We start from the raw sequence: 288,358 nt of genomic DNA, 5'->3' as shown, positions 1-288,358 counted from the left end.
CTTGGACTTTTGATTAATTTTAGCTTCTGGAGTTCTTATTAATCCCAGATATTTAATGCACAGGGTAGTTCCTATATATGGATTCTAGGCCAAGTTATTCGTATAATATTTTAGTAACTCTACCTTTGCCTCCAATCTAAGAACTAGAGACCTTTTCATCTGTCTGGGAACAGTTTAAATCCTCATTCTAATTCGCTAACACGGCAAAACATGAAAGGCGTGATATATAGGGCATAAACACGGGTCATGGGGACACAGGAGAACCACAGGGGGAAGATGTTTCTAAAGGCTGCGCTCATCAGGGAATAGGAAGAAGAGAAGAGACCGCCCCTGCCCTGCCAGAAGCCTTTGTGTGCTGTTTCCTGGCAGATGCAAAGCAGGGTTGCTCCAGCCTTGGTTCCTCCCAGGAGGGGGCGCAGCGGGGGAGGGGGGGTTGAGGGGGGTGAGGAGGGGGGCAGGGAGGTGGGCAGGGAGGGCGGGGAGGGGGGCAGGCAGGGGACGGGGGGGGGGGGGCGGGGGGGGGGAGGACTGAAGGGAACAAAAGAAAAGTCACCATTCTCCTGTTTCCAAGAAAGACGTTGAAGCAAGACCAGTCTGTCTTTCTCTTTGTTTGTTCTTCTATCTTTCTTATCAAACCAAAAGATTACTGGGAAGGTTGAAATCCTTTTAAAAATAATTTTTTTTTTTTTTTTTTTTTTTAGTCTGGGGTAAGAGTTTTAGTATTTCAGTGAAAATGGCAAGAGGGCATATTTTGTTTCCTTTCATCAAATCGTCTAATGTGATATTCAGTGGTTAAATCTTAAATAACATTTCTCTTTGTTTTTTTTTTTTAATGCCTCAATTAAAATTTAGCACTTCCAATTTTCTCAAATGAGATATTATTGCCCACACTGGAGGAGTAGCCCTAGGTAATGCAGAAGATAGATGACTTGCCAGTCCAACCTCACACAACCAAAGGTTTATGTCTACGACTTTAACTCCTGCTTTTCTCTGAACTGAATGTCTGTGGTGACTCCCCTAAAAACGTAGACATTGAAATTCTAATCCCTGAGGGGATGGACTAAGGAGGCACAAGCTTGGAGAATGAGTACAGCATGAAGATGGAGTTCTCAAGATGGAGATTAGTGTCCTTATTTAAAATAAAATAGAGAAGTCCAAGTCTCGGTCAGGATGCGATGGTACTCAGTTAGTATGGGCAAAGCACTAGGTTCAATTTCTAGCACCACAAAAAAAATGTCAAGAAAAGGTTTTGAAAATAAAAGAGGCCCAATTAAAAGACTGCTTCCCACCTCACCATACTGGGACCTGTAAGAAGGAACCAACTATGAACCAATAAATGACTGTTCGCCAAAGTCTTCTCATGCTTTTGAGTTTAGACTTCACAGTTGCTAGAACTAAGAAAGATGAATTTCTATTTTCATAAGCTGTCCAGCCTGTGGTATATTTTACTAGTAGCCCCAACAGACTAAGACTTACCTACCTGTAGCTGGAGTTTTCTCCAGTCCCATCTGGGCCCGCAGCTGCTCAGACCCAAATAAACACACAGAGGCTTATATTAATTCAAACTGTTTGGCCTAACGGCTTAGGGTTCTTGCTAGCTAGATCTTATACTTAAATTAACCCATAATTCTTATTTATGTTTAGCCATGTGGCTTGGTACCTTTTCCCAGTTCTGCCTTCACATCTTGCTTCCTCTGTGTCTGGCTGGTGACTACTGACTCAGCCTTCCTGTTCCCAGAATTCTCTCTCTTTGTCCCACTTATACTTTCTGCCTGGCTACTGGCCAATCAGCACTTTATTTATTAACCAATCAGAGCAACACATTCACAGCATACAGAGCGATATCCACAGCACCTACTTTAATGATTTACGATGAGTAACAGTAGCCAAGACTTGGTCAGACTCAAAGACCAAGAATATTGTCACAGTTGGGTGTAGTGGCACATGCCTTTAATCCCAGTACTCAGGAGGCAGAGACAGGCAGATCTCTGTGAGTTTGAGGCCAGCCTGGTCCACATATTGGGTTCCAAGACAGCCAGAGCTACATAGTGATACCCTGTCTCAGGAAAAAAAATAATATTGTCACACCATGTTTATTTGATTGTTTGGGTTATGGGGTTATGTTTGTATCAGGGCTATAGCCTAAACTAGCCTTGAATATATGGAATCCTGATACCTCAGCTTCCTAAAGTCTGGAGTTAAAAGCATGAGTTATCATGCACCCTGATTCATGTCACATTTGAACTTAGGAACAAAACCAGCTGCCCCCACCAGTGAGAAATAATCTCAAATGTTCCAGTGGATGGAGAAACTCACAATAGACTGCTCAATCCCAGCTGCCCCAAGACAGGGTATCCACTGCTACCCCATCCCGTGGACACTATTCCACATGAGATTAACAGAAGAGAGGTCCCCATCCTATTCAACTAAAAGATGCCATTGGGAAATCAACATATGGATACTTTGGCTAGTATCTTCCTCCATTCGATGCATGAATATTAACCCACCTCCGCCACTCCCCCCCCACCTTCCTCTCTCTCCAATCCCTTACTTTATTTCTTCTTGTCAGCAGAGATCAGACACGGAGATGAATCACAAGAAGAGGTTAGAATCTCCTTTGGCAGGGGTTTGCTAACTAGATTCACAAATTCCTTTGTCTTAAAAAAACAAAACAAAACAAAAACATTCAGCCTACCTTGGATGCTCTTGACCTCTGGGGTTTTAACATTATAGACTTATGGATTTGCTACTAATAATTGTAGTACCTTTCTAGGGCAGTTTTCCCTTGTACTGTGAACTGTCACCATCCTTCCATCCTTACTCTGTCATGAGACACAGTCCACGTGCTGTAGCTAGAGTTTTCCTGCCTGGCCCACAGTCAGGACAAATCTTTGTTACCCGCCAGTCCCACAGCGGCTCAGACCCAACCAAGTAAACACAGAGACTTATATTGCTTACAAACTGTATGGCCATGGCAGGCTTCTTGCTAACTGTTCTTATCTCTTAAATTAATCCATTTCTATAAATCTATACCTTGCCACGTAGCTCGTGGCTTACCAGCATCTTCACATGCTGTTTGTCATCTTGGCGGCTGGCAGTGTCTCTGACTCAGCCTTTCACTTCCCAGAATTCTTCTCCTCCTTGTCCCGCCTACACTTCCTCCTACCTGACTACTGGCCAATCAGTGTTTTATTTACCAACCAATCAGAGCAACACATTTGCCACACAGAACATCCCACAGCAACGTGCTTTCAGGATTCTACCCACGACGTGAAGACGCGAAATGGGTGGTTTGAGAGAATGACCACAAGGCTCTCTTATTTTTAGTTTCCCATCATGTATGCAGCAGCAAAGAAACTGTTCACTAACACACACACACACACACACACACACACACACACACACACACGCCCTGCCTTCAAGGGGTGCTGATATTCTGTGTCAGGAGAGAAAGGATGGCTGAGACCACGAAGAAGCCAAGCCGGGGGCCACTGCTTCTCCGCTCAGTCAACGCTGGCCAGTAGAAACTATGACTACTAGCAGAGATTTCCCATTTTGCAAAAGACTATGCAAGTTTAGATTTCTGACACATATGGTATCTAAAGTTTTGCTTAAGCATAACGAGTCTACAGGTCAAAGTGGGCTGTCAAGAGAACCTTTCTCCATGGCCGTAATGGTTAGTGGTCATCTTTTGGCAAATTCTTTGCTTCAGTTTACTAAAGGCACTGAGATTCCACAGGTGAGTCTTTCTTGGGATCATAGAACCAGTCTAATGGACATTTAAAAATTAGGTAGAATTACAAAGGAGAAAATAAAACCGAAAACAATAGACTGTCTTGTATTTAATAGGGTATGTCTCACTATCAGACACATGTGAAAATGTGTAGTTGGTCACTATAAAAGTGTCCATTCTTGATGGATTTAAAGGTCACCTTCTGTCCTGCTTTGTTGGTGTTTGTTTGTGTTTTGTCAAGTTGACACAAATGAGTGTTGTCTGAGAAGAGTGAACCACAGTTGGGCAAATGTCTCCATCGGACTGGCCTGTTATCAGGCTTGTGGGACATTTTTTAAATTAGTAATTGGTTTGGGAGGGCCCAGCCCCCAGGCCATGGTGGGTAAGGTCACCCTTGGGCAGGAGATTGGAGATGTTTAAGAAAGCTGAGCAAGCCATAGTGAGCAAGCCAGTAAGCAGCACTCCTCCATGGATTCTGCATCTGCTCCAGACTCCAGGTTCCCATCCTGTTTAGTTCCTGCCCTGATTTCCCTCTGTGACGGATTGTTACCTGGACGTGTAAGATGAAAGAAACCCTTTCTCTCCAAGTTGCTTTTGGCCATGGTGTTTCATCACAGCAGTAGAAACTTGAGACACTAACCAAGTGATATTATTGTGCTCTAATACTGTCAACTGCAACTTAAATGCCAGTGATGGTTAAATGGGCATTTAGGCAAGATGAACTTCAGCCCTGTATTTTTAATTCTTTCCTGGATATTATCAAGTGAATGTTCCACAGAACTCATAAATACACTAAGATACAATCCTTTCTTTCTTTTTTTAAAATTTTTTACTTTGCATAAGATTTCATTTTATTTTTGGTTGTGAGTCCAGCCTTTAATGACTGAACCATCTCTCCAGCCGGGCGGTGGTGGCGCACACCTTTAATCCCAGCACTCGGGAGGCAGAGGCAGGCAGATCTTTGTGAGTTCGAGGCCAGTTCTGGTCTACAGAGCGAGATCCAGGAAAGGTGCAAAGCTACACAGATAAACCCTGTCTCAAAAACAAAACAACAAAAAAAAGAGTATGTTTTAAAGTTGTAAAAATATACAAGATCAGCCGAGTGCTGGTGGTGCATGCCTTTTATCCCAGCACTTGGGAGGCAGAGGCAAATGGATCTCTGTGAGCTCAAGGCCAGCATGGTCTACAAAGCTAGTTCCAGGACAGCCAGAGCTGTTACACAGAGAAAGCCTGTCTCTCTATATATGATCTAAGGGAGACATGTCACAGTACAAAATAATAATCATGCATTTGAGGTTTCAAGAAAGAAATTAAAAGCATCTTTTGAACCCATAAGATACAACTCTTAAAATAATCTGCTTTGTAATCAGACACATCTGCATTTGAGTCTGGGGATTTCTCAGCCTGTTTTCTCATCCTGAAAAATCAGGATAATTAGACTTTCTAAAAGAGGTCTTAAGAATTTGTTATTAAAACAGTGCCTGACATGCACAAAAGACAAACAGGAATTACTTGAGCAGGAACCAAGCTGCTCCAGGTCTTGTTGTAGCCTCTGGCTCTTGATGAGAAAACCTGGCTCCTCCATAGAGCATAGTGCTGCTATTCAGTCATCTGGGAAAGGAAGTAAAAATCAATAAAATATGCCCTTTATGTTTTACGGGACACACAGGCATGCTTTTAAGATGTATTCTATCAGGATGGGTTTCAAACAGTCTCTTTGAAGTTTTTCATCTTATGACTACAAGGATGACCTTCTTCCTGCTGGGGGTCAGCAGCTCTTCTCTCCCCTTCTGAGTATCACGAGCTCTTCCAGCCCTCGATGGCCATGGGGCAATTTTGAGAGGTCTTAGCTGTATAGTACAGAACAGAGAACCTGCAATGCTGTTGTGTAAAAGAACTTGGGAACAGGATTCCCTGAACTGATGAATGAGATGAGGGTCTGTTTGTTTGTTTGTTTGTTTGTTTGTTTTTACCCTGTGAGGCTTGCAGACAGTGGTCCCCATTAGTAGACACAGGCATTTGTGAGATGTCTTCAATCAGAACTGTACCATTATCAGTGTGAAAATAAAGAAGATGGTGGTCATGATGAGGCTGAAGTCTAACAACAGACCTATCACTTCTCTGCTTCCACGGCCTACTCAGCTATCTTCCTAAATTCCTGTCTCAGTGCATCACAGAACCACTCAGAGTAGTGTCCATGCCCCAGCCTCTGATCCAGCCATCGGAATCCATTTTTGGATTTGATCTCCTCTGTATCCTGCTGCCTCTGGGCTACATTTCACATTCACTTGATCCCACACACCCTAGGTCCCACCAAAGGCAGCTTCCTGATTGATGTTCTTGTTGCCAGAGTCATCCTGCCTCCCATGCTTTTTTTCTTTATTTTCTGACACAGCTTCATTCTGTAGTCCAGGCTAGCCTTGAGCTCACAGCAATCCACCTGCCTCAGTCTCCCAAGTACTAGGACCATAGGCAAAAGTCACCATGCTTGACTCTATCCCCTCTATTATAATATATCCTTCCTCCTTGATTGGCCTTCATTGCCAACACAACTGAACTTGGAACCGTCTGGGAAACCTGTCACTAGGCATGTATGCAAAAGTGTTCCCAAAGAGCTTTCATTGAGAAGTCAAAACCACTGTAAATGTGGGAAGTCCAACCCTCAATGTGGGTGGCACCATCCTGTAGATTGACATGAATGGAGAAGGACAAGGGAGCACCTGCATTCCCTGTTCTTTGACGACTGATCCCATCACCCACCATGCTGGATACCACCCTGTCAAACCAAACCCAAACAAATACTTTTCCCATAGCTTTTTGTTAGGTATTTGGTCACAGCAACAAGAAAAGCAACACAACATTTCAACCCCAATCCCTTCCTTTGTCCACCCTCCAAACATGCCTCATCATGACCTGTCAAAAGCTTAAGCTTCCAGGAGTTTTACCAGACTCCTCATAATCCTATCCCTGTTCAATTCTCATGTGTCATTTAGTCTCAAATTCTATCAGTTAGGTTTTTAATCCTTTTAAAGCTTGCTGTTACTTCTGGGCTTCTTGTATCAATCATGTTTTTTTTCCCCCCTGGAAAGATTTTGCTATCCTAATTTCTTCTATTTTCTACTCCCCTGCTTCCGTCCTTCAGTTGGGCCTTATCCCAGTTAGGTTTCTGTTACTGTGAGAGACCCCTGGCTCAACCAACGTAGGGAGAAAAGCATTTATTTCATCTTTCGGGTTACAGTCCATCATCGACGGAAACCAAGGCAGGAGCTTCAAGCAGAAACCACAGTGGAACACTGTTTACTGGCTCACATCCTATCAGTGGAAGTATTAAGGCCACTCCACGTAGTTAAAAGGGAGGTTTATTTTGCGGGGTAACTTACAAGTAAAGGGATAGGTTACAGGGTCTGGGAAAGGTGAGGTGCAGTCCAGTGGTGTTCTCTGGAGAACTCTGCTCCGTCTACCTCCAGTGTCAAGGATCCAGGAACCAAGAGAGCCAGCACATCCCGGATCTCAGGTCTTAAGTGCTCCTGTCTTGGCCCCGCCTTGTAGGCGTGACGGTTACGGAAGCCTCAATGGGGGTGGTACCTCCAGGTCAAAGCTGGAAAGGCTATCCACTACAACGGCCTGCTTCTGTCGGAACCAGGACCAACTCCCTGAGGCTAGCACTGCTCACAGTGGGCTGGGCCCTCCCACATCAATATTAATCAAGAAACGCCCCCATAGATATGCAGATAGGCCCATCTGATGGAGGTGTATTCTCAACTGAGGTTCCCTCTTCCCAAATGACCCCAGTTTTGTGTCAAAAATTAAACTAGCCCAGGTATAGTGCAAACTTATTTATTTTCATTAGCGTTTCCTTTCCACAAAGAGGGCACATCTTTTCTTATATCCATAACAATTAAAATAAATTTCCTAATATGCAACAGGTTGGTATATTTGTTTTTTCTTGTTGCTATAACAAATTATCAAAAATATGGTGCCTTAAAACAGTATGCTATATTTTCTTCTATAAAACAGGAAGTAAATCCACTTAACTTGACAACAAAGACTAGCTCTCAAGGAAGAGAGATATATCGTAATAGGGAGAAGAGAGTCAAGCCTGGTGCTGTTTACCTATTTTATTATCATCTGTAAAAGAGATCAATCTGGTTCAGATTAAGGTACCAACCCAGAGCCAAAACATCAGCTAAAATTAAGACAGCAGCAGCCTGAATTCTTTGCTGGAGGCTGAGCAGGCTATCCCTTCACTCTTTCCGGCTTCTAGAGGCCACTCACAATCCTACCTGGCTGCCCTCTACTTTCTATTTTTTAAAACTAGCAAAAGTAAGGTGAGTCTTTCTAATGTTACACCGCTCTGACCTTCTGTTTTATACCCCCTCTTCCATTTTTAAGATCCTTTGTAAGTGCATGGAGCCTGGACAATTCAGGGCAGTCTTAATTTAAAGTCCTCTGACTGTGAAGCTTCATTGCCCTTCAGTATGAAAAGTAATACATGAACATCTGGGATTAGGACATGGAGGCATTCTTTAAGGTACCACAGCCCCTGTAGATGGTTCATACATGGATACATATTAAGTGTTCAGTAGATCCTTATAGTGGCTGCTGCAGTGGATAGCCGCTGTCCTTGCCTGTCCAGCACTTGTATAAGGTTACTGAATAAAGCTAATGAGAATTGCTATAATATATGATGCTCTCAATTTAAATTTGTTTTTTTAAATTTTTTGTTCACTTAAAGGTCCCATGAGTATTTTTTGGTTTGGCTGCTTCCATATAATTTAGAGCAGTGGTTCTCAACCTTCCCAATGCTGCGACCCCTTAATACAGTTCCTCATGTTGTGGTGACCCCCCCCAACCATAAAGTTATTTTCATTGCTACTTCATAACTGTAATTTTGCTACTGTTAGGAATCGCAATGTAAATATCTGATATGCGACCTCAAAGGGATTGTGACCCACAGGTTGAGAACATATGGATTAGAGATTTCAGAGACTTGGGGTCCTTCATGGTGTTACCAAGTACAAAGTACAATTGTCAACAATCTGGGAATACTCTTTAACCTACTCAAGTGGGAAGAGAAAAGTAAGGGATATGTTTCTTGATTATATTAGAAAGACACATGTATCACCTCTGCTAATAACCTAAGGACTAAATAGCAGTCCCGACCCACAAGCAAAGAGATCAGAAATGTGATCCAGCCACACCTAAAAAGACAAGAAGTGAGAAGATCACCTAACAGCTTCTGACACTGCGGGATTGCTCAACCATACTGCCCAGGCTGCTAAGACTGCTCAACCATACTGTCCACACCACTGAGATTGCTCATAAATACTGTCCAGGACACCCTTGCTCAACAGTACTGTCTAGGCTGCTCTTGGCTAGAGGTTGTGCTTAGAATATAGATTAAGTCAATCAGAAAATAAACTCTGAACAACTCAGCTAACCTTGGTTTAGTTAAAGTCATCACAAAAACCCACATCTCAGTAATTTAATTAATCAAGAGATTGTGGATCCAATTTCAGATGTTTAAGATTTGCTGAGACAGATACATCCGCTCATGGTCCTGACCCGGGAGCCGGGTCACCTCTATGCGCTAGCACACACCGTGTCCACGATATCAGCCATCTCTTGCCCTTCCCAGCAAATGAGACTGTTTGTTACTTTTGCATTGCTGGGAGGGAATGCCTGACAGCAGGAACAATAAGCTTCATGTCTAAAAATAATAATCAAAAAGGCAACCACTTTAATAGCAGAAACATTTTAATGCTAGGATCTACTATTAAAACTAGAATCAATTATGATTGTTAATATCTCAAGCTCAATAGCAAGCTCAGGTTTCACAAAAGTGAGTACTAATGATTTCTTTATACGTATTTAGTTACTTATCTTTTATTGGTGTCAGTATGATTCAAGGAAGGGAGGCAATGTGAATGAAGGGACTCTAAATGATATTTAAGGCATGCATAAAATTCAGAAACAATTGTTTTGAAATTGACTATATAAAAAAATCATGTTTCAACTAATCATGTACCAGAAAATGCAAATAAGATAATAATAAAGGATGAATATACATAAAATCTAGTCTACTAACACAGATATTAATTTTTCTCACCAGGGAAAAATTAACTGAGTTCCATCTTATTAGAAAGATATTATTTCCTCCAAAGACTATTAGATGCTGCGATAATTGGGCCTATTCTGAAAATGCCACAATCTCTTTCTCATTTATTGAGAAATAATAGCTAGCTAGTATAGATAGCTGTTGGATGGGCTGGTGAGATGGGTTCAAGACTCGACTTCGCAACCACAGCAAAAAACTGGCCTGAGCAGAAAGATCTCGCGGCCCCTACCCCTCACCTCACAATTCCCAAATGCTTTCTTCCGGCAGCTCATCTGAGAAGTCAAGTTCCATCTCTTCCTCTGACCCAGCCCTGAAGCCTCACCACAGAGACTTTTGGCTTTCTTCTCCTCCTCAGACAACCCCAGCAAGATGGGGCTCCAACAATCAACAACCACCAGTGAAGAGAGATAGTTCAGAGCATGTGAAGCACCTGACAGGGAGAATTCAAGATGGCTCTCACATTGCCACTTCCTGTGGTGATGCAAGACTGAGGTAATTAAAGCTCTTAAATCGCCTACTTTTAGTTGATAAAAGGACTTTATAAGTGAGTATGTAGGAGGGAATGTGCCCTTTCTGAGAGCAGTTTTGAGGTAGAGAGGGGTTTTCCTTCAGTGGAAGATATGTAAGTTTGACAGTTGGAAGGAAATGAAGTTGGCCAGTGATCACATCTGCTTGAGAGATAATGCTAAGCCAGTTAGGGATAGCATAGCCAGGAATCCCAGACACTGAGGAGGCGGAGGCAGAAGGTTCACTAGTTACAGCCTGCCTAGGACACAGAGTGAGTTTAATGTTGGCTTAGGCAACTTAGTGAGACTCTTTTTGGTTTTGTTTGTTTTGTCTTTTCAAGACAGGGTTTCTCTGTGTAGCCCTGGCTGTCCTGGAACTTGCTCTGTAGACAAGGCTGGCCTCGAACTCAGAGATCCACCTGCTTGATGAAAGGTGTGCACCACACCACCACAGCCAGGCACGACTCTGTATTAATATAACAAGTAAAGCCAGGGGTGGGAATATCTAGCATGTGCAAGGCCCAGATTCAACTCCTGGCACTAAAAAAAAATTTAAAGGAGAGAGAGAGAGAGACAGAGAGAGAGAGAGAGAATTTTAAGTGTTATGTTAGATGCCAGCTTCAGCTGAGATCTTGATTTTTATCCTCACCAGATCTTGAACAGAGAACTGAGGTGTGTCCTGCCCTGGCTTCTGATGAAACTCTGAGATAATAAGCTTAGTTTATAGCTAATAAGCTTGTGGTGATTTGCCAATGTCGCCATGGGAAATGAATGTGGGCAACAGGAACAGGGAGCTCTCCCCAGTATCATGTGTCATTCCTGGGGTGGTCAATCATTAACAATCTTGGTAAGCATTTCCAGAAGGCAAAATAATTGGAGCAAAAGGAATTTGTGTTTTCTCTTAAAACTACTATTAATGTCTGTAGGTATGCCAAATGGTCACTCTCTGGTATAAACCGAGATTTAGAGACAAAAAAGACAACAGCTATTTTATATATATTTACTATAATATATATTACTATATACGTATTTACTATAATGGACTATCTAGATATTTTTATCTAAAAACTTAATATTATGATAAATGTTAAATCTAATTTTGATATTATAAAACCTATGAACAAAATATTTATCAGGAAAAATATGGAGGATGAGTGACCTGACAGGGGGTCTAATCAACATTTTGACTAAGGAATAATTAATCACATGGCTTTAGGCAGTTTATAGTCTCATTAAATGATCTTATCAACCATGAGGCTAAACAGCAAACTGGTTCCTGTTTGGTAGCAGATGGCTGTTATTTCTTCCTTAACAGATTCTTCTTTAACGACATCCAGGGAAACAGTAGCATAAGTCTATGAAGCAAAAATAGCCAGAGCTCATATTTTAAAATTGGCTCAAATCTGAAAATAGGGAAATTGGTATCAAACTCATTCAACTTGCCCAAACAAAACAAAACAAAAACAGTATATACAAAATACGGAAAGACATGAAGCTTAAAAGAAACACAGAGAGAGAGAGAGAGAGAGAGAGAGAGAGAGAGAGAGAGAGAGAGAGAGAGAGAGAGAGAGAGAAAGAGAAAGAGAGAAAGAGAGAAAGAGAGAAAGAAAGAAACTACGAAATCTGAACTTCAACCTGACATTTAGTGAGTCATTTTGAGAAAGGAATAGCAAATTGTAACCCTTCTTCCCAAGCAAAATCTATAAAGACACTGTAGTCTGAGATGTAAGAATGTCAGTACAGTCGCTCTCAGGAGACTGTAACTGAGCTAAGATTACCTACTGTGCTGGCATGGCCACTAGGAACATGTAGCTGGTAAACTCTTAAAAATTGCCTAGTCCAAGTTAGGATTGGCTAGAAGGATAAAATAGAGGTCAGAGTTGAAGATTTGGTACAGGAGGAAAATCATCAATAAATTTTATAGCTAATATATGCTGAAATTATATATATATATCAGTTAAATAAAATAGATTAATAATATCAACTCATTTAATTCTTTTTAATATTTTGTGCCTCTGATAATTTCAAACATTATATATCATATATCTACAGGACAGCACTGTTTTATATGAGAATTCCAAATCTTTTCTTTGGGTGTGTATGTATTGTCTCTTATGGAATCATGTCTTTCTTAAGTCATTTAAAGAAAGCTTCATGTGGAAGGGTCACATGGCCTACTGAAATTATCCCTGCAGGGGCCCTGGTAGCGTTTAGCAGCAGCCCAAACATCAGCTTTCCAGCTCTGGGATATAGAATAACAAGAGCAAAGAAGCCTTTAGTGAGACAACAGATGGCCCAGAATTGCCTTTGTATGTGCCCCAACATGAACCAGAAGACAAACACAGGGCCCAGAGTGCCTACCACACTTAGTCTCCATCTTCAGACGTAAAAGGGATAATAATGTTGGTATCTAACAGAAAGCCAGTAGGTGGGTAGGAAGGCAAGGAGGAACTGGGGAGGGGAAACATGATCAAAATATATTGCATGAAAGGACATTTTTTCGTCTTGGTATTCTATATGGAATCAACTTTTCCTTGGGCAAACCATTTCTTTACCCACCTACATCCCTGCGGGTTAGGTGAGGCTGACCACACCCAGAACTCCTGGGAGATGTGCACCGATGGTGAGCTCTGTTCAGCGTAGTCAGCTTGGCACGAAATACCTAGGAAGAAGAGTTGCTCTAAGCTCTGCAACTCTACATCAAGCGGCATAAACCACGTGAACATTTTGAAAGGAAAGCATAGTCCCCAGTCACACAGAATAAGATCTAACCCACAGTGCAAAATTGTCCAATTTTGTTCCCGTAGTCAGAGCACAACAGACCGCTGAGCCCCTCAAACAACTGGATTTAATGCCCCGTTATTCAAACAGCCCTAGGAATTTATGTCAGGTTGTTTTTTTTAACTTAATAGGCTGTGGGATACTGTATACACAATAGACTTGTGTGAAAACGAAATCAGGAGTATGTGTGGGCATGAGCGGCATGACCCTACCCATGTCTTCCCCTCACACCACCATCAGCCCCTTTTCCAAGTTGTCCTTGGACATCAGGCTTCGCTAAGGACAACAGAAACAGATCTAGATAGCCCTAGCTGATTGACTGTTTCTTGGTTCAGCTATATTGTGTGTGTCATAAACACATTAAAACATCTTGAAGCTAGTGACTTATTTTTGGCCTTGAGGTAGTATACTCCATAGAGCAGACTGGCCTCGCTCTCAGCAACCCTCCTGCTTAGCCTCCCGAGTGCAGACATCATAGGTACATGCTACCAGGTTCGGCTTAGTGACTTCCTAGTGTTGAATGAACTATGCCTGAAGAAGAAAAAGAGAGGAACTCAATAAAGCAAAAATCAAAATTCCCAACTTAGACATTTGACTTGGGAACCCTTTGACACAAGTTCTCTGTAAACGAGTGTGGCTCCCGTCTAATCAGGACCTCTGGGGCAGTTGAGAGAGGGAAGGTGGAAGGCTTGAGGTCCTTTAGGTGACCATTAGGTGGTCAACAGAAATTCACCTTGTGTCCACCCTGCATTACTGAGGGCTCAGAAGGCTGTGTTTATTTTCCGTATCTTCCTCCCAGCTCCATCTATCCTAGGCACCCCCTCCCTTTTCAGTCCCCTTTCTTTATGTCTCTGCCACGCTGCCCTTGTCTCCACCCCCTCTTTTCCCACTGAGCTATTTTAGTTGTGAGAATGAGAGTATCTGACACTATTAGAGCCCTTAAACGAGGATGAATGACCCTATTTGTCCCGAATTAAAGGAAGCTTCCAGAAAGTACACAGCTCTCTACATTGTCTAGTACTTCGAAAATTGTCTCTTACCTATGAACCCTCAGTGAACTTGCTAGCAAAAACTACTGCTGTTCACCTCTTAGTGATAAAAAAGTGCTTTTACTCCACCCCCAAAAGAGGATCATATAAAGTTTAGATAATCTGGAAATAACTCTAAGGAAAATAACATGAAATTAACATCAAGTTGTGCACAACATGGGCTCCCAATGATCACACTTCTTGCCTGATTAAAAAAAAAAAGGTTGTACAGGAAAACAGATGGGCCGGTAGGTAAGGATGCTTGCTGCGAAGGCTAATGACCCTGAGTTCAGTCATCGGAATTCGGTCATGGGAGGAGAGAACAGGATTCTGCAGGTTGCCCTCTGACCTCCACATTTGCGCCTACTTACGCATACACACTGAAAAATAAATAAATGCTTTTAAAAGTTATTTTTAAAGTTTTTGCCTGACTACTAACTGTCAGGGCTACAAACATAGATTTCAGTGGCAAGCGTGTTTTGAAAATGTCAAGGAAAAATGTGCTTGTTAAGCGAGTTCAGGGATATCTGTACAAATTTCTTGAGCAGATGGCTAATAACAGTTAATCATCACATAATATTTATATCCCATGTCACGTAATTTTTATCCTCTCACATGTTTTAAATAGCGCTTGCCTTTACAGGTTCCCCGGTCTAATAGAGAATTATAAATAAACATTTTAATAGTGACATTTTGCGTTGTGTCCTAGCTGATAGGTACAAGTTTCCACCATAGCATAAACAACGGAGCAACTCTGCCTGGGCTAGGAGAAGAGGAGGTGAGGCAGGAGGATCACCAGAACTTTGAGTAGAGGAAATGCTTTTTCCTCAGGGGAAAATTCAGATGGTTCAAGGACACCCTTTTTAAGAAGAACACATCTACTGGGTGTGGTGGTGTGTGCCTAGAATCCCAGCACTCAGGAAGCAGAAGCAAGTGGACTTCTGTAGTTTGAGGCTAGCCTGGTCTACCTAATGAGTTCTAGGCTAGCCAGGGATACAGAGTGAGACTCTGTCTCCAAAAAAAAAAAAAAAAACCCAACAAAACAAAAACAAAATAACAAAAAAAATGCAGCATAGATAAAAATTTAGGAAAAGCCAAAACTTTTCATTTAGGAAAATATTCTAAAACCTTTTGTTATTTATTTGTTCAAAAAAACACTTTCAAGTTTTTGGTAGTATTTGACAATTACCAAATACGTGGTTCCCCCTGGAGTTTTCTTTTTTAAAATTAATATTTTTATTTCATATACTTTACTATAAAAAATTTGCAAACAACTAAAAGCATCACACATCAAAATTAATTGGCTCCAGCATCTCTACAACGCAATGGACTTCTAAACAGCCAGAACAGGCATTCGGAACCCTCAGGTTTCTTCCACTTGTGTGAACAAAGGCAGAGCTCCCTCTGTCTTCTGCTTCCTTTACCACTTTCCCCAGATATTTGCAGAAACATGTCCCCTTATTACGTGAAAAAAACTCTATGGTAGTCAGAAGGTTTCTCCAGTCCCGCCCAGCTGCACAGTCCCTCATCTGCTTATAAAATAATTACTCAGAGGCTTATATTAATTACCAATTGCACGGCTTATGGCTCAGGCTTCTCACTAGCTAGCTCTTACAACTAAACTCAACCCATGACTATTAATCTACGTATCGCCACATGTTCCATGGCTTTACCTGTGCTCCATTACATGTTGCTCCTTGGGCAGCTGGCTCACATCTCTTCAGCCTCTGCCTTTCTTCTTCCTGTCTCTCTCTCTCTCTCTTGGATTTCCTGCCTGGCTATAACCTAGCTCGCCATAGGTCAGAGCAGCTTCTTTATTAACCAATCAAAACAATATATATTCACAGCGTACATAAAGACATCCCACAGCACTCTACAGCACAGAAAATAACGCATGAACCTAAGACACAAATGATAAATTGTGGTGCAGGACTACAGGACACTGTGGGAGGCTGGACATGATCACTAAACTTAAAAACCTTCAAGCTGTGTGTGAGTTCATCTTGGGTCATTTACAATCCTCCATGTATTTGGGGGGAATGGGTATGCATAAGAAAACAAGCAAATTCGCCGGGCGGTGGTGGCGCACGCCTTTAATCCCAGCACTCGGGAGGCAGAGGCAGGCGGATCTCTGTGAGTTCGAGGCCAGCCTGGTCTCCAAAGCGAGTTCCAGGAAAGGCGCAAAGCTACACAGAGAAACCCTGTCTCGAAAAACCAAAAAAAAAAAAAAAAAAGAAAGAAAACAAGCAAATTTAAAAACCCCCAAATGTCACTCAAATGTGGATCTGAAGTACAAACAAAATAAATTATTTATCACATACGGCTTTGCTTTAAAAGATGCATCAAAACAAGAAATTCACAGTGCACATTAAAACGTAACTTTCAAGACTTTTAAAGACTGCCTCCCTACCACTGCCAGGGGAGAAAAGAGATTATCAAATTAATTCAGGTGAATGAATACTATCCTTTAATTGCTGCCTCATTAATCTGACATAAGCTGGCGCATGCTGTTCTTAATTACCCAAGGTACGGTTTGGGGCCATAAATTGATAAATTTCAAGAAATAGGACACATCATGAGAAAGCAATTGCTTTGGGAAAGATTGTGAAATTTATAATACCAGGAGTGAATGAATCTGCCTGTGCTGAGTTCCAGTATTCCAGATCCACAATTACCCAAAGAAAGTCCCCCAACAGCAGGAAAGAAAATGTGAGTACCATTGTACACGTGCTAGGAGCAACCCAGAGCAGTCAGGATCGCATGGGGAGCGATGTTCTATGTGCTATGCAATTGCGCTACCATTGAGCTACATTCCTAGCCCCTTGGAAAATGTTTCACTATATAGCAGTCTCATTAAAATACATGCTGCAATAGAAGACAGGGTGGAAACTGGGGTGGCAAAGACAGCCCCCAGAGAAAAGAGAGTTCTAGAACCCACCTCCTAGAGCTGATGAGGGCTTTGAGCATTAGACATGGGTAAGGTGGTTCACAGTCCACGTGGAGAAGAGGTGATGCAATGTCTTTCTTGTTCGCTGCCTTTCTGCTTCGGGACATTTTACTGCTGACCTTTACAGCAAAGCCACAGATGTAGAAACCCAATTCCCCATTGAACTTTTATGTTCAGCGTCTGCCTTCCTGCCTGCCTTCCTGCCTGCCTGTCTGTCTCCTTTCCTTTAATATTGTCTTCTTTCTCCTCTTTGTTCTTTTCTTTCTTTTTCTTTCTTTCTTTCTTTCTTTCTTTCTTTCTTTCTTTCTTTCTTTCTCTCTCTCTCTCTCTCTCTCTCTCTCTCTCTCTCTCTCTCTCTCTCTCTCTCTCCCTCCCTCCCTCCCTCCCTTCTTTCTTTCCTTTTTCTTCTTTGTGAGACTGGGTCTCAAAGAGCCCAATGTCATCTGGAACTTATTACGGAGCTGAACATGGCCTTGAACTTTTGATTCTCCTGCTCCCCCTGACCTCCCACTCCCCTCTCCCCGTGCTGGGACTACAGGGGTGCATTACCATACCTGGTTTCATCTTGCTCTAAATGAAAATCAAGCTGACAGAACCAGGTGAGAAAGGGATTTGAATAACCTTGGTTGTTTCTTATGTACAAATTCTGTAACCTGACATTTTCAAATATGGCAGATCTTGTTTATAAACTTAGTATGTTCTATTTATTGCAAAGTTAAAAGTCTGGTTGACAAGTTCTTCTAAAATACTAATACAACTCAGATAAATCAAATTAATTTTAAGAATTATGAATGAAGTTTATGAATTTAGGAATATGAAACGTGAGTTCCTTTAATATTTAGAACTATATATTGTTGGAACATGGTCCAGGAATGGAGCTGTGTGAGGAGAATTCTGAGTACAAACACTCCAAGAAAACAAGACAAGGGTCTTGTGACCTCAGTTTCTTCAAAACACAGAATTGTTCTTGGAATATGGTTGGCACTCCTTATAGGTGTAGTGGATAGGAGTGAGTTTACTTCAGATACTCATTATGGATTGCTGTTATTTTCAATTAAATGTTTAAATTATCCTTTATAGCCTCTATGGAAAACCATGGTTTGCCATATGTGACTTGTTCTCCTGAGCTTGAACTCATGAGAACTTTACCCACATGACCATACCCTCAGAGTATAAATTGTCTGAGGCTCTAAATAAAGTTGGCTACTGTGTAAGACTTTAATCCACCTCATTTATCAGCTCCGTTCTCCCAGGTCCCACCCCCTCTAGAGAGGTGATATATACATATACATATATATATATATGTATATACACACACACACACACACACACACACACACACACACACACACACATATATATGTATATATTCATAGTGATAGCCACTAAATCAATTATTCTGTTCAATTTTAAATGATCTATTAGGTCATCAATCTAATATAACAGAGTCCCTCAAATGTATGAAACAACACATACTTTGGTATAATAATACCATGGCTATGATTATCTTTGCCATTTTCACATCAGTTGTGATTATTCCCATAGTTCCTGCTGCTTCTCCCTGGGGGAAAATTTGCATTCTCTGTTAACTAGGTCACTTGAGGGGGGGCACTTATGGGCTCTTTTTTTAGATTTATCTTATTTGTTATGTAAACAGTGTTCTGTCTGTTTGCCTGAACAATAGGAGAGGGCACCAGACCTTATTATAGATGGTTCTGAGCCACCATGTGGTTGCTGGGAATTGAACTCAGGACCTCTGGGAGAGCAGTCAATGCTCTTAATCCCTGAGTCATCTCTCCAGCCCACCTAGGTCACATTTGATGAGCAGTTTTGACTGTGAATGAGGGCTGTCAATTGCAGATGCCCAGGCAGGCTTCTCCTTAGTACCTATTTCTGCTGTTAGTATTTGAAGACTCATCTTAGCGTGCCGTGGATTGGCTAATAGCTACAGGCTTTGGCCCAATCTCATGTTTAATCTATAGAATTCATAAGCCCACATCTACTACATACATGGACAGGATCCAGGACATCACCTGGGTTCCTTAGCATCATCTCCTCAATCTGGAACCCCATTCCTATCCATTTCTCCTCTTACAGGACCTCTTCCTTGTTTACCCCATCCTATCCACACCAGTATCTTTTTCTTTCTTCTTCCTCTTCCTTGTTCTCCTCCCTCCCGCTCCTCTTACTCTTATTCATTTTTATTCTTTTTTGGGAGGTGCTGGATAAGGAGCCCAGGCCTTTCCTCATGCTAGGCAAGCTCTCTGCTACTGAGCTATCTCTTTGGCCCTTGCCTTTTTTGAGATGGGGTCATGCTGTGTTGCTCAGCCTGCCTCCGAATTCTCTACTTACCTGTGTCCTCCTCCTTCTGAGTGCTGAGATCACAGGCATGCACACCATATCCAACCACGCCAGTCTGCTTGCTGGTTCTGGTACTTCCCAAGTGTGTTTGTGCCTTTGGGCCTTTGCACCAGCTTGAAACATTCACTCTTTAAGGGGCACATATGGCTTGCTTCCTGTTAACCCTCAAGTCTTTGCTCAAAAATCACTTGCTTCAACATCTAGCCAACCACTCTCACTTTTCCTCAGTGACTCCTTACTCTCTTTCCATGTTTTAAAAAATCCTGAATAAGATAGTTTACTTTCCTTGTCTTGTGCGTATTTCTCTCAAAGCTCTGCAAGACTTATTTTCTTCTTTATTCAGTATTGAAATCTCACCACCAAGAGCAGTGCATTACATGATACTGAGAGATTGCTGAGTGAGTGAAGGCATGGATGTAATGAAAGCAGCAGCTACCGTCTGTATGCCCCAAGGAGAATCGAGTTGATCTGTCTGTTTTTGAGCAGAGCTTCATATATCTAATGTACATACAGATACTTCAGCAACAGGTCCCCAGCAAACACTAGGCAAGATGGAGAAATAGCATTGTCTATGTTGATGAGCAAGCTTTAGCTATCCTCTGCTTGTTTCTATTTGTTATGAAAGTTATTCATGTTTGAAAATGTTACATTTCTGCTGTGGAATACTCCTTTTGTACACTGTGAAGATTTGTCACTTGGATGGTTTTAATAAAGAAGCTGACTGGCCAATAGCTGAATAGAATAAGGGTAAGCAGGAGAGCCAAACAGAATTGTGGGAGAAAGAAGGGTGGAGCTGGGGGAGTCATGAGCAGACGCAGAGAGAAGCAAGATGGGCATGCCGTGCTGATAAAAGGTACCAAGTCCCATGGCAAAGCATAGATAAGAAATATGGGTTAATTTAAAATGTAAGAGGTAGCTGGTAACAAGCCTGAGCTATCGGCCGAGCATTTATAATTAATATTAAGCCTCAGTGTGTTTATTTGAGAGCAACTGGTGGGACAGGAAAACTCTGCCAACATGTTTCCATCTTTTAAAAAAAAATGTTCCTTCATCATAATTTTTACTGTACAAAAATTAAACCTAACCTTTCATTAGTCCAAAGCAGCCATGGAAGCCTATACTCCAATGCCACTCATTTGACTTCTTCACTGCAAGCTCCCGTTTTCTCATTTGTTCCGTTAGCTGTAAGTAGGGCTGGATTGTTTCCTCATGATGAAAGGTCTGAATACACTAATTAGGTCAGTCGATTCCCAGAGTGCAAAGGCTAAACTTCCTTTCTTAGACAGGCCCTGCATATCTGCAAACCACAGCACAGTTAGATACCCACTGTTCCGCAAATGTTCCTACACGGAGCGCAATCAGGGAGGCTCGGGGAGAGATCAGGAAGGATGTTGACCACAAGATGATTGGGCAAGCAGAGAATGTGGGAGAGAAAACTATTCCTCCACCTTTCTCATTAGTACAACAGGAAGAGAGTAAATGGATAGCTGATCCTCTCCCTCTGCTTGCAGCTCTGAGCATCTAACCCTCACAAAGTGCAATGTAGGGTGAGGAGCAGACTCATTTATTATCGCTCTTCCTGCATTAATATTCATTATGTAGGAGTAAGAACATCCTGCTCTTTCTGGCTGGGGAGGACCAATTAAGCTTCCTTAATAAAGACAGTTCCCAAATGCCCTATATCCTAAGCCAGCTTGGCACTTCCCACCACAGGATGGGCTCGATGGAATCTCAACAAAAAGTACATACCTGGGCAAAGCATGAAGGTTAAATAGTAGTATGGAGACAAAGTTAGGCATCTTGGGGTTTTCAAAGCCCTGCCTCCTTGGAATCCTTTAAATCAAAATTGAACACGTAAAATCTGAATGTCTATAGACGCCACATTTGACAACAGGAAAAAATAAAGCAAATATTGGGCTGTGATCTCGTAGGTTATTCTTTCTAGGTTTGTTGTTGACTGAAGTAATATGTTTTAAACAAAGGCTCTTTTTTCTGAAGACTAGACTTCATTATGGTTTGGAAAGGATGACAGCCCTACCTCTGCCACAGACACCTGATCTCCAGTACACTCTTCCAAGGTGGGCTCTTGAGGTGTCAGATCATGAGGACATCAGCTTCATCAATGGATTCATCCACCAGGAACTGATAGTGGGATGGACTTTTAAGAGGTGGTCTAGCTGGTCACCAGACAGCCGTGTCCTTAAAGGGTCTTTTGGTGTTCATGGGCAGCATGTCAGCAGGTAATAACCAAGCAGAAAGCCTCCAGAGGTATGTTCTCCATGATGGAAGGTGCTGGGAAGTGTGAGGTTACTGCAGTCTTCTGCTGAGGTTCAGAGTATTCCCTAGGTGCCTCACAATATATCTGCTTGTGCTCCTCAATCTCCAAGATGCAAAGCTTAGCTCTTTAACCAAAGTCTCCACATCCTCTCTATCATTGCAAGAGCTTTCCCACGAACTATCTCTACTTTTTGGGTATTTATGTCTCTTAACCTGGATAATCTTAAGAGCTCATCGTTTGAAGTTTTTAAAACATCCTTCAACTCCACTCATTCGCTCTATCCTGCAATCTTCCACTTCTTCACAGTGAAGGGTTTCAAAAGCACCGTGAGTTCTTTCTTTTTCTACATTTTCCCTAAATATCCTTCCTCAACTCATTTCAGTATGACACTCATCTCTACCTCATCATTGAGACTGCCCAAGCTAAGCAGTTCACCAATGACATTTTGTACTGTCAGAAGCATTTAGCATATCAACTTTGGATTCTCTTTCCCCTTGGTTTAGGAGTAGTGGTCCTGTCTTAGGTTTCCTCCAGCCTCTCCTGGATTCCCCATCTCCTTTACTGGACCCTCTTCCTCACCAGCCTCATCAGGTATCACTTTCTTACTTTCTTTATGAGCTACACAGCATGCAGTCCTTTTATCAACCCTGATCTTCCAACACAGGGGCCTTAATCTTCTAGATATATTCCACCTTAATCATCACTTTCTATTTTTTCTTTTAAATTTATTTATTTCTATTTTTATGTGCATTGGTGTTTTGCCTGCATGTATGTCTGAATGAGGATGTTGGACCCTGGAGCTACAGACAGCTGTGAGCTGCCATGTTGGTGCTAGAAATTGAACCTGGGTCTTCTAGAAGAGCAGTCAATGCTCTTAACCACTGAACCATCTCTCCAGCCCAATCATTTCTTTCTTATTAGCATCCCAAACAAATTAATTCATTTTATTAGTCTTCCTGCAGAATACCTGTCCCTTACAATCTCTCTGGATGCCCTGTCTGCCTCAGCTGTAATGTTATATACATCTTCTCTAAATATTAGACTAATAATAACTATCATTCAGTAGGCTTTATATTTCATGTTTTATGTTTGTTGCATTTGTTTTTTAATTGTGGAGAACTTTCATTTTATTGTTGACATATTTCCTGGCATAGAACAATTCCTCATATATATACCTGCTGGATAAAATGCCCTAAGCCTCAATAAACTAGTATCCCAACAGTTTACTAAGAGTGAGGGGCACAGAAGAGAGTCTAGAGAGTTTGAAAGAAAAGGCTCAAGTATTGAAGGATGTAGACAAGCTTAACTTCCCTCTCAGATGCTCAGAAATGTGGAGAAAGGGCACAGCCATTTCACCTGGCTAGGTGACTGGAGCCTTGGAGACACCCACCACCACCACCACCACCACCACCACCACCACCACCACCACCACCACCACCAGCATACCAGGTATTTACAAAGATATTGCTGTTGCAATCTGATGGAAGAGTTCTCAGACACTTGAGGAAGTCAGGTTTCATTAATTAGTCCCAAACCAAGCAACTCAGCAGAATTCACAAAACTCACACTACTTCAGTTTGACCCCATTCCCTTCTGAGACAACTTGTCAAATAAGTCAAGGTATGTGTATCCCTGAATTTATATGAATCTCTAAAATGTAATTGGGTTTTTTCCCTCCATAGAGACTATCATTTTCAAACTGAGTCATAGATCAATTATGACCTTTTTCATCTAACAAAGATCTATGGCAAACTTTTAAAATATGAAGTTCAAAGTTGCCTCTCAGTGTATGTGTTCACTAAGAAGGAAATTATGCTGAGTTGCTGGAATTGTCTGTTTCCTTAATGGAATTACAAGATGATATGCTTACAAAAACCTGATGTCCAAGAAATAATTAGGGGCACACAGGTGTGGTAGTTTAAAATAAGATGTTCCCAATAGTCTTGGGTGTGAATACTCGGTTCCCAGTTGGTAGAATTATTTGGGTAAGATTAGGAGATGTGGCCTTGCTGGAGGAGGTGTGTCACTGGGGGACAGGCTTTGAAGTTTCAAAGCCTCACTCCAATCCAAGCTTGCTCACTCTTCTCTAAGCTTGAGGTTCAGATGTGAGCCCTCAGTTTGCTGCTCCTGATGCCATGCCTTTGTTCTACCATCATGGACTGATTATAATTATATATATATATATATATATATATATATATATATATATATATATATATATAATTATATATATATATATACACCCTCTAGAGATGCAAGCCCAGGTCATGATGCTTTATCACAGCAATGGAAAAGTAACTAACACATAAGTTATAATATAAACTAAAATTCTACTTTTCTGTCTATCAGTATTACCACAGCCTGAGTGGTCATTTTTAACTCATGCCTTCCCCTTCTCACCTCCTTATAATCTATGATCTCCTCTATTTTTGTATTTATAACTATCTTTAGAGACAATGTTTCATGTAGCCTCCACTAGCCTCAAACGCTCTATGTAGGTAAGGATGACTTTGAACATTTGATCTTTCTGCACTTCCCTCTGGAGTGCTGAGATCACGGAAATGTACCACCATGCCAGGTTTGTGTATGTTGGGGATCAAACCCCGGGCTTTGCGCGAGCTAAGTAAGCAGTCTACTAACTGAGCTGCATCTCAGTCCTCCAACTTCTTTTCAACTTGTACAAAGCCATTTTCAATCTGGGTATGTACCTTCCCCCTATAGTCCACACATGGAAGGTGAGCACGGTAGCAATAAATCATTCCAACGAATTGAGCAAACAAGTCAACAAAGATGACTGTCAGCTTTTCCAAATGACTAAGCAATGTCTGCAAGGCTCAGGTGCACAGGGAGGGAAGGAGGAAATGTAAGAGGGAAAGCAGAAAGCTGCAGAGAGGAAGGTGGGAATGGTGTGGCCTCAACTCTGGGCCCGCTATGAACACAGCAACGCCACTGATAACAAGAGCGGCAGGAGCCGACTCTCAGGGAGGCGAGATAAGAGGCAAAAGTTAGTCCCAGCGGAGTGGCACCTCAAAGGCCTTTGAGGTTCAAAGCATAGGTCACATCTGGCACATGTTGGAGGTGAAAGGTGGAAGAGGAAAAAAAATAAAAGGAAGTAGAGAGGTGATGGCAGATGGAGGCTCAGTAGGAACTTCTGGGTGAGTGAGTGCTACCTTCTCCAGAGTCTTCAGAGGAGGGGATAGGGCACGCTTGTCCCAAGGCACACTTGTCCTACACAGGCGTTAAGTGATGATGTCATCCTCTACCATGCCCCAGCAGCCTTCATCTTTTCCTGGTTCTAAACCAATTTTCCGGTGTAATATTACTTCATACTCTGAGGATTTCTGAGTCAGTACTTAAAGATTACGTGACATTTAATATATTCATATTAATAATTACATTAATTAATATGTTAGTAAGGCAGATGAGGAGATTGTCACAGCCCAGATTTATTGGTTTACTAGGAATGAGATTCTTTTTGATTTTTTTAAAAATTAATTATGTGTGTGAGTGCACCTGTATAAGTTTACCCACACCATGTGTATGCAGGTACCCTCAGAGGCCAGAGGGTATCAGGAACTGGAGTTAAAGGACATTGTGAGCCACTTCATGTGGGTGCTGGGAACACAGTCCAAGTCCTCTGCAAGAACAGTAAGTATTTTTAACTGCTGAGTCATCTTTCCAGCCCAAGAAACATATTTTTTTTTAATTTTGTTTTCAAGACAGTTTCTCTGTGTAGTCCTGGCTTTCCTGGAACTCTCTTTGGAGAACAATCTGGCCTTGAATTTAGAGATCCACCTGCCTCTGCTTCCCAAGTGTTGAGATTAAAGTCGTGCACCATCGCCACCTGGCTGAAAACCAGATTCTTTCCATGAGTTATGTCATTGAAAACTCATACAAAGCTAATGATGAATACACTGTTATCATTTCTAATGTATGCAAAAATCTTAATTTATAGTGTCTACCACTTTTTATGATGTCAGTGTTCCTTCATTGGGCAATACCCAGCTCACTGCCATCTGTCACTGAATGCAGGGTTGAGAAGGGTTTCACAGTGGCACGCCATTGTGTAGTATTTCCTCCACAGCCTCAACCACACATGGTGAGATGTAGCAGAACAATTAAGGAAGGAAGACTTGGAAGCATTTAATAATTTTATAATACATATAATTTATTTCATTGTAAGTTAATATGCTTCAATATTTAATAATGGCTATGTTTACCAGCCTGCTCGTGAAATTCTTTAAAACTCAAAGGTCAGCCCTGGTAATCTAGCCTGAACCACCTTTAGCATATTGTTGTCAATCCGCTGTGACTTAGACTCCATTCTCTGCCATAACAACTCAGTTTCTAGCCATTTATAGCAAACAGTGTGTTGTTCAATATCCTAACTCTTGAATGATTAAGGTCTCAATGTTCCTGCATTTCAGTCTGTCCTAGGGTCTTCAGAAGATCTCAGTGGTGGGGACATGAAGTTATCAGAGCCATGTTTTGGAGAATGTGTATAGGTAAGGAGTAGGTGTCACCAGGAAGCAGTGAATAGCAACGGAAATCAAACCGCTTTCAAGTAGGCCTGAACTTAATATAAAGACAGATAGCCTCATTCATTCAGACAAGGCTACAGCTAGTCTTGGAGCTGTAGGGATTTGAACCTGCAGGGAAGGTCAGATACAGAACTGCACTTGACCAATAAAATAGATCTTGAGATTGCCTCTGTAACCGGATAAATCTTTCCTGTCCACCGGTTCCTGAATAACCAGTCAGAGGCTTAATATTAATTACATGCTGTTCGGTCTGTGGCTCAGGCTTCTTGCTAGCTAGCTCTTTCATCTTAAATAAACCCATTTCTATTAACCTATGCTTTGTCATGTGGCTTTGTGGCGTTATCTGTGTCCCATTACTTCTTGCTCCTCTGCAGCACTCAGCCTCTCCTCTGATTCTACCTTCTTCTCCTTATCTCTTTGCTTGGATTCCCCACCTGGCTCTATTCTGCCTTGCCATAGGCCATAGCAGCTTCTTTATTAACCAATGGTAGCAACACATATTCACAGCATACAGAAAGACCATTCCATAGCACATCTCTCCAACATGCAGACTGCTTTTCTTACCTCCATTTTTGTCATGGGGGGAGAGGGGGAGACAAGTACTCTAATGATGCCAACTTCCTCCCTGGCTTGGCAATAGGTCATGCTTTTAGAGGTTAATAGAATTAGAGTATTCCTATTGCCTGGCCCCATGTGTTTGGGCCAATGGGGAGGAAAGAGGATTGCTGGGGCTTTGGAGTAAATAGCATCTGACTCTCTGAGAAGCAGAAGTATATAGACCTGGTACATGTCAGCTCTGCAGGGAAAAGGGCATAGCAGCCTGAGCTATGGCTGGACCTCTGGAAGTCAGAGAAAGGGGAACAAAGCAGAATTTTGCTGAGGTAGTCATACCGCTGGAGCAAATCCATCTTGCAAATGTTTGAACTTCCGACGGGTTGATAAATCTTTATGGCAGAAGCCAGTTTGAGCTGTGATTTACAGCAGTGCGCACACACACACACACACACACACACACACACACACACACACCTGTGACTGCTGCAATCCTCAAAGGGATGAAGTACACGCTCATTGAAAACCGAATGTGCTCGCCGGAAACAGAAGCCAGCGAACTTGCTGGAGAAACCAGGGGGGTGGAAGGCCTAGCAAAGGCTACACACGGCATTGCAGATGGACCTTTTATAGAAATGGAGGTATGGCAGACAAGGAAGAGAAGAAGCCTTCCCCTGTGACAGGAAGGAGTGTCCGGCCAGCCACAGTGGAGTGGGAAGTTTGACCTGTTATAGCCTTGCCCTTTCCTCTGCATGGCAGTTATGGAAAGGAGTTCTTTCTGTCAGGCCGAGTGGTTGCTCTAGTGTTACATCGTCTTGCTGAGTCTCTTGATAGATCAGATATGGCAGCTTGTGAAAACAGAATAAGAGGTAAAGGGATGTGCCCTCTGACCTGCCCCTGGAGACACACAGGCTGCAGAGAGCCATGAATAAATCAGGACAGCGCAGGATTCGGGACCATCAACAACTTCATTTGAGAAATTCGTCTTGGTTTCTCTTCTGATCTGCTACTTTATAATTAGTTAATAAAAGTATCTAGACACTGCTATGCATGATCCACTCCTGTGTCCAGCACTCAGAAGGCTGAGGCAAGACGATCATGAGTTCAAGGCCAGCCTGGGTTGATTGACCTATACAGTGAGTCAGTCAAAATCCTCAGGCTGGAGAAGATGCTGTGTGACGGGTCCAAAAACAGGCATTAAAAAAAAGGGAGGCTGGGCGGTGGTGGCGCATGCCTTTAATCCCAGCACTCGGGAGGCAGAGGCAGGTGGATCTTTGTGAGTTCGAGGCCAGCCTGGTCTACAGAGCGAGATCCAGGAAAGGCGCAAAACTATACAGAGAAACCCTGTCTCAAAAAACCAAACCAAAACAAACAAACAAAAAAAAAAAAAAAAAAAAAAAAAAAAAAAAAAAGGGAGAAGAGGGCAAGGGTCCTGGCAGCTCCTTCAAAGTGTGTTGTAATAATTTCCGTCCACTGGGCCCTACCTTCCATGGCTCCCTGTGGCCCACTCCTGTGAATATGAAATAGCAAACGGAACACCCAGAATGCACAGGCAGTACTAGTCAGCGAAATCCTGGAAACGCTACACAGAGTTTGGCCCAAGTGTGGTCCCTCCGGTTTTCAGGAGGAAATGAAAGGACTGAGTGTGAACCTGCCCTTCATAACGTAGCCATGTGACTCAGTCTCCGGCCCTGCAAGTCAGCGCAGTGAGAATTTCCGATCCCACTGCCTCTGCGGCCGACGCCCTGACAAGCCTCCCTTTCTTTTCCATTAAAATTACCTCCCGTTTTCCTTTCCCCATCGGAAGCCTGGGGATTCTTGGGAAAGCCTGTCTCAGAATCTGACGAATAAGTTACCCCCTCGACTTCTCAAAAACAGCAACTGAGCAAGAATGCAAGTTCCCACAACAAAAGACAGAAAATCCTCCCAGGTGCTGAAGGGTCGAGGCCAGCCAGCGTGCACAGCTGGAAAGAACCAAACCACTACCCACAACCCCCCACACCACGGAAGACCTTCTGGCACCCAGATACATCTGTACCTCGACCCACACAGGTAAGCCTGGACCCATTTTCAGAACTATGAACTGGTTTCTTTATAAATATGGGGGAGGGGAATACTGTTAGCCTTTTCACTTCACTTGTTCCAAAAGGAACTTTCGGAGAGGCAAATTGTTACGAAATGGAGGGGACTCAGACTCCATAGCTATCCAGCAATGAGAATGAATTGAAGTGACTTACTGACCAGCTACTCAGTGACTTGTGACAGGCTCTTTGATTTCTCCGGCCCTTGCTCTGCTGTGTTACGAAGACAGGCTGGTGGAAGCCTGCATTTAGGGGATGTTAAATGGATGAGGAATCACCTTAAAACCACACACACACACACACACACACACACACACACACACACACACACAGTACAGTGACCGGTACAAAGCACCTATTTACTAAATCATGTTCATCATTTTCAAAGTTAACTAGTCCGGTCCAAACACTCCAAAACAAATCACGCTTCCAGAGGAACCAGAATTATTTTACCCATAGAAATTTTCTACGTTCATACACTCTGGCTATGGATTTATGAGTTAAGAATGATGTATTTAAAGTGATCCTATTCTAGCTTAAACGCAAATGCTAATACATTGCCCCACAAGGGGAACCAGTCAAGCTTTCCATTAAGACAAACTCAGCAATCCCTGAACCACAAAGAACCAAACAAAGGTGGATGGATGCCCCATTCTCTCCATGCCTGTGTGACTCACCCTCAATTCAAAAAGGACACACAGAACTGAGGGCTCTTATACCCACAAGACTGCTCAGAGCCATGGGACAGACAACGCCCCACTCATTTTTTTTTTTTTTTTGCACATTCAAGCAAAAATGCTATGTCCTTCCTCAATGGACCAAGTCCCATTTTTGCAGGTGTGTTTTTTTTTTTATATGCAAGACTGACTGTGGGGAAGGCTGTCCTGTGGGAATGCATCACGGCCTAGGTTAAGAAAACACATTCTCTTGGATTTTTTTTTCCTTTGACTTTCAGCACACAGGAGAGCCTTCCAACTGCGCAAGAGAAGCAAGAGAACAAAGCCAAAAACATCAGGAAAGTGAACGGGACACTTGAGAGATGTCTGCAAAGGACAGGTGTGCTTTTCAGGAAGCCTCTCCCTCAGCGGCCAGAGCTTTGTGTCCAACCCGGATGTGGCTGATCCACCAAGGTTCTCCGCCTTCGAGTCCTGATATCATCTTCATGGTGTCTACGGGGAGATGACGCTCCCCTTGCGTTGGCAAGTTGTCCCCGCGTTATCTAGCAGCCGCGTTCTCTGATTTCACTAACAAATGTGCACACATGGTAGCAAATGCAAAGAAATCACTAGCTGGTGCTTGAAATTTAAGCCTCCCCGTGCTTCACAGGGACAGCACCAGCCCTCCCCCGTCTCCAGCCTCCAGAACATCACAATCACCAGTATGTTTCAGGGAGCATGGAATCCTGCTCCCCAACAGACAGTGGTTGTGAGGAGCTGTCCCTACCATACCTGTTCCACAGAAACACAGATTTCATCGTACATTAGCATTCAGACTGTAAAGCCCTAAGCTTATCTCTGGGTCGTCCTCTTTTTTGTCTTATGCAAAGCTGAAGGGCCCCAAAGTAGCCATCACAGGAAGGGCTGGAGGAACGAAGGAATGTTTTCCCCTGGATTTTTAGTTTGCCTTTAATCTTAGCTCCCTTCTTTGAGATGAACACTCAGACACACGGTCATGCCACCCGCCACCGTCGGAGAGCAAAGAATGGATGTGAGGATTAAATTCCATTCTCATCCTGTCCCTTCATGGAATTTCTTTCTACTTTCAGAAGCAGCAGCAGCAGAATTCTCCTCTTCTATTTTTTTTTTCTTCCTTTCCTGGACTACATCCGCTTCAGTCAGTACTGAGCTGAGCTGCAATCTTTATTCCCCAGAAGTTATTTTCTCCATCTGTTTAGTCATTCCACACACTTCTGATGCTACCCAGTGCATCTATACCCCTTAAGCAGTGTTCCAAAGCTAAGGCTGAGCCCTTCAAGGCCCCCAAGGAGGCCAGGCCACACGGGGGCGGCTTGGTAATAGAATGTGTCCTCTATAAAAATACTGTGGGATTTTTTAATTACATCCAAGTGTGTGGCAACTTGTGATCTTTATCAGGGCTCCAGGGGTGGCACCCAAAAAAAAAATTAGCTACTTTGGATGCCAGATACTCCTGGGTTCAGACCATGGCTCCCCTATCTAATATTTAAATAATTCAAAGCAAGATCTTTAGCTTATCTCAATCTTAGATTCTTTTTTGAAATATCCTAAGGAAAATATTACTTATACCACAGACTTTTTGAAAGCATTAGTTAATATCAGCCAATAATGTGTTTGTAGATTTATGTATATCCACACACATCCATATGTATGTAAAGTAGATTCAGTATGCCCACCAACCCAAAACTCTGTGTTAAATCAAATTCTATTTCTTACCCCATTTCATTCAAGAAAACAGAAATTCTTTATCCACCTTTTTTTGGTTTGTTATTGTTCTGAGTTCATCCATTTCTTTCCAGTATCACAACTGAGATAGCCACCACCTGACCTAAAGCAACGTCATTTCTCACAGGACTATTCCAATAGTCTACCAACTCACCTCCATGCTTTCACTCTTGCCCCTCATAGATGATGCCGTCTTTTAAAAGATTAATTAGACCAGGCAATGTCCTTGTATTTAAAAAAAGAATTGAATTACTTACCATGTACCACGGGACCTTAGGTCATCACACTCTCCCATCATCCATCTGTTTTTAACTACACGAGCTTCTTTGTTTCATGAACTTACTAAGCCTATCCCAGTCCCGGGACCTTAGCCCCTGCCATTCTGAACCTACATTTTCTTTCCTCCATTCTTTGTATAGTTGGTTTCTCCTCCTCATTCCTGTCTATGACCCAATGGTGCTGCCCCTCCAGAAGCCTGTCCCACCACCGAATCTTACCCTGTCTCATCTCCACACCAACATAGTCATGCTCTAGCATATACTTTCCTTATTTTCCTTATGCCATTGTAACTATCTGAAATCATTTAGTTAATTTCTAGAATGTGTCTCTCAACTTCTCGCAGTCAGCCCACTGCAAGAAGGACTCCGTCCACCTTATTTACGCCAATATTATCAACTCCTAAGTAATAGGTGACATGAACTAAAGAGTCAATAGATATTTTACAAATGGGCAAACTGGAAATTTGAGACATGCCTTAGAAGAATTGAGATCTGTCATCTTTTGCATAAAACTGAAACCACCAACAAAGATATCCAGTAATCTTAAGGTGTTAGCATAAAAATTTGGTATCATAACCATAAATTTTGCATGGCCAGAAAATTCTGGAGCAACATTAATGTGTTCCTAACAGGGACTACAGAGATTGGTCAGTGGTAAGAGTGCTCATTCTGCAAGCTGGCCGTGACTGAGCATGCCTGCAGTCCCAGCACTGGGGGCAGAGGCAGGTAAATTCTAGAAGCTCACTGGACAGCCAGCCTAGCAGAAGTGGGAAGCTTTGGGTTAGTTTCTAGTCACTAAGGGGAAATTGACAGGGAAATCACATCACCCGGTATCCTTCTCTGGCCTCCACATGCGCGCGCGCACGCGCACACACACACACACACACACACACACACACGCTTACTCACTAGCTTGAACCATGCCTATACAATGCACATCACACACACACACACACACACACACACACACACACACACACACACACACTCACTACCTTGCACCAAGCCTATACAATGCACGTCACACATACACACACACACACACACACACACACACACACACACACACACACACACAAAGAAAGGAAGATAGAGAGGAGCTAGAGAAATGGCTTAGTGGTTAAGAGCACTGGCTACTCTTCCAGAGGACCCAGGTTCACTTTCCAAAACCCATATAACAGCTCACAACCATCTGTAACTCTAGGTATAGGGGCACTGATATTCTCTTTTGGCCTCCATAGTCACCAGGCACACACATGGTGCACAAACATGTGTGCAAGCTAAATACCCACACACAAAACATAAAAATAAATAAAATCAGAGAAGATGATGAATTAGAAGAAGGGTGAAGAAGGAGAAGAGGAAGAGGAGGAAGATGAGGAGGAGGATGAGGAGGAGGAGGAGGAGGGAAAGGAAGAGGAGGAGGAGGAGGAGGAGGAGGAGGAGGAGGAGGAAGAGGAGGAGAAGAAGTTATTTTTATTCACAACACGGAGCATATTTTAATCCTGGCATTGTCGCCTCCTAACTGGGTGACCTTGCACAAGCCAGTTAACATATTAGACTGGTTTCCTCATCTGAAAATATAAGAATAATAACCAACACATTAGAGAGTTCTGTGGGGATTAAGTGAGCTGAGCCTTCTGCCTAGTTCCTGGAACACTGTGCACAGTGAGTAAACAGTGGTTATTATTATGGTTATTGTTACGACAGTAATTAAGTCTGGCTCCATACTTCACAAAGAACACTGACACATTGGGGCCCATCCAGAAGAGAACAAACAGTCCAGTGAAGGGGCTGGAAACCACAACTTGTGAGGAACAATTGCCAGAACTGAGCATGTTTGCCTTGGAGAAGACACATTTTAAGAGGAATAGGATAGCTTCAAAATTTTACCAAGAGCTCCTTTATAGAAGAGGGATTAAAAAGACTGGATATTGTTCTAGAACATGCAATCAGAGCCAAACTCTTTATAACCTAAAAGCCAAATTGTCCAAAATCAAACTTGAATTGAATTCTACTTATAGAAGGAAGAATATCTTCAGAGATGGTTTTTAGGAAGTTTGAGTAAGGAAATTATATAGAGCCATTTGAAATGGCCACAATGAGGCTTTCTATCAATATTGAAATGTATGTGTAGGACCAGTGAGATGGCACATTGGGGAAGACTCTTGCTCCTCAGGTGGATGGACAAAGACTGAGTGAGACACCCAGACCCCATGAAAAAGTAGAACGAGAGAAGCGACCCTCAAAGTTGTCTTCTGACCACCACATGCATGCTGCTGGTACTTATGCACACACAGCAATAATAAATAATAAATAAGATTAAGTTGTTAAATGTTTAGAAACCTGTGTGCAATGTCAATTGTGAAAGCAGTAAACCATTCAATACAAGCATCTAATCTCTGGTCTGAGAGGGAGGAAGGAAAGGAAGGAGGGAGGGGAGAAGAGGAAGAGGGAGAGGGGAGAGAAAGAGTGAGAGAGAAGGAAAGAGGGAGAGGTGGAAGGAGGAAGAGAGACAAAAGGAGAGGAGAGAGGGAGAAAGGGAGAGGTATATGGAAGGAAAAGAGAGAGACACACACAGAGAAAGGCACACACACACACACACACACACACACAGAGAGAGAGAGAGAGAGAGAGAGAGAGAGAGAGAGAGAGAGAGAGAGAACATAACACCTACACAAACAAAGCATGGTGCTTGATGAAATAGCAAGTTTCCTTTTTCTCCAAGTGTTTGAGCAGAGGCCAGACAAGCTCTCACGTGGAACAGCATGAGTAAGGACTTGTGTCAGGAGGAGCACAGGCAGGGTGAAGGCCTGAAAAGATCTCAAAGTCCCACAGTCTTTGCTCCTGTTGAATATACTGTTGAATTGTGTTGACACAAAATACTGCTCTCTTAAACCATACCAAAAAAAAAATGCCAAGGCTCCCCTGCATCTTCATTTCTTCCCAATTAGAACAGTGGAAAATATTTAATAACCAGAGATCCAAAAGGCTGGACCTTATGATCCAGTGGGGCACTCTGGGATAAGGTAGTGAGTATTCTGGTCACTCATTTTCTTCTGCCCTGTCAACTTCTCTGAACTTTACCTTCTTGATTCTTCTCTAGAAAGGAGGAAGTTAGGTGCTCTCTAATTCTGAAAGCCTATGAGTCATCTAGATTATTTTATCTGATAAATATGAGCTTAATAGGGAATTAAAAACCACCGGAACTCTGTCAATAAGAATTTTCTAAGGACACTAAGGAGGAAAAACAACCTCAGAAGTTCAGTCCAAATGTCAGGGATGGCCATTGTCCCAGCCAAATTCAAAGACGGCTGAATGATCCCCTTTATAAGTGGATGAGTGAGAAGCGTAGGGCCCTGACACAGGCATCCACCGTGGTGTTGCCCCAGAAGGAAGACCTGTGTTCTGCCCACAAGGTGTCATTCAGCAGCTACCTGCACTACTTCATTAGCCTTGGATGGGACTGCTGTGCTCCTTCACTACTAAACCTCCAAGTAGAATTTTCTAGAAGGGCCAATGGGAATGTGGCTGTTTTCAAGCATTTGAGCACACTGTCTGATCCTCCTCTGAGATAAACCTATTTCTTACATTACAATCCAGGTGATTTACAGGGGTGTCAAGACATAGACTTTTCTTTTCTTGGCACCACACTCTGTTCTTCCTCAAGCAGGCCACAGAGCTCCACAGAGCAGGAAAGGCCACAGAATTCCCATGAGGTCATGAAAGATACATTTACCCAGAACGCTGGGGGATGGTCTCAGTCTCTTCGAATCCTTCATTCTTCTTCACTATCTCAGGACAATGGAGCAAATCGAACCTTGCGGTGCCATGCGCCTCTCCTGAGAGCTGTCCGTTGCCTACACTGTGGATGAAGGAATCATTGTAACAGGACACAATGGTCAAGAGGTCCCTGCTCCGATGGCCAGAACTGACTTGGTGCCCTCACACAATGACCTCAAATCTTACACCTAAATGGAAAAGAAGTTTATCCCTTCAATTTAGAATTCTTCTCTTGTTAATAATAAAGTGAATTTCCAAATAAACCATTATACAAGCAACAACTCAGATAATTTAGTATGTTCATAATATTACATAGTCGTCACCTCTGTCTAGATTCAAAAGATTTTATGCTTTCAAAATATAATTTTGATTCCTTCGAATGGTTAGTCAAAATTCTTCCATCTGCCCAGTGCCTGCAACTATCAATGAGTTTTCTGTGTCTGAAGATTTATCTCCAATGGATATTTAGTATAAATGGAATCATATATAAAACTTGGCCTTTTGACTCTTGGAATATATTCTATTAATCATTTCTTGTTATTTACTTTAGGAGGCAGCCACATTTAATAAAGAATTATATAATATTATATCAATTGACCCAACATGCTTTTTTATTAAGAGGATATTTGTGAAACATCTAAAATGCCTTAAGAGCAAAAATTTTAAAAAAATCTATTAACTAATTTGACTCAAAAATCTGTCTTTAAGTATAGTGTTGTATATATGGGGATTGAGAGTAGGATATGACAAACCTTTTTAGCAGCCAGAGTATGACATATAAGAGAAGCACGGAGCAGTAAGATCCTTCTATGTCCATGTCAAAGAATAAGAGCCGTATTGGTTAGGATTTGTCCATGTTCTAGAAACTCAGTTGATTCAGCTTAGCCCCCCAATGGAGGAGTGCCTTATGGGGCTGCAGGTGTGGCTCACAACATATGATTTAATGATGTGCCTCCAACTAGGTGGAATAGAGACATGAGAAATATGTTTCTCTCCATTCTAGAAGCTGAGACGTCGAAGATCAAGGCTCGACAGAGGTGTGGATAAAGTTCTACCTCCTCATAGACAGCTGCCTATGAAGAAATGTGTCTGCACACACTCCCCAAACTATCCATACCATGGTGGCTAGGATTTCAATCTTCAAATCTGTAACAGAACATGAACATGAAACCACCATGGCTCCTGTGCAGACTCCATTGTCCATCCACGCTTTGCTCTCTGTTAACGTGGTGGACAGAAGATCCAACAAACCCCAAATCTGTTCAAAGGACCTTGTATCACACGAGGCTCAGAACATGGCTTCCAAAGCCTAAATACTGAAAGTGACTTGTGACATTGGGCACAACATTTTCCCACTGAAGCCTCAGTTTCATCGTCTGTAACAACACAAAATTCCTAGGGAATTTCATTTGGCAAATATAAAGTTCATACTCAGCACAAAAACCTTCAGTGAATATTCATTTTTTCATATTAGGGCTGCCATCACCAATACACATTTCTGGATCACACTCAGCTCTGTTCTGTGAGTTACAGCCAGTGGTTAGAGCGCAGGGTGACATTCCTACCCCTGGAAGAGTAGACTATCTGCAACAGAGCCCTAGAGAGAAGAAGCCAGGAATGAGAGAGATGAGGTATTGGTGAGAAGTCGGGGCCTCTGCTCAACACAGTGGACAGCTGCCGGGCCACCGCAGGAGCACCCAGCTCTTTGGCTGCAGCTCAAGGACACTCCCCACTGATCTTTGGACCATGTGCGGCTTATTTAGTTCAGCTGGTGTTGATTAGCCAACCTCCTGTACTTTGAAATCAGTGTTTACTTTTTGCCTTAATCACATTAACTTGTTGGGTAGTTCCTTTGTTCTCTCTGCCCTTTGGTTTTAAATTATACGTTATGGCAGTGGCCTTAGTTTATGGTTCACTTTACCTTCCTTTCCTTTTCTTTCATTTTTTCCTTTTGTTTATTTTTTGTAGGCATAGTCATCATTCAAGCTAGTTTCCTTCTCTCTCTCTCTCTTTCTTTCTTTCTTTCTCTCTCTTCTCTCTTCCTCTCTTCTTTCTTCTTTCTTTCTCCCTCTTTCTCTCTCTTCTCTCTTTCTCTCTCTTTCTTTCTTTCTTTCTTTCTTTCCTTTTTTAAGACAGGGTTTCTCTGTGTAGTATAGAATATCCTGGAACTTGCTCTATAGAACAAGCTGGCCCCAAACTCACAGAGATCTGCCTGCCTTCCCCTACTGAGGGCTGGAATTAAAGGCGTGAGCCACCACCACCTGCTATCTTACATTGTTTTTTCTTCAACTGTCCTGTGTTATTATTATTATTAATTATTATTATTATTACTATTATTATATGGTCATTTTTTGGCCTCTCTTTTTTGTCTGTGATGCTTGCTTCTCTGAAGTTGTATCAGAGACAATTAGATGTGGAATCCTGCTGGGAGGATGGGCTCTCTCCTCTAGAAAATGCTCCTGGGGGTTCATCTCCAGACAGCCAGGCTTCCGCAGGTTATGTCTGGCCTGTGTTCCTCTGGCCCCATGAGGCCCAACACAAACTTGTAAACTTACTTAAAACATTGAGGTGTTTTTGCTGTTGTTTTTTGTTTGTTTTGTAACTTCATTGCACAGTTCTTGAGCAGGAACTTTGTTGATCATAATGTTGTGTCATAATGCCAAAAGGTTGGACCTGCCTATAAGTGACTAGGGACCTCCAGCCTCAGAGAAACTCTTAGGAAAGGAGTCTGATTCCCCTTTAAGGGCTCCTCTCCTAGGTATTTTATATCAGATCCTTTCTTTACCCAGGAGGAGCAGAAGGCAGACTTTGCTCCCACCCTCTCTGGACACCATGCCCCAGCCAACAGAGTAGCCAGTGAGCCCTCTTATTCTGGAAAATAAAAATCTTGCAGCTCTACCTGAGAACTGGCCAGAAAGGAACACACTATTTCGGGTGCATTTACCCTTCAATGGGGAACCTGTGGGGTCACAACCCCTTTGGGGATGGCATATCAGACATTTACATTACAATTTGTAACAGTAGCAAAATTAAAGTTATGAAGTAGCAATGAAAATAATTTTATGGTTGGGGGGGTCACCACAACATGAGGAACTGTATTAAAGTGTCACAGTATTAGGAAGGTTGAGAACCACTGCTCTAAGATTATAAGATACCCTTCCTATTCTACCTGCTGATATACACCCTGGTGTATATGTCATTTCACACACACACACACACACACACACACACACACACACACACACACACACACATACATATATATACTTTCCATTTACTATGGCTTATTTCCAGCCAATATTTTCTGGCAAAGGTAGTGTGATGGCTTATCCTAGTTGTCAACTTGGCTACCTGGAATCAACTAAAACCCATGCAGCTAGGCATACTTCTGAGGAATTTTGCTTGGTTGGATCTACCTTGTATCTGGGTCATACTTTCTGGTGGCAGCTCACAGAAAAGGACACAGAAAAAAAAAAAAAAAGCTTTTGCTTTTGGCCTGCTCACCCTCCCTTTTGCTGGCAAGGACATTTATTCTGATGCTGAAGCATTCTTTCACTGATGTTAGAACTTATTTCTTTGGGATCTAGCATACCCTGAAGACCTGTTGAGACAGACAGCCTACCAGATTCTTTGGCCTTTTCATCTGGAGATAGCCATTGTTGGATTAGCTGGACCACAGCCTGTAAGCCACTCTAATAAATCCCCTTTTAATATACATTGGTTCTATCAGTTCTGTTCCTCTGGAGAGCCTTAACTAATACAGGTGGGTAGCCTGTCACTTTCCTATATAGGGTACCTAAGATGGTGACATGTGTCTTGCTAGCAGACTGTCTGTTACCTTGTCAGTTCACATGCTTTGATGAAAAAGGCTATCATGTTGGAGAAATTCAGAAATCTGTATGCCAAGAAACTGCCGAGTGTCCAGTAAATAAAAAGGAAGAGCTGAAGCCCTCAATCTATCATTGTTCCCCCAGTCAGGCCTTCAGGTGAGGCTCCGGTCCTTGTGAGGAACTATAACTCCAAGGACACAGCCAATCTGTACCAGATCTGTACGAAGAAGTCGTGCAATAATAAGCATGTATGTTATAAATTGCTAGGTTGTGGGGTCATTTGTCACAAGGTAAGAAATGATTAATTCAGCTGGAGACTAAGGAAAAAATTTTTTTCTCTCTACATCTTTTTTATGCAAACTTTCTAATTTGCAATCTGAAGATGCATTTAATAAATATTATGAGTTTTCTTTATGTGATTATTAGTGGTGGAATTACTATACAGCCTAGGCATACCAATCAGAGAAGATTCTCAACCTTCACAGTAATATGAGGTATGCAGATTAATAACTATTAAAAAGTTAAAACGTACTAGAGAAGTTTGAAATGTATCATGGTGGAGGGGCTTATGGGCTGGGTGCAGAATGTCAGGTTGGACATATAGGCAACAGTAGAAACCAGCACAAAGAAGTGAGGGTTGTGGTGTACATGCAATGGACAATGGTTCCTTTGATTACAGAGTAGAAGACATTCAGAATATTGGTACATACAGGGAGATGAGAGAATTGGAAAAGTAAATTTGGATCATACTGTGAAGCTCCCAGAACTCCATGCAAAGGGCTAAGAGTTGGCACATTTAGAAAAAAAAAAATTGTTCAAATTCCATTGCCAAAAAAAATATAGTCCCAGTTTCCTTCATGAAACCTTCCTCATGCCAGAGCCAATGCTTTTAGATACTGAGCCAAAGGGGAAAACTTCCTATACTTTGATCGTATCCCAGTTCATTCAAGAATATTTTGTACAAGCTCTCCTGAAATGCTTGCTGCATTTTATGACACAATTTGAAAACCCAAGTATCGCTGAAATCAAGAGATTAGCATCTATAAAGTATTGCTTGTGTTTTCACGATGAATGAACTCGTTTGTTCGATGTCTTCATTTGTTTCTTGTTTAGAGAAGAACTCCTTCCTTTTCTCCCTCTGCTTTTCAGCTGTCATTTGCTTGGAGGAGTCTCATTTATTCATCGGAGTTTGAAGGTAGGTCACACGGCTGTGAAATACATATTTATGTCTGATTTGTACAGTCTTTGCCTGGTACTTCACTAAAAGTAGCTGCCATGATACTTGAACAATTTCCACTTGTACATTTAAGCAGTGTGCAATCACTCAGAAAACCCATTCAAGAACATTTTGATGTTAATCGTGACTGCAACTCTCCACATAATCCCTGCTTGTACAAAACTCAGTAGAGGTTCTCAAGATGTTTCAAAAGCTCTGTGCTTGCCCAGCAGGATGGATACGTCTCAATTTTCAGTCTTTCACATATTACTTCAGAGAACAGGGAAGCTTACCTCCTTCCTCACTTAATGCTGAAATTTCTCAGGGGAATGGGTAGGCATCTGCAACATTGATTGAAATTGAATCCTGAGATCCTTTGTAAGTGTGCTTTAATAGCCATTTCAATGCTCAGCTCAACACACAACTCAGTCTCCCCCAGGCTTTTACGGAATGAACAAAGGATGTTTTTGACCTTGTCGTTCTCAATGTTGTACAGTGTATATCTAAATACAATTACAACCCAAAGAACCTATGACAACTCAAAGAATCCCTTCAACAAACACATTAACCATCTCCACATGTTCCCAACTAAAATTGGCTTGCTTACAATTTAACGTCACAATTCGATTTTTATTTTGACTAATGTTATTTAAGCAGCTGGGAAAACTAATGTGGTTCAACTGAGGCCATTGTCTTAACCAGGGTTTGTAATTAAAACCTATGGGCTGCAGCCTTTGCCATATTGAGAGGAAATCTAATTATTATAGTCATTGTGTCCACACCAGAAAAAAGAGGAGGAGGAGGAAGAGCAGGAAGAGGAGGAGGAGCAGGAGGGCAGCCCTGAATTCTCCTGAGGGTCTGAAAGAACTTGGCTCTTTTTTTGTCTTAAGAATTCCCTAAAAACAAGAGCCATCGAGTGCTTGTAGGAGGTTCCCTTCAAACACACCGCTTGTACTTTATAATCATCATTCGTTAGGTATTGCTCAAAGGAGCTGAGTGGTTTACTCTAACACACATATAGGCAAAAACATGAATTTATTTTCTTAAATTATTTTAGCTTGTCAATAGAATTCATTTCAATGCACTCTTAAAGAATAACAGATTGACTTAAAGTGACATCATGGTATGACTGATATTAGAATCATTTGTGTTAATAATTCCTCTGAAGGATCATCATATGATTTTTTCTTTTCTTTTTTTTGAGCTTCTGCTTTTTTATTAAAAACCTTTCAATTAAAATATAATTATATCACTTTCCCCCTTCCAACTCCTTTCTTGTTCCCTCCCCCAACTTCAAAACTTCAATTAAAAAATTATTTATACCCTTGTATTAAAAAATTTGTATATACTTAATAAATAATGTAATATCTGAGCATCTCAAAGACCAGCTTTATATCATAAAATTTATTTCATGTAAAAGACCCAGTGGAGACAAGCTTTTGGACACAGTATGATTGGAAGAGATTCACATATTTGTCAATTGTTAATGTATTTTAATTTTTCCAATTTGTGAAACAGCTGATTTTATTAACAGATTACTTTTTATAATTCATCCATGTATATTTTGATTCATTTGCTTTCAAATGCATTGCTTAAAATAAAAACTTTTACTCTGAGTTTCTGTTCCTTTTTTAGTTTGTATTTATGCATGTGTGTCAGCCGATAGAGGCCAGAGGAGGTGGTGGATCCATTAGGAGCTGGAGCTACAGACAATTGTGAGCCACTGGACTGGGGTGCCAGGAACCCAAGTCAGGTCCTCTGCAAGAGCAGCAAGTGCTTTTGACCCATGAGTCATCTCCCCAGACCCAACTCTGAGTCTATGCTCTTCATTGCTCAGATGCACTTTTAATTTATCTTCTCAAGATTAAAAGAATGCTTGCCATTAATTTTGCCATGATAATGTGGACTTCAAAACTCTTAACTGCTTGGTTCATAAGAACTGCTTATTATGTTTAAAAAAAAATCAACCATTCCTTACATAACCCTTTTAAATCATAATTTTTTAATCTACAATGCTCAAGTATAATTTCATATTCTATACCTTAATTAAAAACTCTGTATTATTTTACCCAATCTATTATATAGAAAATAAGTACATATATTAGATCCATTTATTCCAAGCACTTTAATCTGTTAGCAATTACCAAAGGTTAAAGTAAGTCAACAAATCTAGCTCTTTCTCTGTCACTGTGGCATTGTGTCCAAGACTCAGCCTTACCCATAAGCTACCTCCATGGTCAAGGGAGGCAGTGCTGTTGGAGGTGAAATGGACATTAATACTGCGTTAGGAGATGTGCTGAAGACTGTTCTCAACCATGATGGTTTAGCACAGTGGTTCTCAACCTATGGGTCATGCCTCTTTGGGGTTGAATAACCATTTCACCAGGGTCGCCTGAGACCATTGGAAAACACTACAATGCATAACAATAGCAAAAGTACAGTTATGAAGTAGCAATGTGAATAATTTTACAGTTGGGAGGGTCACCACAACATGAGGAACACGTATTAGATGGTCGACACGTTAGGAAGGTCGAGAACCACTGTTCTAGCACATGAAAACAGCAAAGTTGCCAAGACCCTTCAACAAGCACCACGCCCAGGCTTGTGTGCTTGCCTCCCATTGTGATGAGCCTACATCAAGTTGGTAAAGGCCCTTTGTGCGGAGCATAAAACCAGCCTAATTAAGGATGATGACAAGAAGAACCTAAGGGAATAGGCAGGCCTCTGCAATACTGATCAAGAGGGGAAGCCCAGTTCGGTGGTTGGTTGCAGTTCTGTAGAGGTTAAGGACTATGGCAAAGAACCTCAGGCTGAGGATGACATTGAAGAGTAATTCAAAAGCAAGAAATGAACAATTGAAAAGTTTGGCTCAGGCTATTAGAGATGGCATCATGGACACAGACAGTACTTACCAGCAAACCTAAGGACCTGAGTTGAGACCCCTAGTACCCATGCAAATCTGACACTATGGCACATCTGTGATCCCAGCATGCCTACTCAAGATGGGAGAAGGAGACAGGAGCATCCCTCGTCACTGGTCGGCCATGCAGCCTGGGGTTAGCGGGAGCAAACAAGAGACCCTGTTTCAAGCAAGGGGGAAGGTGAGAACATGGCACCGAAGATTCTCTTCTGATCTTTAAGTTGTACTGTAGCCTGCATGCACCTGTACTCACACACGTAACATGCGCGCACACACACACACACACACACACAACATACACAATTGGATTTTTTTCTTCTTCAAAAAGCCAAACCTGATTTACTACTAAAGTGAGAATAAATCTGAATGAAACCATCAGCAAGTACCCTCCATGTGCAAATGTGTGGATGACCACATATTACTGCTAACTTCTATATTCTGTGTGAAGAGCAAACTTTCTGGCACCTATAGGGAATTCAGCAAGTACGTGCAGAACAAATGAATTAGTTTTTCGCCCATTTTATTGATGAGGTCACTTCATTACTGAGTAGTAAAGGCAAGATCCAAACCCAAGCGAGGAGCTGACATTCACAATTATCATTCAGTGTTGCTTGTCTTAGAGATGAATGAAAGGTCCCAGAAAGTTCCACTACCTCCCAAACTGGGTATTGAGACATTAACTACTAGGAAAAGGAACTTAAAATGGTAGTTATATATTTTAATGTGATATTGTATAATCTTACTCAAGCATGAAAAGCTGAGTTATAACTTTAAATTACAGACCTTGGGGGAACCATCCATATTGCTGTGCCCTTTCTGCTGCAGCAGAATGTTAAATGTTAAATGCTAAAACATTGTAATTGCAGGCACAAAGGAGCAGAAAATGAACGGAGGGTCCAGTTCTAAGAGTGTAAGGAAATTCAGGTCATTATGATGCTCTTACTGCCAGGTTTGCGCATCAGAGGAGTCAAGCGAGGCCAATGCCAAGCAGCCACAGTGGAAGTCAGAACACTCAGCAAACAGTAGGCTTCATCCCCAAGACACCAGACAGTGTCTTTTCTTTCTAGACAAGCTTGTGGCAAATTTTCATTGCAAAAACTCAGATTTATCTTGCGCCATGGGCTTCTTTGCAGATTGTTCCACTGTGAGCTGAGAGTCAAGAATCCAGTCCTAGGTACTAGGTTTCTAAGTGCCAGTAGCTACTAAGCCCTGAAATTGCTTTGCACCTGTGATGTGTTGGCTTGGTCATGTCCTAGAAGGCATCAACACACAGAAGCAGCCAGCAGGATTCATGCATAGAAGACACAAGAATCAGTTACGGCCCCAGTGGCCAATATCTAATTTTATGTAGGTTTAGCGCATTTGAAAGTCTTTTGAATGATGACTTCAGATTGCCCTGGCATAGGATGTCATGGCATAAAAGCCCCATTCTTGCAATTGAGCCATTAGAGAGCGAGAGTGTGTCACTGAGGCCCCGCAGTGGCTTCTGTAGTTATTCACGACCATAGCTGTTATGAGGCTATTTACCTGTATGTACACTTTCCCCCAGATCTGAAAAAGACCCAATATTAGAAAACACTACTAATATAAGAAAGGGGGCATGGTAAATCAAGCCATTGGTGATACATTTGGGTAGATTTTTGAAGCAACCAAGTGCTAAAAGTACTACTGCGTCTTGAGTTTGGGAAACTCAGGACTGCTTTTTGAGGATTGGTATTTTGAGGACACTAGGAATGTTCCTCTCCAGAATCAAGTGGTCTCCACAGGAAGCAAAAAGCATGCTGGAATTCACACAGGGCAAACTGCTGGAGCCAAGTGTGCGCCAGGAAGGACAGTAGAAAGCGTGCTGACATGCATACAGTGTAAACTGCTGGAGCCGGGGAGAAGCCAGGATGAAGGCCAGCTGAGCACACTCTGGAAGATATTTGCAAGGAAGACTTAGGAGTCTCAGCTCTGAGAAGAATTTTCTGCAAATGGTCTAAAGAGGCAGACACCACCTTCTGCAAGACAACCTAGAAACTAAAATACAGCTTTATTCAAATAACTCGTCAAGATATCTTAATGAACTATTGGACTGGGGTTAGGTCTTGTGTCCTCTAACAGTGACCTGTCCATTCATAAAGCCTTACAGAGTAACTAATATACACTAAATGTAATATATTATTAGTTATTACATCTTTCCTGAGCATTGATCCTGTTTTATAGGTGGAGAAATTAAAGCATAGAAAGCTGCCTAAATCTGTATGTATCTGAATGATGGAGCTCAGGTTGAGCCTATACTGTTCATATCTGGGCCACTTCCCAGGTCATCTCTGCGAGCTTTTTCCTAACAGGGCATTCCAAAATCAAGAGTTTAGTTACCCAGAAGCCAAATGGCGCTCTGTCATTCCAAACAGTAGCTGTTCTTGGAACTATAAATAGCACCTTCAAATTCTTAAAATGACTTTCTTCTGTGTGTGTGAATCAGATAACAGAAGTTTGTGGATTCTTGCCCCTCAAGTATCTGATTAGCAAGACTTCTTCCAAGTTCATGAATAGTCATAGCTACAGGAAAAGTGGATTATTGTCGAATTGTCCTCTGAGCAAAGCAGCTGCCAGCTTCATTAGGTCAGCCATCCCTGCTTTAAGAGACCATCTCCATCTTGACATTCACTTACAGAAAGAGGAGGTGGGGAGAATCATTGTACCCACACCAGAGATTCCAGCTGTTGTATTCTGTACCTTCCAACCATTTGTATGCTGTTCTGCCTTAATTAATGTCACCTAGGGGTCCTAGGAGGTGATAGAATGTATAGGCTGGAGAAGTGCTTTAGTTAGGGTTTCTGTTGCTGTGGGGAAACACCATGACCAAAAAGCAAGCTGGGGAGGAAAGGGCTTCTTTGGCTTACACTTCCACATCTCTGTTCATCACTGAAGGAAGTCAGGACAGGAACTCAAATAGGGCAGGAACCTGGAGGCAGGAGCTGATGCAGAGGCTATGGAGGGATGCTGCTTACTGGCTTGCTCCTCATGGCTTGCTCAGCCTGCTTTCTTATAAAACTCAAGACCTAGGGGTGCAATGGGTCAGACCCTCCCTCATCAGTCACTAATTTAAAAAAGTGTCCTACAGCCGGACCTTAGGGGGCATTTTCTCAGTGGAGCTTCCTTCCTTTCAGGTGACTTTCGCTTGTGTCAAGCTGACATAAAACTAGCCATCACAGGGAGCTTAGCGGAAGTGGAAGCTCTGTCGGTGAAGCCATAGGGAAGCCATCATCCGTGCTGGGTAAAGAATATCCGGCAGAGCAGCTTTGGGGTCACCCACACTCCGGGAAGCAACCCGTTATCCATGCTCCGTAAATAAGCCCTGCTCCCCCAGGGTCAACTTTGGTGGCATGGACTTTTGTTTGTTATCGACCTCACAAGGAGGGGGTAGACATGGTTTATGTCTCCCCAGGAAAAGAGTTCTCTCAACAGGAGTAAAGCAGCAACTTTCCTCTAATACCAGCATATTAACAAACAGTATTTACCTTCTTTATAATGAGGCCTGAGCTAGGAAGAGATATAAACTTCATTTGTATTAAGCGGTAGCTTCAATTCTCTCCGTGATAAATGTGTTCTAAATGAATGTAGTTGGCTGATTACTCAGAGGAACACCTAAAAGAAACATACACTTCAGAACGAAAGCCTTTATATGAATTACTCAGTCCCAGGCTATGTCCGTGAGACATGAGAAAATGGGCAGGGAGGCCCAGGAGGGCATTTGCATTGTGCTCACCCAGGGGAACAGTAAAATGCTGCTTTTAGAATGACTTCAGCAGGACTATTGAGTTTAGAAGCTCTGTTATGGCCAAGGAATGGAACAGATCATTTGTCTTCGTTGTCTGATCAACGTTTTTTAATGTCTAGTATGAAACAGAGATGAATGTCCTGACCGATGCTACAAATTAAAAGCCGGAGATCAGGGACAGTGCCTTTCCAAAGCAGAAAAAGGTGACCACGTGAAAGGTTGTTCGGGTACCGGGAAGACCTGCCAGCACTCCTGTTCTCATGGCTCAGGGTCTGTGACCTTTATAGACCGTACCCTCCCTGCTCCGGGTCCTTGGCAGCACACTGGAAACTCTGGTCCAGCTATTTCCCTGAGCTCCAAGTGCTGAATTCTGAGAACCTGAAAATCAACTGTCTTCCTCTCGGTCCACTTAGAAGCCAATCTTCCGCGCTCCGTGAGAAGCATGATTAGAAAATATTACATGGATTTCTCTGGTATCTTAGAATATCAGTAGAGGCCCAATGGCTGAGCACAATTAGGTACCAGCCAGTTAAGTAGACACCATGATATCAGAGCTGGGACCTGGTAAGGCTTGATATATAAGCCCTGGATCACCCAAATATGGAGTAGGGCTCATGACTTGTGCTTTTTATTTTTCACAGAATATTTTTTTAATTTTATTAATTTTATTTGATGTGTTGGGTGTTTTGCCTACAAGTTTGTCTATGTACCATGAGCATGCCTGATACTCTCAGAGGCTAAAAGAATGGGTCAGAGCCTATAGAAATGGAGTTATAGATAATTGTAAACGACCATGTGGGTGCTGGGAATCAAACCTGGGTCCTCAGGAAGAGAAGTCGATGCCTTTAACACTGTGCCATCTTTCCAGCCCCCTGCTTTAAGACTTTGAGTAAGGGAATATTTCCCTGGAGGGACTTGTCAGTAAGGCTCTGGATCACTTGGCACAGTGGTATTAGGGGCAGGAGGCATGTGTACTCTCCTACCAACCAACATACCCAAATGCAGAATGGGTTGGAGAACCATCCAGAACTCTGTACCCAGGTGCTCTGAATGTTATTTGTCATGATCTATTGTGTCTGAGTTAATCCTGGGGGGGGGGGGGGGGGAGTATCACTATGAAAGCTAATGTCCCTAGGGGTGGAGTAAGAGAAGAGTACTACTGTGGAAGTAATTATATTCTATCACACGTGATGGATGGAGCAAAAGGGTAGATATTCTAAGAAGTAGCCAAAAGTGAGACGGGATGAATGACATGAGGGATAAAAACTCGTCCATCAAACTAGATTTGACTGTTTCATTACGGAGGAGTGATAATGAATGTTTTGAATGTGATAATGAATGTGACATTACAACACCACGGAGTACGCCCGAGCTCTACTCAAGGGAAGGAAAGGCAACTATCAAGAGGAACAATGTAAAGGGTTAGGAGTGGGGAAGACTGAAGTTGCTGTTTACTGAGCTCCATCCAGTGCATCTCATCTGATGAGCTGCTGCACTGTTGGTGTGCACACAGTCTGTGGATGGTGCTTCGGGACCAAAGTTTTCATCTCTATCCATAACAACAGCAACGATACACTGTTTACACTGACCGCTTGTGTATATCAGACACTGGACCAAATGCTTGTACAAGTGTTCTCATTTGACTTAATACTCATAAGAAATGTATTATACCCATTTTACAGTGAACTCACTCAACCAACCATCCAGCTAAGAAATCATAAAAACAAAACCTGGACTCAGTCAATCTCCAAAGCCTAAATTCTAAACCAAGAGGTTTCCCCCGAAGAACTAGGAATCACACAAAGTAATAAAATATGTAATGTTTTTCGCATGTACATCTATCCTATAATCCATGTATCACTTTTTTTTCTTTTTAAGATATTTAAAAGTCTCACATCGGCACTTTTATCTACATGATAAGAAAATAATTTTCAATAGTGACAGAAAAGCTCTGAACTATGGCATTCAAGATAGAAGCCATGAGCCACATGTAACCACCAAATACTTAGACGTGCTTCCTATATCCGACGGGCTAAAACTGTAATTTAATTTGAAATCACATTCGAATAGCCATAAGTGGCTAGTGGCTCTGGTATTGGAATCATCAAATGTTATGCTGTGGTCTTATTTTGACCCATCTGCCAGCTCTAGGGTTTTAGTTGAGGCTGCAGATGCATTGTCAAGACTTTATGTCACCTAAAGGAGAAAGTTCTAGATCAGGTAGGAGCTAGTTGACTCATTTCAGCTACAAAACCTCCCAAGAAAACTTCCCTCATGTCGAGGGTGCTGCTAGATTTTCAGGGATTCTGTCTGATGCAACAGGTAAGGATTTTCAGTATTTCGGAGTGTCCTCATGAAGTCAAGCAAATGAACATAATCTCATGACCACCTTAGTTATAAAACATTTGGGGGGTTCAGTAGATGACTCATTCAGTGGGTAACCCACATGAGGACCTGAGTTAGACTCCTTAAGCACCCATGGTGGAAAAAGCCATCCATGTTGGAAAAAGCCATCCACGGCATAGTGCACCTGTCATCCTAGAACTGGAAGACAGGGACAGAAGGATCATGGGGGGGATTGCTGGCCAGGTCTAGTGAGAATGCTACCTCCAGGAATAATAGAGGTAGACATTCAGCATCAATCTCAGAAATAATAGAGGTAGACATTCAGCATCAATCTCTGGCTTCAACATACTCATGCATGGACAGTCCCTCAACACACACACACACACACACACACACACACACACACACACACACACACACACACACACACACACTTTTTTCACCATTAAAATATCTCTATCCTGCCGGGCGGTGGTGGCGCACACCTTTAATCCCAGCACTCGGGAGGCAGAGGCAGGCGGATCTCTGTGAGTTCGAGGCCAGCCTGGGCTACCAAGTGAATCCCAGGAAAGGCGCAAAGCTGCACAGAGAAACCCTGTCTCGAAAAACCAAAAAAAAAAAAAAAAAATCTCTATCCTACCAGGAGGTGGTGGTACATGCCTTTCTTTAATCCCAGCACTCCGGAGGCAGATGTAGGCAGATCTCTGAGTTCCAGGTCAACCTGGTCTACAAAGTGAGTTCCAGGACAGGCAGGAAATATAGGCAGGACAAGGAGGAGAATAAAGCTGGGAAGTGGAAGGCTGAGTCAGAGAGACACTGCCAGTCACCAAGATGACCAACAGCATGTGAAGATGCCGGTAAGCCACGAGCCATGTGGCAAGGTATAGATTTATAGAAATGAATTAAATTAAGCTGTAAGAACAGTTAGCAAGAAGCCTGCCACGGCCATACAGTTTGTAACCAATATAAGTCTCTGTGTTTACTTGGTCAGGTCTGAGCAGATGTGGGACTGGCAGGTGAGAGAGATTTGTCCTGACCATGGGCCAGGCAGGAAAACTCAAGCTACAGGCTGGTCTTGTTCCATGAGGACTGGTGTCTCTAATGAGAAGACTAAGGCTGAGACAAATTCATTGGCCCCAGCTGGGATTATCAGATTTCACCCACATGACTCCTGTTTGAGTGGGAACCATTCAAAGGCTAAGACCTTTGAGTGGATCACTTGGAAGTGGTACACCTATGTGACTTGGCATCTTCATAGCATAGGTACCTCAGGGAATACAGACAACACTGCCAGTTAATTAAGTGTCAGCCCTTCGTGATCCCTGAAGTCAGTGTTACTTCTACTAGTCTCTGTTATTGACTCAGTCACAAGCCCACCCAAAGTCAGAATCCTCTTTATGGGTGTAGTCTCCAGGTCCCATTCTCATATAACACATGAGAGAAGAAATATTATTGTAACTCTCTTTGAAAAGCATAACCTAACAATGCTCATGTTCTTTGAGAAACACAAAATAGCCAACTGTGGTCAACTGCAGTATTTAGATCTGCTTAGTCCATGACTAAATGTTCTGGAAATAGATGGAGTCCAGGCCCAGAACATCTTGCTAGTAACAATAGTAATAGCATGCGCAGATTGTTGACACTCACCAAGTGCCTTACAAACATTTCATAATTCTTCAGAACAGCTTGATGACTAAGGGGGCTCATTATGATCCCATTTTGTAAACAAGAAAATTATGTCATAAAATTGCCAAGTGACATAGCCAAGGGCCTGGAAGTAAGGTTTTTATAAATCATGTCTCTCTGACTTTGGAATCCAGATTTGTAACCTAGATCTGTCTCTATGAATGATGTTATCATTCTCAGTTCTTTACCATGGCTCTTTCTAAATACCTGCATCTACTCAGGAAGGGGCACTTCCCACAATGACCCCTCCTGGAGTGTGCTGTATCATCTTTGGTTGGGAGCACCATGCAGAAGACACTCTGGAAACCATAAAATCATCTTTCATTTGGTCTTTCGATCACAGCTTGAACATAATTCCTTTTGGAATCTGTTTTCATTGGCTCAAAAGTGTGATTTCTTCCCTTGTTCTTGCCTGGAAGAACAGAGTCAACGGAGCAAGTAAAAACACAGCTGGGGTATTTTTATCTTTGAAGAATGACTTTTGTGTCTTGGCTGGAGGGTACTTTAGGGCTCATCCCTGTTCGGAAGGAGATAGATCATGGTTTGCATTTGCAAGAGGTTTACTTAAGTGCCTGAGCGGTGGTTTTCTCCAATTTATGGGGCCAGACAAAACTGCTTCTACTGTCAGAATTTTGCCCGGCTGGTTAATGATAAATTAGAAAAACCCAAGATACTCCAAGGACCAATTAAAGAGAAACTGCCCAACCTTTGGAAATTTGAATTTCCACATAGATTCCCCTACAGCTATGCTTATCAATTTGGATAAGACTAAGAACAAATATTCCAAGTAGTGATTAATGGTCTCAGGGAAACTGCACATATGCACAAAAGAACTTGTTCAACACACCAACCCCAGACGGTACAATGCGTTTCTCTCCTAGGAGGTTGAAACGTAATGAGACTAAGCAGGTCATCCACTGAAGAGATTTTTCACCCTGAAAAGGAGTTATGTTTTGTCCATACTTGCCAATTTTTTTTTTTTTTTTTGCCAGACATCTATCCATCACACAGCACAAGAACAGAAAGCCACAGATCGCCTAAAGGCAGGTGGTCCAGCTTTGAAAGACACCCTTTCAACCAGAATCTCCCAGGCTGTTTCATTGAACTCGGCCTTGTGTGCTTGGCCTTAGGAGGGAGACAGAAATCTGCCTTACTTTCTGCCTGAGCTCTGGGGGATGGGTGCTCTGGGCAGCAACTTAAAAGCCAAGTGACAAGACAAGACATTTCAGGTAACATGGCAGCCGCCAAGTCCTACAGAACATTATGACCAGAGACAGCTTGGGGAGTAGTGGAGGGACCCAGAAAGCTTTGAGCCAGCGCTGCTTCCTGGGGAGATGTAAAGCAGTCTGCTCTAAAACACTGTGTGGATACATCAAAGCAGATGTGGGGCACATCTGGGATAATAAAAAAAAAATGACTAGATGGGAAGAGAGAGAGAGAAAAAAATAGCAACAGCTATGGAGCTACAGCAATCCACGGAATGGAAGAGTAAGTATCGTTTAACGGATTCCTTTGGAAATTTAATAGGATAATGTATAGAATACTTACTTCAAGTCTCCTCTGTTGATAGACTACAATGGAAGGGCTCTCAAGACAGCTTCCTGCACAGCCTCTTTGTTTTATATTTTATGTGGTGAGATGAGAGGGCAAGAGGGAAGGTAGTTGGTGTTGTGAATGTCAGCCTCCAGGGCATCTGACTCCGACTACTACTCTTCCTCGTATGCTTCAGCATCTTTATTTCTTCGGGAAATTGACAGACTTTTAATAGAATATACTTTACTTCTTCTGTAGGAAGCTTTTATCAACATAGATGTAATCAAGCAGAGGAAGCTTGGTGTCTTAATGTTACATCCATAGATATGATCTAAACAAAATCAAATCTCAGGCCTCTGACTTTCTAACCTATATGTTTCTTAGATAGCCTAGATAAAGATATTTCACATTTTGTAAGTGTGTGTGTCTGTGTGTGTGTGTGTGTCTCCAGAAATTCAATGAGTATGTCTTGCGACTATTATGAAGTATAAATACTTGTGATGCCATGGACTATAAATGATACTTGTGCGTGTACATGGTGTGTGTGTGTGTGTGTGTGTGTGTGTGTGTGTGTGTGTGTGTGTGTGTGTGTGTGTGTATGAATGAATTCATGTGTGTGGATGTGTGGGTGTGGGCACGCATATGCTAGGTGCTCACGTAGGTCAGAGAGCAACCCTGAGTGTAGGTCCTCACCTTCTATCTTATCTGGCACAGGGTTTCTTTACTGTTTCTCCAATGTATGCCAGCTGAGCTGATCCACAGACTTCCTGGGATTCTTCTGAATCCATCCCTCCTCTTCCTGTTGGAAGGCTAGGGTCACAGATCCTAGCACTACATGTTCAGCTTTTTAATGGGGGTTCTAGGGGCTCAAACTCAGTCTCACTCTTGTGAAACAAGCACCTTTCCCACTGAACCATCTCCCCAGCCAACAAGTAATGTCCTTCATAATACATCATGTCATAAAAGAGCCCATGATAGATAAACAAAACAAAACATTAAAGATAGACAGTGGACACATAGCCAAGCTCACACAGCTGGAAAAATGTGAAAGCAAACCCCCAAGTTTCCCCCGCACCCCACCATGGCACCGTCTCTGTCTCTGTCTTTCTGCCCCAACCCTCTCTTTTCCATGTTACTCTATTTTATCCAAACTGTAAATATGATATCTACCAGAGGTGGTAAATCTTCTTTCCTTTATTTTTAGGCTCCATATTTTCTCTAAATATTCTTTGCAGCCTTTCTTCTTACCTGAGAAAGTACTACCTTCATCCATGTGACCACTAATGTTAAGCATATGATTCCAGAATGAGGCACCAGGTAGGAGGCACAACATGGATTAAGATACTCCACAAAGCACGCGCATAAAATGACTTTTCCAACAGACTATGACAAGGACCATGAGAACAGTGGTGTGCATTGGCCACATCTAACCCACCTGGGCTGGTGAGAAGAGAAGCCCTTGGAGAAAAAGACTTTAAGTCAAACCTAAAATAGAGCAGGCGACCGAGTGGTTCAAAGGACTCAAGGAGGCAACAGAGGTAAAGGGGTAGAAACAAGAGTTCCTCTTCAGATACTGGGAGAAGCTGATGTGAGCAAGTGCAGAGCCAAGTGTGGTTAGATGGGAGACTTCCCTGGAGACTGGGAGCCACATTTCAATGAAGGTGAAGTGTCAGCTGCAGGGTGGCATGGACAGATGCTAAGATTCTACGCTTGTCACTTTAATATTGTCTCTGAAAAATTCATCCATCTACACAGCCTACAAAAAAGTACAACATTCGTAGACGATTATGAAAGTAAATCTGATGCGATTTAACCCAAATTCATGCTCTACCTGCAGAGCATATGAAAATGGCTTTTAAAAACCTAAAACACCCACACACACACATACACACATAATGTTTGGTATATATAATAAGAGAAAAACAAGTGGAGTGTTTGGGATGGTTAACTTAGGTTCTAGGTATTCACTAAAGTTAACTTGGTTAAAAATTAGATCCCCAAATAATTTGACTGATATGAAGAAAGCAACCCGGGGTTAAACCAGCCCCATCTGGATAGGATCTTCTGCAGCTCAAAAGCTGTATTTCTCTGTCATTAGGATGATTTTGCATGAAATATAACCTCAGGAATTTAATATGCTGCAATTGCGGGGAGGGGAGTACTTCCCTAGGAGGAAATATTGGCATTCCTACTGTCAATCATCCAAAAGGTCAGTCCTAACCCAGGAAGGGAGAGGCTGGGAGATAATCTCGCTCCCTGAGGATAAGGAGTATCTAGTTCTTTTTCTAGATCAGGGACTCAACATCACAGGAGCCTGAATGCTGGGACAAGGCAAGTGACGGTGTAGAGGGTAAATTGTCCCTGGCTACCAGAAATGAAGCAAGGGCCTGTGACAAAAGGACTCTCAAGAGATTTGGAACAGTGATAGAAATATTAGGATGGTCTATAGGGGTTGTATTCCCTCCTTTTCTCTACAAACAATCTCAAAAAATTTCAAAATCTTTAAATTCTTTTTTTTTTTTGAGGTTTGTTTTTTGCTTGATTTTATGTGTATAAGTGTTTGCCTGAATGTACGTTTGTGCACCATGTGCGTGTAGTGTCCCTGATGGCCAGAAGAGGCTATTGGATATCCTGGGACTGGAATCACAGATGGTTGGGGGGCACAATGTGGGTGCTGAGAATTGAACCAGGGTCCTCTGGAAGAGTATCCAGTGCTCTTAACTGCTGAGCCATCTTTCCAACCCCAAATCATAAAATGCTTAAATGAGAAAATGTTCTTGAAGGACTGTGCTTTGAGAAGGCAAACTGAAGAAAAGAATGGACCCACTTGTAGCATGCATTTGATTAATGGAGCTCTCTGGCCTTTTCCAAGGCCAAGATGGCTTTGGCAACAGTGAACTTGCTGGCAGAAATTGTGTCCACCATGTGACATTATCGTAAAATCAGTGCAGACAGGTTCTGGGGGCGTCAGCATCTTGAGCCAGCGGTTATAGATGTCCCTGCCTTGAGAGTCTGTGCAATAAGCAACAAGAATGATCTCAGTGCTTTCCCAAGAATGTCAAGTACACTTGAACCAAGGTTGGTGAGTCACAACACATCATCATGGTGGTTTGGGCCATTACAGAGTTTTAAGTAGTTTTTGTTATTACCCATTGTTTAGTTTATATCTGGGGTGGATCATTGCTTAAAGACGGGAAGCAAAACTCCCACTGATGTTGAAATAATCATTTACAAGAAATGGTGAAAACATAATTCTATAAATTTTCTCAGCATTTTCTTTTCTAAATTCACAAACTATATTTAACTAATCAAAACATTTATATAACACACAGAGAAGACTCTAGTTTTATAAAATCTTGTTAGAGGGGAAAACATTCTGCCAATAATATTTGTCCTTTGTTTAGTAGGATTAAAGATCATCCCCAACAAAATGTTTTATTTGAAAATAAATGCTAGCAAATAACAATTATTTTCTTGCAGCTCATATTTTAGGAGCAAAAACATAAAAATTGCACAAATAAAACACATTTTCAAAGGAAAACTGCAAGAATTTCAGACTTAAAATTTTGATGAGAAGGCCACACATAGTTGTATTTATATCCATATTGTTTTTGAGATGGGGTGATATTTTAATAATTCCTTGGGAGTTTTATACAATTAATTTTAACCATTATTACCCTCATCCTGCCCAAACTCCACCCAGATCCAAGTCCTCCACCCTTACCTCCCTACCCACCCAACTTCTAAGTTTTCTTCTCTTTTTTAAAGCCCATCTAATCCATTGTATATTGCCCAATTACTCTTGGGAAAGGAGTCTGCCTTGGAGTGTGGCTAAACTATCAGGGGACATACCATTAAAGAAAACAGATGCTCCCTCTTCTAGTAGTTACCAAATGTCAATAGAGCCTCAGCTAGGTGTGGGACTTTATGCCTGCCTCCCTCCTTCCATGTTGGGATTTCGTCTGGCTTGAGCTTGCGCAGGTCTTGTATATGCTATCACAACCTCTGTGAGTTCATGTATGCAACTGACCTGTTGTGTCTGGAGAACACTGCTTCCTTGAAGTTATCTACCACCTCTGACTCATAGAATCTTTCTGCCTCCCCTTCTGCAATGATTCCCGAGTCTTGATGAAACAGGTGATCAGGTGATACATGCGCGCGCGCGCGCGCACACACACACACACACACACACTATATATATATATATATATATCCCATTTAGGGCTGAACACTCTACAGTCTCTCATTCTCTATATGTTGACCAGTTGAGGATTTCACTATAATTGCCATTGCAAGGTGCACTGATACATTAAGCATACCAAGAAGTCACTGGGAATCATATGAATATTATGTCTATTTAGCACAGTAATAGTATTAGGTTCTCCCATAGGGCCTATGACATATGTAGGCCCAGGATTTTGGCCTTATTAATAGTGCCTGATATGAGCCTAAGAGTCAATCATAAAATGGTTGGTTACCCCCATAATATTTGTGCCACTATTGAACTAGTGGGGATATCTTATCAGGCCAGCCACAGTTGTAGCTCTCAGTGTTCACACCTGGGTGAGATTGTTAGATTACCTGTTTCTTCCTATAGTCTGTGTAGCATCATCCACCCTTATGAAAATTCGGGAGTAGGGTTAAAGCTTCCAGGTCAGTACCAGATTGATTTGTCCATGTTCTACGGCTCATCAATGTTGTATCTTCAGCAACAGGGTTTTACTATCATGTTTTGGATGATAACCAAGAGAATTGCCAAAAGTCTGTAATGTTGAGGAGACTATGGAACCCCACTGGTCAATAACTCCATAAGAGATAAACCATTCCTGATACTGGCATTTTTATTTGCTAGCCTGGAGTGTCTAGTTGGGGTATTGTTCCCCCATTATAGAGTAATTTTATTTAAACTATATGTTTTAAGAAGCTTCTACAGTAATAGATTTCCATATGGCTATTTTAAGAGGTCTTTCATGTTAGCTATCCCTCCTCATATTCCCTATTTAAGGTACATTGAAATCTCCAATTAAAAACTCATCCGAGTTTTTCATTTTAAATTCTGGACCCTTAATAGCACTATTTACATAACTACTTTCATGACATATATAATAAAACTACATATTGCTGTAGAAAGTGTTTAAACAAAAAAATTGGCAAGAGATACTTTAAGTAGATTAAGCTATTTAAATCGAATCCCCTCACAAATGAAGATACTAAATCTAAATATTGTAATGTCATGAGTGATGCAGAATATCTGATAAAGTTTGAACCCAGAATGTTCTTCAAAGGCATGTATGTCAAATGTTTGGTCCGTAGCCTGTGGTATATTGGGGAGGTGCTGACATCTCTAGGAATGGGGCCTAGTGGAAGGAGGTTAGGTCATTAGGGGCATGCCCCTGAAAGATATAGCAGAACCCCAGTCTCTCTGGCTTCTCATCCATCACGAGATGAGCCGCCTTCTCCACTACTTCTGTTACAATGGCCTACGCTGTCATGGGTAAAATCATAAGGGCCAAGCGAGCATGGATTGAAACCTCTGCATCCAGAAGCCAGAATAAACCCCTGTCCTCTATTTCCTCAGCAAGTCTGTCATTGAACTAGAAAGCTAACAGAACGACTACATGAGAGGAAGCATTCATGCCCTGGAATTATAGTTATTTTCTGAATGACAGGTGTAGCCTTGATTAGAAGAAGAAACCAAGCAGCTAGAATGTAACTTTTAAGAGTTAGTTGCTAAAGTTCTGACAACTAATGTGACGTAATTAACCCTTTGAATAAAATGAATGAGAAATAATTTTCAGGTTGGTGAGATGGCTTAGCGTGTAGAGGCTCTTGCTGACAGGCCTGACTACGAGAGTTTGAGTCCCAGGACCCACATGGTGGAAGGAGAGAATTGATTGCCAAAAAGTGTGCTCTGACCTCCATACATATTCCATGTACACACACACACACACACATACACGCACACACGCAAAATATTTAAATAACAATAATTCTCACTGTAACTATTTTAAGGGTTTTGTATCTTATCAGTTCACAGAATCAGTCTTGCCATGTGCATCAGAGGTGTGAAATAAAGTTCTGGACTGGGGTCCTGGGCAGTTAGTAACCTGGGCGGTTCCCTATCCAGAGGTTATTAAGAAAAGGCAGGCTCTAACACACCAAAAACAGAGCCTGCAAGCTCATCCCCACCCAGCCCCTGTGACATGGTGGTCTATATGAGCATCTTTGGCTAGGTTGGGAAGACTGCATTGAAAGAGTTATAATCATGTGTTCAAATCCCAAAGACCTAAAACAGACATAAGAAGGGCCAATTCACAACAGTGGATAAAATCTGTTTGCTTTGTGGGAAGCATTTACAGCAGGGACACTGAGATGAGGCTGGGGCAATGATCTATAGGATTAGAGATTCGATCTATGGTTACACTTTCATTCTCATCCTATTTGCAAATGGGACCAACCACTAATTTGGGACTGTATAACAACTGAGAAGGAGTGTACTGGGGGTATATACAAGAAGACACGAATCACACTGCTGAAGGCCAGGTAGGTTATCCTGGGCAGTTAATTGGAAAATTAAAATGTGATTCTGTTTGTCTCCATGTAGAGCAGTAGTTCTCAGTGTTCCTAGTGCTGTGATCCTTGAATACAGTTCCTCATGTTGTGCTAACCCCAACCATAAAATTATTTTTGTTGTTACTTTATAACTGTAATTTTGCTACTGTTGTGGATCATAATGTAAATAGCTGTGTTTTCCAAGGGTCTTAGGTGAACCCGGTGAAAGGGTCATTAGACGCCCCTAGGGGCCTCAATCCATAGTTTGAAAACCACTGATGTAAGAAATACCATTTATAGCAGTTTCATGAAGTCCACTCTCAACTGATAAATTCATTTTTCCCCATGTTAGTGTATGTAATAGAGTGAAGACCTAATGGTCAGTGGTAAATTTGGGCATCACAAAGCATTGGCATGGATAATGGAATGATGACGACATAATTACAATATACCAGTTGAAAAAAATGGGGGGAAAGCCGTGTTGTATCTAATGAAAGAACAGAAAAGAAGTAAGAGGAATTTTGAAAAGATGAAACACAGCAATGATGACCAAGCAGCCAGTTGTGGCATTCAGCGGAAAGTCCTCCCTCTGTGATTTAGGGTAGTTTTCCTTATTCTGGTTTGTTTTACTTTTCCAGTGAATATCTGGCTCAGCCGCTGGAACACTGCACTGGAGATAACACAGAGCCGGAACACCTTACTCAGTTCGTTAAAATAAAAAAACAAGATGACGATGTAAGTATGCTTACATATAGAAGCCATCAGAGCTGTTCAGGTTTGTCCCCCGCCCCCCCCGCCCCCCGAAGGATATTCAAGATAATCTTGAAAACTACTTCTCAAGTAAGAACGTGTAGAAAATAAGAAAATGTTAAAGGAAACATGGAACCCTGGGAAGTCTTGTAATGAGTTGACAGCCGTTTTCAAAGAGCTCATTGGCATTTCATAACCTTTGCAGTTGGCAAAGTGCTGCTCTGAAGGTTCTATTATTAGCCGCTCTACAAGTTGCAATTAATGAAATGGAGAAGAATGAAAACTCAATCCATCAGAAAATTGCCAGCTAGCAGGATGGGGATTAAGAACATAATTGTAATTTGAAAGAAAGCATTAATGATTAAAAACACAAGATGCTCCATCCTTTAAAAACCCATGTAGTAAGGAGTTTATAATGAAAATTATAGCTTTTATTAACTAAGGGAAGAAAAAACTTCACCCCTGAGGATGCAAACTTTTAAAATAGGATAGCCTACCCATTTCTCCTGCCACCCCAATTTCATGTCCTTTTTGGGGGGGGGTCTGACCACCACTATTTCCACTATCAGCCATTCACTGAATATTCCAGACCTCCAAAACAAAAGTGTAAATAATTTTTTCTGTGCTAAAAATACATTTTAAATACGGAATCTAAGTATGAATTGAATACTAGGTATGAAACAATGAAAACCAACTTGTCCAGTTGCTGCTTCAGTCCATATCTTCATCTTAGTATTTATTTCTCACCTCTGAGAAAATCTAGAGTATTCTCAATATGATCTTCACAGATGTCCATTAGTGTCTGTCACTTTCTCTACCATGTTTCAAAGTGGCTTTGTGGCAAAGGCTTCTGGAGAAACAATAGAATTAATGAGCACAAAGCCATGTCTATTCCCTGAGCAATTCCAACAAAGCGTGGGATCCCCACTTTTTCAGGTCAGACCCAGGCTGGCTCAGCTCACTTTCTAGTTCCTAACAGACAGGGAATACTCCTTGGTGCTTTACGCTTAAAGCATCTTAAGACATCCCAGTAGTGCTAGCAAATTGGATCTAACAATTCAAGGTCTTCACCATAATCAGTAGGAAGTCACCTACTTGATATGAGGATATGAGGATAGTTAAACATTTGCAAATCAATAAATATGATGCCCTTTAAAATAACAAAGTCCAAACATTTATGACTCTCTCAATAGATACAGAAAAGGCTTTGATAACAATCCAACATCATTCCTGTCAAAAATTCTGAATAGATCAACGATCAAAGTTATACTTGTCAACACAAAACAAGCCACATTGAATAAGCCAAGTGCTAATGCTATAGTGAGTGGGAATACTTGAAAGTTTTTCGGTGGTCAAGAACAAAGATGCCCACTTTCACCACTTTAAAAAAATAAATTAAAAGGTTAAAAGGATGTGAAAGCATACATTTCCTTTGTTCTTCCACATGACTAATTCCTCATTATTCTCAGGCAGCTCCTTCTCTAGTCAGAGATGGAGCTCAGTGTCCATCTCCTCCTCTTCCTAGACAATCCATAAAATACCATGTCTTCAGAAGTGCATTTCTAAACTCAGAGATACATTGACTCACACAGGGACAATGGGATGAAGGCCAATATCGAGTTTCAGTAAGTCTGAAATAGAGTGTGCTTATAGTTCATGAAAAGGGCATTTCATAAAACATAAAACATTTATTTCAAGAACTCTTAATGATAATCTTTTAATTAATTACAAACCTTGTGCTAACTAGGTGTGGTTGGCCATATACTCAGTGTATTCTATTCTCAACTGAGAAACAGCAGGCTGGCTGTAAGAAACTGAATGGTATTTGTCTATATTTCCAATAGACTCATGTTCAATTTCCACTTGCACAAAAAAAGATAACTATTAATCATATTCTTTTAAGTTAATAAAAAATTATAGCAAAAAAAGGAAGCCAACTTCAGTGGTTCTGTTGCAGAAATGTACAGCAGGAGCAAGGGACTTCATCGAACTGTTCCTCTGCAATCAGTGATTGTTCTCTAGTCTCATGGTGATGGATGTTACATCTATTTTTCAAAGGGACTAAGAGATTGCTGGAGGTTTGGTTCTCCAGGAAGCAATCTGGTGCTAACTAATGAACTGAAGACCTTCCCACTTTCAGAAGATTTGACTGAGTGTCCATATGTAGGATGTGAAATGTTCCATTGTAAGTGTGACAAAAACTGACAAGCAGGAAGTTGCATGCTCAGCGAGAGGAGTGTTTTTTCTCTGGGAGAAGGTCATAGTGCTGGAAACAATTATCTTCCCTGGTGAAGCTGGCTTGGAACTACAGTAGATTAGGCTTACTTCAAAAATCCCTTTCTTTTCTCATAGGAATTTCATGAAGCCTGCCTACCAAGGGTACCAACACTATGAGAATTTCCAGGAAGAAATAGTTTCTCAATCCAAATTTTCCCCAGTAGAGCACATATTGTGTGGGATATAGGAATTCTATACTTAACATACTTTGGACTTTCCAGACAGCCAGGTCATTAGTCGATCAGATGAAACCCAGCATGATGAGTGAGCTTGATCTAGTGGTTATGGACCAGTTCTATATGATAAAGGTTGTCACTACCAATGATGTCACCCACGAGAGTAAAATTTGGAACCTGAAACCAGGTTCTGCTGTTGATACCACACTGCCTATCCTCATAGTTGATTCATGAATGGAATGACATGAGGTGGAACTTACTGGACTATTTGTATCATTCCAGATCAAGAACATCTGAATGTTACTTTGAAACAAGCGTAGTCAGACCTCCTATTGACCAATGACATTCTCAATGCTGGACAGTGCTTTCTTTACCCTATGAGACTTAAGTTTTTAAATATCTCAGTTAACCAAAGTGTTATGTCCAATTATGACAATTTTTGTTTTTTACCAGTTATGCTAAGAACCAGAAAGAGCAGAGCTGATTAGAAAAACACACACAAAACTAGAAAGTGTTGGCTGCTTTGAAGACATTGATACTATGCTTTGTGTTACCATCATGTAATCCCTGAGTGTAGAGACAGGGTAACGATTCTGAAGTTTAAGCATCAAGGATATAATAGCATCATTATATCATTATTATATCAAATTATATGAATATATAATTATATCAAAGATGTAATTTAATAAAATAGTGTTAATCCTATTTTTAATAAATAATATAAAATTATAACAAAAATGAGGAACATGAATACAGTTGGATTAATCCATAGCGGCAGCAGAAAGAGACGAAATTTAGTTTTAATTTATATTGAGATGTTATTTATATTGAGACAGTCTCATATTTCCCAGGCCAGCCTCACACTTGTTATGTAGCTCAGGTTGACCTTGCAAGGATTACATTATCTTGCACAAATGCTCTCTTCTGTGTGCAGGTATTCTATGGCATGTTTGCTGTGAAATTGAAGTGCAAGTAAGAAAATCCTTCTACTATATGAAGTGTTACACTTGTGGGAAAAAAAATTCAATTTAGTTAATGCAGTCTGATATTTCTGCAGGTACCCTCCCAAGGTTCCCAGAGATGAGGCTATTGTCATCATTAGATGTTGGCCTGAGCCAACCATTTGGGACAATTCTATTAAATTGCTGCCGGGAATTTATATGCAGTGACTTCTACTTTCTACAATATACTCTCTACTAATGTTATTGAAAACTGACTCCTACTTTATGTGAATGTTTTTGCAACAGCAATTAAAGGTTCTCTTCCTCAAGTGGGGTCCTTTAAGAAAATGATCCCAGTCATCATCTGCGTAGGACTATTTCATTCATCATCTCTGCACTTGTAATCCTTTAAATTTCTTCCCTCACCATGCTGTCTCCTCGCCCAAATCCTTTCCAGTTGAAACAATGTGGGTTTATGTACTAATCTCACACTCCAAATTGAGAAGGGGAAGAAAGAACCCTGGGCTTATTTTTCTCTTAAAGACATGAGGATGTGGCCTCCTTTTTATTGGTAGAGGCTCTCTTGGAAGATAAGTGAGAAAAATGAATGAAGAAAAAAACTAAATATCTCTGGTAGTGGTTAGCAGGGAAAACCCATAAAGAATTACAGATGGAGAGGAAGCTGACATCTATGGGGAGCAGAGGCTATGCAATGCTCTTCAGTAGTTAGCCTCTAATTGAGTGCCATGCCTTTACTGACTTGTTAAGCAGCACTCTGAAAAGATCCTTAACACTGAGTTTAAGTTGGAGGAATTATCATAAATGTCCTAGACTCAGTAAATCCAGTCACCTTGTACATTTCTCCTCAACATTTTCCTTTCAGCTGTCATTTCCAATTGCTATTGATTTCCACTAATGGAATCCCACAAACTTCAGGTCAAAGCAGAATCAAATGCTTTCCATTTTGTGTCTCAAAGTCTTAAAAACTGTGATGCATATGAGCTGTTCTGAGTTTATATCTTGTTATATGGTCTTGAGACATGGTACATATACCCAGAATGGCTTTGAACTTACTATGCAGCTTAGGATGTCCTTGAACTTCTGATCCTCCTACCCCTACCTTCCATATGCCTCCCATATGCTAAGATTGCTGGCTTACAGGTAAGGACCACCATATCCAATTTTATGTGGTGCTGGGGATGAAACTTTGGGCTTCCTATTTGCTATTCAAGTATTCTACCAACTGAGTTACATCCCAGGCCCTGGTCATCCTTTCATTATGACATCACATCATCAAATTAAATTAATTCCATGTTATTCAGACACATATGTAGCAAAATATATGAATGGTTAAGACATAACATTCTGAAAATATTCACTGGTAAGAGACTAGAAATAAAGGCCCTCGAAAATTATTATTACCTTGCAGATACATTTGCAGGTACTGTGAGATTTAAGCAACTTAGAAAAGAGCAAAGTTGACTATATTTTTGTCATCACAATATTCTCTTGACACTTTCTGGATTGATATGCTGATGTTACTTTTTCCATCTGTATTTATAAATGAAATACCTTTTTCTGTTTCTAAATGAAGAATCTACTCGTTTTGAGATTGGATGTTTGGACACCATTTTGACTTTTAAGCATGCTGCTGATGGAATATTTCACTGAGGAATTGTCAATCAGCTTTATGAATCTGACTCCATCATAAACTTAGCACCTAATATTTGAACCAATGCTTAAGGTACAATTTATTCTTGAACAGTATCCCAGTAATTTTTACGACATTTCTTAATTTGTTTTTCCCCACTTCTAATAGAATCAAGAATTCTAATGTTGAAAATGCATACATATTTGTATTGAAGAAAGCCTAGATAAAAGAAAACTGTAGATTGAGTAGTAAAATATCCTAGGATGACAAATTACAGAAAATTGGGGTGCCAAAATTTCTCTCTTCAGAAAGAAAATGTACTTGGTGCCATAATTTCTCTCTAATTAGTTGAAATATATTCTATTCCACGATGCGACTTTCAGTAAAAGTTTGCTTAATTCATAAGGGAAATAACAAAATTTTATATCTTAGCACAATTCTATATAGTATATATGTTCATCTAGAATACTTATATGTGATTTAGGTCCCAAAAAAATTTAATAAGATGCATGCCATGGGATCATTAAGCATTTCTTACTCAATCTTCAGGAATAAAGAGCTTACAAAATTGGTCAAAAATTTGGGGACATTATCATTTAATGTGGTGCTGTGGGGTATCTTTCCATACAGTGTGAATATGTGTTGCTCTGACTGGTTGATAAATAAAGCTGCATTGGCCTATGGTGGGGCAGGACGGAGCCAGGTGGGAAAATTCAAGGGAGATAGTGAAAGGTGAAAGGAGAAAGGAGTCGTGGTGATGCCAGCCACTGCCCAAGGAACAGCAGATGCCAGCAGACCGTCAATGCCACAGCTACATGGCAACTTATAGATTAATAGAAATGGGTTAAGTTTTAAGAGCTAGCTAGAAAGAAGCTTGAGCCACAGGTCATCCAGTTCATAATTAATATTAGCCTCTGTGTGTTTATTTGGGACAGAGTGGCTGCAGGACATGGGTGAGAGAGATTTGTTCTGACTGTGGGCCAGGCAGGACACAGGAAATCTTTCGACTACAATGTGGCATGAAATTTCTGTAAATAATTGTCTCAAAGAACAAAAAAAAATTAAATCTAATGAAGATTAAGAGAATAACACAAGGTTTTCTTTGAAGAAGATATATTATCCTATTTATATGTATGAATGTTTTTCTGCTCATATACATGTACATCATGTACATGCTTGTACGTACAAGTTTGTCCATACAGGCTTAGAGCCACTGAGGCCAGAAGAGGGCACTATGAATTCCATACAGGGCACTATGAGCTATATATAATGAACTATGAATTCTATATAGGGCACTTTGAGTTTCATACAGAGAACCATTGACTTCATAAGGGCACTAAGAACTCTTTATAGGGCACTATATAAACTCTATATATATGACACTGCGAGCCCCATCAGGGTACTATGTGTATAGAACAATGAGTTTTATACAAGGCACTGTGAGCTCTATATAGGGCACTTTGAGTCCTATACAGGACACTATGAGCTCCATACAGGACATTATGAGTTCTACATAGGGCATTGAATGTCCTTACAGGGCAGTATGATTTCACATTGTACACTATGAGCTCTATACAGGGCACTGTGAGCCTCATCCAGAGCACTGTTGCTCTATACAGGACATTGTCAGCTCCATGCAGGCACTGTAAGCTCTATACAGGACATTGTGAGCTCCATGCAGGGCACTGTGAGCTCCATGCAGGGCACTGTGAGCTCTATACAGGACATTGTCAGCTCCATGCAGGGCACTGTAAGCTCTATACAGGACATTGTGAGCTCCATGCAGGGCACTGTGAGCTCCATGCAGGGCACTGTGAGCTCTATACAGGACATTGTCAGCTCCATGCAGGGCACTGTAAGCTCTATACAGGACATTGTGAGCTCCATGCAGGGCACTGTGAGCTCCATGCAGGGCACTGTGAGCTGTATACAGGGCATTGTGAGCTCCACGCAGGGCACTGTGAGCTCTATACAGGGCATTCATTGTGAGCTCCATGCAGGGCACTGTGAGCTCCATGCAGGGCACTGTGAGCTCCATGCAGGGCATTGTGAGCTCCATGCAGGGCACTGTGAACTCAATACAAGTACTCTGAATCTCTATAGGATACTGTGAGCTGTCTGTGTGGGGATGTGATCAGGCTGGTACATTTTTTAAGAAATGAAGGGACACCAGAGCCTTGCTGCCATGTTAGAGTGCATGCATTCTCCATTCCAAGAAATGAATTCTCTCCAGGAACCAATTGGCCATTGGCTTGATTGCCTACAAGTTTAAGAGAAGGAGTATTTGAATTCCCTCAGTCTGTAGTATATTGTTAAGGGCACCTGAGCTTGACCATTACTTAATGTTAGTGTTACTGTGGTTTGTGTCTAGAACAGCCTCTCAAAGACCCATCCCTTAAAGGCTTCATCCCCAGCAGGCTGCAAGTGGGAGGAGGTGGAGCCTCTAAGAGCTGAGGCCTAGTGGAAGATCTTCCAGTCATAGGAGATATTTCTCTTCCAGGTCTTTTCTCTCTTTCCCGCTCTGTCCACCATGAGGTGAGATGCTACACTCCACCACGAGATCCTCCCAGGATGTGCAGCCTCATCATAGACGCAAATATGCCAGAGCCACCCAGCCAGGGACTGAAACCTCAGAGCCCACGTGGAGGTTTTTCCTCCTCACAGTTATCTCGGATATTTGGTGCAGCACTGGAAAGCTAACACCAGTGCCAATTTGTTTTATTCAAGAGAAGGTAAAATGAAAGTCTTTTTAGAGAAATAAAAAATCAGAGAATGCGTTGCCAGCAGGGTGATGCTAAAGGAGATACTCAAGGGTATCTTTGGCAGAAGAGAATAAACAGATGAAGTTAAAAGACAAAGATGAAAAGGAGGAAGAGGAAGAGGAGAAAGAAGAGGAAGGTGAGGAAGAGGGGGAGGTGGAAAGGAGAAAAGAGAAAAGGGAGGGGAAGAGAATAAATAAAAAGGAATGGGAGGAGGTAAATTAGTGAGTAAATGTCTTTGATTATTGATTATATAAAATAATTTAAATTAATAACAAAAGTAACCTGGGGGAAAGCAAACAGTATTGAGATGTTCTATGATTACTATGCTTCCTGAAATACATTAAAAGTAACAGTGAATATTTGGTAAGTCGAGGCTATTTTTATAATCCCCAGATTGACACTAACAGTATATAACTTCCAAGGTAATGGATAAGAAAAGTGAAAAACACTAAGAATATTAATCCAAAAAAGGGAGAAGAAATAGAAGACAGGATAAATAGGACGAACATGATCAGGTGGTAGATTTTAATCCAGGTGCATCTGAATTATAATAAACGTAAGCATTAAATGCTTCAATTTAATGGCTAACTATGCAAATGGATTTAAATAGCAAAACTCAACAGCATGATAAATAGAAGAAACATGTTCAAATAAAAGAATATATAAAATAAAAGTATGGGTAAGACTGGAAATAATATACCAAGAAAACTAAGCTATATTAATATCAAAGTAAGTACATATTAAAGATGACATTTAGTAGCCGGAGAGATGGCTCACTGGTTAAGAAAACTTGTAGACCTTACAGAGGATCTGAGTTCAATTCCCAGCACACACCAGGCAGCTTACAACTGCCTGTAATTCTAGCTCCAGGGGATCTGATGTCTTCCACTGGTTTCCTCAGTACCTGTATATCCATGGTGTGCACACACATGTGCACACACATATACATAAAAATAAATATTTATTTTAAAAAGTAGCATTTAATAAGTAATACTATTAATAATAGTAATGAAAGTTTCAAAGGTACCATTGACAAGGACAACTCTAATCTTTTACAGACCTAATAACATAGTTTGAAATACATGAAGTATGACTGACAAAAAAAAAAGGTAAGAAAGCCGACCCCAAAATAAGAATAGCAAGACTAGCATATACCACACAGACATATATGCATATACAGAAAAGGCATGTAGAGCCAGGAAATACTCCTGGGCAATCTAAAGGATTTCACTGACAATTCACTCAACCACATGAAGGTGTGTTGACAGCTGACTCCAAGGAACAGAAAGATATGCAGCATTTGCCCATTTCCATGATGGAAATATTCTCTCCATGACCCACCTTAAGCAAAGAAGAAAGAAAGCTGGTTGATTCTTCCAGTGTTGACTGAATTGGCTTCAGCATCACTGGATGAATCTCGCAGACATTTTAGAGGCAAAACCAACTAGACACAAAAGAGTAAGCTTGTACAGTTCCACTTGTGTGATATTATAGAAAACCTATTTAAAATGAAAAGAAACCAGAAGAGGGGTCACATCTGGGGAAGTGGTGTGAGCACACCCCAGGAACAAACCCACGTGGATTTTCTTGGGAGATGAAAATATTCCTTTATAGGGTGCTAAGGAAGTCTACAGGTATCTCTATCTTTCAAAAGTGTACATGTTCAAAGCATATAAATTTGACCCCAGAAAATAAACCATAGAGACTCAGTGTTAAGAATAAGTACTGTGCCGGGCGGTGGTGGCGCACGCCTGTAATCCCAGCACTCGGGAGGCAGAGCCAGGCGGATCTCTGTGAGTTCGAGGCCAGCCTGGGCTACCAAGTGAGTTCCAGGACAGGCGCAAAGCTACACAGAGAAACCCTGTCTCGAAAAACCAAAAAAAAAAAAAAAAAAAAAAAAAAAAAAAAGAATAAGTACTGAATGCTTGGCTCTAAATAGAGTGCCTTTCTCAACTCTCCATCCTCCTCAAGGTTCAGAGAACATCATAGAAGAGAAGGCTGGAAGGACAGAAGAGCCGAAAGATGGGTAGGGGTGCTGTGGGGTGCTGTCTCCTGAATATGACATGGATCCCACGTGAATGAATTCACACCAGCTGTGGTTACCCACACAAGATCTGCGCAAGATGAAGCCAGCCACAATGCCCCCATAGATGAGGTAGACGATCTCCAGCCCCACCCCTTCCTGAGAAGCCACCGGCATTTAATAGCTGCTGGGGAAAGGAGAATCAATCTTTGATCATGTGGCTCAGGGTGGGTTTCCCACACGCCAGTGGTGGCTCCACACCTGTGCACATGGGCAGCACTCATTGGATTTAGCTCATTATCAGAAGGATGAGGACGGGGCGAAGGAAGAGGAAGGGGGAAACTGAAGTTGAGGAGGGTTGGAGAGGACACAAGGGGAGTCAGAAGGAAGAAACGGGGGGAGGTTATAAGAAATGGGAGTGTATATGATCATATTTCATTGGATACATTATGAAAATTTCAAAGTATAAAGATAGGAAAATGAACAATAGAAAAAAATAACAAAACCAACCAATTTCAAGAGAATATAGGAAAGGAAGAAAGTTGATAAAAGTGGCTATGATGTTATTCTGTTTACTTTGTGTGCATGTGCATTGTAAAAATATATATACAAATATATATCAACATACAAATACATATATATTTGAATATATATACATATATATTTGAATTTCTTATGTGTAGGGGTTTTGGGCTGAATATACATCTGTGTACCACTTGAACTCCTGGTGCCTGTAGAAGCTAGAAGATGGTATGTGACCCCTAAAACTGGAGTTACAGGTGGTTTTGAATTACTATGGGAGTGCTGGGAATGCAATCTGGTCCTCTAAAAGATCAGCAGTGCTCTTAACCCTGGAGCCATCTCTCCAGCTCCTAATTTGTGTGTGTGTGTGTGTGTGTGTGTGTGTGTGTGTGTGTGTGTGTGTGTGTGTGTATGTATACATATATATATATATACATATGTATATATATATATATATTTAAAACTTGCTGTAATAAAGACATTTTTAAAATAAAACACACAGATAAGAGCATATTCGCAAATTTCCCTGATGTTCTACTGCAGTGTTTTCTTTGATCATGTGATCTTCTGCCTTTATGGCACATGCTACTCCACACATTTCATGTGGTTTGTGTTTAAAGTGGTAAAACAACTTAAAGATGCGTGTAAAACCATCATTGTGCAAAATTCTAGACTCTTAACAGTTTCCCCAACAGCTTTTCTCCTTAAGCCTTATGCATATCTTGTTGGACATTTTTTTTTTAAACAGGGTTTCAATATGCAGCCCTGGCTAGTTGGAACTCAGTATATAGAACAGGCTGGCCTTGAACTCACAGAGATGCACCTGCCTCTGGTTCCCAGGTACTGGTATTAAAGGCGTGTGCTGCCATGCCCAGCCTAATTATAAATATTTTTAGCTACCTAGATGTATTGTAATTTTCTATTATATTATTAGTTGCCACAAAATGCTTCCTTTACTCCATTTGTGTTATCTCAATTCAGGTAATATTAAGACTCATTTTGTTTTTTATTTATTCATTTTTTTTGGTGTGTGTGTGTGTGTGTGTGTGTGTGTGTGTGTGTGTGTACACAGGGGTGTGGAGGCCAGAGAGGGTGTAGGATCTGCTGGAGCTGAGGTCGGGCAGTTGGAAGCCACGTGATGTGGGTGGGTACTAGAAACCAAATTCAGGTCTTCTGCAAGAATAGCAACTGCTTTTAGCCACCGAGTAGCTTCCATGAAACTAAACCCCTCCACACCCCCAAGAGCTGAAGAAGCCAGAGAAGAAGGCATGATATAGTTAATTAATATGAAGTTCGAGAAAGCTAAGAAAAAAGCCACGAAGAGTAGTCATCTTGGCGGAGACAGCTGGCTTGCTAGGAAAGCACAAGTGTGAACGTTACACCCACAGGAAGGGCCTTCAGCCTGAGAGGTGGGGACTTCTGAGGATAATCTTGTACACTCATGGCAGAAATGAATGGTAGAAAGGAAGAAAACGCTGGGCACGGCTCTATTTATCTGTTTATCTAGCCTGCGCGCACCTTACACAAAGGGTTCTTCTCACCGGCATTGTTTTCCTTTCTGGGGAGGAAGTTAGACCATGAATAGAGAATGATGGTTTTTGTTCAGTAAGTGACTCAGGGCAGACATTCTGGCCAATGGACAGCCTTAGGTGGATAACAATGCGCTCTCCTTCAGTCCTTTCAAAGTCAAGAAAACAGGACAGAAGGACAACTCCATGACTCGCAGGTCCAGAGAACACCTGTGCAGACAGCCCAGGAGCTTCAGTTCCATTCACGTGAACTTTTGGAAAATCTAGACCAGTGGTTCTCAACCCTCCTTTATAAATGCTGCGACCCTTTAATACAGTTAGTGCTTCATGTTGTGGTGACCCCCACCACTACCACAACCATAAGATTATTTTCATTGCTACTTTGTAACTATAATTTTGCTGCTGTTATGAATCATAACGTAGATATTTGGGGAGATAGAGGCTTGGCAAGGGGGGTCATGACCCACAGGTTGAGAACCACTAATCCAGGCACCTCTGGAGTTCAGAAGACTGGACTTTATTCACAGGAACAGAAAGAGTTACCATCTTGACAGGTTTTAATGTGCACCTTGTATCTCATTTGCACTTCCCAATCAGCCCAAGGTGTGAGAGGAGCTGTAAGTATCTAAATTGTCATAAATTAAAAAAAAAAAAATGAAGCTCAGAATATATCGTCCCAGACTGTCCATCTAGAACAAGAAGAAAGCCTGAATTCCAACCTGGGTAACCCAGTTCCGGAGTATACAGTTCTAACCACTGGTAAGTAAATGGACCATCAGTTGGGATTGCGCAGTATCTCTGAAGTGCAGTCATTCTTCTTACAGATCGTTTTGGGCAATAAGCAAAAAGTACGATTTGTTGGTTTGAGGCCAGACTTGACCAAGAAATCCAACACCTCTAAAGGATGGTGAGACTAAACTGCATGTGGTCCTGAGAGAAGAATAGAGACATTCTATTTCACAGGATTTACAAGCAAAACGCTCATCAATCGTGATGTACATCATTGAGCAAAGTGGAAAGAAGAAAGGAGAAGTGAGGTCTGAGCTTTTTCATGGTGTTCTTTTTTATTTTAGAACATAACCATTTTGCCTCAGCATTCACAAAGATCAATGAGGGCATTGCATGATTTTACTACTTGCAACAGGCATAAATTACTAGAACTTAAATATCCCAGTATATACTAGAATAATTTACTACTTTGTTGTTAATTTTTACAAACTCCAACACATTTGTCTCCTGTCCCTAAGACAAATGAACTATTGATACAAGCAAATATAATTGTGTGCACATAAGTGTCCATACAGATAGACTATAAATATGCAGGTTTATCTTTGGAAAATACAGACTTCTGACAAAGTCAGGAAGAACAGATCATTTTAAAGCTATTGCCATTAAACGTAATGTTCCCAGACCCGCTAGATAAGCAGCTATAAGAATAAATAATTCCATTGTGACAGAAATTCCTTGTCTATTGTTTACTGTCTTGAGACTTTTAACCCCATGACCAAATATAGCAAAAGCATTACATGAGAGTAAAAGCATGATTGGACACATGACCATGGGTAAGTCACTAATTCTGATCTAAGACAATGGAGCCGGTGTCAGAGCTCTGACTGAACTCCCCTTCCATCTCACAGAAGTCTCTCATGAGGCACAGCTCAGATGAGAATACAAGGAAAGGAGCTGTGGGTGTGTTCATTCAAATCCTCACCCCATTTCCCTATTCTACATGGAGCTATGTAGCTGGAAGTTTCTCTGGTCCTGCCTGGTCCCCATGGTTCCAGGGCCATTTATAAAATAATCATTTGGGGCCTTAATATTAATTACCAATTGTATGACCTATGGCATGCCTCTTGTTAGCTAGCTCTTATAACTCAACCCATTTCTATTTATCTACAAGTTGCCATGTGTTCCATGGCTTTACCTGTACTTTTACATCTTGCTTTTTACAAATTTCTTTCTAAAAGGAGAAAGGGAGATAATATAGAAATGTAGGCTATAAATACGATGGGATAAAAGAGTAGATTATTGAATCGACTTTTAAAGAGCAACACATATTCACAGCATACAGAAAGGCATCCTCCAGCAGGGTTACCCACCGAATGGTGGGGGTGGGCTGAAGGAGACATCTGCCATCTCAGAGTTTGTGGTGAACATGCCATCTGAGTTTTAAAGTCATCAGACCTTAGAGGTATACATTCCACACCCCTGTAATGCTAAAGCTGCTGTGATAAATCTTGCACACACACACACACACACACACACACACACACACACACACACACACAGTCTCAGTTGAGTAGCAATAAGAAAAGCATCTGGGTAGCACGTACAGGAAGCTCCCGATGATTGAAAATAAATGAGCTCTGTATTCCCCAACAGCTGCAACAACAGCGGGCTGCCACTCGATAGGTGGACACGCACAGAGCAAGCTGGGCTGCGTCCTGGAATTTCCCGAAATGAAATCCCAGAGCTGTAGAAGCTGACCTTCTCTCTCTCAGAACAGTTGACCCCTTTAAAAAAAAAATAAGAGATGACACATCCCAGAGCATACTAAACTTTTACAACAGCAGCTCAAAAAAAATCAATAAATAAATTTAAAAAAAAAACAATTCTAAGCAAAAGTTGGAAACACGCATGGGAATGCCCTTCCAATGCTAGAAGAACACACTGGTCGACTTGGCTGCCTTCTGTTTGGGGAACAAACAGAGAGATTGTTTAAGAGTCAGATATGCCAGGGCTGCTGTGGAATGCACAGTTTGCTGAAAACAGATTTATCTGTCCATTATAAACAGGCTGTCTACATTGTAGGACCAACTTCTCCATAGCAGTCAGGCTTACAATGACATGAAACAGAATACAATGAACTTTATTTTAGAAAGGCTGATCTAAAAAAATAAATAAATAAATTCAGCAGGGAAAAAGGTCAAAATGCTTAGAAAAATACACATCAGCAAGTGCAGTATAAATAGGAAAATGGGTTCTTTTTCTCCAACATGATAGCCTCTTACTAGCATTTTCTGGGGAATTGAAGGATTTTCCAAGTGGGAACATCTTGTAAGTGGTACTATCGCCTCCTGGGCAAGTGCCTGAAGATACACCTTAAAGACTTTCTTTAAAGTAGGTCTCCCATGTTGAAAGAGAGGAAATTCCAGGTATGGCTCTTTAGATTACCTACGTCCACTTCTCGTATCCTGGGTAAGGCATCTTTTTTTTTTTTTTTTTTTTTTTAGCTGTGGCTATACCAAGTCCCTTAGCCCTCAGATTTTTATAATATAAACCCAAGTGATTTTGTGACCTGTCACTTTTACAAACTTGACAGAAATAATAGCTGCCAATGAGGACAACCAGGCAGGAAGTGGATGGAAATGGAATTCGCCAAATAATTCAGCTGGGAGAGATCTTGGAGTCATTTTGACTTGGCTTTCTTTAAGATTTATTTTATTTTTATTTGTGTGTGTGTGTGTGTGTGTGTGTGTGTGTGTGTGTGTGTGCGCATGTGTGCGTGTGCACTCGCGTGCACTCACACACATACATGCACACACAGCTGTCAGCCGAGTCAAGAAGAGGACAGCAGACCCCCCCGGAGCTGAATTCATTCGCAGGCAGTGCTGAGTCACCTGTCATGGCTGCTAGGAACTGAACTCGGGTCTTCTGCAAGAGCCGCAGGTGTTCCTAGCCACAAAAATAGCCGACTCTCCTGCCCGGTGTTTGGGTTCCACACCTTGTCCTGGAGACCTGCATTTGCTTCAGTGAAAGGATGAGCACAAACCGGAGATGACATCAGCTCTCTATCACGAATTCCCTGTCTGTGACATAATGATGCTAAAAACTGTTGTACACTGTGTACAACAGAAATCAGAGAAGAGCACAACTCAAGAGCTGTCTGTGACAAGTGTCTTGACTTCTCATTCTCCCATAAATTCGCCCCAGTAACACTTGACCCCAACCCTGACAAATGGACTCTGATGGGTTGCCGGATCCACGTACTCAGTCTTCGTGTTGCTTAGCGCAGTGTCTGGCACAGCTCCTTTTTGAACTCCTCTCTTCCCTGTTCCTCCTCTAGGAACATCTGCGGCAGGAGCTATCTAGCCCCTTTTACTGTCCCTTCATCTGTCATTCACCCCACCCCCCAAACATCCAAGGGTAAGAGTGCTCAGTAGTTCATCAGCTTAAGGAAAACAATAATTATGTGCAATTTAGGTACACTGGGGGAACCATTTCCTAGCAGGGAGCCCTCCGAGCAGCTGCATCTGAAAACAGGTCACTAATGTGCACTTCCTCCGGAAGTCTCCAGGACAACAGCTTGCTTCTTATAACCTTCCCTGAGTGGTAGGGAAAGCAGAACAAACCACCCTCAGGAAGACTTCAACCCTCTGAATACTGAAACTTCACTGAAGAGAGGCCATAGAACTTGAGAATCCAGGTAAAGGCTTGCCACGTCTTAAAGGATGCCTGTAGTGGGTGGACTAAGAAAAGGTTGTCCCAGGTGATTCTACCAGGGTGGCTTGTGTGCCAGGGGAATCAGATTAGATGCCAGTGCAGAGACTGAGGGGGAAGCTGTACTACATAATGAGTTCATTGTAGCTTTTCACAAACTACATCTCCTGAATGAAGCCAAGAAAGCGAACATAAGGTAATATCCATAAGCTGTTTATATTTGGTTTTCTAGGTTGCTACCCCATAGAATTCCCTTCCACTGAGCAGGGCAGGTAGATGCTTTCTGGCCTATTCTAATTCTTCAGTTTAAAGAGCTTATTGGCAACAAGAGTAGAAGATGTTGACTCCTGAAATCAAAGGAGTTCGGACCCCCATTAAACTGCCCAGAGGATGAACAAAGAAAATAATATTCGCCTGTTCCTTGAAGCACATTAGACATTGTTTCTAGATACTTTCACGTTTCTCCATTCAAGCATTCTTACTTACAAGGCAGACTATTAACTCCTTCTATAAAATGAATACTAATGCCTTGTCTTCTGGCTATGGAGGCTAAGGAACCAGTATTCAAACCCATTCCCTCTATTTCTGATGCTATTTTTTCTTCTCCATCCCACACTATTTACCCCAGTTTTATAAATGCAGAAGCAGGGGCCCCCAAGAAGTGGAAATTTGCCTAAAGATATAAAGCCAACATATGGCAAAGGTTAAAACTCAAATTCTGACTTTGCAATCCCATATTCATTCCACTGTGCAACAGCACTATTATGTTTCCATTTAAACCCAGGAAGGAAGGGGACATCAGAGGAGAGTCCGGGGTCCGGATCTTTGTGCTAGGCAGGAATGAGCTTTGCACATGGGAGAAAAGAGCAGATTTCAGATTTTTTGTGTTTCTACAGCCTTGAGTAAGAGACTTAGACTCATCCTAGTTGGAATCACTGCACAGTTATTTTCATGGGCAGGAGCTCAGTAATAGTCCATTCAGGACCAGGATTTCCATCTACCTGAGCATCGTCTGTTCTACAGCCAAACTGCAAAGCTTCCTCTACCCAGGCAATGGAGCAACTCACCCTTTCAGGCAGAAGTAGGACCTAGTGAGAAATCATGGGTCAGTACACTTGATTTCATTGCTAGACAAACAAAACCGAGCACATGCCTATGGCTAGGGGATCTGAACCACACACTGGCTTAGCTTCATGTTATATTTAAAGGACAGTCCTCTATATCCAGCCAACGAGCAAGCAACATATACGTCACCCACCCATTCTACCACCTGCAAAGCTGCTAGGATGTGGGATCCAACCTTTGGGCCAATAAAAAGGATACCCTCTCTATGTAGCCCCCAGAATGATAGTATGCCCTTCCTGGTCCCTCCCATTCCCTTAGGGAAGCAGAGTTCCCTGGGAAATACATTTGATCCAGCTTGAGATAACATAGCACAACAGAAGAATTTCATACCTGATCTCACACAAAACAAAATGTGACTTACACCTTGCCTTCAAAAACATTGAGTTCAGACAAATTTTCTAAGGTTTTTGAGCTTTTTTTAAATGAGTTGTTTCATGGAAATTTTAGTTTGATTTTTACAGAGGAGCTAAGGTTTGGGACTAATAATACCTCTATTAGACTGAAAATGTCTTTGACTCTCAACAACAATTAAAATACGTCAAGGGATAAAAGTTCTCATAGGATGATGGAGGGGATGGTACACGCAGCCTTCACTTTAATGTTTATGAAAATCACAAGTTACATTTTCCCCAGGAAATTGGGATGTTACAGTGCAGCAAATACTATGCAAAACTGTTTTTCTTTGGGGGGAGCAGAGCTCGGAGCATGGCACACCCCTTTGCAGGACTTCAGTCGGAGAAGAAAGGCAGCTCTGTGTGCAGTTTGCTTGCCGGTAAATATGCTTAGACTGACTCATCCTGTTTCCCTACAAAAAGAGCTGGTCTCTGAAAGATTGGCTGCCTTTTGGGGGTATGTTTCCTGACAACAGGAAATAGCAGACTCCCAAATTCTTTTTCACATCCAGAATCTAAACTTTTTTTTTCCCCCAAATTAACTATTAGTTATCAGGTTTGATACCCTTAGGTGTGAAAGCCTAAGGTCCTCGCCTTTTCTCACTGGATGTGTTTGCGCATGCTCATTTAGAACCATGGGTGATGTCTATTTTTCCAGAAGGCTTTGCTGTACAGGTCAATACTCCAAATGCTGCTGGGAACTGCCCATCCAAACTTTCTGTCTGATCACCTTTCCCCTATGGCTTGTATATATTTGATTCTCTAGCTGTCGCCTGCTACCTTGCAATGTTATGCGAGCAATGGTGTCCAGTGATGCTCAAAAAGTCATCAGTTCTGTGTGCACCCACAAAAATGAGCCAGTGTATAAACAAAGGAAAGAAGGTACCAACCATCTGTGGTTTGCCAAGAGTTCAGTCTAGCAATACTTCCAAATGTCCCAAAGTACCGAGAAATGTGTGTGTAGACATTAAACATTGAGTCCAATGAGCTAGTCATCTCCTTACTAAGTAAATGCACCCCAGTTTAGCATTTGGTACATGTATTCCTGCTAAATGTTGTCTTGCTCGGCTGCTCCACACTGCTAGAGGTCAGTGAGACAAATTTGTTTGTGCACCATGGATCACTGTCTGGGTGTTCTCTTTAATTACCGAGAAGTGGCGGCAGGAGTCAGGACCACGGTCTGTTGGATCAGTGGAAAAGGGCAGGCCTCTCTCCTGGAATGTGGACACTGAAGTTAGCTCGGTCTCTAATTGAATCAGGTCAAGCACTACAGCTGAATTATCTGCTTACAAGAAAGTCTTGCTCCTTCAGCCGTGTGGCAGAAGTAAGGGACCCTGCTTGTGGAGTGAGCTGGGGAATGGGCTCATGGGAAATGTAAACTGGATGGGCTGGAAGGCGAGCATCATCTACCCATATATCCAAAGTTTCCTCCATTGATTTTCTTGCGAGACCCCATTTTCTTGCGTTAGTTCATCAAACATAGAGCCCATTACTAAGATCGGTGCTTGACAATCAAACAAAGACAAAATAAACGTTTTGTGGAATTTACCTACTTGTCCTTATTTACATGTAGCACAGTTCTCACACACTATAGCTCTTTGTGTGGTGTGACAATATACAGGCTTCTCAAAATGTTCTCTGCTATAGATGGATACATATTTTAACACATTGAGATCAAGTGCAATTGCCTTTTAGTTTAGTTTCTCCAAAATTAATACCTGATCAATATCTCAAGTTTCTTTCCAGTGTTTACAGCCAGCATGCTAATATCCTGTTAATACATTTGCTATTTAGACTACCTACCTTCTTCAAAGGATCCATGGGAAAGACTAGAGAACTTCAGGTCACCATTTGCTTCTCACTCTTGTTTATGTATCTTTTGGGTCCCAGCTAACTTCTCGCATGGCTTTAGTCTTTCTGTTTGCAAATACAACTGAAAGCCTGTCATTTCTGTACAATGTCATCTGTATTTCTAACCTGACAGTCTTACCTTGAAACTGGGCAAGTTCTCAGGGATGTAGTAAGTCACAGGCAAGTTGAACAACTCTTCAAAGGCTGTCCTGGTGCCCTTTTCTAATGAAAGGACTTCTATTTTCCTTGACTCATGGTTCCAGGAGCCTAGAATAACTCTTGCTACTGCTTCGGCTAATACTCAATAACTCCTTTTCAAATTGCCTAAATGTTAAACAAATGCCATCCGTAATTAACTGAAAATTATCAAATGCCAGATTTGTAGCATTAGATGCCAGTCTTTTTTTTTTTTTCACTTTCTTTTAAAAGGTTGTTGTGTCAGAAAACAGAAAGGAAATAATGAAAGAACAGTGGCCCTCCCTTCTCCCTCCCTTCCTCCTCCAGAATGAATCTTAATGAATCATTCCCATCGGGAGTTTCCTGAGACCAAACTGTTGACCACCTGAAACTTCAAAAGCTGTAAAAGGAAGAAATACACAGAAACTGTCTTTTCAATGTATTTGCTGGGTGTGTCTCGGTTTCTGCATGGATAAGATGAGAATAATGACTTCGTACAACCCGGAACAACATATCTGATCAATAATGAATATGATTACAAAATCAAGGTAATGTTACGAAAGTGTACCGGACACCCACCGCGTGCAACCATGGAAAGCAGAGAGTGCCCAGTGCCTCTGGTGGAACTGGAATGGGAGCCACAGCTCTGCAGGAGCCCTGAGTGCTACCCTTGTCTGCAGCACGGGTTCTGTTCCCCGTGATGCCTCCTGCCTGCCCCCACCTGTCTCTGCCTGGTTCCCACTGCCACCGCCACCGCCACCGTTCCTTCCCAGCTGGTCCTTTTCCTCCTTTCCTTCTTCCCATGGCTTCCTTCTGTTTCTCACGACTGCTTTGCCGGTCCCCAGCACCAACTAACACATTTGTTTCCTTTCCTTTTCTTTCTTTTCTGTCCGCAGTGAACTGGCCGACGCCACTTCGCTCATCTTTGTTTGATAATAGCTTTCTTCTCCATTGAAAATTATATTCTCTCTCTCTCTCTCTCTCTCTCTCTCTCTCTCTCTCTCTCTCTCTCTCTCGTGCTTGAGAGTTAGAAATAGATTGGATGACTACTTATTTGAAGTTTTGCCGTATCTAATGCTGAGTCCTAATCAAAGCCAGCTACTCACTCCCAACATTTCTCCTTATTCTGCAAAGCCAGCACTCAACACAAGTGCTAAACAGATCAGTGGCTGTTCTTTGTGTGTGTGTGTATGTGCATGGGGGGTGTTGTATGAGGGTGTGGTACATGCACATGTGTGTGTGTGTGTACATGTGGTTAGGAGTGTGTGTGCAAATGTGTGTGTGTATGTCCATGTGGAGGTCAGAGTCAATGTCCAGTGCCTTCCTCAATCACTCTACCTTATTTCCTTACTGTACCTGGAGCTCACTGAATCAGCTGAAGTAGGAGGCCAGTGAGCTCCAGGGAACTACCTGTCTTGGCCTCCCACTAGGATTACAGAAGTACGCTGCCAAGCCAGCGTTTTCTGTGGGTATTGGGGATTGGCGCTCAGGTCCTAATGCTTGCTCAGCATGTACCTTAATCAGCCCATCTCCCCAGGTTTCTTCTGTTTATTAATAACAACTGGGAATACATGAACTGTTGGGCATGTGCAGGCTGTTATTCTGGGTGTTTTATTTGTAACAGCCCATTTACTTTCCACCCAAATCCCAGAAAAGAAAGTGGGAGTGGCGGTGGTCATAGCAATGGTGATTTCCATTTCACAGTAGAAGAATCAGAGACTTCGGGAGCCATCCTGCTCTCAAATGGTTAAGATGCAATCGCAGATCCATCTTGCTTAAGTCTTACCCTTACTTCTAGTAACTACACTACTTTTTCTCAGTTTGCTGATAGGAAGTCCTCTGAGCTGAGAAAACTTCAAAGAAGAGAATTTTCCTCTGGAATCTATTTACTAGAAACTAGCCACCCTAAAAAATACCCACAAAGGAAATCCTTTGTGTTTCCCTTCTTATTGAATGAGGTCATTCGTCTTTAGTGCAAAGACCATCTTTGAAATTCCACAAAGAGGTTATTTTAAAGACCTTCCCTAGATGGGCATGAAGAGACATCCCTAAAATCCCAGCTGCAGGATCCAGGGTTCAAAGTCATACTCAGCTACACAGTGAGACTGAATTCAACCTGAGCTTTGTGGGCCCTAGGGCAGCAACAAAAACCAACAAAATACAAATCCTTTAGGTCACAAATCCTGAGGGTACTATTGACTAACTGCAAATCCACCACCCTTAAAACAGAGCACATGTCTACCCTCTGAATAAACAAACAGAGGTTCCTGAAAGGAATGATAAAACAGATATTCTAAAACAATTTCTCTCTCGGGGCTATAAAGTAGCTCAGCAGTGGAGCACTTGCTTAAAATGTACAGGGCCCTTAGTTTGATTTCCTGCAATATAAATCCATACATGCATAAATAAATATATACGTGTGTGTGCATGTGTGTGTGTATGCGTGTATATACTTATAATTCATAATGAATTCACTTTTAAGTATTTATTTTCTCTCTCAGTGGAGAAGTGTCACATGAATACCAATTATTTTACCCTAACAGTGTTTACACTCAGAAAATAGAAAAGTGAGAGCTGGATGCTGAGGTACCCGCCATTTTGGAAAGCAGAGACCTCTCCATAGCCTAAATCTGCATCGTGCTACATCCTAACTCCTCGCCTTGTGGGAACAGTACAGCTTAGCACTGAAATTCTGGTCCTCGGCTCAGCTGTCAACTGTGACCTTTGCCAGTTTACTTCACGTCTCCTCTTTAGTCCCAACTTCTATAAAAATGGGAAAAATAATAATGTCTGCCTTTGTAAGGATTTAAAGGCTATTAAATGCAATGCTTTTTCAACAGGGTTGGCCACAGAGTAAGCTTTCAGTCAATGTTTTCTGTCTGACACTCTTGTTAGAAGCAAATCCAATCCTGTTCAGGACTCACAGTCCAAAGAGCAGACACACTGTGGTTATTAGCAGATCGCTCTATATCATCCGGCTCTCCTCACCCATGGGCGCTGATTCCTTTTACTAGACTTTGTTTTATTCATAATAGCATATGGCATTTACTATACAACTGTTGTATATTATTTGTACATGTATATTGTATATATTTATTACTATACAATATATTGCTTCTAATTACCCCACCAGTGAATATAATGCTCCATGAGGGTGGGCCACCCTCTATTATATTCCAGAACATGGCACAGACTAAAAATGACAAGACGACATCTTTATCGAAATTCATTTTCTCTTTCTCATCACTTCCTATCAAGTTCTGTTCCCTAGTGAATCAGAATAATGATATAAGCACATGTTTATTGAGTATTTCCTGAGCGGGAGATACTGTGTGGAACATGAAAAAGGGAACGTCTCATTTAATCCTATGTGAAAAGCACTGTCAGCACCACCATGCTTCACAGAAGCTCAGAGACATGCAGCCACTGGACCAGGGTGGTCTGGCTAGTCTGCACAAGGAGGCAAGCTAGGGCTCAGAGCTGGTTTGACTGTAACATATGAGCTTCCAGACTGCGATTCTGGGTCTGGCGCAGTGTCCTTTACTATAAAATATGGAGCCTGATTCTTAAGGATAGGACCTAATCCCCAAAGAGATGCTTCATCAGCACGTACTAGGAACAAAATCTCCGTGGAGTCAACGAAGTAGAGCCCAGTGTTTGCCAGCAAGCTAAAATAGCCATCTGCGGTAATAATACACCTGTCTTCCAGTCCATTGCATTCACTCTGCCACTGTGAATAACACGTCCCAGTGCATGCCAGTTTGCTAGCCCAGCACCAGAGGATCAACAAAATGGAAACCCACGAAGCATGGGGCCCTGAATTTTTAACAGCATTCATCACCATTCTGTATTAGTTGATTGAATGGTCTGTGAAGATTTGACATTGCAAGGAGGTTGGCTATCTATGGCTGCAAGGTCCTATAAGAGCATACCTCTGAGCTTTTGAGATAATTAATTTCACGACCAGGGAAGCAAAACCCCATGAGATATGCAAATGAGATGTGAGGTTTAACTGTATCCTGGTTTCCGCAGCAACCATGCCTTCAATGACAACTATTCACTGCCTACAGGTTCAGAACTCCTGTCCCCCTTGCCTAGCCATGGGCAATTCCAGTTCACTCAAAGCAGAGTCATTTAAGTATATCTGAAAATATATTCATTTTAGAGGCTGGGGGAAGAATCAAATGCACTGAGTGCCATTTATTAGAAGGGCATCCCAGAGTTTTCAGACCATATAAAGGAGTACCAGAGAAAGCCAGGCATGCTGATACACACCTATGACCCCAGCGTTTGGTTAAGGGGAGAGCTGAGGAAGGAGGATCTCAAGTCCATCGCCGAAATGTAGGTCGGCAGCAAAGCACTCACCTGGCATGCACATGGCCCTGGTTCAACACCCAGCATGGCACAGGAGGTGAAGGTGTGTGTGGGGGGAGATGAATAAACCAAAGAAAAAGTGACAGGATTAAAGAAATATAACAGACACTAAGACAGTCAGTCACTAAAACTGTCTCATGGAGACTTCATTTATATCATGATGGTGATGCAATTACAGAGAGGAACTGCGGTGTCTCTCGCTGCTGCTGAGCAGCTCAAATATTCTTGATTGGGTGGTCTTCCACTTGAGAGTGGTCACTTTACCAGGGGCTAGACTCTTGGAGAAATCTGTCTCTGTATGAGTGTGTATCTTGATCTCCTCTCTCTCTCTCTCTCTGTCTCTCTCTGTCCTCTCTCTCTCTCTCTCTCTCTCTCTCTGTCTGTCTCTGTCTCTCTCTCTCTCTCTCTCTCTCTCTCTCTCTCTCTCTCTCTCTCTCTCTCTGTCTCTCTCTCTGTCTCTCTGTCTCTCTGTCTCTCTCTCTCTCTCTCTCTCTCTCTCTCTCTCTCTCTCTCTCTCTTTCTCTCTCTCTCTCTCTCTCTGTCTGCCAGCAGCTAAAAATTACCCATAGTTGCATAGCTAGGACTGGGATCATGGGCCCAACTCCCCTCTCCATTCTAGGATTTAGTTTGGATTTGGCTGGTACAGGTTTGGGGAATGCTGTCATAACTACTGTGAGCTTATAGGTGCAAAAGACACTATTTCCTTCTAGTCATTCACCACCTTCAGCTCCTACACCCTTTCCACCTTCTTCTAGAAAGATCCATGAGCCTTGGGAGGGGTGGGGGGCAGGATGCATCATATATGTTCCCTTTATAGCTGAGTACTCTGCAGTGCCTTATTCTGGGCCAGATGTGAGTCTCAGTGTTAACTGTCATCTGTTGCAAATAGAATCTTCTCAGATGAGGTTTGAGAGATGCATTGATGCATTGATGCATTTATCCATGGGGATAACAGTAAGTCAACTGGAGATAGTTTAGTACTACATTCACTTAGCAGCATAGTAATAGTAAGTTCTCCCCTAGGGTCTATGACCTATATATCCATAATTTCTTAGCCTGGATAATGGTTCCAGGTATAGATTTCATCTTGTGGAACAGGACTTAAATCTAATTAGAAGGTGGTTGGTTATTCCAGTGGTGTTTGTGCCACTATTATACTAGTGGACATGTCTTACCAGGCCAGTCACTATTGTAGTTGGCAAGGGTCATAGCTTAGTGTGATTGGTGATTACTTTTCTCCTCCAGGAGCATGGATAGCACCTTCCAGCAATACGAGAGCTACCCCCAGTAGGGATGAAAGTGCAGCACCATGAGTTACTTCAGTACCTATGAACTGATTGGCCATGGAACTGCATGACAGTCATTCTAGAGAAGTCAGGTCATTTTTCTTCCCTTGCACCTCAAAGCACCCACATCACAGCTGAGGCTGGGTGGTAAACAACGCATGGATGGATGCCAGAATCAGTTCATTCAATATACATTTATGGAGCACTTACCGAGTTCCCGGTACTGAGAACACAGAAATGGTCAAACATAAAAAGAAAAAAAAGAAATCCTTTTCTCATGGAGCACATATTCTAGGGAAATGATAGATTGCTGAGTAAATTCCAAATAGGGATGAGAGTTCCTAAATTGTTAAATTGTTTCACCAACGAGAATACACGTACCTTAATCTGGACACACCCAAAGAATTAACATTACTTTGCTATAGAGATCAAATTGCCCTTTCTTTAGAGGGGTATATGCCAGATGCACAGAAAGGGTTCAAGGTTAAATCAGTGGGGGAAATGCTAACAGTGTTGTTCCTTCCCTGTGAGGGAAAGCAGGCACGTCCCCAGAGCACCACACATACATTATGCTGTAATATTATCACAAAGCAGAGGACTAGCGTTGAACAGGTGAGTCGTTACACTACCCTCGGGTTATGTTTAACCTAAAGAAGCAGAGGGAAGTGAAATCAGTCATGGCACAGACGATGGCCCCTATTAGCTCATTTTTAGGCCTGACTAGGGAAATATCCCTGAGATGGTTTTATTTCCTCACTCACATTTATGGTAAACCAATGAAGCGCCAGACCTTTAAATGCTAATGTTTACCACCAGATGCATACATTTCGACAATAAAAGTAGGCAAAAGTGAGGTTTTCCTTCACATTTGTATTTCTCCTTTGAATTTTTAAGTAAGAAAAAACAAGTGTAGAGCTTCCTGAGGACAGAAACTCCTGTAGGGCTGGAGGGACCAAAGCAGAGGAGAGCTGATTAACAGAATGAACTGGGTTTGCCGATAATGACATGGTGGATTAGCCCTGGGCCAGACAGTGTCCTCAGCTTTGCAAGTTCAGAAACATAACATGGCATTCAGATGTGCAGAGCTTTGGGGACCCACTTAAGATACCTGTGAAAGTCACAAGATTCTGGCATATAAACATGACTGCCCATTTATGAATCTATATTGGAATTTACCTCTGAGACGGAGTACATGCTTTCTGATGGCCATGAATACTTGGACCTCCAAATTATACACCAAGAGGCAAGAATTAAAACCAATGAACTTGGACTGGGAACATAGCTCAGGAACAGTGTTCTTGCCCTAGATACACAAGGCCTGACATTCAATTTCCAGAACTTGAAGGGAGAAAAAGAAATAACTGGGACTTGAAACTTGACAAGTCTGAAGACATTAGTGTTCTACCATGACTAGAGACAAAGCAACCGTGGTCTGAGGAAATGACTCTGTCATAAAGTGGTTGCTTTGTAAGCATAAGGACATAAGTTCGATCCCCAGGAGCCATGTAAAAAACTGAACACAGCAATAGGCACTTGGGAATATAATGCTGGGAAGGCAAACCCATGTGAATTCCTAGAAGGCTTATTTGGTTATCCCCAGACTAGTGAAAAACCTTACCTCAAAAGTGAGGTAAATGAGACACAATACCCAGGTTGTCCTCTGCCCTTCACATACATGTGCACTCATATGCTAAGGTACTTTCCTCATATTCCCAAGTGCACCAGCACACCCATGAACACACATACACACACAAGACCAAAAAACTTAACGGTATTTTGTATAGTAAATAGAGTAGCACAGAAGCTACAAGTTTAGCATTTGAGGGAGGCAACACCCAAGTCCCGCCCACCACTTGGATTAACCTTGGAAAAGCTTGCTAGTGCTCAGTTCATCCTTCTGAATGTGTGGCTAAAGATTAAGGGGAGACAATCCACATAAAGGGTTTAGGGCAATGGTTGATACACAGAAAGTATGCAGTATGTGTTCGGTACTGTTTTCCTAGCTGAAGTGTTGGTACTGGGTGTTTTGAGATGGAAGTCTGCCTTTACAGCAGTGTCTAGATGAAGATTGAGATGGGTTTGATGCCATCAACTGGATGGTAGAGCTTGACAGGTATTTCTCTGTCAATATTGTTTTCACAAACATCTTTGAATGCCCTGTCATCAGAGTAAGCCAATTACAATTCTCTTACAGGGACAAGAGTGTCCTTTCTCACCAGCCACCTTCCTGGAACATCTTCCTTTGGTTTGAAGGGTTTTCTAAATCCCTCAAGTAAATAAGACATTTACTTGAGAGATTGTACAGTTTATTAACTATAGCTCACAAGTTTCCTCCTCAAAGCTTGCAGGTGAATTTTCTATACCGTGGTATTAATTCATTATCTTTAAAAAGATTTCTCTGGACTAAGCTCATATTTCTCTGTCAAAATGCCACAATGTTCCACAGATAGCTCTTAATACACAGTTCATATATAGTACAAATAAACTAATATATAAACTAGGAATATAAGTTTCATAGTTCTCTATAGCAAATTCACAGTGCAATGCCCAGATGTAATAATGCCAAGTACATAACTCATGCTTCCCAGTATTGAGAATCATCACATTTATAGAGCTTATACTGCCCTGTAAAGAACATACACTGCCCATTAAAGAGCTCATATTACACAGTATAAAGTTCATGGTGCCCTGTATGGCGCTCTCAGGGCCTTGTATGGAACTCACAGTACCCTGCCTACAACTCATATGTACTTGCATAAGGAGTCATAATGTTCTGAAATATATCATAGTGTTTCTCTGTGTAGCTAATACCACAGTGGTGTAGAGCTCATAATGACCTTTATGACCTCATAATGCATTAATACTGAACTATGTATCTTGTATAGATAGAGCTTATTGCAAACCTGTCTATAGAGTTCCTGGTGCCTAGTGCAGACATTAGTGTGCACCTGTTAAGAGTCAAATATTGATTTTCAAAATATGAAAAAAGGACATAGTGAACATTCTGGGGCACTGGCAATATTTCGTTCTTTGGGTAGTTTGTGGACAGACAGATGTGTGTTTATGTGTGTGTGAAAAATCAGTGAGCTGTGCATAAAGGTTGGGAGTTTACTGTATATGATAATAAATATGATACTATAAAGCTTAACTAAACATGAATCAAAATGTTTGCCCTCACCTCCGACCTTTGAATCTTAGTTCCCAAGGACATGTGAATATTTAGTGTTAATTAATATTTTAGATAATTAGTGTGTATGCAAGCACATGTAGATGCATGCATGTGGCAAACAAAGGACAACCTTGAATGGCATTCTCTAGGAGTTACATCATTGAGTGGGGTCTCTCACTAGGTCCTGGAGCTCACTGACGAAGCTAGGCTAGGTGGCCAGAAAGTCCCAGAGATCTGCCTTGATCTGGCTCCCAGAGCTGGGATTCCAAGTGCATGCTACCAAGCCCAGATTTTATATGTATGCTAGGGATCAAACGCAGGACTTCATTCTTGCTGGTAAGCACTAGCTGAGCCAGCTTCCCAAGCCCCACCCGCCAGATCATCCCATGTACATTGAAGTTTGAAAAACATTGACTGGGTGTGCATGCACATGCATACACACACACACACACACACACACACACACACACACACACACACACACACACACACACACACGCATGCATGCAAAATCACATTTTCAGTACCTAACACCAAGAAAAATAACCAGAAACCCAGCCCATCCCAGAAAGTATGAGACAAATATAACAAATATCAATATTCATAAGCTCAGAACCTTGGAGACTCGAGTCAATATTGCAACATCTGTTTCCTACACTGCCTGACAGGTCTCTACATGCCGAGCTAACATAAAATTGGAAAGAGCCCCTAGGACAGAAGGATCCGCTGAGAAGAGAGTACAGAATTCCATTCCCAAAATCACCAGGGCAGCCAGGCCTTCAGGCAGGACTACTCCTTCCTGCAGTCATAATAATAATAATAATAATAATAATAATAATAATAATAATAATAATAATAATGACAAGGCAAGTAATTCAAAGAGGTTGAATTACAATGCAGTCCTCAGGAAGAACACTTGTCAAAAACATACCTCCTCCAAAAGAAGCAAGTGTAGGGGGGTGCTTTGGAAAAAAAAGAAAAACCTCCACCTGGTGGAACTCTTTTGAAGGCTAAGATGGAAACTGTCTGCACTGTCATGGCTGTGAATGAAGCACCCTCCTGGCTCACGACCAGATGCTCTTTGCTTGAGAGAAGGAACTAGAATATTTAGAGACTGCTACAAGGATTTTTCCACTCAAGCCTCCTTGGTGGTAGGGGTTGCCTGATGCTCTTTTGAGATGTGTTCCCTGCTGTGCTCATACAGATGCCTGCAAGAGATCAGCCATACCTGCAAGGGAAGCGTCTACCTGTGTGTTTGTAGATGGGGGGAGATGCACTATCTACACCAGAAAAACCTTTCGCGTTTTCCTTTAACAACTCCAGACTCTTATAGCAGTTGTTTTTATAAAGGGAGCACCTGCTAAACAGCCATTTTCTGGGTTACAAGTAAGTGAGAAAACGCATATCTAAGATCTCCCTGTGGACATGCAGCTAAGGTTACAGCGAGAAGCAATCCCCAGCTCAGCCTTCATGACTAATCCTCTACCTTACCATATGGCCCCTTCCCTGCTCACAACAACCATTTCCTTCAGCTCGCACTCCCCTCCCATGCACACACCTGTTCTCGCAGATCTATAATAACAGAGTGTAGATTTCCTCAGGGGGACTGCAAAATGACTCAGGGTATTTATCAGCTGGCAACACTCTGCCTTCCTCAGAGACGGCTGTGTGTACACGGCTCTTTCTTCGGAGATGAATCATAGCATCTGCCAGCCAGAAAGGACCTTGAGGATCATCTAGACAATAGATACAGAAATGACGGCCCAGAAAGGTAATCTGACACCAGGGTACAGAGCCAGGTAGGGATAAAACCCATACTTTAATTACTGCTCTAACCCTGGTTGTCTTGCTCGCTGATATTTCCTACTCTTTTGTTTGTCTTAACAGAATTTAATTTTTATAGTCATTTTAAGTTCACAGCACTATTGATCAGTAGACACAGACTGCAAGCACTCTTGCCTCTACACAGCTTCCTAAATTTTTAGTAACAGCCAATTCATGGAGTTTAGACCAAGGAAATAACTTTTCCTCTATTTATTTGTATGTATTTGTAGAGAAGACAATGGCCTATCAGAGTCCCATTAGGAAGGACTCCAGAAATGTCTTCATTCTCCTGAGTCCCAAATAAACTCGTCTACCCCACCTCCGCCCCAGCAACTAATACACTATTCCCTCCCTCCTGGCAATAGCTCGTGTCTCCTAATGACAATGCTCTATTTCTTTCCAAACTTCTGGAATTTCTCCACCTCGACTCCCTTGGCATTCATCATGTTCAGTCTTTTCCAGGGAAAAATAAATACACTGAATATTTGAAATTGCTCATGTCTTTGTCTTATAATGTTCATCACATGAAGCCATGGTTACTCCAGGGATCTCACTAGTGAGAAGCTGAATCTAACCAGTCTCTTACAAACTGGCAAAGATGTCCACACTATTCAGTATGCTGAAGGCTGTGATGGTGGACCATTGTCCTGGCCATGAATGTTCACGTTCAGGACGAGGCACCCTCTTCCTGCCAAGAACAATCTATCAGCAGCTGTACCTCTGCTTCCTTAGTTTGGGACTTCTTAGATTCTGCTACCTAATTTTTAAATCTTGAACTATGATATATTGTCCTCACTAGATCTAAAATTCTTTTAGATCAATGCTGTATTAATCTGATGACAGATGTGAATATATCTATAGAACATATAGATATTAAATATATAAATATATATGTGCAATTCAAGAATGTAGCATTACCATCTTATATGTGTCTCCTTGTTTGTCAATAAACAGCCACATGGTATTTCCAGACTGCCCAATATAAGATGGGGGATCTTAAACACTTTTGTGATGTTACGATTTTCTGAGATAGCCACAGTTTTAGCTAGTGTAGTTGTGATGGATAGAGAAGTCAAACAGCAATCCCAAGGTCACAGGCGTCTGTGGGAAAATAGGGAAGCAAAATCTATGCCAAAGGCTCTTGGCTAGAAAACAAAAAATCTAATGACACCTGAATGTTAGAGCCTTTCATGACGGTTTCCCAAATTGTCCTCACTGTATTCTCCATTTAACCAACTTTTCTTCCCATTAATGCCTGTGTCTTTGCACCTAAAGCAATGGTTCTCAACTACTTTGGAGTCAAATGACCCATAGGGGTTACATATCAGATATCCTGCATACCATATATTTGCATTACTATTCATAATGGTAGCAAAATTACAGTTACGAAGTACCAATGAAAATAATGTTATTGTTGGGGGTCACCACAACATAAGGAGCTGTATTAAAGAGTCACAGCATTAGGAAGGTTGAGAACCACTGATATAAAACCAGATATAAAAAAGAGCATTGCTGGGGGGGGGGGGTTGGGGGGAGGGTGAGGGGGACGGGAGGGGGGAGAGCAAGGGAATCCGTGGCTGATGTGTAGAGCTGAATTGTATTGCAAAATAAATTAAAATAAATTAAAAAAAAAAAGGAGCATTGCCTTCTCTAGTGTCCTGGGAACCTTATGGCCAGCATCACCCAAAGGTCACTTTCCCACCTCTGCTCCCCATTGCCACAGAGACAGCAAGAAAATAGAGACAAGACACAAAGGGACTAGAGATCCTTTACTTAGGTCTTCTAATGTTTTAATTATTGGACGGAGGTGTGACCCAACATAGCAGAAGAAGTAATTGACTTGGAGTCTGAAACCAAGTCTGATTCTGCCATGTATCAGATCCGGGACTTTTATCAGGTTGCTGAAATGAATTCATCTCACAGCTGTGCCTAACTTCATCTCCTTCATCATCAGGGTGAGCTGAGCACACTGCCTTACTGGGAGAGCAAAGGGACTTACTGCATTTTGTAAACTATATTGTGTCCTGTGAGTGTAAATAGCATGAAACCGATTCCTCTAGCATTAAGGACAAGGGGACACTCAGAGGACTCATTTGGGCTTCTAGTGCTCCTACACCAAAGCTGATCATCAGAGCCTAGGCTTTCCCTGAAAGTCTTCAAAATGAGAAGGTAGATAGATTAAATGAAAGAAATGTATTTCTTCTCATTGACATCCATTTTGAGAGAAATGGTTTAAATCTCCTATTCAATGACATGGATGCTTTGGGAAGGTGTGATTCAGTTTGACACACGATTGTGTGTCCTTGAAAGCCATGGCACCCTGCCTTAGTTAGGGTTTCTATTGCTGTGAGGAGACACCATGACCATGGCAACTCTTATAAAGGAAAATATTTAATCGAGGTGGCAGCTTACAGTTCAGAGGTTTAGTCCATTATCATCATGGTGGGACATGGAGGCGTGCAGGCAGACATGGTGCTGGAGAAGTAGCTAAGAGTCATACGTCTTGATCCAAAGGCAACAGGAAGTACACTGTCTCACTGGGCATGGCTTGAACATATCTGAAACCTCAGAGCCCACCCCCATGGTGACACACTTCCTCCAACAAGATCACACCTACTCCAACAAAGTCATACTTCCTAATAGTGCTACTCCCTTTCAAAACACCACATACCCCATGACATCTTCTGCATCCAGGGTGACAGATTTCTCCTTTTCTATATGTGTTTCCATGGAAAGTTATTGGGAGCTATGTGAGAGTTATCTGAATAAGGTTAGCATCCTGCTAATGGGCATTTTACTTTACTTCTGATTGTATCCCTGGAGCCTGGTATACTGTAAGCACACTATAAATGTTTACTGCGTGAACAGGTCACCTTCCTACTTTCAAGGATGGGATTTTGGTTAGCTAATAATCGGTGTCCTGATTACTATGAACGTCCACTGGTAACACTGAAAAGGGCCATGTAAGAACTTGGAAAGTGAAACTCAAAGAGCAACCTGGCTTTGAACTCTTCTGTCCAGTGCTAGACACCTTCCCAGTACTCACAGCCAGCCTCGCAGCATACATGTCCTGTCGTCACATGCAAGCCTGTTGCTACATGCAAACACCGTACATGGAACTCTTAGAGTGTGACATTTTAAACATAAGAAACCCTGTTCCCTTCTCGGCTCCACAGCCCACAATGCCTGTGTCTCACACGTTTCCCTTTGAAACCAGGGAACATTCCCTGCCAGAAGACATCCTGGGGGAGGGAGAGGAGAGAATGGGAGTCACCATCTGTGGGCAATGTTCTTGTGCTGAGCCAGTTTGAAGGTTAATGACATGTCACACATCCTCCCGTGTCCAGTAACAAAAACAGGCGGCTCTTCCAGAATTCTTTAGAGCAGTTATTGCCCTGTGGAAGACGTGACCTGTCAGCCAGAAGCAGCGGGACCCAGGAAGGCAGTCCCTGCCAAAGGCGGGAAGAAACTTAACAGCAATCCAGGAAAAACAACTTTTACAGAAAACAAATGTGGAAGTATTTTTTTTTCTTTTCTCTAAAGCAGTGACCTTCCAACATGACCCACAGAATGCCTTTTACTTTTTATAAGGCCACTTTGTATCAATCACCCGTTCTACAACACATCTCTCTTTCTCTACCCATTTTCAAAAAAATACATGTTGCCAGCCAATGATGACAGCAGGTCCCAGGGACCATGAGGGGTTAGCTTACTAGTATTGCAGCTGGTGCAGACAGATCTGGGTCTGAGCTTCCTCATCAGGAATTCACCCAGCCAAAGCGTTGCACCCCCCCCCCCCCCAAATGGATTGCACACCTCCTCCACATCTCATCCAGCTCTTCAATCTTTAATGCCCTGCTGAGCAACCTTTGAAAATCTGTGCCCTTTACCACCTGGAGCTCTGGGGACATTTAAAAAGGGGTCAGCTCAGCATGTTTTTCTGTTACAACCAAAGAACAAACTGTCTGGTCCCAGCATGGAGTAGAGCAGCTTCAACCAGACTTGTAGAAAGGGTTAGAGCGGGGATGGGTGTGGATGGGGGGGGGGGGGGTGGATAGAGTTCAACCCCTCTCCACTGCGCCTTTACAGTGTGACATCATTATTCTGTCTAAAGTGAAATTTCTGGACTTCAGCTGCACTTAATTTCAAATGCAGGCTTCACACGCAAATTAAAAACGAAATGATCGATTGCTTGTCAGCCTGGAGCGGCTAGGCCTCTCTGATGTTCAGTAACAGGTACCCTTGCTGAAAGTTCAGCGGCACATTGTTCTGGATTGAGCAGCAGTCTTACCATCAGGGAAAGGAATCATTTGGAGCATGCTCACAGGCGTGTGGGGGGTGGGGTGGGGGGGGTGGGGGTGGGGGTGGTGGGGGTGGTATTTTGTTTTGTTTTGTTTTGTTTTTGTTTTTGAGACAAGGTCTCTGTAGGTAGCTCAGGATGCCCTCAAACTCTTGGTCCCCCTGTTTCTGCTTTCTAAGTGCTGGATTCACAGACACGCACTGCCGCACCTCCTGGCTCAGCTGCACTTTCTATGTTTCAGGTTCCTTAACCTTGAAGTAAAAGTCAGCTAACGTTTCCACCCACTAAAACTCGGCGTGTCCTGTTCGCTGCAGTCCCCCATGCTAGAACCATGCACAGCACAGGAGACACAGCATGTACCTTCCACTGACAGTCCCCATACACAGGGACACTGGTGATGTGGGTACTATGACCGAACAACTCGACTATTCACAAACACTGCTTGTTGATAACTCAACATCAATGGTCTCAATTATCCCAATTAAAAATAAGACACAGACTAACAGAATGGATTTGTAAACAGGATCCATCCTTCTGCTGCATCCAAGAAACACACCTTCATATCAAGGATAGACATCATCTCAGGATAAAAGGCTAGAAAAGGATATTCCAAGAAAATGGGACCGAAGAAGCAAACAAGAGTTGCCATTTTAATATCTGACAAACTAGACTTCAAACCAAAACTAATCACAAGTGATAGGAAAAGACACTACATACTCATCAAAGGAAAAATTCAAGAAGATATTGCAATTCTAAGCATGTATTCACCAAACACAAGGATACTCAAGTTCATAAAGACAACTAAAACTTAAATCTCATACAGACTCTTACACACTGATAACACGAATCTTCAATATCCCACTCTCACCAATAGACAGGCCGCCCAGACAAAAACTAAATGGGCAAATACTGGAGCTAAATGATATCATAAACCAAATGGATTTAGATCCATAAACCAAATGGATCCCACAGACATTTACAGAACATTTCACCCAAACACAAAAGAATATACCTTCTCAGCAGCTCATGGAACTTTCTCCAAAAGTAACCACATACGTGGATCAAGGGTATTTTTATTTGTTTTTTTTTTTTTAAGAAATTGACAACATTAGGCACAGTTGGTCTCTTTAGTTTCAGCCATTTTACTATAGGAACAATGAAGACATTCAGTGGCTTGCAATTACCCCAGAGCTCACTGGCGCCCTGTTCACTCACAGTTTTTATTTTTGTCTGTTTCATTTTGAATATCTGCTAGTACAACACCTCCTAGTTCTCACTGATCTGGTTTCTGGTTTGTTGTTCATTTTTCATTTGCACATAATCATACATGTACATAATGCATTTTTACATTTTTTAACATCATGTTCACACCTCCTTACTTCTGCTCACTTCACATTCCCACCAAACCCCTTCCTCCCTGCTAGTCCCTTCGCTGCTTTCATGGTGGTTGTATTTTGTGTTTTGTTTTTTCTTTCTTTTTATGGGGGGGGGGGGTCTGCCCCATTGGGTTTTACTATAGGATTTCTTGTAGGATCCAGAATGAGGGTGTCTCAGTTAGGGTTGCTATTGTTGGGATAAAGCATCCCAACCAAAAGCAATCTGGAAAGGGAAGGGTTGATTGCATTTACTCTTTCTTAGAATACAGTTCAACATTGAAAGCAGAAAGCAGTCAGGGCAGGAACTCAGACAGGACAGGAACCTGGAGGCAGGAACTGATGCAGAGGTCATGGAGGGGTGCTGCTTACTGGCTTGTTCCTTATTCCCTCTTTAGTCTCCGATCTTATAGAACCTAGCAACTAAAGGACCACCAACCCAGGGGGTGGCACCACCCATGTGGGCTGAACCCTCCCAAATCAATCACTAATTAAGAAAATGGCCTACGGCCTGGTCTTATGGAGACATTGTTCTCAGTGGAGGCTCCCTCCTCTCTGATGACTCTAGTCTGTGTCAAGTTGACATAAAAACTAGTCAACAGAGGGATTATTTGCAAAAGCATGGGATGTTTACCAGTGCTTATACAACTGAAGAAAATGCCTTTCCCTACCCCAGCAACTATAACTGCCTATTGATACTGGGGGAGGGGTGAGGCCTGATGACTGTCTTCTCCCTGCAACTATTACTGCCTACAGACCACCTGAGATGGGAGAGGCCTCATACCCCCAACACACATGCCATGGCAGGGTATGAACAACCCTACTTTTTGTTTGTTTGTTTGTTTCAACATTTTTTATTTATTTGTGTGTGACAATGTGTGTGGGGAAATGAGAGTACCACAGTCCATTTGTGATGGTCAGAGGACTACATCTTAAAGTCAATTCTCTCCTTCCATGGCGTGAGTTCCACAAATGAAACTCAGGTTATCTGATTTTGTGGCAATGGCCTTCATCCAACAAACTACCTCCCTGGCTCTGTGGGCCTGGTCTCATGCTGGTAAATACAGCTGCTTTGAGTTCAAGAATGGAATAGCTATGCAGTTTGTCACTCTCAGAAGACAGCATTCTGACTCAGCCCATTTCTTCCTCCAACTCTTTATAGTGTGTGTGAGTGTGTGGTGTGTGCAGGTATGTATTCACATGTGTGTTTGGGTGAGCATGCCTGTGCATCCAGGCAGAGCCCAAAAAGTGCCCTGCTTTCTTACTCTCTACATTATTCTTCTGAACCAGAGACTGTCACTGAAGTTGGAGCTAGACTGATGGTCAAAGTCCGGAAATCCTCCTGTCTCTACTTCCGACAGCATCGGTGTTGCTGGTATGGAAATGGTCATCTGAACTCAAGTCTCCGTGCCTCTGCAGCAAGTGCTCCTGCGCATTGAGCCACCTCTCTACCCTCCACTCTGACAGTCTTCCTGTCCCCCCTTCCCATATCCCCTGAGCCTTGGAGGAGGTAATACGGAAGCCCCATTTATGTCTCAGCATTCCACGGCCCCTCATTCGCACCACTTGGGCCAGTTATCAGTGTCTGTGGTTACTGATGCCCACTTAGGTGACTAAAGCTGACAGCAGCACCAAACTATGGGCAAACTATAATTATTCAGAAGATAATAAGATGGGCACATCGTATCCATTTGGTGAGGCAGCAGCAGGATATTTCCCACTAGGACCTATGACTTCCTCGGCCGTGGGCTTTTGACCAGGTTTACAGTGCCAGGTATGGATTTCTTCCTACGAAGCAGTCCTCGAATCTAATCAGTAAATAGTGTCCAACCCCACCCTGACCCCCATTACTGACTTATCGGCACCAGTGGAGACTTCTCATTTGACTGGTTTGTAATATAGCTTAACAGGGTCCACAGCTAAGTAGGACTTTTGATGGTGATTCTTTCATAGCAGTCTATATAGCATCTTCCAGCTTACATCCCCCTATGTAAACTAACCGCCAGGGACCTAGAACCTCCCATACGCTAGGCAAGGGCTCTGTTGCTGAGCCATAGCCCCACGAATCTTTAACAATATCTAAGATGGTGTTCATCTCATACTGTGTTTTTTTGTTTTTTTTTTAGTCTAAGATACTGTAGTTTTCAGATCTGCAAGTTCAATGCAGCTCTTTTTAGTTGTTTTTTTTTTTAATCTTCAGTTTTGACTACAGAATCTAGACACAGTAATTATTTGAAGACATTTGTCTGCCAAGACCTATATTCGTTCTTGAACAGATCTTATTCTTCATCATGTTTCCTGTCTTCATACTTCCTTGAATGCCAGACACTGGGTTCTACCATGAAGGATGCTGAGAATTTTTGCAAACCTGCAGGTATTTCTCAGTCTTAAGACACAGTTGCATTACTTAGAACTAGTTTTTCACCTGGCGTCACACTTTTGAGTAGCACTGGGTGTAGGGACCATGGCTCAGAGCAATGCCCTGTGGTACCACCCGAGTATGTTGAGGTTAATTTGGTAGTGCGGGCCCCAGATATTCCTCCTTTTAAGGTTTCTGGATGGTTCTTTAGAAGGTAGAGAGTTCTCACACCCATATGGTATCAACCAGCAGCTTAAGTTCTTCAGCAGATGTTTCTACTCCCCTCTGCTACTCCGCCCACCTCCTAAACACTGTCCAGCCAACACAGTCTTTGCCTTTCCCAACCAACATTCATCTCCAACCTACCCACACTGCACCGCGACTGGAAACTCATTCAGTCCAGGCATACTTCAGAGCCATGATGGAGCTCATCCTGTTTGCCCCTCATCTCCTGTAGCTCTGGCCTTCATTGTCCGATCTCTGTGCAATTCCCTTTGTTTCATATATTTTTGCCTGATTTATTTTTTCAGTGATTCAGTTGAAAACTTGAACACAGTCTCAACTATTCCATCCTGCCACAGGCAATCAATTCGTTCTTTTCAAAAAGGGGTTTAGCTCAATGGCATAGCCCCTATCTAAAGAAGATACATAAGTAAAAATAATGTTATTCTTAAAGGAGAGTGTATGAGCTGGGTGAGATCCACCCAGGCTGCCTCGATAGTACAAAGCATCAGCTGTGAACGTCCCTCATCACTTTTCAGGCCTAGAAATGCAGTTCCCTGGGACAGGGCCATCTGACAAAAGAGCAGCAAAGGAAATTTCGCCACTTTTTTGGAGATTCATGACCACACAGGGTGTTGACTCCATGGGAGTCTGAAGCCATAGAAAGGATTTGCACACATCTTCACTCAAACGTTTTTTGGCTTCACCCTCACTCTGGCTCATGCCTTCGCCTACTCCCGGAGATGTTGTGAGCCAGCCAGCCTGGCTGACAAGCCTTCGCTCCTCTCTAGCTAATCTCAGCCCTTCCCTTCCCTTCTCCCTGCAGAAGCGCCCATATTTCACTCCATGTCTCTTAGTTAAGGAGGTGACGGGAGTTAGGCCAGCAAGGTTGGGTTCCATCAAGTCGGAGGACATTGGCCTTAATGGAGAAGACCAAGATGTGTGAATCCTTCCAGTTTAGAGGTCACCGTGACCACTGAGGACTTTCCGAATACGTTATTCTTAACATTGCTTCCCTATCAGAGTGGATGGGAACATAGTTTAAACCTAAAACCAGATGTCTTCCAATTACCTAAATGTAGAAAGGTAAAGTTAGACGATATCCTGTCTACCTCAGATAGAAAAACAAAACTCCTAATAATTTTCAGCTTATCATGCTAACAGTGATTCCAGAGGCACTGCCCCTTGACAGCCCATGGTTGTTTATCAGCTGTGTGAGAATTGCAGCAGAGAGCTAAAAGAACTACAGGAATAAGACAAACTAGATATTTTCGAATGACTAACACAACAAGCATTAGCTATGGCCCACCATAAGGGGACTCTAGAAGAACACCATCTTAGATCATAACAGATCTAGTAACAAGAGGACAGGGTTGTCTCCTCCTCCAGTAACCACAAATCTATTCCTGAGTGGATATAGCCTTTGAATTTCAATCAAACTGATTTACATATGTAAATAGAATCAATGTGGTAAAGTACAAAGATAGGTAGATGAACGTACAAAGGTAGAGTGGTAGAGAGATAGTGAAATCCATGAGATAGGTGGATAGATAGGTAAATAGATAAATGATAGGTAAATAGATAGATGATAGATAGTAAATAGATAGATGGATTGATTATAGATAGATAGATAGATAGATAGATAGATAGATAGATAGATAGATAGATATGATGGATGGATGGATGGATGATGGATGGATGATGGATGGATGTGATAGATAGATAATGATAGATGAATGGATGGATGTGATAGATAGATAGATAGATAGATAGATAGATAGATAGATAGATGATACAGGAAGGCAGATGATAACATGTTAGAAGATCAATAGCAGTAAAGGAACATAATGACCTAGAAATGTGTCTCTCAAAGAATGATCTAAAGTGCCCACAGCACAAGCCCATGGGACAGTCATGAAGCGAGTCCCTGAGGGTGTGGTCTAGGATTCTGCACCTTCATTCTTGGCCTCTCTGCTCCCATTTCTCACCAAAGCTTATGCCTGCCAGGTTTCAAGTGGGAACTGTGGAGCCAAGCTCCCTGGGTTTACACTCGACTCCACAAAACAGCTGCGGGCTCATTCCTCTGCATCTGGTTCCTCATCTCTAAACCAATAATGATGATAACTGCAGCTTGCACATTGTAGAATTATAAAACTATTCCATGACTTTCAAAACTAATTTTAAGAGTGAACCAGATAGATGACTCAGTGGATAAAAGCACTTGCCTCCAAGCCTGGTTGACCTGAGGTTTGATCTCCAGAACCCCACAAGGTGGAAGGAGAGAAACAATTCTCACAAGTTGTCCTCTGGTCTCCACATGTGCCCCAGCTCATGCACTCATGCACACATACAAATAGACACACACACACACACACACACACACACACACACACACACACACACACACACACCCCAAATAAATGTGCAAATAATTTTAAAAAAATCTTCAGCTACTTAACACATTAAACCCTTGGAATCATGTTGTACACAATCAAAGCACTACCTGTGTAAGGACAGTAGTGTGATTCCCTCACCATGTCCAACGTACTACCCAAGAACAAGAACTCACAAGCAGCAAACTCCAAAAAAGTTATAGAGAAGAACATGAGTTTTATCTGCAGAATGTCCTGAGCTGATGGTTTGGGATGCTTCTGGGATTTCTTTTCTTCTGTCGTGTGTGTGTGTGTGTGTGTGTGTGTGTGTTTTCCTGGCTACTGGATCCTCTTCTATGAAGCTGTCCCTTGTTTTAAGGTATGCAAATAATTACCTTCTGCTGTTCTTAATGCAAGTCCTATGGAGGCATCTAGAAGTTGGCTCTCCTAAGTCAAAGTCACATATCTAGAAGGAAAATTATTCTTCATACATCTCTTTCAAGACAATGTGGCACATACAGAGAAGCTTTTCATGGATCTGTCCTGGGATCTCCCATGATTCCACTTTCCAGGTCTCATTCATGGAACTGAAATTCACCACTACTCAGCTCCCCCATTTCTAGGAAAGACTATGTCCAGGATAAGTAGAATGAGAAACTCTTCTTATATTCTAGGTCCTAGATTAAGACTAATTGCTGGCTATATATCAGCTTGACACACAAACTAGAGCTGTTTGACAGGAGGGAATCCTAATTGAGAAAATACCTCCATGAGATCCTGCCATAAGGCATTTTCTTAATCAGTGATTGATGGGGAAGAGGCCAGCCTATGGTGGGTGGTACCATCCCTGGGCTGCTGGTTCTAGGTTCTATGGGAAAGCAGGCTTAGCAAATATGAAGCAAGCCAGTAAGCAGCACCCCTCCATAGCCTCTGCATCAGCTCCTCACTCCAGGATCCTGCCCTGTTTAAGATCCTGTCCTGACTTCCTTTGGTAATGAACAGCAGTATGGAAGTGTAAGCCAAATAAATCCTTTCCTCCCCAACTTGCTTTCAATTCATGGTGCTTCCTCGTAACCCTAATTAAGACAGACTGGTTGGAAAGATGGCTGTAATAAGCCCTTCAGCCACATCCCATTAATAACTTTATAGGCTGGCATCTACCATGGACCAGGATGTGGCATGTGGGGTAATGGAAGGTCTGTCAAGGGACAGTCCTGGCCTTTCCAAAGACATTTTGTCAAATTACCAACCCCTCCAACCTCAGTTTGCCTCTCCATCTAGCCTGGTATTCCTAGTCAATACTTCCTATGTATAATTCCTTGTTTATTTCTTGTTTTCTCCACTGAATCCCTTTCTGTAACAACATGAAAATCCTCTATGTCAAGCCCATCTTTCTTAATTTTATTTCAAACCCATGATGTCCACTGTCCCCCTTTTATATCATTCTCCAAAAGCACTAAACTGCTAATTGGGGGTCCCCAAATGGGCTTATCATCTCACTCCCTACAGACTGTCCCACACGTTGGGCCTTCTTACTAGAACATTCTTCTCCCCACCATCACCCCAGTCATTCATTCACCTGGCTGATGCCTACATGCTCCAAGACTAAGTGAGATAAGGTATCCCCTCCCCCAAAGTCTGCCCTCCCCAGCTCTCTTCCAACAGACACATCAGTCAGGCTCTCCTCATTGTATGTCCTGTTTGTTTGTCCCCCTCCAGAGCTATGACATCCTTGAAGAAGTGTTTTGTTCATTCTTCTATTCCCTCTTCAGCAGAAGAATGTTTGCCCTGATCCAGCACTTGATGTCCCTTAGTGAGAGGAGCATGTCAGCCTCTGATCATGTGGTTAAGGAGCCACATCTGTGTGGGTCAGAGCAAAGTGCACACTTTGGAATCAGGCAGATCTGGGCTTAGGTCATAGCCTTGCCACTTCTGGTCTAGGATGCGTGGATGACAAATTACACAGTCTAATCTGAATGCACGTTGCGCATCTGCAAGGGACGACAATGATCTTTACCCTGCAGAGGTAGTCTCAGAACTATATAATACCTATCAAGAATTTTTATTATTGTATTAACAGTGAGAGTTAAGATTCATTCCTATACAAATCAAATAGCAGTTCTGTCTGTGGGCTGCCTGAAACAGACACTGAGTCCTCTGTCAAATATGTGAGAATAACTAAATATGTTATTTAATAACTAAATAACTAAAAATCCTAAGGACTCCAGTTCCCTGTGAGGGTGTCGCAAATAAAATATGTATGGGAACATTTACTAGGAACAATTCCTTACCTTTCAGTCTAGCTCCTCAACCCATGCCTTGGGGGAAATTCTCAAATGTGCTGAAAGTAGTATAGTCAATACAACATGAGCTCAATTTAATAATTAAAGTCCATATTGATCGGGGTGGTAAATGCTACCCATGCAGTTCTTACATAATTCTTGAAGCCAACTGATATGGCACTCACTGAGTTGGAACCGAGAGAGGTGAGGCAACTTCCCAAGGTCACGCACCAGGCAGGACATGCTCTTTGATTTCAGAAGGTCTTAAGATGCAAAATCACTGTTAGTTCTTTTTGATGGTGTGAGAACTCATGTTGGCAACCTGTGAACACCTTGAGTTTCTCAGAAGTTTCTCATATGGAAGTTTTAAATGTGGCTATTTTGTGATTCAAATAGCATGCAATGGGGATTATGGTACAGTTTAGACTTTCTACTGCAGCTGAGATTGCCCAGCTCTGGGATCTGCTGCTGCTGCTGCTGCTGCTGCTGCTGCTGCTGCTGCTGCTGCTGCTGCTGCTGCTGGCTCAAAGCTGCAAGCCCCATCAGCTGCTATTGTTCCATGCATGCCGGTCATCATACACCATCTCCAAAGTGACGCCTATGGAGCCATGACTAAAGACATGGGCTGCAGAACCTGTCCACTCTCGTGACCACAGTGAGATACTCTTTGTTAACTTGGACTTGGTTCTACTTTGGAATTAACCTTGTTCTTTGAAAAAAGGCAGCTGGTGCTTGCAAAGTAACTATGTGACTTTCTTTTCTGACAGGAAAGAATGGCTTGTTCTTTTCTTATTGTTCAATTAAGTGTTTATTTACTGACAGGATCTATTTCTGGACTGGCTTTGAACTCTTTATGCAAGCTATAGAGATGCAAGATGGCTTTGAACTTATGATCTGCCTGTGTCTACCCCACCAAGTGCTGGGATTATAGGTGTGTGCCACCATACCTGGGTTTATATGGTGATAGGGATTGAACCCAGAGGGCTGTGTGCTTGCTAAGCAGGCATTCTACTAGTTGAGCTACATCCCTAACTTAAGATTAGCTTATTCTTAATCATTAGGTCTGTAATTCACTAGTTATGTCATTAATTCATTAATAATTTCATTGGCTTAATTAAAAATCCATTCTCCACTTGTTGGAGAGCAGCATACAGAGACCACACAGTACTGTGATGAGAATGTGAACTTTTTTCAAGTCAAGTGAACATGGCTTTGCTTCCTGCTTTTGCATTTTACTCGTTAATCACAAAAGTGACATACACAGATGCTGAGAACATCAGAAGGACTTGGCTTTAAGCATCCTGCTCTGCTACTCATCCACTCTGTGATGAGGACAAGTTTCTCTGAGCTTTTGCTCTTCTATCAGTAAAAAAAAAATGGAAAGAATAATACGTACCCTAAAGAATTCTTATGGACAATTAAAATAAGGTGTGCTATAAGGCACACAGCACAAGAGCAGAGAGATAACAGCAACTCAGTAGATTAATAGATCACTTCTGCAGCCAAGACCTAGGCACTGTTCAGATAGATATATTTGGCATTTATAACTGCCTTCAAGGGAGGAATAAAAGTGAAAAAAAATAGCTTCAAAAGCCCACTTTATTTCAACCCATTTTTAGGCATTTCTATGATGGCACTTAAATTTAATTATTATATATCTTCATCCACCCACTCATTCATTTATTCCATAAATATTTCTTGAGCACCTTCTATGCACTAATGATTTGTCTAGACACTGAAAAAATCTAGCTTCCAATACGATGGACCAAACTCCTCTGCTTTGGAATAATCCTTCTGTACACTGTGAAGGGGTGTTACTCTCATTGTTAATAAAGAACTGATTGGCCAATAGCTAGGCAGGAGGTGATAAGATGGGAGGGCCAAACTGAGAGGACATTTGGAAAAAGAAGAGCCAAGTCAGGGGGTCATCAGCCAGATGCAGAGGGAGCAGAACATGTACAAAATGAGGTAACAAGCCATGAGCCATGTGGCAGCATGTAAATGGATTGAAATGGGTCAATTTAAGCTGCAAGAGATAGTTAGTATCAAGCCTAAGCTATCAGCTGAGCATTTATAATTAATAATAAATCTCTGTGTGGTTATTTGGGAAGCCAGCTGGCAGGACAGAGCTGGCCAACGGTCCTGATGAAAACCTCTGCCTACACTCCTCCTTGATAAGCAAAGCCATATTCTCTGCTATGCCTTGTCATACAAATATGGAGCTGTGAGATGCCTGGCCTGAACTTCAGAAGACTGCCAGGCCCAGAGTTCTATGGTAAGCTTGGGGTTGGTAGAACAGCATGGCCTAGATTCAGGAGAGGACATCATCAGGGGGGAAGCAGTGAGTTGGGTTTGGTCATTGGGTGGGGTAGACAAACATGAGCAATGGGGAGCCTTCTGGAAATGTGTATGAAAGTTGCATGGTGGTACTCGGGTATCCTTGAAAAACAGGCTGATGAGTGTGGGCTTCATTGCAGACCATTAAGAACCATTTGAGTTTATGGAGGGGGTGGAATAATAGCATTTTGGTGTGCTTTAGAAATATTAATTGGGTGACAGTGCATAGAATAGATAAAAAGTAGAGACAAGGACAGAGAAGACTAAGAAGCCAGCTGGTTAAGCACCACTGCTGTATTTGGGGTTCATTTTTGTCAAAGACAGACAGATTGTCCTCTAACAAATTCAGGTGAGTTCCCTTTCCTCAGAGTTTGCAAAGTTAAAAATGTGCTTAAAGGAGGGAAAAGAAAACTTACCTCATCTGAGAAAGCTTATGATCTCATATAAAGAACAAAGTTGTTTGCTGTGTAAGGAATCCTTGGTGTTATTAGCAGAATAAATCAAACAAGTGTGTGAAGGAGCCCCTGAGAAAACGAGCCTGATAGCAGAATATTCAACATAAGTTGACCCACAAGCTTGAGACTTCAAGTGCTTGAGAGCAAAGTTTGGCTGTGTGTAATGAAGTCGTTTAACACAAGAGTGTAGTGAACATCTACATAAGATCACTTGCAAGGGGCCAAGTGCTGCTGGCCCACCTGAGTCACCTCAAGCAGGTTTGCAGCATTGGTACTCCTCTTCCCATTTGACAGTGATGCTGATTTAGGTCTCATTCTCTGTTGGTGGAAAATAGCTCATCCTCGGACCAGTGAGTGTCACACAGCACTCTACCTTCTGTCGTTACCTGTCACTTTCTACACTAAATCTTAGCCAAAGGGTCCTCAAGTTATATGTGTCTGTTACCTTCTCTTGGATTCTATGGAATCAAACCCAAAGTACTGCAGATTAAGGTCACAATTGTACCCCTCTCTATTCTCCTTCTTTCCCAGCGTCTCTTTCCCACCTTTCTATTTGTTCAGGAAATACTTTTTAAGCGCTTGTATCCACTTCTGCATAGATCACCAAGACCTCTGTTCAGGGCACCACTACCAACAAAGCCTCTCCCCCCGACCCCTCATATCCTTATAGCAACTAAGATCTGCTAATGGTTTGAAACAAGAAATGTCCCCCAAAGGTTCTAGCATTTAAACACTTGGTCCCCAGATGAAATTATCTAGCGACATCCTGGAACCTTTATAAAGTAGGCTCTAGCTTGGAGACACATGGCACTAGGAGCAAGTCCTGGTAGAGAAAGGGGAGGCACTGTATTGTTCCTGTCATCTTCCTGTTAATCTCTGTTTCCTGTTCTCCAGCCATGACACGAATGAGCCTTCAACATAAGCTCTTGATGCTATTCCTTCCCTGTCACAGTAGACTGAAACGTCCGAAACCATGAACCAAATATAAACCCTTCCGCCCTTAACTTTCTTTTATGAAATATTACCACAGTGATGAGAAAAAGTAACAAAAACACCCTCTTTGAGCATCCAACCTCACTGAGCCTGCGTCAGTCCACTCCGGACTATCATCAAGCCCCCGAACTCAGCTATGCCACAACCCTCCACTTCCACCCAGTCCCTCTCAAATTCAGGCTCTTTTCCATGGATAAACGTAATTGTGAGATATTTGCAAAGCTTGCTGCTCAAAGTGTGATGTGCAGGTCTCCAGCAGCTGTCTCATCTGGCAGCGTCTTAGACATGCACAACAGAATCTCCATTTTTTGCCAAACCCCTGACCATTTACATATGCATTGAAGTTCATGATAGACTGTCTAAAAATACCAGTCCAATATATGGCTTCCCAGTTACCATTCTACTGTAAAGGCTAATGAACTCCAGCCTACATGAGTCATCTGGTTTGCTACCCATTTTTAATAGTCTCCGAAATAAGAATAATGATAGTGGTGGGGGATCAAAAGAATGGATCACATTTCATAACACATGAAATTGCATGAAGTACAAACATTAGTGTCTACAAGTATAGCTTTGTTGGGGCACATGTCTATTGATTAATACATTGCCTAAGCCTCCTTACATACAATGGTAGAGTTGAGTGGTTATATCAAACATTGTATGGCTGGTAAATACTATAATATTTTATATCTGGTCCTTTACAGGGGTCTAATTGTGCTTGGAAGAAAATATGCATGATCAAAATGTAAAAGAGGGGGAGCTAGGGAGATTGCTCAGTGGTTAAGTATACTGACTGCTCTTTCAGAGGACCAAGGTTCAATTCCCAGCACCCACATGGCAGCTCACAACTGTCTGTAACTCCTGTTCTAGGGGATCTAACACCCTCACACAGATATACATGCAGACGAACCACAAATGCATATAAAAAAATAAAAATAAATAAAATTTTAAAATGTAAAAGAGGAGCCAGAAAGGTTTAGTAGTTAAGAGAACTTGCTGCCAATCCTAATGACCTGAGTTCATCACCAGGAAACCACATAGTAGGAGAGAGTCAACTTTCCAAAGTCTCCCCTATCCTCACACTGTGGAATAATTCTTCTGTACTCTGTGTGGATATATGTCGCTATGGTTGGTTTAATAAACAAGCTGACTGGCCAATAGCTGAACAGGATAAAGTTAGATGGAAAAGTCAAACTGAGAATGATGGGATGAGGAAGGGCAGAGTGAAAAGAGTCACCAGTCAGACGGAGAACAAGTCGGACACACAAAATGGGATAAAGGTAAAAGCCACAAGACTTGGGGCAGCACATAGATTAACAGAAATGGGTTAAGTTGTAAGAGCTAGTTAGTAACAAGACTGAGCTATTTGCCGAGGATTTATAATTTATATTAAGTCTCCAAGTCAGTTATTTGGGAAATGGATGTTGGGTATTTGGGAATAGGCTATCAGGACAGAAAAACTCTGCCTATGTACCATGGCACACATGTATACACACATGCACGCATGCATGCACACTAAATAAATACATAAGTAAATGTTTAAAAAAAATAAGTAAAAGAACTACAAGTTATGAGGTAGGAAGGGGGAAAGTATAGACCTGAACAAAGTGGTTTTCTCCCAAGCATCCCCGTGCAGGTGCTAAGCCCTCGCTGACACAGTTGTGGAGACAGGGGTCTGTTATACTCATTACTTCCTGGCTGATAATTGCTCCCCTTGGAAATGCAGAAGCAGGCTTTCAACATGACAGGAATAGCAGGATTGTTCCAGAGGTTCAGAGATGAGAGGGGACTTGTGGAGGATTTGAAGTTCACTAGCTTCATGGGCACAGTCTTCACTTAGGTTCGTCCTCCTAAAATAAAATGGAAGGAAGCCATCTCTGGCCCTGGAGAACTGACTGACTCTCGGGGATTCACTACTTCACTGTAGCTAGTAACTCTTCCTTTGAAAGGAGTGTCTAAAAATTCTGGAATTGGGTTTTAAACATCACAGCTCCTCTACCTGCAGACTTTCCCTTTTCCACATCCCTTAATTTCATGGCCCCAGGAGCCATTAAAGAGACCAATTCAGTCTTCATGCATGGTCTAAACACACACTGCAGTACATTTCCGAGAATGGTAGCTATCGTTATTTACTGATAAAATTCGGGTAGCTTGCTTTGATTCCCATTCCCGTCCTCTCAAACTTTACGGTCCTGTCTTCTTCTTTGTTCTGCTAGCATGAGAAGAGCAGTCAATAATTTTAAAAGCACTTGCCTAGTCGCAAGAAAGCTTCCACCTAAAGAACAACTCAGGCGTCGGGGAGCAGCTCAGTGCTGGCAGAGGGCTTGCCTAGCATGCATAAAGTTCATGGCTTCTGTCCTTAGTACCATATAAATGCAGTTGGTGGCAGATTCTGTCATCCCAGCACTCTAGAAGTAGAGACAGGAGAGGTGGAAGTTCAGTCATCCTTGACTATACAGTGACTGGAAGCCAGCCTGTGATACTTAAGACCCTGACTTTAAAAATAAATAAACAGGGCTAGCAAGAGTTTCATCAGGTAAAGGTGTTTTCTGGCCACATGGGCTCTATCCCTGGAATCCATGTAAAGGAGTTGGGAGAGAACCAACTCCACAATTGTCCTCTGACCTGCATATACACTGGGCTGCACATGCCCCCACATACCCACATACATTTTAAACGATTATGAAAAGCTTCTCAGATGTGTATGTTTAGCTCAAAACAGGAAGGAGTAGTCTAACAGCACATTCAACACACATTTCTTTCAAATGATAAAGGATTTCAAATTATGAGCATTGATAAGGCCATACTTACTTGGGAATGTAGGAAGTAGAGGAAGGTAAAGGAAGAAGGGAGGTCTCCATCCATCTGTAGCCCACATGTCTTTTCTAAGATGTACTGTGACTTAACAGAACTTTGTTTAGAGACACCAAGTGTGTACTTTGTGGGTGGCACCATGTCGGGTGAATTCTAAGCATCTTGAAGACAAAACAAGCCCAATTTTTCATCTGGGAAAGCAGCTTCATTTTCTATTTTCAGTTGGAAAATCTGGAAATCTATTCAGTGAGACTGTATTTACTGAAACATTTAGGTAGGAAGCAAGATCTCAGTCAAGAATTTTTAGTTAATCTTCCGCAGCCTGTACACACACAAAAAAAGATATTACTGGAAACATTTCCAAATTTATTTATCCTCAAATAATGTGCTCTCTGTTCATTCTTAGAAAAAAAGGAAGAATTCCACAGAAAGAAATGCTTCCATGACTGGCTGAATCATTCTGTGGAGACTTTTCCAGTAAGTTACATTATGCTGGATGCTGTTCCAACGAGAAAATGTCAAACCCACTGAGGTTCAGTGTGCCGTGTGGGTGGGTTTACTCAAGTACAGAAATCAAACAGAGGCATTGGAACCAGTATCTGGGGAAAGAAGAGAACGACTCACAAATCAGAGATGGAATTTCAGAATTCTTTTTCAGGCAAGTATTAAAAATGAATGTAAATTCAAACTACACAAGTGACATTGTATTTTTTCTTAGAATATTAAGTTGAAAATTGGATGTCATAAAATTCAAACTTTCTCCCAGCAACACTTCGATGCATGTTTCTCATAGACTTTTGCATTTCTATTTAAAATCTGCTGATGAGGATTCAGCCTGTGGTACAGCCCCCTTCCTTCATCAGGTAAATAGTTACCCACGGTAGGGTGCGGTTATAAGATTTTTTGGTGGCTCTTCTTTCATTCATTTGCATTTTATAACCTTTCTGTAAATGGCTTACGTTTACAAGAGAGATTACATTACAACCATCAGTACTTCAAATACAAAAATTGAGGGTTTTCACTCTAAAAATCAAGACCGCACAAGATCAATCAGCAGAAAATTGGACACTAAGATTTCCAGTGTTCCAAAACACATTGCTAACTCCAAATTCACTCACACCACTGTCATTCAAGGTACTGTGGATGACACTGTCACAGTCAACTTGCTCTTGGCCAAATAGCTTGCTCCTTAGTAAGGCTTGGGCTAAGCACCTTCTACTTTCTTTCTAGCACACCAAGAATCTCAAATGGCTTGAAACTGTATCACTCTGGGGACCAGTCAATCTAATGCTGCTCCGAGCCACCAAATTTACCGTGTCCTATAATTATCTAAATGATTTTTAATGTGGAACTTAACATTTATCTCTGTCAAGTTTGATCGCAACACCCCAGTTTCTCCTTCCTCAGCAGGTGCTGAGGAGAGCTGTGGAAACATGGCTGTGGGGAACCATTCCTGCATGTAAAGAGCATGTTCTGCATAACAGCTCAAGCCTCCACAATATAGTTTTGCTTCCTTGATCCTCAGACCTCCTTCCCTACTGATGGAGAACTATTAACACAAAACCATAATTCACTCTCTTGTCCATAGGCCTATAATATCAAATTTTGTTCATTATCTTGCGGAAACTGTGTCCTACACCATTCTCCCTGATTCATTATTAGAGTAATTTAATTACTAAACAGAAAATCCAACTCAGAGAGGACCGCACTGGTTCGTGAACCTGAAAAGTTCAAACCTAGAGGTAGGTTGATGAAGATGCTCGGGTAATGTCACCAAGAACTGGTCTCTCTCTACTTCCTGGTTCAACACTTTTCAATCTCAGACTCCACATGAAATGAGGTATCTGTCGGCAACTTCAAGCTTACATCCCATGAAAGCCCACCACATGCAAATTACCGTCACTGCTTTAGGAGTTACAGGAAGCATACATGTCAGTCAGAGGGCCCTTGACCACACAAAGGCAGGATGGTCTAATGCAGTAGTTCTCAACCTTCCTAATGCTGAGACCCTTTAATATATCCTCATGTTATGGTGACCTCCAACCATATGATTATTTTCATTGCTGCTTCATAACTGTAATTTTGCTACTATTATGAATCACAATGTAAATATCTGTGTTGTGTTTTCCAATAGCCCTAGATGGCCCTGTGAAAGGGTCATTCCATCCCTGCAGGGATCACGACCCACAGGTTGAGAACTACTGGTCTAATGGGACCCTATGTGCTTTAGGATAAAATGGATCTGGATTTAATAAACTGTTTGTCACTAAGCAAGGAGATTCAGTATTGGTTTCCTTGATTGTTAAATGGGGACCACATATTAGAGTTGACTTAATGTCCTAAAATTTAAATGAAATAATGTAAATACAGTGCATAAGACAGTGCAAGGCACATCACTGATGCACATCATATCAGCAAATCATGTGCCAAAGTAGCAGTAACACTAACAGGGCCAGGCATGCTGTAATACTAATATCAATTAGGATACTAGGGTGTTAGAAGGCTCATAGCTGACATGGACTTCAGAGCAGAAAAGGACTCTATGAAGAAGGTGGTGTGGGAGGTGGTTCTTACAAGAAGAGAAGGTGATGCTAAGTAGCATCTTCAGGGTACCAATGATGTACAGCTCACATAGGAGATGAATATAGTTCAGTACGTGGAAAGATAGACTAGACTTGGCTTGTGGGGGTTTGGGTGGGGCAAAGAAGCTTGACATCAATTCACTGAATGAGACTCCCAGAGGTTGGCAAGCAAGAGAGAGACATGATAAGGAGACACGTATGTATCTAAGACTGACCTCGGAGTACAAATGAACAGAAGCGCCAGGAGACAGATGTCAGTGGCTAATCTGGAAATTCATTTACAAATCACAAGCAAGTGTAAAGGAAGGGTTCCCATTAAGTGGTGCCATGGTAACAGAGTAAAAAGGTACGTGAAATAAGATTTCGGAGGTAATGAGATTCATCGGCTGATGGGGTGTTGGGAATGAAAGGGGAGAATCAACAGGTATTCATTTTTAACCCCAGATGGCTTGAAGAATAAAGAGGCTATTGGCATAAGAAGAAAATAAAAACAACTCCGACATGGTGACTTTGGGGTCCTTATGAAATATTCAGATGGTCATGGACAGATTAAAAGCGTTGATGGGAGAGTTTCGGGCACTGTTTAATTTTTATCCTCCCTCCCTCCCTCCATCCCTCCCTCATCCATCCCTCCCTCCCTCTCTCCCTTTCCCCCTTATATGTGTGTTCACTTTCCCATTGTTATAATGGTCAGTTTTAGCCATCATCTACAGCTTCCAGAACTATACTATTTTTAGCTTAGATTCGTGATTAAAAAAAAAAAAAAAAGTGTTTCCCTGGTCTTTTCCAATACTCTAACCTCAGAAAGTTTCTCTACTTCTATCAAGAAGATTATTCCAGAAATTCCACTGCACAGGGCAAGGCTGTCACCTAACAGCCCTGCCAATAGTATGTTGAAATCCTCACGGATCACAGTTTGGGTCCCCCCTTAAGCCAGAGAACAAATCTTTTTCTTTTGCATTTCTCTGTGAAGAAGTATCCACGAGCGGGTCTACTTGTGTCCCGTGTTTTAGGAAAACTGCTCATTCCATTTCTATAACAGTTCTTGTCTGGATCAAATACAGAATGATACACTGGAAATCCTGAGCATAGATCTGAATTCTGAACAGAATTCTCAACCTGAAGCCATGGCTGGCTTGTCCTAGTTCTTCCCAAGACACACTAGAATTATGACTCAATCATTTTGAATGAATGGTTGCATGTCAATGTGGTACTTTGAATTAAAATGTCCCCAATAGGCTCATATATTTCAATGTTTGGTCCCCAACAGTTTGGAAAGGATTAGGAAGTATGGCCTTGTTGGAGGAGGTGTGTTACTAGGGTAAGTTTGGAGGTTTCAAAAGCCCACACCATTACCAGTTAGCTCTCTCTGAATCATGCTTATAGATCCTATGTAAGCTCTCAGCTACTACTCCAGCACCATGTCTGCCTCCTGGCTGCCATGTTCCTTGCCATGATTGTCATGGTGGGTGAACTCTAACCTTTGGAACTCTGAGTCCCCAAACTGTTTCTACTATAAGCTTTGGTCATAGGGTCTCTTCACAGCAATAGAAAAGTAACTAAGACAATCAGTTATTGATTAAAATAACAATCCAATAAATCTTTGAATCATAACAATTCCATGAGGTTTACTGCAAGTTTGGCATTTCAACTTGTTTCATCTTCAACATTTTTCCATGTCAAATTTGAGAAATATTTAAAATGCTTGAATAATTTCTTTTGTTTAACCATGAAAGCCTACAACAAAATACAAAGGTCTACTGGGTGACTTCAGTGAATGTCCTAGCTAGGAATTCTATTGCTGTGCTGAAACACCATGAGCAAAGCAACTCCGGGAGGAAAATGTCTATTTGGCTTATGATTCCAAATCACTGTCCATCACTGAAGGAAGTCAGGACAGGAACTCACACAGGGTAGAAACCTCAGTGCAGGAACTGATGCAGAAGCCATGGAGGGGTGCTGCTTATTAACTTGCTCATCATGGCTTGCTTAGCCTGCCTTCTTATAGAACTCAGGACCACCAGCCCATGGATGGCACTACCCATAATGGACTGGGTCCTCCCCTATCAATCACTAATTAAGAAAGTGCCTTATAGCTGGATCTTATGGAGGCATTTTCTAAATTGAGGTTCCTATCTTTCAGATGATCCTAGCTTGTGTCAAGTTGACATAAAACTAGCCAGGACAGTGAGTAAAAGAAAACATGGACTGTGATCCAATGATGTAAGGAACCTAGGATGTGTAGAAAAAATGCCTTTTCCCTTCTTGTACACACCATCACCTCATCTCAGATGGAGTAGTAATCTTATCCTCCAGATCTGTGAAGTCTAAACCAGGCCATGGGTGATACAAAAATAGAATTTTTAAGAAAATCAGAGGAGAGGGTCCAATTGGAGGCAAAGAACGCAAAGAAACCAGATATCAAAAACTTTAAAAAGAAATGCATATGTTCTTGACTGTCAAGAAAAAGCTTAAAGAGGAAAAAACATATTTAATTTTAAAAACATTTACCCACTCACTGCCTCTTGCCAAAGTTGTGGGCTGATTTAGATAACCAAGTAAACCAACAGTTATCCTGATGTGTGCATAGAACTTTGCCTTGAAATAAAATGAAATTTCGCTTCTCTTCACTATCTCATTTCGTCTAGCTAAAACCAGCATAGACTAGGAGACATGAGAGCAAAGGGTTAGACACATAGTCGGTGTCTCCTGACAAGAATTGTGTGGAGCCATAGCAACATTACACATTCCCATCAGTTAGTACTGAAATGAAATTAGTGTGCTTGAGATACTGTGAATACCTGGTGTTTTGAAGAGGCTGAACTTGGCAGATGTGTAATCAAGGAAATCATCTTGAGAGAGGGCTGTGTGAAAAAGCCCGCTGAAGCAATTTGCAAGCATTCTTCCGTGAGGGAGAAGGAGCGGAGGACCAGGCAATCAACTCGGGAGTGTCGGGGCTGTCTGCCTTTTATTTGCATGATGGTCATCTTCATGTCTAATCTCTTGGCCCTATTTAGTTCTTGCAGCTTTTGTCCTGGAATCAGGAGTGAAAATCTAAATTCTGAAACGCTGCACCTATGAGGGTTTACAGGTCTCAGTGGGTGAAAGTCAATGTCAAAACTACATGCCCTCTGATACCTGAAGCAGGCCGATGGCTTCAACAAGTCATAACGAAACACAGCCTTCTGTTTATACTTCCTCATGTAAACAAAATACCAAAGCAAGTCAGAAATCTTTAATTGACTTGGGGCTTTCAAACAAACACACACACACACACACACACCCCATCCTGCCTCTCCTGATCCCTCCACCTAGCTTTTACTCATTCCTTGCCAACATGACCATTCAGTAACAGCCCACTGCAGCTGGGTTATGGGAACTGGATGATAAGGGAAAGTAAATAAAAAGTATAATGATGTGTACACATGCTTTCTGCTCAACAGCTAATTGGCGGCTCTTCACTACACTCAGGCATAATATGATCAGTAGGCTCCAGAAAGGCAGTTGTTTGAAAGATGACCCACAGCTGGAAATACCTCAGTGCAGTGGTTCTTAACCTATGGGTCGTGGCCCCTTGGGAAATCGAATGACCCTGTTACAGGGTCACATATCAAATATCCTGAATATCAGATATTTACATGACTATTCATAACAGTAGAAAAATTACAGTTATGAAGTAAGCAATGAAAATAATTGTGTGGTTGGGGGTCACCACAACATGAGGAACTGTATTCAAATGTCAAAGCATTAGGAAGGCTGAGAACCTCTGCCTCAGTGGGAGGACGCCTGCCTAGCAACTGGCACTGGATCAATCCTCAGCACCGAAAAGGAAGTAGAGAAGGGAAGGTAGAAAAGAGAAATGAAAAAAAAAAAGACTAGGAGAGAGAGAGAGAGAGAGAGAGAGAGAGAGAGAGAGAGAGAGAGAGAGAGAGAGAGAGAGAGAGAAGAACAAGAGAGGCTAAAGTGAAGACAAATTATCAGCATGACACTGGGAAGAAGATAACCAATATTTCCATTTATAAATAAGGGAAGAAAGACTCGTGTGAGGTATGAGGCAGATTGTCCAAGGTCAAGTGGCTTGTGAGCTGTAGATGCGGGCTGCGAGCCAGGCATTTCTGATGCCAAAATTGACACTCTAATATCACACCATTATGAAGCTTCGTTATTTGTTCTGTTATCTATGGATAGAAACAATATTCACCCTGGTGCTTTAACAATAAAATACTGTCCAGGAGTCTGTACGTGAAATAAATAACCCTGTCCAGAAGAGCAGTAAGTAAGCAAGCAAAACAGAATTTCCAATCCTGCAACTCGACGATCCACCTACATAGACCTGGTTTTCCTCTCCCCCGCAGAGAAGAGATGAATGAACACTCCAATCCCCAGCTCCAGGCCTTTTAATATTCAGTATTTACTGTTGCTGCAAACAGTATGATATTTATCTGCATGCACTTCTAAAATATTATTTGGAGTCCGACATGAAGGAATAATAAGCAAGCTGCCCATTCTTTCAAGTCTAGTTCTTGAAGCCTTCTCTTCAGACCTCTAATAATATCATTACATGCTGGCTCTGTGTACACAACAAGAAGCCAACCACTAGCCAGGACTTTATTTACTGACTTTGAATGCACACAAGCTAGAAACAAATAGACGAGACACTGGAGAGCATCGACTCTTGCCTGCCCCCCTTTCGTTTTTTAAAATTTTCATTGAGCATGTACATTTTAGCATGGTACTGTGTTATACAAGGACACTTTCATAACGTGTATATTACCTGGTGAACATATTCCCCTCCAAACTCCCTATCCCCCCATTTGTTCTAGACAGTTTCGATTCTATCTTCATGTTTATATGCACACACAATTTCATGTATCTATACAAAGTTTAGGCACCACCAAAGAAATAAAACATACAATATTTGTCTTTCTGAGATAATCTTGGTTTGCTTAATATGATTGTCTCCGGTTGCAATCCATCCTTTGTAAATGTCATCACTTTGTGGCTGAAAAAACTTCTGGGTATCAACAGAGGAACAGACGGACTTATTTTCTTTTTATGATCCCTGGTGCTTTGCCTGAACATCTCTCTGTGTGACGGTGTCAGAAGCCCTGAAACTGGAGTTACAGACGGATGTGAGCGGCTATGTAGGTGCTGGGAACTGAACCCCGGGTCCTCTGGAAGAACAGCCAGTGCTCTTAGCCTCTGCGCCATCTCTCCAACCCTTGAACTTATTTTCTTAACTATCATGCTCACTCGAATCATAACTGAAAGATGCCACTGTTGGATATACTGAGAACCTCCAAAAGTCGTCTGCCCACACTCTGGAGCCAGGTTCCTCCCATCTTCAATGACTCAGGGCCAACCTCCCGTCATCACTAGGGGCCAATGGAACATGTTTCCTCCATCTCCACCTGTGCTGTATTTCTCCATGCGCATGCTCCAACCCCCATAAAGCCTGCCTTCACAGCCTGGTCCATCATTTTCTCCATCCCCACTCAGAGGCAGACATTTTACATTGCCCCCCCATCTCCCCAATAAATATCTCTTGCATGATGTCTGTTCCATGATGCAGTTTGTGTGGCATTCCTTACCCCTGCCCCATTGCCAAGCTACTCTTTGCCACAAAGCCCTTTCAGCTACCTCTAGAGAAGAAATGAAACTGAGTTTTGGAGGAAACCAAAACCAAACACTGAAAACCAGTGGGAAGTGATCTGAGTGAGAAGGCTTCAATGGTGCTTTTCAGAGTTGAGCTCCAAACATGCAGAAGAAATCTAATAATTTTTCCTTAACAGAAAGAATTTTTTTTTTTTTGAAGTTCAGCTGTGAATTACAGAAATGACAAGCTTTCAGGGCAGCGTTGGCGCACACCTTTAATCCCAGCACTGGGGAGGCAGAGCCAGGCCGATCTCTGTGAGTTCGAGGCCAGCCTGGTCTACAGAGCGAGTCCTAGGACTGCCAGAGATACACAGAGATCTTGTCTCGAAAAACAAACAAAATGATGCGGGAGGACAAGCCGTGGTAAGGAACTTTACATATGTAGCACGTGGCCTCCATTTCACTGTCCAAAATGACTATTTAGGCTCCACATTTAAAAAAAAAAAAGGAGGGGGTTGGGGTGGGGAGTAGAGAAGAAACCATGCCCCTTTCCTTTGTGAATATATTTTAGGAATTGCACAAGGTACTTCAGCTAACTGGCCGGTCACGTGGTTATACCTGGCTAAAAGGGAGGCTGGGAAATGTAGTCCTAATTCCAGAGATTCAAATGCCAAGCTACCAACTATGTCGTGTTACCAAAGAAGGGAAGCTAGACACTGCTGGGCAAGCAGTGAGTTTGCCCTCAGGAAACCATAGGAAGTGTCTTAGGAACAATGACGTTTTTATATAGGACTTTCTCAATGAAGGCTAGACTCATTTAATTGGAGATGTAGTATTTCTAGCTTTGAATCTCCCTAAGATAAAATTAAAATCTCTTTTACGAAGTGCTTTGGGGGGAGCAGAAGGCATGGATTTGGGGATTTTGAAAGCTCCCAGTCAGCTTTAAGGACCCTAAGCTGACTGTTTTGAGTATTCCCATCCTTTTGCTCAGAAGAAAAAGACATAAGTCCACATAGTGATATCTGAGGTCATCTCTGCATGGTTCGGTCCCATACCACTCACTTGCTCACATCGTTTATTTCCAGAAGACCAAACGATTTCACTACTACTGATGTTACTGTTATACTTCACATTTCTATTCTTCCTACAGCTACTCAATGTGAGCCATTAGGCATGAGCTCTCACACCTAGATGTGGGCAGCTGAGACAGAGTGCTGAATGATCCTGCGTCTGGAATGATTAATATCAGCAGCAAATATTTATCATTTGCTTAGTAAGTGTTAAGTACTATGCTTTGGCATTATCTTTCTATTGCTTTCAGTGACCTGCTGTGGGATCTTTCTGTACGCTGTGAATATGTGTTGCTCTCATTGGTTGATAAATAAAGCTGTTTGGCCAATGGTGAGGCAGAATAAGGTTAGATAGTACATTCAAATCAAAGACAGCACCCTGGAGGAGGAGAACCTTCTCAGTTTCCAAGGAATGAACAAAATCATAAAGGAAAAGCTCAATGGGTATTACTAAGCTTATATCTGTGTCCTGTTGTCAAAACGTAACTAAAATTAGAGGGGATTTCAAGAAACTAGGAGAACGTATTTATCTCAACTATGACAGAAAAGAACATTCTACTGTGTGTGAAATCATTGAAATGAATGGATGTAATAATATTATGGATGTAATAATATGAATATAACAATATTATGGATGTAATAATATTATGAATATAATAATATCATGGATACAATAATATTATAGATGCAATAATATTATGGATGTAATAATATTTGGACCCACTAAAAGCTTCAAACAGCAACATGGGAGACTCCTACAAACAAAATCTTGGGTAACGTAAGCCAGGCTTCAAAGGGAGTTATAACTCAAACCCATGAATGCCTACGTATGAAAGGAAAAGATGATCAACATCAAAAGGTGGGGGCGGGGACAGTAGTCACCTGATGTATCTCAGCCTGAGCCACAGTTGCAAAGAATTCTGCATATATAGGTTTCACACTGACACATATTTTAGATGTGCTCTTCATCATACATAGTGGTCATCGCTTATCCTCCTTGGCTTGGCTTCCTACAGTTACCAGGGTTTCAGCTACAAACGTTACAATTTAAAAAAAACAGTAAATTTTAAATTGTGTACTGGTCTGAGTAGTGTGATGAACCTCAGCGCTCCTCTTTATCCTACCCTTTAGGGAATTATCCCTTTATCAGTGTGTCCACACTGGTACACTCCCCATGCATTGGGAACTCAGTACCAACCATCAAGGCATTGAAGTGCCCTGCTCACATAGCCCTTATAAAACCATCCATCCGTTGTTACTGGACCTGATAAAGACCCCAAAGCACAAGTATAATGATGCTGGCAAGTCCTATGTGCTAAAGGAAAATGGTAAGTGTTTCTTTTCATTTAGAAAGGTAAACGTCTCAATAAGGAAAGATTGCATGCCAAGGTTGCTAAAATCGATGCTAAGAATGAATTTCCCACCTGTAGAAATAGGGAAGAGGACAGGTTGGAAACATATGCTTACTATTACTGTGACACCTGAAGCCAAAAACAGAAACAAATTTGTTCACGATAAGTGTTTTAAGATGGAAAAGCATTAAACATGTGTATATATTGGTGGGGTGGGGGGTAATAGCACATACCTCTTGAAGCAGCTGTGTACACAAATCTTTTCCCCAGAGTGGAACAAAGACTAAGGGGAACTATACTACATGATTAACCATGGTTTTCTGAAGAAGGTGGAAGCTGTGAGAATGTTTTATTTCTTTTATTCACTTTCTCTCCCTGGGGTTACTGATCCTCGCTCAATACATTAGCTAGAGTTCCGGTTTTACAGTTTCCTTTCCGAATCAGCCTTTTATCATCCTTACCACCCCGGTCTGGAGTTTCACTTTCTCTCAAGCTCCACAGCACGGTTTTACTTCCCAGCTCGCCACTTCCCTCTCACGTCTAGATCAGCACTGACATGGGTTCAGCATAATTTTCCTTCTTCTCTCACGGCAGCCTTGCAATAACCCTCCTGCACGTCCCAATGACATCCCCAGGCACGCTGCGCATATCATTCCTGGGACTTAGTGATGTGAATATACCCCATGTTTTGACTCTATGATGGGTGCTAATGATATGCCTTTGTTTGCATTGAAGGGATTGCTATCCAGGACCATACTTGAGACAGGGGGATTTTGGCATGGTGGACAAGTGCACAACATGACACAGATTCCATACACTGAGGTCTGAGTCTCCCTATGGTCATTGAATTATTACATGACCTTCAGCAAGTTATTCTCTTCATCTCCTTCCTCATCCGGAAAATACAGTTAATATTAATGCCTACCTTAAACCTTGGAAAGATGAAATGTAATGATCCATGCAAAGCTTTTAGCACCTTGCATTTAAAAGATGTTCCTGTTGTCATCTACCCGGTAACAACCTCACTTACCATCATTTCACATATCCAAGTATATATTTAAATTTTATAGAAGACACCCAGAACATTTTACAAGTAATTAATTTTATTAAAGGGTTTTTTTTTTGCCTGTACTTATCAGCTGCCATATCAGCAACTTTGTGTAAGAATACTCTTGAAGAAAGGCTACGCTCAATTCTTCTGTGCAATAAATCCCTTTAAGCAGTACAGTGCCCTGGGCCTCTTTTAAAGGAAGCTAGAGTCTGCACTGGGTGATGTCCTTGGAGGGATGAAAGGATAAGGCAGTGTGCACAGAGGTGGTGGGCAAGGCTTTTGTGAGTCACTGAGAACCGGTGCACACGCACCGAGGAAAGCTGCCATGTAGCTGGTCACTGTTGCAAACCTAGGTTTGAGTGTGAAAAATAAGAGTTCTGAGGTTTGTGGCGATGGGGTTCTTGGATTGGTGGCTTTGCTTTTCCTGATTGGTTGACTCAACTGTTTTGTATTTTGAGAACATAATAGCTAACTAATTAACATAGTTGCTTGGCCATCCTATGAATACAGCGTATCTGTATACGGCAGATGCCTGAATACACACATACACACTCACACACACACACACACACACATACGCGCACGCACATACACATACACATACACACACACACACACACACACACACACACACACACACACACACACACACACATACACATTCATCTTCTATTCCTTTGCTGGAAATGGCTCTTCTTTGTGCCTTTGAAAGCCTGCATCCCTTCCAGTACCCACTCAGGAGAGCTCAGCCAGCCAGCTGGGGAAGAACCTGTTTCCCCGAAGAAGAAATGCTCCCTGCAAACTGAAATATTTTTCCATCCCAGGGTCGCGCTACCCAGATCACCCTCGAGCTCAGCTCCTTAGAGTGGTATCTATAAAATACAAAGTAATAGCTGTGTTTCCTGGGTAAAATCAATGGTTTTCTCACAAAGCGGAGTGTGTGGCAAGCAACACAAAATACATTTACGTTTCGGGTCAGGCTGAGCAGGAACGGTACCTGGATAACAGGGCTACCTGCTTTTACCTTAATAACTTTCTTAGGCAAGCTCAAGGGCTTGCACGTTTGCCATTACACCCCACCTGATTAGCTATAAAAAAATGGATATGATTTTTCCTCTACATTTGACTTTGAAAGGGGACAATATACATGGGCTTAGAAACGGGCAGTGTTTCTCTCTTCTAACTTGAAAATATCACCCAGAAAAGCCACAAAGACCCTGGTTAACATATTCCATGTTTAACTATGTGCTTAGCATTTATAGGTCATTTAGTCCTCGTCTGCATTATAATTTTGCTGTGTGCCATAAATGTAAAATGAGTTCTGGTGCACTGTGATGTATGGCTTCAGTTTATTACATTTCCATAAAGCTGTCCAATATTTACTACGGTTTCATAACTTTGCTAAATGATTTTCTTCAGCTGCCAATGAGAAGCCATTACCACAGTAACAGTGCGATTTTTCTCTATTCCATTTGTGGCTTTCTCTGGTTTCACCGAAGTGGCACATTTTCCATTCAACTCTACAGCCCATAAAGTTGTAGAGGTGGCAGCCGGTCACCATTACCACCGTAGTAATAACACAGCCCGGAACTTTACCCTTGGGCCACTGGACACAATTATTGGGAAGACAGTGATTGAATGGCTTAGGAAACTCAACTTTGCCTCCTTGAGCAAAGGACAGAGAGGAACATCATGAAAGGTGAACCTGTCTTCTAGACATCTCTTAAAGGGATAGCATCCAGACAGGGCAGCTGATGCCTCCTTGCCAGCGTCTTGGAGGTGCCCTAGGTAGGCACTAAGACTCTGATCTCTCCCTGGGATGCTCAGGGAGACTTGCTCTTATCAGCACAGACCTCAGACCCCTCTGTTGGATCTCATGGCCTTTACAAACCATGGTTTGTAAAGTTCCAGAATTTTTTTTTATGGTACATTTACTTATTTCTTAGACTTTCACATTCAATCAGAGTAATGAGCTTCATGGCACTAGGGACCTTCTCTGCCTCTTTATCTTACATCCTGAGTATTAAGCACAATGTTTAGCACATAATAGACATTAGATGACTCAATAGGAATTAAAAAATGACATCATCTTTTTCTCATCAGTAGGGTCTTGAGTTCTGTAAACCTCTGATTACCAAAACCAGGAAATGAAAACAAAAACTAGGAGGACCAAAATCTGAGGAGCCCCCATGGTACTGGACTAGGCCCTCTGGATAGGTGAGACAGTTGTTTAGCTTGAACTGTTGAGGGAGTCCCCAGGCAGTGGGATTGGGACCTGTCCCTAGTGCATAAGATGGCTTTTTGGAACCTAGTACCTATGGTGGGATACTTTGTGCAGCCTTGGTGCAGGAAGGAAGGGCCTGGACCTGCCTCAACTGCCCCTTAGGTAAACAGATAGCTTATAATAGTGCTAAGATTTCTATTTTTAATTTTTTTTTTGCTGAGGTTAGCAATCCTCTTTCCTTTTATTGAGCCCCTTGGACATGGATCATAGCAAAAACATATCAGTTGTCAGTATATATGGTCTTGTCTTTACCCCATTGGAGTGCTTGAGTCAAAGGTAAAAACTCAACTCATTGAAGTGAGGTTCCCCGTTTAAAGATTTTGCCAGATAGTCTTACCCTAGGTCACTGCTGCTGCTGCTCCATACTTGATCCTGTTTTGGAGGAAACTGTGTAACAAGAGCATCAGTAGTCTCTTTATTAAAGGGTTCTACGGGGAAAACAGAAGTGGCACCAGTGCCTCTTCGTCTCCCAGGGAAAGATGGGGAAAGCTCAGCCAATGAGCCCATTTATTGATTGGTTGATTTAGAGGTGTGAAAAGTGCTTTTTCGGTTCTTTACATAGTCTACATATTCATCCCCTACCTAAAGTATAAATGGCTAGTATTTTCTACCACTCTGGTGGCTGTCTCTTTGCTCTTATAAATTTTGCCTTTGCTAAGTGAAAGCTTTTTAATTTCACGTAACCTCACTTTTCCCTGTACTCTTGGAGTCTTTTCTAGAAAGTCTTTTGCCTCTGCCTCCATCTTGAAGTGCTTTTGTGTTTTCCTCCTGTAGCTTTAAAGTTCTGGTCCTTAATTAAGATCTCCAGTCCAATTTGAATTGCCTTTTGTGCACCGTGAGAGATATGGATCTAGTTTCATTCTCTTACGAAATGTAGTTTTCCCATACTTTAAAGAAGCCGTCTTTTCTCCAAAGCCTGTGTTTTACTCCTTTGCCAAAAACAACCCGACTGTAGTTCTGTGGCTTCCTTTTTTTTCTCTTTTCTGTTGTTTTATATGTCTATTTTTGTACCAGTCATATTATGGGGCGTTTGTTGTTACTATGACTCTGTAAGGTCGTTTGAGATCAGGTATTTATGGTACCTCTACCGTTGAGTGATGCTTTGGTTATTTGGGGTCTTTTGTGTGTCCATATGGATTTTAGGGATTTCCAGATTTTTTTTAAAATAAGTCTGTGAAGAATATCATTGAGATTGATATGGACTGAGTGAAATCTGTAAACTGCTTTCAGTAATATAGTCATTTTCACAATATTAATTCTGCCATGATTGGCATGGGAGGTCATGGTCATTTCTTCCTCTACTGCTTCCTCCAATTTCTCTCTTTCGTTGTCTTAGACGTTTTCACTGTACAGGCTTTTGTTTTCTTAGTTGATTCCTGGATGGGTCTTTCTCTCCTTCTTCCTTTCTTCCTTTCATTTTTAGCCTACTGTGAATGGATATTTTCCTTTCTCAGCAAGTTCAGTATTGGTATGTAGAGAAGCTACTAATGCTGTAAGTTAATTTTGCATTATGCCCCTTGCATGTTAATTTTGTATTATGCTACTCTGCTGAAACTGTTTATTGTGTCTAGACATTTTCTGATGGAGTCTTCAGGGTCTCTTACATATAAGAACATGTCCACAAGTAGAGATAATTGTATTTCTTCCTTTCCCATTTGAATCTCTTTTGTTTCTTTTGCTTGTCTTGTTGCCCATAGAAAATTTCAATATATTGCTATACTGAATCAGAGCAGTAACAGTGGATACCTCTGTCATTCAGCATTTTAGAGAATATGCTTCCAGGCTTTCATCATTTAGTGCAATGCTGAGTATAGGTTTGTCACATACAGCCCAGGTTAAGGTATATTTCCTCTGCTCTTGATTCTTTGGGGCCCCTGTCACAAAGGGCTGTTGAGCTTTGTTGAAAATCTTTTTTGCATTTATTGAAATGATCTCCTGCATTTTCCTTACCTATATTTGTGTACTATATTACATTTAGTGATCTGTGTATGTTGAACCAACCTTGCATCATTACACCGAAACCAACTTGCCCCATAGTGTATGATTTTCTTAATGTAGACTTGGATTTGGTTTGCTAGAAACTGTATTCAGAATTTCTGCATCTAGGTTCATTTGAGAGGTTGACTGACAGTTTTCTTTTTCTGTTGTAGCCTTACCCAGTCTGGGTGACAAGGTAATGCTGTCCTCATTAAATAGATTTGGAACTGTTCCTTCCCTTTGTACTGTATGCAATGCTTGGAGAAGCTTTGGTGTTTACTCTTCTTAAAGGTTCAGTAGAATTTGGCATTGAATCTGCCAGTCCTGGACTCTTCCTTGTTCGACAGAATTATTTCCTTACTCTAAAGAAAGATAATTAAATTGAAAATCACATGGAGTCAATACAACAAAGGAAGAGTATTTAGATGCCAAGATGCTTCTTAACAGCACCATGTGTCTTCATGAGAAAGCCCCACTCTCCGTAAAGCAGGCCAAGCGGCTGCGCCTGAGATTTTAGCTAGAAGGATGAAGACAGTGTTCCAAAAGGCTGAGCTTGGGCCCATGCCCACAATGCTCAGCCAGCTTGCTCTTGCTTCACAGCCTTGGATGTGCCACTATTCAGTAGCCATATTGCAACAGTCGCAATGGGAACCTACTAAGGGAGGGTAAAGAGACAGCACATGGAAAGTATCCTAGCCCTCACGTTCCATTCACAAAGAAACAGAATGACCATGCTCATTTGAGAAGGACAGCACATTAGCTGACAGATTAAAAGTATCATCTGCAAAGATGATATGTGAATAAGTGTTCCCAATTTCATTCTTGTGGAGTCACAGGAGGCTAAATGCAAGCAGTATGGGGGCTTGGTCAAGAGTCCCATATTATGGTTTCTAAGACTCAAATTTATGAAAGAATACCGTTATAAGGGCATTATGATTAATTATAATGGACACACATTACTAGTATGTAGTGGTGTTTAATGAAAAGACAAATAATAACTACATAATTTCAAATACAGGAGAACGAGCTGAAGTTGTTCCTGATTCCTTTGAAATTTTTTCTAAAGTAAAGAATACTTCTCTTTCTTTATAGCTATTATTTTCTGTTATTCAACAAGACAGAAGTGTTATGGATTTTTTTTTAATTTCTTGGATTGATTAAAAAAAATCCTTTGGTCAAATTGATGGGAAAAAAAACAAAGCTTTGTGATATGCTACAACAAAATATTCAACAAAAATGCACTAGAGCAAAACCAGTTAATCTCCTTTTATTATCCAGGAATTCTCTTTCTCAAAATCAATATTAATTAAGTATACTACAATAAATGGACTCACAATGCAAAAGTAATCAAAACATGCAACCATTTGTGGTCAACCCTACAGGGCTTAATTACTGACATGTGTTACCACCTTATTGGCAATTCAGCATAAATATTCATCCAGAATTCTCTAGGGGTAGAACAGTATACTTCTTGTAATGAGTTCTGTTTTCCCTTTCACATAAATGTATGTGAGGGAAATCTTCATGCATTCATTTATTCATTCATTCATTCATTCATTCATTCAACAAGTAACCCTTGCCTCACCACTTTGGAGTAAGTGCCATCATAGGTATAAGATACGTAAGGTGAAGGACCCAGTTCATAATCCAGGAATGATGACAGATAAATAATAATTATAACATATTAAGATAAATGCTACTAGAGTTACCACAGTGCAAGGAATATGCTAACTGTCCGGAGAGGGCCCCCAGGTAAAAGCCTGGGGAAGTAAATGTCAGAGATCCTATGCCTGTATTCCTCTCTGGCAAGATAAGGAAGAATGGTCTCCAAAGGGTGGTCAGCATGACTATGGAGAGTTTTGTTACTTTGTGCAATGGTATTTTTTTAAGTTACTTTCTACAAAATTAATTTATTCCATATGAAGCATTCTCAGTTCTGGGACTATGTCCTGAGTTTTTGCTGCTTTTTCTTTCCTGAAATTGTAAATACTGTGTCAGGACTGCTTCCCAACAATCCCCTTTGTGGGTCTAGTGCTATGGTTCTCAACCTGTGGGTCACAGCCCCCAAGGTGCATCTCTTTAATCTCAGCCCTTGGGAAGCAGAGACAGACAGGTCTCTGTGAGTCTGAGGCCTGCTTGGTCTACATCATCAGTTCTCAGCCTGTGGGTCTCAACCCTTTCACAGGGGTCACCTAAGACCATCAGCAAACATAGATGTTTACATTATGACTCATAACAATAGCAAAATTACAGCTATGAAGTAGCAATGAAATAATTTTATGCTCGGGAGTCACCACAACATGAGGAACTGTAATAAAGGGTCACAGCAATGGGAAGGTTGAGAACCACTGGTCTAGTGAGTAGTAGACTCTATGTGAGTCCCCCAAATAATTCTGAATTTTGTCAGTAAAATGTAGAAGTTCAGGAATAACTTCTATAGATTAAGATCAGCTCTACCATGAAGAGATAAAATGGGGAGCTGAACAGCAGCACCCGCAGCTTTCATATCCAGTGTGACCCAGGACAGTAGTGAATGAAAAATCTCACTAAATGTAAAAAGTAAAGTGAAAGTGAAATGTAATAACAGGTCCATCCTTGGAACCTATCATGTTTTCTGTTAAGACTTAAGACTATAGATGTACCAAGTAGAGTTCCAAGCAACCCTTCTCAGGTAAGCTCCAACTAGGGGCCAGAATGGCCTGCTGTCTTTGTTGATTTGGGGTTGCTCTTCTTTGGTTTTTTTTCTTCCCCAGCAACAAAATCTCTTTCTGTAGCCCAGAACTGGCATGAAACTCACTTTGCATCCCTGGATGGCTTTGAATTCACAACAATCCTCCTGCCTCACCCTCCCAAGTGCCAGACCGGTGTGAGCTTGTTTATGAAGTGAGATGACGACAAAATTCAGTCTGGAATTGCACGGCTTATGGTCTCCCCTCACACCCCATCTGGCAGGCGTCTTACACAGCTCACCCTCGTTGTCCTCTAAAATGCCCCACGTTTGTTTCATGGAACAGTTCCCTTCCCGCCCTGGTAGTTCACCGGTATGTAATGTTTGTGTAATTGAAATGACGACCAAGCACACAGATTGAAGAACAACCCAAACTGTCACCCCCTGTGCCTACAGTTTAAGGGGTGACAGCAAAAGCCTCGGACCCAAACCACTGCTTGTTTCCCAACCGTAGTGTGTGCATGATTCTTCTGGAGACCATGTTACATGAGAGTCTGATTTAGAGATGAGGCAAGGGTTGGTTGGCATGTCTGTCTATCTGTCTGTCTATCTGCTTGCTTGCTTGCTTGCTTGCTTGCTTGCTTGCTTACTGGCTTGCTTGCTTAAGAGGTAAGGTCTCCCAGTGTTGCCCTATCTAGACCCAAACTTTCAGGCTAATGAGACTCTGGCCTCAGCCTTCCAAGCAGCTTTGTGTCTACAGCTGTGTGTGCCCAACTACCTTAGAAGCCAAATGTCTAAGGGGTGTCTAGTGATGCTCCTACATCTGGCTCACAGACCACACTTTTCCAGACACTAAAACAGTGTTCTCTCTGTCTTGTCTACACATTGGTCACCTGAGTCTCACCCTAAGAGATGCTACTGTAGGCAAAGCAGTACCTTGGAATCACAATTTTAAAGGCTGACCCAAGTGACAAGAACGTAGCTTACAACTTGACCATTTCGTGCGGTGTGATGCACAGGTCATCATTTCTGCAGAGGAATGAGGAGTGTCCGTTACTCCAGTGAGTGGGTGTTTAATTAAAGTCAGTTCAGGGGAGCTAACTAACAAACCTCAGGTTCAACAAAGCAATGCTTTGGTTTTATAACCTGACTTCTAAGACTTCTGATTTCCTCTATATAAAACCCCATTAATTTTCTGATGTAGAGTGTAGTACGAAATCACTTGTGAGGTCATGGTTTATTCTTGCAAATGTGTGCCTGTGAGGTAATATTATTTTTGTGTGAGTAATTCCACGGTGATTTTGGTCCCTTAATATACAGTTGGGGCAGCTGCCATTTCTGTCAACGTACTTTTATTGGAACATGATCCACTCATTCACTACACATTACATATTATCTATGGCTGTTTGGGGACTGTCACAACAAAGTATATGGCCTACAGAGACTAGAATATTTACTATCCAAACCATAACTGAAGATGTTAGCCAACTGCTGATGTATGAGACCACCCATCAAAGCTCACAGCAAAGCATAATCCTGACTGACATTTCCACACAATAGAAACTAAGCTAGTTCCAAAAGTCAGTGACACCTTTTAGTATTTCTATTAATGATCTCTCTTATGATTAAAATATCTGATGGTGGGTGGGAGCCTTATGTTGGCCTGAACATGGTTTGAAATTCAGCGGGAAAGTGAAGCCAGATAACAACAAGAAAGTGGGCTCAGTTGAAAGCCAACTCTGGGAGGAGATAGCGGTCCAGCAATGGATTCCCTGCTCTAACCGCCCCTCGAGCTGTGGTGACACTGAGCCACAGACCTGCCAAGCACAGGAGCCATTGTTACAGCCTGGCCTGCAAGCTTTCAGCAAGGGAGTTCCTAGGCACAGCCCCTCTCATGTTATTCAAACTGGCTCTGCTAATTGATTGCCTTTTGTTTGGAGTCCAAAATAGAGAACATTATCCTTTTCATCAATTTTCTCAGCAGTCTGCAAGCGTACGATTTATTGTGCGTAAAGTTCTCCTTAAGCAACGTTCAATCATCCTTCCAAGCAATTTCAGTGAGCAATGTTCCTGGAGATGCTTCACAGCCTGCACTGCCTAGCCACGGCGCGCAGCCTCACCATCGCACCCAGCACCCCTGTGACAGACGGCTAATGGCAGAGCTCTTTAAGCTTATAATTTCTTTAGATTTTCTTGACAGTGTTGAAAAATGAACGGCACCGTTTGCATTTCCATGAGCTGTTCTTAAAGCTTCCTTCGTTCGGGCTGCGTGAAATGAAAAGATAAATCAAATGCACCACGAAGTTATGTGGGGAGGAGAGGTACGACATTCCGTAAAGCTGTATTTCAGCATTCTACTTCATATATTTATGGTTTCAGTTTTAAGTGTATTTCATCAAAAGCTTTGGCTTCATCTATAACTGGTATTAATAATTTGGATTCAAAATTTGTCCAAATGATCAGGCTCTAGGAATTGACTGTTATTATTCAAACCCTGATCATTTATAAGGGGCTGGAGAGAGGGCTTAGTGGTTAGGAAACTGACCACTCTTCCAGAGGACCAGGTTCAATTCCCAGCACCCACATGGCAGCTCACAGCCATCTGTAACTCCAGGCGATCTACTGTCTTCCTTTGGCCTCTATAAGCACTATGTCCACAAGTGGGACACAGACATACATGCAGGAAAACATCCATACACACAAAATAAAATATCAAAAAAACATTTGAGTGAAATAATCTAGACACAGAAAGACGAATATTACATGCTCTTCCTCATAGGTGGAACCTTAACAATGTTGAGTTTATTGAAGTAGTGAATAGGATAGTGGTCATTGGAGGCTAGGAATGGCAGAGAGAAAAGAGACAGGGAGCATGGGTTATACATGCTGAAGTACAGTTAAATGGGAAAAATGCGTTCTGGTTCACAGTAAGATGACTACAGTTTATTACTCTGTTGTTGTTGTTGTTGTTCTTGTTATATCTTTCAAGAACTAAAAAAGTTAGAAGGCTGCCAACACAGGGCTATAAAAGATATGGATATACAAATAACCCTGACTTGACTATTACACATTGTAAGCATGCATCAAATTATCACACACTATCTCATTAATATGTACAAGTGTTGCATATAAATTAAAAAACAAAACAAAACTGGCTGTTACTACTCTGCTTTAAATGAAAACCCTCCTGCAGATTATTCTGTGAAACAGTTAAAGAGCATTTGATTTGTTTGTTTTATAGTTATAATGCATGAAAGGCAAACAGCCTTTTAGTGAGTAAACTATAAGAAAAAGTATCATCAGTTATACAAAGAAGAGCAAGAAGACTGCCTCAAGACGATTCAGACATCTATAGGTATGAGGTACTCTTGGTCGACTCTACTGAACCTTTTGTCTGGCGGTCAATGAAAGTTATTGGTGCCCATCACACAACCTCGCCACTGTGTGACTGTTAACAGAAAAGCAAACATCAGACCAAATCCAGCCTAGCAAGTATTACTAGCAAGGATACAATCCATCAGGCACACACACTGTCACATAACCAATCCTGTGAGCTCAGCCAAGCCTCAGTTTCCTGTTCTCTGTGCAGAAGGAACAGGACCTTCCATGAGAGTTTCCCGGTGGCAAACGGGACTATGTTCCAGGAGCACATTTCAGCTCACCATCTAATCTAGGGCCCTACTCTTAAGTGAGGGAATGCACAGCTAAAGGAAGGCTTGGCCCCAGGTCACATTCCTGAGGGCGCTGGGATGCTGCCAAGAGACATTCTCACGTCCCACTTGTAGAAGGGCAGGACGTGTTACCCCAGCCTTTAGACAATTTGCTTATCTCAAATACCTCTCACTTCATCCATGGAAAAATATTTCTACTATCCCTTGATCTCAGGTTAGATATTAATTTCTCAATGATTTGACTGTAATCATTCTAGGACATTTACTAGAAGGTCTTTGACATGCCACCTAAGCACTTCTTAAGCTGGCCCCTGATTGGGACACTAATCTAATGGTCCCTTGGCATTGAGTTTATTGCTACATAATACACATTCCTATCACATCATCTATGAGGGTGGATCTTAAATAAATTACAGGCAATAGAGCACACATCCACTCCTCAGCACCAGGATGCTTACTTATGCAAAAGCTTAATTGGCTATTGAGTGAGAAGATATATTATGATAACTGACTCGGCCTGGGGAGCTGGGGGGCTTCACAAAAGGGGTGAGATTTGAACGGGGTCTTGCAGTTTGCCAGACAAAGGAAAGAATATGGCACACGCACAAAAAGAACAAAAGAACCAAGCCAAAAGAACAGAGTGTACACAGTAGACAAACCAAGCTGCCTGCCATGCTCAGATGGTAAGGTAGCCACAGCAACTGACTGAAGGAGAGGAGACTGGGAGAGAGAAACAGGGAGGGTCCACAAATGGCCAGTAGCTGATTGCCTTTGCTTCCTTCCTCCTACTTTATCTCCATCATCCCCACAGCAAGAGGCACAGAAAGGACATCGTGAATTTGTCACTTCATCTTGCAACCATTGGCAAGTGATGGGGGGTGGGGTGGGCGGGGGGGAGTACATGGCTCATTCTCTTAAATGTTGACTCACAGACCTGGCTGATTCAACAGTTTCCTAGGCCCCATCCCACTCCTTTGGAATCAGATGAATCTGGGCTTTCCAAACATCTAATTTGTAAATCACAGCCTGTGATAGAACCATATATACAGGAAATTGCCTTTGTTCTTGCGTGTGATTTCTTTCGATGAGAGAGAGGGAGAAGGGGTGGGGAGGTCTGAAATGGTTGAAATGCAAAGCCTTTGAAGTCCTTCTGCCAGGCTGTGGCATTTGCAAGAGGAAGAAGTGATTATCCAAAGGTAAGAGGCTTCTCTGTCTTTGAAGCGATATTGGTGTGATGTGAATCAAGCCATTCATGCGGAGAACAAAAGCACTTTTGACTCCAGGAGCCGGCTAAGAGGGTAACTTAAATAAACAGGGAGGAAAAGAGATATAGCAAAAGGTCAACTGAGTCAGAGCTCTCGGTGCTCCTGCTGGAGCAGGGCCCAAGGCTGAACAGCTGAATGGAGCTTGCGATTATTCTCTGGGCTCAGAGGTTCACAGCCTGAAGTCACCTGAAGTCTACTGCCGTGAAGTCACTTCAGAGGGAGGGAGGTCTGGAAGTTCTTTTAAATGTTTCAAAAGATCTTAGTGGAGCACTTCTCCAAGTAAAGTTCAAAAGAACAGAGAGATCTGGCCCACCTACAGATGAGGACAGTGCACGCTAAAAAGGCAATTCAGGCAGCATGCCACAAGGGGTTACATGTGGGACAGCTTGGTGTGAGGCCTGAACATCTGTATTTCCTTTAAAGTATGAAATGATGTCAAGGGAACATGCTTGCAAGGAAAATATTCCTCAGTAGCATCCCAATTTCCTCTCTTTGGCTGAAATTACCAAGCATGGCAGGTATTTGATTAATAAACGTGGTGAGACAAGTTATTACATAATTACCATTACTTAGTAAAGTCAAATCCATCAAAACATGATTCCACAGGGACACTTTGCTTCAGAGGATTCATATAGTGAAACTTGGAGATTAATTACCTTTAACTGGCCTTCTCTTCCATTCTCTGCTAAATAATTTTGTCTAGAAACTTCTAAATGGAATAATCCCCAGTAGAAGTAATCTTCTCCTCTCTTCCTCCCCTGTCCTCCACATGAACTACTTTTTCTGTATGGAGATGGTGCTACTGGCCAGATGCCTGGTGTCATGGAAGGGAGCCCCAGTTTCTGAGACTTTTTGTTACAGAACAAAACACTAGCAACCTGGTGGTATGATTCGCAGACAGGCTATTCCAGGGCCAGTCTTGCTTAGGATCTGCCATGTGGCTCATGTTCATCTGATACTGATTACCAGTAAAATGGCTGAGTTCTGAAGACTTGGGAGAGAGAACTGAAATGTAATACATTATAATAAATATAGAATAATGTGAATCTAAAAGCATCCAGAGGAAAAACAGGAGTCTAACAAATTCAGCAGTTGCTAAAATTCAATGAACAAGTTGTGTATATACTTAGAGGGTCAAGGAAGTACATTTAGTGAAATAGTTCGGGAATGTAGAGTCCCCTGCAAGGATGGTTAAAGATCCTGACTGTGAACCCATCACTTCTATCTGCAGTTACAAATTTGCTGTTGTGCTGGCTAATTTTATGTCAACTTGACACAAGCTAAATCATCTGAAAGAAGGGAACCTTACTTTAGAAAATGCCTTCGTAAGATCCAGATGTAAGGCATTTTCTTAATTAGTGATTGACTGATGGTGGGTGGGGCCATCCCTGGCCTGGTAGTCCTGGGTTCCATAAGAAAGCAGACTGAGCAAGCCATGAGGAGCAAGCCAGTAAGCAGCACCCCTCCATGGCCTCTGCATCAGCTCCTGCCTTCAGGTTCCTGCCCTGTTTTGAGTTCCTGTCCCAACTTCCTTCGATGATGAACTGTGATGCTGAAGTGTAAGCCAAATAAACCCTTTCTTCCCCAACTTGCCTTTTGGTCACGGTGTTTTCATTGCAGCAACAGAAACCCTAACCTAACTAAGACAACCATCATGGCAATTACCACTGAGTTCCAGCAATATTGCCGAAGACATCTTCCCATTGTACCATCTTAAGTTATGAGCAAAAGTACATGGGAAGATACATCTGGCTAGTTAAGAATACCCACCAGGTCCTTTTTGGTAAAAACCACAAACAACAATACAAAAACGGTAGCTATCAGTCACTGACCCACATCACCTCCACTGGGTTAACAGGAAGACTCAAACCAAACTCTACCACACATACAGAATCCAGTTAGAGACCGAAGTGAACAGCTGGCAAGATCTTTAGTCTCCCCACTGAAAACAGGATTGTCTCAAGTGTTGCAGCCGAACTGTGTATCCTTAATAGCAAGAACGCTGAGAGCTTATTCCTGCCATCGATTTTGCTAACAAGCGACTATTTCCAAGCATTTCTATCATCGTTACACCAATTAGACAAAATATCTGGTGTTAAGCAGACATAAAGATAGCTAACTGATCTCAAAAGCTGCCCGTGGAATGCAACCTCGCTGATCAAAACATGACCTGATGACATCTGGAGTGTGAATTCTTGATCTGAACTACTACTGAGTGCTCCTAGTATTTAGCCTACTTTCACACACACATACATACGCGTACAACTCAAAGTAGGTTGTAGGCGATTAGCTCATCATTTTCTCATTGCTAATAAGCATGTTTTAACAGCAGAAAAATGTTAAATAAAATATAAAATTGTGCACTAGGACAAAAATGTATTCTCATATGAAGAAAGATATGTATATTTGATATCAATTGGTCTTGTAATATTAAAAAATTTTATCCTATTACAATAACAGATCAGCTTATTGATTCCAACTTAAAAATACATGTTCAGGATCTGGAGAGATTCAGCAGTTAAACAACAATGGTTGCTCTTCTAGAAGACCTGGATTCAAATCTTAGCATTCACATAGTAGCTAACAACTGTCCCCTCCAGTTCTAGGGGATGCAATGTCCCCTTCTGGCCCCCTAAAACACAAGGTACACATATGGTGTACAGACATACATTTAGACAGAACACCCCTACAAGTGAAATAAAATAATTTGGGGGGGGGCAGTTTTTGAGACAGGATTTCTTTGTGTAGCCTTGGCTATCCTAGAACTAACTCTGTAGACCAGCCTGGCCTCAAACTCACAGAGATCCACCTGCCTCAGCCTCCCAAGTGCTGGGATTAAAGGCGTGTGCTACCACTGCCCAGCATAAAATAATATTTTTTACTAAAATAAAAGATATGTTTGCAAAGTTGGTTTAAGTGTTTCAGTCTAAATTAGAATCTTATTTTTGTACAGAACTCTAATTCTTAAAACACTTTTAAGTTTTGCTATATTTATGAATATACATTTTAGGAATTTATTCAGAAGCCATCTCCAGAAGGAGAATTTGGATTCCACCGTTACACAAAAATATAGAGAACTTTGCTTATATTTCCTGCTTATTAATTATCATTGACTTCTTTGTCAAATACTCGTATTTTGGGTTGACATGTGCTTGTCCTTTCTACCAGCAAAGAATTATAGGGATAGCATTCCAGGGATCACAGAGTATGGTGAAAAGAGCCTGGAAGAGAGAAGAGCTTGGAAAATGCGGAGAATGAGCATTTAAAGTACGAGGCTTGTAGCAGGGCTGTGGTGGAACAGGCCTTTAATCCGTGCACTCAGCAAGCAGAGTCTGAGGCCAGCCTGGTCTACAGAGTGGGTTTCAGGACAGCCAGGGCTATACAGAGAAACTGCATCTTAAAAAAAAAATAGGAGGCTTATATTTCATTCCAAAAATAAAGGGGTCATTGGAAGATGCTAAACAAGGAGGGACATAATCAGCTGAGAGCAGCTACTGTCCCCCAGATGAGACAGATTAGTGGTGTGCTAGTGTAGCAGTGGGGCAGAGTAGGCAGACCCTAGAGGGTTGGAGCAGCTGAACCCAACAGGATATCCATCCACACATGGCTTTCTTCTGTGAAGAAAGTAATTTGTGCATCCCTCTAAAGGGCTTTGTGTCATGTCCACTGACAAGGCAGTAATGATACTTCGTAAGCTTCAGGATGCCCGTGTATTAAAATATCAGAAACGGGAAGACATCTTTGCACATTTCCAAATGCATACATCCTCAGACCTCAACATGGCCTACCTCAACCCCCATTCCTTATCATTCAGAGATTCACTGGATGGTTACTGGTTTTTAATGTTTATTTTTCAGTTGGATGTGTTAAAGTTGCTTTAATAAAGAACGGCATATATCGGTCACAAAGTTACACTCATTTAAACTGCCAATGCTCTGACCAATAATATAGCCACCATGCTTGCAAACAGTATCAATAGTCTTCGGGCAGTAGCATGTGCTTTTTGCTCAAGAGACAATTAGATGAAGCAGAGAAAGCTTTAGAAATAGACAGACCTCGGTGCAGATATTGGTTCCCAGCTGACTACCTATGTGATTTTACAACAGGTGACCGACCTGAATTCTTTGGATCTTGGTTGTTTCTCATCTCCACTGATTCTAGTACGTAACGTAGCTTGCACTGGATTGTGCATATGGTAGGCATTCAGAAAGTTGAGTTATTATTATTACTTACTTTTTTCTCCATGACCTCTTTCACTTTCCTAACGAGACTGTCCAGAACTAAGATGACCTATACTTTAAGATCTGAAGGGCATGTCCAGTGTGAGGTCCCCGTCCTGAAGGCATATGGCATCTCGGATATGATGTATACATTCTCCCGCTGCATGCACAAATATTTGCTGTAGACAGGCACTTACCACAGGCTAACCTAAGGCTGAGACTTCAAAGCTCGTCTCTCGAGGGCTTGTGGCATCATCTGCCTGAGTGTCACAGCCTCTAATGCTCCATGTCTTTTTAATTAAAACTTTCATTCCGAGAGAAAGAATCAGGAATAAAAAAGCCAGAGTGGGTCCCAGGGCTGCTGAAATTACCCACAGCATAAGCTAAGAGTCTCAAGGTCAAGGACCATTTAACAGAGCTTAGTGAAGACATTTTCAGACTCTGAGAATCTGAAAACCATTCGATTAAATATAATTCTGGGCATCGTACTCAGTTTAGGTCAATTCAGCCCATTTAGGCCCCATTTCCCTGCTGAATACCTATAATTTGTCACATGCACTTAAGGGAGCCCCCCCCCCCCCCGGCCACTATAACGCTATAATTAATTGGAGAATAAATCATATTATAATTTGTTGGTCTGACTGCAAATACCACCACCTTTCATTGTCAAGGTCCCTCATTAGGCTCTGGCCTTTCAGATTTTATCTTTGTTGTCTTAAAGGTCAAGTGCTTCTAAGCCTTGAAGCTACCAACAGCCCTCCCACGCCAGGGGTAATCTTCAAGTGCATTTTCATGTATTGATCCGTTGCTCCCATCTCACAGATCCACCTCAGGAATTCCAAATGTTTGATCTTAAAGGAATCTTGCAAAAGCAATCACTAGCCAGTCCCAGCACCCTCTAAGCACATGTGATATGCCAGGGCCATACACGGTCATTTCTTCCCTTCCTACAGCCTAGCATAAGGTTTTCAGCAAGAACCTAGCTGAGAGTAATGATGATGTCACCCAGTTCACCCACTGTCATATGGATCCCAATATCTCACAGGTCACATTGAGTTAGTCCTACTGATGGATTATTTCCATGGTGTTTTTGAGTCAAGATCCACTCTGAAAGAATTATTTCCAGTGATTCAGTTATTCTCAGATACAAGCCTTGTGTTATTTGGCATGGAAATAACTAATACTCTGGACACTGCTCTTGGGACTTTCTATGGGTTGGTGATGCAACTGTAATGAAATCCTATAAGGAAAGTATTGTTACCACCGCGCTTTATAGACGGAGGATTGAAGGAAAAACAGAGCACAAAACTTGCTAAATAAGAGCTTGAGAGATGGAGTAGTGATGATGTTTAACAAGTTTCTGGAGGTGAGGGTTTGTGGGCTTGCTACACTAGCATGAGGATCTGAGTTCAGATCCCAGCATCTATATAAGAAGTCTAAAGTGGTCACATGAATATCCCAGCACCAGGGGAGGGGGACAGGGACAGAAGGGTCACCAAAGCTTATTAGCCACAAAGCTACCTTCAGGTTTAGTGAGAGACCCTGTCTCAAGGGAATAAGGTAGAGAGTGGTAGCATAATGTGCCTCCACTTGTACACAGGCACACACGCACACACTCACACACACTCATATACACATATACACAGACAATGTCCTCACCCCCAGAAATTTGCTAAACATCACTATTATTAAATGAAACCCAGTTGTTCCAGCTCCATTCCCTGAAACCCTATAGGCCAGCAGTTCTCAATCTTCCTAATGCTGCGACCCTTTACCACGGTTCCTCATGCTGTGGTGACCACCCTCCCCCCAACCACCACCCAACCACAAGCTTACTTCATTGCTACTTCATAACTGTAACCTTGCCACTGTTGTGAATCATAATGTAAGTATCTGATATGCAGGATATCTGCTATGTGACTCCTGTGAAAGGGTCGTTCAACCCCATAGGGGTCTCGACCCACATATTGAGAACTGCTGTTATAGGCTTCCTCAATCTGGCTTTACTAGGATTTTACACCAGATAATTCCTGGTTGTTGGGGCCTATATTAGTTACTTTTTCTCATTGTTATGACAAATAGCTGGGGAAAGCAAGGAGGAAAAGGTTTGTTTTGACTTACCATTTGAAAGCACCCTCCGCCATAGTGGGGCGGGCACGGGGACAGGAGCATGAGACAGCTGGGTACACTGTGTACACCGTCAGGAAGCAGAGAGTGGTGAGAACTGGCTCACATCACTTTCCGATCCTTTTCTCATTCTGGGCCCCAGCTCTTAGAAAGGTCCCATTCACATTTATGGTGCGGTCTTCCATTCAGTAAAACTAACCTAGGGAAAACCCCTGGTTTCCTAGACAAGTCCTCGAGTTTGTCTCCTAGATGATTCCAAACCCCATCAATTTAACAGATGATATAAACCATCTCAGGGCTGTCCTGTGCATTGGAGGATGGTCCACAGCATTCTTGGCCTGGATACCCGCCTTCCAGGCAAAATCAACTCCACTGAGATTCACTACACCACACCATGACTCTTTTTAAAAAAGCACAGGACAACCATCTTTATAGTGATAGAACAAATTAAAAAAACCTTCACTCAAATCCAAAGATTAATATCATCATTAATCAAATAAATGGGTCCTCACTCAAAACAGAATTTCAGCTTGCCCTCCTCATCTGCCCGGCCTGTGTTTCCTCTTCCTTCTTCTCTCCCTAAGGTGGAAGATGCTTCACAGAAGGCCATAGGCTGCTTAGCTGGGGACATTTGTTTTCTTCAAGTCTGTCACCGAGGCATTCAAAGAGGTGTGCGGCTTCTCAGGCAGTGACAGGCCGGTCTCGAAGCATACCACAGGGCACTTCAGATTCCTTTAATCACCTTGAAGGTGTGAGGAGAGACCAACACAAGCAGAATCTCAATTGCTCAGCCCACTTAGAGCAGGCTATTTGTTGCCTTCTGTCCTGACTGTGGCTTAAAGAGCCTTCGGGTCCACAGGCTTCTGAAGGATTTATGCGCTTGTATGTGCTTGTATGTGCCCAGTGTGCCAGGATCTCGCACATGGGAAAACATTGAGAATCTGATACTTTTGCGCAGGTTTTCCGTATTTTTCCTGGACTAAAAATAATCAGGGTGATGTTCTCTCAGCTTCTCAACTCTCCCTCCCTAAGAGGATGCCCGTGGTACTCTAAAAACTCTTGTCAGAGTGAACAGGCCTCACAGCCCATGCATATCTCCTGAGTCGGCAGGGATAGGATGTGATTTACATCCAATCAATAAACAGCCAAGGAGTGGTTTGTGTGGAGCTTATTTGTGGTGTACTCAACCCAAGCGAGTCGTGCCATGCAAAAGCCATCAGCCAGCATGACATCTTTAAAAAAAAATCAACTATTCTCACTTGGAATTAAAAAAAAAAAAAAAAAGCCACTCAGTGAAGCAGGCTTTTGAAATTTCTCACACTGATGGGACTTCTACGGCAACAGTTTTGTGAATGCTGCCACCATTCACGTTGTATTTGACCTATGCTCCACGATACTGCCTGTGCTGTGCCCTCCCACCCACAGCCCCTCTGGCAGCTGCTGCCGTACAAATTTCGGCGAGAGGGTGTCCTTCTATTGCTGCGATAAAACACCGTGACCAAAGCAACTCAAAAGAAAGCCATTGAACTGCGGGCCTGCTTCAAGTTTCAGAGGGTGAGTCCACGACCACCATGGCGGGGAGCACGGTAGCAGATGTGGTACCAGATCTGACCCATGAACACTAGGCAGAGAGAGACAGAGAGAGAGAGAGAGAGAGAGAGAGAGAGAGAGAGAGAGAGAGAGAGAGAGAGAGAGAGAGCGCGAGAGAGCGCACCAAGTGGACTGGCATGGGCATTTGTTTTTGTTTTTTTTTTTTGGTTCCCTGGAACTCACTCTATAGACCAGGCTGGCCTTGAACTCACAGAGATCCACCTGCTTCTGCCTCCTGAGTGCTGGGATTAAAGGTGTGTGCCACCACCGCCTGGCCAACCATAAAGCTCACCCCCCCACCCCCCCACCCCCACACCCCACCCCCACCCCCACACCTCCTAATCCTCAGATGCATAAGCTTATGGGGGCCATTCTCATTCAAATCACCACAGAGAAAAGAAAAATCAAGCGATCTTAGCGCCATCATTCTTCCTGCTAGACACTTATCCACAGGGAGACTGTCAACCACACAGTGTGGACAGTGGGCGGTTAGGTCGCCAGACAGATCGGATTCCTTCCATTTGTTTTTTAGCTGTTTTTTGCGTTCTTTATTATATGCCATCAGCCGTCACAAACGCTTTACCTCTGTCATCACACATAAACTTTAGAGCAATCTCTTTAAGGGCGTCACCCCAGTCACCATACTAAAGATAGAGAACAATTCTACAATTCAGTTCCATGGGCTGTCTTCAAAGGGCCATAACTCGGGCAGGTAGAGAGTCAGCTAGGCAGTGTATGGGTACATCCACAGCCAACTCAAAGGACCTCTCTAGGAACTTACCACAGGTCTGGGCATGACTCAGATTTACCAACATGAACCAAATATATAAATGAAAGAATAAATTTAGTATCTTCCTTATAAAATCTATTAAGAAGGTGGCCAGAGATATAGCTCAGCAGTTAAGAGTGCTTGCTTCCAGAGGACCAGAGTTCAGTTCCCGAGACTCACAACTGACTGTAACTGTAGTTCCAGGAGATACAATGCCCTCTTCTGGCCTCCACTCACATGCATATACTCACACACACATAGACAAACACAAAAACACATAACTAAAGAATAAAATGGACAGGGTGCAGCACTAAATACCTTTTTATCCAACCACTTGGGAAGCAGAGGCAGGCAGATCTTTGTGAGTTCAAGGCCAGCCTAGTTCCAAACCAGCCAGGGCTACATAGTGAGACCTTGTCTTAATAAAATAAAACAAAATTTTCTTTACAAATTGGGATGGAAGAAAGAAATGCTGGAACACACTTAATATCTGAGTTCCAAAAAAATCTATGGGATAAGTTATAATATGAATTTCTAATTGGTCAAGATTAGCCTTTTTTTAAAGATCACCTGCTTTTTAAAAATAAATATGTTCACATGATGAAAGATTTTTAAAAATAAAACATTTGCTGTGGCTTCACTACAGAGATTCTGGGATGCATGAGTTTCATTTTCTAATCCTGATCTATGTAATCATGGAATATAATTTTGAGAGGCCGTATTTAACTGCAATCTAATTTTGAACCATTTCACAAAATGTTAAAAATCTTGGGAACCATCTCAGAAATCATGTTTTTATCACATAAAATAGTATTTTCTGATAATTTTGTCAAACATCAAAAAGGAAAACATGTTCTAGATGAGGAAAAACATTAAGTGAATACAAAGGTTTATTCAAGTTCAAACAAAATATCATTCCATCCTTTCCATGTGTCTGAATAATTCACAGAAGTAAAAGATTTAACTGTCCTTCTAGTACTCAGGAAACTGAGGCAGTGGATTTCAATGAATTCAAGGCTAGCCTAGGTTACATAGCGAGTGTGAGAACCAGCCTGGTCTCTGAAACACTGGTCCTCAGCCTGTGAGTCATGCTCCCTTTGGGGTCAAATGAACGCTTTACAGAGTTGCTTAAGACCACCAGAAATCACAGATATTTACACTAAGACTCATAACATTAGCAAAATTAAAGTTATAAAGTAGCAACAAAAATAATTTTGTGGTTGGTGGTCACAATTTTGAGGAACTGTATTAAAGAGTCGCAGCATTAGGAAGGTTGAGAACCACTGCTCTAAATAAAGGAAATTAAAAACCGAAAGTTATCATTATCTACAAAAAGTTCAATGATGGTTCAAAATTCCACAGTTTACTGTTATGAGTCCCCTTATCCTTTCCATCTGGTAGTAGTAGCATGAAGAAGATGTTGTGGTATCTCTATCAAATCCAAAATTAGTCATTGCAGAATAAGCATTTTAGAATAAGGGGAAGGGTTCTGAAAAGTATCATGACCTTCAAGGCTTTGGGACTGACCTGACTTGGGCAATGGGGAAGGAAGAAATAATAGACACTCATACAGAAAAGCTGGCATCGGGTAGGTCATGTGTTCTGATGGAGGTATACTAGCAACCTGGAAACAGTCTCTTTAATATTACCGCTGAAGGAGGGGATAGGCTAGCAAATCTCTATAGGGGAGCATTCTCTGGCTTCAGCATCAGGGAGGAAGCTGTGATTGATACTTTCTACACATACTGTGGCCATTTCCATGGGTCTGAGGTGCAGGCATCCTTGAGATGGCCATGCTCATGTCAACATTACTCTTTCATACGGGAGTACATATACTCTCCACAGTACATCCAGACCTCACTTCTAAGAATCCCTCTTCCATTTAAATAGATATTCACTGTATGATGCCAGCCTTTATATATATATTATGCACTATTAAAATAATCAGGTCTAGAGCATCCAAAAACACGCTAAAGTTTAACCTGGATGCTATTCCACAAACTCAATCCCTCACAATGCATTTCTCCATAGCTGTAATTAGCCCTAGCATATGATTAGGAAATCCTAACCTAGACTTTCTTCCTAGAACATGTTCAATAAGGAATGTATGTGACTGTGTGTGTGTGTGTGTGTGTGTGTGTGTGTGTGTGTGTGTGTGCGTGTGTGTGTGTCTATGTGTCTGTGTGTGCCTGTGTGTGTGTGAAGACCAGAGACAACCTCAAATGCCATTCCTCAAGAGCACTTTACCTTGCTTTTTTGAGACATGATCTCTTACCTACCTGGAGCTCCCCAACAAGGCTGAGCTAAGCTAAGGCCAGTGAACCCCAGGGCTACACCTGTCTTGACCTTCCCAAAGCTGGGATCACAAGCACACACCACCACACCCAGCTTTATTTATTATTTATTTATGAAATTATGATTAGTTATCTTTTTCTTCCCTTTCCTCACTCCAAATCCTTCTATATGCCCTCTTTGCTGTCTTTCAAATCCATGGCCTCTTTTTTCATTAATTTTTCATTGAATTAATATATAATTAATTAATTATTGTTATTGAATTAGTATATAATTCAATATATATAATTAATATATAATTAATTAATTATTGTTATTGAATTAGTATATAATTCAATATATATACATATATATGGCGAGAGAAAGAGATTCCTAAATACATAAATACAACCTGCTCAGTCTGTAGAATGTTACTTATGTGTACATGTTTCCAGGGCTAACCCTTTAGTTTTGGATAATCAGTTGGTGTGCTCTTCCCTGGGGAAGATTATTTCTCCTGCCCTCAGTCTTCCTTAGTCACCTATAGTTCTTATGTGGGGTTGAGGCCTCATGGTCTTTGCCCCATCCACTCTGGCATAGCATATTATTGTCCTTGTTCACCCATACTTAGACAGACATGTTTGTGTGACTTTATGGGTGATGCTTCTGGCGTGACTGAGGGCACAATCTCACAGCCATTCCCTGATCCTCCGGCTCTTACAATCTTTCTGTCTCCTCTTCTGCAATGTTCCCTGAGTCTTGGGTGCAGAAGTTGTTTTGTACAGTGTACACTATACTTACCTGTGGGTACAAGGACAAATATTTAGGATGTAGTTAAGGGATTCTGCTTGTTCAGTCAAGTGGCATTTGTGGGTTCCTTCAAGATCCATAACTTCACTAGCCCTGAACACCCCACTCTTTTACATAGATTTCTGGATACTCAGCCCCTGGAGCTTGAAATACAAACACTTTACTGAATGAGTCGAGTCCCTATCTCCAATGAAGCACTTTGACCAATACATAATTTGCTCTTAGGCTAAGAAAGATAAACAGTTATATACTATTTTATGTATCTGCTCCTTCACAAATATTTATTGACTACTTCCTACAATGCGCATTGCTAGGTATTGCGACCACTCTAATGAACTAAACATAGTCCCTACTCTTGCTATAACAGAAATTTTCAGTAAGGACAGAGACAATGCTCCACTCAGTAACAAGTTGCCTGTATGGGCTGGTTAGTGTCAGGGGACAGAGAAAATTTCCCAAGAGAAATTACAGGCTGGCATCTGAAAGACTGGAAAAAGCAGTCCAGAGGAAAGTGTGGAGTGGGACCTGGGGAATCCAGGAAGACAAGATATGTCACATGGAGGACAGGTGGGATGCATTCCCAAACCTGCAAGTCTGTTGTTAAAGAACAAGATGATATTTGTACCCATTGCTCTATTTACAGCTCCTTTTGAGGTAGACAAGATTGCTACAATAACTTCTGTTAACCTATATTATATTTAACCTCAATATTTTCTGTAACTTTTGTAACTGAATTCTTTTACCTTTTCCTATTTCGTCTGCATTCTCTTCCTCATGGTCACCTCTGCAGTCTGGCTCCACAGAAATCTCCAGCTGCTCTGAATGTGTCATTATCACCATCCCAAGGCCAGCAAGACTGAGAGGGATGGCTGGTGTCTGCCATCGTGGTGCTTAAAGTTCATCGGGCAGCTGCCTGAGTTTCTCCAGCCCACAGAATTCCACTGCTGGGCTGTTAGGAAGAGAAGGATTACAGGATCAGTTTCATATGACTACTTCCAGCCTTCCATATATAGTCAGAGGAAGTAACTCCCAGTGACTTCTATGACAATGTTGGTGCTCGGGCCAGGTTCCCCGCTCAGACATCTGTCTGGAGAGAGGCAGCAGAGGTCTCAATCATGTAGGTGGGGTCAAGGGGTATATTATCACAGCTGAGCGCTTCAGGGTTTTACATGCCTTTCAGACGTGCCACAAACAGGGACCACAGTAAGGGAGAAAGGCACAAAACAGTTGTTCAAGTTAGAAAGCCAGCAGTGTGGGGACACAGGAAGTATGGCCCCCGTGGGTAGGGTGACATGTCCTTGAAGTAAGAGGAGCCGTGTAACAGCAGGAGCTTTTAACTCTGCCTCCAGCTAGGGCTGCTTTTAACTGCACAGAGAAAACAAAGGGAATACATTTGTCAGAACCCTAGCTCCTTCAATGTTCAACCACTCCGAGATGCCGCCCCTAAGGCATGTATCAGATGGCTGCAGGCAACACTGGCCTGGCATTTCCAGGGCATCTGCAGAAGCACACATGTACCTTCCAACCCTGACCTTCCTAGGGAAGCTGGGCCGACCGCCTAAAGGAAAACCCAAGATCTCTACCCATCTTTTGATCTTGGGGATTGGTAATAAGTATGACATTTAGATAAATATCTTGGGATTTTGGATCTGTTAGGGAGGAATGATGGTGGAGTTTGATTTGGGGTGCACAATGATGACAGACTATGGCATTTGGGGTATTGTGAAATACGGAAAAAAGACTGAATTCAGAAGGCTGGGCTCCTGGAAACCATTACAAGCGGAGAGAAGTTTGGGCCGGATCTTCGGGTTTCTGCTGGCCCTCTCAAGGGGAGGGGGAGCCAATACCAGATGTTGGGGAAGAAACAAGAGGCGTGAACCTGGGGCCAAGACACCATCAGTCCAGCATGGTTCTAGAGGTCTGGTTCTCAACCTTCCTAATGCTGCCAGTCCCTCGTGGCATGGTGACCCCCAAACATAAACTTATTTTTATTCCTACTTCATAACTGTAATCTGGCAATTGTTATACATCGTAATGTAAATATTTTTTGGAGATAGTTTTCCAAAGGGGTCGTGACCCACAGGTTGAGACCCACTGTTCTAGATGGTCCAGCATGGAGATTTGGGAAAATAGGAGTTAGAAAAGACAGAGGTGGGGCTATGAGGTGGTTCCACCTGTAAAGCATTTGCACCTTGCAAGCATGAAAATTTGCATTTGACCCCCAGCATCCATATATAAGTGTGAGGTGTGGTAGCATGTGCTTGTAAACCCAGGACTGGGGAGGCAGAAACAAAAGATCACTGGGGCTCGCTGGCCTACAAGTCTGGCCTGATTAGTGAGCTCTAGACCAACAAGACACATAGTCTCAAAGGAGGAGGACAGTTTTCCTGTGGATGGCAGGAGAGGTTGGTCTCTCACCTTCTAGTGCATAGACACAAGGAGAGAGAAAAAGGAGAGAGACAGAAAGAGGCATAGAGAGGGGAAAGAAGGGAGGAGGGGAAGGGAGAGGGAGGGAGAGACAGAGAGACAGAAGGCCGAGGTAGAAAGATAAAGGATCGAGGTTGGGGGAGAAGGGGTAAATGGTGAATTTATCTGTAGAGAGACCCAGAAGCAAGGAAAACAAACACTCTGGGGCTGAACAGCCCAAAGAACTTTTGAAAAGGCAGTGCTAAGACTCCACGTTGCACAGTATAAAAACTTGGAGCCAACGTCTCCCTCTGGGAGATTAAGGGAAAACAGCCAAGCTCTGTGTCTGCGTTCGTGAGAGTAAAAAACACAAATGACATGCTCAGGAGAGAAATTAAAATCTGAAGCATAAGCAAGCCCATGATCCAGAGACAGCGCCGTGAGAAATAAACCTGAAATGTGCAAAGTCCTGTATCATAAATTTGACTCATCTTAGCCCGAGAGTAGGCTGTGAAAATCTGCTAAAAGCGATCATTCTCTCACACCCTGAGAATGACTTCTAACAAGACGAAACCAAGAAAGAAAATGGTTAGTGCTGGCAAAGAGTAAAGAAACGGTAATGCTTGTTCACTGTTGAGGGCAGTGCTTCTCAACCTTCCTAATGCTGCCACCCTTTAATACAGTTCCTCGTGTTGTGGGGACCCCCAACCATAAAATTATTTTTGTTGCTACTTCAGAACTGTGGTTTTGCCACTGTTATGAATTGTAATGTAAATATCTGTTTTCCAATGGTCTTAGGTGATCCATTCAACCCCCTCATGGGGGTTGAGACCCACAGGTTGAGAAGTGCTGGTTTAGGGTGTGTTAAAATAAGATACCTACTATGGGAAATGGTGTAGCGGTCTACAGAAATATTGATACAGAACTGCCATATAATCCAGCAATTCCATTTCTGAATATATATTCAAAGTAACTGAAAGACTCCCAAAAAGATACAGTATTTTGACACCCATGTTTAGCACAGCACTACTCACACTAGGCAAGGAGTGGAATCAACAGCTGAACACAAAATACGCTGAACACATTGAATAAAATGAACACAGCCATACAATGAAATAGTATGCTGCCTTGAAAAGGAAAGACATCCTATCATATGGTCTGACTTTGTTTGAACTCTCAGGACATTACATTGGCTAAAATAATCAGTTAAAAGAGAGTAAATACTGTATTCTATTTGTATGAGCCATCTAAAGTGAGCAGTTTGTAGATAATAGAAAGCAAAATGGCAGATCCACTGATTTCGGAGAAGGAAGACATGAGGATTTACTGTCTAATGAATGTAGAGTTTCAGTTCTGTAAGATGAAAACATTCCAGGGATTGGTTTTGACCACAGTGCAGATGTCCTTTAGGTACCGGACTTTAAAATGATTCTTATTATAAATATTTTGCTTTATCAAAATAAAAGTGTAACCATGGTGCTGGGAAGACAAGTGAAGGGTAGGAACAATTAACTATTCAAGCATGAGGACCTGGGTCTAAATCCCCAGCACCCCTGTGAAAAGCCAGGCATGGCCATGTATACCAGCACCCCCAGGGCTGGGAAGCTGGAGAGCAGAGGATTGCTGGCCACTAGCCTGGCTCTAGGTCCAAGGAGAGACCCTGTCTCAAGGGAATATATGGCTAGTGATGGAGAAGAACACCAGACAACCTTCTCTGGCCTCTACACACATGGGCGCACACACACCCACACAAACACATAAAGCATAGTCCATGTGACAGGCAATTATAAACCAGCCTTCCTCATACTTTATTATGAATTCATTTATCAAATTAGCTTCATTCTCTGAAGGATAAATTCATCAGTCTTGACAAAGAAGAGGACGTGATGTTTCAGAAAGGGGGCCCTGAGGAAAGGCAAGCCCAGGGAAGCCAATCAGTCCCCGACCTTCTAAGAAGATAACTGGAAGCTGAGGGAGCTTATGTGGCTGTGGGGGTCGGGGGGGGGTGCTGGAAACATGGGAAGACTGAGGGAAACAAGGACAATAAAAAAAAAATCAGGAGCAAGTGCACCACGGTATACTTCATTCTTTCTGCTTCCCCTAAAGCCGCTATCCTTGGGTGACCTCAATAACTCACAGGTGGTGAGAGCTTGCAAAAGCTGCCCTGAGAAACACTAAGAATAATGTGAGTTGAAGGGCGCTTTGGCAACCGTACCACAGCTGAGCTTCCAGAACCACAGAGGCCGACTTCAGACTTCTCCATGCTGCGATGCACCCCACTGAACCTCGCAGGCCCAGCTGGCGGTTATTTTTAGGTGGGCTCCTCTTTCCATGATTGACGGCCACTGTGGTAGCGTGGAGGAAGAACTTGGCCCAGGAGCCCAACGCCAGTTCCCATTTTTAGGAGCCATGACTGCTGGAGACAAGTGGCAGTACCCTGCTCCCTGCCTGTCTGTGGAGGAGAATACGATCTGTGGGCCTTTGGCAAGAAAATGGGCACAGACCTGGGGCTTAAGAAGCATTGAGAGCATATCACTCAAGTGGCCTCTGCTAGCATGTTCGGGCCTCTGGCTAGTAAATTCTAGCTTGCTATGGCCTTGATGCTGCCCCCATAGGGTGATTCCCACCTGAAGGGCTCTCAGTGCCCTGCCTGAGTCTGCTCTGGTACTCCCCCTACCACAGACAGGACTCTAAGCCTGTATAACTTGCCCCAGGCCATGCCCACTTTACACAATAACCAGCCTTTCCTACGATGGAGCTCCAGCTCCGTGTGTCCTCAGAAGGGACCTAGGCACAGATAGGAAACAGAAAGCTTTACTTGGGAAATACAATGGTACCTCTCTAAAGCATAAGCCTCCATCATCCGGGCAGGTAAAACACTATGCTTTACCTATGTTTCTTCTCACTCAATCAACAGTTCTGAGCACTAGCTCCATCCCTGAGAAGACCTTAAACGTTATTTATGCATCCTTGATATTCCCCACGCAAAGGTCCAGGGCTCCCACCTCGCTCCAATGTGGGAGCGCCCCTCTGACTGTCAGAGCAGCCCACACTGGCTCTAGCCGAGACACCAGTTGTCTCAGCTTCAACTTATTTGGCAAAGTCAGCAACCTCGGGTGATGAGAACCACCAGTCACAGAACTCAAGTCTCCTGGGGGTGTGTTTGCGTGTGCACACTAGTGCATGTGTGCTTGTGCATCTGTGCATGCGTCTATCTGTCTATCTGTCTCTCCTTCCCAGTCACTAGAAAACTTTAACCTTTCATTCCAGCCTTTTGGCTTCCCCAGAGCCCCATCCTCCACCGCCCCCATGTTGGAAACCCTTCAGTCCTCTAGAATGGTAGCACAAAACCCTGATTCATTCAAGCTCCTTTTGCTTTCAACCTTATAAAATTAGAGAACTGCCCAACTTAGCCAACATTAGGGGTCAAGATCTCCATTTGAAACACAGCTTGAGGAGGTTAAACATGAGCAGAACGTGGCAAGCAGAGCCTGGACCAGCAGCCAGCGCTACCCCTTGTTAGCAAACGCCCTTTCCATAACACAAAAAGGCAAGATGGAGAGCATTCATCAGATGCTGGCTTTGGGTTCCACAGGCAAGGAATTGAAAGCTCACTTGTGTTTTATTATCAACAATGGAAAAGCTGAATCAGACTAGTTAGTAGCAGGCAGGGAGCCAGCACTGACTTGATTAGATCTTCGTTCTTGTGGTTTTCGGGCAGTGCCATCCAGGGAGAGCATGAACGTGGAAGAGAAAGCAGAGCTGGCAAGGTGGCCAGCTCCTGTGTGCCTGTTTCCACCACCTCTTCAAGTGAACAAGCAGGGACTAGAGGAAAATGGGAAACAAGGAAGACTCATCCAGGCTTGCACCTAAGCCAAGTTTTACTGGGCATGCCTAGTCTTCATCCTCCATTTGGAGACAGAACCCCTCCCCCTACCGACAACCCTCCATCTTGCAGCAGATGATCTCAGTTAGAAGGTGTCCCATTTGGAGATGAAGCTAAGAAAGGGGTTATCATCTCTGCGTTTATTTTCCTGAAGTAAGCTTCCTAGTCTTGAGCCTGGAAGGGATGAAGGAACAGGCTATCTAAAGGTAGATGAAGTTGGTGCCTTCAATGAGCAGGGATGCCTGAGTTGTGATATCCAGTACCCACTGTAGCTGGAGTTTTCTTTCCAGGTCCCGCCAAGCCCTGGCAGTCCAACAGCCCACTTATAAGATAAACACACAGATGCTTATATTATTTACAAACTGTATGGCCATGGTAGGCTTCTTGTTAACTGTTCTTATATCTTAAATTAACCCATTTCTATAAATCTATACCTTGCTACGTGGCTCATGGCTTACCGGCATCTTTACATGCTGCTTGTCATGGTGGCGGCTGGCAGTGTCTCCCTCTGCCTCCCCGTTCTCTCAATTCCCCTCTCTGTTAGTCCCGCCTATACTTCCTGCCTGGACACTGGCCAATCAGTGTTTTATTTATTGACCAATCAGAGCAACACATTTGACATACAGACCATCCCACAGCAACCCACATAAAAACTTGGGCATGGCATGCATCTGGAACCCAGCAGTGAGGGGGAAGAGTGCAGAGAGAGGCTAATACTTGGAGTTTATTGGCCAGCCAGTCTAGCCAAATTAATGAGCTCTGGGCTCAAGGAGAGACCCTGTCTCAAAAAGATAAGGTGGAGAGTAATCAAGGAATACACCCAACCTTGACCTCTGGCCTCTTCACAATCACTCATACATGTATGCACATACTCACATGAATGTGTACATATAACATACACAGAGAGAGATAAAGAGAAAATAGATTAGTTAGATAGATTAGATAGATAGATGGATAGATACATAGATAGATTAGATAGATAAATGGATGGATGGATGAATAGATGGTTGGATAGATAGATAGATAGATAGATAGATAGATAGATAGATAGATAGATAGATAGATAAATGGATGGATGGATAGATAGATAGATAGATAGATAGATAGATAGATAGATAGATAGATAGACAGACAGACAGATTTTTTTTGATCCATTCTTACTTTCCTTGCAGAGTACCTCCTAGCCCTCAGGACACCACAGTCGTCTTGGCCCACCATCACTATGATGCCTAGTCATCTCCTTTCTCAGCATACCCACGCTCCCAGACCTACACTGTACAGGTGCTAGCTCAAACATAAAACAAACACTCCCCTTCCCGTTCTCATTAAAACTGACCTATTCTAGAAGGCACACTGTCAAGAAAGAGGTAGTGGTGATGAGCTGGTTCACACAAATAAATAGGAGCCCTACCATACTTCTGTGGGAAAAATATAAGCCAGTGGACTAGGAATTGTACAATGAACTTGAGAATTCTGTCGGTCCCTTTGACTACCAGGATTTGACAGAAAATAGTCTGTCCTGGCTAGTCTTGTGTCAACTTGACACAAGCTGGAGTCATCAGAGAGGAGGGAGGCTCAATTTAGGAAATGCCTCCATAAGATTCAGCTGTAAGGCATTTTCTTAATTAGTGTTCAGTGGAGAAGAGCCCAGGCCATTGTAGGTAGTATCATCTCTGGGATGGTGGTCTTGGGTTCTATGGGAAAACAGGCTGAGTAAGTCATGGGAAGTAAGCCAGTCAGCAGCACCCCTCCATGGCCTCTGCATCAGCTCCTGCCTCTAGGATCCTGCCCTGTTCGAGTTCCTGTTCTGACTTCCTTCAACGATGATCAGGGATAAGGTAAATAATCCCTTTCCTCCCCAACTTGCTTTTTGGCCATGGTGTTTCACCCAGCGATAGAAACCCTAACTAAGACACTCTACCACTAAACAAAACAGTCCAGTAATAGCACGACATAAGAGCAATCTCAGTGCTGGGTGTGGGAACACACACCTGGAGTCCCAGCATTTAGAGGCTAGAGCAGAAAGACTGTGCACTCAATGACAGGTTGGGCCAAATAGAAAGACCTCTGCGTCAGATAGATAGATAGATAGATAGATAGATAGATAGATAGATAGATAATCATATGAGCCTTAAAAGCCATATTTAGTAATGTTTGCCACCTTGGAAGGTAATATATTATTTTGACATTGTTTAAAGTCTTGCAAAAAAAATCTCTATGGTGAAAAATACTTCCTAGAAGGAACTGTAATTTCATAATTACCTTAAGCCTAACTCATTTGCCTTCTAAAATAAAAAGGATGTATTAAGCTGTGAATATGACAGCATAAGGCAAAGAGAAACATCAGGAGAATGTTAGGCAATTGACAGCTAAGAACTGACCATTGGAGCATCCCTTAGAGAAAGTGAATAAAGTGAGCATGGCCACATGCAGAACTGTTCAGACTTCACATCATGAAGAACCAATTCAGGGTGCTTTCACCAAACTTTTGTTTCCAGTGGAATAAAATAGAAATGAATGTAATTGAATATACATTACAGAGTATAAGAGCGGTGTACCCTTGTACATAAAACATGTGAGTTTGCATAATATAAAATGCAATTATTCAGCCAGGCATGGTGGCTCATGACTATAATCCCAGCACTTAAGAGGCTATGGCAGGAGGCAGCTTTGAGCTCTGGGCCTATAAAGTAAAACCTGTAGTGCAAATTCTAATTGGTCTGAATAATAAAAACCCAGAGTCAGATATCAGGGTGAAAGATGAAAGATCAGAGAATCAGAGCAGCAGCCACCGGAGAGACTTCTTACCTCTAGAAATTCTCAGACTGAAAGGAACTGAGCTCCTGTCTCCACCTGCCTTCCCACTTCCTCTCTCTGCCCAGCCATATCACTTCCTGTTTCCTCTTCCCAGGTGCTGGGATTAAAGGTGTGTACCACCACTGCCTGGCCTCTATGGTTAACTAGGGGCTAGCCCTAGCCTCTGATCTTCAGGCAAGCATGATTTATTAGAGCACAAACAAAATATCACCACAGAAATCCTGTCTCAAAACAAAACAACAGCCTGTGTGTATGTACGTGTGTGCATGTGTATATGCATGTGTGTGCATGCATGTGTGTTATGTGTATGTGAGTATGTGTGTGCATGCATGTGTGTTATGTGTATGTGAGTATGTGTGTGTCTATATGTACGTGTGTGTAATATATTTAATTATTACTGTGAATCGCGGTACAATATATTCCTATGCAATGAGCCTAAAGCCTTAGTTTGAAGGCTTTGTAAGCGCAGGTTTTTACATGGAAACTTGATATATCAACCCTCAGAGTGTTGTGAAGGGGGTGGGATTCAGCCCTGCTGACCTACTAAACTTGAAAACCAAAGGCCTCAAAACTGGACCTTATCAGTTTCCCTGGCATCAGCACCAAACTGCTTCTTAGTGTCCAGGTTCCGGGGCTCCAGAAAGAACACTTGCTCCTCCCCACATTCCACATCAGCTGAGACAGAGGGTAGAAGTTCCTGAGGACCCACAAAGTACTAAAGCCAGGGGATTATTAAAAGCTTCGGTGTGCCTGACTTGGTGGTGCACTCTTTCAATCCCAGCGTGCAGAGGCAGAGGCAGAGGAGGGGAATCTCTGTGAGTTGGAGGCCAACCTGGCATGCATACCTAGTTCTGGGCCCGTCAAGACTGCATAGTGAGAACCCATCTCAAAAAAAAATAAAATAAAGCAAATTTCAATGTGTAACATGAATATGTTTCTGTTGTGGTCACCTTTTTATTGACATGATAAGACACCATGACCAAGGCAATTTATAAAAGGAAGCATTTAATTTGGGGCTCCCTGTTCTAGAGGGTTGAGTACAAACTGTCATGGCAAGGAGCATGGCTGCAGGCAGGCAGGCAGGCAGGCAGGCAGGCAGGCGTGGCACTGGAGCCGTGGCAGAGAGTTTACATCTCATCTACAAACAGGAAGCAAAGAAAGAAGGCTAACTGGGAATGTCGGGGGGCTTCCGAAACATCAAAGCCCACCCCAATGACACACCTCCTCCCATGAGGCCACACCTCCTCCCATGAGGCCACACCTCCTCCCATGGCCACGCCTCCTCCCATGGCCACACCTCCTCCCATGGCCACGCCTCCTCCCATGGCCATGCTTCCAAATCTTTTCAACCTGTTCCACCAACTGAGGACCAAGCATTCAAACCTATGAGCCTAGGGGGCCATTCTCATACAAACCACCTCAGCTTCCTATTCTGAACTGCAGAATTAAACAGATCTATGCAGACATACTGTACTAGAAACTAGAATGCTCCATCCCCAGCCCTACTCAAAGGCAGAGCAGTCAGGCCTGACAACACTGAGCTACACATGCGCAGTCAGAAAGTGCTACAATAACTAACGGCTATCTCTCGCCCAAGACTCAGACGGCAGAGGGGAAGGAGTTGCCTCCCAAAAATACTCAGCAAAATGAAGCAAACTTCTCCATCATTGCACTAGCTGCACTTGGATATCTGTGTCCCTTGGTGAAGTATACAGGTCTTGCAACCAAAGACTCTCCTATGCAAAGCTGTGTGGTTAGCATGTAGCATATAGGTGCTGCTCAGTAGACATGTGCCCCATGGATAAAATTAGTCTGTTGTCTACAGTTAAGTGCAGTTGACATAATAGCCAGAACACCCCACTTCCTACACCACGGTGTTTGAGAACTGAATCATGTACATCCAAGCCAGGGAGGCAGGAGGACCACTGTGAGCTTGAGGCTAGCCAAGGCTATATAGTGAGACCCTGTCTCGGCAGGATGGGGCGGGGTGGAGGAGGGAGGAGAGAAGAGAAAAAGGGGGAGAAGAGGGAGAAGAGAAGGAGGGAGAAGAGGAGGATAGAGGGAAGGAGAGGAGGAGGGAGAAGAGGAAGAGGAGGAGGAAGAAGAGGAAGAGGAGGAGGGACTCATACACACAATGTGAAGCACAGCTTAAAGAGCTGGCTCATCTTGAGGGTATTTGGGAAATTGCGTTTATACGCATCCTTGATAAGCAAAGAAAAGCTTGGTCTACTCACCAACAAGGAGGTATGAAACAGTCAGAAAGCCGCCCCCACAGGAAAGAGCGGCAAGGACAGAGCTTCCTCTCCTGGAAAGTCGGTCTGGCTCTCAGAGGACTCATCCCTCCCCGCCACTGTGTGAACAAATTGAAAATCCCACCCTTCACCTGGGAGGAAGCACCTGTGACATGCCAAGCTTTGCTTTCACAGGCTTGAGCCTTCAGGGTCATGCTGCTGCTGCTGAACAAGCCCACAAGAACAGAACACTGACATCTAGGAACTTGTATGTGCTCCCCCAGGCCATGGGTCCATGCTTGTAGGAGGCAACAGGTCTCCAGCCACTGAGAGCCACACATGAAGAGGGAGGACACACAGGCACCCTAGGAACTACATCCCTCTGGGAGAATTCCTATTTAGATTCGAATATATTTTAATTGGACAAACCTGTTTAATCTTACATGGGCTCAATTTTGGAGCCACATTCTATCAGTAATGGTTACTGTTGCAAAAATAAAAAGCAACTAATTGTAATCTTACCTTATGAAAGCAATGCTTTCATAATAACACCCAGCACAATTATTTCTAATATAAAAGCACAGGGCTGAATGATCAACTCAACATTTAGGACAGCCATAGATAATCTAGGGGAAAGACTGATTTACATATAACATTGCTTTTCTTTCTTATTCTTTTTACAGGCTGTTGTTGCTGATGATGATGATGATGTTTAACAGCAGAGGCTGGCCTTGAAGCCATAATCTTACAGCATCAACCTTCTGAGAACAGAGATGACAGGTGTGTATCACCATTCCTGACACAGTGCAGTTTGGGGGTTGGGGGGGGGTGTTTTAATTATGATGGCATATGGATTTTTAAGGGTTTTTTTTAATTATTTAACTTTGTGTTTACTGAATTATTGCCACTTTAATTTCACTTCCAAATAAAGCAGTAGGTTGAGGACAGGTGAGAAAAGACAGACACAATCTATGAACCCATGCCTCATTGATAAAGTCCAGCTGCTCATTCATTCCTGAAACACTTCGAATGCCTACTTTACATAAATCCCTGTCCAAGAAAAGCTCCCCCAGCACAGGCTGAATGAGACACAAGTCTCTCTTCAGAGAGTTCTGAGTCTAAGAATCTCAAAGTTGTACCAAAAGGAAGATAGACCAACACAAGGCGATCTGATAAAATCCAGAACACAAAATAAATTCAGGACAGCATGGTTCTCTGAGCCCTCTCTCCTGGGAGGCTGGCCTGGGGAATAAATAAGAGCTATTCCATAAAGCCAAGAGCTCTAAAAATCTCTGAAGCAGGACATCCAATTTTCCAGGTATGTCTGGGGCAACAGGGTACCACCTCTACGCCATGCTCTCTATTTTTACAAGGGATAAGCTAAACTTAGAAGTCTGAGACATAGCACTATAGCTTTAAATTTTCACCAGAAAATGCCAGCCAGCTCATGGCAAGAATGCGCTGCTGTGCAATCATCTTTCAAGATATACACCCATGGCCCACAGCCTCGAGAAAATGACACACGGTCAGCTGCAAAGAGGCGAATGTTTAACATGCTCAGGCCACCTCATCCCTATTAATCTGGAAAGTCATTTCCTTCTCTTTGAACTAATTTGATTTGGTTTGCTCAAGGGCTTCAATTCCTTTCCTCCACCTTCATTTCAAAGCGGCTGTGAACTCAGCCCTCAGCCCACACAGGCTCCAAATCACTTTCATCGTTTTTCCCAGTCACACACACCGCTCCCTCTGCCTGTACCACACCAGCCATTTCTATTTGCCGGTTAGTCTACAACTCTGAGACAAGGAAATGTTCCTTTGCATTACAAAGAGTCAAGAAAGGCATGTAATGTGCTAACGTGCTCCGAAGAAATGAAAATGAATGAGGGTTGTTGAATCTATTAGCAAAATGATCTTCAAGGAATGTGGACCAGAGATGTAAGCTTGAGAAGCAGGGCGATAATGCGGAAAGAATATGGGATTTCATATCGAGGACACTTCCTTTAAATTTCTTCTTTTAAATGTTCTTCCAAGTTTATATTCCTTTTTGTATTTTCAACAAAATTCTAATTGTAAAACTCCAATTCTCAGTAAGAAAACAGGGGTGTTATTTTTATATTTTGTGTGTGTGTGTGTGTGTGTGTGCAAAATGTGTCTATGTGTGATCTCTATGTGTGTGGTGTATGATCATGTGGGGCAGGGAGGGGTCCATGGAGATCTTAGGATAACATCAGTGTACTGCTCAATCACTGACCATTTTCCTTCTGTCTCTACCCCCCTCCAAGTGCTGGAGTTACAGGTATGCCCACAACCATGCTTGGCTTTTTACATGGATTCTTGGGATTTGAACACAAGCCCTCATGATTACACAGCAAGTGTTCTTTCCCACTGAGCCATCTCTCCAGCTGGAGAACACATTCTTGATGCCTATAGCCACATAGATGAGTGACAGCATTTTCTAAGAAACCCAGGTACAGAAGACTACCCACTATCATGATGTCAATGTGACCTTCTAGAAAGGGAAGCCCTGTAGGAAAACACTGTATACTACACTAGTGGTTGCCTGGAGGCAGGAGCGAATGTGAAATAGGGAATGAGGCCAGAGGGGCATGAGGGAATTTGGGGATGTGGTATAATTTAGCTGTTCTTTATTTTGAGTATAATAAAAAGTCATGAGTCCACATGGTTGTCAACTGTTGTGGAATATTATTTTAAGATGTGTTACTTTTGTTTATGTTGCATTTGTTTACCTCTGTGAAGCTGTGTTACTGTGCCTGTCTAAAACACCTGATGGTCTAATAAAGAGCTGAATGGCCAATAGCGAGGCAGGAGAAAGGATAGGTGGGGCTGGCAGGCAGAGAGCATATATAGAGGGAGAAATCTGGGAGAGGAGAGACTAGGAGCCAGACAAGGAGGAGGACTCCAGGGGCCAGCCACCCAGCCACCCAGCTACACAGCCAGCCACGGAGTAAGGAACAAAGAAAGGTATACAGGTATAGAAAAGGAAAAGCCCAGAGGCAAGAGGTAGACAGAAGAAGTTAAGGAAAGCTGGAAAGGAAAAAGCCAAGCTAAGGCCAGGCATTCATAATTAAGCATAAGCCTCTGTGCATTTATTTGGGAGCTGGGTGGCGAGCCCCCCTAAAGAGAAAAAGAATAAAACAAACAACAGTCAACATTTGAAAATATACTTCAAACTATAATTTGCATTACAATTGCTATTTTCAATTTAATAAACTATTCATTAAACTCAAAGCTTTGACAGTGCCCTAGGACATAACCTGATTTCTGAAGAACACGCTATTTGTCAGGGATGCTTAGCTCTAGGAATGGAAGATGAACAAGTCAGTCATAGTCCTTGGTCTCAAGAACTTTTGTATTAAAAGACAAACTTGGAAAAAAATAATCACAGGAAAAATACACACTCCAGTCCAGTTATGCCCAGTGACGGGAACAATATCAATGGACAACCCAAAGAATTTATCAGACTGTGGGGATTGAATCGCATATTAATCCATTTTTCGTTGCTATAATGAAATACCAGAAGCCGAGTCTGGTGGTTTGGATGAGAAATATCCCCGTAGGCTCATGTATTGGAGCACATATTCCCCAGTTGGCTGTGCTGTTGAGGCAATTATATAATCCTGAGGAGGCAGAGCCTTGCTGGAGGAAGCAAGTCACTGGGAATTGCTCTGAGGGATTGGGTTTGTTTGGGTTTTTTTGGGGGGGAGGGCGGTGTCAAGACAGAGTTTCTCTAACAGTCCTGGCTGTCCTGAAACTCATTCTGTACACCAAGCTGGCTTCAGACTCACAGAGATCCATCTGAGTCTGCCTTCCGAGTGCTGGGATTAAAGGCGTGCGCCACCACTGCCCAGCTTAGTTTTGAGGTTTTATAGCTTACCCCATTTCATGTTCTCTGTCTCTGTGTCTCTCTCCCTTCTCTCTTTCTCTGTCCTCTGTCTGTCTCCTCTCCCTTCCTGCTCCCCCTCCCTCCCTGCTCCTCTCTGTCTCTGTCTGTCTCTCTGTCTCTCTCTGTCTCTCTGTCTCTCTCTCAAGAAAATATGATCACCCAGCTTCCTGTTCCAGCTGCCCTGCCTTCCCCTTCATGTGGGACTTTATCCCTATGCAACCCTAAGTCCAAATAAATTCTTTCTTGCCTAAGTTTTTTCATTGGGGTACTTTATCATAGCAACAGGAAAATAATTAATAACACTGGATAATATTATAAAGAGAAGAGGTTGATTTAGCCCTCAGCTCTGAAAGCAGGAGGGCATGGTGCAGGCACCGGCAGCCCTGATAAGGACCCCCCTCCTAGGAGACAGCATCCCGTCACCAGACAGGATACCCGAACAGTGATTCAGAGATTGTTAAGACAACGCTCTCACAAGAACAGGATCCCCTGAGAGCTCCAGGTGGCCTAAGGACTTCTCAATAGGATTCGCCAGTGCTACACTGAGGACCCAGCCTCCAACACTTGAACCACTAGGGAGCAAACCGCATCCTTGTTGTAGCATATGAGTTTTGATTTGAATTTTTGGGGGGAAGGGCGGGGTGCTTGCATGCGTACTCCTGCATCCATGTACATGTATGCGTGTGCATGGGAAACTGGGGTTGACAGTAAATGTCTTTTCCTTTTACCCTCTGCCTCAGTTTTTGAGAGAGGACTCTCTCCCTGAACCCGGAGTCCACTCTTTAGGAAGACTAGCTAGCCACCAAGCTCCAGGGACCCTCCTCTTGATCTCTCAGTGTTAAGACTTCCGACACATTCCTACCATGCCACCATGGATTTTTATGTGGGAGCTGGGGATTAACCTCAGGTCTTCAGGCTTGTGAGGGAACCACTGACTCTCCTCTCTCTCCTCAGCCTCTGATTTAAATCTTTAAAGTGCCAAGACTTGTCACCATGATCACAAGCTCCCCTGGAGTTCCGAGGAGCAGAGGGACAGCACGCAAATGCTAATGCCTAGGTACCAGCTAAGCAGAAGATGCAAACTCTTGGTTCCATAAGGCTGGAGAGGTTTGAGTGAAAAGTGGTAAAATAACTTGAAAGAGTGGGTTAAGGTAATAGGGAGTCTCTTTGTGTTAAAATTCCAGGACATGTCTGCTCCCACTGGGGCCTTCAGACAAGGGAACACATTGGTGAGACTGTAACTCATGGAAAATGCAGTTTTAATTAAGTTCGTTTGTATGTTATTAATCAAAATGTGTAATATTTATGAGCTCCATTCTTGTCTGGTCCTTGCCTCTCATTCTGTTTAATTAGCTGTGCGGAGGAGGTGCTGAATTGCAAGAGCCCCTTTATTTCATAGTGATATTCCCAATACAGTTCGGCGTGTGTCTGGAACATAACAAAGAGAAAATTAAAATGTTCCTTTGGCCCTGATATAAAGGGAGCTCCACGGGCTCACATGTTCACTGAAATTGCTCCCACGTATGGGTAACATTCTCATCCTGTTGATTAAGATGAGAAAGAACCCGCCCCATGAGAAGAATATAGTTTCAGCACTACTGAAAAGGAAAATGCAATCGACTCTTCCGTAATATAGAAATTAACAAGCACACTATAAAAAACCAGTATAGACACATGTATGTGCACATAATATGTATATATGCACACACACAAATCTTCAGGCAGAGAAAACCCAACTTTTAATATTTGCCAAACTGATTAACAAGAAAATCTTCAGCCCTCACCCCACCTTAAATACCCTTACACACAAATTTATAGCAAAGGCAGATGACAGGAAATGTAATCATAATAATAACTGGAACCTCCCCAGCCCCTGTGCGCCTGACAATCCTCTATAAGCTTTGCATGTATTTGCTTATTCAAAATCCTCAATGCCTCTGTAAGGTAAATATTATCATCACTAACCTTCACTTAACAGATGGGAAAACTGAGACTCAGAAAAGCACCTTGTCACTTGACCATACCATACAACTCTGAGTAAAGGTTAGACGGGGAGCCATGTTGTTTGACTCCAAGGGCATCCAGCACTGTCCATTGTAATGCCAATTCTGTCAGCTCTACGTGGACACGTTCATGTGTCCATACCCAGAGATGTGGTTTGATACTAGACGGATGGGTTCTAGGTTCCTCCTATGGGTTCATTTCATTAATTTATCAAATCAGAGATAAACTTTCCCCCTCATTGAGAAAAGGATAATTAAGTTAGGTACGTAACCAAAAAGGACTAAGACATCACGGAGTTGTTTTGCTCATGCTCATGAATTCAAAGCCTGAGACATCAACTTTTTATGAATTTCACATGTTGTTAGATATTAAAAGAAAGGTAGGGTAAGGCTGGTCATGAGGATAATCCATGAAAATAGGTATTAGATACGTTCATATTTTATTTTTACTATCCTAATTTTTTTTTGAGTAACCCAGTAAGTTCAGCTAAACACTTGAAATATTCAGTCCTCTTTCCTTGATCCCCTCAACCCTCTCTTGCTCATATTCGTGTGTTTTCAGTCTGGGCTTGACCACATGGTGGCCCAGATCTTCCCAACTTCCCTCCCTTAGTTTATCTTCTTGCTCTCAGTGAGACCACTTAGTTTCAAGACCTCTTTGCCTCCATCTCTCTCTCTCATGACTTTCAGACTCTAATTACGGTTACCTTCTTCTGATCCTCAGCAGCCCTCACCATTCCAAAAGCCAGGCAGTCTTCCTGAGGGAAAAAAAAAACCAACCCTGTCTTTAGTTCAGCCTCCAGTGATCCCATATACAATCGTCACATTGGGTTTTATAACAGAATTCATAATATCTAAAGATCACATTTTCTCATGTCAAATGAGATCTAATGCCCTCAAAAGGGCACTTTGTCTCTAAATTTCATACTCAAGTCTACATGACAACAAGCAGCAGTTACAAAACCTGAACATATCAACCTAAAGATCAAACGAAGGACATTATCAATTGAGAAAAGACAAAATATTAAGTATAACCTCTTGGGTAATATGTGGGGGATGAACACTGACTTTTGTCAGATAAGAAACAGACTTGTCTAATGAAGCAATGTGGACAAACACAGGCAACAGTGAATGAAGGAACAGGTCAAGTGCCTGTTAAGGGCGTTCTAATTGGGAGGGAAACACACACAAATGATGGAATACAGCAAAAGACCATTCAAATGAATGACCTAAGTGTTAAGCATAAAGCGTTGATGAGATGGAAGTGAAGTCACGCTTCCAGGAAAGATTTGGTTTTGAAACAAGATCTGAAGATGGTAATGGAAAGTCCTTTATAGTAAAAAGGTAGGGAATGCCTCTTGATCATCATAGGAGACGTTTGGACATTTGGCCCAGTAAGAACTTAAATTCGGATGGTTGACTAGTAGATATGGGAGAAGGATATGTCAAAGAAGCCAGCTTTTTGTTGTTGTTGTTTATTTTTAATTGAATTGAAAGTAAAGACATTATTCACAGTATTCTTATGTGGAACATTTTAATTATGTAAAAACGAAGTCCAATTTGAAATCTAAAATGGAAAACATGAGACTATAAAGAGGAAACTGCTCTAAAGGACTTGGCCATGGTGATCTTTAACTCATAATAAAGGTTCTTTATGGAGAAAGGAAGGTTTCTTAACATTCTAAACGCAAGGAAGACCTAACAGTCAAAACTCGAGGTAGGAGGAACATGGTCAAAAGTCATCATGTTTAACTGGTCTCCATACTGGATTAGTAGGACTGAGCTTGGTTTAAGTTTAAAAGAGAAAAATAATAACAAGGAACCTCCTTGTGTGGGCTTCACCAGGGAACTCCAGCCAGAATTCATGCATTGGAATCCATTTCCCTTCTCAGAGTAATTCCTGTGTGCTCTCTTCAAACCTTTGCTACTGTTTTTGTTAACCACATCGGTAGGTCTTAAAGGTGCTTAGAAAAGGAACTGTGCTCACAGTCAGAAATAAACAATGTGAGCAGATCTAGCATTTTGAAGCTGCCATAAGCCACTCAGAAAAAGCCCAGGGCAGTAGCTAGCAGAGAGGAGATAAGAGAAGTCTAATAAAAGATGGCACTTGTGTTGATTAGGGGGTGGAATCAGAGCTGGAAAGATTTTGCCAAGTTCTGAATGGAAGGTAACTTTTGGAGCCTGGAGAACCTGGGGGATGCCGGTGTTGACCACATGGGAGACCAGGAACATCTAAGTATGGGGCTCTACCAAGTCAAAGGTTACCAGTGTTCTACTCACTGGTAATCCTCACAATGAACACTGACTACCTGTAACCGGGTAGTGTAACCAGCTGTGAAACCTAGAGCAAGTCAGGCAACTTCTCGGCACCTCAATTTCATCACTCACAAAGTGAAGGGAACACAACAACTGTTGTGTCCAAAGCTCTGCAATTTGTCTTTTTAATCCCTCCTGTGATAGATAACACCAGCCTGGGGACAGGAGAGGGAACTCAAAGTCACGTCCCAGTACCAAAGGTAAGGGCTCCAGATGGTCAGATAATGCCCTGCTTTATCTATGTCACTCAAAGTCCTCAACCCCTGTCCTGTTTAGGGACTCCCATTTCAATCCCAACAGTGCCTATTCCTTATTTTAATTACCATCATTCTCAAGTACAACATAAATGTCGTGAGCTTTTTTCCACTGCTGATGTCTGTCGACATCTAACCTGGATCTTTCACATACTCCATAATAAGAGTTATCTACCAAATGAAAGGACGGATAAACGGCCTTCCCTGTACCATCACCTTTCCAGAAGAATGGACGTTCAGATAGTTCCAATTGAGGTGCAGCGGACCACGACCCAAAAGTCAGGTGATAAGATCGCTCAGTGATTCTTACAAACACCAACTGTCTGTCATCAGCAGACTCGTCTCCAGTTCAAGTGTCTGATAAGATGTGGTTCCCTGGGGTGACGAGGGCAATTATTTGGGGTAAAGGCACTTTACAGTATCTGGGAAGGTTGGGTTCTTTCCACTTGTGTCTTGCTTCTGATAATCCGAAGCCTTGATAGCATGAAAAATGCCGGCAGCAAATGCCACTCGGCAGAAGAAGAGCGAGGGCCCAAACTGAAACCCTGCTCATGACCCCTGGCCTCGTGAGACCACACCCACCACTCACCCCCAATCGACAACTGATGGCGAGGAAGGTGCTGCTGTGAGGGCTGTGAGGAGAGCAGAGCAGCATGACTGGCAAAGACCAAACAACAACTTCTTGCCCAATTCCTTTGTGTTTTTTTGAGACAAGGTCTTACTGTATAACTCTAGTTGGCCTAGGACTCAACATGTAGGCCAGGCTGGCTTTGAACTCAAAGAGATCCCACCTGCCTCTGCCTCCCAGGTACTAGAATTAAAAAGTGTGTGCCACCGTGACCAGCCTTGCCCAAATTTTTAAAGAAATAAAAGTACAGCAAAATACAAAACAACAAAAGCCTTCTTACCTCTTTTATGGGCCTAGTATTTGGATCTGCGGGATGAGTCTAAAACCTCAAGCTAATGGATTCTGAACAGAATCGCAATTATTTCAACACTTACAAGGTTCATCTTAACAATCCTGAGAAGTCTATCTACCAGCATACCATTTTTAGGGCAGCAACCCAACTTAGATCCAGACACAAAAATATTTTAAGGGAAAACTGGGCCAAATCTGAACAGAGACGTCAGAGTTGGGCAGGTTAGTCAATTTTCCCCTCAGACATAATACGCTATGAAACAGAGCTGGCGTGAAGACTACCTCAGACACAAAGAAAGCCTCAATTCCATCAGAACTAGCTCTTTGGGCATTGTAGAATGCTTTGGGCACAACAGGTATCTCTGAACACTGAACAGGCAATGGAGAGAGTTTACCAGCTAGGCACGTAGGTGCTAACACATGCATTTTCGTGACTTGGTTCACAGATTAAACTGATAATTTCACCAAAGACTGTTTGTCCCTTTCACAGATAAAATAGCTTCTGATGTTTAAAAAAAATTTCTCCTAGATCCAAAGTTTGTAAAGAATAAATTATGTATATGCAGCAAAATTTACTATTACGAGAGGAAGTTGATGAGTCTTCCTCTACTCAATCTGAATGGACACAGTCCCCTGAGGTGCTGTCTCCCAGGCTCTGTGCGACACACACCCATGTCCCACCTGCAGCCCATGGTAAGAGCTGACACATACTCAGGGCTTGAACTGGGTCAGGTGTGTGCCAGGTGTCCAGACTGAGCGCTTATTCTCTACAATGAATAAGAAGAATCCCTTTGCCACTCACAGCCCTTACTCCTGCCTCATTTGCACTCTTTGAATGGTAAGTCAGGGTGTACTTTTGTCTCCTCAGCACCAATGTCAATTCTCATCTTAATCTCTTTGGACTCCACCTCCAGTGCTTCAGCACTTTCCCCACAATCCCCTTCTCTCTAAGCCTGACCAACAAAAAGGAATACTGATGTCTTCATAACTCCCACATCCCTTTAACTAACAGGCACTTTTAAAATGAACTTTCTGAAACTTTAAAAGGTAAGGAGAAAATGTGAAGAAATAATGAATCATGCAACAGTTCTATTCAGTTTTTTTTTTTTAAGACAGAGATTTGTAGGCAAGAGTGGGTAGGCTGAAACGGGTGTAATAGAAATATAAAACATATTGAGGCATGAAAGTATAATCAGTAGCATTGTGTGTGTGTGTGTGTGTGTGTGTGTGTGTGTGTGTGTGTGTGTGTGTGTGTGTGTTAAATTGTCAAGGGCAATTTAAAATTGATTAACCTGCCCAACTCTGACGTCTCTGTTCAGATTTGGCCCAGTTTTCCCTTAAAATATTTTTGTGTCTGGATCTAAGTTGGATTGCTGCCCTAAAATAATGATAAAGGACCTCCACCCTGCCTTCATAATAGTTGTACTGATCTACATTCTCATCAACTCATGCTCTAGTCTCCCATCCTCCAAAGTCTCTTTGCTTCGTGACCATGAGCATCTCTTCACATATGAGTTGGCCATTTTCACTCTTTGAATAAATCCCCATTCAACTCCTTTGCCCACTAACTGGATGATTTGGAGTTGGAGTGCTACTGTGCTATGGGAGTCCCTTATGGATTCTGGCTATGAAGCCTTATCTAATACATAGTTCCTCAATATCTTTTCCCCAATCCATTGGCTGCCTTATCAGCTTCTGACTGTTTCTTGTGCTGTGTAGATACTTTTTTTTCCTTTGATGTATTCCAATTTTGTTTATTTTGGCTCTTTTTACATGTTTTTTGATGAGATAATTTTAAAAAAAAATCTTACCAGAGTTAAATTGGGAATTTCTCTATGCTTTTCTCTTGGAGTTATATCATTTCAAATAAACTGAGTCAGGCAGGGAGGAGAGAAAATGTTGCATAATCTCACTCATATTTGGAACCTTAAAATAAAATATCTCAAATGCACAGAAATAGAAGTTATAGGGAGGGAATAGAAGTCAAAAGAGCCAAAGTGTCCATTATTTGGGATAAATAAGACTAGATTTAATGTGTATCATAAAACTATAGGTAATAATGTTGTATTGGATGGTAGAAATTTACTAAGAAGGTAAATCTTAGATATTTTTGCCATATACACACAAAAAAATGAAATTATACAAGATTGTAGATATGCTAATTTGCTTGACTTTAGTAGTAATATGTGTGATACAATACAATAGAATTGAACCTGGACAAGTGCTATGTCCTTGAACCCCAGAACTAAGAGTTAAATAAACTTTTCTTAATAAAGTTCACCTGACTTGTTTAGTTATAAAAATGCAAGACCAAAGCATACTACTGCCGCTTCAGCCCCACTGGCCACAAGAGAAGGCACTATACTTTTAAGGACTCCTGGGAGACAAACTGTCCCACTGGATGACACAGGATCATCTCCTTGTATTGAGATCAACTGTGCTAGAAAAACAAAGATGTGAAAAATGTAACTTCTCTCCTCAGGCCTTGTGGGTTCCTTGCTGGGACCAATTTCTGTTAGCAAAAGGCAGATTAATGTGGTGTGTGTGTGGGGGGGGGGGGATGAGGGGTTGGGCGAGCAATTTCAATAGCACATGTCACGTGTCACACAGACTGCTCTCTCTAGACCTCAGCACTCTCTCTGGTCTTCAAGATTAGTACAGAGCAATGGATTCTGGAGTGACAAGACAAAGAGACAGTTGCTTCACTCTGAAGAGGTGGAGAAACTGCCCAAGGCAGGAACATCTGGTCCCAGAGTCTTCTGGGTGGATGAATCTTTGTCTCCAGTAAGGGAGGGCTGCCTGCTACCTCTGGGTTGAGATCTAAAGCCCTTCTGTCTGTGTGAATCTCTGTCCGGTGTCAAGCAATCAGAAGTGGGCAGGAGAACAGTCTGCTTTTAAAAAAAACATGTTTAGCTCAAGTTCACCATCCTCGGCATTTCAAGGAGAAATATTATGGGTGTATAACATAATCAGAGAGACAGTTTCATCATCTCTGCAGGTCTGAGGATTGGGGTAGAGTGCTTCTGGAAAGCTAGTTAGAAATTCTCCTTCCAGATTCCCCAACCCCATCCTTGAGCTACACCCATTTGTATTTATCATACACTTGGTGTAAAGGCTTTAAACAGAGACCTGAGGTGGTTCTATCCCTGTGGCGGTTCACATTGAGAAATCTGTCCAGAAAGGTTTCTGGAAGCCTGGTTCTGAAGCAAGTCAGGTAGGTATCCCCATTTCACATTTCAGCACTTAAACCCAGAGAATCTCGGTGGGGCTTGCTCAAGACACAGGGCTCTGGTTTCCCAACATGAGCAGAACCTTGCCCTGTTCTCAACCACATCAACATGTTTAAAGGGGGCTGATTTCTTCCCCTAGGTCCTCATTTCTCTCCTTATCTAGTGGCGGGGCTACTCCACTCAAGCACAAACCAGCTCCTCTTGTAGCCAGCAATGATTCAGACTTTAGATTTGTCGGGGTTTCTTAATGATAGTCATTAACAGTCTAGTTAGAAATCAAATATAATCTAGTCAAAATACTCATGGGCTTTGCAGATGGTTGAGTTCCAGGCAACTTTCCTTTGGGCAACTTGCTTCACTTCTCTTTAGCTATTAAGTGGGTGTAATGTCAGTTCCAGCATCCCAGGGTTACTATTTATTTTTATTTTTATTCGTCTATTTACTGATTTTTGACTGGGCCATTATCATGTCATAATCCTTCTCAAGAGATCATGAAAACAAAAAGAAAAAAGAAAAATATATTACCACCTCAAGAAATGAGAAAAATACAGATCTAATTTGAACTACCTTGAACTTACCTGTTGGGCAGCAAAAGCAAAACCAAATAAATGATTATAAAAACCCATGAGGTTTGACAATACTCGTTACTAAAGCTGCAGAGAAATCATTTCCCATGGAACTGGAGGGAATGCAAAATTACAGCCCCATGAAAGATCCCTGCTAATAACCCAAATCCCAGGTGCTCCAGAACCAAAACACCTCCCCTGGGAATGGATCCTGCAGTTTGTTTTGCAGACGTAGCCCAGGCTGTCTGTATAAAGGTATTAGAGCAGGGCTCCCTAAACATTTTTCACTTACAACCCGTTTTTCACCCAAGGAATTTTACATAACTCTGGGCTTACAGGTACACAAATCAAACAGGTAACAAATATGAAAGTGATTTATTTTAAAAAACAATCCTCTGGTATATATGTCATTTTGCCGTTAGTTAAAGAGGAGTGTAAATTTGCATACTGATGAGGTGGAAATGACTGCTTATTGCTACAACAAAAACCAAAGCGTGGTGAAGATAGGGTTCTGTAGGATGCAGACCATCTTCAGCATTGTTTAGAACCCACTGTGATTTTGGTTTTACAACCATCAAGCTGAGACTACCACAGCATGTAGCAAAAAACCGATGGAGGTCTGCTTTGTTAGACAGTCTGTCCTAATGCAAACACCAAATTCTCTTAACAGCTTTTATGAGACTCAGGTCAGCAACGCAAACAGTAGGTTTCAAAAATCCAACATTCTGACACAAAGCATGCCAGAGACACAGTGATTTGATACATGGTGGCATTTTTATGAATGAAGGTTAAAAAAGAAAAACTACTAAAATCCTTTGGCTTTTTGTCATTAAACCATGTGCTTCTATAAGGGCAGAAAATATTATGTAATAAAAACACTGCAACTCATACAATAGTCTTTAATCCGGGCCAAGGTACACCAGAGACAGAGTCTCTTGACCCTGCGTGGCATGACCACATGTAATGCAAAGTATGCGTGTTATGTTTAGGAGCCATGTTGTTATGAGGTCGTATGTTGCATCACGGATGAGCATGGCCAGGCACACCTCGGATTATGCACTTGATTTTGAATTAATTTTAGTGGCTGGGCATTCACAAACCTTTTACTGTTGCAAAATTTTTAGTGACCCCTATGTTCAGTTGGGTGACCCAAAGGGACCAAAACCCACAATTCCAGAAGTTGTATGCTAGAGAGATACTTGTTCGAGAAACAGAACAAACAAAAACCTAGAAAGTCAGGGTCCAAACATAAGGCAGCCCTGGCCAGATGAACCATGGCATCCATGTAACAGAATACAATATAGGGAAAAAGAAAAGAATAAAGATTCTCTCTACATGTATCATTATGGAAAGAACCCCAAAATGTATTGTTTAGTGAGCCAAAAGAGTTCAAAACAGGATTATAATATGCCATCCTTTGAAAAGGAAAGAACAGAAGGGAAATAAAAATATGTATGTTCACTCATACAAGCATTGTGAAAAATAGAAACTAATTAAAATGGTCACTCATGGAAAGGATGAAACAGTAGATGGAAAGAGGAAAGAGGAAAGATAAACTATCATCCTGTCAAGATTTTTAAATTTTGATCTCAAAGAATACCTATAAAGAATAACTTTAAAAAAAATAGGAAGTCTTATGCATGTGTTTAAAGGATCAGCACCTCTTCCATGAAATGCCTCACATCCGAGCACACTAAAGCAGCCATGGTGGGCTCAACCCACCCAAACAAACAAAACAACGTCTGCCATGTGACTCCCAGCTCCTCTCTTTCTGCTTAGCTAAGCAGAAAGCCACCAAGGGCACGGGGGGGGGGGGGGTGTCTTCTGAGGAGTAAAGTCTCTCAAAGAGACTGATTGATATTCCCCTCTCATTCCATGAACCCCAACACCCCAACTGTGAGGTGGGCACCGGAGACAAGTGTCTGCCTTTCTCTGCTAGGAGCTTGCATCCCCCCCTCCACACACACACACACACACACACACACACACACACACACACACACACTTCACATCCCATCATTTGACTTTTACAATCCCGTCCTTACATATTACATGGCTTCTGTTTTGTTAGGAGAACCGCTCTGTTCTTTATGTTAATTGGAATCGGCTGCTTTGGGCTCTGACACAGACATTTAGCGCTAACAGTCGATTGCTCTTCCCTCAGCCATCTGGCAAAGGAGTTGAAACTAGCAATTTTCGGAGTCAGAATTAGACATCTGAAAATTAAAGGGCACGTAGGCAAGTCCCTTAGAAGTGCTGAGGGAAGAGGGGCAGGTAGTGGGATGCTATTAGTCCCAATCTGGGGAGCTGTGATCTTGACTTAGCTGCCCACAGGTTGGTCTCCCTCATACCACTGTTCTTTGCAGTGGACAGTGGACATGCTGGCGATTGGACAGTACACCCTGAATGGCAGCAGTATCCGTGCTTTGCCCCCATTATTCTCCCTCTAGGTGGGTGTATCTGTTTAGATCGTCTGACTCTGGTGTATGGGTGGCTTCTCTGAGTTCAGCAAGGACTTGTGGAACATAGTGCCTTCTACACAGCATTTTCTGACTCTTCTAGATCCCTGACTGTGTGTCTCCCTCCCTCCACGAGTCGGCTTGTTCTCTCTGCCCTTCATTTCTCTCGTCAGCTCATCTTACCATATATTTGCATGGCTGGGGCGTGTGTCGGTCTAAAGACTACATGCAACAGTGCTGACTTATTTCTTTAAAAAGGGGACTCCTGCTAGACCAGTGGTTCTCAACACGTGGGTCGTGACGCCCTCAGGACCTTTCATGTGAGTCGCATATCAGATATCCTGCATATCAGATATTTATGTTAAGATTCATAACAGTAGCAAAATTACAGTTATGAAGTAGCAACAAAAATAATTTTATGGTTGGGGGTCAGCATAACATGAGGAACTGTATTAAAGGGTCACAGCATTGGGAAGGTTGAGAACCACTGATCTAGACTAATCTAACCTTGGCTAGTTTTCTATACGGACTCATCTCCAGCAAGATAGCAGAGACTCTATTCCTGGCTGCCATTGCAGAAGTCCTAAGAAAGAGCTAAAGCATACCACCTCCACTGCCAGCCTGGCCAGAACATATTACACACACTGGGGTCAATAGCCTGGAAACTATACAGCTAACCATTATGCAAGGAATAGCACTTACTAGTCAAGGGCTATACCATTCCTAAATCATCTACACATGCCTGATATCCTATGTAATCACTACATAGAAAAAGCAAATAAACACACAAGTGCTCATCCGGTAAATCTGAGCTGCAGCCATGTCCAGCTATACCTGCCCATACACCTTCTTCAAAGAGGAAATATGTTTCAGCTTCAAGCATCTTCCATCTTTGGGATGCTCCTGCTGTTGCATCATTCTGGTCCTCATATCCAGGAGGGAAGCGGATGCAGCTGAGAGGCGGCACACAAATGCTGCAGAACACAAGACTCGGGTGATGTGCTGTGGAGTGAGACTTCCGCGCAGCTGTGACCAGACACAACTTAAAGGAGGAAGCATTTAGTTTGCCTCACGGTTTCAAAGAGTTCAACCTATGGGGTCCTGTGGCTCCACAGGCTTGGAAAATATGACTGAAGCAGAAGTAATTAGCTGAGAAAATTCTTCATGTCAAGCAAGGGTTGGGTGACCAATAAGTTTTAAATCCCTGGTTGCTGGGTATCTGCCACCACTGCCGATGTAATAAGCCAATCAAGCTGAATTAATAAATTCGGGTTTAATGAACAAAGCAAAGCAATCCCGGTTGACCCCTGGAGAGGCTGGGGAAAAATCACATGGCAAATATGGCTACCAGGCCTTGAGTAACCTGTAGGCGTGGTCTTCAGCAGCCCCGGGGAGGGGCTGGAGGTCTGGAACGGGAGGGCAGCTCTAGGGGAGGGGCTGCTCTTTGGCGGGCTTTGAGGAGATGGGTTTGGGGAGAGATGGGAGAGGGGAGTTGAGGTAGGGCTTCCACCAGAACATTCCAGACTCTTTGAGTATATGGGCGCCAGGGGCTGAGGTGGAGCTTCACCAGAACAGTGACATCGGAACAGGCCAGGCTTTAGTAGACCCTTCAAAGGTATCCTTCCCATGACCACCTTCCTCCAGTCAGGCCGTCCTCCCTTAACCTCCACAACCTACCTGAGCACCACCTACTGAGAACCAAGTTTCCAAAGCACGAGCGTGTGGAGAACATTCCCTATTCTGACAGTTAGCGTCTTGTCTTTCTGCCTACGTACCCCCTGCCCTGAGTTTTGTTCTTTCTCCTTGCCTCTCACTCTAAGTTCATGCAGTGAACCACACAAACCCAGCGTGGTTCATTCACCCCGTGAGTCGTCTTATTCCACAGCTTCTGCAAAAACCTGCCTGCCATAGTGCGTGCAAGCTACCATGGTATTGAGGTTCAGCAAATGATATCCCAATGTATGGCGTTTGATATGCTTAACCAAAGACACAGACTCAAGGTCTCTCTGCCCTTTCCCTGCCTGTTCCCTCAAACCTGCTTCTCTTTTGCAGTGCAGGAATGGGCTCTCTCTAAAGCTCTCTCATTTGCCTAAAGACCAGGGCAACAAGGAAGACTATGGTTGCCTTCAATCTTCTTGCTGAAATTTCATTAATAAAGGAAGGTGAAATTCACACTACAGAAGAAACTGAAAGTCATCTGTCACACCCACAGCCCTGAGAAACTTTATCCAAGACCATTCATTATTTATCTTTCAGGCTCCAATTAATGAGCTCTCCATGACTGTAACAAACCCCTGAGACAAATCAACTTATAAAGAGACAAGGCTTATAGGGGACTCAGTTTTAACTATTAAAATAGTTAACTAATTTAACTATTTAACCAAACTTTTCAAGGTCAGAGTTTGAGCCCTGGCAGCTGGAGCAACCTGTGCTTAGCCACTCATCCTTAGTTAAAGAGACAAGGAATAAGCCGGGCGGTGGTGGTGGTGGCGCACGCCTTTAATCCCAGCACTCGGGAGGCAGGGGCAGGCAGATCTCTGTGAGTTCGAGGCCAGCCTGGGCTACAGAGTGAGTGCCAGGAAAGGTGCAAAGCTACACAAAGAAACCCTGTCTCGAAAAAAAACCAGAGGGGGGGGGGAGAGAGAGAGAGAAAGAGAGAGAGAGAGAGAGAGAGAGAGAGAGAGAGAGAGAGAGAGAGAGAGAGAGAGAGAGAGAGGGAGGGGAGGGAGGGAGGGAGGGAGGGAGGGAGAGAGGGAGAGAGAGAAAGAGAGAGAGGGAATACTAAAAGGCAGAGAATGGAGATTTAACCCATGTGGCTACATTGGTTTAAATAATAAATGTCCCCATTGGCTCTTGTATTTGGACAGTTGGTCCCCAGCTGATAGCACTGTTTAGGGAGGTTTAGGAGCTGAAGTCTTACCGGAGGAAGTCTGTCACTGGGGACGGGTTCCGAGAGCTTTTAAAGCCTCACCCTGTGTCCAGTTTGCTCCATGCTCGTGGTTGAGAAGTGAACTCGCAGCTTCCTGCTCCTGCTGCCATACCTATGCCTCCTCACCATGACGGACTCTTAACCTTTGGAGTCATACGTCCCTAAGTTGCTATTGGTCATGGTGTTTTATCACAGCACCAAAAAAGTAACTAATACAGTGCCAGATAAGGAGGTCCAGCGATAGCCCCTCAAGTTCATCTTTAGGGTCCTGAAATGAGATTCATATTTAAAGAGAGGACCCGAGGTCTGTAGCTAAGCAGGTCAAGGTGTGGTCCCACCCATCACTGATCTGTCATGGTCTTGGCTGTGGTCTCTCCTGAGAGGAGGGCTAACTAATTGTCAAAACTATGTGAAATCTCTTTACAGAAAACAAACTCCTGGCTGGCACCAGGCTTCAGCTCTGTCCTTCTCCCAGCATGAGATTCCTGGGGAAATGCCAAGTTCTTGGAATCCATTGCATCAATAGCCCGATAGCAAAAGGCGGGAGAACTGTCTTTAAGTGTCTCTCTTTAGAGTGCCTTTGCTTGCCAGGACCTCTACAGTGTCTATCCATGTTTCTGTCCATTACTGAAAGGCCCAGTCACTTTGTATCTGAGGCAATCCATCACGGCAGGAGCATGTGGCACAGCAAAGCTGTTTATCTCATGGCCCATGTTCTGAAGTCCCCTCCAAAGACACAGCAGCAATGACAGGCAGGCCACCAAGAGTTGCCACCTCTTAGATTTCACATCACCTCCCAGGAACATGAAGCTGAGGAGCAAACATTGAACACCTGAGCTCCGGGAAGGCATTCTAAAACCAAATTAAGCAAGGCCTTATGCTAATTTATGCTAAAATACATTAGCTCTCCCTCTAAATATGCCCCCCACACACACAGAGACAGCATTCTGCCCCCCGCCCCATGAAGAGTATATTGAAACCTCAACCATCTGGCTTTTTTTTAAATTCTGTATTTTGTGTATATCCCATGTGCATATCCATGTTAATAAGCTTCTATGTCTTTTCTCAAGTTAATTTGTCTCGTCCCAGTTTATTTCATCATATTTAAGGCTTCAACCCTTCATAAAGGAGGGAGAAATTCTCTTTGCCCCTCATATTGCATCAAAGCAGTCCCCCATAAGACAGCATTTCACAGGCTGGCCTCGCTCTGTGAAATGTTCCTTCGGCTCTATCTGGATTTAGGATCACACAGCATTCTTCTTCTGTCAAGTTTTCAGATTGCCTTTTAGTGATCCAGTGATTGGAGGCCCCCCCGTGATTTTCAAAAGGCAAAGATGATCCTCTGCTTCCTACGAGATCCCAAATGCTCAGTTCTGTTGGGCAATACCGGGTCACCTTTGGGGTCATCGGTGTGCTGGCTTTTTGCCTTCTTTCAGAGACCAGCCATCTGGTCAGTCTCCATGCTTTCGCTCCTATCAGGGGTCTTTCATTTGTCTATGGATCCCAGAGTCCTCTAAAGCAAATGACTGGCTTGGGGTGCAGTTCTACATATTAACATCTATTGCAACTCAGATTGGAAGTAGTTGAAGAGAAGAAAAGTGTTGTGGGAGACAGACCAGCCACTTTAAAAGGTGTGTATCTTGCATTGGAGACAGACTGGTGTATATTCCTCTAAACCCCACGTTCAAATCTGCCACACCAACTGTCTCCTTTCTATAGACAACTCTTTCCAAACCACACACAAAGTAGCCACTGAAAAGTAAGGGTCCAGGGACCATCATAGACATCCCCATCACTTTGATTGAACTTGGAAGGTTTGTGATCTCATGGTCATTGTGTATATAGCTTTCTTCTTTAGCATTTTTTACCTTCATATTCAAAAGGTCACCCATAACTTCAGAAGCTGTAAAATGCCAAGCCATATCATGTCTGTATTAAGAACTAAGAAACTTCACATTTAAATGAATCCAAAGTTCTTATGTCAAAATGACAGAGCTCTAGACATGTCCCCTCTCCCACGAATAATAATGTACTGATCTCTTAAGACAGGCCACAGCGTCCCCAGATCCTCATACCCCACCACCAACGGCTGATGGGTTTATTCATATTCCTGTGTGGCTGCCCCAGGCTATTCTAGTGAGTCTTAGAATTCCTGGTTGGTGGCCTGGGTTTACCCAAGATGTTATCAACCTATTCGCCACTCTGATTTACAGGTTTTATGTGCCCAGCTGCCCTACGCAGGTTTCTGTTCACAGACCATTATCCTCTGATACTCTCTGCCTCTGTGTTTTCCCAGGCCCTGCTTTCTCAGGCAAACCTCCTCATCCTTCATCTCTGTTTTGTCAGCCCCCACTTGATCTTGGCCAGTCTTACAGATATTCTTCCCTTGAACCAATAACACAACCTGATAGCCTGAGCTGCTAGATGCCTGGGGGAGTCTCTCTGAATGCTCTAATATTCATGTTCCTATTTTCAACACACTAATATGCCATATATTTTCAGGACCCCAGAATCCTTTCTAAAAATTACTCAGGTGTATCTCTTAATGATAAACCCTCAGGCCTGAGACGTCCCCATTCAGTGGGTACCAAACTTCTTGAGGTTTGTGAAATCTCTGAGCAGGAAATGAGATGAAATGGCTTGACCTTCAGGTGTAAGATCTCTCCTTTCTTTCCCAGCCTGTAGCTAGTTGGGATTATTTTTATCATTTTTCAAAGCAGCTACATTTGCTTCCTCTGCTCCAGTGAGCTGTGCAGATGCAAGGTCTAGAAGGAATATTTAGTGGTCGCCATGGTTACCATTAGTCATAAGAAGTTATAGCTCATGTGTTGATGGCTCTCTTCACAGCTGTAAAAAGAAAGCATGCTCCAAAAAAACAGGCTTGCTGGGGCTCTGAGTATCTTACTTCTGTAATGCATCTGGCCCCTTGGGTGATTTATCTTGATCTGTGAGTTTAATTCACACTTTCAAGATTTGGGCAAAGGAGGTTTCCCAGAACATAAAAGACAGTAGAGGTAATTCAGCCCCAACCCCTTATATTACAAATCAGGAAACTGAGGTCACGATTTTCAAGAACTTGGAGATACACAGTCAGCTAGAATCACCACAAAAGATACAATTAGGAAGTGCCAAAGCCTCTGTCCTTTCTAGCCCTCCATCCTAAGAAGTGGGAGACTAAGTCATGGAAAGTCCTAGAACTGACAAGAATTATCCCAGGCCCACGTGAAGTGAGGAAATCTGACCCCACACAGATGGACTAGACTCCTTGAAGTGGGGCTGGAGCCAAGATCCACAACCAACTGCCAAAGCCGTGCTAGGCTTGGACTAGCATGCATTTCAGGATTGGTAAAGTCCAGATGGTAAAAACTCTATTTCAACATGGGGTTCCTGGTTCGCTGGTGCTGACCAGCTTTTTCAGAAGTGATACCCCACCCATGCTGGACCTCCCTCTGTGGTCAGACTTCTTGCTGTCTTGTACGGGCTCCACCCTCCTGGCTCAGCATCCAACAGAACCTCCCATATCCATTAAGTACACTACTGTCGCTTATATTCTGTTGCTTCGTGATTCACTGAGGGTAGAAATAAAATGGTACAAAGACGATCTTAAACAAGAAGTACCCTGAAGCTAGAAGAGTAGCTTGCTTTTGTAATCCTACCACTTGGGTGGTAAAAGCAGCAGAAGGGTGAATTTAAGGCCAGCCTGAGCTATGTAGCTACATCAAGGCCAGCCTAGGCTATATAGTGAAAGATATGACAACTGAATACAACTTGAGATTCCACACTGGATGCTGGTTTAAGGAGAAAAAACATTACTAGTGAAATTCATGAAATTTAAACACGACCTGTATATTAAGTAGTAGCGCTGTATCTATTTTAACTTTCACGAATTTGATGATGATGATGCTGCTAATGGTCTAGGAGCGTTAAATGAGAGGTAGACATAAAAGAAAATGAGACAAAAATGTTAAAACAGATGCATCTAGATCAGTGGTTCTCAACCTTCCTCATGCTGCCACCTTTTAATACAGTTCCTCATGTTATGGTGACCCCCCCCAACCATAAAATTATTTCACTGCTACTTCATAACTGTAATTGTGCTACTGATATGAATCATAATATAAATAACTAACATGCAGGATATTTGATATACAACCCCCAAAGTGGTCACAACCCACAGGTTGATAACTGCTGAACTAAAAAGGTGAATAGAGGTGAATCTTTGTACCCTTAAGTTTTTTATAAATCTGAGATGGTTTCAGAGTAAAAAAATTAAATTCTTCCAATGCAAGGGGTATAATATACAAATATTAGGTAAGGGCAGACAATAGAAGCTTGAATTAACAGTTCCAATGATCGTTCAACTATAACTTCAAGTTCTAACCAAATGAGAATATACAGAGATTTATTCTTTAAAAAACATCGAGTGATCCCAGCAGTGCTGACACACGCCTTTAATCCCAGCACTCGGGAGGCAGAAGCAGTGGGATCTCTGTGAGTTCGAGCCTAGCCTGATCCACAGAGTGAGTTCTAGGACAGCCAGGATGGCACAGAGAGAGAGAGAGAGAGAGAGAGAGAGAGAGAGAGAGAGAGAGAGAGAGAGAGAGAAAAAAACTGAGTATTACCAGTATGAATGCTTGTGAAAAATGGTGCATAGCTTCCTAGTTTCAATGTCGTAGTAGACCACACTTTCTAAATATCATATCAGCAGACACTCCCTCCTGCATGCTCTTCTTACAATGTGAAGCTGTGATAGTTAATCTCAATTATCAACTTAATTGAGCTCTAGAATCACATTGGTGATGGTCCCTCAGGCATGCCCAAGGGACATCATTTTGCTTATGTTAACTGAGATAGGAAGACACTCCCGTGGTGGGTGGCACCGTTCCCTAGGCTGAGATCCCAGGCTGTATATAAAGGAGAAAGTGAGTTAAGCATAAGTATTCATCATTCTCTGCCCCCTGACTGTGGGTGCAATATGACTGGGTATGACAAGCTCTTCCTGCTGTGACTTATAACTCTAACTATGAGCTGGAATGAACTCTTCTTTAGCTTGCTTTGGGCAGACATTTTGTCACGGTAACAAGGGCAGTAAGACAGATGTTGACATCCTTCCCCAAGTGATGTGATGCATTTTAATTTCTCTCACATCTTCGAAGACCCTTAATTTCCTGGACCACAGTGATATTTATAGAGGGTAGTGCATGACTTCTGAGCTTAAGTCATAAAAGATACTGAAAACTTTATCTTGTTTCCTGGGGTTTCTTGCTTTCTGGGTGATGAGAAATGGCCACCACATGCCCCCCCCTCCTCCAAAAAAAAGTGTACACACCTGCAGGGCACATGGAACAGAGAATTAATGTTACTGAGTAGAGCTTCACAGAAAGATTCTAAAGCCCCTCATCCACTTTCTGTGCTGGAGAGGGAGCTGTGCAGAGGTGCATGGCCCTGCTAAATAAGCAGAGACCCTGCCTCACCTTTCTCAGAGAGAACTCTAATCGCTAACCGTGTTTAGCTCAAGAAGTCTCAGTCACATGCCTCTATAATGCAAGGGATTAACAAGCTAGACATTACTAAGATTTTAAACCAAGCATTTGCCAGTGCCGTACGAAACCACATTGAACACACTCTGTCATCCTGATGTTGACACAGATGACAGCGAGCTGATTGGCCACATATTGCTTGGGGCACGTGTAGCCAATGCCTACCAGTCGTGGGCCTGTGCAGGTATTCACAGTACTTCCTCCCTGGGTACCTGACTCACCCCTGGGGATGCAGGGATGGGATACGTGACAACGTCTGTTCTCCTTGGTGTTTCTGTCCCTTCTACTGTCCAACTTCTTCCAGTTCTCTAGAGCCCAGTAGTTCTACAGTCTTCTAACACCACACTAGAGATCTAGTGAAGCCTTCCCCTTCCCTGGGCATCATTATCAGTTAGAATTGTAATATTCATAGAAATGCCTCTTGACCCTTAATAGTTTTCTCTCCCACCAGTGAAGTTGTATGTTCTTTGTTAAGGCCCTCCGAGTGTCTTTAAACACTACCTTGGACATCCATGTGCACCCTGTCTGTACAACCTTGAGTATGCCCTATCCTATTACTAAACATTTTCCACATAGCTCATCTGAAAGGACTAGAATCCCGTTTTGAAAAAGGTCTGCTTGCTGTGCCCTATGAGAGGAGGCCGGGCTGTGAGTGGGTGTGTCCCAGAGGTGACCTCCTGCTCTCCTTGTTGACCTAAAGCTCGTTTATCGCTTTATAATAATAGCTGGACAGGGCACCGGTTGCCAAAGGGACACCGGACTGACACCCTGAGCCAAGAATGCAGACGTTCTTCTGAGCACGTGGGCTGAAATCAGGCAGAACGGCTCCTCTGTGTCCTCGTCATGTAACCTTGGACATTTCCTCTCCTTCAAGCCTTGGTTTTAGAGTCTTTAAAATGGGGTGTTTACAGACCTGCCTTATGGGATTGTGGGAAGGCGTTAATGAAGCTGTACTACATGCAGCACGGGACCCCAGGAAAAAAAAAACAACTTGCCATACCTAACACATTGCACATCCTGTTAGTTCGGGCGAGGGAGGAGAGGGCAGTGTCTGTCCCTGTTCTCTCTCCTTCTCCTTCTGCGAGAGGGATTGTCCCTTGGCTCATGTTTAGAGCCACTGGCACAGCTGAACAGGTACAGCTACACGCAAACACAGACTGCAGCTCACGTCACCGAATCACTTCCTGCAAGATCCTTGCGCACGCCTCGTCTTCCTACAGGTTTCTCAGCTAACCTCGGATCGAAATAATTGTTCCCTTTGCTCATCTCTCATCACGGAACTTCGGAAAATACTTCCGTTTACTCTCTTTGAGCGCTCTCTGTCAGTTCTCAGTATGACCAGTGCAAATTCAGCTGGGTGAATTAAACTTTCTCAGACGATGAGAGGGTCTCGTCATTAATGCCTCTGGGGCATTCAGACATGGAGGCCACTTAGCATGGTACTCCATCATGAGTCTAACGAGGGATATCAGCTGGGGCTTCCTGGGGCCTCAATGAGCTGAAACAGCCAGGGGAAAAAAAAAAAAAAAAAGGTGAGAAAAAGATCATCACAAAACCAAAAGCAACAGCCTATCTCCTAAAATATAAAATGAGACCGTCAGTCTTTGAAGCGACCTGTGTGGCCAGAGGGATGAGAAACTTGAACAATGGAAGCAAACCGATCAGTGTTTTTGTTATTTGAAGAGACAAAGAGAAGTCAGATGGGTCCTTGGGGAATAAAGCAAGGAATTTAGACCCTTACAAAAAAAATATGGCTCTGAATTCACTCCCTAGTTTATGGTTTCGAATCTTACCCCAAATCACCTTTGAAATAATAGGGGGGGAGGGGTCAGCTGGGGAAAGAGATTGAAAAGGGTTTAAGAATGAGCCAGGATCCACAACTCCAATCCTGTCCTGCGATGAGCTCATGTTCCAGGGCACGGGCTACAGACCTTTCCAAGGCCCTCAGTTCTGACACCAAATATGTTCAGATAACGCCTTGGCTAGTAATCCACACCAAATCCCCACACTCCAGTGATCCCTCAGAAACAAGCCCCAACTCAGGGCTCTTCCACACTGAGCCTCTTGGATCGAGAAAGGAAAATGCTGGCCAGCTGCTCACCACTGGGCAGACCTCGGTTGGGGTGAGGTCATATTTGGAAACAGGAGACGAACCAATAGCAAAGATTAATGGCGTTCTGGAAAAGCAAGTCTAAACAATGTGCTCATGAACCTGGTGTGATTATAAACCAATCAAAACTAGGAGAACATATGGCTGTCTTTTACTCTTATTTATTTGGGCCCACCCTATAAAACAGCTGCAACTTGTGGCATTCCTGACTGGCCCCAGCCCGTGATGGCTTACGAGCTGAAGTCTCAGTTTAGATACTTCTTTTTTTTTTCCCAAATATGTATTTACTTTCTTTTATTTTTGAGATTATAATTACATTTCTCCCTTCCCTCGCCCTGTTTGAAACCCTCCCATATACCTCTCTCTGTTCTCCTTCAAATTCATGGCTTCTTTTCCTTGCTGTGGGAGGAAGAGAGGGAGGAGGAGGCATCCAGGGGGAACCCAGGAGACATCCAGGACTGAAGGAGGACGTGGATTATGGTGATGTTTAGAGATCTTCCAACTCTATTCTTTCCCTGAAATTACTTAATAATGTCACATATCTGACATGATCCCTTTTGTAAGATAGTGCCTCAGTGGCATTTTGCCAAAACAGCTTAATCCTGGCAAGGTACGGAAAGCTGGGTCTCTAGTAGCAATAGGCACCCTGGAGCCTTAGGATCCAAGTGGTTCAGCCTGAGCAGCCAAGCAACTATGAAAGCTAAGAGGTTAACCTTAGTGCTCGCAGGGCAACATTAAATGTTCATACTGGCTTTCTTCTGTTTAACAAAGTGAACGTCTTCAGTTGCTATAGAATTGATAAAAAAAAAATTAAAAAAAAAACTATTGCCAATTTGGGGCTGGAGAGATGGCTCAGTGGTTAAAAGCACTCATTGCTATTGCAGAGGACCCAGGTTCAGTTCCCAGAACCCACATTTGCAAGGCCACAACTTCCTGTAACTTCAGTTCTAGAAGATCTGACACCCCTTCGGGTCTCTGCAGGATCCTGCATAAACACAGTGCACTGAAAGTCACACAAACATACACAAAACTAATTAATAAAGAAATCTTTTCAGGAGCCAGGCATGGTGGCACTTGCCTTTAATCCCAGCACTCAGGAGGCAGAGGTAGGTGGGATCTCTGTGAGTTCAAGGCCAGCTTGGTCTACAGAGAGAGTTCCAGGACAGCCAAGGCTGTTACACAGAGAAACCCTATCTGGGAGAAAAAGAAAAAGGAAAGAAATAAACCTTTTTAGAAATGATTGCTATTTTGAGTAAAGGTAAAATTTTGTAAAAGAAAATTACACCTTTTGATACAAGTGAAAATATAGTAGCTTTGTAAGCACTTTATATTTGCTGCCTTGTATATTTATTGAGCAAAAAAAATCGCTTTGTAACAGAAGCTGTACAGATTTGCTGTCTAAGAGAACTTATATCAAATCTCAAGGTCTACAGTACAAAAATGTGTTTTTATCTCAACAGCCAATAGTTTAAGCTCAAATCCAAAGTGCGGGGTATGAGCATAGAAGAGGCTCATTCTTCAAGTCCAAGCCATACGTGAGGTCAAGAGACAGTCTAGCCTAATTTGGGAAATCAAGCAAGGTGGAGCCCAAGAACCACCTTCAATAGTCTGTGGGCAAGTGTGATCATGAAACTTTACATCCCTTGATCAGTCTGTTTTCAGGTGCCTACTTCTGCTTGGGCCAGAAAAAAGAAACAGAAAAATGTAGGTACTTGATGGACAGTTAGGCATACTGGGATTGACTGCCCTTCAGCAGCAGCCTCATTCTAAGTAGACCCGTCTCTGAGACCAAAACAAGCTGAACCAGGGCTATGGCTCCAACCAAAGACTCTAGAGCAGTGTTTCTCAATCTGTGGGTCGAGACCTCTGTGGGAGTCGCATATCTGATATCCTGCATTTCAGAAATTATAGTTATGAAGTAGTAACAAAATAATTTTATGGTTGGGGTCACCATAGCTTGAGGAACTGTATTAAAGGGTCGCAGCACTGGGAAGGTTGAGAACCACTGCTCTGGAGTAAAAGAAAGATGGGAATGCTAGAGAGAATGTTCTAGAAAGAATGCTCTCAAAGAGATGAGAAAGAAAACAGGAGCCTCTATTTCCTAAACACGGCAGCCTAACAGCCTAGCAAGGACAGGGAGGCACAGGCCAGAGGCAGATGAAGGCAAGAGCTGGACATGAAGCTGGGGAAAAAGCTCTCGGGAGATTCCTGCACCTGTCACAGAAAGCATGTCTCATTGGGATGAGCTGTGGCCACAACCCAGACGGGTTCTGGAACTGGTTTGAGCTGTAGCGGTCAGTAAAGGGCAGTGAGTTGAGCTAGAAATATGGAGGAAAGAGAACAAATGTCCTGTTTTGCATTTAAAAACGTGATGCAACATTGAGAGACAGATACGTAAAATGGATTATTCAGTTAGCACCCCTCCACACCAGACACCAGGCAAAGGAACCATCTTCATGATCCAACCCGCAAGGCACACGATGGACACCAGGAATTCTTCCCTTCCTTCCATCCCCCAAATTGTAATAGGGGTTTCCAGTGCCAGCCTGCCTGCCTCTCCTCATCACAGTATGGCCTCCAGCCTTAATCTTTCTTATGTTAGCCTTTTATTAGCAAGCCATGTAATATCAGGAAAGTTAATAAAAAGAAGAAGAAAAAACTTCTCGAATCTCTGTGGGTGCTTTTGGTTTTTTTTGTTTGTTTTCTTTTCACTTGTTCTAGAAATGGATAGAATTTCACCTCCTCTAAGGCCCCATCCAAAACTCCTGGGAGCCAGCTCAGAGCTACACCCCTGCAAGGTGGTTAGAAACAGGGGTGCATCAGCCTTGGCCAGGGAAAGAATAGAAATACTGGGGGGATTGTGGAAAATAAAAATCATCCCAAGTAACAGTGCTTTTTTATACTCAGTGGATTAAATGAAGGAAGGAAGTTTGCATGTCCAGCAAAAAATTCTGCCCTGGCCTGCAATCAAATGTCCGCCCACCCAAGAGGAGATATAAGGTCACATGGTTTATGAATTACCAGACATAGCTTTCCTCTAGTGTTTTTATAGAGTACCCCAGTGTTGTAATTAAGGGAGCCAGCGGGGTGCCTCTGCTCCTGCTAACGAAATGAATTCTGATGTGCTTGAATCAGGAAAAGTGCGGTTGTGCGAAATCTCTGATGCTCCGCGCTCCCCCTGGACGGTACAAACCAGCCGCTCATTCCCTCGGCACAGCTCTGATTATCTCATTAGCGGCTAATTGCTGGTTCTTGATGAATAACCAACCAACTGCTCCGAGTGTGTCTTCCTCCCTCCCCCCCCCCCCCCCCCCCCCCCCCCCCCCCCGCTTTCCTAGAAAAGTGCCTTACCTAGTGTATTTCTCATTGTGCCCCCGAAAACTGAGCAGGATAGCAGTTTGGCTCCAGGGGCTTGAGATGCACCCCCCCCAAAAAAAAAAATTACCTGATCTCAGTGGTCGTCATAAGCCAAGGGAGTAATTGAAAACGCCTGTAAATTTTTAATTTCTAAATGATGCCCCAGATCATCTGACAGCATTGGAAAGAGTACCTGGAGGATTGGTCAATCTCATCCCCATATCTTACTAAAATTTGACCTTGGGCAATCTATGGAATCACACTGAATTAGAATTCATTCATCTGACAAGTGTCAAAAAAAATGATTGCAAAGATCAGCATTTGTGTTAAACCCTAGCTAATTCTGGCACAGTCTTCATAGGAAAAGCCCTGGCTATTTACTAAAATCTTACTACATGCCAGGCTCTAGGCTATGAACTGCATATACATTAGCTTTAGAAGTCGCATAGGGTCACATTGAACACAACAGTGACTCTTTTATTATTCACTGTGTCCTTCTAAAGGGGAAACTGAGGCATGAAGAAACAAAGCCATGGTCCTGGATGGATTTTATGGTTTTGTTTGATTAATTGATTGACTGACTGACTGATTGATTGATTTTTCAACTTGACACAAGCTGGGGTCAGCGCAGTAGAAAGAACCTCAATTGAGAAAATGCCTCCATAAGATCAGTCTTAGCCAAGTCTGGGGGTATTTCTTGATTAATGATTGATGTGGGAGGACCCATCCACTGGAGATGGTACCACTCCTGGACAGGTGGTCCTGTGTCATAGGAGGAAGCAGACTGAGCAAGCCATGGGGAATAAGTCAGTAAACAACATACCTTTAGGGCTTCTGCTTCAGTTCCTGCCTTCAGATTCCTGCCTTGAGTTCCTGCCCTGAATTCCCTTGGTGAACAGTTGCTGTGAACCTATACTTGACACAGTCAAGAAAACCAATAGGTCACGGACCCTAGGGAAAACCTACTATTATGAAACTGTTAAACAGGCATCACATGAAAATGACATCACTAGCCGGGCGGTGGTGGCGCACGCCTTTAATCCCAGCACTCGGGAGGCAGAGCCAGGCGGATCTCTGTGAGTTCGAGGCCAGCCTGGACTACCAAGTGAGTTCCAGGAAAGGCGCAAAGCTACACAGAGAAACCCTGTCTCGAAAAACCAAAAAAAAAAAAAAAAAAAAAAAAAAAAAAAGAAAATGACATCACTGATCCTCAAGAGAGAAGTGTCTTCTTTCAATAGAGACCTACAACTAGTCAATGTGCAGAGACTAAGAGACTGGGGTGATCAGCCCCTTCCCTCAAGTCTAAATGGGGTGCTGAAAAAGGGATGGAAAGATTTTTAGAGTCAGAGGTGGCAAAAACACTTCCAGGCAACAGTGTTTTCCCAGAAAAACAGCATCTCTCTCACACACACACACACAACTCATAGAGATCATGACAGCATGCACAAGCCCTGCCCGCCCGAGCTCAAGCCAGACAATATCCAGCCTGGAGGAAGGGAGGCAGGCATGAAGCTCCACCCCTAGGGAAAAGCTATTGGCATTTGATTGCTGCTGGGAGAGGGAAAGTTCATTTTAATGGTGTGACACCTGGTATATTGATAACACTCCAGGGCATGCCCATACCCAGGAGTAGTCAGCTATCACAAACTGGACTAGGGAGGAGAGAGACAGACAGAGAGATAAAGACAGAGAGACAGAGACAAAGAAATACAAACTGAACTTAGTATGTGAGTGAGAAAGAGAACACACCCAGAAAAATGAAGTTGGGTGGGTAGGAAGGTGCAGAAGGGCCTAGGGGGAGATTCTAGCGGGTATGAATATGATCTAAATACACTGTATGAAATTCTCAAATGAATTAATAAAAACATGATTTAAAACATGAAGAAAAGAGAGAAAGGAATGCAGAGGGAAGACGGGGGCGGGTAACTGCAGCTCATGAGACAATCACCACAAACGTCTTCAGCATCAGGAAGGAACAAGGTCTCACTCAGTAACATTTGAGATGAAATGTGCTCTACTCCCCTGAGCGGCATGCTCACGGACAGCTAGAGTCACCTGGCTTCTTGTTCTGTTTGGAACATTAGTCAGCACCAGAGCAACCTCATTCTAAACTCCCCTCCCATACTTGGGCCCGGTGACCTCCATGCCACATGCCCTTGTCACCTTCCGTCACTTTCCCACAGGAAAGCTACAACAAGCCCCTAACCACCATGAACCACTACCACTACACTTGGATTTGGATGGTGAGAGAAACAAACGTTCTCATCCGCCCTCACCACCAAACCTTTCTGCTTCCTCTAGGAGCCCATTTCGGGACCATCAAAGTTTCATTCAGTCTCTGCCTCAAGAAGGAAATGGTCTATCATCCCTCAGCCCACATCAGAATGTCCTGCTGGGTACTCTGGCCCTCTAGAGCCACCGTAGGGCAGGTTACATCCCAAGCCTCACTTGACAAGGGACTTGGAGGTAAGACAGTACTCAACTAGCTTTCTAGTCTCCTATTAAATTATTCTTCACCTTAGCTGACAAACCCTGATCCCACAACATGTGCTTGTATTGGGTAATCCTAAACGTCTTTCTCTCATGGTATTGTCCAGCTCCTCCCATTTTTACCCCCACGTAGGAAACAGCTTCTGATTCACTTTCTTACCACACCTTAGTCATAGTGTCATCCTGAGTGATTTCAGAGTCCAAGGGGATGCCCCATAAAATGTCTTACCTTGCAGTTCTTAGGCCTCCTCATGCCAAGAACCCCAGCTTTATTTCAATTCTGCCACCCATGTGCACAACCACACCCTGAAACTGGTCACTCCATAGAACTCTCTCACTGATGAAAACTTAATCTCCACTATCCCACAGACTGACCACACAACCCACTTCAACTTCCTGTTCTCTCGGCTAATCCGTCAAACCTGTTTTTCAGCCTCATGAAAACTGCTAATCCTTTGACCCACTGTTCTCTGCCTCCCTGTGCCGACCAGTCAGGTGGCTTCTGTTTTTCCTGCAGCCTAAATGGCCTCTTCATGATCTTATCAATCAGATTCATCTTTTAAAGCCATTACTCTTCCTCCAAATGAATCTGCCCCAACCCTTGACTTGGACAATTCCTAATTCTAGCTTTTCCCGCTGATATCTCACTTGAGCAGGTAGGTCACACAAGAGGAAAACTGCACAGAGTGGGTTAACAAACACATGATCTTCATCCCTAGAGATTGCCTTTATGACTGGAATGCAACTGCGGTTTTTCACATCATCGCTCTCCGTAAATCCCCTTTCAAAATCCTCACCACACCGAACTCACCCATCCTCTAGAACCACCGGTCACGGTAGAACCTAACTCTTGTCTGTACCAAACCGGAAGCTGGAGTGAGAATCCCCTCACCTCTCCGAAGTCCTCCCCACATTGACCCACCATATCGGCATTGGCACCTTTCCTTTCCTACCCAAGTCGCTTCGAAGAGTCCTTTTTCATATCTAAAACTATTCCTACAGCCAGCCCTAGGCGATTTCCTCCTTTTCTAGTACTGCCCTATAATCTTTGGGTTCAAGAAAAATGTTGAAGAAATTGCAAAATATCATAAACTGAATAAAAAGGAAAGCACTGTATCAACTGTGTGGTATTCTTAAAGCATGACTTAGAAATTTACATTAGTTTTACATATTAGAAAATATCTCAAATCAATGAACTTAATTATATTTTAATAAATAAACGAGGTCTGCAAAGTATAAGCCAATTCCAAAACAGAAAAAAAAAGCAAATAATAAAGGCCAGAGAGGAAATCAATGAAATAGAAAAAATGAAAACTAAAGTCATATCAAGTATTAGCACTGGGTAAGAACAATAAATAAAATATACCTAGCTTGACAGACTAATCAAAGACAAGAAAGAGAGGAGGTGTAGACTGCCAATCTCCGGAATAAGAGGGTAGCACCATCATAGTTGACAAAGATATTTGGAAGAATGAAGATAATGTTATGAGAACTTTATAGCAGTGACTTCACAAATGAGGTGGCAAAATTCCTTGAAAACACACATTACCAAAGCCCACATAAAGAAATATTGTGGCCAGCCATGCATCTACTACAGAAATTGAGTTTGCAATTCACAGCCATACCACAAAGAAAGTGACAGACCCAGGTGGTTTGACTAGCAAAATCTTCCCAAGATTTAAGAAATAATACTTTACATAGAAATAAAAATAATAAGAAATATTTTATGTATAAATAAAAATTAACTTTTGTGTATTAAACTTGATTTCTACCCCTTTGATAAAATTTCTTAATTCTCTAATATTTTTATGGGCTCCCTCCTGCATAAAAACTTGGGAGAAAAAACTGAAATGTCAGAGGGCTTCTCAATTTGTTCTATGAGGCCAGAATTATCATGTACATAATTCATAAAATGCCTTACCAGCTAAAGACACTAAAAATAAAAACTATATTCAAACATTCCTCATAAACATAGATTCTAATAGTCTCACTAAAATTAAATCAATTAATCAATATAAAAAGAAAAATGCATCATAATCACACAAAGAACATCCAAGAAGTGAAAAGTTGATTTGACCCTCAAAAAATTGTCAATGTCATTGTCAATGTTGACATGGCCCAGTGGGTAAGGGCATTTGCCACCCAGCATGAGAAACTAAGTTGATTCCTGTACCCACAAAGTGGAAGGAGAGAATTGATTGCCACAGCTATCCACTGACTTCTACACACATACCCTGGCTTATGTACTCACACACATGTATTTACACAAAATAAACAATATAAATCAGATGTTTAAGTATGTATCTGACAAAGTTGTGAAAGACCCATCACAGAAAGCGGCACAATATTGCTGAGACACTGAAGGTGGACTAGGCTAAAAGAGAGAGGTAGCACATTCATGAGTCACAGAGTCAAAGCAATCTCAAATGATGTTCCAGCAGGCTTTTTAAAAAAAAATAGAAACTAATAAGCTAATGCTAAAAATTACACAGATATCCAGGTCTAGAAGAGCAAAGCAACTTAGAACAGGAAGAGTCTGGGTTAGAGAGATGGCTCAGTGATTAAGAGCATATGCCTCTTACAGGGAATCTGGGGTCAGTTCCCAGCTTTCTGTCCTTCAGGGGTACCAGACATATACATAGTGTATATACACACACATGCAGGTAAGACAGTCATAAGCATAAAATAAAATATTTAAAATATTAAAAAGAAGAAGAAGAGGAAGAATAGGAAAGAAAGAGAAAGGAAGGAAGGAAGAGAAAATTCAACTATGAACACTGCTTGACTTGAAAACTTACAGTTGAATAATATGTGTCTTAGTTAGGGTTACTATTGCTGTGATGAAACACCATGACCAAAAGCTTACACTTTCACAACACTGTCCATCATTGAAAGAAGCCAGGACAGGAACTCAAACAAGGAAGGAACCTGGAGGCAGGAGCTGATGCAGAGCCATGGAGGGGTGCTGCTTACTGGCTTGCTCCCCATGGCTTGCTCAGCATGTTTTCTTAAAGAACCCAGCACCACCAGCTCAGTGATGACCCCACCCACAAAGGGCTGGACTCTCCCCCATCAACCATTAATGAAGAAAAAATGCTCTAAAGGCCTGCCTATAGCCTGACCTTATTGAGGCATTTTCTCAATTGAGGTTCCCTCCTCTCCAGTAACTGTAGCTTGTCAAGTTGACATAAAACCATGCAGCATGGTGTGGTATATAAATAAAGACACAGAGATTCACAAAACATAAATATCCCCTATATGGAAACCCAATTCACAACAAAGAAACAGGGTAGAGAAAAATATAACAAGTCATGATACAGCCACTGAGTATCCACAGGTCACAGATGGACTTTGACCCACATCTCCTATCGCTTCATTAGAAATGGCTCATACATCCAAATAGGAAAACCTTGGTATTGGAAAAGATGTTTAGACATCACAATAAATGAATGGTCCTAAAAGAACAGATTGATCAAACAGGCATCACCAAAATTTAAAATGTCTCTTCAAACAATATTAGTTGGAGAAAATGTTTGCAAATCACCTGACAAAAGATTTGTAACACAAAAATATAGAAAATTCTCAGAACTCAATGGGAATAACCTGATTAAAAGTGTGTAAAATATTTTAAAAGGAATTTCTCCATAAAAGACAGCAAACCAAGTGTGATGGCGCACACCTTTAATCCCAGCACTCAGGAAACAAAAGCAAGTGGATCTATGTGAGTTCAAGGCTAGCCTGGTCTACCATAGTGAGTTCTAGGACAGCCAGAGCTGCATAGTGAGACCCTGTCTCAAAATACCAACAACAAAACAGATAGCAAATAAGTCATTAAAGAATATTCAAAATCATTAATCATTAAAAAATACAAAGCAAAACTACACAAAATATTACTCTATATGTTAGCTAAATGTCTATTAAAAGCACACGTGGGTAAGAATGCAAAGTAGGGAGAATTTTATATGCTATGGATGGAAATATAAAATAGTACAACCAACCTAGAAAATATTTTGACAGCTTTTGAATAAATTTAATAAGCGTTATCTAGTATTTAACACAATTATTATACTCTCAGATAGTCATTGAAGACAAATGATAGTATACATCTATCCAAACAATGGTACACAAATATTCACACTAGTTGTATCCATAAATGCCAAGTTTATCTAACGGTTAATGGAAACCAGATACAGAGACCCATACCCACGGTCCCAGAACTCAGGAGGCTAAGGGACCTACCTATCTGTGAGCTAAGGAGGCTAACTGTGAGTTTGAGGCAAGTTTGGGCTACATAATGAGACCTTGTCTTAAAATAAATCTTAATAGATAAGTAAATAATAACATAAGTGTGCTTAGATATTCCTCAGCAATAAACAATTGGTAGATTAAATGAGAAAGATAAATCTCAGAATATGCAAATGAAGGAAGACAAAGATGTGTGTTGTATGATGCCATTGATGGCCAGTTCTGTGTGGTTCTATTTTTATGGTGTTCTAGAAAATGTAAAGTAACCTATATCACAGCTTCTAAAACTGTGTATCATGACCCCTATGGAGTCGCATAACCAAATGTAACAGTATCTTATTTTGGAATTTGGCAAGAGTAAAAGATATATGAGCCCATAATGACCAAAACTTCAAACTCAAATGCATAATGAATCCGAGGTGTTTCTGCCAATGCTCACCTGTGCAGCCTTGGTGTGAACACACAAGCATTCTTGGCACTAGGCATGCATCTCATATGTAGTGCCAATGAACTCTGCCTAGAACACCTTGCTCAGATTAAAGACTGATTTCTAACTGCATGTTAGAAACTGCAATGTTGTTGGTATACATACAAAATGGTCTGCTCTTATAGAAACACAAACCTCACATATTCTCCTACATCATTTCTAAGTATCAGATTCGTATATTTGGGGATTGTGTTATGATAGAATGTTTGGTTCTAAAACTTGGTGTTTGGGTTGCTGACTTGAGTTTCATAAACCATTTAGTGAGTTTGGGCTTGGGACTTGGACAGAATTCCCAGTGGTTTCTGAAACAGCCCTAAACATTCTTCTGTAATTTTGTACTACCTGCTCATGTGGTGTTTTCAGGATCGATGATTATAAAGTCAACCCATTGATCAACTCTGCAAAACACTGAAGACGTTCTACAATGCCCTATGGTGTCATATCTTCAGTCTAAATCTCTATGTAAAAAATAAAGAAGTATGGCCACCTTATTAGTATGCAAATTTTCTCTTTGTTGTTGATAAGTGGTAAAATTTTATATACACCAAGAATTGCTTTAAATTACCTTATTACTTATTATTAGTAAATGTTTGATTTATATGCCACATACACATATATGTATAAACATATACATATGACCAAGGTAAAAATTGCTCAGAGGGGAACAGGGTTGCAGTGGAAAAGAACCCCTGATATACACAACAGCAGATCAGAGATGATTGGAAAGCAAAGGAGATGGAGGACGAGGAAGGGGGATTATGAATGGAGCAAAGAAAGACATTGACAGTATTGGGTATATTTCCTTTCTTGGTCATGGTAATGATTTCACATGGTATCAGTTATATTCAACAAAGCTGCTTAAAAAAAAAAAAAGAACATCAGAAAGAAATACATGGCTACCCTAGTAGATGGTAGAATGGCTGGGCATGGGATCTGAGTGCTCTGGCTTCCGTTTCCACAAAAACTAAAAGGCACCTTTTACCAAGTCTAACATTTCACAAGAACCCACAGTTAGGTGAAGAAGCATAAACAGCTCTGGGCATTAGTCAGCAGAGCACACAAAATGAAGTCCAGTCCCTGGCGCTTACTGTTTGTTCCAGCATAAGGATGTGATCCGTGATCCAGGATGTAATCAAAGATGTGATCTCTTCCACTCCAATTCCCTCTGAGACTGAAGAGCTCACTGGCCTCATGGAGAAGGGACTGAATATAAAAGGTCACTTTTGATATGATATGAACATAAGAGCTCAGTGTGTGGGGCACCTCAGCCATTTATTCATCTCATTATCCAGCAACTCATACAGTCTGAGTCAATCCCATGGCGGTTGAGAGCAAGCCATGCCCTCTAGGGTTGGCCTTCCCCATGCCAAATCAAGCAGGCAGACCTCAGTCATTGCTCCACAGCCAGGACCAGGGCATCAGGACTTAGGTCTATGGTTAAGCAAGGCTTAAGCTGGAGAAATGTTCAGCAGTTGAGTTACTTGGGGACTCTTTTCTTTGAAGGGCATTAAGAGAATGGTAAGATGGGGCATGCCCATAAATGCTACTCAGTGAAGAGCTATGTGAATATTTAAAAATTATACCTTTTGTTTTATGGTGGTATTTTTTAACTTAAATTCTAAGTTTCTAATTTGGATTTTTACTGACTACCTATCTTATGCCAGGCATAAAGTGTATTTCATATTTGTTTTGTTTTCTGTTTTGGTTTTTGAGAAAGGGCCTTGATATGTGGCCCACAATGGACTTGAAATGACAGTACTGATGCCTCAGCCTCCTGAATGCTGGGATTACAGGTGTCCACCACCGTTCTCAGCCACAAAGTTATGTATTAAAAGCACACTTTCCCTATTTTCATTTATCATACACTTTCTCTATTTTCATTTATTGTGTGCTTTATTTACTGCTACTGACATTTTGCTTTCTTACACCAATTAGGTCAATAGCACAAATTTCCTGTAAACATACAATCAATAAGTAGTTCATCACTCAATATCCACAGAGAATTGACTCCCAGGACAGCCTCCCAACACACTAACATTCACAAATGCTCGAGTCCATCATTAAAAATGGCTCAGAATCTGTGCCATAATATAACAATATAACATATAACATAATGCAAGCTATATCTTTTACCAAATCCCCCAATTACTTATAATATCTGTGTGATATAAATGCTACATAAATCATTGCTATCTTTTATTGTTCACAGAATAAAGATGAGAAAAATGTCTACACATGTTCAGTAGAGACGCAATCATATCTTTGAGCTATGGCTGGTTAGATGGACAGATATCAAGCCCATGGCTTTAAGCACCCAATTGCACCACAATTTTCATGTTTTACTATTATTCAACTCATTATTGCTGTGGAACAATCCTTTTCTATACTACAACTGTGTATTACTCTCATTGGTTAATAAAAAGCTGACTGGCCGGTAGCTGGGCAGGAAGTTAGGTAGGAAAGCCAAACTGAGAATGATGGGAAGAAGGAGGGCAGAGTCAAGGGAGATGCCAGCCAGCCACCAAACAAGCAGGACATAGAAAAAAAATGAGGTAACAAGCCATGAGCCATGTGGCAAAGCATAAATAGAAATATGGGTTAATTTAAGTGCAAGAGTTAGCTAGTAACAAGCCTGAGCTATCGGCCAAGCATTTATAAATAATATTAAATCTCTGTGTGGTAATTTGGAAGCAGCTGCCGGGATGGGGAGCAGGTGGTCAGGAGCAGGATGATCGTGCCCTACACATCATCCCTCTGCATTCTTCGTTTTAAGCACCAAAAGCATTTTAAGGAAGGAGAAACATTAAAGTCCAGTTAAATTCCCCAAACTCTTACCCCTTACTTTCAGTTATACCCATAAATTAAAGTGTAGAAAAGTCTAACAGCTTCTTCTACAATAGAATGTGATAAATATGAACTGCATGTAGACCCTTTCAATGATTCTGCTGCTGAAATGACTCCCACAAACATAAGCAGTACAGCGTATCTGTAGGTAATAAGATAAATTTTTTTTCCTTAGAACCTTTAGCAAACTTTGAGTTGATTCATGAGACCTTGTTAGGGTTTTATTGCTGTAAAGAGACACCATGACCACATCAACTGTTATAAAGGAAACATTTAATTGGGGCTGGCTTACAGCTCAGAGGTTTAGTCTATTATCATCATGGTAGAAAGCATGGCAGCATGCAGGCAGACACAGTACTGGAGAGGTAGCTGAGGGTTCTGTATCAGGGTCCACAGGCAGCAAGAAGAGACAGTGAGCCACTAGGCCTGGATTGAGTATCTGAAACCTCAAAGCCCATTGCTGGCCCCCAGTGACATACTTCCTCAACAAGGCCACACCTCCTCCAACAAGGCCACACCTCCAATAATGCCACTTCCTGTGAGTCTCTGAAGGCCATTTTCATTCAGACCACCACACTGCCATTCCTTAATAACCTAAACTTCCCATCCAAATGCTCTCAATAAGAGGTTTGAGTTTGCTGCACCAAGCATTCATCTAACAATGACGTAAGAACGCTTTTATTTTATTCTGTTAAGAATTCCATTCCTTTTTTTTTTTTTTTTTTTTTTTGGTTTTTCGAGACAGGGTTTCTCTGTGTAGCTTTGCACCTTTCCTGGATCTCGTGCTGTAGACCAGGCTGGCCTCGAACTCACAGAGATCTGCCTCCCGAGTGCTGGGATTAAAGGCATGCACCACCACCGCCCGGCAAGAATTCCATTTTTTAACAGAAGGAATTGTAGTATATAGGTATAGATTTCCTTCTGTATGTCCTACTTTTCCTGCTTCCTCCATGCCTGGCTAACTGGCCCCAGTGTCTCCCCCTCTTTCTCCCTTGATCTCTCCTCTTATTCTCCTCCCAAGTCCACATTTCTCCTCCTACTTATTCTCTCTGCTTGCCAGCCCCGCCTATCCCTCTCCTGCCTAGCTATTGACCATTCAGCTTTTTATTAGTCCAATCAGGTGCCTTGGGCAGGCAAAGCAACACTTCTTTACATCGTTAAACAAATCCAGCATAAACAAATGTAACACATCTTTACATAATTAACAGAATACAAAAGGGGAAAGACAGTGGCGCCCCAGCATTCATCTCTGTCTGCTTCCCAACTGCTGTTCCACACTCCTACCACCATGCCTCCCTGCCACCGTGAACCTTTTAAACCCTGAACCAAAAGAAATCCTCATTCTTTAAATCAGTGGTTCTCAACCTTCCTAATGCTGCAACCCTTTAATACAGATCCTCATGCTGGGGTGACCCCTAACCATAAAATAATTCTCATTACTACTTCGTAGCTATCATTTTGTTACTGTTATGAATCATAATGTAAATATCTGATATGCAGGATATCCGATAGGCGACCCATGAAAGGGTCATTCAACCCCCGAGGGGTCATGACCCACAGGTTGAGAAGCAATGCTTTAAATTTCTATTGGGTATTTTGTTTCAGTGACGTTTCCAGAAACGTCACTAAGGACCAATGAGATGGCTCAGCAGATAAAGGTGCTTGCTGCTGAGTTTGATCCCCAGGACCTGCATGGTAAGGGGAGAAATGACTCCCACAGGTTGTCATTGGGCCTCCTCACATACTCCGCGGGTCACATAACTAAAATAAGAAAATAGAGGCTTAGAAGTAGGGCCGCTGCTGAGATAGGCCTGACCACGTGGGTCTTAGGCCTTTGTGACTAGTTTGTAGAAAGAGTGTGATTCATATTACTTCCGATAAAGAAACCCCAGGATACTATAAACAGAGGTTAATGGGCCATTTGGGCAAGGGTCTGGAAGACCAGAAAGGTAAAGACTGCTCACTAGATTTCAGAAGGAAATGGAACTTCATTAGGAACTGGGCAAGAGGCCATTCATGTTACATTCTGTCCAAAATAAAAATAAAAATATAATAAAACCTTGCTGCTTTCTACCTAAAAACCTGAGCAGGGCTGAAGCCAAAGGCCATGGACTAAGTTGATTGACATGGCTCATGCTCTACACCATTCCTATGACAGCCCTGCATTTTCTTCCTCCAGAGGTGAACAAAACACGTCACAACTGGCACACCAACGCTGTGTGGAGTTCCTAAATTCCTGCTGAGCCTGGCTCTCTCCACTAGGCTCGGGAGATGTGAGTTGTTATCGGAGAGGAAGTAAGATAAAAACAGTGGGATCGGGTTCACTTTAGGCCTCCAAGTTATCTGAATCCCTGTTCCCAGAAAAGACATAACAAAGCAAGCCCTGCCTTCGTTTTTCTCAGGAGTCTCGCTGGTGCTTGTCCTTTCAACCCCTCCTAAGCAACCCGAAGTCAACCCGAGCCCTGCAATGTCTCTGGGGCGTAGGCATCTTCTCCTGTTCCTCTGGTTTGCTGAGGAGGATGCAGAAGGCGCAGCAGGAGCATGGCAGGTACATAGACGTGATTGACAAGCAGCGTCATTTCAGAGGCCTGAGGAGGCTTCCAAACTGTTAGAAATGGACCGCCCTGAGAGGACATTTCAACGGCGGACCAGGCTTGTTTTTTAAAGATTCTGCCGTCTTTCTTGAGTTAGCGTGCCCTGTGACTTCCAAGTAGGTTTTCCGTTGAAACTAAATGCACGAACATCCATGATAAAGGGGAAATGAGTAAAACCAGCCAGATCCCAAAGGTAAGGAAAAACAGACACACCGAGATGAACTGCCTCCGACATACCAGAAGCGCTCTGAGCGCCACAGCAATCCCTAGGAAAACCTCCAGTATCATCTTCCAGAAAGAAAACAGGAGGGGAACATGTTTCCAGTTTGTACCAACAAACTCTAAAACTCACTGTTCCTGGTGTTAAGCAGAACCTGGGATCCACATGTGCGCCCTTTAAACTCACATCTGGAAACAACATGCAAAGAATTTGAGAGTATTTTTTTTATATCCTATCGTCCTATATGAAGTCTGATGTATAAAATGAAGTAGCTAGCTTTTTTTTTTTTTTTTCCTGAATGGCATGGTGATGGTTAAAAGAGCCGCCATGTATTGAGGGCTTAGTCCTTGCCAGGTACACACCAACTACCACCATCTGTACCAATTACAGATGAGAAGCTGGGCTCCGAGGGTACAGCCGAGCCTTCCTTCCTCTGCAGTCCCTGAAACGATTTCCTCTAGGAAGTCATCTGTCTGACCTTATGCCCTGGGAGCTTCCTCTACTTCTTCCTCCTCCCTTCTGCCCTCTGGAAACTGATACACAACATTATGATTATCTGTCTTCACATTAGCACGGAAAAGAAACTATATATGTGTGTGTGGACATATACGTTACGTATAGGTTTTATTTATATATATATGTGTGTGTGTGTGTGTGTGTGGTAGTTTGAATGTAATTGGCCCCCATAAGCTCAGTGGCACTATTGGGAAGTGTGCCTTGTTGAAGTGGGTTACACAAATGCCTAAAAACCATTTAATGCATCTACCCAACTTGAGTATGGCTCCTTCCCTCAGAGGTCAAAGGCAAATTGCTGAAGGGTCACCAAGGAGTTCAGCCCAGCTGTTTCCCTGACGACACCTCTGAGCTGCGTGAATGAACCTTTTCTGAACGAGACTATTTCCCTCTAGCTTCCTCTCTCCAGCCAGCCGAGCTTGAGGGCTTGAGGTCAGGATGTGGCTGAGTCTCCTGCATTCTAGAAATACCTGCTGGGTGATACATGTGTGTTCATTGCACATCTTCTATTTGCCAGGTACCTAGGAAACGGCCTCTCCATGAGCTTCCCTTCTTTCCGTGAAGAAGTGTCATAAAGTATACAGCATGGTCTATGATGCTGATGAGCACTATGAGGAAAAGGAATAGCAGGTTCAGACAGAAGAGCTGAGTGTTGGGAGGTGGCAGCAATCGGAGCTCTGGAGAGGCCACTCCTGTAGGAGATCCATAGAGGCCCTGAAGTGGATGTGGAGGAGAGACAGGTCTGAGGAAGAACCCTAGAGACAAAGCCCAAAGAGCCAGGAACTGGGTATTTATTTTAAGTCATGTGAGAAATGTAAAGGAGACAGGATTTTCTTCCTGGTCTAATGGGACGCCATTCAAGGACGGGACTAGAAAATGGCTTGGTACAAGGTTCATGGCGTCATTCCTGCGACTATGAAAAGACACCGACTCCAGTGAGCCGAAGAGAATCGATGAGGCCAAGGACCAGCACAGGAGACGTAGACGGGGGAAGGGCAGATCTGGCCCACTTGGAGCCACGTTCGATTTGAGGTGTCTGTTAGACATCTTGGAAGGGGACGTTAATGACACAATTGAACGTGTGAGTTCGGTTAAAGATGAGCAGTGAGTTAAAAGCATAGACTTGAGCATCACTGGGACCTAGTGAAGTCAATGAAGGAACCATTAGAGGAAAGAAAGAGAGCTCTGGGAAAATCCCCCACCCCGAGCCGCAGAAAGAGAAGCCCACACAGAAGACAGATGGGAGGCCCCTGTGGTACAGTATTATACAGAGGCAGCCCAGACAAGAATCACAAGAGGAAAAGGGACCCACTGTATCAAACTCTGCTCAAGAAGAAAATAATCAGATAGTGGTTTCCCGGTACATAATCTCAGCACCCCAATACTACACTGCAGTAGATTGGGGTCATAGATAACGGGACTCATCTTGGGTTTTTGTAGGATTTTGGTGACACAGCTGTAAATAGCCCCTCCTTCCATTGTCCCTTAAACATCCCCAAGGACATCATCTGCTGGCCTCAATTCCCCTACTATTTCAAAACCAATATGGATTTTACTGGAAGAGAATGTCAATAAAATGAAATGAGTCAATTCACTGAATTTCTCCCCAGGTCCTCTAAAAGATACAGGGACAGCTTTGCTAAGTACCACTGGGATGCCTGGCCAGGAGCACGTGTTGACAACGCAGTCTCCAGTTTCACTCTGAATGACCTCACTCAAAAGAACAAAGCCTTGCAGATCCGGTTTGACAGCCTCTCTCCAACTCCGTTTTCAATCTGCCCAGGATCGAGGATCTGCTGTCACCCCATTCTTCAGGATGAATCAGCTTTTCAAGTGGAAGGAAAGGAGAATCACTCTATTAAGTCAAAGTTAACCGAGCTGGTCACCTATTCACAAGAAGCTCGCGGTGTGTAAAAGACCGCCATTTGTCTCCCATCTCAGAGAAAAGCAGGAAATTTGTCTTCATCCATTATTGAGGCTCCTCTAATAGAATCCATGAACTGGAAAGTTCACAAGTGACAGCAATTTCTTCCCCACAGTTCTTAAAGTCCCAGATAAAAGGCCAGCAGATTCATTGTCTTTTGAAGGAACATATCCTGATTCACAGATGACGCTTTCTTACTGGGTCTTCCTATGACACAGCTACACACACACACCTTTGGGTCTTTTTCAGAAGGGCTGCACCCCCACACGTGAACAAGTGTTCTCCAGCATCACCTCTCCCAAAGCCCCATCATCCAAAGCCATGACACTGGTGATTTCTCTTCAACATAGGAATTCGAGAGAACACAAACATTCAAACCACCGTGGCGTGTTTACACATGCACAAGGCATTCGTGTAAACACGTACAAACTCATTCACTTTTAATCTTCTGGCTCAGCGATAATGGGAGGCAGTGGCCCTTGAGAGGGGAAGAGGACAGCTGTGCTTCCCGGATAACAGCTGGCATGGGTGTGGAGGCCAGGATGCCACTAGACAAATGAGCACACACCATGGACAAGGCATCTCCCCACAGAAAACTTCAGTGACCCCAAACGTCAAGAAAGTGCAAATAGAGAACCCCTGAGGTCATGACGGAAGGGAGGGGACACCGACCAGATCTGTTTATCCTCCAACAGTGCGTGTGGTGCAGTCACTTCAGTGACCCGGCCTGTTCCACGGGTCTAATATGTCTATACTGTAACCTCCGGGTGCTGGGAACGATGGCTAGGTAGCGCGGGTAGTGATATATGTCACTAATCTACAGAGCTGCCCACGCTGAGGCCACAGAAAATCATTTTCTAAGTTTACAATGTCAACCTCATACATACCAGTCCTTGCCAAACTTTGCTCAGACCTCATTAACTGGAGGAATCGGCCTCACCTTGTGGCCCCAATGCTCTCTTCTCTCATTCACATGTCTCCAGCTCTATCACTTGGGGCTGCAAGGAGGTTTTAGTAACACTGACCACGGAGCTAATTAAATCCAATCAGCCCTCCCCAGAGATCAGGCATAGGAGGGAACAACCCAGTAATGCCAGATGGGAGAAAGGGGGGATCAAAGTGAAATGATTAACAAATGTACAAAGAAGCTGGCAACATCATATGGGAATCATAAAACCCCTTCTTTCCTGGACCCAACAATGGCAGCATTGGAATAGCCTCACAAGCTTTCTTTTATTTAAAAAAAAAAAAAAAATCTACTTGAGACTCAAATCCTAGTTGAAAATTTAGCTGATAAAGGGCCCTCTACAGAAACTTCAAGGTCAACTAAATATCTAGTCTTTTTTTTTTTTTTTAACTGCATGATCAAATTTTTTATCCTGTGCTTGGCAGAGAAGGGTCCATTTAAACAATATTTATATTATATTCTTAAACTAAACCTGAGCCTAGAGGGGGAAAAATGTAACTCAATGTCCACAGGAAAGCAGTGGAGAGCCGCAGGGTGGAGAAGGTTACCACAGTCGGAGAAATGGCTTGGGTTTCAATTTAATTCCTATTTGCTCAAATGCCAAAGTAATTTTTCCATGAGGAGAATGAGGTCATTCTTCACAGAAAGGGATCACTGTCTCAAAATTCATATGACCAGGAAACACACGGCCCACATAATAAGAGGTTTCAGAAACGGGAACTAAATAAAGGAGCTTAAGATGATAAATCTGTTCATGTGGTTTAAGCCCCAGAGATGTGAACAGTCTACAGTGATTCTCCCACAGGAGAAAGGCTGCCTCGCCCCAAGACTCCCCTGTTGCTCCACAGCAGTGAGCTTTTCCAAATACACATGTTGGGAGCTCCAAAAGGCTGGCTCCCCAGAGTTTGCTCTGGAGGAGACAAGTTCTAGTCCCTGCCAATAGATTAGAGTGGTACCCCAAGATATAACAAATACAGGCGTACTGCAAAACATACCAAGAGAGGAAACTGAAGTTCCCCAACATTGACTATCTGTTTACACTTTGGAACTTTATTTCCTCCACCAAATCTCCAACTCACATAGGGAAACCGCATAGCATGAGGCTAGAGGGTGTGAGGTTCAAATCCCAGCTTTGCCTTGTCCCAGCTGTTGGCTTTAGGAAAGTGACAGGACTCTGTTCCTTACGTTCCCGTGTTTGAAAGGGTGGATGATGATACCAACACCTAGGAGCACTGTGATTGCTCAAAGAGAAGACGATGAACTTAGCATAGACCTCAACACTGTGGATATTCATGAAGAGTCATCATTTTCATGCCAAGGTTTCTGGTCCACAATTTGGATATAAACAATTTTAAAATGACAACAATAATAAAAGCGAGAAACCAGTAAATTCTCACTGATCCCATCAGGATCCGTTTTAGGAATAGGAGTTCAAAAGTTTTGTGTGAAGCATCTCAGTAGCCAACAGAGGGAGATTGACTGACATCCAGGTTTCCAGGTCCCTAGCTCTTTGGAAGAGCAAAGGGAGATGGAATTACTTTTCAAAAGAACATATATATTACTTCCCCTGACAGAAAAATGTGGATCCTCCCATGCCGCAGAGGCGTGTCTTTCACATTCTGGTGAGGGCATTCATTCAAGGCAGACCAGGCATCAGTTACAAGGTCAACAGCTGGTCCAGCTGAGACTTGTCACAGCCATCCTGAGCCTCTAAACAAGCCATTATCTGGCAGCAGCAGATTGGGACCATCTGTCACTGCAGGCCACATATGGCCCCAGTAGATTGTAAAAATAAGGTTGTCACAAAAGGTCATTAACTATGCATCGCTGTTCTGTGGTAAGCTCCAGCCAGAAACAATGACTCTCCCATTTTATCTCCAACCCTCTCTCCAGCACTCAGAGAAACTGAGGCCAAAGGCAGGGGCCCTCCTGCCATAGCAACTGACATACCAGAAGGGTCAAACTCGTTTCCCTCGGGTGAACTTTTAAGTCCCTTAAATATGTTTTACATCCTCTTTAAGGAATTCCAGGAGTGAAGGTTTACAAGTTGTACCACGTGCAGTATGGCCAGGGAGAGGGCTCAGTTGGTAAAAGGGAGCAGAGGTTGGATCCCAGAACCCACATAGAAGCCAGGCACTGCGAGATATGTCTGTAACCCCAGCACTGGGGAGGTGAACACGAGGATCTCTGGGCCTTGCTGGGCAGCCAGGCAAGCCGAATCAGTGAAATCCAGTGAGAGACTGGACTGGCTGGTTTTGTGTGTCAACTAGACACAAGCTAGATTCATCAGCACGGAAGGAACGGAGCCTCAGTTGAGGAAATGCCTCCATGAGATCTGGCTGTAAGACGTTTTCTCAATTAGTGACCAATAGGGGAGGGCCTAGCCCATGGTGGGAGGGGCCATTTCTGGGCTGGTGGTCCTGGGTTCTATAAGAAAGCAGGCTGAGCAAACCAGGGGAAGCAAGCCAGTCAGCAGCACCCCTCCATGGCCTCTGCATCAGCTCCTGCCTCCAGGTTTCAGCCTTGCTTGAGTTCCTGTCCTGACTTCCTCCAAGGATGAACAGCAATGCTGAAGTGTAAGCCAAATAACCCCTTTCCTCTCCAACTTGCCTTTTGGTCATGGTGTTTCATCAAAGCAACAGAAACCCGAACTAAGACAATTACCCTGTCTCAAAAGATGGTAAAGAAGCAAATGAGGAAGCAGCTTGATGTTGATGTCTGACCTCCACTTTATTATACATACACCAGTACACATGTATAGCACTCAAATTAAATTTTTAAAATATACTTAAGGAAGCTGGCAAGGTGGTTCAGTGGTTAAGAGCATTTACCGCTCTTGCCGAGGACCTGGGTTTGACTCCCAACACCCACACATTGGCTTATAACCATTGTGACCCCAGTTCCAGGGGATCTAGCGCCTTCTGGCCTCTGAGGGCACCAGGCATGCATGTGGTACATGTATATACATGCAGACAAAACACTAGTACATGTAAAATAAAATTTTAAAACATCAAAAAAAAAAAACTAATTCACTTGAAAGAAGAAAACAAGAATGAATAAGGTGAGAGAAGAGGGCCCTGGGATGGATTCCATATCTCAACTGGTTTAAATCGCCCTGCAGTAGGCATGGAAGTGCAAACGTCTTCGACATACTGGTTTATTTCCTTTGGGAATATACCCATGCGTGGAATGACTAGATCAAATGGTGACCTCTGTTCTTAATGTCTTTAAGAGCTTCTAAGGCGGGGGCAGGGTGGCGCACCCCTTTAATCCCAATGCTTGCGAGGCAGAGGCAGGCCAACCTCTGTGAGTTCAAGCTCAGCCTGGTCTACAGAGTGAGATCCAGGACAAGACAGTCAGAACTACCTAGGGAGAACCTGTCTAAAACAGAAAACTAACCTGCATTTTTGTGGGAGCTCTACCATGTTAGGTTCCATTTAACATGCCACACCACACACAGCGAAATACTATTTAGCCGTTAAAAAGGGAAATTCTGTCATCTGAGACGACGTGAAGAAACCTGGAGAAGAATGTAGCACTGAGCTATGCCAAACCCATAAAGATAAACAGGCCATTATCTCAAGTCACACTTGTATACAACTCTAAAAATATTGTACTCACAGAAGCAGAGGGTAAAATTCTGGGGAAATACTGACCAAAGATTAGGGAGACTAGATCCAAGAGTGTGTTTGTAAACACGGTAACTACAGTTAATCACAGTGATTTATATTCCTGAAAATCAGTGAATCAATTTTAAGTGTCCCCAATACACACGCACAAATATACATACATATAAATGCACATACACTCACACATACAAATACACATGCATACATATACACACATATTCATATATTCACACACACAAACACACAAATAACACATGCAAGCGTACAGGCATATACACATGAGATAACAAGTATGATCATTATCTCAAGGCAATTCACAATTCATATAAATTTCACAATATGAAATAAATACAATGAGACTTTTATTTTCCAACATTAAACATTAATTTTTAAAATGTCTTACTTGTTTTCTGCAAGCAAAAAGACTAACTAAACACTATAATTGGTTAAGCACTTAAAGATACACTCAGGGAAAAGGTTGTGCTTTTAAACCGTGACTGCATAATCTTTGATAGTTTCTCTGATAAGAGATGAGGTATGTGCCTTGCCACTTTGATTATGTGCCAGATGACGACTGCTTAATCTAAGAAGAATATAGCAGACGTGAGGCTATAGGACTTAGGACACTAACTCAGGAAAGGCCATGCAACCTGTGTCCTTACTCCTAGGTCCACCTGCTCTTCAATCCCTGTCCCATCCCCCTGCAGGACCTCACTGTGAAGAAGCCCAAACCACCTGTGAAAGTCAGAAGTGGTCGCTGCAGGGAGCAGCCCTATCTGAATTCAGCCTTCAGGACATCCCTGCCAGAGTACTCTAGATAACCCCATGCCCCACCATTGCAGCCCCATCCCATGTCCTTCTCCATCCCATAAGGCCCCAGATACCAAGAGACAAATCCCGGGCTGTTGGCACCCACCTCCAGGAACGCAGTAAAATTGCTCCCGTTTCACATTCAGAATTACCGAGATAGTGAAAGACTTCCTGGCTGTTTCTGGATGCACTAAAAGAATAAAGAGAAGGAGCCCTCTTATCTACGCTATCCCATTTAATCATCAAAATCCTCTGGAGATTGTTCCTGCCTCTGAGGTCAGAAAACTGAGGCTCTGTGAAGTTTAAAGGCACACGGGGACAGAGCTGACATGTGTTAATGGCGTATTTGACTCCATAGGTGTTTTTCCCCGTTCAGTGCTCAGACTCAGTCTCACGTGCCAGATCCTAGAAACCACAGAACCCCGGTACACAAAATCAGCCTTTACATTTGACAGTGTCACTGTTTGAGGTTCCTTTGTGCTCAGTCTTCAAACAGTGAGCCTAATAAATCCATATCTGGTCCCTCCTCCAATCAGTCTCATACCCATCCTGCTTCACCCTCCTGTTCCCAGACCAAGGGTGGGTTTTAAAATCCACATCTCAGGGGGTTTTTAATCTCCTCTTTAAACTCTTTCTCACCCAGGCTGTAGTGACTCACAAGTCTGATGAGGCGCTGGTGCCCAGGTTGGTCGTAGGAAAATCAACAACGGAGATGAGCTTTAAAAATACAGGCGCCTGAGCGAGGGAGACGGCTCAGTCAGTGAGTGCTTGCCACATGCAGAACCCATGTTTGGTATGGCGGGGGATGAGGGAGGTGGGGACAAGGGAGGATGGGGACCAGCATATCTCTGGGGCTTGCAGCCCAGCCACCCTAAACTGACTGGTGAGCTTCCGGGTCCCTGTGAGAAACTGTCTCAAAACACAAAGTAGATGGCTCCTGAGGAACAACACTCAAGGTTAACCTCTGGCCTACATGCCCACACCCGGAAGATGACGGAAGACATGCAAATACAGATTTCCCAGCCTCGCCTCCAGGGATTCCAGCCTCAGCTACTAGTGGCTCCTTAGGCAGGTAACTAAGGAAATATTTGCATAAAGCCCTGTCTATTCTGGCTCCTACCAACCCCTCCCATCTTACTTTTTGCATTTCCTCACCTTATAGTTCACTCAGAAAACACCCCCCTACACACACACACACACACACACACACACACACACACACACACACACGCGCACACACGCACACACACACACACACACACACACACGCGCGCGCGCGCGCGCACACACACACACACACACACACACACACACACACACACACACGTGCGCGCGCATATGCTGTCTCTTGTGCTGGGAAGACTGCTTCCCTACTAAACAGTCCAGCAAATGCATGACAGTTTTTCACATGCTTTGCCCAGTTCCCTCTTACAAATGGTTGCTGCCTTTCCCTGCGCCCTTATCATCCCCCACCCCTGTCCCCTAGCTTGAGAACTAAAAGTGATGTGCTAAAGCCAGGGACCCAAGCTTACTCTCTTCCGAATCCCCAGGGTGAACACAGTGCCCCATTTATCAAAGACATCCAACAAATGTTTGCTGAATGAATAACCCAATGTGCTTCCTTTCAGCTTTAGCTGCCAAGAAATGCAGAGCCAAGTTCGGTTACCAAGTCAAATGATTAGCTCATCCCAGGTGCCCAGTGGCATCTGCTCCCTCCTCCTTAGAGATCATCTCTGTGCTCTTCTTAACAATCATCGACCTAATTCACATTAGGTTTAATGTTGCATGCTTTTTCAAATCCTTTTGAGCAAAGGTGGGCATAAATTCCAAATAAGCCAATAGCTATATTAGTTCCTCAGGAGACCTTTGTTAGTCATTGGGGTTTTTTTTATATGCTTCATTCAGAACAGGTAATTCCTTGACAAAAAAAAAAAGAAAAAGAAAAGAAAATACAATGAAATTGATCTGGCCATCAATTAAAAATAATTTAAAAAATACCTTTGATGGGATAACATATAGAAGTAGAGGAAAATATCACTGAGTGGTAGGATGAGTGCCCCTCCCAAGCCCAGTGATGAATTCTTCACTCTGATCAAAGGAGGAAATAAACACTTCATCAAATAGATCATAAGCATCCACTTCATACCAGATACCTCAGGTAACCCTTTCGGCGAAGATATACTTAGATCCGAAGAATCAGAGCTTACTGTGCAATAGGCTAACGAGGTTGTATATCGATACCCTCTTGCAAGTGTATACTAAAAATGCAAGAATGCAGGATTTCTACCTGCTACAGTCAAAAGTTTCATAGACGCTATACTATCTGACCTATACCTTAAACGAGGAAGATTTAGTCATGTGAAACAGCCAGACACAGACAGTCTTGCCAAGACAAAGAAAGAAAGAAGGCCAGGGAGATGGCTCTGCTAATGAACTTGACAACCTGAGTTCAGACCCGGGACCACAGGGTAGACGGAGAGAACCAACTCGTTCAAGAGAACCAAATCCTGTGACCTCCACGTGTACACTGTCACACATGCTAGCCCAACATATACACATATCAATAAACGTGTAATTTTCAAAATCAGAAAGATAATGAGAATAGAGGACAAACCGTGGCCTGACTGATAGTTATCTATCATTCCAACCTTTATCCAGCTCTCACTGTGAGCCAACCATTGTATCACACAACTTCTCCTGATCAGTCCTCCTGAATGCACAGATGCAAGTTAAAGCCACAGATGCTAAAAGACTTGCTCAAGGTCACAGAGTGGACATCCATGACAAAGCTGATATTAACTGAAGTATGCCAAGCCTTGGTGCTTAAGCTTTAAGCTGTCCTGTCGACCTTTTTGAGACAGTGGTTCACTGTGTAATCCAAAATAGCTTCCGATATGGATCTTCCTGTCTTAGCCTCCCAAGCGCTTGGATCAGAGATGTGCGCCACCACACCCAGATGATACTGTTCAGCAAACAAAGGACAATGGGGAATGAGACCAGAAGGATTAGCTGGGCCTGAGTGGTCAAGGACTCCCAAACCAGGATAGGGACTCTAACCTTGGTCCTGTCAGCCTTGAAGAGTGACTGAAGACAACTTCTTTTTTTTTTTTAAGTTTTATTTATTATTTATACAGTATTCTGCCTGCATGTGTCCCTGCAGGCCAGAAGAGGGCACCAGATCTCATTACAGGTGGTTGTGAGCCACCATGTGGTTGCTGGGAATTGAACTCAGGACCTTTAGAAGAGCAGCTCTTAACCACTGAGCCATCTTTCCAGCGCCTGAAGACTTCTTAATAGAAGGAAATGACAGATTTTTACAGTCAGTCCTTAAGTGCTTACTAAACGAATCCGTGAGTCCAAGAATTAATATTTACAATAGATTCATTGAGCAGCAAGTGGCACATAGAATAGATTGGAAGAGAGATGCATTGAAGGAAATAAACTAACAGATCATAGGGTGTAAAGAAGAAATGAGAGGGGGCTGGAGAGATGGCTCAGTGGTTAAGAGCACTAGCTGCTCTTCCAAAGGAGCAGGGGGGTTCAGTTCTCAGCACCCACATGGAAACTAAGGAATAAAGGGAGCCAAGGTGACAGCATGAAGGAGCAAGGAGAGAGTTGCAAACTCAAACGGAAGTGGGATCAGAAACAAGATACAGGAATTAACCAGGCACTGCTATAAGAACATTTAGCCCTATGAGCCCGAACTTCCCACGCTGCCTTTGACATAGGTGTTCCCACATTTAAAAACAAGTAAAAAAAGCCGGGCGGTGGTGGCGCACGCCTTTAATCCCAGCATTTGGGAGGCAGAGCCAGGTGGATCTCTGTGAGTTCGAGGCCAGCCTGGGCTACCAAGTGAGTTCCAGGAAAAGGCGCAAAGCTACACAGAGAAACCCTGTCTTCAAAAACAACAACAAAAAAAAAAAAACGAGTAAAAATAAAGCCTTTCGGGAAACTAAGACTGCAAGGCATGAAAACAGTAGCTGGCATTTTGTCCGAGTCAGAGACAGTAGGGTGGGGTGGGGTGAACTGGAGAAAACATGACCTTCCCTAAGACAGGCGCAGAAGGTCAGTTCCCAGACACTATCATGTGAGAATGCAGGTTCAGTGTCACTGGCTCTCCGGTGCATTAAACAATGAAAATTTTAGGGATGTATACAAATCTCCTCATTAAGACAATTATTAGATTTACTCCTCTATTTTATGTATTTTGTCTACATGTGTGTACTTGTACCACATGCATGCGTGGTGTCTGTGGGGGTCAGAAGAAGACATGGGATACCCTGGAAATGGGGTTATGGATGGCTGTGAGCCACCATGTGGGTGCTGGGAATTGAACCCAGGTTCTTCTGCAAGAACAAGTGCTCTTGGCCACTGAGCCATCTCTTTGGGCCGCCCCTAAATCCCCTGATCTTTTCCATTGGAGGCAGAGAACAAATTACAAGCCAACAAGACTATGTTTGCAGAAACAGGCAGGCTTCTGTCCTGTCAGCCTGGGACCTCACAGATCCATGTGTCTTCATCAAGTCTGGCAGCCAAAGACTTAGAGGAACAGGACAGTGATTTGACAGACAGCAGAAGTAAGCGAGGGCTTTGGAGTTGGCTCAAAGAGTGATCGTGAAGAACCGAGTCCTTTTGCACTGTTTTTGTTTTGTGTTTAGCCAATATAAAGAGACTGCTTATCAACAAGAAGAGGTATGAAGTTGCAAAAGAAGGTATAAAAAATAACAAAGGGGGAGCTGATGAAAAGCACTTGTCACACAAATCTGATGACTTAAGTTTGATCCCAGCAATCCCCAGGGGGAGAGAAATCCCAAAACTTGTCCTCTGACCTCCACACATGCCCTGTAGCGTGCACATGTCTACGTTCATACATCTTATACACACAAACACACTAATGAATTAAAACAAACAATTTGTGTTTTAGTATACTTCTATAAATTATGGTCAAGGAGAGAAAAATCTAGTTAAGTACAATTTACAATTAACTGAGCAGCAAGAAGTGATCGTTACATTAAACATGCTGTTGTTGCTTTCTATTGTGAAGACACAGGTCCTGTGGAAGACTGACAGCCTTATAGGTAAAACAGACCCCACTATCAACCAAGACAATTTCCTTACTAAAATAAGAGTCTCGGGGTCTGTGATATGCCCATGGCAACTGTCACCAGTGATTCTTTCAAGCCATAGAACTCAACCCTTAACACTCAAATTTTCTAGATTTCACATCATTCAGAAGCTGATGAATGTCTTCAATGCCACTGACAACAGTCGAGCCAGAATCTATCCAATCGTCCCGGCAAAGCTGCCAGCTCTTGTTATCCAAGCTGGCTGGAAGAAGAGAGGGAAGGCAAAGGGAAAGCAGATGGTCTCTAGGCATCAGAAGCCATGCCATGTGGGCCACAGGATAATCCTAAACAGTCATCCACTCTCCAGATGAAACTCAGGCAAATCCAACGTGGGTGAATAGATTGCCGCATTCACCATCCATTTTCCAACTCGGTGTCCCAGGAAGGATGGAGGATGGGAGAGAGGGAAAGGAGAAAGGAAAGAAGGAGGGAGGAAGGAAAGAAGGAAGGAAGGATGGAAGGAAAGAAGGAAGGAATGAATGAACAAAGGAAGAAATGAAGGAACAAAGGTTTCCTGGGGGATTCCTGAGGAAGAGAGAAAGTTCTCATGCCTCAAAGGAGTTAGAGTTTGAGAAAGCAAGCATGTTCAGCAATGAAGCTAGATAATGAGAGGGAAGGTGGAGTTTCAGGGAAAAAAAAACTGTTGATTTTTTTTCCTATATGAAAATCTTTCTAATGGCTTCAGCCACAAATCAATTTTTTCTACCTCAAACTGAAAGTAGAGACAGCAATCACCCCTTTATGAAAGCGGTAAGACAATTAAGGCCAGTTAGATCACAAGCTACTATTTTGTGTCAACAGGACCTGTGTGTGGTTATGAAGTATCTGTTCAGGAAGCTTAGGTGAAGGCTCACCCCAAAGGTGGACCCCCTTAAGGAGAATGCATGAAGTCTGGAGAGAGTTTTTAAGCAAATATTTCTTGACAAAGGCAGTCTGAAGAGCAGCTAAGTTCTCGTTTTTCAAGTTTGCGTTGTGCTAGTCTGAGGTGCATGACAATAACTAGACACTTAGCAAATATAAGAGCAGCTCCTGAGGCCTTTGTTCCATGCACAGAAGAAAACCAACCATGAGGAACACCAGGCAACAGGCTCCATGAGGTTCCAGCAACAACTTTCCTGTGAGAAGATGTTGATCCTCAAAGTAGCTGGCCACCTGAAATGTTTGTGCAGTTGCATAGGAAGCACATCTATCATTTTCCATAGCAGGATTTGGGTTTCTCCTGTTCTCCTTCATATTTCTGAGATCCTAATTAAAGAAGTCCATTCATAGTCTAGAAGGAAAATACAGATCCCGGGAGGCACTTAACCATCATCCACCCACTCTGCAGGCTCCCAGTGAATGGTACCCACATGGATATCTGAGATCCCAGGGATGGGAACCGGTAGAGGCAATGTCCCTGGGTTATCAGAAATAGGTCATGCTATGGCCTCCATTCTCTCTGACAAGGTGGGAAGGGGTGAAACCCACTGTAAAGTGATTCTCAACGGAATCATTTTTCATTTTTATTCTGTTATCTGGATTTAAAAAAAAAAATCATTTCCAAAGCGACTAGATCCAACAGTCCTTCTCTCTCATTTGCATGACTAGAGTCAATTCCCTTGGCCTTCTCCAGACCCGAGAATCTCTCCTGGGATCATCATTTACTTCAACATCTTAGTGTAGTCTTTAAATCATTTTCAAATCCTAATACACCAGCTGTTTATCTTCTTTTTTCTAAGCTCCTTCTTGGAGCCAGAAACATAAACGCCCTTCACGGGGCAGCTTTCTTTGTCCACTCTATCGGCTGGAGAAGTTATTATGATCAGCAGAAAATGAAAACAACCAGCATAGTTATTGTTTTCGCTCATTTGGGTGACATTTTGGAAAGGGAACCTTGGGGCCAAACCAAACCCCAGGTTTCATTCTGACCAAAATCCCAAAACAGGAACTTCACAAGGAACATTTAAATCTCAACTGTCTCCAGCTACAGCTGAATGAGAAGCTCAGATTAAAACTGGCAGCAATTTACTTCCTACAAACATGCTTTGTTCCTGACTAACTTGTCAGCTCATAAGGGGGGAGAGAAAAAAAGGTCTCTGTACAAGCAGCTGTCGCATTCACCACGCAGAATCCTTTCATGGTTGTCAATACAAATGTGTTACACAGAACCCGATCCAAGACCTTTGCCTGAAAACCCTGGCACAGAGCACAGGCCTCCCTGGTTTCCCTACCATGCCTTTCTTCTAATTTGATGACTTGCATTTTCAGTAAATTGTTAGAGAAAATGTCATGTTTATCATGGAATCCCCTTCATCATTCTGCTTCCCAGAATCCTGTCTATGGAGGAAAAAAAAAAAAGCGAGCCCATAGGCAGCACAGCGGCACTCCTCTGAAGTTTCCAGTTTTTAATCTCTATCTTGCCCTGAGCATCTCTGAGCTAATTTGATGTCTTTAAACCTTTAAGTATTTCCTTAGTGAGTTGAGCAAACTGCAGTGACCACCCTGAGCTGGGTTGCTAGAGAGAACTCAAAATAACAACAAATCACTTTGCAACTGTGAGGCCGCGCATGAGTATCCATTACGTCATTCCCAAGAAGCCAGTAAATAAGTTGATGATGTAGTGGAGAAGCCTCATTATTTCCCGGATTATTTAGAGAAGTCCCATCAACCAGACCTCAACATGAGCTGTATAATGCCAGTGAGCAGACTGGGTGGTGGACAGCAGCTAAACACTGACTTCCATGTTCCTCCTCTCTCCTGGAATACCTTGTGCTGTGGTTTGAAAGAAAATGGCCTCCCAAGGGGCATGGCACTATTAGGAGGTGTGGCCTTGTTGGAGAAAGTGTATCATTGTGGAAGTGGGCTTTGAGGTCTCATATATGCTCGAGCCACGCTCAGTGAGACAGACTACTTCCTGTTACCTACATATCAAGATATAGCCAGCGTCATGTCTGCCTGCACGCGGACGTATCCCATCATGATGATTATGGACTGAACGGCTTAAAATGTAAATCACCCCAATTAAATGTTTTTCTTTTATAAGAGTTGCTATGGTCATGGTGTCTCTTCACAGCAATAGAAACCCTAAGACATCTTGTTTCCCATCTCTCACTCTGCAAGTGTTCTCTGAGAACTAGTACTCATCCATTCTAATCCCAAACTCTGCTCTTAGAAACTGCAGTAGATCTGAGAGTGTAGATATAGTACTCAGCTCTGACATGCCTTCCCTGGGTGACCTAGTGCATGTCATTTTGTCACTTACCTGCTCTAAGCTTCCTTTTCTCAGCTATTAAAATGGGGCTGGGGTACCCTCCTCACAATCATGAGATTTTTCAGAGATCCTTCCCACCCAAGTTCTTTTTGGTATGAAGTAAGATTACTGAATGGTGAAACACAGCACTGTTTTTCTGACCCAGGAATGACGAAGCTACAGAGCCCATGGGCTTCCTTTGGCCACATAGGGCTGAGGCTAGCTATGAATTCAACATAAGCTTATAAACTGACATAAAATGTAAGGAGAGTTTTTTTCTTTGTAACTTTATTGTACAGTTCTCAAGCATCAATTTCATAGATGACATCATCATGTTGTACTGTCAAAAGAGGGAAATGCCTAGAATGTTAGGCTATTTGATCAAAGCCATGGACTTCAGTACTGACATAACAGAACGTAGAAGCATCATCTCAGAGAGGAAAAATACACTAAAAAAAAAAATCAATATTGGCACATACGGTATGATAGGCATGATTCGATAGTTGTTACAAACTGAATGGTATCTTCCCCAAATCCATATATGAAGTCCTGTTTTCTAGTACCTCAGATCATGCTTGTATTTAGAAAATCCTTAGAAAGGTAATAACGGTTAAACAAGGTCATTGTGATGGGCCCTAATTCAGCATCACTAGAATCTGTCTTTATGAGAGCAGACAGAATACCTGGTGCAGACAGACAGACATCTATATACCAAGGAAAAGGGCCTCAGAAGCAACCAACCCAGCAGACACTGGGATCTTGGACCTGCAGCATCCAACAAGAAAATTTCTATTTGTTAACAAAGTTTCTATTATTTAAGTCACACAGAGTCTGGTGCTTTGCTATAATGGCTTCATCAGACCAACACAATAGCCACTGATGTCCCTGTCCTCAAAACCACTCATCCCAAACCATGGGCACAACTTAGAACTTAAGAGACTTTGTTTGCTGGCTTAGTGCAGACAAGAGATGTCTTGTTGTGTTTCTACATTTCTTCTTGCCCCCATAGGTTGCAGCTTCATTCTTTTCTCTTCCAGTATAAGAATACGCCTTATGAAGTCATGAATGTTAAGAAACGCATCCGTTCCTGTATCTATCAGTCAGGACAAGCTAGTATATGCTACAGTAACAATGTGAAGTCCTGGGGATGTTTAACAATCAAGAGTGTATCTTGGTCTACGCCACCAGGTGCCTTCCCTACCTTTCAGATCATCTACCTTCAAGGACATCAAGCTTGCCTGGCCATGTACGAATCTCAGAATACCACATTCTCTGTGTATTCTTTTTCTCCCACTCTTGTTTATTGAAATGCCTTGCTGATCTTGAGACTCCACACTGTAGGTAGAAACTAAAGCTACACAATGATGTGTTCTGTAATGATGACAATGTAAACTCACTTGTTTCCTACAGTTAATGATGCTGGAATTTTCTCCTCTGTCATAGGGAAGCAAGCCCTGGAAAAAGCAAATATCTCTTAGAGATGCTTCCTGAAACCTTCTCCTCTCTCCCTCCAGTTTCCCTGGATTAGAGGATAAAAAGAAAGAGTGGTAGGGAAAAAGTGGTAGGGAAAGAGTGGTAGGGAAAGAGTGGTAGGGAAAGTGTGGTAGGGAAAGTGTGGTAGGGAAAGAGTGGTAGGAAAAGTGTGGTAGGGAAAGAGTGGTAGGAAAAGTGTGGTAGGAAAAGTGTGGTAGGGAAAGAGTGGTAGGAAAAGTGTGGTAGGAAAAGTGTGGTAGGGAAAGAGTGGTAGGAAAAGTGTGGTAGGGAAAGTATGGTAGGGAAAGTGTAGTAGGGAAAGAGTGGTAGGGAAAGTGTGGTAGGGAAAGAGTGGTAGGGAAAGTGTGGTAGGAAAAGTGTGGTAGGGAAAGAGTGGTCGGGAAAGAGTGGTAGGGAAAGTGGTAGCAGCAAAGCCCTTCTACCTTTCCCATCCCTCCCACCTACTCCCATCCCCAACACTCCCACTGAAAAGTTAATTAAGACATAGGACAAACAAGGGTGATTTGAGTAATTGACCCCAAAGTGAAGCCACAGGGAAGCACCTGCTGGGAAGACCACTCCCCTCTGAGAGAACTGAAATCTTACCTGCCTTGCCCGTGGCTTTTCACTATTTGTTCTTGCCACAAATGAGACAAGCAGACCCCAGGGCCAGCCAGCTATGGCCATCACACCCACTTCTCCTCAGCCGTCTAGAAGCATACGATGGTTGTGTATAGGTGTGTTTGTGTGTGCGCTGTGATTATAATGCAGAATCAAGAGCTCTGTTTTATTAACACTTAGATGAGTGCCCTGAGCCATGGATAAAAACTAAACCCAAACTGAGAAATCTCACTGAGAATGTTTTATTATTCTTTCTACTTGAATGTTGCTCCACTATCACAACTATCCCCAGAGTCTTATACTTTCTTATACCTTTCTAATAACCCAGGGTCAATTTTCATCTTGTTAGTGATGAAGAGGTGAGACTTGGGGAATCAAAGGCTATTATGTACTCAAAGTATCACAAATATTAAGTGTCTAGACTGGAAAGCTATGTTCCCGAACCTTCGACAGTCTTTGGAATTTAGATATAGAGCTCCAAGAACTACCTGAGCTGTCCCAGCTCTGCTTCGCTTTGCCTGTTTGTGATTCGATAGACACCTCACAACCTTCAATCATCCACAGAGCCTAAGGCATTTTTATTTACCCAAACACATGCATATTGTGTTGTAGACATCTACAGAAGAGGGTTGGAGGTAGTACTACATCAGTCCAGAGAGACAGCGGTAATTATCTTGGAGACTCTTGTACCCATTACCAAATAAGAAAAAGGAGGTTAGAAGATGTGTGAATGGTTAATGGGAATTTCTGGTAAAGCCAAAAGTCAAATTCAACATTATTTTACATCACAGTGGGTAGATGGGTAGGAGGGTGGATGGGTGGGAGGGTGGGTGGATGGGTGGATGGATGGATGGATGGGTGGGTGGATGGATGGGTGGGTGGATGGGTGGGTGGGTGGGTGGGTGGGTGGATGGATGGATGGATGGATGGATGGATGGATGGATGGGTGGGTGGGTGGGTTATGGGTGGCAAATCCACTATTATGAGTCTGCTAGGAGAATTTCTTCCTCCAAAGCAATGGTTTAGTTCACTAATGTGGAGCTGAGAGCTTCTGCATCCTAATATTTGTGCTGTTAGTAAAAGGAGTAGATAAATGGAAACCTAAGCAAGACCTAGTGACTGAGCACATGTGCAAGATGCCAGGGTTCTGCCTCACATGGAGGCAGTCACCACAAAACAGTCTCAGTCGGAGGGAGTTAGTTCCATGCCAACTGGAGCAGCAGCTTAATAACTCCTCTTGTCAGAGATGTTCTTTCCAGATGAAGGAACTCAAGACAAGCTCAAGTCAGAAGAACAATAAGGCAGGTAAAAACTTGCATTGAGCAAAGACAGAAACCCATTCTTGTGACTGGCAAGCCATTGGTCATGGTTCAGTGGCACGATATGATGGTCCCATTCCCTCAGTGACTCACACGTACTCTGCAGAAAGACAACGCTGGCAGGATATGAGTAGCTAGCTTAAATAATTGCAGGGTACCTGTGCCGCCGGGACTCCCGTTGCCGTAGCAATCACATCTCTCTGTAATCAGGGAAGTGTTTTCATATGACCTCGCCAAGGATCTCTTGTCTATGACACCCCAGGCAAATTAGGGAAGGATTCTGAGAAACGAGTCTAAGAAATTAAGATTCTTTTAGAATTGGCTGGATTTTCTCAGAAGTGAATAGATATGCTAGTCTGGCATGAAGGTACATGTCTGTAACCCCAGTACTCAGGACACAGGGGTAAAAGGATCATGAGTTCAAAGCCATTAGAGAGCTACAAACAGAGGTTGAGGCCAATTTAGGCTACTTGGTGAGACCCCCATCTCAGGAAAATAGGTAAATAAGAAAATCATAGCTAGCACACCGTTCTAATAAAGTCATGTCTCTATCTCTAGACTCACAATAATCCCACGAGATAGCTGTATTATCATTCATACTTTAGAAGTGAGGAAACAGACTGGGAAACATTAAGTAATAACCTAACTGCTAGTGCTGACAGAGTTTCAGCCCAGCCGTGCAGGGAGCTAGACCACCACAGCTTCTCTTATCCACTGTCTACAACTCCTGCTCTTAGGAACTGGGCGAATATGGGCATGGAGCTACTCTTCTTTTTTTTTTAACTTTTTAAATTTTATATGTATGTTTTCAAAATTATAAATAATCTTATATTCTAATATCCATTCTTTTAACGAATCATGAATACTCTCACCTGTAGCTAGAGTTTTCCTGCCTGGCCCACAGTCAGGACAAATCTCTCTCACCTGCCAGTCCCACAGCCTTTCAAACCCAACCAAGTAAACACAGAGGCTTATTTTGCTTACAAACTGTATGGCCGTGGCAGGCTTCTTGCTAACTGTTCTTACAGCTTAAATTAACCCATTTCTATTAATCTATACCTTGCCACGTGGCTCGTGGCTTACCGGTATCTTCACATGCTGTTTCTCATCGTGGCAGCTGGCAGTGTCTCTCTGACTCAGCCTTCCACTTCCCAGCTTTATTCTCCTCCTTGCCCCGCCTACACTTCCTGCCTAGCCAACGGCCAATCAGTGTTTTATTTATTGACTAATTAGCAACACATTTGCCATACAGAACATCCCACAGCACTCACCCATTGGGCCATCCTGAAATAGCTCCCCCTCATCCTGGAGGAAGAGGAGACTGATTTCCAGATTCATTGACTGGGCACTGCGATGCCAGCTGGGGTGACTGTTCATTTCCCCAGATGGTACAAATCCACTCTGCATTAAGCACCATATGCAGAGCTGATGAGATGGCTCAGTACACAAAGGCACTTGCCACCAAGGCTTGCTGGGGATGTCGCTCTGTACGCTGTGAATACGTGTTGCTCTGATCAGTTGATAAATAAAATGCTGATTGGCCAGTAGCCAGGCAAGAAGTATAGGTGGGCTAGCAGAGAGGAGAATTCTGGGAACAGGAAGGCTGAGTCAGGAGATACCAGCCTGACGTCCATGGAGCAGCATGTAATGGCACGCAGGTAAAGCCACAGAAAACATGGCGACATAGAGATGAACAGAAATAGGTTAGTTTAAATGTAAGAGCTAGTCAGTGATAGGCCTGAGCTAATGGCCAAGCAGTTTTAATTAATATAAGCTTCTGAGCAATTATTTTATAAATGGCTGCAGGGTCTGTGGGGATGGGCAGGACGGGAGAAAGCTTCAGCTACAAAAGCTGAGTTCAATTCCTGGATTCCCCAGGGTGGAAGGAGTGAGCCCATGAAGATTATCCTCTGGACTCCATATACACACTATGGCATATGTGTGCACACAACATACAGATACATACACACACACACACTTAATAAATCTAATTAAAAATTTTAAACACCATGCAGGATGACATGAATCCAAGCCTGCTGTAAACCACCATAAATAACTGAACGGCAACGATTTTTATCTGCGAGAAACCAATCAGCTACCCAGCAACCCCAAGCTTTTAGTTGCCGCAGAGTGTTGAGAAGAGCTTCGGGTCCACTCGGCTCTTGACCTAATTTGCTCCCATCTGCTGTACTTACCAGAAAGCTCCTATGACTCCTGACCCAACGACCGTACTTCATCTTGAACCAACGACTGGAAAAGGTGCCTGTCAAGGCTCAGAGCCTTAACACGCTCAGCCCTGTAGGACAGACACTTTCAGCCACGACTACCCAGCTTACCCTGTCTGCACAAAAGCAGCCACACTGTGCAAACGAATGGGCATGTCAGTAAAGCTTCAAATCTGATGGAGCCCAGAGATTCAGTTTATCTACCTCCCAAGCCCTGTCCCTGATTATACATACACATACATGCACACACACACACACACACACACACTCACACACACACACACATACACGCATACACACACGCCCGCGTGTGCATACATCTATAGCCATCCTAGCCTAACCATACTCACACACACACACACACACACACACACACACACACACACACACACCGGCACAAATCATGGAAAGTTTATAAAAGTCACAGAAGATCTGTGAATTGTAGTTGATTTCAGTAGAGTGGGTAGCCACGATTAAAATTAATAGATTAGTGAACTGTCAAAACAGACGGACTTCCCAACACAGCTACCACCAGTGTATCTCCCTCTCCCCCTCCTCTTCTGTGACAGGGAAGGGAGGGCTTTCAAAAATTATCTTTAGATTAAAGTCTTATGCTTGAATTAAATATATATAATATTTTTCATCAGAAAAAAAAATACTCTGAGTAAAGATATTTCATCTGCCAGGCATGAAGGCGTACATCTTTAATTCTTGCACATGTGAGGCAGAGGCAGGTGGGTCTCTGTGAGTTAAAAGCCAGTCTTGTGAATGGAGTGAGTTCTAGGCCATCCATGGCTGCATAAAGGCCCTATCTCAAACCAACCAAAAATCACTTTGTTCTGATTTTATTTCTGGGTACCAGAGAAGAAAATGGGCCCTGATTATCTCCCATGTCATTACCCTAGTGTTAGGGCTCTGGCAAAGGAGAGGCAAGAGGCTAGCCCCCACCTTTTCCTTCTGCAGCATCTCACTATTTCTGGGACCTCTAGGAACCCTTAGAAACTCAGAGCAGGAAGAGAAGAAACTAACACAATGCAAAGAAATTAGTGAATTTGCAGAGTAACTCTATCTTTCTGTTCCTTGCCTCCTCGGTTCTCCCAATGTTTTTTTGATGGTTTGCCTGTTTGTTTTGGTTGGTTGTTTGGTTGGTTTTTCGAGACAGGTTTTCTATGCATAACCGCTCTGGCTATCCTAGAACTCCTTCTGTAGACCAGGCTGGCCTCAAAGAGATCCCCCTTCCTCTGCCTCCTGAGTGCTGGCCTCTCCCATTGTTCTTAGTGATAAAGTTCACCAACAACCTATATAGTCCAAGCACAAAGGAAATAGAAACTTGTAGGCGGGACAAGGAGGAGAATAAAGCTGGGAAGTGGAAGGCTGAGTCAGAGAGACCCTGCCAGCCGCCATGATGACAAACAGCATGTGAAGATGCCGGTAAGCCACGAGCCATGTGGCAAGGTATAGATTAATGGAAATGGATTAATTTAAGCTGTAAGAACAGTTAGCAAGAAGCCTACCACGGCCATACAGTTTGCAACCAATATAAGTCTCTGTGTTTACTTGGTTGGGTCTGAGGGGCTGTGGGACTGGCAGGTGAGAGAGATTTGTCCTGAGTGTGGGCCAGGCAGGAAATCTTAAGCTACAGAAACTGCAAACTCGTATCAGATCCCCACATCTGGACCAGCTGCCTCCCTGATGGGCCTGACCTGTCTCCTAGCTACAGTATCTCCTATCGGAGCCCATAAAGAGAGTGTTCCACATAGAGTGTACCCAGGCCACTCTATAGACTCTCTACTGAGTCTCCATCCATTTGTCTGCTTGTCAGGATCATTAAACACTTTAATTAATTATGTATTTTAAAGTGGTTGATCATGTGCCATATAGAGAAAGGGTACAATTTCAAATCAATGAGGCGGAATAAAAATATCACTTATAGGGTCTGCCTGCCGGAACATCTGATGTTTCACATATATAATGAGGGATGGGGAAAAATTACTCCAAACCACAAGTTCTGTAACTCTGCCAAAAAATAAATAAATAAATATTCTACAGCAAGGTTTGTTTTGAAATACTCAGAGGTATAAGAACAAATGTCTCAAGTGTGGATGCCTTAGGACAAGAGGAGGGAGTGACAGACACCCCCCCAGAAAGTGTGGGCCAGAAGCATCCACAGATGTCAGTTCACTGTCTAGATAAAAGTCCTCTGTGCCTGTGTGTGCATGTGTGTGCACATGCGTGTGCGTGCATGTGTGTGTGCATGCATATGTGTGTGTGCATATGTGTGTGTGTGTGTGGTTTTTTCTGCTTTGAATCAGAAGGCAGAGCTAGCTACTAGCTGACCAAAGTTAACCATAGAGGCTTTGGAGGACTGAGGACAGATAGAGAGACAAGAAGTAATAGGGCAGGGCTTAGAGAGGGTCTCTGCCCCTTTTGGGTGGAGGAGAGAGGGGGGGAGGGAGGGAGGAGGTCATTGGTGGCTTCTCTGCCACTTCTCTGATCATTCAAGTTCTTACCCCCATATTTGACTCCCCAATTTTCATTGTTAAAGAATAATTAGATAAATGCATCATCTGGCACCCAATGTGGGGCACGAAATCACAAGGTAGCCACTCACCTGTGGCTTTGCAGCCTCGGAGCTGCCACAGTGACTGGCTTTTCCTCCCTCACCCCAAGGTTCCTCTGCTACATAACATTTCTTTCTTAGAAGTTACAACATTAGAAACAACAGTGGCTAGTAGAGAATAAAAACTAAGAACAATGAAGGCTTGCAGCTACTGAGTGCCTATCATAGTGCCTGCTCGTCGACCTACCATTTTCATATACATTATAGGATTTATTCCTTATAACCTATTGAGGTAAGTGGTGTCATTCTCATCACACAGTTGGAAAAAAAAATGAAGTCAATAATTAAAAACCTAACAGATAGTTGCACAGTAAAAGAAAGAATCAGGGGCTGGAGCAGATTTTTCTACCATGTGTGCACAAGTACCCAAAAGCTTTGCACAAGCATTCAGAGAGACAAAAAGAACAGTGGCATTAAAGCGATGCCTGAGGCTCTTCTCCAGAGGGCTAAGGACGAGTTGAACGGTGCTCGCATCCGTGAAAACCACTGCAAAAAGAAGAAAGAGACCAGAGTAGAAGCTGTACTTGTGAATGAAATGGAAGCATGAAAGGAACAGGATTTAAAAAAAAAAAGACAGAGATAGAGAAATGAAGATCAAAGACAATGAGGGGCAGGGAAGCAGAAGTAAACAAAAGGGATGAAGCCAAGGTCACAGACGCCAAGGTCAGGTATAAGTTGCCACGCCATGCCAACACTGGACAGTGCCCATTCAAGAAAGACTGGTTGCCTCCTGGCATCTGATTATGATTCCTAAAGCATAAGTCCATTCAGAAAAGACAAGCACCCTGTTTGGGAACCATGTGATGATCTAAATCCAACTGGCTGCCAACATCAAGCCAGGAATTTGGAAGTGTTTTTTTTTTTTTTTTTTTTTTTTCTCTCTACAGCAGGAAAGATCCAAGATTCAAGGGTGATTCCTGATTGAAATCCAGGCGTTCCAAAGGAATTGCTTATTGGAGCTGGCCAGTGTTACGTCAGTGCCTCTGGCACTAGTATTAACTGACCAATGGGTTTGGGGTTTTGTTTGATTGGTTGGTTGGTCGGGTGGGTGGGTAGGTTTTTTTCAAGACAGGGCTTCTCTGTGTGTAGCCGTGGCTGTCCTGGAACTCACTCTGTGAACCGGGCTAGCCTCGGAATCACAGAGATGCATCTGCCTCTGTGTCCAGAGTGCTGGGATTAAAGGTGTGTACCACCACCGCCCAGTGACCAGTGAGTTTTAAGAATGCCAATCACAGTACAGACATCGCAGCAGAAAAAAGCAGAGAGGTAGCAACTCAGTAGAGAGGAAATTCTGGACCATAAAGATACATTTCAACATAACTGAAGACTTCCTTGGGCGGGGGGGGGGGGGGGCACGACTTTTAAACTTTTTAGAAGAGTGTTTCTCAACCTGTGGGTCACGACCCCTATGGGGCTGACTAGCCCTTTTGCAGGGTCACCTAAGGCCATCAGAAAACACAAATATTTACATTATGATTCATAACAGTAGCAAAGTTACAGTTATGAAGTAGCAACAAAAATAATGTTATGGGTGGGTGTCACCACAACATGAGGAACTGTATTTAAGGCTCGAAGCATTAGGAAGGCTGAGGACCACTGTTTTAGAAGGATTCAAAGGATCCAGCTTACAACAGGTAGTGAAACCGATCGATCTAAACGTATTGCATTTTCTGACTTACAATATGCCAGACGGCTTTGGAACAACTTAATGGATTTGAAGTAGCAGGGAGGCAGATGAAAGCCGGTCATGTTACCAAACACACGGACTCTCCTACTGTTCCTTCATCGTTGCCTAGTGATGGCGACATTGGAAGGGTCGGACTTAACCCGAGAGCATCTGGTTGCCTCCAATTCATGACGAGACTAACAAAGGGTCCAGGTTTATGGGTTCCACTAGCCGATAGGCGGCTTCCAAATGAGTAGCTCATTAAACAGTGGGGCAGGTTTGCAAACAAAAATCTCCCCGAAGACTGAAATTTCAGCTCCAGATGCAGTTGCCTCTGTGTCAGCCTCAGACTGAAGAAGTTGCATGGGATGCAGAGACTGAGGCTATGATGGATGAACTAAACGAACGTTTTTTTATATTCACGACAGTTCAGCTCCGAGCAAAGTGCATGTGCACTTCCCATTGATGGATGCAGCGACTTCCGCCATCACTGCATACGTGACATATGGTTTGCAGGTAAAATGATAATAACAGCATATGGACCTGTTCCGACATCCACAACCTCTCCCGACACCGTGGCAGCAACCCAATTGCTGGGTCCAGGGCATGAGAAGAGACACACCCTTAGGCAAAAACAAAGAGGCCAGGGCCTGCTGGGATTGCTATACAATTCCTGTTACCTTGAAAACATTAAGATGTTGGCAGAAAGGAGAAGTCAGGACCCAGACCCAGGTCTTTGTAAACACGACTAGTTCTCCAGTTTGGCATTGCTTTCAGAGAACAAAGAAATCACACAACCCGTCTACCACCACTTACACTGTCGGCTGCCTGGCACACCACAGCATTTCCAGATCACCTAGACCCCACACATCTCAAACCCCACCACACCCATCATCACAAAGACAATCGAGAATTTAGAAAAACTGAGGGGCATACTCACACCCCATTACTGAGAATGATATACTGGGAGGTGTTGAATGGGTGTGGCTATGAGTCTGTGGAGGCAATCTGTGGGATCAAAACCACAGAATTAAGTGTTTCGCCAACACATTGTACTGAGTGTATCCATAAGCTATCCAGATCTAGTGAGGTACTTTTTGGCATACAAAAATTTTCAGCATCCCCTGGAAGAAAGGGAACACATATGGCAAAGTCTCTTTCCAGATCATCTATTTTTATCAGAGTCCTTTCTGAGAAGGGTGTTTTAACATCTTCATTACATTACTGATGAAAAGAATTCTGAGATTTGATATTCATTCTCAATGAAAATGCTTATCTACTACTGGCTGTCTACCTTTCTGGTCAAACTTTTTTTTTAAAGCTTTACTTTTAATGACTTAATTGGCTAAAATGACGTAGGAGACATTTTGGTTGATGTTTAACTTGGTTTCAATTGTCAAAGTTGCAGTCTTTCTTCCTATTTCCTGAAGGCAATTACTTTCGATTCTCACAGTCATCTTACCTCTGAATTTTGCAATAGTATGTTTATTCTACTAATTCTTGATTTTCAACTTAGATTATGGCTAATCTCTATTATAGCTCCCTAACTGAGAGTGAAGAATTTACTATCTTACAGTTCAATGCAAGCATATAACTCATATTTCTCCGATGGTCATCCCAATATAACTTTCTCAGTTAAGCCAATGGCTTGGTTTAGATATGGCTGGTTAAATTCTGCCCTGGTGGTAAAGGTTGCAGACGAAGCTGATGGTAGACGTACAAGTAGATGAAATGGTGATGTGGCAGAGGAGGAGGTTTGTGAGGTAGAGATGCAGGAAGAAGAAAAGGATGAGAAAGAGGTAGTGGAGGAGAAGGATGGAGGGGAAGAAGCAATGATGGTATTAAAGGTGAAAAAGGTGGGCGATGGAGGTAGAAGAGGTGGTAATGATGGAGGTGGAAGAGGTGGTGATGGAGGTGGAAGAGGTGGTGGTGATGGAGGTGGAAGAGGTGGTGATGGAGGTGGAAGAGGTGGTAATGATGGAGGTGGAAGAGGTGGTGGTGATGGAGGTGGAAGAGGTGCTGATGGAGGTGGAAGAGGTGGAGGTGATGGAGGTGGAAGAGGTGGTAATGATGGAGGTGGAAGAGGTGGTGGTGATGGAGGTGGAAGAGGTGGTGGTGATGGAGGTGGAAGAGGTGATGATGGAGGTGGAAGAGGTGGAGGTGATGGAGGTGGAAGAGGTGGTAATGATGGAGGTGGAAGAGGTGGTGGTGATGGAGGTGGAAGAGGTGGTGATGGAGGTGGAAGAGGTGGTGGTGATGGAGGTGGAAGAGGTGGTGGTGATGGAGGTGGAAGAGGTGGTGGTGATGGAGGTGGAAGAGGTGGTGGTGATGGAGGTGGAAGAGGTGGTAATGATGGAGGTGGAAGAGGTGGTGGTGATGGAGGTGGAAGAGGTGGTGGTGATGGAGGTGGAAGAGGTGGTGGTGATGGAGGTGGAAGAGGTGGTAATGATGGAGGTGGAAGAGGTGGTGGTGATGGAGGTGGAAGAGGTGGTGGTGATGGAGGTGGAAGAGGTGGTGGTGATGGAGGTGGAAGAGGTGGTAATGATGGAGGTGGAAGAGGTGGAGGTGATGGAGGTGGAAGAGGTGGTGGTGATGGAGGTGGAAGAGGTGGTAATGATGGAGGTGGAAGAGGTGGTGGTGATGGAGGTGGAAGAGGTGGTGGTGATGGAGGTGGAAGAGGTGGTAATGATGGAGGTGGAAGAGGTGGTGGTGATGGAGGTGGAAGAGGTGGTGGTGATGGAGGTGGAAGAGGTGATGATGGAGGTGGAAGAGGTGGAGGTGATGGAGGTGGAAGAGGTGGTAATGATGGAGGTGGAAGAGGTGGTGGTGATGGAGGTGGAAGAGGTGGTGATGGAGGTGGAAGAGGTGGTGGTGATGGAGGTGGAAGAGGTGGTGGTGATGGAGGTGGAAGAGGTGGTGGTGATGGAGGTGGAAGAGGTGGAGGTGATGGAGGTGGAAGAGGTGGTGATGGAGGTGGAAGAGGTGGTGCTGATGGAGGTGGAAGAGGTGGTGGTGATGGAGGTGGAAGAGGTGGTGCTGATGGAGGTGGAAGAGGTGGTGCTGATGGAGGTGGAAGAGGTGGTGGTGATGGAGGTGGAAGAGGTGGTGGTGATGGAGGTGGAAGAGGTGGTGGTGATGGAGGTGGAAGAGGTGGTGGTGATGGAGGTGGAAGAGGTGGTGGTGATGGAGGTGGAAGAGGTGGTGGTGATGGAGGTGGAAGAGGTGGTGATGGAGGTGGAAGAGGTGGTGATGGAGGTGGAAGAGGTGGTGGTGATGGAGGTGGAAGAGGTGGTGATGGAGGTGGAAGAGGTGGTGGTGATGGAGGTGGAAGAGGTGGTGATGGAGGTGGAAGAGGTGGTGGTGATGGAGGTGGAAGAGGTGGTGGTGATGGAGGTGGAAGAGGTGGAGGTGATGGAGGTGGAAGAGGTGGAGGTGATGGAGGTGGAAGAGGTGGAGGTGATGGAGGTGGAAGAGGTGATGATGGAGGTGGAAGAGGTGCTGATGGAGGTGGAAGAGGTGGTGGTGATGGAGGTGGAAGAGGTGGTGGTGATGGAGGTGGAAGAGGTGGAGGTGATGGAGGTGGAAGAGGTGATGATGGAGGTGGAAGAGGTGATGATGGAGAAGGAAGAGGTGCTGGTAGTAGCAAAAGAAGATGTATAGGAAGTGCAGATGGAGACAGAAGTCAAGGAAACGGTGGTGCTGATAGAGAAGATGTTGAGTAGGAGGAGGTGCTGGTGCTGGTGGTGTCCTCCTTAGTTGGTCCACACACTTTGGGTCTCTCTCTATGTCCTGACCCCACACCCGCTTTCAAAAAGGATTTCTCATATACCCAGGCATGTGAAAATAGGAGGCCGCTCAATCTCAGAGCTCGAGGCTCTCATTGTCCTTTTGGTCAGTCTGTGAGTGGAACATAATGAAGAGATATCAAAGTACAAATGCAGGGGGGAGCATTTCCAAGAAGTCAGGAAAATTGTTGCTGGAAATAGATAACATTTCCTTCACATAGGATGCCAAAAAAACAGAGACAGACAGAGATCATAATGTATAATTCAATGTAAAAATTAGTTTCAAAATGCCAGGATTTGTTCTCCTTTTCAAGCCAATTGATTTGTTCTAAGTGATGTCACCAAAGGTCAATGAATGAGTACCATGTTAGCACAGTGACCAAAGTCTTTGGCTTAATTCATTTTCTTGCGTAATTTACAAGCCCATTGTTCTGTGGAGTGTAGACTTTGGCTCCTTCCCCCAAACTCAAATATTAGCTAATATCTACACTATTGTGAAGTTTTAATGATGTAGCTGAGATTTAATGCTCCTCTAATATCCTGTGCTACAGTGCCCTTACTGTGAGATGGTGAAACCTTTAGGAGGTGAGGCCTGATAGGAAGTCCTTGGGTAATTTGGAATGTTTCTCTGCAGTAGTTTGAGTGAAAATGGTCCCCAGAGGCTCATACTTGAATGCTTGGTCTGTAGTTGGTAGAATTCTTTGGAAAGATTAGGAAGTGTGTCCTTGTTGGAAGTGGTGTATCGCTGGGCTAGGCTTCTCGGTTAGCTCTCTCTCTGCCTCAGGTTTGTGGATTGAGATGTAAAGGTCTCAGCTACCACTCCAGTGTCATGCCTGCGTGACTACCACCATGCTCATCCTGCCCTGATGGTCATAGACCCTAACCTTCTATAACCATGAGCCCCCAAATTAAATTCTTCCTTTTATAAGTTGCCTTGGTCATGGTGTCTTCTCACAGCAACAGAAAAGTAACCAAGACAGCCTTCAAATGTGACAGTATGACTCTTCACTTCTCTGTCTTCTGGCTCATGATGTAAACAGGTTTTCACTGCCACGTGTTCATTCCATATGTTCATGGGCTCTCCCCACCAGAATCCCAAATCAATCAGGTTACTTGATCGTGCTGAAACCTCTAGAACTACGAGTCAAAATAATCCTTTCCCATTATAAGTTAATTATCTCAGGTAAATCACTATTGTAACACAGAGCTGATATGTTTTTGATTAGCTGAGACTCCTTAGAAATCCAAATATTAATAACAAGAGAGAAAGAGAACTATTTTGGATTTTACATTTCACAGAAGCTACAAATACAAGAGATTTAGGCCCAGAACAGATATCATTTCTCATCATTGTACACAGAACACATGGCAGAATCCATCATCCCATAAACATTATGTGCATATTAGCTAGTTTACACACACACACACACACACACACACTTCACTAGTGATTGTTATATCAGACTTAGCCAGCATTTTAATTCCTAAGCCATCTGTGATGGTTAATGATCTAATGACTATCAACTTGGTAGAAACTAAATGACCCAGGAGACAAAGCTCTGGGCAGGTCTGTGAGGGAGGTTTGAGACTGGATGAACGGACTTGGTAAGACCCACCTGAAGTGGAGTAGGCGCAATTCCATGGACAGGAGATTGGTCTGATTTAAAGTGGGGAGAAGAGTCTGAGCGTCCGTGTTCATCTCCCTCTTCCTGTCTGAAGACACGACCTAACCAGCTGCCTCCCACTCCTTCCACCATGACTTCCGAATTATGATGTCCTGAAACCGTGAACCAAATCAACCCTCTTCCCTCCCGTTGATTTTGTCACTTTGTTACAGCAACAAGAACATTAACTAAGGCTGGGGAGATGGCCCAGTGGTTAACGCCTTGCCATACAAAGAAAAAGACAAGCATTTAAGACAGGATATGTAAAGACAGGATATGGCAGCTCTCCTGTAATTCCAGCCTTGGAAGGCAGACATGGAGAATGCCCAGAGTAAGCTGGCTAGTGAGATTGGCTGTTTGAGCAAGCTCTGGCTTTGACTGAGAAATACTGCCTCAAAACAAAGTAGAAGCCTGGTATGGTGGTACACATCTTGAATACTAGAATCAGGAGGCAGAGGCAGGAGGTCCTCTGTGAGTTCAAAGCCACCAATATAGAGTTTCAAACATCCAGGGCTATGTAGTGGGACCCTGTGTTAAAAGCATAAACTGGAAAGGTTACTGAGGAAGATTCCCGATGTCAATCTCAGGGCTTCACACACGGGCACACATGCATGTAAATGTGTAACGCAAACTCACATGCTCCCTGCACATGAACACATGGATATACACATGCAGATATGTTGTGGAGTGTTAACTAAAGATGTGTTACATTCGTTTATGCTGTGGAACATTTGTTTAATGAGGCAAAGATGTGTTGCATTTTTCTATGTTGCATTTGTTTAACTGTGTGAAGCTGTGTTACTTTGCCTATCTAGAACACCTGATTGGTCTAATCAAGAGCTGAATGGCTAATAGCGAGGCCAGAGAGAGAAATAGGTGGGCTGGTGGGCAGAGAGAATAAATAGGAGAAGTCTAGGCTCAGGAGAAGAAGAAAGAGGAGTGTGTGTTGGTTTTAATAAGCGGTGCTATTACTGTGCAAGAAAGGTCACAAGGTACGACAACACCCATTATCAGAGCAGAGTTTTGTTAGAAGGGAGAGAGGAGGGACAGAAGAGAGTGTGACCAGGCCTGTGGAAGAGACATTGGGGGGGGGGGGGGAAGCGAAGGAGAGAGGGGAGGGGTCTGTGATCCGTTCCTTATGGATTCCCCTGCACGTGTGCATGTGGGCTTATGGAGCTACGCCACACATGCGCAGATTGCATGACCACACCGCACGTATTGCGCAGTCACGCAGCCCATGGATTAGGAGGACGTAAGGCCCCTTACTTGGCTACTGGACTGCACATATGCGGTCATATAGCTGGAGGAGTGACCGGAATTCCAACAGAGAGAAGCCAGAAAGGCAGAAGGAGAGGAGGACGCCAGGGGCCAGCCACACAGCCACACAGCCACACAGCCACACAGCCACACAGCCACACAGCCAGCCACAGAGTAAGAGGGAAAGAAAGGAGGCAAAAGGTAGATGGGATAATTTAAGATAAGAAAAGCTGGCTTGAAACAAGCCAAGCTAAGGCCGGGCATTGATAAGTAAGAATAAGTCTCTGGTTTCTGTGTGTTTATTTGGGATCTGGGTGGAGGGCCACAAAGAGTAAAACAAAAAAACAAACAGAAAAACAACTACACACATATTCCACAGTCACACATACCCATGAAAAGAAAAAGTAAAAGATAATAACTAATACCCCTCCTTAATCAATGCTATTTCTGCCCTGTGAAGATGGATTGACAATGGATGTCTATAATCCTGAACGCTCACCATCCTTCAAGATTTTTTAAAGTGATTAACATAATTCTGTTATGTTTTCAGCACCTTTTTATGTATAGAATTATCATATATAATAAAATACACTACTACACTTCAACATAAAATAATGAATATTTACACCTTTAATACCCACATTACCACCATTCAGATCAAAATAGAGAATATTTTCATCACCCAGAAAGTTTCCTCATGTCTGTCTGTACACCTATTTCTCATAAACATACTTTATTCTTCAAATATTGCTAACTTAATAATGGTGACACATCTTAATCCCAGCATTGAAGAGGCAGAGGCAAGTTGGTGGATCTCTGAGTTGGAGATCAGCCTGGTCTACAGGAAGGACTTCCATGCTGATTCTGTTAGGCAGACAGAATCATTGCCATTCAGCCAATGAAATGTAGCTTGAGCTCTGAGAGTAGAAGAGATGCTTCCGATGTCTTAGAGCCTGCAGCAACGGCAGCAACTCAAAAGACTGTGGGTTTGGTTTGTTGTTTTGTCTCAATCACACCGCTGGATAACACAGCTAGTTAGCAGTTCAGCATGGATAGGAGAAGGGCTCATGGGACACTCCCCCTGGCTGAGGAGTTATTGGCAAGTCGTGGCTGCTAAGGGAGGAGGGATCGTCTTGGGGCGGGGATGTGACTGCTAGTGATTGTCGGCGCTCTGATGGATGGCTCCACACCTACGCATGTGCAAGCCACACTCATTGGACTCAGTGGGTTATAAAAGGAAGAGGAGGAGGAGGAGACGATGAGGGCAGGAGGAGGAAACACTGGGAAGCTAAAGGGAAGTGGAAGAGGAATATGGGTTGGATAGAATCAAGACACTTTGTAAAGAGATATGGAATGATCAAAGAATAAATTTAAAATATTCTAAATAGCATTGTTGTTTAAACATGAAGTCTCCCTGACAGGCACATGTATTGGGGGCATGTCAGCTGATTGGGTTTTGAGAGTGACTGACTGGTCCTGAAGATGCTGACCTAATCAAAGTATTCATCCCTTGGTGGATTCATAATACAATGGCATCATTGGAAGGTATTGAAAAGTAAGGGGGGAGTCTTCTTGGAAGGAGTTCATGGGAAGGAAGTTCTTAATGGCTACACTCTTCCCTGACCCATTCTGCCACATGTATCTGTTGCCACGTTCTGTTTGCCACTGGCCCATCGTCAGCATAGCCAAGGATTATGGACTCAAATTTCTGAAACTTCATGCTGAAATAAAAGTCTCCCTTGAGTTTTATGTCAGATGTTTCATCACAGTAATAAGATAATATGATCATAAATATATAAATTATATCAAATGTTCACCAAATGGATTTAAAATGAAAAAATATAGATGATGGATGAGTGGATGGGTGGGTGAATGAATGGATAGATAGATGGATGGATGGGTGGGTGGGTGGATGGGTGGGTGGGTGGATGGGTGGGTGGGTGGATGGGTGGGTGGATCACCAGAAGAGGAATGCAGAATCAGTCTCCTTGCTCCAGGAAGAGGAGCCTAAGTCGGCCATCTGGGAAGGACAACGATCTCTCAGGACACACCCTTTGTGAGACATGTGAATTAGATGGATATGTGTAATTACACTAATCCATGTCACTGAACCGTGTTTCTCCACAGGCCCTGAGGGGCCGTGGGATGAGACGCTGGGAGGAATGGAGATGATTGCAAACACCCTCCACCCTCCCACTTTAACCAGCTTAGTACTTAGCCATTCTGCATTTTTGGCAACTTCACAAGATTTCATTTAAATAGCAGGTTTTATGATGTTTTAAGAAGTCTGCAAACCTTAGAACTAATCCCTTTACTTAAAAATCTGTAAATAACAACCCTCTCTGAACAACCCTTCATAGAAGAAGAATGCGCACACCTGCTGGGATGCCAAGTAAGTCAAGTGAAAGGAATTGGGTTCAAATCCTGGATCCAATTTACTGCCTTGTGTGACCATAAGCCCCTAAAAGCCAGTGGTTCTCGACCTTCCTGATGCTGTGAGCCTTTGATACAGTTCCTCATGTTGTAGGGACCCCCCCACCACCACAAAATTATATTGTTGCTATTTCATAACTGCAATTTTGCTACTGTTATGAATTGTTATGTAAATCTGATATGTAACCCCTAAAGGGGTCCCAACCCACAGATTGAGACCCGCTGCCCTAAGCTTTATTGCCTTTTATTTTAGACATTTTTATACCCTTTCTAGGCTGAGCATCACCATGATCTTTTTCAAAACGGTACATTTGTATGTCCACATAAGCATACTATTAGCTCAGGGTCATGACATCAGGTTATAGTGGCCATCCATGTACCTGGCTCTGTCACTGAGACCATGCCAAATGCTAAGTAACTCAGCTGAAATAGAGTGAAAGGGGTGTGAGGATCAGATCTTCCTGATGCCAGCATCCAGCTCCTCTAGTCAAGACCCACACAGGGGATGGGGGTTTGAAGTAGCTCTCCAGACACAGGAACCAACACAGCAAGAATTGGGGGGTGGGGGTGAAAGGCAGAGAGAAGGACAGGGGTGCTCTGGGAGCCTCCTGAATTGCCATAGCTAGGTGGACCAGCATGGTGTTGCTACAAACCAGAACACATGGGTGATCAGAGTCCCCTTACAGATTCTGAATCCAGTGAGGCAGAGGCAGTGTGGACAGAGAGCCAGGAGAAGAAGGGCTCAGGGGAGTGACTACAGAGAAACGGGCACAGTTTTTGAGAAGACCCAGACCTGGAAATGTTGCCGTGGGAACATTACCAGGGACTAAAGAGAGGCTCTGACTGTGTCATCCTTTGAGTTAGCTGCTGTACCAATCCTTAAAACACACACCCTACAGAAAGATGGCAATCCTGTGATGGCCTTGCTAGTCAACGTTGGCCTTATGACTCTAAGAGCATTCACTGTGTCTCATGCCAGCTGGAGTAGAAGAAATGGAGGGAGGTCCTCCCAGAGCTACCTAGAAGCCTCGCTGCATTAGCATTTCTTCTCTGGAAACCCCTACCTACTAGGCAGCCATCTGCCTGCTCAGTGCTCTGGCCCTGTACCTACCCGCACCAATAATTCTGACTTCCAATCAACTTCGACTTCAAAACCAACCAGTTGGCAGATACTTAGAGCCATTGTTGAGTTGATCAAAACAAAATTTTGAGCCAATTTAATAGTAACTCCTTTAACCAGCTTTCTATCACTTACCCCGACTAAATGGGATAAGAAATGCTTGCCTAATGATACCTTTTCTCTCTCAGCATTTATGTACAGAGCTAAAAGGGATGCTCTCCATAATTGAGAGAGTATAATAGATAGGAGCTGTCTATTGTTCTTACAGTTCCCATTCTCACGTTCTTTAAAGCCCACTAAGAACAAGGTTGACCTCTTCCCACAGCCTCTTAACTGCTGTCCACTGCTAAAATGTACAATGTAAAAAATCTCTTGTCTCCATGCCTGTTTATGCCCATTGCAGCTGTTATGAGTGATCAGAACGATGTGACGATGCCCAATATTATGCAAGGCAATGTGACATAAATGTTTTTTTGTAAGGCTATAAAAACTTGGCTGAATAGGTTGAAATACTCAAACCGAGTTGCTTTAAAAGTACCATCAGAGCAGGGCAAGGGGGTGCACACCTTTAATCCCAGCACTAGGGAGGCAGAGGCAGGGGGATCTCCAGGAATCTGAGCCCAGCCTGGTCTGTACAGCAAGTTCCAGGTTTCCCAGAATTATATGGTAATAACCTGTCAAAGTAAATAAATACATAAAACTACTATCCATGTATGTGAGGGTAAGCCAACTAAAAAGATTGGAAAAATATTAAAACTCTATTCTAGGAAGCTACTACATTTAATTGACTTCCTAGGTGGTTTTTAAGATCTTGGTCTACTTTAAAGAAATTGAAACTGGATGCTGTAAGATGCACGAAAGGGGTGTTTAATGGACACATGAGGACCCCAAACAAGGAATTTACAACAAGGAAAAGTTAGACCTCAGCAAATGGTTATCCATACATTCAAAGAGTGAGTGAGTGAGTGTGTGAATATATGCTTGTATGTGTCTGTGTGCACATAGAATATATGTGTGTGTGGATATATAACACCTTTATATATATTAACTTTATATACATAACTTTGCATATACACACACATATATATACACATACATATATTCAAAGAGTGTGTGTATATATAGAATATGTGTGTGTTTGTGTGAGCACATATGTAGAATATGTATGTGTGTATGGATATATATATATATAACCTTTATATCTATAACTTTGTATATACACACATATATACACATGCATACATTCAAAGAGTGTGTGTGTGTAGATTATATATGTATGTGTGTATATAACCTTATATGTAACTTTATATACATAACTTTGTATACACACATGCATGTACATACATATATACATTACACATATATACACATATAGTTTTCTCATACAAGAGTGGTGGAGAGAAGGCGAGAACAGACTGACTCGCTGGTGCCTAGTTTTAGCAAATCTTATCAATCAACCACTCAACTGCTTGTCTTCATGTTGATTCTCGTGAAAATTACAGTGGTTCCGGGTTGGGGATTTAGCTCAGTGGTAGAGCGCTTGCCTAGCAAGCGCAAGGCCCTGGGTTCCGTCCTCAGCTCTGAAAAAAAAAAAAAATACAGTGGTTCCTCTGCACACTTAACCCAGGTCCTCTTGACAACAAAGGACATCTTTTGCATCACACTGAAACTATTTCAGAGGAAACTTCTCCATCACACTTTCTCTGTATGAAGCAGCCCAGGGAGGGGAATTCAATCGGAGTAAAAAAAAAGCCTGAAGGAAAAGGAAACTTCTAACATGCGCTCTGCAAACGATGCTGTGGGCAATGCCTGGAAGAGTTGGCATAACCGTAGCTCTCTATCATAGACAAGTTATGGCATGGTAAGAAATTTCCATAGAAACTAAAGAGGCAAACTAGATATTGCCAAAACACACAATTTAACAAGAGGAAAACGTACTCAGCCACGACAAACAAAGAAGGGAAATCATGGAGATGCCTGTCATGGAAAGCAAATAGAGAGTCAGCACTTTGGCTGTGGTGTGTCAGAGGGAAGTTGAGGGAGTGGAGTGAAGGAGGTAAGAAGCATGTCCCTACCCAGTAGTGTGACAGAAAGAGCAGTACTTTTATCTCAATCCCTATTACTCCAGGTCGCATGAAACAGTCACCAACTTACCAGAGAAATAAGTCCACCCCTGTTCACAGTAAATTCAACAAAGATGGCAGATAATGATGCCACTTGCAAACATTCCCTGTGTGTCAGGCACCCACCGCACATGGTGCTTTATGCTCATCCATTCACTAGTTTGTTGGTGAGAAGTTTAAATACACAAAATCAATTTTCTGGGGATATTGGCCCTCCCTGGACTAGGTAAAATGATTTATGACAAATAATTCTCAGCAGATGTAAAGAAGGAATGCTTTAAGCTATCAAGACCATCAAACAATGGAAAATGATTTCTCGGGTACTGTCACTCCCAAAGGTCATTTGTCTGTGGAGGTATGAGGAAGCCACCAACAAGCTGGAAAAGGAGACTGGCAGGCAAAAATCCAACCACAGCACTCTACCCAAAAAAGAAAAGGTGTAACCCAAATGCCGAAGGACCACAGTGAGAAAGTCACCAGGTCACAGAAGCTGAGTCATGAACTGGGGACTGGGCGTGACACACTGAGAGAGCCCACAGAAATAAGAAGGTGGGGTCAGAACCGCCAGTTGTACAGTGTGCTGAACTCAGCCGACCATCAATCACTGGCCACCACCCCGTACAGCTCACTGCAAGGTCGGCCTGCTTACGGATTGTCACAACACTAAGACCTTTCCAGCAAAATGCATTGGACTAAGTAATTGGTTTCTCTACATGATTTACTGATCCTCTCACATCTAAAAAGTAGGGGTTGGGCAAGAAAGGTACGACATCTACATACTTTAGGGTTCTGAGAAAAAAAACGTGGAAGAGGGACAGGGAGGATGAAACACAGGATGAAAAGTAAAAGCTTAAGTTGCCATTGATTTAAGTCTGCTTTTACGTTTTCATGTGAGTGGTCTAGCTAAGACTGGGAACAAATTAGAAGTCACCAAGTTGGCCTGGTGCACAGGTCCTGAAGCTACAGTCCCCACAAAGCAGGTGTGTCAAATCATCCCAGAGACCTTCTAAAAGCATCCGCCCACTTATTTCCCCCATATTCACTGAAGCAGAGTCTCCCGGACAGGGTAGATTATCTCTAGTTTTGAAGGCTTTGGAGGCTGTGGGTGTAGATCAGCAGATAGAGTATTTGCCTTAGCGTGCATGAGAAGCCCTCTCTGTTGGAGTCCCAGCCTCATATAAACCAGCAGTTCTCAACCTGTGGGTCATGACCCCTTTGGGATCATCGCCTAATACCATCGGGAAACACAGATACTTACCTTAGGATTCATAACAGTAGCAAAATTACAGTTATAAAGTAGCAAAAGAAAAAAAAGATAATTTTATCGTTGGGGGTCACCACAATACAACCCAGTGTTAATGGGTCACAGCACCAGGTAGGTTGAGAACCACTGATATAAACCCATTTCACGCCTGTAGCTTCACACTGTATTCTTGGCTATGTAGCAAGTTCAAGGCTAACCTGAGCTACACGAGCCCTTGTCTCAAAAGAAAAGAATAGCAAAGGCTCTTTGGGTATTTTTGATACACAAATATATTCGTGAAACTCTGATTTTCATAAACAATCTCAGTATTTGGAGCCTTATCACCCTCTAACAGAAGGGATTTTATTGGGTATTTGCTTGGGAAATAGGACAATACTGTTGGCTGGTTCCATTTTTTCAGACATTTTCCAACAGTAGGAGAAAAAGGTTTTATTGTTAGGATTTCATAAGAAAACTGGGAGAATGTTTAAGAAAACATAACTGCTTGTGATGAATTAAATATATAAATATTACCTATAGTTGTTATAAATAGGAATAGTTAAAGTAAAATATACATAGTCACAGGTATGGCTGCCTCTTCTGTAAGACATGGAGCCTTTAGGCAGGGCCACTTACAAGAAACACTGTCCTTATTTCAACCCCAAACTGTATCTTTTTTATCATCTTCACTCACATAGAGCCTTGTGGTTGTTTTGTGTTGTCAATGCATAGATGCTGTGCATGATGCATATGTGTGTGCACTGCATGGGTGTGCACGTGTGTGCACACGTGTGTGTAGAGACAAGGTTTTGTCATGTCACCCAGGCTAGTCTAGAATTCACGATCCTCCTATCAGAGCTTCCCAAGGGCTGGAGCTGCTGATCTACACCACCATCCTCAGCTGCTTATTATGAAGAATGCTCAGCATTTGTTTTGTTTTTAACTGTACACAGTCACTCAAAATCCAACGTCTAACACAATTTTCTCCTACGTAAGTCATTTTCTTTCTAGTACTGTGTCTCCTTATACTCCTAATTGCTTTCTTACAAACAGATATATATATATATTTATATATATATGGCCAAAGCAGCACCTGAAGGTCCAACTCTCTTATAGGACTTCTTGTAAATAGGACCATGCTCTGCTTATAAAATTCCAGAGCTTGCCAGTCAGGAAAGGGGAGTGGAGAGTTAGCCCTTCTAAGCTGAGCCTTTGACCTCCACTGCTGCACATATACCACAGATCACTACAAATGTCTCCCCTCTCTTGTATTTTCCACTGTGTTCTATAAATGGTCCACTTATCTTTCATTTATTGCAAGAATTTGTATTTAGTTGTTTGTCTGTTCTATGAATCGTAACAGGCCTTAAGGATAGGGTAAGTCTGTATTGGGTCCCTTGCCGAATCACCTATACCTAACTTGATCCCTAGCTTACATACATGTTTCAAAATTGTTTATTGGATAGATGGATAGATGATTCCTTTCTGCTCTTGCCCAGAATGGCCACCGCTAAAGGTATCCCTTTCAGAAAATAGAAATGGTGTCAATCTTTAGTGTGTGTCCTCAGCACAGAGCCCAGTGATTGGCACACAGTAGTTGTTTGGCTAATGTTTGATGAGTGACTGGATGGCCTAAGGCAGAAGTGACCAAATGCTCTGATTCACGGCTTGTTGTTCAATACCTTCTACAGTACTGCCCAAGCTCGTGTGCAATCCAGACCAGAGCAGAGGGGTCAGCAGACATCCTCTGAGCATGATCAGTCCGGCTTGCGAAACATCTGAATATCTAAACATTCAAGCTCCCAAAGCGCATACAGACTAAATAATTTGCAGTCAGGAAATGTCCTCGTAGGGGTATTAATACTCAGAGAATCCCAACTTGTACACTATTAAATCCAAGAAACAAATTATAGGTCCATTTTCCAGACCCCACGGTATTCTTATGGCATCATCTGAGATGAGTCAGAACCAGAAAGTTCATCAGGGTCAGAGGCGTAATCACTGACTTCCTGCACAGTGGAAAGCTGACAAGTGTAGTTTGGGAACTCTGATTTACATCCCAAATATTCCTTGCTCAACTCCGCTCCCCTAAAATACACCCAGTCAAGTGAAGGTAGATTACTCAGGCAGGCTGCGAAGATCAGGACTTTCCTGTTCCCACTTTCCAATCTGAAAGTCACCTACAGGAAATAAAGCGTGATTCACAGTTAGGCAAATCCTCTATTGCCAATGAGTCAATATCTATAGATCCACCTGTGTGCCTGTAAAGAGAACCTGGAAGAATTGGAGAGAGAATAGCAAAATGAAGACGAGAGCTGGACTCTGAGCATGGGCTGTCCGCCAAGCACAACATACATCCATACGGAATGCATGTCGGTTAATTTTAGGTATCAGTTCGGCTGGGTAAAGAATGCCCAGGTAGCTGCCAAATACTGTTTCTGAGCATGCCTGGGAGGGAACCTGGGGAAGAGATAAGCATCTTACTCAGAGGCGTAAAGCAGACCCAACCCCACTGATGAGAACACTCATCAGCCAATCACTGATGACCAGGCTAGAACCAAGAGGCAGAGTATGGAGGTGACTTTGATCCCTCCTGGAGATGGGGGGAACTAGAAGTATAGACAGAATTGTTTTATCTTTGTCCAATGCAGATTCCCACAGATGGAAAAAAAAAATAATCAAAGCTGGTTCCTCAGAGCATCTAAAGATCTCAGATTGCTCCATGTCACCCCTTAGGTACAGCTGATGAACAGACAATGGACTATGGATCCACCTGAGTGTGAATTCAACTGTTCTCAGCGCAAAAGGAGGACTGTTGGGCATGGTCCACCTGAAGGGGCTGCCCAGAGAAGAGGTTATGGCGAGGATTTTTGGAATGTGAATGGCAGTGATGTAAGATAGACTGTAGGGTACAGGGTCATGACTGAGTCATGAGTAAACGGGATTCCTGTTGCCTCCCAAGTATAGCATGACTAATAAGAAAGCTGTCTACTTTCGGGATAATGTGGTATTAAGAGACTACCTCTTTTGTTGTCTCCAAGGGCTGGAGAGAATATTTGAAATACTGAACCCTTTCCCTGGAAGAAGACATTGGGGGAGGCAGGTGATGTTATCTTACCCTTTTCTCTCCAGACAATTTTTTCTAACCACACCATGATATGGGACAGTTGCCTCTCTTGTGAACCACACAGATCTGAAGTTTATATTCACTTGGTATTCGCTAGTTCTTCTCAGTTTCTCAGGTTTAAACTTAAATACGAGTTCTTCCTGGACCTCAAACCTGCCAGCCTTCAAACCAGAGCTACAGCATTAACTCTCCTGGGTCTCCAGCTTGCTGACTCATCATACAGAGCTCAGTATTTGCTCCATGAAATCATGAGCCAATTCATGATAACAACAACCTCTATGGTAATAACACCCATTGATTATTTTTCCCCAGCAAACCCTGACTAATACATTAGTGGCTCACACCTATCCACACCTTTGGACCTTGTTATCACCTACATCTCAAATTCATCAGCCCATTCTGACCAGGACTTCCTAACCCTTCAGCTATTGAGTCCTTGACACCCACCACACCCCATTATTGACTCACTGAGACCTCCCATCCTTAACCAACTTCTAATTAAGTCCCTCCTAATACTCACTTCCTGTCCTTTCTACCCTGGCCCTGGGTCTGCCACACAGTGCCCCTATATGATCAGCCACTTTTAACCAGAAAAATAGAACATTCTCAATGACCCTTACTACTTGCCTACTTTTCCACACTTGGAGCCCAGCTGCTCCTGGCCCTTAGGGACAATCAGAACCACACATTCTGATGCCCTTATATGTTTCAGCTTCGCTGCCAACAGTTTTTAAGGTTTCTTCTCCCTCTCTGGCTCTTCTTTCTCATTTTCCTTAGTACTGCTCTTCTCGCACTTGCCCATGCTTCGTTCTCCTGGCTCCCCTTTCTCAACACTCTATCTGGATGAGTTTGCCTATCCTCGTGCCTTTAACTTCCAATGTGCCCCAATTACTCACACTGGCCTACATCACCAGCACTACTATGGCCTTCGATTCTAGGTCCGGTTGCCTCCTTGGCAAGTATAAACACTCCACGCTGGCAAGAGGAGCTCTTTAACCAATGTGGTAAGCAGTCTGGCTACCTGTCCTCTTTGCACTGGCTGTCCCAGCAAACGGCAATACTGCCTACCTTGTCATTCAAAACAGGAGCCTGGGGCACATCTGCCCACATGTTAATTTTTCTCACATTTCATCCATTGGTACACTTAACGTGGTTTGCTTACTTCAAACCTTTGCCATTTTTCTCATCTAGAGTAAAGCCTCAGCCTTTTCTACCTTTCTCAAATATGAAATAAGGTGTCCAGTCCTTCATTCAATACATGTTTTTGAGTTTCAGGAGAAATGCTAGGAATACCACAACAAACATACACAGCAGCCGTCTTTATGAGACTTGTACTTGCCCATGTTCTTTTTCTAAAGAATGAATTTGATCTTCCTCCTCCACGGGCGTACGGTCTGGGTCCATTTCCACCACTACACCATGCATGCTTGTCAAAGTCACCAGCGCTGTACTCCAGCCTCCTACAACGGCCGTGAGCAAGTAAGACACAGGCAGGCCAGTAATTACTGATGCGCAAGGGATGGGTAGCAACCCTGGGTGTCTGGCATCTATTCTGAATTGACGTTCATCAATCATGAGCACAGAGCAGTTTTCAAAATTTTTTTTTTTTTTTTTTTTGGTTTTTCGAGACAGGGTTTCTCTGTGTAGCTTTGCGCCTTTCCTGGAACTCACTTCGTAGCCCAGGCTGGCCTCGAACTCACAGAGATCCGCCTGGCTCTGCCTCCCGAGTGCTGGGATTAAAGGCATGCGCCACCACTGCCCAGCCTCAAAATTTTTTTTAAATGGCCCTTACTTGCCTCACAGATTTGGGGGAAGGGTGAAATGGACTTTTACATGTGAAAAGCATAGGATATCACTGGCTCTGAATACTTCATAAATACAAGACTAGTCACACGTTACAAGCCGAGTATTAAACACCTCTAGGAAACCATTTTTACCACTTGAATCTCCTTCTTGGGGACACTGCCTATGTAGACATGCTGACAACCAAGGATTAGTGTGGCTTTTTTTTTTTTTTTAAGCATCCCTCACCTCCGCAATAGTCTCAATCCTCTTTCCTTTAGGGCTCTTCTCTCATTACCTATCCTCTGTGGTCCCGCAGCTTTTCCAATCATATTACTCCAACCACATCACCTAGATCCAAAAAGGTTTGGTCCTTCCAACAATGACTAGTCCAAGAACTGAGCAACTGCTACCAGCTTAACCAATCATTGCCTCGAGTTGCTCTGAGGAAAGGAGTGACTTATTTACACCCATATTCTCCAGTGTGGAACTCTTATGCAGTCCTAAGACCTATTGGGCTTACCTCTATCAAAGTGCATTGCCTCACTGGAGTTTTTCATCTAGCAAGTGCTACACAAATGCTTCGATAACTGAATCTCTTGCACTGAACATACATAACCTCTAGAGCAGTGGTTCTCAACCTTCCTCATGCTGTGATCTTTTAATACAATTCCTCACTGTGGTGACCTCCCACCACACAATTATTTTTGTTGCTACTTTATAACTGTGATTTTGCTACTGTTAGGAATCGTAACGTCAATATCCATGTTTTCTGATGGTTTTTGGTGACCCCTGTGAAAGGGTCATTCAACCCCCAGAGGTTAAAAACTTCTTGCTCTAACAGAAATAAAAGTCGCATACACATAAATCCCATGTGCCTATATTTGATTATGGAAACTGTATGCTATAATGTAGCAGCAGGAATAAATTCACTTCTGATATCTGAATTTTAGAAGGAAGACCTGTCTTTCACACACATCTTCAGGGGAGCTTCCCAGGAAATCTAGATTATAAAAAGTGGCTATACTTAATCAGAGTGTAAACCTCTCTTTAATGTGAACATATTTTATTCATGCTACCATGAAAGGGAGCAAAACAAGGATTATTTCTGTTTATTATAATAGAGAAAATAATCACAACAATTTTGTTATTCTGGAAAACAACTCATCTGAACTAGAACAGCTACAGGCTCTGAAACCTTGTTTAGCTCCCAGTCTCCAAGAACACAGCAACTCTATTATGAATCCTTTCTTCCTTCCCAGCCAGATCTCTAGATTAGAAATAATATTATGTGTTCTGGCTAGTCTCACTACAGCTTAATGAGATTATTTCTAGGAAATGCTTTGGCTTCAAAACTCACAGGAAAATTCAAAGAACTTTTATTACAAAAGGTCCCAATTTGACTTAAAAATCCTCCATGGTTTCTTTGTGATCCATGCAAATTTCCCACTGACTTTCTATGTCTCTCTATTATCTTCATTAAATATTTATTTAAAGTCTATTGAAGTAAAAAATTATTCTCTCAGCTCTCAGCCCAAGGTGATTTCTAATGACTATTTAGTTTTATAATGACTTTTAAAATTCACATTAATAATAGAAGAATCTAATGTTAAATTGAAGGTTATTAACATTGGCCTCCTTTCAAGTTTTCTGAATGTTGAAAAGATCTTTTTTCTTTTCTTCTATCACATCTTTCTTTAATTGCATGAGAATGAAATTACACTTAATTACTGTTTAGAATTTCTATAGTACATCTGTAAGACTTGAAGTTGTAGCTTAATTGAAGTAGCTGATTTCCTGTCACCTCAACGTCCTTTTACTTGATGTCTAACAGTATCTCCAGTTTCACAAATCCAATGGGGAATGTGGTAGTTTGAATGCAACTGGTCCGCATAAGTTCATACGGAGTGGCACTCTGGAAGATGTGGTCTTGTTGAAATGGGTGTGGCTTTGTTGGAGGAAGTATGCCACTGTGGGGGCAGGCTTTGAGGTCTCTTTAGCTCAATCTTCCCACAGTGCGACACTCAATCCCCTTCCCGTTGCCTTCTGATCGAGATATAGCCAGCACCATGTCTGCCTAAACACCGCCATGTTCCCTGCCATGATGATAATGGACTGAACCTCTAAAAGTCTAAGTGAGCCGCCCCAATTCAATGTTTTCCTGTATAAGAGTTGCCGTGGCCATGGTGTCTCTTCACAGCAATAGAAACCCTAACAAGACAGGGAACAACTGAAGCGTCTTCCCAAACCTACCCGTCCTACAATCCCATCATCCTCACCTCAGTGAAAAATGGTCACTCTTTGGATGGTTTGGGGGGGGGGGGGGGTCATCCTTCTTTCCCCGTTTCTTTTCAGACTTCACATTCAATTTCTCTCTCTCAGCTGCACTCTGAAAATACATTAGAGAACACGCCCCCGGCCTGACGCCCTTTGAGGGCGTCCTTCACCTGAATCAGTTCAACGGCAGAGCTGATTTTTCTTCTCCCATCCTTTCGGTCCCGTCTCAGCACGACAGCAAAAGTGGGTTCCAGTCACTTAACTCACAAGATGCTTTCCTCCACTTCATCACACGTCCTACCACGACAAGAGGGTAGAATACCCAGTGCAAAAGACTGCAAGCTAGACATGAGTACGCGAGCCATCCCACATCCCTAGTCCTCCAGTCACCAAGCCTGCTCAGTTTTGGAGACTTGACACTTTGATCCTGTTTATGATTTTAAGCTCCGGGTGGCAGGTGTCCTCACCTCCCTCCAGTTTTATTCAAATGCAACTGTCCAGTGTGGCCTTTCCTGGCCACTTAAAGACTACAGCTCACAAGGGAGCTCATTTGGTGGAGTGCTCAATGGGCATGCACACAACCCGGGTTTTATCCCCAGCACCATGCCTGTAACTTCAGCACTCTGGAGGGAGCGAGCAGTACAATCAAAAGTTCCAGGTCATCCTCAGCTGTATATCAAGTTCAAGACCAGCTTGTGAGACAAGAAACACTGCCTCAAAAAAAAAAAATGATAGATTGATAGATAGATAGATAGATAGATAGATAGATGATAGGTGATGATAGGTAGATGATAGATATAAAAAATGATATAAAAAATGATATAAAACATAACAACTTCCCACTCTTTATGTCTTTTCTTCTTCCTACCTTCCAACCCTCTTCAACATTCTACACAATCCCCTTCTATGCCTAAGGTCACTGGACAAAACATTATTTATCATCAATCTCCTTCACCAGAATATGAAGTATAGGGGCACAACTATTATTATCCCCTTTTTTATTTACTGTTTTATCTTCAAGGTCCTGGGTAAAGTTAGGACTCAAATGTATAAATTACCCCAAATAAGCATGAAAAGATCTTGCAGCCCCTCACAATAAAACATTCTTCTCAAATTCCCATGTGACCAGACACAGCACTTTTCTGCTAGGGGTCATTTCAGACTATGAAAGCAAAGCAAACATAACCAAGAGGAATGAGGTGGGGGAGTGTGTTATTACATATTAGTTTAAGATGCATTACATTCATTTGTGCTGTGGAATATTTGTTTAATGCTGCAAAGATGGATTGCATTATTTTATGTTGCATTTGTTTAACTCTGTAAAGCTGTGTTACTTTGCCTGCCTAAAACACCTGATTGGTCTAATAACGAGCTGAACGGCCAATAGCTAGGCAGGAGAAAGGATAGGCGGGGCTGCCAGGCAGAGAGAATAAATAGGAGAAGAAAAGAGAGAAAGGGGGTGGGGCAAGAACAGGAGGAGAGGAGGACACCAGGGGCCAGCCACACAGCCACCCAGCCAGCCATGGAGTGAGAAAGAAAAAAAGGTATATAGAATAGAGAAAGGTAAAAGCCCAGAGGCAAAAGGTAGATGGGATAATTTAAGTTAAGAAAAGCTGGCTAGAAACAAGCCAAGCTAAGGCCAGTCATTCATAAGAAAGAATAAGTCTCACTGGGCATGGTGGCGCAGGCCTTTAATCCCAACACATAGGAAGCAGAGGCAGGCAGATCTCTATGAGTTCAAGGGCAGCCTGGTCTACAAAGCAAGTTCCAGAACAGCCAAAGCTGTTATAGAGAGAAACTCTGTCATGGAGAAAAAAAAAAAAAAAATGTCTGTGTATTTATTTGGGAGAGCTGGGTAGTGGGCCCCCAAAGGATTAAAAAAAAAAAAAAAGCCAACTACAGAAGTGGATGGTACTTTGGCTTATTCATGATACCTCTCATAGCTGTAGGTTACCCAAAGCACACAATATCAGTTTTATGTAGAAATATGAACATTTAATTAGAACCATGGATCTGTAAGCCAATAAAACTTTCCAGAAGGGATTAGTGCCAGAAGCAACTTAATTTTTCCACTTATTACTAACCCACCTCAGCCACAAAGAATGAATCTACCAGAGTTCCAACAATGGTACTGGCCCTGCAAAGCAACAAGGCCCTACTGGCATTGAAAAATGAACATGTAGCAGTAACAGACAACTTGTGATTTTGCCCATGGCTGACAACCAGCTTGTCTGATTTTCCCCCCTAGCTTAGAAGTTAGATTTCTAAGCCTGGCTTGGTGGCGCACGCCTTTAATCCCAGCACTCGGGAGGTAGAGGCAGGTGGATCTCTGTGAGTTTGAGGCCAGCCTGGTCTACAGAGTGAGATCTAGTTCAGCCAGAGGTACATAATGAGATCCTGTCTGGGCAGTGAGGTGGAGTTCAAGGTCATTCTCACCTTCCCAGCTAGGGAATACAAGGTGAGCCCGGAATAGATTAGATACTATGTCAAGATACAAGTAAATAAATAAATGATCTAAATGAAAGAGATAGGAAGAGATGAAAATTAAAACCTATTGTCCATAGTTTGTCAATTTTAAGAAGCAAGGGGGAAAAAATCCAGTCCTATTAGCTGTCAATAAACCCAAAAGAGTGAATAAACCTGTTTACAATACAGCATTGTCTCTAATCCAGACACATATTTTTTTTAACCAAGTAATTCTGAGACAGAGTCTCTGTCTTAGTTAGGGTTTCTATTTCTGTGAAGAGACACCATGACCATGGCAACTTTTGTAAAGGAAACCATTTCATCGTGGCTGGCTTACGGTTTCAGGGGTCTAGTTCATTATCTTCATGGCAGGAAGCATGGCGGCATGCAGGCAGACATGGTGCCTGGAGAGGTAGCTCAGAGTTCTACATCCAGACCAGCAGGCAGCAGGAAGAGAGTGAGACCCTGGGCCTGGCTTGAGCACCTAAAACCTCAAAGCCCACCCCGCAGTGATCCACTTCCTTCAACAAGGCCACACCTCCTACTAGTGCCACTCCCTGAGTTCCTGTGGGGCCATTTTCATTCAAAGTACCACAGTCTCATTACATAGTTCTGGTTGGCCTGGAACTTGCTCTGCAGACCAGGCTTGCCTCAGCTTCACAGAGATCTCCTGCCTCTGCCTCCCAAACGAATACTAGGACCAAAGGCATGTACCACCACTCCTGGCTTACCCAGTGATTCTATTGAGACTTCAAAACTGTTGTTTGTTACATGAAGACTATGTAATTAAACTAACCATTTCCAAAGGAAATTTTAAGGGTCTGGTTTTTTTTTTAATCTTCTATGGCTGGGCTGGTAATATTTTCCTGCCTCACATCTACTCAAAACCCAAGAGATTTGCCCGGGATACATGGCATGAATATAATTACAGTACAAGCTCTGTGGTGCATAGTTCACTCGCAGCATACAAAATTTTGATTTGTGTGTAAATCACAATATGCATAATTTTCTCTATTCTGGGAGTTTTTAAAATGCATTAACAGCCTCGGGTTTCGTGATTTGGATTTAGTGGGGTTATTACTTGCCTTGCTTTGTATTTTTCTCGATGCTTTTTGCTTCCTCCTTTTCCTCCTAAGGACCAAGATAAGCCCTTTCTGAATCAGAAAGCACTGTAGATGTGTCCCAGCATAATCCTAATCAATTTCACAGTGGGTCATAATCAAAAGAAAGGTAACCAAAGCTCCTGGAGAATGGGAATCTCACACTGTGGTCTACGGTCCACGTTCTTTACTTTCATCAGTCCGATAAATGACTTGGCACATAGAATATTAGAAAGGGGGAGGGGGAACAAATGGACCAGGTATGGAATTGGCTCTCCCAAGATCCTGGGGAAGCCGTACACCTTCTCCAATTGTGATGTGCAGCATGGGGATTGTAGTGTATGTATGGAGAACAAGGGGTCTCTAAGACACCATCCCACCCACCACACATCAATCACCACAGGACCAGTCTTACATTTACAGCCAGATTTCCACATCAGATTTCCTGTGGAGAACAGGTCTCACAGCTTTGTAATTCTGGAGAAAAATCTGCCTTTCCAAATTCTTGGTTTCTATGATTTTCTGTGACGTCTGCCATGACTACAGACTCAATGTCCTGTGGCACATGTGTTCACGATGATACAACACGGGAAAAGAGTCACTTATGGTGGTTTTAATACCACTGCTTCCACCATCAAAAACATGACTTTACTGAGCATCTATTCATGTACAGTACCATAAGGATTATTTTTTTAGCACAAGGAAATTTCCCAAGTTTTATTTTTTAAAAGACTGACTTCAAGAGTTTGCAAAAAGAAAATCCTGGCAGTTCTTTCAATATGTTCTCACCATTAAACAACATGAATTTAGACATGCTTTTTTATAATACAAACCACAGAAGTCAATAATTAGACAACAACAACACCTCTAACAACTGTCCTAGAAGACTGTAATCATTCCATCTAGTGCCAAACAGGAAAGTACACAGCTCTGTGGGAAGTGACTCTTCATATGAAAAGTAGCGGGGTGGGGTCTCTAAATACCTACTTAACCATTATCCCTGACACAGGAAAAAACACCAATTCCCCGGAACACAAAAAATAAATTCCAAAGAGGAAGAGTTGCCACAGTGAAGGCCAAATCAGAGTTCAGACTGGAATTAGATCTGCAGCATTCCATGGCCAGTCAGAACTCACATTGGAAAAAAAGAAACCAGTACGCTGCCTCAAGACCAGACCTTAGGGTTTAAAGATACCAGCTGGGCGGTGGTGGCGCATGCCTTTTAATCCAAGCACTCGGGAGGCAGAGGCAGGCAGAACTCTGGGAGTTCGAGGCCAGCCTGATCTACAGAGTGAGTTCCAGGACAGGCACCAAAACTACACAGAGAAACCCTGTCTCGAAAACAAACAAACAAACAAACAAAAGATACTAGAAAAATTAACTGGTGAAAACCTAATATCCAAAATGCATCTGATGACCTGAGTCCCATCCCTGGAACCCACATGGGGGAAGGAGAGAACCAACTCTGATCGGCTGTCCTATGACCTAAACACACACACACACTTTAATTTTTGTTTTCTTAATTAAAAAAAAAAATCTAAGTAAAAACCAAGACCTACCAAAGAATATCATATAATCAGAAACTGACTTCTTGGTCTGAGCACAAGGAATAAAAAGAAGTAAGTCCTTTGAGACTAAAACAATCATCCTGGTAGGTGTTACCAGTATGTCCTTTGTGATGAGAAACCAGAGCCGGGTATTAGAATCAGAGTATTCTCTTTTCACAGTATTTTCTGGCCACCTGATGACCCAGGCGGGAACACACTGTTCAAATCCAAGAAGCCATCCATCACTCCCTTTTTTCTCCTGTTCATCTACTCGATGAGTCAGTCTGTCTTTCCGAGTCTGTCTGTCTGACAAAGCAAGCAACTCAGCTCTCTCGGGTCTTCAGACCGAGTCTCTTCCTGCAGGCATTTTCCAAAACAAAACTTCTAAATGCCTAAAAGGCAGGGTAAAATGTGAGAAGACGCTGCCTGCCGAAGGAAAACAACCCAAATACCCCAAAGGAAGGTGTGGTTTCTGAATGTAATAACAGGGAAGTGGGTAACAATTCTGATAATTTTATATACAATTCAGTGGCATGGGTGAATTTCTACTCAAATGTCAAAGAAATTTCTAAAAAGTCACCCTAAGGAGGTCATCGCAGCTGGGTGGTGGTGGTGGCGGCCCATGCCTTTAATCCCAGCACTAGGGAGGCAGAGGCAGGTGGATCTCAGAGTTCAAGGCCAGCCTGGTCTACAGAGCGAGATCCAGGACAGTCAAGGCAACACAGAGAAACTCTATCTCAGGGATAGATGAATGGATGGATGGATAGATAGATAGATAGATAGATAGATAGATAGATAGATAGATAATAAATAGGTCATCCTAAATGTATTATCTATTATAGTTTAATTTTTGATTAATTGAAAAATGTGCTCAGTTTTGTGTAGGGGGGACACAGAGGTCAGAGAGCAACACACAGGAATCCTTTCTCTCCTTTTACCATATAGATGGCAGGATGGACAGAACTCATGCCATCAGGCTTGGCAGCAAGCATCTTGTTTGTTTGTTTTCTTTGAGACAGGGTTTCTCTGTGTAGCTTTGGAGCCTGTCCTGGAACTCACTTTGTAGACCAGGCTGGTTTCGAACTCACAGAGATCCACCTGCCTCTGCCTCTTGAATGCGGGGATTAAAGGTGTGCGCCACCACCGCCGCCGCCGCCGCCGCCGCCGCTGCCACTACCTGGCTGGCAGCAAGCATCTTTACCTGCTGAGTCACTTCATCAGCCCAGAAGAGAAATTGTTAAGGTGAGTTCCTTGTAGTCGGTACCACAGACGCAGTCCTACCGAAGGAGACCATGTGCTAAGGAAGAGCATCCAGAGAGCAGGCAGTGTGGAGCCACAGTCCCAACTATCCCATGACAGTTCTACAGTTCCCAGAACCAATGGGGAAATATCCTAAACACAGAATCATATGTAGTATTTGTTCGTGCTGTCTGCCAAATACGTCTGCTGCTTGGTACGTCCAGGGAAAGGATAGAATTGCTTTTTCTGTCCCCTTAACAGTTGTGTAGGACCCAATGACTGGTTGTGCACAAAAATGGTGAGTGGAAAGGAAATAGGTCACTTTCAACATGGCATTCATGACTTTTACATGATTTTTACATTTTGTTCTGGCATTTGTTAAATACAGCGTCCAAAACATCTTGTGCGTGATTTTGAAGGGAGATGCAAGACATTGAAGACCATTCTCAGCTACTGGGGCACAGTGACTGCAAGTGTCAGTAGTGGAGAGTGCCCCATCTACCTATGTCGCAGAATGCATGTGCAAACAGAACCCACACCCCAGCTGTGAGCACATTCAAAATCACACACAGCACAAGAACAGCAAAGCATTGTTATTTAAGCTGTTAAGAACTTGAGTAGCTTGTAACTGCAGCATTACCTAGTCTATCCTAAGAGGAACGCGCATGCATGCGCGCACACAAACATACACACACACACACACACACACACACACACACACACACACACACACACACACACACGGATTACCACAACAGACTCGAAGAACTGACCTTCACTGGGAATCCCCTAAAGTCAATAGTAAGATGGGCTCTCAGAAACTTCCAGCCTGGCTGCCCTGGTTCCTCAGCTCCATCTTCCTAATCTGCAGTCTCGAGGCAAAGACGTTCAAAAGCTGTACCCTTTCATGTGACGGTCCTGCTGACAGTGAGGCTTCCACACCACGGGCTCCTCCAGAATTTCCTTGCCCAAGATATTTTGGACACCAAATGTAAAAAGCATGGGCTGGAGCCATGGCTCCATGATTTCAGAAAGAACACTTGTTGCTCTTGCACAGACCACAGTTTAGTTCCCAGACCCCACAACCATCTGAAACTCCAGGTCCTGGGGATCCGATGCTCTCTTCTAACCTTCCCCAACACCAGGCATGAGGGTAGTACACATACATACATGCAGGCAGGCAAAGTATTTACACCCACAAAATAGAATAAATGGACCTAAGATATTTCTAACTTGAAAATCGTGCAAAGTACCTGGGCCTTTAACCACAGCATTCAGGAGCTGAAGGCAGGTGGATCTCTGAATTGGAGGCCACCCTGGGCTACAAAGAAAATTCTAGGACCGTCAGGGCTACACAGAGAAACCCTGTCTTGGAAAGCCAAAAATAACTAAATATGATGCAAAGTATACTGGGAATTTAATGTCACATCACTTCTCTATGATGGAAGCACCACAGATACATTCCCCTGTTGAGGATTAAGAACTGATGTTCTGCACAAGAACATCTTAGCACAGGATGCTTTTCATTGCAAAGCATCTATTTCAGGCTGTTTACAAGGAGTCCATAATGACTTTGAACAAAAAGATCACGCCACTTTCCTCTTTCTCCTGAGGAGACGGCTCCCTTTCCTCTTCTGCTCCTTGTCACTATTTATTGGGCACAACGCTGGGTTGTCATGATAACCACCTCTAAAAACAGTCTCCTTGACATTTCAACACAACCTTGAGGGCAGGAGATTTTTTTTTTTTTATCCAAATTATTTCACAAAGAACTGTAAGTTAAATGAATCTTTCAGGAAAAGAAAAAAAATAAAAACAATAAAAGGGAAGAAGTAAAATGTCTTCTAACCAGGCTTGCTATTAAACTCAAAACTGTTTCCAGAACCACCATTAACAAAGCCACAAGGAAAACGAAATGAAGGAAGAAACCAGGTTCTCAATTTTTAAATGCTATCTCCCCTTTTTATCCTGGGTTTGAGTTGACAGGGTCCACAGAAATGATTTGAGCGAGATAATGAAAAGAACTATACCTTCAACAACCACAAGCTCAGAAAACATCCCCGTGTAGCATTTGGAATGAGCTTTCATAGTTTGCTACGATTTCCCTCTGGCCTCCTCCTCAGGCAAGGATGTGTCTGCAAATGCTGAAAACCTTTCCTTGTGCCTAAGAATTCCCCTAGATGTTGTCAAGTCTTACTAAAAGGTCATCCTAAGTGCAGTGAGGAATTGGTGACCCAAGGGCCCATCTGTGTGTGCAGTTAGCTCTCTTGAAAAAGTAATTGCCTGTTTTTTCAAGAGCCTACTTAGAAACTCAACATAAAAATATATTTATTATCATTATTATTATTATATAAGCAATTCTACATTAACACAGAGCAAAAAACTCACCCTTGAAACAAATACTTTTAAACAAGCAGCCAAACAACCTATAATTTTTATCTAAGACACCATACCACTGTAACACCTCAAATGGAGCCTCATACTGCCAGCCTTCCTCAGTGTTTGCTAAGCAGAGCAGGCCATTCGCCAGCAGAGACCAGCATGGCTAATTCTCACAGGTAGTGTTCTGCTCAAGTACCTATAGATTTCTGAGCTTTATGTAATTGTTTTAATTTATTCATTTAGCAAATACTGTGTTTATTGAATGTAATTTACTTGAATGCAGTATTCGCTGAATGCCTAGCATACACAAAGCTTTCTGTTCTTAGCGTCTTGAACAGTATAAAATGATACCTCGGGATATAACTCAGTGGTAGAATGCTTGCCTAGTATAGACAAGGTTCCAGGTTTGATCCCCTGTCAAAGGAAAGAGAAGAAGAGGGGGAAGAGAGAGAGATGATGGGAAGGTAAGGGAAGGAGGGGGAAGGGAAATGGAGAGAGAGAGAAAAAAGATTCTAATGTGAAATTTTCTCTTAATAAGTTTGTAATGTGGGACTGGAGAGATGGCTCAGTGGTTAAGAACACTGGCTGCTCTTCCAGAGGACTGGAGTGTGATTCCCAGCACCCACATGGCTGCTCACAACTGTAACTCCAGTTCCAAGGGATCCAACACCCAACACAGACACAGGCAAATACACAGAAAATAAATTAATTTAAAAAAAAAAAAAAGGTGATGATGAAGTTTGCAATAAGCTGGGTGTGGTGGTGCACACCTTAATCCCAGCCAAGGCAGAGGCAGGCAGACCTCTAAATTCCAGGCCAGCCTGTAGAGAGCAAGTTCCAGGACAGCCACGGCTGTGCAGAGAAACTCTGTCTTGAAAAACAAAAAAGGAATGAAGGGAGGAAGAAAGGAAGGGAGGGAGGGAGGGAAGGAGAGAGGGAGGGATAGAGAAGAGAGAGAGAACTTTGTCATAGGCGGGGTACAGTGGCTCCCACCTCTAATCCCAGAACTCAGGAAGCTAAAGCAGAATGGTTGTTAAGAGTCCAAGGCCAGCTTACGTGTGTAGTGAGGTCCAGGCCATCCAGAACTCTGTGTAACAAGACCTTGTCTCCAAAACTAAACACTGGGAAAAGACGAAGCAGCAGCTGGTGATGGCTAGGGCGGGTGCTGACCACACAAACCACAAGCAGCTTTGTAGTTCGGAGCTGTGAAATACAGGCCCTAATCATTCCCCACCTGCCTCCAACAGCCCGCATACACTTTGGACATAAATCACCGGTGTTTGATCTGAGCCTTCACAGGCCGGCCCTGGTCACCTGTCCCTCTTAGATGGGCCTGATTGCCTTTCCCTTCATCTTTACTCACTCTCCTTAGTCATCAACACTTCCCTGTGCCTGCTGTTGACTTTGCTCCCCAAGCCCAGATAAAAGCTTTAATCTGCAGATACCAATCTTCTGTTTCCTTGTGCTGTGAGAATCCCTTCCCTGAAGAGACTTACACCATGTGTGCCCCCTCCTTTCAAGGCCCCAACAAACAACCAAGAGTGTAATTCCATTCCGTCCCTCCTGAGGATCCAATGGGCTCATGAGGTTTGCAAACTACGGCGCATGTGCGGGAATACTTACAGAAGCAGAGGGGACCCCAAAGCAGGAACTCTTTCACCCAGCATGGATAATGACGTCCTCACAGCCACAAGAGCCAGAGGAGTTCCCTCCCACAGTTAACCTGGCCCAGCCTATATACCCTCCAGCTCCCTAGAGCCTGGGGTCACGTGGGTCACGTGCAATTAGAGCAGAATTGCTTGCAGATGGCTTGGAGGGGTAAGCGAGAAGAGCTGGACTCCCAGGTGAGGGACAGATTCTCCCCACCACCTTCTTCTCCCGAGGAATATGAATAATCAACAGGCTACCTCTAGATCAGTGGTTCTCAACCTTCCTAGTGCTGCAACCTTTTAATACAGTTCCTCATGTTGTGGTGACCCCCACACACACACCATAAAATTATTTCCTTGCTACTTTATACCTGTGAGTTTGCTACGGTTCCATCAATATCTGATATGCAGGCTATCTGATATCCACAGGCTGAGAACCACTGCTCTAGATGGTCTTGTTGGCAGACACAATAAAGATGGCGGGCGGCTGTTTGCCTGGAAGACTTTATAACACCTTGCTATTGCAAAGATCCTCTCCCCTCTGCCCCTCAAACAATGTCTACCTACTCCTTTCAAGGCCCCAGCAACAACCAAGAGTATAATTCCATGAAGTCTCTCTCCTGGGGAATCAATAAGTTTATTCGGTTTACAACCTACAGGGCATGTGTGGGGGAATACATACAGAAGCTTAGAGGACCCCAAAACAGCCAGACTGGAACTCTATCACCTAACTGGGGTGACTCTTTAACATAGCCTTCAAATGAAGCTTGTCAGCCCCAGTGACTCCCCCGAAGTCCACACTGCTCTGTCTGCGCTGAATGGAAAATGGGGACATGACCGCCCGTAGGTATGGTTGAAGAAAAGGGTTTAATTGTAGATGTGAGGGAGGGCACAGCCAGAGGGATCTAGAAGGGTCCAGATTGAACCAGGCCAGCAGACTCTGTCCATGAGAGAGAGAGGAGGGCAGAGAAAGAGAGAAGAAAGGGGGAGACCGAGAGAGGAACCAGGAGCCAAGAGGGTATGTGGGGACCAAGGAACCAAGAGGGCCCATAGCGCATGGCTGAGGTTACACAGGAAAGAGAAGCTGGGGGAAGGCAAGCCAAGCTCAGGGGCTGGAGACCATAGGGTAGGGCACAGGGTAGGCCAGCCAGGATGACTGTGACAGGCACTCCTAAGTAGGGAGAGGCAGGGCAGCTAGAGTCTGTTTTGATGTGTTGAATAGTCACCTCGGCCATTTGTCTGGATTTCTTTAAGGCCTAACGAGCACCTGCTCTTAGATTTCTAGTCATCATTGTTATGAATTATTATGGGGCAGGGGGGCGGGGCAAGGGTATCCCCTGTGTGCAGGGAAACCTGCTGGGCAGATGCACGGTGGCAGTAATTCACAACCCAGACGCTGCATCCACACGGACAGTTTATTATAGTAGAGAGATGAAGAGAAAGATAGGAAAGAGAGAGAAAGAGAGGGAGCGCGCACCTTGTGGGAGGAAAAGCGCAAGAGAGAGGAAGGAGAGGAGATTTCCTTAGAATGAGGCTTTTACATCAGGACACAGGGCAGTGCCCAGGGGTGGGATTTCAAGGGGCCGAACAGAATATTAACAATCACGTCAGACTTTGTGTCCTAAAATCAACACAAATCTGCTCCTCTGATCATTTCTCCATCCCAGCGAGAGGCTGTCTCAAACCTCGTGGTGACTGCCATCCTTTCCTTCCCTCTCACACCAGACGTCTCAGCCCATCTGCCACACTTCTGCTGCGCTTTCAGATGGAGGCCGACTCCCAGAACTTGTCACATCGCTACCACGACCACCCTGGTACAAGACTTTGTCACCCCTGGCCACCTTGGCGCACTTGCCTTCCAACTGGGTACCCCTTCTTTCACCCAAGCTTCCCCAAAGCTATTCTCCCACTTAGTCATCAGAGTGGTCCTTTCCAAAGCCAGATGATGTCACTTGCTTTCTGATCAAAAGCCACAAATGGCTTTCTTTCTTACTCAGAGTCAAAGCAGAATTCCTTACAAGACTCTGCAAGACCCTTCCCGCTCCGCCCCACAACTCCGTCATTCTTTTCTGTTCCACACCACCATCCCCTCGAGTCATGATGACTCAGCATAACTAGCTTCCCTCGTACCCCTGGTAGGGCAAGCACACTCCTGTTCTCGATCGCCCGCATGCTCTCCCGGGTCTCCATGCAGCACACTCACATACTTCTTCCAGGTCATCCCACCACCCCACTGATAACTGGCTGAGGGACCTCCTGCTGTTTGTATGGAAATCACAAGCAGACAAGGACCACTTTTTTAGGCTTGGTGATTCTTGAATACCAGAGGCTACGGGCTTGAGTTTTCAACCCAATGGCTAATATCTCTCAGCCCTAAGAATTGACACCTATGGCTGCAAATTTTAAAAGCCAAAGATCTGTAGCTCTGTAGATGTTCGGCTCAGAGCACACTTTGGGTGTTCAGAGCCAGAGGCTTGTGATTCTCGGCCCTGAGAACTGGAGACTCATTGCTCCAAGTTTTAAAAGCCAGAGACCTAGCTCATCCTGTTCAGATGAGAGGCTTATTGCCCTGGGCTTTGAGTGCCAGCAGCCCATCATCCGCTAATCATCCAGCAGGCAAGATTGCAGCTCCCAAGTTTCAGGTGTTAGAACCCGTTGATACAAAAAAACAAAACAAACAAACAAAAACAAACAAAAGACTTATCTTAGAGTAAGAGATAGTTTGTTCTGGAGCCATTCTGAGTGACCATAGCCCAAGAACACAGATTTAGGTTACCCCCAAATTCTACATTCCAATGTGGAAGCAGTTTCATGGAGTTTTATAGTTTTACAGAACAAAGAAAGTCATCAATAGAGGCAAATTTAAAATACATCAGTGGGTCCATCAGAGAGGCCGTGACAGCAGGCTGGGGGACGCTTTTTCTAAAGACCCACGATGTTCTCTGATGACTTTCTCAACCGTGGGGTGGGTGGAAATCATTGGCCTGCCCAATCCATAGATTCCAAAAGCTTTTTATCTATTAGTCACAAGATGTGAGTTCTGACACAGAGGTGAGCAAGGCATGGCCCTTTAGGAAGGCTAGAACTAACCCCAAATAAGGTAGCCTCTGGACTTGCAACATCCCAACGTCTCCATAGTGCTGCAATTCTAGTCTGTCAGTCTGTCTCTTTCCATGAATTCTCATCCACAGACCCATACATGGTTCTGAACCCTCGGAAGCTCTGTGGCCCTCTTCCAGGGGCCGGGGCCTCCAGTTGCTGCCTCTAGGTGCTTCTTGGATCTCTTCGGTTGCCTTTGTACTGTTGCTGGGTGAGTCTGGAGCTGAAAAATGACCACTTAGGAGTAGCCTTTGTTGAGGGGTCTAATGCAGACAAGATAGAGGGTAGACTGCCACAGAGACACCTTCGGAGATGACCCCCAAAACACTGAAAAGCAACCTGCATATGTAACCAGAAGAGAGATATGGCATATTTAGGTAGTCTCTACTTCCACCAAGCACAGCCTCGACTTCAACCAATCACGAGCTCCACATATTTGTACATGCACCAATCACATATACACCCTCTCTTCTCCCTCCCCCCTCCCCCACCCTCTTCAAGTGAGCATAGCTACAGGACAGATAGAGTCAACTGGAGTTTACCAAAGCTTGGTTCCCATCAAAGCAACATTTCCCAAGGCTGGTGTAAGTTGTGTGAAGCAGACATGACCGAAGCAAGGTCTCCTGAGGCAGAAATCATGGTTTCCTGGGAGAGACTGGATGAACCATGTGCAAAGCAGCCAGGCCGTCCGTCATAATGATAATGCAAATGCCGAAGAAAGGGACTGCTTGACTGAAAGCTTCCTGCACAAGGCAGCTGGGGGCAGATGAAGGATCTGACAGCTGTCAATCAAAGGGCTTGGCCCAGCACTTAAAATCTTAGTGGATTCGGAGGAAAACTAAACTAAACTTGAAAGGGCTCATACACTAATGTTAACATTCCTACAAGTGTTTACCAATGCTTACATCCTAGCCTCATATCGGAAGGAAGAGCTGGGGCCCTCTGATCTGTCTCATGCTTCTTTCAGGGTCTCATCATAGAGCTTATTACCAGCCATGCCCAATAATGGCACGATTCCCAGCCTCTACTCTGCTTTGATTTTTATCACTAGCCTTTCTTACCCTGAGATCTGCTTGTTTTCTCCTTCCCTTACGAGGATGCGGGCTTTGTGAAGGCTGAAATTTCATCCTGCTGTTTTCTCACATCTCAAACAATGCCTGCCACAGAGCTCTGTGTGTCAATGAACAAACAGCCACTCCTGAGGCTGGCATATTTGATTCCTTTTTTATTTATGAACTGGGGGTTCTAGTGAGGTTTACAGCAGCCTCCTTTGCAAAAACGAACTGGAACAATGGCTTTAAAACTCACTGTCACAGACAATAAACCAGTCACCTGAAGTGCAGGGTGAGCCCCTCGAAGCCCCTTACTCCAGTTCAAATCCCTTACTTTCCAAGAATTCTTCAGGAGGAGCTGAGGAAGCTCATCACTTAGTCTTAATCCTGCTATTCAAGTGCCCAAATTCTAGCCAGCAGGAATCCTCTTTCTGTTCTCTGCCAAGCCAACCATCAGCCCTGCCAGGTGATGAGAGCCCTGACCCACCCAGATCTCCTGTCTTTGGCCTCTCTGCAAGGAAAATTCATTGCACAAAATGAGAAGACGATGTGAGAAAGAGAACTTTGTCTTTTAACCTCACATTTGTCAACACAGTCAAAAAACAGCAACCTTGGTTAACTCTGCATGTCAGCTCATCTTCCTCACTGGAGAGCGGAGCAGCAGGGCTGGCTGCTGATGTGGCCCAGTAGGCACGGTGCTGGCCTAGTGTGCACAAATCAAGGCATTGCCTAAAACCATAAAAGGTGGCACAGGTCCAGTATCCCTAGTATTCAGGAGGTGGAGGCAGAAGGATTAGAAGTTCAAGGTCATCCTCAGCTACAAAGCAAGATCAAGGACAGCCTGAGCTCTTGGTGACCCTGTCTTAAAAACCAGATGGGGGAGCCGGGCAGTGGTGGCACACGCCTTTAATCGCAGCACTCAGGAGACAGAGGCAGGCGGATCTCTGTGAGTTCGAGGTCAGCCTGGTCTACAGAGCGAGATCCAGGACAGGCACCAAAACTACACGAAGAAACCCTGTCTCAAAAAACTAAAATAATAATAATAATAACAACAACAAGAGGTGTGGGGAGGAGGGTGCAAGAGAGAAACAGAAACTCCTTTCTCAAATAATTAAAGAAGCCCTGGTGGAAACTAGGGCAGTGGTTTACTCCTTTAATCCCAGCATTCAGGAAGCAGAGGCAGGCGGATCTCTGTGAGTTCGAGGCCAGCCTGGTCTGCAGAGTGAGTTCCAGGACAGCTAAGACTACATGGAAAAACTAAAAAAAAAAAAAAAAAAAAAACAGAAAACTCAGATGCTAAGAGGGATTTTAAAACAAATTATGGAGGGACTGATGCCCTGTGAAGTGCTAGGCTTTGCCAAAACCAGGGTACCATTTTTAAGGTTCTGATCCTTAGTCTACCATTTCTTTTTTTTTTTTTTTTTTTTTTTTTAGGTTTTCCGAGAGAGGGTTTCTCTGTGTAGCTTTGCGCCTTTCCTGGACCTCGCTCTCTAGGCCAGGCTAGCCTCGAACTCACAAAGATCCGCCTGCCTCTGCCTCCCGAGTGCTAGGATTAAAGGCGTGCGCCGCCGCCGCCGCCGCCGCCGCCGCCGCCGCCGCCGCCGCCGCCGCCGCCGCCGCCGCCGCCACCACCACCACCACCCGGCTAGTCTACCATTTCTAAGGTGGGAAAGTTAGGAATTCTCAGACCTCCATGAATACTGTATGAGTGTTAGTATATGCCTTCAAAAATACCTCTTACATCTAAATTAATAAACTTACTTATTTCATTATAGCTCAAAAATCAAATTATAGAAGCATGGTATTTATTGTGTATTTTCAGATTCCGTACCCAGAGAATAATCTTCTATATTTTGACATGCAACAGCTCACAGAGTATATTGTTCCAGACTAAGATTTGAGAGGGATGGGAATATAACTAATTACTAAAATTGACAACAGTCCATGGTACAAAAGCTTTCTTCCTGCAGCTTAAATACTGGTTCTTTGACTGAAATTCTTCTTGTCATAAAATGCTCTCAAAATGGCCAAAGAAAACTAAATACCCATCAAGGAAACAACAGGAGATATTTTTTGCAACAAATTACCCAGTAGTTTCTGGTCCCACACCAGAAAGTCAGATACCTGCCACAAAGGAGGAATTCCATAGGCTTCCCTGAGCTGTTGAGTCATAGGTTTTTTTCCTTCCACTAGTTCTAGCAAAAGGACATTGAATCAGCGGCACGTGTTCATAGCTTCATTTTAATTGCCATTTTAAAATGTTCAGACTTTTTGTTTCGTTTTGTCTTTTGTTTTTTGGAGACAGGCTTTCTCTGTGTAGCTTTGCGCCTTTCCTGGAACTCACTCTGTAGCCCAGGCTGACCTCGAACTCACAGAGATCCGCCTGCCTCTGCCTCCACCATCGCCCAGCTAAATGCTCAAATTTTTAAACCATGGGGGACTCATGTACACTTTTCATCATATACAAGTCAGTATTTTAAATCATTAAATTCTCATTGCACCTTCCTGTAGTCCATAAACTACTCCATCTATATTTGATGTTATGTATTTAAATAACTTGTTTATATATAATTTTTTATTTAAAAAAATTTCTTTCCTTTTACATACCAACCCCTGTTCCCCTCCCTCCTCTTCTCACATTCCCCCCCCCTCCCGACCTACCCCCATCCCACCCTCATCCCCTCATCCTAGAGGGTAAGGCCTCCCTTGGGTAGTCAACATAGGCTGGCATACCAAGTTGGGGCTGGACCTAGCCCCTCCCTGCTGCATCAAGGCTGAGTAAGGCATCACACCATAGGGAATGGGGTCTAAAAAGCCAGTTCCTGTACCTGGGAAAAATGCTGGTCCCATTGCCAGGGAACTCACAAACACATCAAGTCACGCAACTTTCACCCACATTCAGAGGGCCTAGTTTGGTCCCTTGCAGGCAAGTCAAACTTTTGCTATTTGCAGATGATATGACAGTATATATAAATGACACCAAAAATAATACCAGTTAAGATAAGGCCCCGAATAAGGCAACCAAAGTTAGGTGAGGTCACTAAGGTAGGTCCTAGCCAATGTGACCTACACCTGTCGAGAAGGAAGACCACATGAAGACATTGTGGAAAAAAAAAAAAAAAAACAGCCATCTCCAAGCTGGTCTCAGATGTCTCAGCCTCCAGGACTGTGAGAAAATAAATTCCCCTTGCTGTAAACACCCAGCTTTGTGCACTTTATCTTACAGCAACCTTGGAAAGCTAACACAAGGCTTTCTCCTCAGTATGGAAGAGGAACGACACACCTCTACTGTGGGATATTTGTACACCGTGTGAAGATGTATTGCTGTGATTGGTGTCATAAAAAGCTGAACAGCCAAATGCTAGGCAGGAGGTACAGGTGGGGCTTCCAGATAGAGAGAGGAAGGAGGAGGAGGAATCTAGGTGCACAGGATGCCAGGAGATACAGGGAGGAAACAGGAGGTGCAAGATGGAAGAGATGTGACACCACGTGATAGAGCGTAGATTAATATAAACGGCTTGATTTAGGTTATAAGCGCTAGGTGGGAACAATCCTAAGCTATAGGCTGAGCTTTCGTAATTAGTAAGAAGTCTCAGTGTCATTATTTGGGAGCTGACTGGAGGTACAGAGAAGGACTCGTTAACACACACTGACTGACACAATCACCATGCCCAGGCACACTGGTGTGGATGGACGGAATGAGGACTCTCATAAGATGCACTTTCAGTAGTGGCTGAAACTAGACCTCGGGTTTCTCTTTATTTTCTCCTTTATGCAAAAATAACTATTAACACGGGTAAGGAATCCTAGGAAGGTAGCTAAAGAGCTGAACATTTGTACTCAAGAAAGAGCAAAATCAAATTTACTCCGGCCATCTTCCCCGCACCCTTATTCCTAGAGACCATGGAACTACCATTTCCCCAAAACTTACAGTTCTAGGTAGGGTCCAGCTCTGTTGCAGCCTAAGGAAAATCAGTCCCCTTAGCAAAAAAATCAAACCTGCTGGGCCCCTCATCTCTGAGGGTTTCTCATCTACGAATGTAGTCAAGCATAAATTGAAACTGAAAATAAAATCACATGTGTAGTGAACACAGCATTTGGGCTTGTCATTACTGCCTGAACAATAAAACGCAGCTGCTGCTTAAATAGCATTCATATTTGAGGTATTAAAAGTAACCCGGATGTGGGGTTGGGGCTTTAGCTCAGTGGTAGAGCACTTGCCTAGCAAGCGCAAGGCCCTGGGTTCAGTCCTCAGCTCCAGAAAAATAATAATAATAATAATAATAATAATAACCTGGATCATATCACAGCTTTCGGACATATATTCAGATGTGGTGTACAAACTATAATAGTGTGAAAATTCTCTCCTTCCACTTCCTGACAAATACGTGGTTCTATTTCTTTGTCATTTCCCCCCAAACAAGACATCACTTATGCGTGCTGCAACCAAGTCATTTTAGTGTTCTGAACCTTCTAACACCAGGTAATGCCTGTTACCTAGTTTGAAACAAGTTTCCATTGGGCAGAAGGAATAAACCAACACTCTTGTCTGGGCTGTTAGCATTTTGCCCCTGTCTGGATAAAGGAGAGCAGAGGTGACCTAAGGGCATTGACGGCAGGGCTCAGTCCATGGGAACTGACCCGCTTTTTCATGCAGTTCTGAGAGAATGGGTCAGTCCTGCTACAGGAAAAGGGAAGACCAGCACCCACTCAAGGGCGTCCTCGGGGCAGTGGCGTTCTCTCTTAAGGCACATGACCAGGAACAAAAGGGATCTGTAGTCACCTCCTGCTATACTTGTTTGCTTAGCATCACTTATAAGTGGCTGAAAAAGACCATGAGCAGCCATTTCAGTCAGCTGAGGAAGAGATGAAAGGTTTCGAAGGGAAGAGCTGCCATTTCTGAGAAAGGTTTATTCACATTAAAGGATAATCTTGAAAGGAAAGAATTCCACAGGACTGATCTTTTAATTACAGAGGGATGAACACACCTATGAAATAGACCAATCTCCCTTTGGCCTAAATGCTCTCCTCAAAAGTCAGAGATATGGTAAGCCATCTCAATTTGGACGTGGCTTCTCTTTGTGTCTTCTAGTCACTCCCATTTTCCACCCATCCCCAAATCTCAGTTGCTATTTGGAAAATGATAAGGAGACAAATATGAAACCTTCCAGAGAAGGGCATCTGCGGGCCTAAGATTTGTTCCAGCTATGGAGCCAGACTGGGATTCTCAAAGATGTTGCCTGATTACCTGTGAAGAATTTTATGATCACAGTGTCATAGTGAGTATATTTTTAACCAAATATTCCAATGCATTTAATGTTATTCACAAATCATATTTCTTAGCCAGGCACAGAAATGGATTCTGTCTACCATTACTGCACTTGAGAGGCCAAAGCAGAAAGATTGTCACAAATTCAAATCAAGCCTGGGCCACATAGTGAAGTTGACCGGGTCTGGGCTACAGAATGAGAAACTGTCTCAAAACAATAAGAACTCACATCCCAGCCCAGCTGAGGGACACCAGGAAGAATAGCATCTTAAGAGTCTTTGGCATGCCTACACAATGCCAAGGAAGGATAAACACTGAATGAAATCACATTGTGTATAACTCAGACTTCTGTCAACCTAAAATTTTTAATTTCTGGGTTTTGTTTGCTTCGGTTTTTATGTGTATGGTGTTTTACCTGCATTTGTGTCTAGGCACCACATATGTGTTTGATGGCCACAAAAGCCAGGAGAGGACGTCAGATCCCCTGGGATTAGAGTTCCAGACAGTTGTGAATCACTATATGGGTGCTGGGGACAGCACCTGGATCCTCTGGAAGAGCAGCCAGTGCTCTGAACAACTGAGCCATCTCTCCAGCCCCATGGTTTCTTGAAGATCTGCAGCAAACACAGACACAGTGTCCAAACCCTCCTCATGAGGCCCTTGCTAAAAGAGTCCTGAAGGCTTCCTTCTGGTCCTATATGAACCAGATGCAGTGGTACATTCCTGCTATCCCAACACTCGGGACTCAGAGGCAGGGGAAAATGAAGTTCAAAATCATCCTTTGCTACAGAGAACATCCAAAACTAGTTTGGATTACATGAGACTTTGTCTCAAAAAATCATTATGATAGTTACAAAGAGCTACATTTTCAGCAACCACTGGTGTAGTGAGAGTCATGGCTACCTGGGTGACCCCTGTACTGCCAGATCCACAGCTAAATCTCAAAGAATGTGCTGAGATAACTTTACCAAGTTAGTTAAAATAAATTAGGGCTGGTAAGAAAGTTCAACAGGTGACGGTGCCCACTGGCAAGACTGGTAACCTGAGTTAGATCTCCTGGATGCACACGGCAGAAGAAGAGAAACAGTGACCTCAAGTTGTCCTTGGACCTCCACACTCCAACCAAGTCATACATGAACCCACCCTACACACACACTCACACCTACACACACACACATATACACACACGCACACACACACACACAAAATAGCATACTCTCACACAGATGCAAACACACACACTCACTAAAATAAATCATTTTATAAAATAAAATAAGAGTTTCTTTTATCTTTTGTTTTTGTTTTTGTTTTTCGAGACAGAGTTTTCCAGTGTAAGCCTGGAACTTGTTCTGTAGACCAGGCTGGCCTCGAACTCAAAGATCCCCCTGCCTCTGCCTTCAGTGCTGGGATTAGAGGGTGGGGGGAGGGCATCACCATCTCTGTTTGAAAATGTTTCTTTTCCTCATCCACCTGGACAGACAAACCCCTGTAGTAAATGACTGGTCTGAGTTCGGCTAATTCTGTTTACCCCCAACATGCGGCGCTTGATCTAGAGGAGGGTGAAATAGAACCTGCTGACTCACGCGTGGGTCTCAAGTTGGAAACCATATGGTAGAACTTAATATAGTGCAAGGACACGAAATGATGGCGGTTATATTTCCGGGATGCATAATCCAGATGTTATTCTGGGCGGATAAACTAGGCTATTTCCAGCTTCGAGTACCAGAAAATCCTGACTCAGAATGGCTGACACCACAACGAATGAGCATCTCAGGTAGCAAGAAGTCCTGATGGAGACTGGCTTCAGGTGATCAAGTCTGGGGCTCATCAGTACCAAAGACCCTGGTTACTACGTCCTTCTTCAGCTGTACCCTCCGTGATGTCCAATTGGTCCCTCTCGGAAGCTAAAGATCTGTGACAGACCTGGACATCACTGACAGACGCATCTAGTGGAAGAAGCAGAGGCAATTTTTCAAAAGACCTGTTTTCATTGGCAAAGAAGTCATTCCCAGAAACACACGCAGATGAGCTTCTTTCACATCCCATTGGGTAGATTTGTGTCACGTGGGCTTCTCTAACCCAATCACCATCGAGGAAATCAAATTCTCTTAACTGGCTTAGACTTTTCAGAATTTTTTCATGGAGAAAGAGGTGGCAGCTGGGAGTGGAGAAACGTGGGGCGGGAGATTAGACTGGGCAGCATAGCCTGCTGTAGAGAAAATAAATAAATACATACATACATACATACATACATACATACATAAATACATAAATACATAAATAAAATAAAAAACTGTGCTCCAGGTGTATCTTGCTTGATGTTCATAATTCAGACTTTGTGACTCTCAGACAAAAACTGATCTTTCAATAAAATCCAATAAAAAGTCTAAGGAAAGCACCTTGTTGTAATGAGCTCTGGATGAAATCGCTCCAGAATGGACCTCCTTCCACACCTTCTCCAGTGGTTTTTATACATTGTCCTTGATCCTTGGCTAATATATCAATATATAGTCTATATGACAGTCTATGTAGGTAGACCAGGCTAGCTTTGAACTCACAGAGATCTACCTGCCTCTGTCTCACAAGTGTCGGGATTAAAGGCATATACATATCCAGACTATGTATATTGTACCTTCATATCTTTCTACACACATGCAGTTCCCAACCTTTGCAGTGAGACACTTGTTCTAACTACTTTATTTTTTTTCTTTTTCAGATTTATTGTTTCACTCTTAGCTATGTGTGCGCATGCGTGTGTGTCTGAGTATGGGCATATGCTGGTCCAGACCAGAGACTTTGAATTTCAGGTGGTTATGAACTGCCCAGTGTGGGTGCAGGTAACAAAACCCAGGGCTTCTCCAAGAGTAGTATGTGTTCCTAGTCAACGAGTCATCTCACCAGCTCAACCCCCAACCACCCCCAGACTTTATTTTTCTATCTTCTCCTATTTCACTGTTTTAGAACTGCTACTCCCAAACTGGCGAATCGAATCCAAGACCCAACATATAACCCACTGTGTATAATCTCCTTTTCAAATCCACAGTGTGAAAAACACTTCTCATCCATGCTGTCATCCTGTTCCATTAAATCATGAAGCATTACTATTAGCTCCATTTTACACAAGAAGAGCCTTGTGAAGACCACACTCCTGGTGAGTGCTTGGTGGAGAGTCTAGGGTCATGACGAACCCCAAAAGTTGGAGTTTAGATTTAAAATAGATGTTTTACGGGATAAAGAGGTAACTCAGAGGATGTGATGAATGCTCTCTTCTGGGTATGCAGGCACTGCATACAGATGATGCTCATACATACATACATGCAAACAGATCACTTATGCACATAAATCAAAAATAAATTTTAAAATTTTTTTAAAATAAATAAAGTTGCCAGGCAGTGGTGGTGCACGCCTTTAATCCCAGCACTCGGGAGGCAGAGGCAGGTGAATCTCTGTGAGTTCGAGGCCAGCCTGGTCTACAAAGCGAGTTCCAGGACAGGCTCCAAAAGCTACACAGAGAAACCCTGTCTCGAAAAACCAAAAGAAAGAAAGAAAGAAAGAAAGAAAGAAAGAAAGAAAGAAAGAAAAGAAAGAATTCACCTGAGACAGGTGAATCTCTATAAATTCAAAGCTAGCTGATCTACATATTGAGTTCTGGGCCAGCAGTCCCAAATAAACACACAGAAGTTTATATTAATTACAAAATGCACAGCCAATAGCTCAGGCTTATTATTAACTAGCTCTTACATTTACATTAACCCATTTCTATTAATCTATGTATTGCCACGTGGCTCATGACTTTACCTGTCCTCTAACATCTTGCTTCTTGGGCAGCTCACTGGCATCTCCATCGACTCCGCCTTTCTTCATCCCAGTCCTCAGTTTGATTGTCCCACCTGACTTTATCCTGCCGTGTTATTGGCCAAACAGCTTTATTATTAACCAATGAGAGTAACATACATCCACAGTGTACAGAAGGATTAGGATTATCCCACAGCAAGAAAGGGCTACATAATGAGATCCTGTCTCAAATAAATAAATAAGGCCAGACAGTGGTGGTGCATGCCTTTAATCCCAGCACTTGGGAGGCATAGGCAGGTGAATCTCTGTGAGTTCAAGGCCAGCCTGGTCTACAAAGTGAGTTCCAGGACAGGCTCCAAAAGCTACACAGAGAAACCCTGTCTTGAAAAACCAAAATATAAAATAAAAATAAAAATCATCCAATCAATCAATAAAGCAAGGTATGGTAATCCCACATGTGCAACCTCAGCACTCAGCAGAGTAAGGCCAAAGGATGTGAATTCAAGGTCAGTCTGGACTAAATAGTAAGTTGCAGGCCAGCCTGGGATACATAGCAAGAGATTGGGATAGGGGCTGCTGTGTAGTAAGTCCTTTTGTATACTGGGAAGATGTGTTGCTCTCATTGGCTTAATAAAGAGCTAACTGGCTAATAACTGGGCAGGAAGAGGTTCAGAGGGAGAGCCAGACTGAGAGCACTCTGGGAGGAAGAAGGGCAGAGTCGCCAGGAGATGTAGAGAGAAGCAAGATGAGCATGCTATACTGAGAAAAGGTACCGAGCTACATGGTAGAACTTAGGTAATATATATGTGTGTGTGTGTGTGTGTGTGTGTGTGTGTGTGTGTGTGTGTGTGTGTGTGTATGGGTTAATTTAAGCTGTAAGAGCTAGTTAATAACAAGCCTGAGCTATCAGCTGAGCTTTTATAATTAATAATAAGCTTCTGGGTGGTTATTTGAGAGCTGGCTGGCGGGACAGAAAAGTCCCCCTACAGGGGGCAGCAAAAATAAAACAGATGTTATTTAAAAGCAAAATGTTCCTGCTCAGCAAAATCGTTTGTTTGCTTCCAATGGCCACTGTGAACATAAAGCTGGTATAATTAAAAATGGCTACACGCAATTGTTCATGGCTAATGACATCTGCCAAACCCAACAGATATTCATCAAACAACCCATGACCCATAATTAAGGGATATTATTTTGAGATGACTACGAGCCCATAGAGAAGGCTTTGTGTTCCAATTTCTAAACTGCATTGGAGCTGATCCCATATATGAACCATGAGAGATTTCACAAAGCCAGAGCTCTAATCTAGAGAGCCTGAATCACTTGATGTGCCCATCTCGTCCACTCCTCCACTTTGGGGAGGATGGGCCTTGATTCTGAGGATGTCCTGTCTTCCCACGGTGTCTCTTCTGTATGACATTAAAGTTATTATTTGTACCATTAGGTGGCAGGTAGGAAAATTCTTCTGAGCTTCATATGTAAGACACACTTTTCTAGATGAAGGGCAAAGGTAGCTAAAGAACCATGAGTCCAAATCACAAGGAAGATAGACAACAAGCTCTCTGCTTCTCCATTGAGATGCCAACGGGGCGATGTAACACCCTGTCTTAAATGCCCTCTCCAGCCTCCTTGAAAACCAGAGAGAGAAAAGGCTTCTCAGAGTCTGCCTTTGACCTGGATAGGCACGCAGTAATGCCTCGCTCTGTCCCTGGACTATTCAATTTTCAAAGTGGACCAGGTGAAGAGTCCCTAAGATCAGAGAGGAGAGTGGGGCATCTGAAGGCAGGATAGACGACTGTGGGATCACATAAATTGCGTTATCGATCCTCCCCGACAAATGGGGAAGGCTGGCCAGCAAACAGTTGGTGATACAGAGCTCATAATGTCTCAAACAGTAAGTGCTGTCCTTACTTCAGTAAAAGGCCCGCAGTTCGCCTGGGTAATTCTGACTTCTTTTTCTCAGTGATTCTTTTCAGGAACCCATGACTCCTAAAGAGCTCTGGACCTAAGAGGCCATTTTTCCAACACCAAATACTAATGGTCCTTTTTATGTTTCACGCTGGCTTGTGTTTTATCTGCACAAAAACCTATGACAAAGGTATTCTGGTGAGAGGTTTATTCATTCATTTCTGTTGAGTAGAATAAAATAAAACGTGTCAGATGCCATTTCAGAAAATGGTAAAAAAAAAATATATATATATACATATTACAAATTTTCTCAGTCAAGTTCAGTAGAGACTTTCTGTTCCCCACAACTGCAGAACAATCACAATCCCTCCAAATATATTGAAAATAATATTTTTATTTATATTTTTCCCTGACTCCTCCATTAAAAAAACATGAAACTCTATGGAGAATAATAAAATTTCTGCTTCTCTGATAATTTCCTCACAAGATTTTTCTTCCTAGAATACTAGAGAGTATTGCTATCTGCGTTCATTTGTTGTGACATTTGAGAAAATGGCAAAATCTTTACCAGAGAGAGAACAAATTGTTCCAACAAGTTTAAGCGACTTTAGAATTTTCCCTCTGTGTAAAGGGAGATACGCCCACCGATGATTCTCTGAAATGTCCTTGTCAACATGTTAGTATAATCAGTCCTCTGGGCTCACATAGGAAAGATGGGAAGTCTTGGATCCCAGAGAAGAGGACTCCAAGTCCCCTACTGTAAAGAGAGGATACAGAATGCATAAATAAAAACAGACTCTGGAGTTATGGACCAGAAGAGGACTCTATGGTCCCAAGAGAACCTTCATGCTCAGCCTTGAAAGCAGCAAAGATTCGAGGTGGGGGGGGGACACACACGACTGATGTGCGGCCTCTTCCTCACCAAGCGTAGGGACACCTGTGAGGACTCCACCTTCACCAGCTCCCGAAGAGCTGTGAGAGACCCACAACTTCATCAATGACGCTAGGTAACACAGCACACATAATGACCTTAAGCGAGTGCTGACCTTAGAGAAGCCAGGACTCAGAAAAAGCATGAGACCCAAGGGTGAACCTAGTTCTGGTGGTCTTACATGTGAGAGCTTCACGTCCTGGGGCGGGGAGGCACAGTACATCCGAGAAGAGCTCAGAAACCTCTGACACTTGATACACCCAGCAAATATGCACAGGAGCCTGTGCAGTGTTAAATCATTGGGCTACCACCATCAATTAAGTCAGTCAGTCATCACAGTTACCCTACGAGAAAGGGAACTATTTTGATGTCCGTTTTACAAATGAGGGAACTCAAGATTAAATAAATCAGCTGAGTTCACAAGGCTGCGGTAGAACCAGAAGCCCAACCATAGTAAGTCAACCCAACCCCAATCATGGACTTTATAGCATATGAATTCTCTGAAATTATAGAAAGAGCTTTACAGAAGCACACATGTACTTTCTTGCCAAAAAAACAAAAAAAAAATGGAATTCACTGCCTCTGTCTGAGTCCAAAAAGGGTACACAAACTATAAAACATTGAAAGCTCTCATTTAGTACTATGGCTTTCAGTAGTCAGATACTATCCCACCATATAATGCCAATCTTGGTATTATCAATTATATTGCAATAAACACTTTTGAAGCTAAAACTTCAAACCTATCATCCATGATTTCTTTAGAGGGGGAAAAAAATCTTGAAATTAAAATTGCTCCAAGAATATTCTCAGTTGAAGGCTTTTAATTTGTGTTGTCAAATTATCCTATAGGAAGGTGACATCATTCAGACTCCTCTGGGTATCAATATTTAGGCTTTTTCGATTCTATCATCTGAAATCAAATACTAATATTCAAATCTTGTCCTTTTTAAGATCAAGGAAAAATATTATTTACAACATATAGAAGTATTTCATATGCTTAGAGGATAAAAAGATAATCATACCCACCCTGGATACTTTGGACTTTATTTTGCACCAAGATATGGTATTGATGACTGACATAATGACTTGCTGGCTCCCAGGTTTCTTCAAACACTGACAGTGGTTAGCAAATGATATAATGACTTTTATGGCTGCCATTCCATAGTCCTTACTCTCACTGGGAGCCTAGAATTGTGCTTCCTATTCATTAATATCACACTGGCTTCTTTAATATGGCATCAAATGGCTACAGCAGTTTTCAGCCTTTTGACATGGTGACATGTTGTAATCTATAAATGTATACAAATATGTATCTATAACTATCCTGGGATGCATGTGGCCCACGGGTTACAGGTTGGACACACCCCAAGAGACTAAATGAGCACCTCTTCAATGTTTCAGTCAAGATGTCAATGACTGCTAGCCATGGTGGTTCATCTTGGTAATCTCAGAACTAGGGAGGCTAAGGCAGGAGAATTGCCATGAGTTTGAGACTATCTTGAGCTAGAGTATGAGGCCCTTTCTCAAAACAAAATATGTCAATAATTGCAAGATTTATGTTCATATTATAAACTAGACTGCTGGGAAGTCAATGAATTCCACTTTCCGTCTGCCTAATTTAGGCTAGACTCTGAGCAGGACAGACTGAGGGTGATAGAGACGCAGATAAACAGAAAGTTTTTGCTACCACTTATAAAGAGACCTGCGAGCCATGGGCTCATTATGACAGTCAGCAATACCACATCTTGGTAATAAACTATGAGTCTCTAGACATCCTGGGTTAATCCCAGTGGCTTCCTTCACTGTTTGTATAACCTTTGGCCAGTACCTTGATGTGGCTAAGCTTCAGCACACACAGAGTAGATTTCCAAGTCCTTGCTTGGTGGGTGTGCTAGGAGTCTGTCTTCACGCTGCTTGCAGGGAAACAGCAATGTTCTTGCTACATAGGCGCTTCATCCTCTCCTGCCTTAGTTGCATTTCCTGTTGCTGCAAGAAAAACACTTCACAAAAGCAACTTAAAGGAGGGTAGAATCCATCGTTGTAGAAAAGCAGGAGTGTGGGGCATCTGGTCCCCATTGCATCCACAGTCAGGAAGTAGAGATTGAGAAATGCTTAACTCTTTCTCCTTTATATTCAGCCCAGGACCCCAGCCCACGCAATGGTGCCACCCACACTTACGATGGATTTTCCCTGAACTCAATCTAGGAATTCTCTCACAGACATGCCCAGAGGTTTATTTCTTAAATGATTCTAGATCCTGTGAGGTTGACAATGGTGCTCATTGGTTTTTACTGTCAACTTGAAACAAGGTAGAGTCACCTTGGAAGAGGAAATCTGGACTGAGAAATTGCCTAAATCAAAATGGCCTGTAAGTTTGTCTAGAGGGCTTAACTGTTAGCTGATGTAGGAGGAGCCAGCCCACCGTGAGCAGTACCCTAGGCAGGCAGTCTTGGGCTGTATGAGAAAGCTAGATAAGGATGCACCTAGGAACGTGGAGGAGACAAGCCAGCAAGCAGAATCCCTATATAGTTTCTGCATCAAGCTTCTGCTTTGAGTTCCTTCCACGACGTCCCTCAATAATGGACTGAGATCTGGAAGCATAAGCCAAATAAACTATTTCATTCCCAAGTTAGAGTTTTGTTTTGGTTTTTAATCACAGCAACAAGATGAAACTAGAAGAGAAACCAATTACTAACCATCCCATCTATATAGCACAGTAACTCCACGCGGCCCACCCAGCCTCACTTCTCCCCATGACATGTTTCACCACATGACACAGGACATACCCGTTTGTCTATTATTCATCTTAACCCTCCTAGCAAAGCAAAGGTAAGACATTTCCATTCAATGGCTGTATCGCACTGGCCACTCAAGAATCAACCAATAAGGACAGTGAGGAATTAAATGAATCAATGTGCCCACAGCTAAGGAGCAGTCTCCCAGAGTGGCCAGGACAAAGTTTCATCAATGGAATGGCTTAAACACAGAAATGTATTATCCCACGGTATGGTGGTTTAAAAGAAAATGGCCCCCAAAGGGAGTGGCACTATTAGGAGGTGTGGCCTTATTGGAGTAGGTGTGGTCTTGTTAGAGGAAGTGTGCCACGGTGAAGGTGGGCTTTGAGGTCTCATATATGCTCAAGCCACACCCACTGAGACAGACCACTTCCTGTTGCCTGTGGGTCAAGATGTAGAACTCTCAGCTCCTTCTCCAGCACCATGTCTGCCTGCATGCTGCCTTACTTCCCGCCATGATGGTAATGGACTAAACCTCTGAACTGTAAGTTGCCACACCGATTAAATGTTTTCCTTTATAAGAGTTCCCATGGTCATGGTATCTCTTCACAGAAATAAAATCCCTAACTAAGATACCTGGTCCTAGAGGCTAAGGATCTAAGGCATCATTAGGCTGTAAGTGGCTCCTTCTGAAGGCTGAAAGGAAGAATCATCCACCACACACCTGGGATCTGTGGTTTGCTGGCAATCTTTGGTGTTCCTTAGCTTATGGCTGTGCAACCAAAACTCAGCCCTCATGTCCACATGGCCCTTTCTTTTAAGCACTTGTCTATCTCTGTGCCCAGATTTTCCCTTTTTCAAGCAATACAATAATGCCGGATCAGGGTCCACTCTAATGACCTCATTTTAACTAGACCCTCTCTAAAGTCCTTGTCTTCAAATAAGGTCACAGGGGCTGAAGACTTTGACCTCTTGGGAAGGGACACGGTTCCGATCACAGCCAACAGGCACCACGGGCCACTCAGGGACTATCAGCTCTTCGTTTTCACCCATCAGCTCACAGAGGACAACGAGCTAACCCATGGTGACAAGTTCTCACGCATCCTTATGACATAACTGCTCTCTGAAGAAGACTAACCCAGGCTATGACTCTGAATAACAGGTCACAGGGGTGGAAAGAAAACCAAAGAGCAGCCCACTCTTCCCCATCATTTTACAGGGAGAAAGGAGTGTCACAGTCACAAAGAGGTGACCTACTCAAGGTCTTACAGTCACTAAAAGCCAAACCAGGACCAGAAGCCAGGCTGCCCAGTCCTGCTCTGTTCTTCCTTTGTGGAAATCTAACTCACATATTTCAAATCATTATTATCATAATTAGGTACACATTTCAAAATAAGTTGGTTATAAAAAATACTTTTCTCAGGTTAGGAAATCGTTTGGTGAGTTAAGCCATCTGTCTTCACGTCTGAGGACCTGAGTTCACTCCCCGGGACCGATATGGTGGGAGGAGAGAACGGACTCCTGCAAGTTGCCCTATGACTTCGACACATGCACACTTCCCACACAAGTACCCAGAGCTGAAATAAAGAAAACCTTTTCTCATAGATTCAGCTGCATGGTGAATACCGAGCACCCCCACCCCCAAAAAAATAAAGCACTAAAATCAAATCTCTGGGGAAATAAATGGAGACATTTTTATGGCCAAAATTCGCCCCTGTATTTCATCATATCTAATATTCCATCTACTGTAAGAAACAGTTCTATTTTGCTCACTACCAAACAAGAAAAGCCAGGCTCAGGATGTGGCTCAGTGGCTTAGCATACATGAGGTTCTAGGTTGTACCCGCCATCTCCGAGTTACCCACTGGGTGTGCAAGGTCATCTTCAACTAGTTAGTGAGTTTGAAGTCAGCCTGGGCTACATGAGACAGAGTGAGAATGAATAGAAAAACTACACGGTTTTTAGATGGGGGTGGTAGTATACTCGCAATCCCAGGACTTGGGAGGCTGAAGTGGGATCCTGAGTTTGAGGCCAGCCTTAGCTATACAGCAAAATTTTTCTCAGGAAAAAAAAACAACAACAACAGAAAAGCCTACCGATGTGTTCCATGCATCAGTTATAAGAAAAATATTTACCTCTCCAACGCAGAGTAGTTAAACTATGAAAATACAGACACCGTCAAAGCAGGGAATCACACTAACAGCCTCTGTTGCTGCCCCCAAGTCTCTCATGCCTGATGATTGTCTTTCTCAGCCTAGCTCAGTAGAAGATAGCTTAGAAAAAAAGAAATGACTGGTACAAGAGATTTTTAAGACACACAGCTCAGTTCATCTAGACCCCCACTAAGGGACCTAACACATCCCCTAGATGTTTCTTCCAAAGCGAGCGTGTGTTCTGCACCTCCAGGGACAAGAAGGAAGCAGCTGAGGGGATATTGGGATCAAAGAGATGTGAGCAGAGAAGAGAGGAGCCCCTAGAGTCTGCCAAAGCAAACACACAGGCAGAGGGAAGAGAGTCAGGCCTCGCCTGCGAAGCTCCTTTAAGGAAAATTACAGAGAAGTCATCACCTCTGGTCTGGGGCTGCCACAACTGGGAGTTGGGAAGAGCTCCATCCATGTGAGGGCTGAGAACCCGAGACGTGCCCCTACAGTCTCTCGCCTGGCAGGCGACCAAGGCTGCCTCTGGCTGGTATTTACAGAGACCTGGTGCGGGGCCAGCTGGCTGCTGGCGGCATGTTTCTGTATCATTCATCACTCACAAAGTGCGCTGCAGCTGGAAGAAAGGCACATCCGCCACAGCCAGGAACCCCAAGCCCGGGCCTCCTCCTTCAATTCTCTCCTCCTCCCTTCCTCAGGGGAAAAATCCCCAAGCAGCTCTTGACGAGAAAGGGACCTAAAGGCTGTGAGCATCCTCCAATACAAATCTCCTTAACACCCACTGGGCCTTAGGTCCTGATGACCCAGTGCTTAAAGACGTCAAGCCCATGACGCTAGTTTTTATTGGGAATTATTTTGTTTCCTTGGCTCCTTGTGTCAATCCCACGGTAGTTGCTCTCTTACCTGCCTTCCAGAGATCTCAGCCCTTCCGGGATCGGTAGCAGAAATGCTGGCTCAGAGCATCCCAAGAAAACAAGGGAAGGGGGAAACCCTTCATCACAACCTTGAAAAAATGCTAAGTGGCCAGTTGTGGTGGCGAAGGCTGGTAGGATTTGCGGAAGGAGGCAGGGGCAGGAGGATCACAAGTTCGAGGCCAGCCTGGGAAGTGTTCACAGCAGAAAAAGGAAGGAAGACAGATGAGAGGGGTACAACGTGGATTATCAAAAAGCAGAATCCCCACATGTGCTGGATGGTCAATGCAATGACCTTGGGAAGGTAGACAGTGGTGGCCATTCAAGCCGGTAGTGGGAGCCGGGCCACTGACATTTACAACAACGCTCCATGCAAATCCAGCATCTTTCCCTCCCCAGAAATGCAATCTCATGGATTTATCTTTTGAAAGGTCTTTCTTCTGGCAAGTCAGGTCGACAGTTAAACAGAAAGAGAAATATTTCTACTACTAGGCAGAGTCACAGCTCCACCCCCAAGCTGGTAGTTCATCCATCAAGGGAGACCTTCAAACAGTTTGGTGCTAGTGTGATCACCGCACCAACAGATTAAGAAACTATCCGAGAACATTTCCAGAAAGGATTAGAAGAAATAATTCCTCTGAAGTCCCGGGTGATCCCAGGAGGGAGGGGAGGGCGGCAGGGGACCTCACAGTGCAGGTGTGCTGGCTCTGCCCCAGGACTGCAGATGCCAATCGAGAGAACTCCTGCGGCTTGCCTTTGAGTGAGAACTTACCCTGCCATTCCCAGCTGTAATTCCACAGAGATGGCTTGAAACCCAGAGCTCCTACTCCCAACGTGGGTGACCTAGAAAAGCCACCAAGCTGTAAGTCAAGCTTCCGTGCTTTCTATGTCCCGTCCCCCCAACCAATATCACAATGTCCCACAAATCAGGCACCCACGAGTGCATCATCCCATTATTCATCTTCCTCACAGCGCTCAGTGAAATGATGTCACTATGCATTTGCTTGCTTATCACAGCTTCCTGAGAACAGAAGCTACACCTGCCTGGTCTTTTTTCTTTTTCTTTTTCTTTTTCTTTTAATGTTTGGCACTTAAAACAATGCCTCATCTGAAGGCAACCTCAGCTACCCCATTAGGGGAACAGCTGGAGTCGTTCTGCCCCACGAGGATTCATCCCTCCACAGCAGGAGTTGCAGAGATTGCCTGCACATCCCTATTCACCCTTTCTGTAAAGTGCTATTCAGGCTTTAAAGCCTTTCCAAGACTCACAGTGCAGAATCTGGGTATTTGTCAATTGCTTCCCTTGGAACTCTGGTCCAACACAAACCCTGTCATATGAGCATCTGAGGGACCCAAACTGTTGCCTGCTTTTGCCTTTCCCACTCACTCTTGACAAACCTGATCTACACACAGATCAAACAAAGATCCACCAGAGTCCCTGTCTGGTAAAGATCATGCCCCACTATACAGGTTTGCTGAGCTCGGGACTGGTCCCTAGTGAAATAACCTTTACTTTCACTCTTAGATGGGTGGAATCTGGCCCGTGGTCTGGGTATCAAGCATAGAGTCCTTCATACCCCATTCATTCACTACGAGTTGTACTTTCTTCTTTCCTTTGTCTATATCCAAGTCTCAATCAGATCTGAGGCACTCTTTAGTGCAGTTAGAATTTGTACTGTCTTTTTCTTATTCTCCCCAGTGGCTGCAAGAAATGGCAAGCTCCATCTCATCCTCCTTAAAGCCCATTTTCCCTGTCAAATCAAAGGTTAACACGAAAGAGGCCACCCTGCCAGTTCCCACTGGGCAGGTAACACAGCCCCAGTTGCATGCCTCACCACCCAGAGCAAAGGCCATGCAAGGATGCATTCCATCCCCTGAAGCATGAGGAAGCATGCTTCCTACAGTCACGATGCACCCCGAAAAGGCTCAGCCTCGGTTGCCTTCGCTATCTCCCAAAGCAGGGCCCATTTCGGATGAGTCCCTGTTGAGATGCCAATTGGTTGCGTTCCTTTTTCTGGAGAAAAATAAAGTTTCAAGAATGGGTGTCTCACAGGCCATGGCATCACTGAGCGCCACCCCAGCTGCGTGACAACACATGAAAGCTGTACCACCGAAGAGGCTCAACCCCAAGTCACCCTCCACTCCCTAAATATTCGAGCTTCACCCCCAAAGACCACATGCAGCTTGGATGCAAGAGACAGTGAACTGGACTCTCACGTGAGTGTCTAATGAACCTCCCTTTATTCATTCTATGATAATAACACTGACTGGGAATTGAGTTTCATGATGGCCCATCATGATGTTACAGCCAATAAAGGTAGATTGCTACAACAGGGTTCCTGGGGTAGAGGCCAGCTAATAAAGGGGATGGCCTCTTTTGAACAAATGAGGCCATTATCGAGAGACTCAAGCTTGTCTAGCCTTCCACGGAAGTTCTCTCTCTTAGCTGAAGCACGACACCCCATCACACACACTTGCCTCTCAACAGCTGCCTCAAAGCACCAGTTTGGCAAAAGGGTTATTTTGAGCTGATTACAATGTAGAATCAAAATATGTAGGGAGGAGGAAGGGGAAATATTTGGGACAAAACTCTTAGTTTCCTGCTCATCTGTCTGAAAATCTCGCTGAAGATAGGCTTTACACCAGACGCGTGTGCTTACGTAGACCTCAATGAACAGCTTATTCTTGTCCATTGGTCCCCGCTCACAACTTCTAGTCAGTTTCCCACAATTTATCCTTCCTCTGACCTCAAACTCTTTTTCTTCCTTCATATAAGTTTTAATCACTTCTTTGAATTGTACTTTTTTTCTGTGAACTACCATACAAATAATCGTTAGCGAATTGCATGCCTTTCCCCTACTAACTGGTCTTTGATAGTTTAATTCACAGGCCCCTATCACCTGAACTAAAAACAATAACATTTTTCTCCCAAACAACAACTCACTGGGTCTCTAGAGTTTTCTAATGTTATTTTATATTTCCAGGATTTGAAAAAAAAATACACACACACACACACACACACACACACACACACACACACACACACACATATATATATTTTAAGGTAGCTCATCAGGGACAAACACCCTAAAATATTTTATACTGAAGTATAATTAGCTAACAGTTTTTTGTGCTATATAGCCAACATTCCACTGAAGTACATTATGAAGAAAATGAAGAAAAGAAATAAAAGGAGGACATGATTGCTTCTAGGTGTGGAGGAGAAGGTTTATTGTAGCTAAAAGGGAGAACATAGCCACAGGCATCTGAAGGGTCCAGAATGAACGTGACCTGCCAACTGAATGGGTCATGTGATGAGATGGGGCAAGGAGAGGGAGCAAGAAAGAGGGGACCCAGGGGCAGCGGCTAAGAGGGCAAGGGGCCATAAAATGTTCAAAAGGACCTTGTAGCCAAAATGGCTGGCTTTTACAGGGAAGAGCAACCCAGCCCACTTTTCTGGGCTGGAGAAGTTTAGGGTAGGGACAGGATACTGGCAATGTTGAGACAGACAGACAGCTGTGAGGCAGACAGCAGCCTATTTGATATGTTAGTAGGTACCCCAGTTAGCGTTAGTCCCAGGTTTGAGGCCTAATGTCAGTGTAATAAAGTTTTGTTGGAAAAAAAATAATATATTTACCACTATAAAGGAAAAAACACAAACTAAACACTCCCTCCGGAAAAAGTTAAGCAGGTTTTAGCCAAATTGAATAATAGTATGACGTGACTGATTGGGTGGTGAGAAAGCAAGGAGATAGGAATGTCCCTAACATCTCAAATCATTCCCTGTGATCGCTCCTTCCAGGGCCCAAGTCCGAAGAAGGGTGAACAACTTTAGACTAAGAAGGAAGCAAAATTATAGGCAGACATGCAGTCAGCTCTCCGTGGCCCTCAGCAACTGGGGGTCAGGAAAGGCTTAGCTGCTCAAAAGCTCCGAGAAGTCACATTACCAGGGCAGAGTTGCCGGGAGGATGCGGGCAGCTGGCTGGGGGGTCCCTCCGTTTATCGAGTGAGGACATCCTTGTGTCAGATCATGCCTGTCTCCTCTCTCGGGGACACGCTGGGTTGTTCCAGTCTTGTCTCCTTGCCCTGGGCAGCTGGGTTAATAATTAAATAGAAAGATGACAGGAAATGAAGAGTTAACAGCTGAGACACCATAGAGGCAGCCCTCCTCCCTCACCAGCTCCTAAAAAAAAGGGGGGGGAGGGGACTGAGCCCATCTACCTCATGCGATTGTCTCCTTTCTCTTTTCTCGCTCACTAAGTCAGTCAGCAACACGGAGAGCTCAAAGGTCATGAGATATCTCTGAGATGCTAGGGGGGAGAAGACAGGAAGCATGCACCGGGTCTCTGACATCCAACTTGAGGTAAATCCCTCCCTCCCATTGTGATGAGCCAGCGTCTGGCCCTTCTCAGGTCTGCACGTGACAGAGGACTCCGGAGGGCGGATCGGATAGTCAAAGGGTCTCAAATAAATGTACGGAGACATCCCGAGGCTTGTAGGAGGTAGACAAGATCAACAATGAGCTGTGACCTTCCTTCCTACACTTTATTGTGCCTGTCACATCCAATAACAAATTGGGAGGAGAGAAGGAGAAACAAGGACCAAAAAAAAAAAGAGTCAGTTTCCAAGTGGGACACCCATGTATCTTCCTCAGCCATCGGATGATTCCTGAATCTGAGGAGCCACCGTGCAGTCAGAGAAAGGTGTGTGGCCTACTTCTTGAAACGAATAAAATTAAAACCAGCTTTACCCATTGGCCTGCAGGTGGGTCCTTGGGTTATAGGGGAGATCTCTAAATCTCAGACTCCACACAAATAATATTTCCAGGAAAAATCAGCTTCAGATGTTGGAGGGGGGGGGCGGTCGTGGCTTAAGGGTCTTAGGGGTTCTCATCTTCCTTTGTTTCTGAGCTCTTAAAGGGGACTCTAACAAATCATGGATTTCCCTGACTTTTTTTCTTAGACTAACTAGCCATCAGATCAGGGCTCCGAGTGGCTGAAAGAAAAAGAGACATTGGTGCTCTCACAACCTTGCACTAGCCTCTTGTCCCAAGCAGCAGCCTGAGATGGGCTTCTCAGCACAGCCGGGCACCTTCACACCCTCCCTCTCTGGCCGTGAGCAGCCAAGCATGCATTTCCTATGACACAGCCCCACTCCACAAATTCTAGGAGCTCCAGAGGGACCCCATTTAGATAACCAGCCTCCAGATAAGCTTGTCGAGCCATCACCCAGCCTGTGCCCTGCATCACGCCAACTGAGTAGCTGTGAAGGGAGCAAAGAACACGGCGAGCAGGCTTACACTATGCTTTAAACTGTATTCTGTGTAGAGGCAAGAGAACCCTCCCTCTGCTCCATGAAGATTCAATAATGAGTCTCCGGAAAGAGCTGATAATATAACCATCAACGAGAGAAGCATACATTGATTATACACAATTGGGTAATTACCTGGAGAGATTTCGAAGCAATGAAGATACAATTTTAAAGATAAAGTAAATTATTTTTAGGGGAGATAAATAGACCCAAAAGACAATTAGGCCAGGACAGGCTTCATCTGGCCTCTGGCTGGGATGTCATCCCTAGTCTCCTTGTTGCTGTGTGTTTCAATCTCCTCTGGTAGGTAAGATGTCTGAGAAAGGGTTCCAACTAAGTTTTCTGGAGAACTGAGAATTTTTAAAAAGAAAGCAAAATCAGAGGAATCCTTTCTTGTGGTTGGTTTCTTTTTACTCTTTACCCTTTTGGGGGGCCCACCACTCAGCTCCCAAATAAATACACAGAGTCTTGTTCTTATTTATAAATGACTGGCCTTAGCTTGGCTTGTTTCTAGCCAACTTTTCTTAAATTATCCCATTTATCTTTTGCCTCTGGGCTTTTACCTTTCTCTCTTTCTGTAGATCTTTTCTTTGCTTGTTATTCCATTTCTGGCTGTGTAGCTGGGTGGCTGGCCCCTTCTTTTCTTGCCCCTTGATCTCCCTCTCCCCAGATTTCTCCTCATATTTATTCTGTCTGCCAGCCCCACCTATTCTTTCTCCTGCCTTGCTATTGGCCATTTGGGTCTTTATTAAACCAATCAGGTGTTTTAGACAGGCACGGTAACACAGCTTCACAGCTTCACAGAGTTAAACAAATGCAACAGCAAAGAATGCAACATATCTTTGCATCATTAAACAAAATGGTCCACAGCATAAACAAATGTAACACAATAATATTCCATAACAAGCCTTGCCCTGTATTGGCTGCATCCCAGGTGCTCTCTCCAACATCTCTGTGCACCTGTGCATCCCAATACTCTGATCCATAGAAGACCTTGTTGTTCTAGAGATATCTTGGGTGTGTAGAAGTCCCTTCTGTCTCCGTCAGCAGTTTTAGAATGTCCCCACACCTTTCTGATGTGGATTTTCAAAATAATCTGGTAACAGCTACCAAAAAACAATGAACTAAAAGATGGTTTGGAGAAGAGGAGAGTTATTGTATAAGCTGCTGCCTCAATATTAATATAGCCAGGGCAACCATTTATTTAAAATTCTAATCTTTACTCAAATACAATAGTGTCTATGGAAATGGAGAATAATTTAAAGGGTAAGTTAAGGTCTTGTAAAGACAGCACATGCTACTTTAATTGAACTAAGAAAGCATGAGGCATTACATCAATATCTTCAAATCTCTGTAGCACGTAAGAAGTGCATTTTACATCACACCCAAATACATGCTCACATAGATGTGCAGCTCAAAGTTTTACAAAACACACCTTTGCTATTTTCTGTCCAAATGTTCCTTAAAAAAAAAAAAAAAAAAGGTGCTAAAAGTTGAAACCTAATATGCTGACTTGATGACCCACTATGGGGGTGACAATTCAAGGTTGGTTTCAAAATCCTGCTTTAAATATCCATTTAAAAAAAGAAAAAGAAAGGTAAAATAAAACCAAAACCTAAGGCCAGAGAGATGGCTCAGAGATTAGAAGAACTTCCTGCTCCTGTAGAGAACCTGGATTCAGTTCCCAGCACCCACATGGCAGCTCACAACTGTGTGATATTTTGTTTGTGTTCTGACAAATAAGCTTGCCTAGAGATCAAAGGGTGGAGCTACCTACTAGTTAACCATAGAGGCCAGATGGTGGTAGCTCACACCTTTAATCCCAGCACTTGGGAGTATCATGCCTTTAATCCCAGCACTTAGGAGGCTCATGCCTTTGATCCCAGCACTTGGGAGGTGGAAACAGGAATATAAGGCAGGTGGAGACAGAATCTCAGCCCCTTTATGGTCTGAAGATCCAGAGAGGTAAGAAGTCACTAGTGGTTCCTTCTTTGCTTCTCTGATCTTTTGGGTTATTACCCCAATATTTGACTCCTGGTTTTTAATGATAAGATGAATTAGATTTACATTATACACAATTGCTGTAACTCCAGTTCCAGGACATCACAAACCTTTATCTAGCTTCCATGGGCACCATGCATACATGTAGGAAAACACTTATACAAATAAAAATTTTTAAAAATCCTGTAAAAATCTTTCTTGAGCATCTACTAATGGCTCTTACTAGAGCATTAACATCATCTATGACCAGAAATGTATAAGCTCAGAAAATAGCTGAGCAGGAGAGTTCTAGCTAGCATACACCAGGCCCTGACAAGGAAGGAAGGAAGGAAGGAAGGAAGGAAGGAAGGAAGGAAGGAAGGAAGGAAGGAAGGAAGGGAGGGAGGGAGGGAGGGAGGGAGAGAGAGAGAGAGAAAGGAAGGGAGGGAGGAAGGAAGGAAGAAGGAAAGAAAGAAAGGAAGGGAGGAAGGGAGGAAGGAAAGGGTTGGGGAAGGAAAGGAGGCAGGAATGAGAATGAAAACAAGGAAAAAGGGAACAAACAGAAAAGGGAGAGAGAAAAGCCTTAAGGTTGGGAACTAACCAGACTTTCATTCACTTGAACTCGGCTACTTTCTCCTTACAGCTTTTCAAAGGTTCTTTTGAGTCTGCCTGTTGCATTAAGGGAGGAGACACTGGGCTAGGAAGGAAGCAGCAGGGTAGGGTAGTCAGCCATCCTAAGGACTAAGTGGTGGCTTGGTAGGTTTGTGATGGCTACTACATGTGAGTTTCATTCGTTGAACAAGGCAGGAAAGGGCAGGGCAGTAGTGCTCCAACACCTGTAGTGTGTGACTCCTCCCTAGTAAAATGTGGGTGAGGGCTGCATGTGGGTGGGGCAGGCAGGGAGTGTGTGCAATATCTCTGCACTTCTCAGTTTTTCTGTAAACCTAAAACTGATCTAAACATAGTATTTTTTTTTTAAAGTATACCTTCTTCTAGCTGCCACCATTTGAAAGGGTTAGGGGGTGTGGCTTTGTTGGGGTGGGTGTGGCCTTGCTGGAGTGGGTGTGGCCATGTAGAAGGAAGTGTGTCACTGAGAGCAGGCTTTGAGGTTTTCCAGCTCTGTGCTCTCTCTCGCTCTCGCTCTCGCTCTCTCTCTCTCCTCTCTCTCTCTCTCTCTCTCTCTCTCTCTCTCTCTCTCTCTCTCTCTCTCTCTCTCTCACACACACACACACACACACACACACACACACACACACACACACACCAAGATCCTCCCTTGACCAGGAGGTCGGGACCATCTTCTAAGAATCCTTTTAGACCCTTGATAATCCTAACTTAGTCATGACTCAAGGGTGAAAACCCATGGTGTAGCAAACTTCAGATCTGGGAGGTAACATGAAATGTCGTAAAGTCTTCAAAAAGTGCCTTCTCAAGTGTCACAGGATTCCTGCGACCTAACCCACAGGAATCAGGCTCAGACACACTTGTGGGATGTTTATGTCATCTTCTTTCCTTGAGAATCACTGCTTTTCAGAAGCAGAGATGTTAAATGGGGGTATATCTAGGGGGAATGACAGGTGAAGAATCTCTGTGCTAAAGAAATACGAAAACAGAGAACTAAAATTTTATTATTAATAGCTCTGTTACGGCTTATACCTGAAATGTCCTCCTAAAGACCATGGGTTAATTTATCATCTGTGATTTCTCAAGAAAATTGGTTTCTGTTGAGTCATACTCAGGAAACTAATTGTCTACAGAGTATCTGGTCGATGACTGAAAGTAAGCTCTAGGGATGAGTTGTCTCCAGCAGGATAGAATGTGGGGTTCTGGCAAGATGGCTCAGTGGTAAAGGTGCTTCTTGTCAAGCCTGATGAACTGAGTTTGATCCCCGGGACCTTGGTGGTGGAAGAAGAGAATTAATTTGCCCAAATTTTTTTCTAATTTCTTCACATACACCAAAACATGCACAAATAAACGAAACTAAATATTAAAAATAGGCTGAAGGGGCAGGGGCAAAAAGCAAAAGGAGAAAGTTCAGTGTCTACAAAATCATCCATGCGTCCATGTCTGCTTGCCCCTAAGTGTGGAGCATCTTTTGTACTAAATAGAAACCTGTCTACAACTTCAAAGGTATGTTTCCATAAGCAACGGTGAAGAGACTTGGGGGAGGAAGACACTGTTAAACCATTTAGCATATGTAGCCATTTATTCCCCCTGAGCTAATGGGATGCTTGCTTGCTGCAGACATCCAGAACTGCCTTTGTGTATACATCACAATTGAGTTTTTTCACCCTTAAAAACCGGAACCAACCAAAGGTCAAGGCTGCTTGCGGCTAACCTGCTTGGGACAGTCCCATCGGTGGTTAATAGAGGCCTCATTCTGCTTATTCAGACATCTTGGAGTTTTCCTCTTCAGGTACCCCATAACATTTTCCCACCCCCACCTCCATTGCCCACTTACCAGCCAGGCGCTGCCATTATGGCTGTATGCCACCATTCCTTGTTTTAAAAAAAATTTTTTAAAGGCAATGTTCACTGACAGTCTCTGTATTTCTCAGCTTCCTCTACTCAGAGGGACGATCTAGAAATCTACAGAGAAATTTAGGATCCAAAACACAATCCATGCAGGAATTTCCAAAAGCACAGCTTATGCACAAAGACACTTCTATACAAAATGTTAAACAAGAAGCAAAAAGTTGGTAGCTGAATTCTAATTGGGAATTATTTCAAAGAAACACAAGAAGAAAAGCTATGG

Source organism: Peromyscus californicus, unplaced genomic scaffold, assembly GCF_007827085.1.
Source record: "Peromyscus californicus insignis strain IS unplaced genomic scaffold, ASM782708v3 Scaffold_24__1_contigs__length_46423439, whole genome shotgun sequence".
NCBI lineage: Eukaryota > Metazoa > Chordata > Mammalia > Rodentia > Cricetidae > Peromyscus > Peromyscus californicus.
Note: the sequence above shows the minus strand (reverse complement) of the source record.